The 237667-nt window shown below is 40.3% G+C and overlaps 11 protein-coding genes, 1 long non-coding RNA gene and 1 other non-coding gene across 18 annotated transcripts; 8 read left to right on the forward strand and 5 right to left on the reverse strand.

The window, feature by feature from the left end:
- The first annotated feature begins 5043 nt into the window (after positions 1 to 5043).
- On the forward strand, positions 5044 to 20156 carry dhtkd1 (dehydrogenase E1 and transketolase domain containing 1). The gene is made up of 17 exons (XM_084734107.1): positions 5044 to 5240; positions 5532 to 5684; positions 7249 to 7460; positions 7554 to 7748; positions 7934 to 8203; positions 8771 to 8942; positions 9122 to 9320; positions 11219 to 11531; positions 11636 to 11720; positions 11813 to 11952; positions 12043 to 12193; positions 12309 to 12415; positions 15064 to 15228; positions 15315 to 15397; positions 15613 to 15779; positions 19021 to 19106; positions 19196 to 20156. The coding sequence occupies exons 1-17, from the start codon at positions 5069 to 5071 to the stop codon at positions 19295 to 19297; spliced, it is 2772 nt and encodes a 923-aa protein (XP_084590233.1). The 5' UTR covers positions 5044 to 5068; the 3' UTR covers positions 19298 to 20156.
- Positions 20157 to 23278: 3122 nt separating this feature from the next.
- camk1db (calcium/calmodulin-dependent protein kinase 1Db) lies at positions 23279 to 59456 on the forward strand. Of its 2 annotated transcripts, none has more exons than XM_084734201.1 (11): positions 23279 to 23409; positions 42141 to 42272; positions 45927 to 46001; positions 49140 to 49278; positions 49636 to 49762; positions 50028 to 50103; positions 52766 to 52878; positions 54679 to 54757; positions 55477 to 55564; positions 55944 to 56106; positions 58486 to 59456. In XM_084734201.1, exons 1-11 carry the CDS (start codon positions 23315 to 23317, stop codon positions 58629 to 58631), a joined length of 1233 nt encoding a protein of 410 aa, XP_084590327.1. In that variant the 5' UTR covers positions 23279 to 23314; the 3' UTR covers positions 58632 to 59456. The 2 variants fall into 2 exon arrangements, with proteins under 2 accessions (XP_084590327.1, XP_084590328.1); XM_084734202.1 differs by lacking the exon at positions 23279 to 23409 and adding an exon at positions 41472 to 41972.
- Positions 59457 to 62525: 3069 nt separating this feature from the next.
- On the reverse strand, positions 62526 to 67840 carry ucmab (upper zone of growth plate and cartilage matrix associated b). Its single transcript, XM_084734449.1, has 5 exons — positions 67704 to 67840; positions 67489 to 67566; positions 67299 to 67394; positions 62947 to 63045; positions 62526 to 62851 (listed from the first exon to the last, which is right to left on the reverse strand). Exons 1-5 carry the CDS (start codon positions 67759 to 67761, stop codon positions 62754 to 62756), a joined length of 429 nt encoding a protein of 142 aa, XP_084590575.1. The 5' UTR covers positions 67762 to 67840; the 3' UTR covers positions 62526 to 62753.
- Positions 67841 to 71218: 3378 nt separating this feature from the next.
- Positions 71219 to 116059, forward strand: LOC146316881 (cyclin-dependent kinase 17-like). Of its 2 annotated transcripts, XM_084733343.1 has the most exons (18): positions 71219 to 71782; positions 89218 to 89366; positions 95198 to 95362; positions 96301 to 96434; positions 102658 to 102783; positions 106621 to 106677; positions 106852 to 106966; positions 108705 to 108799; positions 109043 to 109105; positions 110062 to 110185; positions 110982 to 111102; positions 112559 to 112656; positions 112828 to 112933; positions 113110 to 113160; positions 113390 to 113432; positions 113636 to 113726; positions 113897 to 113974; positions 115732 to 116059. In XM_084733343.1, the coding sequence occupies exons 2-18, from the start codon at positions 89240 to 89242 to the stop codon at positions 115767 to 115769; spliced, it is 1632 nt and encodes a 543-aa protein (XP_084589469.1). In that variant the 5' UTR covers positions 71219 to 71782; positions 89218 to 89239; the 3' UTR covers positions 115770 to 116059. The 2 variants fall into 2 exon arrangements, with proteins under 2 accessions (XP_084589469.1, XP_084589468.1); XM_084733342.1 differs by lacking the exon at positions 113110 to 113160 and having other exon boundaries at positions 71222 to 71782.
- Positions 116060 to 119016: 2957 nt separating this feature from the next.
- LOC146316882 (ETS domain-containing protein Elk-3-like) lies at positions 119017 to 133255 on the reverse strand. Its single transcript, XM_084733332.1, has 5 exons — positions 132881 to 133255; positions 128782 to 128990; positions 126488 to 127282; positions 121925 to 122047; positions 119017 to 119802 (listed from the first exon to the last, which is right to left on the reverse strand). Exons 2-5 carry the CDS (start codon positions 128986 to 128988, stop codon positions 119704 to 119706), a joined length of 1224 nt encoding a protein of 407 aa, XP_084589458.1. The 5' UTR covers positions 128989 to 128990; positions 132881 to 133255; the 3' UTR covers positions 119017 to 119703.
- A 724-nt stretch (positions 133256 to 133979) lies between these two features.
- On the reverse strand, positions 133980 to 142658 carry LOC146316883 (uncharacterized). The gene is made up of 3 exons (XR_014771722.1): positions 142519 to 142658; positions 134814 to 134907; positions 133980 to 134371 (listed from the first exon to the last, which is right to left on the reverse strand). It is a non-coding gene; the product is annotated as an uncharacterized LOC146316883 (long non-coding RNA).
- On the forward strand, positions 138178 to 146084 carry hal (histidine ammonia-lyase). Its single transcript, XM_084733331.1, has 20 exons — positions 138178 to 138468; positions 139274 to 139337; positions 139880 to 139907; positions 139994 to 140068; positions 140159 to 140231; positions 140347 to 140413; positions 140531 to 140568; positions 140644 to 140769; positions 140910 to 141049; positions 141232 to 141279; positions 142325 to 142472; positions 142561 to 142656; positions 142939 to 142997; positions 143256 to 143336; positions 143495 to 143560; positions 143651 to 143816; positions 144025 to 144159; positions 145061 to 145169; positions 145301 to 145370; positions 145480 to 146084. The coding sequence occupies exons 1-20, from the start codon at positions 138222 to 138224 to the stop codon at positions 145609 to 145611; spliced, it is 1968 nt and encodes a 655-aa protein (XP_084589457.1). The 5' UTR covers positions 138178 to 138221; the 3' UTR covers positions 145612 to 146084.
- A 2246-nt stretch (positions 146085 to 148330) lies between these two features.
- On the reverse strand, positions 148331 to 148419 carry trnay-gua (transfer RNA tyrosine (anticodon GUA)). The gene is given in 2 exon segments: positions 148331 to 148366; positions 148383 to 148419. It is a non-coding gene; the product is annotated as a tRNA-Tyr (tRNA).
- Positions 148420 to 158015: 9596 nt separating this feature from the next.
- LOC146316886 (netrin-4-like) lies at positions 158016 to 174665 on the forward strand. Of its 2 annotated transcripts, XM_084734411.1 has the most exons (11): positions 158019 to 158423; positions 159382 to 159938; positions 164103 to 164375; positions 166423 to 166549; positions 166788 to 166976; positions 169531 to 169738; positions 169878 to 169993; positions 170129 to 170197; positions 171295 to 171468; positions 171870 to 172008; positions 172581 to 174665. In XM_084734411.1, the coding sequence occupies exons 1-11, from the start codon at positions 158363 to 158365 to the stop codon at positions 172657 to 172659; spliced, it is 1992 nt and encodes a 663-aa protein (XP_084590537.1). In that variant the 5' UTR covers positions 158019 to 158362; the 3' UTR covers positions 172660 to 174665. The 2 variants fall into 2 exon arrangements, with proteins under 2 accessions (XP_084590538.1, XP_084590537.1); XM_084734412.1 differs by having other exon boundaries at positions 158016 to 158423; positions 171870 to 174665.
- A 692-nt stretch (positions 174666 to 175357) lies between these two features.
- Positions 175358 to 186189, reverse strand: LOC146316887 (methionine aminopeptidase 2-like). The gene is made up of 11 exons (XM_084734081.1): positions 186000 to 186189; positions 185132 to 185245; positions 184839 to 184901; positions 182457 to 182559; positions 181039 to 181200; positions 180650 to 180831; positions 180312 to 180406; positions 178759 to 178855; positions 178573 to 178676; positions 177339 to 177454; positions 175358 to 176069 (listed from the first exon to the last, which is right to left on the reverse strand). Exons 1-11 carry the CDS (start codon positions 186172 to 186174, stop codon positions 175817 to 175819), a joined length of 1464 nt encoding a protein of 487 aa, XP_084590207.1. The 5' UTR covers positions 186175 to 186189; the 3' UTR covers positions 175358 to 175816.
- Positions 186190 to 186224: 35 nt separating this feature from the next.
- LOC146316888 (uncharacterized protein C3orf20-like) lies at positions 186225 to 201580 on the forward strand. Its single transcript, XM_084734083.1, has 19 exons — positions 186225 to 186589; positions 186787 to 186902; positions 186981 to 187069; positions 188758 to 189248; positions 190644 to 190700; positions 190791 to 190890; positions 191888 to 192097; positions 192221 to 192370; positions 193315 to 193435; positions 194018 to 194143; positions 194234 to 194356; positions 195018 to 195189; positions 195465 to 195684; positions 196224 to 196304; positions 196418 to 196760; positions 198061 to 198177; positions 200007 to 200134; positions 200565 to 200681; positions 201422 to 201580. Exons 2-19 carry the CDS (start codon positions 186843 to 186845, stop codon positions 201525 to 201527), a joined length of 2811 nt encoding a protein of 936 aa, XP_084590209.1. The 5' UTR covers positions 186225 to 186589; positions 186787 to 186842; the 3' UTR covers positions 201528 to 201580.
- Positions 201581 to 202698: 1118 nt separating this feature from the next.
- Positions 202699 to 221696, forward strand: LOC146316889 (FYVE, RhoGEF and PH domain-containing protein 6-like). Its single transcript, XM_084733352.1, has 21 exons — positions 202699 to 203085; positions 205075 to 206923; positions 210019 to 210157; positions 210466 to 210533; positions 211355 to 211385; positions 215067 to 215218; positions 216353 to 216509; positions 216680 to 216767; positions 217302 to 217352; positions 217452 to 217510; positions 217617 to 217688; positions 218568 to 218636; positions 219065 to 219148; positions 219242 to 219318; positions 219485 to 219587; positions 219710 to 219856; positions 220466 to 220571; positions 220696 to 220790; positions 220881 to 221006; positions 221104 to 221243; positions 221335 to 221696. The coding sequence occupies exons 1-21, from the start codon at positions 203073 to 203075 to the stop codon at positions 221369 to 221371; spliced, it is 3663 nt and encodes a 1220-aa protein (XP_084589478.1). The 5' UTR covers positions 202699 to 203072; the 3' UTR covers positions 221372 to 221696.
- A 1186-nt stretch (positions 221697 to 222882) lies between these two features.
- Positions 222883 to 232917, forward strand: nr2c1 (nuclear receptor subfamily 2, group C, member 1). Of its 3 annotated transcripts, none has more exons than XM_084733348.1 (14): positions 222883 to 223027; positions 225560 to 225694; positions 225924 to 226157; positions 226305 to 226383; positions 226472 to 226651; positions 226743 to 226893; positions 228028 to 228124; positions 228429 to 228616; positions 229590 to 229740; positions 229845 to 229966; positions 230108 to 230250; positions 231128 to 231265; positions 231429 to 231534; positions 232040 to 232917. In XM_084733348.1, exons 2-14 carry the CDS (start codon positions 225623 to 225625, stop codon positions 232209 to 232211), a joined length of 1833 nt encoding a protein of 610 aa, XP_084589474.1. In that variant the 5' UTR covers positions 222883 to 223027; positions 225560 to 225622; the 3' UTR covers positions 232212 to 232917. The 3 variants fall into 3 exon arrangements, with proteins under 3 accessions (XP_084589474.1, XP_084589476.1, XP_084589475.1); XM_084733350.1 differs by having other exon boundaries at positions 228432 to 228616; XM_084733349.1 differs by lacking the exon at positions 222883 to 223027 and adding an exon at positions 223064 to 223220.
- Positions 232918 to 237667: the final 4750 nt, after the last annotated feature.

Raw genomic sequence — 237667 nt, forward strand, 5'->3', positions numbered from 1 at the left:
TTTTGATAATTAAAATAATTGTTAGTTGCGTCACTAATCCAAGCAGCAGGGAGAAGAAAATGCTGAATTTGGAACAAAATAAGACTTCTAAGCATATATAACTGTAAAAATAAAACAATTCTATAAAAAGTTAATAGAAATATCAGGAAAACTTATTACATGCAATATTCAGAAGAAGTAATTTGCTCAGAAATCATCCAGATCACTTGGTCTGCAGTCTTTCAGCAGTTATTGTGTTCACAATTTGAGTTAATTGTACAGTTTATTAGTTGTTCTGTACTATTATTTTCTGCATTGTATATAAAATGAATTATCCACCGATAGAAAATGTGTCCCTTAAGAAAAAAGGTTGGGAACCACTGATCTAAAGCTCGATGTAAACTCCCAGGGGTCTGTTGGGCTGGTGGGGGTGTTAAAGGGGATTTATTTTGGGGTTTCATTTCTCTCGTATATCTGTGACGCTGCACCGTGTGTTTTTTATGCAAATAAAATCACTACACGTGTGCGAAAATGAAAATAAATTCTGTTAATATAAAGTTGAATTTTTAGTTTCTCGCTCTGCAGTAATAGTAACATGATTAGCCAGTTAATATTTTTTGATGAGATGATGAATCTCTGAATTTTGAGGGTTGATCAATGCTATCAGAGTTTAAACTGATAAGTCACTCGTCAGAAATTAATTGGCAGTCATGCTGATAATCTCACTATTACCTTCTTCGCCAGGATTTGATGCTCATTTAACTGTTTCTCTGCCTTCCAAGAGATTAAAACTGAATATCTTTTGTTTTTGTATGTTTTGTTTGTTTGTTTTTTTTCGTTTTTTTTTTGTACAAAACAATTAATCAATATCGGAAATAATCATTGAGTTCAACCCTGAATGCTTTGAGTCAATTATCAAGCAAAATAATAAGAAGATTTGATTCTTCTTGATAAGATAAGACATACTTTTTGTCCATGACAGGAACATTTGTTTGGGCAATGCAGCTGCATTTATCGTGAGTACAGTACAACATTACAGTAAAGACAACTGCAATACAAAACAGTATTGGTCAACAGACACCAGAACATATAACCAAAAGAATAAACCACATAATAAATAGATATAACCATACAAAAATATACAAATATAATTTTTAAAAAAAGGTGTAAAATCCATAAAAAGATATTTGAAATATTGCATAATCGTTGTTAAATATGTTACATATTTTTAATGGATTTTACATCTTATTTTCTATTGAATTTTAAATGTTTTCATATTGTTGTACATATTTGGATTGTGGACTGTTGGTCGGACAAAACAAGCAATTTGAAGACCTTGATCTCTGGAAATTGTGTCATTTTAAAGACAAATAACAAATAAACAACCATCAGAAGACTTGGTAATCTAAATAACTATTAAGTGCAGTCCTACTCTCCAAAAAACAAACAGTAACCTCAGAAAATATCCAGTATTTTCCAGATATTCAGTAACTCAGTTGGTACCTCATGAGAAGCAGCTCACTGACAGCACAGACTTCATTGATTGTTTTGGTTTTCTACACCATCTGGGATGAACTCGTCTTAATACTGGGGTCAGAGTCATTGTTGAAGTGGCGTCAGAGCCTCCGACTCGGGGAAAGAGACAGACCCTTTCAAACTTTATTTTTATAACATCAGTCTCCAAAGTTACAGATCTTTTATCTCTTATCATTTCCCAGAGTGCCCGGCTTCTGCAGCGCCTTGAGAGAGGGGCTTTGACCTGATCTGTATGTAGAGAGAACGAAGGCAGCAGACTGCAGTAATATGAGTCTAACAAAGGCAAGAGAGGGAGTCATTTCAGGACAAAGAGAGCCTCGTCTCACCTTTCAACCAAGATACAACGTGTTCTGCTGCATTGCATCATGGTCTGGCGACTGAAGTGTGAGAGGAGAAACCGGCATCTCTGCTTCTTTGTCTATACAGTTTGTCTAGAGGGCTTTCTGACTTTGGACCTCATTTCAAAACCTGATATTTACCAACGTTCAGGACAGCTGAAAAATACTCTGATTTCAAACACTGTGGCCCCAATTTACTGACAAAATTAATCCAGAAGTGGCACACAGCTGGAATGTGAAAAACACGTTTAATTAATCATTAAAGTTACAATGAGATCAGCTTGTTCGTTAATTTAATGTACAGTGTGTCCTGTGGAGACATTATCCCACAGCGTGAGCCAAGGACATTTATGATGTGGAAAACTGGAAGCTGAATATTTGATTTCATCATAAATATAATATATTTTAGAGGGTAAATAAAGTTCTGTCTCCAGCCATCTATCAATCTGGAGACTGAGCACAGTTTGCAGGCTGAGTCATAAAAGAGCAGTATAATAATTTGCTATTAAAAATGTCTTTCCTCATAATGTTCGTCTTCATCCTTACACCAAATTTGCAAATTTATCTCAAGACTTTCCTCTCCTAAGTTAAGACGTAATATGACTTCTAAAAGCAATATAAAAGTAACTGTTTTGTTTTAATTACTTCCATAAAATTATACAGACAAAAAGGCACTTTTCCATCCATCATCACAATAATAACTCTCCAGCTGAGCAGAGACAAAACCAAAATCCCAGAAAATAAAACTGAAATGTAATAAAAATACTTAAATAAAAAAAGGGAATATAAATAGATAGAAAGTACAGATGAGGCTTATCTCAAATGAACTTAAACATATAAAATTAAGAGATTATCTTTATTTTTAATGACCTCATGAGCACAAAAAAATGCTGTAAAATATCTCCACCCAGTGGTGGAGATATTTTACAGCATTTTACCAGAGTTTACCAGAGAATACATGTTGAGACGTCTTGTTTCAGTCGCATATGCAACTTTTGGTATAAAATCTTGTGGAAGAATTAAAAGACACCAGGGGAATTTGGGTCAAAATTTGGGCTAAAATAAACTAGCCAACAATATTTCTGTGTTAAAATAATTTATAATATGTTTACAGAACGGGCAAATTTCTGTAATACAATTAAGTTACTACAAAATATTAGAATAGATCTGAGTTGAGTGAGTTGTCTTTACCTTATTAAAAAAGGGCCTATGTTATGTATCCAACCGGAACTTTAGAAACCAAGTGAGCAGAACATTTAGGAACTTTAAGAACTATTCAGGACAGTTACAGTAGCTGCACAGGGAGTGGATGATAATATTGAGTACTGATGTTTTAAAGCAGGTTATTGATTGATTGATTTACAGTTAATGAAGCGTTTACTCAGCTGCAGTTCACACTGGCGTCTCAGCTGCGTGAACTCAGGCTGTCCTTAAATACTGACAGAAACAAAGTTGATGCTGTTTTCGAGAAACAGGAACAAAGAACATCTTCACAGGTGAACCACAGCAGCACAAGGCAAATTAGCCGTGATTGTTTCCCCTTTTATACACTTAAAACAGATCAATGTCTTTCTTTTAAATTCCATTAAAATGTATTGTGGAATTATTTTTGTTGTATTTATTTATTGAACACATATAAAACTACATTAAAAACCCACCTTATTAAGCCAAATAAAGTATTTTAAAAACCTCTTGGATTTGCTGTATTTCGGACACCATTTTCTGATGCATTGTATTTAGATCAAATTACCCAACAGTATATAAAATTGATCAAATGAGCTCAAGTTTAAACACCCACAGCAGCAAAATGCAACATACACATTGATGCAGCAGTAATATTAATCCAAAAACATGATATATAATAGTAAAACACTGACAGGGAGGATTTTATTGCACAAGTACTTTTACCTGTCATACTGTAAGTACATTTTACTGACAACACTTAAATACTTATACCTAGGTAAGGTTTTAAAAGAAGGACTTTTATGAGTAGTTGAGTGTTTTCAGTGTGGTGTTAGTGCTTCTACTGAATTAAATTATCTAAATATTTCTTCTACCACTGTCCAGCACAAAGAAGCTCCATGATTGTTTAACTGGTTTGACTAAAAAGGCCAAAGTCATTTCATTTCACTTCCTTTAACTCATCACCTGCCTGTATATATGGTAAGGGGAATTTTTGAAGAACTAATAAGTGATAAAAAAAAAAAAAAAAAAAAGCCTGATAAAATAGATAGAAACAGTAGAAGTTAGATATGTTAAGTAAAAAGTAAGCTAAAATAGAGCAAGTAGTACTGACAGTGACATTGAGAGGTAATAAAATGTTATATTGCACCAGATAATTAAGGTAAAATTTACTCAAGATATTAAATGTAATATAATACATGATAATAATAATGAAACGCAACATTGCAAATGATATGAAAACATTAATTATTAATGATTATTTTATTAATATAATAATTTTTATTTTCTCAAATAATCAAATCGGTGTTTTGGTTCATAAAATGTCAGAAAATGGTCAAAAATGTCAATCAGTGCTGTCCAGATGGGGTCCTCAAATGTCTTGTTTTGTCCTCAGACCAAAGACATTCAGTTAACTGTCATAAAGTAGCAAAGAAAACAGAAAATATTCACATTTAAGTTGCTGATATCAAAGAATTTTTTACTTTTTTCTTTCAAAGAGGACTCAAACCAATATTTGATTATCAAACTATTTGGTGATTAATTCAATAATTGATTACTTATGATTTATGTTTAGGAATCATTCCAGGATTTCAATTCTTGCATGATCAAAAATGTGGATTATAGAATTTACAAGGAGCACCTGAAGGCAGCGCATGTGTCGTTGGGCGACACTTGTTGCGCGACGTCACGTGGGCTACTTCAGGTACCTCGAACATTTTAGACTGTTTAAACGTAATGCACCGTAACTCCAAAATGTATCCTTGTATACCGCAAATACGGACCAGGTGTTTGACAAATCGGAGACAAAAGTTAAACAAAAAAAATATATATATAGAATAAAATAAAATAAAAGTGAAGCATTTTCTCGTCACAGTGTTGTGAAACGTTTCAGGAGCCTCAGCCAATCGGCTCTCGATGCGGCGTCTCCTCCCTTAATTCTGTTGGCAGTATCATGGCCGCTGTCCTGTAACCGTTGGTGCAACTCTTAAGATTAAAGCGTCAGCTCCTGCTTTTATAAAAAAAAAAAAAACATGTCGGCCCTGTTTTCCCTGAAGAAGTCTCTGAGCAGACTGCCACCGTGCGTGGCTCGGCAGGTCGTGGGCTGCAGTTATCACACGGAGAAAGGCGTGTACGGATACCGACCCAAACAGACCGAGAGCCCGCACAAGTTACAGAGCGACCGCGTCCAGGCACTAAATCAAGGTCAGTATGGGGTTCATTCACAGAAAAGACGAGCTAATAACACTCAATGAGAGGGAGAGGAGTCTTATAGCGGGCTAAAATGACGAATAAATGTGCTTTAATCTGCATTAGTAACGTTATTCTACCCCAGTATTCATTTTATATTTGCGTAGAATCTCTCATTTCCATTGAAAATGATGATGAGGTTGATTTTGTGAAGCTGCCACGGCTCACAGTGACTCACAGCTCACAGTACAGTGTGTACTGAGTTTAGGACGGTTCATCCTGACTTTTGTTTTGTTTCGTGTTCAGATCATGGTCTTGCCCGTCTGGTGGAGGCATACAGAGCACATGGGCACAAGTATGCTAAAATTAACCCCTTGCTGCCCGAAAAGCCCGTCGCTGACAGCGTCCCGGAGATAAACATGCTGTGTGACACCCTGACAGGACAACTCAGGACCTCAGGTAAATGACTGACAGTGGATATAAACATGCAGAAAACATACATCACATGACAGCATAATAACTAACTAATGTCTGCTTCTCCTAACTCTGCTTTGCATTGTGTAATATAATATCCAGTCTTTTATTTTTATGGCACTTTCTGTGCATTTCAGAGGGAGTTGTGCTTTTTACTTTGCTATAAAAGAAAAGCAAGGACTAATGGGTCACTAATTAAAAGAAAAATAGTAGCCAACTATGTTGATAGTTGATTAATAATTTCAAGCAAAATATCAATCATTTGCAGGTTACAGTGCCTTAAATTTGAGGATTTGCTGCTTTTCTTTGTGATTTATGATAGTAAAAGAAAGAAAAAGAAGAAGGAAGCAAATGATTTATTAGGTTAATAGTTGACAGTATTGATAATAAATTAATTGGTGTGAATACTTTTTTTTTTAAACAAAAAAAGTCAAGTCTTTGATTCCAGCTTCTTACGTGTGAATATTTTCTGGTTTCTTTACTCCTCTGTGACAAAACAAAACATTTGAAAATGTTATCTTGGGATTTGGGAAACACTGACTTGACTGACACTGATTTTCTTAGTTTCAGCCCTGTTTTATAGACTAAACAATTAATTGTGAAAATAGTTGACAGATTAATTGATAATGAAAATAAGTGTTAATGTGCAGGTTTGCACCACAATTATTTGACAGGTTTAGTTACTTTACAATTGATTTTTTTTTGCATTAAAAAACATACACTGTAGGTTTGAAAAAACAAGCATTGTAAAGGTGTCACTGCTGCTTTTCTCACAATTTTCAGAATTTTTACAAATGAAACAAATCAGTTAACAGAGAAAATAATCAGCACATGAATCAACAATGAAAGTAATGATTATTTGCAATCCTTCACAAAGTAGTTTACAAATTAGGTCAACTTTAATCATCTATATCAGTTAAATCCTGCTTTTACTTTCATGCTTGACTGATGATAATTTAATGATATAATACAAGTATAAGAGTCTGATCAGACAGAGCGAGTTCTGCAGATTACAAAATGCGTGTCCACTGAACCACTGAATCAGCTGTCCTTAGAGAAACGAATGAAAACAACTCACCTGAAATCTCAAATACCTCCAGGCCTGCTGTTCTCTGTTCAAATCAAGATATTTATGGTTGGTAAAATCACATTGCTCCAGTTATCCAGCAGCAGCCACCATTATCTTGTCCTTTATTATGTTTGTCTCCAAGCATCTGCAAAGTTTGGACTTGGGGATAAAAAAACACACTGACATTGAGTTTTTTCCACTCTGAGCATCTGAAACACAAGTTGCCCAAGTGCACATTAACAGCATGCAAAAAGCTTCCTACCACTTTCTTCTGACGGCCTGTTTACTTGCTAAAAGTATTACAGTTTATTGTTTTATAAACCTAACAGATAAAAGTTCAGATCAGGTATACGATAGTCTTGATTAGATAAGATTAAAACGAGCAAAACGTCATCATCACCAAACATGAACATGAAAAACTTCCCCTCTGTTCACCTCACCTGTCTGTGTCATCACTGCTAATTCAATGTGCTTCTGCAGGTCTGCGACATTTTGGCAGAGCGGAGGCCTCAGTGGAGGAGGTTCGGGCCTACCTGGAGGAAGCCTACTGTGGCAGCCTGTCGGTGGAGACCAGTCAGCTGAGCAGCCTGGAGGAGAGGGAGTGGTTCGCTGACCGCTTTGAGGAACTCAAGAAGAAGAGTTTCTCTGCTGAGGAGAGGAAGCAGCTGGCCAAGATCATGCTGGAGTCTCAGGTGCGTCCGCGAAGAAAGAGGAGGATGTTTTATTTGTCACATCTTATAACGTTTCGTATGGTAATGTCGTGTATTTTCTCTCACAACCTGCAGGAATTTGACCACTTTCTGGCCACCAAGTTTGCTACTGTGAAACGTTACGGAGGAGAGGGAGCAGAGAGCATGATGGGCTTCTTCTACGAGCTTTTCTACCAGATGGCCCACAGCGGAGTCACCGACATTGTCATCGGCATGCCGCACAGAGGCCGACTCAACCTCCTGACAGGCCTGCTGAAGTTCCCGCCAGAGGTTAATTAGCCTGACAGCCACAATTAATGAGACATGTATACTTTTAAATTATCCATGACCTGACAGGATCAGAGTGTTTATTTTGCACTTCTGTAATCAGTAGCACAAATAAACAGAAAGTCAGCTAGCTGCCAAACGCCAAACAAACTTAAGATAACATCAAACAACATCATTTTTCTCTCCAGCTCATGTTCCGGAAGATGCGAGGCCTCAGCGAGTTCCCCGACACTTCTCCAGCCATCGGCGACGTGCTCTCCCACCTCACCTCCTCGGTGGAGTTGGATTTCGGAGCCGCGCACCCTCTTCATGTGACCATGCTGCCCAACCCGTCTCACCTCGAAGCGATCAACCCCGTGGCTCAGGGAAAAACCAGAGCCAGGCAGCAGCTCAGGAAGGAAGGAGACTATTCGCCTGAAGAGAGCGCACAGCCGGGGGACCACGTCGTCTGTCTGCAGGTACTGATTCACTGCAGCTAATAAAATTTCACACAAATGCATAATAGGCACTTCCTCAATCCAGAGGCCGACCATGTCGGAGGTACTGAGCATAAACAACGCAGCCAAACTTGTAGCTGTTCGTGATTTTTGTAGTTCAAAATGATCTGTTTTGGGCTCAATCCCAAACTGGCCCCTATACACTACAGTGGAGTCGCACTTGCAGCTGCAGAGGGTCATGTAAATAACATAACATCTCTGGTGGACACAGGAACATTCATCATGACGGATACGGTAATTGAATAAATATTAAAATGACAATCCTATAAACAGCACTGACAAAGATTTAAGTGGCAATGACATGACATACTCATTTACATCCATGACTCCCACGTGTCTTTGGCCACAGCTCTGTTTTGTTGTACATTTTTTGTCACGTCATTCTGTCACGTGTGCACAAAAAAAGTCTATCAAATATCTGTTTAAGGTAACGTAACTTATTTAATTCTCGGAAATAACCGCAAGTTCGCACGGAGCTAACTTTCTTGGCTAACTTTTCTTCATCCTGGACATAACTCTCCTCCTCAGGTCCACGGTGACGGCTCTTTCACTGGTCAAGGGATTGTTCCAGAAACGTTGACGCTTTCTAAACTGCCTCACTACAGAGTCGGTGGCAGCATCCACCTCATCGTGAACAACCAAGTGGGTTATACCACTCCGTCCGAGAGGGGGAGATCCTCGCTGTACTGCAGTGATGTCGGTCAGTCAAAATGATTAGATGTTTACCTCTCTGTGCAAATATGGAAATTTAAAATATTTGAAAAAGTGAAATGAGCGTATTTCTTTGTGTTGGGAACGTATTTGAAGTGTGATAAACCCTAGATGTGTTTTCATGTGTTGTGTTAAAATTGGAGACCAATGTTCACATTTGTGTCACAGGTAAGATGGTGGACTGCGCCGTGATCCACGTGAACGGAGACGATGCAGAGGAGGTGCTGCGGGCCACTCGGCTGGCCGCGGACTACCAGCGGCTCTTCAGGAAAGACGTCATCGTGGACCTGATCTGCTACCGTCAGTGGGGCCACAACGAGCTGGACGAGCCTTTCTTCACCAACCCCGCCATGTACAAGATCATCCGGTCGGTTGCATTTACCCTCTTTACTCTGTATCACGTTTTCTCCATCACTTCAAAAGTTACTGTAGCATATATAACACATTTCTCAAGATTGTTGAGCAGATGATAAATCTGGATTCCTAAATTTTGTGATTATGTACTGAGACACACTTGTATTTCAGCAGGTTTTAATCAGTTTTTTCTTTTAAAAAGTAATATTGTTCTCTGTCTCATCCTGTCTATCTGGCTGATTGTGACTTTAGCTTTTTTAGTACCGCTTTGTCCATGAGTCAGTATTAATTGAGCTGGACAATACTGGATATTTGTGTAAACTTCAAAATACTGTAACAGGTGACAAGGAAAGGATTGTTCCTGATGACTAGTCGACTAGTCTGACAGTAAGAAAACGCTCACGGGGGCAAACGGTGTCATATTGGTTTGTTGAGGGTGGCTGCTGTTCACAGTAAAAGTGCCAGCAGCCTGCTCTCCCTGCATGTCCACACTGTGCTGAATGTTGTTACACATTGCTCTGATAATGTGGATATATGCCAGTTTATTCTGAAACAGCCTACTTACAATTGTCATTTTCTAGATGAAAATACTGCCAAACCACACTGTTTACTGGCATTGTACATGAATGAAATATTATCACTGTAATTAATTTAACTGACTTGTATTTCTGGTGCCAGCTAGCGAGGGTACCAACATTTAATTGACTGATGACTAATTGTGCGCTTCCCTAGTTTACATAAAATACATTATACGGGTAGCCTACAAGTAAAGGGTGCCATTTTCACACTATTTTAAGACATTGCATTGAATACTGATCCAAAATCCTCTAATCAGGACAGCTGTGGCTCTAATTCCAGTTTCTATGCCACTACAGATCACAGCAACATTTCCTAAAAAATGTTTAATAGCAATCACTGCTGTGTGCTTTTCTATCTCATCTGCAGAAGTTTTTGGGCTCTGACTCTGAGAGTCAAAGTTCATAGAAAAAAGGGGTTTATTGCTAACGTGGAACTTCAGTTTTGTTAAAAATATTCAGAAATTCATCAAATATGAACCCTGTAAGTACAGCATGTTGAATTTACAAGTACAGCATGTTCCTTTATGGTGCCACTGGGAACGACACCACTGGAAGTTGCATCTTGACTGACAGCTTGTTGTTTGGACCGTCTTGAAATTCCATCTGGTGATTCTGAGATTTTTTTCAAGAATAAATTAAAACCAAGACAGTTAGTTTAGAAAATCCAGTGCCTCCTGAAGGATTTCTGTGAGAATCACAAACAGAACAAGAACAGTTTAGGTCTATAGATCCTTACATAACAAGTCAGTTATACAGAGACAAGGTAGAAATATTGTGAAGTGCACGTACACACACGAAGGAACAGAAACAGATAAATCAGTGTTTGCCTGAGTACACAATGAAATAATAATGATACTAGTAGACTCATATTTTGCATGAAAGAATTGGTTAAAAATAAGTGTTTGTTAGGTTTATAGCCGTCCCAGATTTATTCTTAAGTGAGTATATGATCCTCTCCAAACCCCAAAACATGAGCCGATCTCTAACCTGCTGTCTAAAAGTGTCAGGCAATTTTAATTTAAAAGTATGACCCTTGCTCTAAGAAACATATCTATAAGCCAGTGCCACATGTTGAAGTCCAGACAGGTACCAGACATTTTACTGGTAAAACAAATCTTTGTGTGGTGTATTTCGAGAGACATTTAAATATCATTTCCCAGAATTTTGGCAGCAAAGTGCAGGCCTTAAATTGTTGATATAAAGTAGCAGGTTCAGTCTTACATCTCGTACAAAGTTAACAAAAGTACATAGAATAACTAAACTATTATTCTGTATATAGTATCAAAATACTGGTTAATAAATCAGACGTTTTCACACTGTTGCTTCCTCACAGATCCCGAAAGAGCATCCCTGACTTCTACTCAGACCAGCTGATCTCTGAGGGTCTGATGACGGACGCCGAGCGTGACGAGATCAAGTCCAAATACTACAGCATGCTCAACGACAAGCTGTCCAACATGACCCTGTACAGCCCTCCACCCACCAACCTGCAGGGCCGCTGGGGTGACCTGGTGGAGCCGCAGGCCAGAGTCACCACCTGGGACACGGGTGTCCCCATCCCCCTGCTGCAGTTCGTAGGAGCAAAATCTGTGAACATCCCCGAGCAAATCCAGCTGCACAGCCACCTGGGAAAGACCCACATGCAGGTGCGACCATTGTCTCTGTCATTTCTCTGTCGTCGCTGCTGGATCATCTTTTGTTGACTTGGCAGCGGGTAGATGATTATTTTTTCCTCCTGTTGTGAACTCAGGCTCGGTTGCAGAAGTTGGAAGAAGGGACCAAACTGGACTGGTCCACCGCAGAAGCCTTAGCTTTCGGTTCTCTCCTCTCCCAGGGTCAGTGTCAAACTGAAAATACATCACTTCAACTTTAAGAATCAATGGGCCTCATGTATGAACCACTAGATTTTAAATTGCTGTTGTTGCAGGCTTTAATATTCGAATCAGCGGACAGGACGTTGGAAGAGGCACGTTCAGTCAGCGACACGCCATGGTGGTTTGTCAGGACACTAACGACATGCACATCCCTCTGAACCACATCAGCCCGCAGCAGACCGCCTTCCTCGAGGTAAAATCCTGATAAACCAGATAAAACATTGGTGTGATCTGTCTAAATAAATCAGAACACACTATCAAACAATTTCCTCCTTGTGTTCAGGTGTGTAACAGCCCGCTGTCTGAGGAGGCGGTGCTTGGGTTTGAATACGGGATGAGTATCGCGCAGCCGAAGCTCCTTCCCATCTGGGAGGCTCAGTTTGGAGATTTCTTCAACGGAGCTCAGATCATCTTTGATACGTTCATCTCTGGAGGTAAACTGCTGGTCTGACTGCTGGTGCTTTCAACAGATTCACAGATTCTCTCATTATTATCTGATATTTTTAGAAAACTCTTCACACATCAGATGTGAAACTGCTGTGTCCTCAGGTGAAGCTAAGTGGCTGCTGCAGAACGGGATGGTGATCCTGCTGCCTCACGGCTACGACGGAGCCGGACCTGAACACTCGTCCTGCCATATGGAGCGCTTCCTCCAGGTCTGTGGGGCTGTCGTGCCACATTCACGTCAAACCAGGTTACCAGTTAGCAGTCAACATCCCAGTTTTATTTTTAACTGGGAAACTCAGATTCAGGTCATGGATTTCTCATCTCTACCATGTTCAAGTCCTGCAAATTCATCGTCTACCTAAAAACACCTTGGTCCACGTATTCTGGAAGATTTGAATGTCCCTGACAAATGAGAGAAATTCTGGTTAAATATTATGTGTTTATTGAACTTAAAAATATTTGAAAGGCAGGCTATGTACAAAGAAGTAATGTAAAGAATAACATCATCAAGGCATGTAGATAAGAAATTACTTTTTTTTATTTAAACGTAGGCCAATTTTGCTTGAAATGAGACCCGTTAACAGACTCGAGTGCATAACTCTATTTTAAAAAGAAATGAAGATTATGCTAGCTAACATTTGTTCGGGCAACATGTAAACACAAACAATTTCCTATAGCTTTAGGTCTACATATTCACAGATAAAACTGAATAAACAGCATAACATTTACATTACTGTGGGCTGCAGCCAACTTGAAATCAAACAATTTCCGTTTTTTTCTCAGATAAAGTAAAAATGGAAAAAAAAAAAAAAGAAGTATTATACTTCACAATAGAAGAACAAAGTGCTACATGGCTCTGATGGCTGATCTGAAAGGTGCTCTTTTGGTGAGGAAGTTGAAGCACAAAAATACAAAATCCAGAAAGAATAAGAATGATAGTAATTGCTCCTCACGCTTTTTCGCAATAGTGAAGCACTTTGCTGCCAAGTTAAAATCAAATTTGTCAGTTATCTCTTCACAACTTGAGATGTGCGTAAGCTTTAGAGGAAATTATTTTCACTGGACATTATGACTGAAGAGATTATACTGGAGAACAGAAAACCCTGCTACTAATAACATGGAAAAAGTTTTAGCTGTGACCAGTGTTCCTCAGTCCCTCAATCATTTTAGACCAAACTGCTAAAAATATTTGCATACTGGGGATAAAGAAATTAACTGAGGAGTCATGTTTATGTAACATACTCAGTATTTCATTTCATTTCATATCTACAGGGAAAATTTTGTGCAGAAATGGTGCAAAATGTGTCCTGGTGAGAGTCATCATGCAGATATGTCAGTTCATGTCAGCTTTCTTCAGTTCAAAGGAACGCAGTGCAGCACAGAGGATGTTATTTACAGGCCATTAACTGCTGAAATCAATAACAGATCAATAGAGATAATGTTTCTTAATTGGCCGCAAGCAGGCAGCAAACAAAAGTCATTAGACACTTCGCCCTCTTTCACCCATTCACACCGTGTATAACTGACACTCTGTAGTTTATACTATTGTGAGCAGTAAAAAGAGGTTTCACACTCAAGCATCATCGTCATTCTGTGTCGTCACTGACAGCTGTAGTGTCACACAGAAGTAATTATTTGATCGATAAATCTGGCTCATTTCAAAGTGGGGATGTCAGCGTAACCTACTTATTTTCACTCCATTATGGGATTTTTTTTTGAGAACGCTAAATAGACCGTAGATTTCTCACTCAGAATTAAGACACTTAAAGCTATAACATGTCACATTTCCACAGTAAAATGTATAAAAATGACTAGAATATTATATATTATGTTGATTTGCGTACTCATATTATCCCAAATGTTTCCAATAGTGTTCAAACCCAGGAGTAGTTTTATTCAGGGTGACATTTGGTCGCCTGTCAGTGGCATCGTGTCCCCTTTTCACCCCTGTTACTCAGGATGGAACACAGTTAATGATTGCCGTTTGCTGCGTGTTCTGTGACGATGAACATAACAACTCTCATGATCCCACACTACTTCACAACGTTAACATCGGTCGTCTTTTCTTTATGTTTTAATTCAGTGACCCCGAGCGTCATCAATTACATACTGTGCATTTTAATAAATCAGCAGAGGGTAAATATAATGTACTATGTAGAAAAATGTGTGATTAGAGACACAGGTTGACACAGTCCACTGTACTGTATCGTGTGTTTGCCATTTTTTAAATGTCTAAATGTGTAGTAAGATTTGTTATAACCTAGACTCAATAACTGCACTTTGCAACTTTGACTCCAGCCGGCGATTATTTTCCCAATTAATCATTTAATATCGCAAAGTTAAAAAAATGTGAGAAATGCTCATCGCAAAGCTCAAAGTGACGTCTTTAAATTGCTTCTTTTGTCCAACCAACCAGAGACTCTACATTTATTGCCAAAAAAGACAAAGACAAGCTTCAAGTCCTCACATTGAAGAAGCTGGAACCAGCAAATGTTTGACACTTTTGCTTATCAAAACAGAGTAATTGATCCTTTGATTACTCACTGCAGCTGTAATTGCAACGTTAGAAATTGCGTTCAGTCAGATGGAAACTTAATGCAAGAAACCAGTAGTGCCATTTTTAAATTCCTTGCCTGTCATTCCCACTTTGCTGATTCTGAACTTTTCACAGACCAACACCTGGGTTTAAATAAACAATTCTTAAAGGAGTATTGCTTCCAAAATCACGGCTCAGTCTCTGCTTTTATTTGTTCACTGGTTGGATTGTTCTGACATCAGGACCTGCAGGTCCCTTCTGTTAGTTAAACATAACCTTGAACTGTAAATGGTCGCTAACTCGTCCTCTTTTGTCCCTCAGATGTGTGACAGTAAGGAGGAGGGTGTGGACAGTGACGCTGTGAACATGGGTGTGGTCAACCCCACCACTCCTGCTCAGTACTTCCACCTGCTGAGGAGACAGATGGTCCGAAACTTCCGCAAACCTCTCATTGTGGTCGGACCCAAAACGCTGCTCAGATTTTCTGTAAGCGCCGTAGAAACATTTAACAATCTCAGTTCCTTTTCACCAATGTTTCCATGCATGTGGAATAAGGTTTGTTCTCTTCACAGGGGGCAGTTTCCAGTCTGGCTGAAATGGCACCAGGAACATCTTTCAGACCAGTGTTAGGTGATACTTCAGTCTCTGCAGAAAGGTAAGGAACACCGGTTTCATGATTGTGAAAAGACGTCTCTAATGATCATAATTTATTGGGAGCCTCAATATGGTGAAATATATTTTAAGGAAGCTTTTTCACTTGATGTTTTGATGAGCCCTGATTAAAAAAACTTAAAAGACACTTCAAAAACATTCTCTTAAGTAAGCCATGCGTCAAACCTAATCCATTTTTTTCTTTGTTATCCCCTTCAGTGTCCAGAAGGTGGTGCTGTGCTCAGGGAAGCATTACTATGCCCTGCTGAAACAGAGGGAGACATCAGCGGCCAACCAGAACACAGCGCTGATCCGCATGGAGGAGCTGTGTCCGTTCCCGCTGGAGGCTCTGCAGCAGGAGCTCAACAAATACCCCAACGCTAAAGGTATGTGTGGAACCACTCCTCCACCGTCAGTGGGCACACTGACTTTATGAGTGCCATCACATGGAAAAGTTCATTTCTGTATTTCTGTACTTGACTTTTGTCCTCACTGTATATCAGTGTTTCTGGTCTTCTGGTCGACGTAAAAACCAAAGGAGAAAGTAGACGACAAATTCACATCCAACACAGTAACCCCATAGTAAATACAATTCTACTGAAACTCATAATATGGGTTTTATCATCAGTCATTCTCCATATGAATTAATCACCTAAGTAATAATTTTTACATGACGATTTCCTCTACCAAGTTTGTATTTTTTGCATAAAAATGACTTTAAATTATAAGTCAGGTGTTCTGTTTCCAATATTTTATCAGAAGCATGTTTGCAAAAACTTGACATTTATACAAAATAAGAAACTATTTACAAGGAAAAAGGAAACAGAAAAAAAGAGGAGAAAATCCATCTATCCACCCGTTCACCCACCCGCCCAGTATTGCCTGTTATTCTTGAGGTTGTATTCAGTTTGTGTGTTGTTTAAGAAAGAAATAAATGGTGACCATATTTTTAAAAATCGATGATGTCATTAAAGGGAACATTTGTTAAAGGAGAAAAGGGCAAATGTCAAGCTTGATGTAATGAAATCATCTTGTGACTGTTTTGAAAACAGTTTACAGATGTTCTGTTTGTGTGCCAATGTCATACTGTTAGGGTGAGATTTTACCTTTTGCCTCGTGATAAAATCGACTGTAATCCACGCTGAAAAGCTGTTATCTTTAAAAATGCCCCCAGACCCCCGTAGGGTGTTTCGCATCTCTGTCACCCTTTTCACCCCTGATGAGTTTGTGTCCCTGTCAGACAGTCAGAGGTGTATTTTCAGCTCTGTCGTCTCTTTGTGTCCACTGTTCCTCTTTGCTAACACTTGCATTTCCTGTGTTTTGCATATGTCATGATTTTTGGGGCATTTCCCTGTGCCGCGTTACATAATACTGCAGTCTCTGTCACTGATGCACAAACACTTCTTTTCAAAAGCTCACAAAATGCGTTAAAACGACATTTAAAGCTCGATGGTCAATCATTTTAGGTGAAATAACACATTCAGACAACATAGTAACTTTTATGTGTCAATTACAGTGCAGAAATAAAATATTAAAATGTAAGAAAAAGCAGGTGCCAATGTAAAAGTGGCTTGATTTAAGAGTTTAGAGCCTCAGATCTTCTGGACGTCTGCTCAAGATATTTATGGTGCAGAGAAAGTAGATGCTGTCCACGTTTTGTTTTGATCCTTTTAACTTTGCCAACTAAAAATATACATGCTGAGAACTAAGTCCTCCAATTCTTGCTAGATTGTGTTTGTAATTTTGCTGGTGAGGTTGTTGAAATCCTCAAAGTCTTTGTTTTATGTCATCAGTGAAAGGAATTCAAAGTGAGTAATAACCTTTTGATCTTAATTCACAACAGAAAGTTAGTTCAGTTGTTTTTTTTATCATTGTTTACTTGGAGTAAAGTGATTTTTGTCTTCAAAACACTTCAAAAAGTCAGAAAAAACAATTACAAAAGCAGCAACACAAGTGAGTCATGGTAAGTTGAATGCCAGTCAGCAGCGTGAGGCAACTTCAATAGAAGTCTGACAGTCACCATGACTGGGTCCTCGAGAAAACATCAGAAAAACTTAAAAAGAAACAAGAAACGCTGGTGCACCAGTGACAAACAGAATGAGCTGCACCAGATTGGTATTCACCGCAGGGCTATTGTGTTACGTTGTTCTTTTGTTTTGTCAACCCTCTGTTGCTGAATGTCAATCCAAGCTACAACTGTTATTGCTTGATTTTGTTTTGCAAGACTTTCAGGAATGAGGAACTGCTGGCAAACCGTGTCAACATCTTCTCTTTAGGCAGAAATCATTCTTGTATGTGGGTTGAAAAAGATTTTCACTCCTCTTAAGAACTGAAACACGATTGCAGCCTGAGGTTCGTACTACGAAGCAAGATTAATGTGTTAGCGAGGCATGTTGAGTGTTCGGTGTCTCTTTTTTAACCTGGCTAGATCACCATGGTAACTTGTGCTGAGCTCATAACCTGTTTGGGAGCAGGTTATGCTCAGAGTGTCAGATTGAATCGGCCGTAAACGCGTCACTCTTTCACCGAGTCCTTTCCCGATGAAAAGCAGTACGTTCCCAACTTCACCGAACGAAAGCGTATCACAGCAGCACAAACTGTATGCATCGCGTTACCATGGGAACCTCAGTTTGAAGATGCAGAAAGTCATTCGTCATTGACTGAAGTGGGCGACTCGCAAGGGGACGAAGAGTCAAATGACGAACCAAACCAGTACAGCCCTCTGGTGTTAACATGCGTCCTGGGCGATCTGTGTCACATCACCTTCTCTTTTAACTGCACTCAGCAGGTGTTTGGGAACTGAAGTTTTAAAAGGAAAATTCTTAATCATTCCTGCTTGATACACAACTTGAGTGGCTCAAGAGTCGGGGGTCTCCATTGGCATATTTTGTGCTTGAGCTGCTTGTGCTGCTGAATTGTCAGTGCTGCTTAGCCATCCCACATTTGTCAAAGGCAGCTAAAAACAACAATAATGGAGCTCCAACGTAATTTATTTAGTATCAATTAATACTGATTGTTTTCTGGATTAATCCATGAGCTACTTAGTTCCTAAAATGTCGGAAAACAGTGAAAATGCTCGTCACAGTTTTCCAGAGAACACCTTGTTTTGTCATACCAGCTGTGCAAAACACAAAAAATATTGAATCTACTACAATAGAAGACAAATAAAATCAACAATATTCATATATGAGAAGCTGGAGACATTTTTTGTTTGTTTGTTTGTTTGTTTGTTTGTTCTTTGAAATGATGAATGATAATATTTTTCTGTACTAGAAAATATCAGTCAGTTAATCAGATAAAAGTAAGTCTTTGATTTGACAGGTGAAGGTTCAGACGCTGGATTTTCAGTTTTTTTTTTGTTTGTTTGTTTTTTGCATTATTACAAATGTCAACAAATGTCATTGTGATTCTGAGGGAGGTTTTCTTACTTCAGGAACAAAACCTCAAAGTTCAGGTTTCACTTCAGCTCGCTCCTTCATTGCCCCCCACCCCCACCCCCACCCCGCAAACACACTGGAACAAATCCAGTTTCAGTTGATCTAGAAAGGGCAGGTACTCACATGTTTATGAATCATGTCCTCTTTTACTTTTGATGTAATTAACTTATTTAAAAAAAATCCTCCACAGAGTTTATATGGAGTCAGGAGGAGCCTCAAAACATGGGTCCATGGTCGTTTGTAGCTCCCAGGTTTGAGAAGCAGCTGGCTTGCAAGGTGAGCTGTGTTTTAAAATAAATAAATTAAATTAATTAATGACTCTGTCAATATCACACTCGCTGGACTGTCTCCTCTGTCTGTCTCAGCTCCGGTTGGTGAGCCGACCTGCTCTGCCCGCCCCTGCTGTCGGTATCGGGACCCTTCATCAACAGCAACAAGAGGCCATTCTCACCGCTACCTTCTCCTAAGACTTAAACCAGACTGGGAACCAAAATAACCAGTGCACAAGCACCAGTACTACACTACACACTGGATCTGCAGTGGTCTTCCTACTGTTATGTGCAGGACTGCTGCACGGGACCTTCAAGACAATGTAGACTGTGCGGTTTAAAAATAAATTGGTCAGCAATGTAGAGAACAGACGGAAAGACGTGGTAAAGAGAATAGTGTCGATTTTATTGTCAAACAGATTTTTAATTGTTATGTTTATGGTTTGAAGTTTGAAATCTTTAAGTTTATTCCCCTCTCTCTCATTTACCATGCCTGGATCCTTAATGTGCGAAGTTCAAAGGCACTACAGTAGAAAAAAAGATCTGAATCGAGGCCTTACAGACGATGTTTACAATGTTATTGTAGTAAAGAGGCACTTTCAGCTGACAGTCGTCATATCTGCAGCGCTGGTGACTGTATCTTACCTGTCAAACCTGTATGGGAATTTCAGGAATCTTAATTGTTAAGTCGTCTCATCCATTCAGTCTGCAGGAGTTGTTTTTGTGCTGGTCTGAGCAACAGATATCATTACAAATCTCTGAGCATTACCTGTCTAATGTTTATGTAACAACGGAGGAGTTATTTAACTGGATTTCTGAACAAGCAAAGAGAAGTGTTACCATTTTGAGTGTTAGCTGTTTATCCAACCTTGAGTTAGATGTGTTTGGGCGTTTGATTGCACGAATTTAAGCTAAAAAGTACTCGGTCACTATCACTTAATTCTGGTTTAGACAAATACTTGAACTGAAAAAAAAAAGCATTAAAGGGCTAATGTAAATACACCAAATCAAAATATTCAAATGGGAATATTTTCCAATAAATCTATTTTCAAGTTTATGCATCATGTTTATTTTCTTTTGTTTCTAATCTCATGCTTGTGTAACAGCTGACACACCTGTTATGTTTGACTTGATACATGAAAATAGGGTCCTTAAAATAATTTGAAATTAATATACATTATGTTCTATTGTCTTTAAAAAGAAATTCACAGATTTAGCTTTGCGTTCATCATTATTGGACTCACAAAGGACAGTTTGTTAAAAAAAAAAAAAAATTAAAATTGCAGCAGAGCCAGAGATACTGTATGTTTTATTCCAAACAGTCAAAACTGGATGCCTACATCTCCCACAATGCAACTCAACCACTGACAGTTTTCAGCTACAACCAACACGGACTCAAGTGACATCACCTGAGGTAATATGTCAGACTTAAAGCTGGGGTAGGCGGTTTGTTTTTGGTGTAATTTTGCAAAAGTTTCATAATAACCATTCAATATATTCAATATAATGTAATTCAGGTGGTCTGAGAGAAAACTCGACGTCTGCTCCTCCTCTTTTCTAAGGTTCTCAGGCTTTAGAAAATCTAGCCTGTGATGGGAGACTTTGGCCGATCACAGGTTGATTGTTGAGTCTCGTTCCCAAAACGGCAGTGTTTGGCAACTTCAGGAATTAAACTCAAGAATCAACCATCTTCGAGCCACCAGTCTAAAGCTTCTTTCTCCAGAACCACTTCCTGCACCTGTAACACATTTTTTGCTTTTTTCACATTTGCAGAAACACACCCCAAACCTGTAAACAGACAGTGGAGTTCCCCTTTAACTTCTTTCTGCATCCTTATTCTTCATATTTGTACTAATTTTACTGTTGTTATTTCTTTTTATTCTGTACATTTATTTCATGTATGTCTGTCTGACCTGGAAGATGATTCCTTCTCTGTTGCTCTTTTTGAGGATTTCCTACTTTTTTTATTCTGCATCTAACATCTGAGTGTTTACAGCTGCCCTGTGTTGTTTTTGTTGTTTGTCCTTGACATTTTTTCATAACGCTTTCAAAAAATTGGTGATATTGACCTTAGCATGCATTAGATGATTTAGGCTTTTTTTTTAAGCCTAATACAAGTGTCCCAAATTACAAAGTGACTTGTCCCAGATTACCAAATTCAGGCCTTTTTTTCTTTGCACAAAGAACACTTTAAAGGTGCGGCATTTCTCCTTTGGGCTAGAAAACATGATTTCAGCAATGTCTGATGTGTTCATCTACAACAGAGGTTTTCAAAGTGAAGAAAAAAAAAATATTACGTTAGTTTTGAAAAGGAGATCATAGAATATCCTAAATGTCATGTAGGACACACTATGTACTCACTTGCACAGTGCCCAGATTTCGACAGGATAGCGCTGTCTCAAATGAAGGACAGCTGTTGTGCCCTTACCCGAAATTACGAGCAACTTCCTCTTTGTGTGTGAACTGAAGCCGGGTAGAGCTTTACTACCAACCACCAGTCACCTATCGCCTTGTTTATTCAATTGTGTTCTATTTAATTTCATTCAACAAGAGCATCCTTGAAATTTTATTTGCCCTCTGTTTCTCAGGGGGTTAAAAATATGCTAGTCTGACTCACCAAATACATGCTGCCTTTGGTCGCTTGTCTCAAGCGGTGTCCGCTATCTATACTTGCAAAGTCCCCAGGAAATAACACCAACCTCCGACCTGCAACCTACATGCTGAAAATGGCAAATTAGTGCCTGTGATGCTAATGGTATGAACATAAACAAGCTAACATCTGTTACATAGTCATTTCAATGTTCAAATGTTCCACCAAAACAAGTTCCTCTTGCAGCTTCACCGTCGCTGCATCCTGGGCTTGGCGCCACTCAAGACGTTTGTGGTGGGTTTAAAGAAATGCAAACAAGGGAGGGTGTTTTGTCCCTCACAGCAGAATGTGTATGCATGGAGCCAGACCTTTCTCCAGCGCTGAGAGCTGTGGAGATGCAAGACTGAACATCTGTCCTTCCTGCCTCCTGCCGCTGAAAACACTCCGTTTATATTTACAAACTTAACGAAATAAATGTGTTGTTGGCTTCAAGCTGACAACAGTATAATGGTACTTATTGATAAAAATATATGCATGACTTATATCTGTATGATTCTGCCATGTTCACAAGTGTGGTGGTGCCACCTCTTGTGCTATGTCGCCAAGATGGCGACCGTTGAGGGCAAGAAGCATCCAGCGTTCCACACTCAACTTTTTAGCCGTTTTGAGTACAATATCCGGGTGCTCGCAGTGCGCTTCTGTAAATGTCAATGTGAATGCACTTAGACACTCAAAACAGAAGTATCTAAATTGTGGCACAGCAATGGAGGAAAGTTAAAGGGGTGGGGGGTGGGGGGGGGCTAAGGGTCACCTGCTGTGCACGGCCCCCCATCACTCCTAGCTCCGCCCCTGCCTGTAAATTTCACCACATGTTAAAATGAAAGCGTCTATTTCTGCAACAAACTTGTTTTAAAATTGCACATGTGTTTTTTTCATCAGGAGCAGAGCCTGACAGTGATGAGTCCGGCGGAGTTTGCAGCGGGCCGGTGATTTGGTGCAATGCGAACACTTAAATCGTTATTGTGCACGCGGCTGGCTGTCAGATAGATCGGCGGGAGGGAGCAGCAACCTCCCACTCCTCCTATTGCTATAACAACCACGGGGCGGTCGGTCGGTCGGTCGCTGTGACTCGATGGCACAGCACCTCGGATGCGACTGCCAAGTGTCATCCTCCCGACCTGAGCTCACCGCATCGCCGCCTGACACTGCCTGAATCCCGCCCGGAGAGGAGCAGCAGCAGGAGGAGGAGGAGGAGGAGGAGGAAGAGGAGGAGGGGGAGAGCCTGTGTGTGTTTCCCCCCGTCACAGTGATCTGAACAGCGGGGAAGCTCAGTGTCGGGATCCGCTACGTCAAACAGATTAGTTAAATAACCTCCCGGGGTAGGACATACCTCCCCTCCTTGGGCTCGCCTGGCTGCATGCATGGGCTGAGGAAGCGACACAGTCTGCGCTGACAAAGAGCCAGGAAGGAGAAAAACAGAAGTGCACTACTTTTTCTTTTCTTTTCTTTTTTTTTTTTTTGTCTGGGTGAGACGGCTGTGGTGATCCTCCAGCCAGGCAGCGTCTCTTGTCTCTTCTTCTTCTTCTTCTTCTTCTTGTCCTCTCCCCCCCCCACCCCGGTGCGAAATGGCGAAAGAAAACGGAGAGTCCAGCGATGGATCTTGGAAAAAGCATGTCGATGATATCAAGAAAATATTTGACTTCAAGGAAGTCCTTGGGACGTGAGTAACAAGACAAACACACGGCTGCCTCGCTGCAGGCGACGCAAACTTTGTATCCAGCAGTTTGTGTAGATTAACGAGAGACAACAATGACACATTGTTTGAACGGGAAATGAAGAGCAGGATGACAGACAGCTGTTGAATATTCGACAGAGACAGACAGAGACACAGACACAGACAGAGAGACAGACAGAGACAGGGCCTTTTGAACTCACAGCCGAGACGTTTCTAACATTCAGTCAGGAGCATCATCACTTCATTGTTCATAATGCTTCATGAGACACTATGATAATGTGTGAAGTCAGACACGCGTGATACCCCTCGTTATGTCACAGTTCACTCAGAAACTAGGGGAGACCTGGGGCAACTGTAACATTTTTTTTTTTCCTTTATAACTCACAGCACCTGTAATCTTTTGATGCCAGGAATAAGGCTACCCCGACTCGCCGATCAGTAGCCGTCAGTCTAAACCAATATGTGACAAGTCGTTGCACATTTAAGATATTATTTTAATAATTAAGCTATTAAAATTTCCTTTGACTACGAGTATAAATGATCATGTAATGTTTTCAGCCAGTGAAATGCAGTTAAAGTAAAGTCTAACTTCTTACCTTTCTAACAGTTTGATATTTTAACAATTTACTTTAGCCTTGTTTTTACCCGAGTCGGTAAAAGGGCGCCATCGCAGGTGTTTTACTCGCTGTGTGCTAACTATGTCCCCATTCGGACACCCGTGTTTTACTCACTGTAAACAAGCAGCAACTGGCTTTGAGGCGGAAGTGTCCAACTATGGACGATAGTGGCAAACGGCGTCCAGATGAGGATACAATGCCAGTGAATATATATTTTTTGGCACAAAGCGAGTGTGCATGCGCCAGCTGTGCATGCAGCGTGTTGCAGTAGCTCCTTGCTTGTTATTTAATTTTGTTTCCAACTTTTAGCTTTCTTCTTTGTCAAATTTGTTTGTCTACTTTTGTTAGCAGCTTATTTAAGCTGTGCCCTCTCTAAACATGTTGGCGGAGAGGGTTTTCAACAGTTTCCCCCCCGAGGATAATCTATTTCTGATTCTGATAAACGCTAACAGCAGAAAAGGTAAAGACTCAGAATGTGTTGGAACAACCAGCGATGACACTGAACATTTAGTTAATTTATTTCAACACGGTATAATTTAACCACAGGACTAAAAAACTTTTTAACTCCACTAAAACAAATACTTGTGTATTTATAAATACTGTGGATGATGTGCACTTCACGTCTCCCGTCCATGCCTGAACCTGCCGTGTCTTCATCATCCCTGGAGTCGGAGTCCAGTGGGAGCCGCTGTAATGTTAAGTCCCTTCAGGTGCTGTATTCCCCGTTAACTGGCCTCCATTGGTCTCAGGGGCTGCGTCCCATAGGACCGCTAACTGAGCTAACTTAGCAGTTAGCAGCAGCGTGCTGGAAGAAAAGGGTCCATGGTGCAAAGATCTCCCGGGCCTGATGACCAGGTGCACCTCCAGAATGGAGTGTGAGTTTTCTTTTTTTCCTGTGACTAACAAATGACTGAAAACGTGGTCGACGAAAACTCATCTCACAGACTAATGGTTAAGTCGGGGGCGGGGTGGGGGTATTCTTACAGAAAAGTATGTCAACACAGACGGACGAGGTGCTTACATTGGGCTGTGGCTTGTCTTGCAGCCATGCTAAAATCTTATATGTTGGCTACCAACTTCTGCAGTGGCACAGCTTGTTTATGTTTGTTTGTAACCAATAGTTTAGACAGCGCAAGAAAAATACTGAACTTTCAAAAATTTTCTTACATCAGAATCAGTTTTTTGTTGGAAACTTCTGCCAAAGTAAAATGACTCTGCTGCTGTTGCACAGGCAGAGAAATAAACCCACTGAGCGCGTGCAGAGTAAGTGCGATCACTGTAGTTTGTTTCTGATTGGAGGAATTAACCCTATTGTTTTCTAGTTGCCCCTGGTCTCCTCTTCTGCAGACAGACAGCGTGTTTTTATCCTCCCCACAGATCAGATAAACCGCGTACATACGTCAAGCTCTGTGCGCGGGTAACCATTTATTTGGGGTCGTTTTGTACAGCAGAACGTCTCTGACAGCAGCAGGGCCTATTTGCATACACAAACGATGAAAGCGGCTCCCAAATTAAGAGACCATCTGTGATGACTTTGTGTTCTTCTCGTGCTCGATCTCTTTCTTCTTCAAACAGAAGAGCAGATTTTAGCGGGGAAACATTATGTCTGGGTTTACAGACTGATACTTGTTGGTACAGTTATGAGAACCGTCATCTGGCTTGATCCTGTAGTTTTCGGACCATTTTGGTTCAAGTGGTTCTCTTTCCTCTCGTCCACGGAGCTGTGGAAGCTCAGTTGTACCTGCAAAAGAAGAAAACATCACTATGCTAATCAGAATTGTGAGATAAAAATTATGTTTTTTAATTTTTAGTTTAGTTAGTTTAATTTTATTTTATATCCATATATTTTAAATTCCATTATTATGACTTTTTATCTAATAATTTAAACTTTATATCTCATAATTCTGACATTTTAAACCATAATTCCAACTTTTTATCTTGTACTTTTGACTTTATAACCTAATTTCCCCCTTTTAAAAAATCTCATAATTAGGACTATCTCATAATATCGACTTTCATCTCATAGTTTTGACTTTAAATTATTATTCCAACTATTTCACTCATAATTTTGACTTTTTATCTCACAATAGACTTTCTAATAATTTTGACCTTTTATCTCTCAATTTCTACTTTTTACCATCTTTTTATCTCATGATTCCAACTTTTAGTCTCATAATTTATATTTTTAATTTCATAATTTAGACTTTTTTCATACTTTAACTCAAAACCTTGACTTCTTCAGTCTCATAATTGACATTTTATCCCATAATTTAAGCTTTTTATCTCATAATTATGACTTTTAATTCCATGATTATGACTTTTTAACCTATGACTTTGACTTTATTTCATGCTTATGACGCACCATGACGCACCATGGGGATGTTTTTTTCTCTTACTGGCGGGAATGGACTTCCATACAGAGCGGATAAATTCCAGAGTTTATTTTGGTCCTCCGTTAGTGCTGCTTGACTTCATGTCTTTTCTTCTTTGAATAAGTTATGCTGCAGAAAGGGAGACTAAGTGTTTCCCTGAATGAAGGACCTAAAGGAGTCTGGCAAAAGCTGGGTCATGCTTTTATGACAGAAACAGGTCTCAGGCAGTCAATCTTGTGATTGATCGCTGGGTGCTATCACACATTTAATAGAGGATATTTCTCATGTTCCTGCCAGTCTGTGTCCCCTAAAGACATGTCCGTCCTCCCTTGACTGAGAGGAATTTAATGTGGTGGTGTTTGTATTCAGGGGCAGGGCTGTGTCGAGGAAGGAGTCTCCCCGGGGAAATATGTTTGTTTTTTTTTTTTGTTTTTTTTTTAATTTGGACTCAGAAACTGGTGTCAAGCTGAGGAAAAAATGGCCTCTAGTCGCCATGGTTGCAGGGGAGCTGGTCATTCATAGATGATGAAGCGGACACATTGTGTTTTGCTGTTGTAATTTATGCAACCTCATCTCGTGTAAACTGAGAATTTAATCTTCTTGGCCGTCTTCATCATCGCCTCATCTTGTCGCAGCTCGGCAGGATGGCAGAACCGTTTTTCCTGAGGAGCGGCACCATAAAATTGTCATACCGATCGGTGATTCACTTCACAGCATTTCAGCTGTTGTACTAAACAGTCAGACGCTCCTACCTGGAGGCTGTTCTGATTTCCCCAAGGCTTTCATTTATGTGTGAAGAGCCTCTGAATAACACCAGTGAATCATCGTGATCCACTGTCCACACAGTGGTCAGGTTGGTGGAACACACATCCCTCGCCCACGACCCAGCGCACTTCTCCGGGGCCAGTTTGTCACAGTTCGGCCCTTCTGTTGCACGCCGTACAGCGTGTACAGTAGTCGTCCTGATTGACTTTAAGTAAGTCCCATTTACTAGTTTCCTGTGCATCTTAATCAGGGAGTGCCTTGTTGGCGCACGGCGGGGTTCACTGCAGGCCACCCGGGGCAGAGAAGCCCAGCAGCCCAGCGGCTTTGCTTGAGGATTAAAAATGAACGAGGAAGGACTGTTTGCCAGAGGAAGAGACATAGATTATCCTCCTCCTCCTCCTCCTCCTTCTTCCACTGCTGCTCCACCCTTCAACTGGGGGTTGCTCATCAGGTTTCCCCATCAGTGTCCAAGAGGGATCATCCCTCTGCAGACCTCAGTCATTTCACTCCACCAGTGGAAATACTTTTACTCAAGTACTGTACTAAGTACAATTTGAGGTACTTGTATTTCCAGTTTGTATTACTTTGTACGTCTCCTCCAGTTAGGGCGACCAGATGAGAGTGGGTGAAAGTCAGGACAGGGGAGTTCGGGGTGAGCGTGTGCTAAAATGTAGAGAATAATTAAATTAAACCATTACAATTTAAAAGGTAACATCTGTCATTTGTCATATTAGCAGATCAGTCATTAAGCTGTAGGAGCCTATAAACACATTTACTTTGATATTTTTATAACAAATTCCACCCACAGTGGCGACTTCACTCTCCGTCATGTGGTTGGATGATATCAACAATCCGTTATTTATAATTGCTTGATCAGTGAAATACACAAGAGAAAACACATCAGTAACACTAATACTACGACATATTTTACAAAAATGAACAGGACATTTTTCTTAAATAACTAAAAGCAGGAAGTATAGCTAACGTAAGGGATTTGGTCAGAATATTTTCACAGATTCATATGTTATTCATATTATCTATTACTATAATGGTTAATTTTCAGGACAAACAGGACAGGATTTGGGATTCAGGACGACTGCTTGTAATTTGTGACTGTCCCGAATGTTTCAGGACGTCTGGTCACCCTTGTTCCACTACACTTCAGAGGAAAACACTTACTTTTTACTTCACTATATTTATTTATCTGGCAATCAGGCAAAAGGCAGTTTAGCTCAAGCTATCTTAACTGTGGCGCTTGTGTTGTCAAATGTCCCCTTTTCCCATTAATTGGATGTGATGTTTGGTTTTGTTTTCAATGAAAAATGAGCCAGACTTCTCAGCTAGTTGAGGAAACTGGCAGCACACACTGCAGTACACTATGTGCTTTGATGTGTCACATTCCAGCTATTTAAAATCCTCCTTCCATTCATTTTTAAATTTTCATTGCCATTTTATTTTTTAACAGTCCACCTTTTGTGTTTCTAGTTCCTTTGTAAGACTGAGTTAGCAGTTTGAATCGGTTAAGTAAACCCTGACGTGTCATTAGCCAGCAGGTGATGAGTTCTGTTTGCTGTTCTCGTGGATTGTTGAACTAAAAGGCACAAAGAAATTTGGATGTTTGTGGAGCTTCAACATGCTGGTGAAGCCTCGCAATGTGGGGATAAAACTTGGTAGCCACAGGGGGCACCTATGTGGAATATTTGGTGGTCACAGGCCATCGTTCTGTGGTTGATGTCAAACCCTGTCAACTGTAGTTATTATGCAGATTCAGATGCATTGCTGCACAACTGCATATAAAAATATCCAACTTCACCTCCACCAGCCGCAACAATTAAAGCACACACAAATAAAACAACACAGAACGAACAGGGGCCGTTCTGCAGCATATTGTGCACCGATCGTATCGATGCTTTGTACATTTTAGTGATATTTTGAAGCATATTCAGGTGTCAGTACTTTTTAATGCTGTACGGCTGCACCAAGTAGTTTGAAGCTTCAAAGCTTTACTCATTGTAATTTGAACGACAAATCAACAGTCAGAGTTTTTTGTTTTGTGTTTCTTTACATTGTCTATTCTTCTGTTTTAACCTGGTGTTTCTGCGCAGTTGTAGATAAAGATGAAGCTACATGAATCAGTATTTGTAGAGTTGAATTCCAGTGGCGGCTGTGTAGGTGGACCTGAACATTTCCAATATCTCCAGAGTGTCAAAAAGTCCAATGTGAAAAACATTTAAAAAGATAGATGTAATAATTTCCAAAATTCACAGCATGTTTTATCTTATTAAATATTCTGCTTCTCTCTGTATTTGTTGAAAACCTGCTTGCTCTCTTTAATAAAAATAGACTAACTTGTGAATAATCTGATAAATCATTTAATTCAAATTGAGGATTTTGTTCAAGGATTTTTTGTTTTGTTTTGTTTTCGGGGTGATGACATCATAAAATATGATGACAGACATTCAAAGCTTCAAATGCAAGGAAAAAAAGATATTTGGCTACTTTTATTTAGGTTAAGGATCTGAATTGTTTCTTCCACCACCGCTGCAGACTTCAACAGTCACACCGCGAGATTAAACAATTGCGAGAGGCACAGTTATTAGGCACAGTTTAATGTTATTGTTCCGTGATATTTGGCTTCCTGAAACCTTAGGGTGTCTATATTTGAAAATAAAGTGCACATCAAAATGAACATCATAAAAAAATAGACGATTTGATGTCAGGTACAGCTGGAGGTCACGCTGTCTTTGTGTGAACGTTATGATTAGGTATTGATGGTTTGAGAGGAAGAGGAAGAAGCCTGCGGCGGTGTGTCAGTGACGGTTCGGGCCTTGCTTCTTTCCTTGCAGTCGCTGTTGTGAGCTAATGAGATCTTGCCACTGAAGCCAGTCCTCCTAACTCACCGCCGCTTGCCTTGCGGCTAATTTCAGACCCTTAAGCTGCTGATAGTCTGAGGAAGCAAATTAAGTAACCCGACCACAAACACCTTCAGAGATCCTCGCGGGGTCAGGGTGGTAAATGTGCAGCAGAGGAAATCCTGACATGTTTGTTTGGGACACTGATGAACAGGGATGCACTCAATTCTCTCCTCACGCTGACGTGGTGATATCGACGATACAGAGTACCGTCCCCATACCAAATTTAAAATCTGTACACTGCAGTAGATGTGGCACCATTTTTACGTGAGGTAACATGAGGAGAGGGATTGCTGTGGCACTAACATACTTAACGTCATGACCGAAACTGGGTCTGCTTAACAAAGTCAGTACTGCTGTAGATACTTATGCAGTATATTGGATTGGTCCACCTGTGCTAATAATTGAATGGACTGCCAATATTAGCATATCATCAATATATTCTCACCCGTGTGTTTTGGCCCATAAATAACAAGCAACTGCAGCAGAGAAATACCAGACACTCACAAATTACCAGTACCAGCACCCTCAATGTGATACTGATACCAACAGAGTACCTTCTGCTAGGGTTTTTCTTTCTAATGAATGATTGCAGTGATTGGCTGTGAGCAGAGCCATACAAATAGGTTTTTATTCTAGATGTTGGTACAAAAAGGATTTAATGCAGGTATTGTTTGACTGGAGAAGTTTCACTGCTACTTGGTACGGGGTTATTTTGGTTGATGCTTTTGAAGGTAAACTTGCAAGCATATAGTGGCTTATTTATACATCCAGATGTTTCAGAATTTCTGTAAATTGAAATCCAATATTCACCGTCTTTTAGCTCCGTTTTTGGTCTCCACCAGCTCCTCTTTTGCAGCTAAAGTCTCCAGGATTTTCACCAGCTTGCTACAGTTGAAAAGTCCAAACTAAGGTTCACATTTTTGTTACATTTCATACATTTGATCTGGTTAGTTTTGGTTTAACATGACAATTATGCAAGCGCTCTAAAGAACTACACATAATGTATCTTAGTCCTGTCGTCATCACCTGCATGAGCTGCGTCTCACTGTTCCTGCAGTTGATTGGTTTGTAGATGGATGGGCGTCTGACGTCAGCGTGTTGTCTGTTCAGTTCATTTCCTCTCATTTTCATAAACAAACTAAACTAAAGTTTGGATCAAGCTGAAATATTTAGGCTGTTTGGCACTGGGCAGGTAGCGCACAGTAAGTTAGTGGAGCTTTTCTCTAAAAACAGCTGCCTGCTGTGTCCTGAATACAGTGCTATAAGAGTAAAGTGGTGGGGTGGACAGCTAAATAATGAAAACATGCTCAAAAGCTCCACAGAGCTGCAGAGTCTGGATTATCTGAAGGTTCATCACTATGAGTGACACTGACTACGCTTACATGCACAAAACATTCCAGTGTTTGCACTTATTCTGAATATTCCTACTAAGCTGTTAATGAAAACGTTAGCTCCGCTGATATTCCTGCTGCAGCCAGATTAGGAAAAAAGTGGCGTTTTAGTGGTATTTATAGTATTTTTTTTTCTCCAAAGTTTCCCTCAGTGGCAGACATGTTCAACCGCGTCACCACAGCCTCCCTCTTTCATTCGTTCAGCCACCTTATTGAAAAGGTCAGCAATTAGATATTTGTTCATATAAAAACCTGATAAATTCTTGCATGATATTTAAAAGTAGCCGCGTCTCTCCTTCCGACTAGAAATGTGTTTTTCTTCCAAAGCTCCTAAAACCAAAATAATGTCTTAATGGGCAAATGCTCCATCCAGAATTTCTGAACTTAATATGCTGGTTACATGATCTTTATCAAATTCACAATAGTGTCATGTTCTGAATAATTCTGGAAAATTAGTGTGCATGTGAATGTGGTCAAGGTGATCCATTGCTAATATAGAAATATTGATTATAGCTGATTTAAAAAAAAACAATTGACAAATAATTAAAGGCAGGAATCCTTTTGAGAATTCTTTATGGTATGTTCTCATATTGGCTGATATATCGTTATATCAGCGTAACCTCTCTGATATCATTATCCAGTCTTGGTTGGGCTCCACAACATACCTCCTCGGTTGAATAACTTGAATATTTATTTGACTGTCACGGCTTAAAAGCGGTCTGAAATGGTGTTTTTCCAGCTGCACCTCTTCTAAGTGCCTTGTCATGTATTTCCACTTTCTGAGATTTAAGTGCCAAAGTTGTCCTGTGTTCGCTCCCACTGCAGGGCCAACAGAGCTTAGCTGTAGCTGACTCATTCAGGTCAGTTATCAGCCCCCTGAGCCACATCGTTATGATCCTTTTTGCCAACAAAGAGGAAAATCACCTCTCTCTGAGTTTGATATTAATGAATAAAGCGGCCTTTACAGCAGGTATTAGACTGACGCTGGCTCCGACAAAGCCCTGCTCGCCCATGATGCATTCAGTGACTGCCTCTGTGCATTGATCATTTTCTGAACCGCAGCTTGTGAAGAGACTCGTTGGGTCCTTGATGCAGGGAAAATGGCAGCTAGGCAACTAGGACGATGGAAGTCCTTAGTTGCTCCCTCTGAAGAAGACACTTCCCACCACCACCACCACCACCACCACTGTCCTGCAGCTACATTCACTGTGGGAGGAGACAATTTGTCATAGGCCGTAACGATGCAGAGTCAGATAATTCACTTTATGCGTAGTAATTTTCTGAGCTTCCATCTGTATTCATGTCCCCCTCACCACATTGAACGCCTGCAGAGCCTTAGTGTACCGTCCCCTGCACTCAGAGAGCTGAAGTGTACCGAGCTGCCTTGTATCCCAGCGCAGGAGGCAGTAATCATGCTTATTAAAATAATTCAGCTTCTCTCAGACGGGCTGATCTGCGGCTTCAGACAGGTTTCTGCCGAACGGTTCCCTCAAGCGATAGATATTTTTTTTCCTTTCGAGTTGTTTATGAGTGGCATTAGCTCTTATCAGGCTATAAACTGACCGTCTTTCTCTGTTTGAGCAACGCAAAGTGCACATTCCTGGAAAGTTGCCTCAGGTCCAGACTGTGTGCTGGTGGGTAATGGTTTCCAGCTTCAGTTGTCGGGACTGTGAGAGCTGCTGGATTTCATTCGAGTCTTATTATAGGAGTTGATTTAACTCTGCAGCACCAGATCAATGATGTTTACTATCTGAAAGGGCAGAAAACCAGCGTTGGCTAGTCTGAGAGGAGAACCACACCTGAATTTATCACATTACCCTGATGCAGTGGAGGAAAGTAACTAAAGTACAGTTTTGAGTTTATTGCTTATTGCTGCCATTTCATTTAACTTGTAATTTTTTCTTCTAATTTAGTTTTACACATTTATTGAAAGAGTTACAAGATACTTTAGTGTGGATTGTTTTCACTATCAGTTCATCTGCCTGTTTGTTTTCTTGATTAAAGATACGGCAGAAATGTAATATAATATCAATATTTATGTTTTTATCAGTTTAAAATCACCTAAAAATATAGTCATTGTGTTCTCCTTACCTCAGAGTGAGACATTTTGTTTCTACAGAGGGTGCAGGTCCTTTTACATTGTGCCGCCATGTTTCTACAGTAGCCTTTTTTGCATTTTGCACAAGTTTCACGGCCCCCATAGGTTCTCCTACTCTCTTGAAAGGGGAGGGTAAGAGGAGGTGTCATCTGCAAGCCCACTAAATCTGACACATGGGTCTTTAGGGTCTAAACATTTTAGAGCCAAACTAATGTGCTTTGGTCAGAGATGAGAAAACAGTATCTCTGTTGGGATCCTTTCCATCATGTTGTAAGACAGTTAGAATAACAATCTGAGCCTGTCGGTCGCAAAGACAAGCACTTTTAGTGGACGTACTTTACAAAATAGTGGCCGACTGTTTCTCTGCAACTTTACAGATTAAAATTTGATATATAAAGTTTGTGATTAGTTTATAAAATATAATACATTCCAGATAAAACTACCCAACAGTAAGAAAAGTAGTTAAAATTAGTTTCACCTGAACCAGTTACAACTATAAAAAGCTGATTAACTGTTATTGAACCAGTAATAATATTACACTTTCCCTTCTCCTCGCCTTTTTCTTTTGATACTTCATACTTTTTTACATTTTGTGGGTGATTAATTGAGCATTTAATTTTAAATTATTATTATGGTATTATAAATCAACGTTTTTTTTCTACTGTAAAAGGAATATAATGGAGTAATGGAGTCACCACTGCCCTCATAAAGATTCTTTACAGCAAACATAGAAACCCGACCCTGCAGGATAGAGGCAAGCATCTGATGAGATAATAATAAATATAGTGCAGACAGTAGAGCCTGTGTAAGTTAGTAATGATGTCATTTTCAGGTAGTTTGTCCAGCCGACACACTGCGGTTTACCAAACTCTTGAGTAGACGGAGCAGATGGTGGTGTGAAATCTGTTAAAAAAAAATAATAGGCTTAGTGTTTTGTCTAACTGTAACAGGATCCTCTGCCAGTAAAACTTTTATTACCAAATTTGAGGACTCTCAGAACTGTATTAAAAATAATCTGTCAGGGGAGAACGAGGGGAGTGATGCTCCCAAATATACAGAGTCTGTGTCTAGATTTTAGTGGACGCTTATTAGCAAAAGGTGTCTGCTTGCTTTCCCCTCATTATTGTTCCTTCACAAACACTCTACATGAATTTAATGTGCGTTTTGAAGTATGGATCATATAATCTGATTTAAGTTTTGCATTGCAGTGTGACTTTGACTTGAGCACAGCAGGTTACACCGGCGGTAGCTCTACCTGGATTATCAAGTCCTGACTTTTCCATCCCATATGTTGCATAACGGGCCGCTGTAATGCATCTTACACAAGATGATTCAGTGTGATTACTCAGCAGCACCACAATACATGCACTGTGAATGTCAATAAGCCAGCCTCAGTCAACGAGACCCCCACCCCCTCCATCAGACAAAACTTCCTCCACCGATAGTTTCATAATCGCAGAGGACGACCGGCTGAGGTCGTGGCCTGAAAAAAGTTTTCCGGGTGATTGTTTGATGGAGGACTTTGCATCTGCAGCATCAGGCGCGGGTTTCACACAGAGAGCAGCCCACATTCACATTACGCATTAGTCAGCCGCTTTGGCTCGGCCCTCCTGCACACAGTGTGGTGGTGTTGTGTGACTGCAGACTGTCGCACACGCAGCTCATTCTGTCATCCAAGAGCCGAGAACAGGGAGCTCTGCGGCTCCGGGAAGAACTTAAAATCATTATTCAGACGAGTGAGTCAGCGTGAGGACCTGATGGTGCGGTCTGTGACACCGGGTCAGAAATATTTCACAGCCATACAATCATATTTATCTTGCGTAATAGATTGAGAAGAGCTGAAGGGTCTGATTTAGATAGAGCTTCCTCTCATCACTTAATGCTGCGCCCGATCACTTCCTGGATTATTCTCAGAGGTGTGCTGGTAGTCACATAGGTTGTTCAGGTATATAGCGCCGCAACTAAGTATTAGTTTCATAATAAATTAAAGCTAGGCAGTTTTTGTTTTTGGCTTCAAGTTCTATAATAGTCTTTAAGCACAATGTAATTCAGGTGGTCTGAGAGAAAACTAGACTTCTGCTCCTTCTCTTGGTTCTGTTTTCAGGCTCTGTTTTTGGCCAATCGCAGATCTGTAATGGGGCTTTTCCTCTGGCACTTTTGATGGCGGTGAGTCAAACCGTGCCACACCGATTTGCATTTCCATCATTGGTTTTATCGCGCTGAGCTGTGCCGAGTCGCGCCTTAGATGGGTCTACTCCGGAGTGAGGCCAAAGCGAGCTCCACCCGTGTCCAAGCGAGCTGCGGTGACGTCTCGCCGGTCGTGGCCGACCTGCGACGACCCTCCTTTCTCCCCCTCAAACAAGCGAGGGTTGTGGTACTCGGCTCGTGCGTGCAGGAGAGCAGACAGAAAGACGTGTCTAAAACTGTGTGTTGAGGTCACAGTTCTTTAGAAGATAATCTCTGTGGTTTAAAGTTTAGTTTCTCTCCTGTGTTGCTGTTTTTACATTCAGATATTTGCTGTATTTTACTGTCATGTTCACTTTGAGCCTTAGAGAAGTTATTCCTGATGAAACCTAAAAATGTCCTGTTTTTTGCTGCTAAAATAATAGCCAGTAACACAGGACTTTTATTGTGAAGGGAATGAGACTCAGGAATCAATAATCTGCTGATCATTTTCTCAGTTAGTCTATGAAATGTTAAATAGTGAAAACGCTCATCACAAGTTTTTACAGCCAGAAGTAGAATCTTCAGAGTTCTCTATTTGTCCCAAATTATATTTATTTTACTCTCCTATAAGACAAAGAAAAATACCAAATTCTTACATTTAAAAAGTTGAAACCAGTAAAGGCTTGTTTGAAAAATAACTGAAACAATAAATATTAATTGTTTTGAGTGATTGAGTGCCACTGGCAACCATTTTGAGAAACTGACTAGTAGTTCTTGGCCTTTGGTTGCCATCAGTGGCAACATTTTACTGACTTTATGTCTAAAGTTCAGCACTTTATTCTTGTATGAATAACAGTGAGGTCAGCCTGGGACCATTGTTGTTTTCTCAAGTCTGCAACATCCATCTTCGTCTCCTCCTCCACCCTTTGATGATCCCTATATAGGCTTCTGTGTTTTAATGTAAGCTGTTTGTATTTTATATCATATGTTTCTGTCTGGCTGCAAAACCAATTGCCCTTTGCTATTTAGATATTGTTATTACATTAGGAACCGAAACCACACAAAGCTGCATGTGCACTGGTGTTTTCATCTGCGCACATGCATCTTTTTCAGAGACGACGGTGTAGTAAAATTAGTTTTTTTGACTCTTGGGTGAAAAGTTCAACTAACCCGTCAACACTAACAAATGTAATATGTAGTGGAGATTATGTGGATGTTGGTGTCACTTGATGGAGCCACAATCCAAAATCCACAATTTTGAAAGAGAGAGAAAGGATTCGTTTTCGAGGGGTCTGTGAAGAGCACGACGACAGCTGCACTTCTGGTAGTTTGTGTACCAGGAACTGAGGGTGGGCACGTTAACTGATGACACTTAAAGGCAAAATATGCAGGATTTTTAAAAAAAAAAAACCCTCCAAAAACGATGCATAGATTCATACAAAAACAATCCCTCTCAATCATCACCCACAACTCTGCAGAAGAGGGGGTGTCAGAATTTCAATATTAAGTTGAAAAATCTGTTGAAATTAGCTAGTTGGGGTGTCTGAAGAAAAAAACAGCACTTCAAAGAGAATTTCATTTTCATTTAGGAAGTACTTCATTTTTATTAGAAATGAAAGTAGTTCTGATTTATTCTGAAGTACTTTAGGTCAATTCTGCTGCAGAACAAAAATGGTCCCGACATGAAACTGCTCACAACAACAAGGTCTGTGGATTATCTTGTAACCAAGTTGAATGTCATTTAGTCTCATTATACTGAAAAAGAAGGGACCTTGAAAAAATCTGCACCTCACACCAAAACTGCCAAGGTGCATGAATGGCACTACAGGCTAAAATATGTAATTTTAATTTTGGGGTGAACTGTCCCTTTTAAAGAAGAATTTGAAAATATAAATGACAGTTGTCACAGTATAATGATAATGATCTGTCGATCTTTACTTTCAATCAGAACCAGACAATCTAACAATGACTACAAAAAAAAAAAAAAGTTCAATTCTGACCTTTAAAATCGAAAGTCTGATTGAATTGTGGATTTGGAGAATTGTGACACCCTTAACCAGAAGTGTGTGGCGGCGCCTGCAGCTGCACAGACTCCACCCTCAACCCCTACCTTCTTATTTTCTCTTTATTTTACTGAACTCTGGATGCCTCAACAACCCAAAATGACGGCATTTGGTGTCCTGGGAATGAGACTGGGCAATCTCTCAAACTATCTCTCTGGTGCGTTTGCAAAAAGCAACTGACAAATTCTACCTTTAAGTGAGGTTTTGAATGTGAGACTTTTGCTTGTAGTGGAGTATTTTCACAGTGCGTATTGGCACTTTCAGAGAGGTAAAGGATCTGAGTACTTCGTCTATCACTGTTCAAAGTTATGTGTGATTGTTGTGGATGCGTTACGTGTGTGTATGCATGTGCAGATATAGCATGTGGGCAGCAACATCACCATATGCACGTCTCTAACAGGCATCACGCCCTTTCTTTCCTGTGAATTGTGAATTAATAGACTGAGTTCTCTCAGAGCTTGCAGCACAGTTTGTCATGCCTCATGCATTGACAGAGCGAGGAAACTCACAAGCTCGGATTCTGTCATGTTGTCATTCACAGGAAGTGATGTTGCTGCTCGTCAATGTGGCGAGCAGAGGGACAGAAATGGCGCTATACGTTCTAACCACCTTCACACCGAGTTCACGGGTTTCCTGTGGTTTTCGTCATTGTGTGACTCCTGCTGCAGAAGCGTGCTCTGACAAAAAAAAAAAAAAAAAAAAAAAAAAGCCCTGCAAGAGAGAGTTGCTTGACAGGCTGGCGGAGGAGTTTCGAGCCTCTCCGAATGTCCACACAGCTGTGGAAACCGGTCGCATGCGCTGAATAGAAATGATGCTCATTGTCCTCACGGCAACAGCTGCAGTGGGAAGATAGTGCGGTAACAGGAGGCCAGCTACTCCCTCACTTACACAAGCCCTTGAATTTCCATATTGTCCCACAACATGTGTCAGAATGAGGTCAAAGTCAGGGGGACGGATGCTCCAAGCCCTCTTACTTCTGTTTGTTTGCGGTGACTGAGTGTGCTCCACCTCATCACACCTGCGGCCGGCCTTTGTGACCAGGTACTGTGTTTGTGCACAGTCTGTGTTTTTGCGCCGCGGCTCTGACTGACCCTCCCCCTCCTGTGTGCGATGGTGGAGTGAGGGATTAGCGTGGATTTGATGGCCTCGGTGGGACTTAGTGCAGGGAGCGGCGCTGAGTTTAGAGCCTGGTGGGGAGGAAGTGATTACACTTTGAGAACATAACAGACCTTTTGATGCTGGCCGTCTTGCTTTTTGTAACCTTTCTGTAGATCCCTGTAGGTGAATTTCCCCAGTTTTGATAGAGACTCAAAACTTACATATTGTGCTTTTAAAGCTTATTTCACAAAGGGAGAAAATAAATGCAGGAGACATCGTGGTTAAAAACAGATAATATTTTCCGGGCTTGTCCTTTAATTTATTTTCCAATTGGCAAGAGATTACGAAAGAGATAATTAAAATAGCTGGATTGGAAGTTGATTGCTTTTATGATACATCACAACCGGGCAAAACCACAGAGAGATTTATGGCGCAGGATAAATATTTCTTTTAAATACTTTTGGCTGCTACTAGCAAGAAGGCCGTCACACAGAAATGGCTTCTGGCAAGAGCTCCAACAAGATCGACTGGACTGAGGCCCCGCTGCTGTGCAAGTGTTGCGCAGCCCGTGTCAACCCACTCGTTTAGCTTGAGAATATCAATAAAAGTAAAGTTGCTAACACGAAAACCTTTATGTCAAGCTGTGAAAGGGAAAAAGGGAACTTGCATAGAGGTCAAAATGCAGAGGAAAATCCGAAATCACAGAGCAGCAGAGGAGGATATAGATGGGAAACTCCACATGACTGTATAAGAGCTGTTTCAGAATAGGACAGTAGCGAGGGGTTTCCTTTCAACACTCTTACCGACCTGTGATTGGTCAAAGTCTTCTAGATTTTTTAAAGCCTGAGGAGGAGCAGAGGAGGAGCACCAAAGACCCCAAAATATACCTCCCACCCCAGCTTTAATCTGATTTCTCAGATAGTCTATGAACTATAAAAGAGTCGTGAAAAACACTCACCACAACTGTCTACAGCCAGAAATGGCATCAACTTTTTTGTCCCAGAAGATATTAATGTACCGTCCTGTACGATGAACAAAAATGCCAAATTCTTACATTTGAAAAGCTGTAATCAGCAAAGGTTTGCTTTGAAAATGTCGGAAATAATGAGTCGGTTATCAGAATAGTTTGTTTGGTTGAGTTTTGTGTGATTGTTGTGGACAGGGCTGAACAATTAATGGTTGCAGCCATTTTGAGAAATTGGCAACCAATTCTTGGCCTTTGGTTGTCATTGGCAACCTCCTTTTAACATAGAAAAAAGCAAGGTTGCACGATATGGTTAAAAAAAAATCACACTGCAATTATTTCAACAGGTACTGGGATTGTGATATGATTCATGATTAGTGGGAATGATTATTTTTGCATTGCAATTTTAATTTCGACTGAAAGCGCTCTGAAAATCATGATGACGTGACAAGTTTTCTTCCATCGAGAGAAGAAGATTTGACCAGAATTTGAAAGCGAAGAGTGACTTGCTTGCTTCATTTTTGAAGGATCTTTGAAGAACATGACAAAGAACTGAGGGTGGAGAGACACGCTGACTGTTAACGCTAAAGGTTCAAATTGTGTAAAGGGTTTTCAGGGTTTTCCGAGTGGGAGACGGGCGTCTCCAGGGGGCTCCAAACCCCGTCCTCCCTCTCTCTCTCTCCTGGCTCCTCCATGGTTACCAGCAGTGCATAGTTTCTTCTTCGTCTTCTTTACCTTTTATGGTAGATTGGAACCATCGCTTTTGAGGTTGCATATTACCACTTAATTTACCAGACGTATTGTTCCCTCTGAACTGTGTTCTAGTGTGTTCTAGCTAAAATAAAAGACCTCTGCCTCTTTGATGTTTTAATTGGGCGGGGGTGCACATGATCTAAATATTGAGGGGGAGCGGGACGTATCAGTTGACGGATATTACTGGCCTGATATTGACCTATCACAGCTGTATTGACCTGTATCCGTATCGGCATATATGTTGTCTGATATGCTCCTATATGGACACTTATTTTTATCAGAACATAATGCAGATTGTTTTTATTTGTCAGGCTGCATTCTGTGTATATTTCACATATATCATCATTATATATATATCATTTTTTAAATCCAGTTTTAATATATACATATATTGCTTCTTTTCTGTATTTATGATTATTTGAAATACGGGTGAAGGTTTACAGTAAAGTGGGTGGAAACATTTATTGTTTAACTGTTAAATATCCTGCCTCTATTTCATATCTTTGACTCTGCAAACTTTGTATTTCCATATTTTGATATTTTTATTTTTTACATAAATCAATGCTGTTGTTCCCCCTTTATGCCCGTCTGTTGCAAGCAGCATTAAATTCATTTAAAAACACAGGGGCCTTTTTCATTTCCTGAAAACAGTTATACGATTTCTGCCTGATGGCAATAATATTCTATGTTCTGTATAGAGAATATTGGCCGATATATTGATCAAATTTTTTCACTCCCTAATATTGGAATCAACCCCAAAAGTCCATTATTATCAGTCAGACTGTACTCTGTGCCATACTCACAGACTCAGTTTACCATTTTATTTCTTTATGCTGATGTGGTACAGAAAGCAGGCCTTAAGAGCCATCAGTGGATTAAAGATTATTTTAGTCTTTTAGATCCTATTAGATGTTTTGGTCCAGTGAACATGACCCACATCATCAATCCTTTTTTTTTTTTTTTTGACATCTCCACATCGAACCCTGCTGTGGCTGTGTTGGACGGTAAAGGTGCCTGTGAAGGTGTGTAATGAAAACAAGAAGTGGGGGGAAAAAGCAATCATGCTGCCTGCTCAGCGAGATTTATTAAGGTGGACCGACTGTGGTATCATAGCAACTGATACAGATTGCTTGAGCAAATATTCCCTTAATTCCGTATTTGTTTTTAAAAGGCTCTCTCTCATGTATGGAGACAGATGGTCGAGGAAGACACGCTATCTGCCGTCCTAAATGGGTGTTTTTTAGAGGTTTTAAAAGTGTTTGCCGTGCTTTCGGCTGCACGCGAGCACCAGGCGTAAGCCAACACAGAAGGCTGCTGGCCATAGTTGGGGACTTTGCCAGTTCTCAGTAAATATTCACAATATGCTGTTTGTGTACTCTGGCCTGTCTGCCTCTGAGTGCCCTCTATCTACGCGCAGACGATAGGTTTTCCGTGTCAATATTGCCCGAGCACATATAAAGCAGGACTAACATGTTAATTCTGTTTCTCTCTCTCTCTCTCTCTCTCTCTCGCAGCGGTGCGTTTTCTGAGGTGGTGATGGCTCGGGAGAGGGCCACAGGAAAGATGGTCGCAATCAAGTGCATCCCGAAAAAAGCGCTGAAGGGGAAGGAGACGAGCATCGAAAATGAGATTGCTGTGCTCAGGCGGTAGGTACTAGTGGTGCACAGTGACAACGTCTGTATCCGTAGAGAGAGCTGCAGGGATGACGTATTTTTGTAGGCTAACCCTGAAGTTAGCATCGCTCCCGTTCTCTTCACTAAAAGCCAACAGGATTTTTACATAACATAACCCATAAACATGCTTCAAGATTCACAAATTATTTACTGAAGTACTTTATGCCACAGAGTAAAATGTGGAAATCTCCTTATTTCAGGCAAACAAGGGAAAAAACATCCAAAAAAACTATTGTCTTGGAGACGAGGAAACCAACTCATTTCTGCTGCGAACTCATTTCTGTGTTTTAGGACTCATTCTTGGACCCTGGTATTGAGATAAAATACCAAAAGTTTATTATACCGTTAAATTGGGCAAATGTTATATTAAATAATCTAATATTCATTGGCAGTGCAGTTTTTGTGCCTTCATATGAAACATATCCACATCCTCATACTTTACTTTTTTAAAACAGTTAAAGTTTTATGAACCCCACCGTCATCCCCTTTAACTCAGGAACACCGAACAATCAGAAACAGAAAAAAAGTTTTAGAAATGGAAAGAAACTAATTATTGGATGCCTCCAGGCTCTTAGATCTTAAACCCATGAACTGAAACTGAAATATGAGTTCAAACGTTGTTGTTATTTTCAATATTTCAACTGTTTTTCCTTTTTAAATGGAGAAAATAAAAGCTACTACAGGGAATGTTCATACTTTGTTGATTCTTGAGGCCCGTGTGGACAAAAGTGGTAGTGTTTCTAATAATATGAAATTATCAAAATAAAAATCTCCTCCTGCTTTATTTTAACTGGCTAACATACAAATCACTGTAACTTTGCCAAGGAAAATGTAAACATAGGCTTGTTTCATCTGATTTCACGAAGAATCCGACAGCCATTCAGCGTGACTATACAGAAACGGCCGAGCTTGTTAACTTATGCAGGTCATAGAGGCATTAGCAACAAATTGAGACCGTTTCATAACCAGTTACAGACTCAGATAAAAACTACATGTTCTAAGCTTCATTTTGATGCATAGGTTGTGGGGGTTTGAAAGGAATCCAGCTGATCAACGAGGCTTTCGTCTCGCAAACTCCTGCACATGATGACTCCTACTCCTATGCAGGAGTTTAGCTGGAGACGGTCAGCTCCCAGCACCTCGGCGCGCTGACTTGGTGGGGGCGACACACAGAATAAAGCCATCACTTTTTAATAAAGTGCAGTAAATGAAAGGACTAGGGAGTGAAATCAAAGTTGCAAACAACAGAAGTAAGCGTTATTACGCAAGAGGCTGTGCTTCATGTCATTAGAACTATGTCATGTAATGAAACCTAGTTTACTAATCCAGCAAGCAGGCGATGACGTGGCAATAGAGACGATTGGTCTGCGTCTGATACTGAAGCACAAGGTCCTGTAAGTGACTGCCCCCGACGTGGTTGGGTTCCTGTAACTCTGTGATAAAAGTCACGTGAGGCATGCGAAGCGACTCGTTACACGCAAAAGTCATAACGTTATGTCCCTTACAACTTTTAATGACGTTTTGGTGTCACATTGGACATGAACCCCGTTTAATGGTGTTTATTTTATCCATCCAACCACACCGCCTCCTAGCACGTCGGGACTTTCTCCCTCTTTACGCGGCGCGGGGCGTCACAGATCGGTTTAAACTGAAGCCACTTGAAAAAGCCTGGTGTGTTGCTTTGAGATGTTCTGTATGAGTCGCTGAGGGACGGTGACAGATTGTTAGTGTGTCACTTGTTGGGAATGAGGCCGGGCTGGATTTGTACAACTGAGCAGAATGGAGCAGGAATAATTTAGACTGAAGATCTGGAGAAACAGAAGCCACTTTGATTAACATCAACTAATATTCTGAGTAGTTTTTGAGATTAGTACTTCATACGTGTTCTTAAGTATTTTTCTAACACCAGTACTTTTACTTGTAATTGGATCATATTCTAGTAATGTAACACTACTTGTACTTGAGTACTGTTTTTCAGTATATTCACTGACTATATTCATCAAAAAAAGTTGATTTCATTAATCTATAAATGTTACTTAAACAGCTGACAGAAATAGAATAACAGGAGGTCATAGTCTGTATGGACCCGAAGAATTAAAAGCAGCAGTGTGGCGTTAAAACAGATATAAAAGAGAATTACAAAAAGTAAAATAAAAGTTTTTAAAGTGCTAACAGAGCTTGCATGTCTTTTGTAACTGTGCAGGGTGTTTAGGGTTTTTAAGTCAGAAATGTATGAAGGTAAGAGTTTTGCATGTTATAAGAACCTTAAAATCAATTTTAAAAGAAATGGGGAGCCACTGCAGGGTCTTCTTTTCCTTGTCCTCTACTTAAGCACAGTAACTAAGTATTTATACTTACTTACTTCTTACCTCTGTTGCTTGGAACTACCTTTTGTATGTTTGGGATTTTTATAACTAACGCACCAACATGATTGATTAATAATGAGCCTGTTCAGGTAGAAAACATGTTTGTTTTCATCACATTATTCGTGCTTTTCTGTATAACTCGCTAGGATTCGATTTATCAGAAGTAGGTACCACATGACGAGGCCACAGGGGACTTTGCAGAAGAAGAAGTAGAACACCACTTTAGAGAGGGTCACCACCTCGCGGCGTCCTCTGGGAGGCATCTGTGTCTCTCTCCACTCTCTGTAATGACTCAGAGTTGGGACGCCGATCAGTTTATTTAACAGTCATTGTCAGGCTTAAGTGACTTCTTTGTCGAATCCTGTCTATCTGGAGTTTTTGGGTCCACACAGCTACACCTACGCAGGGTATGATAGGATTTCGTTGACACCAGGTGACACTCCATCCTCCTCCAGGGGCTGATGGGTAATAATTCCCCAGAGAAGCTCAGTTATCAGTCACTCTCGAAGTCAGCAGTGCCAGCTGTTGGGTGTAGTTGCCTGGTTACAGTTGCTATCCTTTGACTTCCTCCTCTTTTTTTTCCCTCTCTCTGTCATGATTTCTCACCCATTTTTCTCCCACTCTTCATCCTCCTCGCTCGGCTCTGTTTGTCTAACAGCCCTCAAACTGCAGCCTCATTTTCGTTCTGGACTCAGAAAAGGAAGTTGTGAAGGTTGTTTGGTCCTTTGAGACTCTTCCTGCTGCTGCCGCCTCCTCCTCTTCTTCCACCCCCACCTTCTCCTTTTCAGCCACCTGCCCTTGTGAACACGCGCTGTCATCTGCATATCTCCTTGCAGAGGCTTTTTTTTTTCTTTAATATTAAAACCTTGTTGGTTGGTTGCCTGGACACAGGCTGCCAGCATTGTGATCCATCCTATATTATTTTCTTCAGGTGCTCCTGCTGACAGGGGTTGCCGCTTCATGACTCATTGATTAGCATCCTTTAAGAATCTCCCCCTGCTCTCTGTCACACACAAAAGGTTTTCTGCCTTTGCCAGGTGCATTTTTTGACAAGCCTGGAAATACACGTGTGCACAAATAGACACACACAATCTAAATTCGGGCAAAGCGCTGCAACAGAAAGCAAAAAAGCGTTTTGTTTTCAGTTGGCAGGGCATCATTTCAACAAAAGAAGAGGCTAATTGCAGCTCATTAGCGGCCTGTGCTGAAATGAACACAGGCTGACTGTAAGCAAAGTGAATTTTCTGTTCTTCCTCCGCAGGATAAAGCATGAGAACATCGTGGCGCTGGAGGACATCTACGAGAGCTCAAACCACCTGTACCTCATAATGCAGCTGTAAGTACATCAACCCACCACACTGTTTGTTTAGGTCAGCTCTTTGTCTCCCATTTGACCAGTCGTTTTGATAATGTGTTTTCACTTGAATAAGTGTCTGTAATGTCATTGGGGTATTTTTGTCTGAGTGAATGCAGTGATTAAAGGTGAATAACACATGCAGATTGCAGAGTTGAGAAACATACTTACCGTGCAGGGTTTTCCAGAGAACGTGTGTGATGGCGGCTGCCACTGCTCATACTTTTTTATTTTGCTGTGCTCTTTATGCTTTACCAACCTAACACTGGTGATTGACGTCCTGAGAATAAGGCTCAGCAAGCTCCTATCTTTCTGTTGCGTTTATGAACAGCGACTGATTAATGCCATTTATTCTACCAGCAGCCAGTTAGCCTAGCATAAAAACTGTAAACAGGGGGACACAGTTAGCCTAGCTCTTTGTTTAATGCATACAAAAATCAAAGCACATCACAGCGATATTTAAGCAGCAAGTCTGATGCAGCACGATAAGCTGCATGTTATTTTACACCATCAGAACCAACTGAACTGAATTCATTCGTGTGTTGATGCTAGTTTGGAAGCTGTTCAATGAGATGCGTACCAGAAGCTCCAATGGCAACAGCATTTCTCAACTGAATTAGCTCAACTATGGGATGACAACAAATGGGATGTGCTGGGTTCACTTGGTTGCTAGGGCGTTTGTGGGTGGTCGCTAAGCAGCACGAATGGGGGTAAACCTGCAGAGGGAATCCCAAAGTCTTGGCCGAATAAAGGCGAATGACGTTGTGCACCCAATTCAACAAACAAATAAAGTAAAACTCACAAAAAAAACGTCTTGACACAACTGTCCACTGTTCCAACAATCACCAGCTGCAGATTGGCTGAAATGAAAACTCTTTCTGATTAGCAAAACAGATCTCAATCTTTTAAAAAGAGATCTCTTCCTGTAAGGATCCTTTCCATAATATATATTGTCAGACACTTAATAATATTAATCTGAGCCTGTCAGTGACCAAAACAAGCAGTTTTGGTTGACTTACTTTAATGGTATGCAGTTGCCCTTTAGGATTAAGTTGTAGCCCATTTCACCAGGTTTCACTCAATACTGACTAGTTGCAAAAAATGTTGTTCCCATTAGTCAGTCAGACACAAAAACATGGGGAAACAGGGTCCAGGTTGAAAAATACCAAATTATGTGTTTGAAAAACTCTGAATATTCTTTAAAATCACTTATTGCTGTTCTCAAGATATTTCTGCACATACATCTGGATAAAAAAAAACCTTACGACAACTTTATGTCTTCTCCAGGTCACCAAAAATGACGTTTGTGCATTTATAAGACAAAAGAAATGCATATAAACATGTAACATGTCGTTAGACAGTAACATCAAGAAAGAGAATTATAGCAGATAATGAAATGTTTTAATTTTAGTTCATCGACAAATTCAGCAAGCGCAAACGTGTCATTTCAGGTCACTTTCCTGTCTTCACTGTGACTAGCAGAGACTCCAGGAAGTCACTGCACCTGGACAAGAAATAGTCTCACACATAACCCTTCTTGAAAACCACAACTTGTTGTTTTTGCACTTCAGTTTTTGTACAAATGAAACAAACGTGTAAATTTGTGAGCTTGGCTGTTTGGTGGTTTTAGACCATACAGACATGAGAGAGGTATCAATCTTCTTATTAAATTCTTGGCAATTAAGGGAATAAACATCTCTTTTAAGCTCTTAAAACTTGATGTTCAGGTTACATTGAGGCTGTCAGGGCTGTTGATTCAACTTAATGGTATTTTTTGTGCTGTTTATGCAGGGAATATCTTGTTAAATGCGTTTCAGTCTGTGTTTGTGGAGGTGTGACTGACAACTGTTCCCCTGTGCCATTACCGTTTTTCTGTGTGTGGCATATCAGACCTTTCCCCTCACCACATAATTTCACAGTGTTTGTGACTAATGCCGCAGCCATTTAGGCAGCGATTATCTGACCTCATTGTACCCCTGCAAGGCGTAATGTTTCCTTGAAGTCTCGCTTATATAAAAATGTTGATTGCCAGTCGCCTGTGAAAGCGGGACATGCTCATGATTGATGCTCAACTTGGTATGAGTCACTTGTTGTGTCTCGTCTTTCTGTAATTGCCATTTTAAGTAGAAATGCTGGTACATCAGCTGAAAATACTGCAGATACATTATGTGACAAAGAGGCAAGTCTCAAAAACACAATGACATATAAGAAATACTTGAAGACAGCATTTGGAAAAACAAAGTATGTCGGCACAGCCTCAAAATGACATTTATATTTAATGAAAACCTCTGGCAGATAAACTAATAAACAAACAAAAGCTTTTACAAAATTACTTTTTACCTTTGGACTCTTGTAATTCATCAACTGTAAATGTGCCGGTGCCATTTTTGTGTCCCTGTGACAGTTACTATATTTATATAGCACATTTCATGCAAAGATGCAGCCCAAAGTGCTTAACAAAACAAGATCAGGTTGGAAATAATAAAAACCATAGCAATAGTTGAACACAGATAAATAAAACAGTAATAAGTATAACATTTATTTCTGTAATATTTTGCAAAACAAAGTGACAAAGTGTGTTGTATTTGAAAAAGAAGAAATTGTAAGTACATAGATGCCATAACAAATAAAATAACTTGAACAATGCAAATATTTTGATCAATTAATCTGAATTAATCTCTTGCTGTATATTTCTGGTATTTTGGGGCATTCGTGTCCAGAGATGTGAAGTAACTAAGTACAAATAGCTGCTTGTTGGTTTTAACACGAAAACAACATAACAAGACAAAAATGGCGTAACAAGACCGATGTAAAAGACGTAACAAGACGAAAACGATGTAAAAGATGTAACAGGATGAATATGATGTAAGAAAAAAAAGATGACATAACAAACGCATGACAAGTAACAAGTCAAAAATAACATAAATGATGTAACAAGATGAAAACGATGTAACAATACATAACAGGACAAAAAAAGATGTAACAAGACAAAAATTATGTAACAAGGAGAAAACGAGGCAACAAGATGAAAATGTTGTTGGGAAATTACATAAAAGACAATAATAATTTGCAGAGTCTTTACATGAAATCAGAAATAAAGCAGCCTTGTGTTATTTTCAGGGTGTCTGGAGGTGAACTGTTTGACCGCATCGTAGAGAAAGGCTTCTACACAGAGATGGACGCCAGTCGGCTCATTCGACAGGTGCTGGATGCGGTCAACTACCTGCACACCATGGGAATAGTGCACAGGGACCTGAAGGTACAGCAGTATTTACTATTCACAGTCAAACATGCAGCACCTCCTTACAAAATCCTCTGCAGTTGTTTTTGTTGAAGAGTCTTACCGAGAGGGGAAATCCCTGACGCTTAACCTGTGCGAGTGATGTTACGTGAGCGCTCGGTGAGGATCACCCACAGAGGTTAAATGTCAGGGATTTTCCTTCTCTGTAAAACTGATGAAGCGCTTGGATGAGCTGTAAAACCTCCCCCTGACTCTTGAATGACAAATCCAGGGGATTTTGTTTCATATTTTGTCTGTTATCGTACTGTCTGGATGGCAGAAATCAATCTACAGACAGTACACGAGGTCATGTGAACTCCTTCCTCTCGTTCCCAGCCTGAGAACCTGCTGTACTTCAGTCCCCACGACGAATCAAAGATCATGATCAGCGACTTTGGCCTGTCAAAGATGGAGGGAACGGGCGACGTGATGGCCACCGCCTGTGGGACTCCAGGATACGTGGGTGAGGAGGACGCCCTCTGAGCTCTGGCTGGTGGTGGAAACTTCCTCTGAGATAATTAGATCCACTAGTTGGCTAAACATGATCTAATCTAATCTGCCAGTAGCCACAGGATAACCTTAGCCATCTGCTGCAGGCTAACATTCACATTCTTCTCCAGCCTCTGTTTGTTTCATGGTGAAAATGGTGGAAAGCTGCTTGCATTATTTCACCAGATGAATATAGGTTTTCTAACCGTTTTTTTTTTAAATTTATTTAATTCTTCCAGCTCCTGAGGTTTTAGCTCAGAAGCCCTACAGTAAAGCTGTGGACTGCTGGTCTATCGGGGTCATCGCCTATATTCTGTAAGTGCTCAATTTTATGTATTAAAATGGTCATTAACTGAAGTTCATTTTGGTTATCAGTGTGTTCAGAAACCACCAGGAAAACCTCAGTGAGATTAAAATCTCTTTTAGTGTTCCAGACCAACAGAAGGATCACAATTAGAGTTACAGACATCCTAAAACCATTAATAAGATTAGAATGGAAAAATAAATGACTGGCTTTGAAGCCAATTTGACATAGTGGCCAAACCGTGTAATTACAACGTCATGTGACGCACAGTGGCCCAAAAAGACTTTCCTGTGAGCTCACATTGTGAAAGAAGCAGCTGTAAAACAGTGGATAAAAATTTTTTAGCATCACAAAATGACTCGTTACGTGTTCAGAATTTGATCTGTTTGCAGTGCAGGAGTGGAATGATTAAATCATTTTATCCCCATACTTATGATGTTTGTCTTTAAAAGATAAGTCAAGAAAGTCGCAATTTGTTGTGAACTTGTTTAAGAATCAGCCTGTGATATGTAAGGACACAGACTACACACCCAGAAGTGATATCAAGACTTTCTCCCTCCAAAAGCTAACGTTGGCTGCATGATACCTGCGTGTTTTCATGCTGGGATGTTGTCACACGACAGCAGGTCTTTCTCTTCACGGCTGATAAAAGTACCAGGACTTGCTGGATAAACTAAGATTTGTGGAGCCTAGTTTGTTTGTATCAAACCAGTTGATGGATATGCACAATTGGGATTTTTTTTTTCTTTTTTTGCAACATTTCAAAAGTTTGCATTATTAAAACCTGGAAGGACAGCGGTGAACCATCATCTTACAGGAAGAAATGTCATCAGTAAAAAATCTTGAATGTTTGGCGAAATCAAATGGTAAAACAATCAACAGTAGAACTCGCGGCTGTGTTTAACAGTGAAAGTAAGAGCATTTCCACACACAGTGTGAAGAGAACTCAAGGGATTGGGACTAAACAGCTGTGTAGCCTTAAGAAAACCACTTATCAGTGAAGATAATTGGGGAAAACAAGGCTTGAATTTGCTAGGGAGCATAAAGATTGGACTCTGGAGCAATGGAAAAAGGTCATGTGGTCTGATGAGTCAAGATTTACCCTGTTCCAGAGTGATGGGAGCATCAGGGTAAGAAGAGGGGTGGATGAAGTGATGCTCCCATCATGCCTAGTGCCTACAGTACAAGCCTGTGGGGGCAGTGTTATGATCTGGGGTTGCTTCAGTTGCTCAGGTCGAGATTCAGCAACGTTACGTACCCCCAAAAAAATGATGAGCAGGTTTTTTTCCCTGATGATGCAGACATATTCTAAGATGACAACGCCAGGATTCATCGGGCTCAGATTGTGAAAGAGTGGTTCAGGGAACATGAGATCATTTTCACACATCATCAGACCTTAACCCCAGTGAGAATCTTTGGGATGTGCTGGAGAAAACTTTACGCAGCGGTCCGACTCTCCCATCATCAGTACAAGATGTGGGCCAAAACTTAATGCAACTCTGGACAGAAATAAATGTTGTGACATTGCATGAGCTCATCGAAACGATGCCATGGAGAATGCATGCCGTAATCACAGCTAAAGACGGTCCAACAAAATATTAGACTTTATTTTGGCAGTGCATGTCTGGGGTTTTTTTGTATACTAACTGGTAAAACTCGTACATTATACTAATTAGTATGTAGTATATAGAAGTATTATGTAGTTTGGATTTGCAACACAGCTTTTGAGTGTGTTTAGAGCAGGAACAGTTGCTAATAAGCACTAAACACAAGTGAAGCTGTCATTAGTTTAGCTTAGTTAGCATCAATCATCATTACCAAATTTCAAAGTAACCCATCAAACAGTTTATATGAATCTCATATTGGTGCTAGATGAAAAATTAAATCATCACCAAAATCAGAGGGATTCGTCCTCTGAGGACCGTGAAGATCTGTGCAAAACTTCATCAGATCGTTGTCAAGATATTTCAGTCTGTATGGTCGTCTGTAGTCATATTATTGCACGGCTAAAAATACTAAAATATATAAAGACATCAGTTAGAATCATGCAGAAGACCACATACAAACAAAACAATGCAGCACATTAAATACAAATATAAGCTGTCAGCAGGTCAAGTTGTATACAGAGGGACGCCCACAGCTACTGTTTCCTTTTTTACGGAGCCTGTAAAGCTTTTGGTGGAAAGCTGCCAAACTAATTAAGTGGTGTCGCTCGTTAGCAAAGAGAAAATCCCTGGTGTTGCTATCCGTTTGTTAGGTGTGATGAATTTTAAGGTAATTAGATGAAAGAGTTTCTGATGCTCTCACAAATGAGGCTTCAGCCTGGTGGTTGTTATGAAATGGCTCGTACTGTTTTATAATCCAGATCATAATTTAAATGTCCAGCATGAATTCAAGTTGTGGACTTGCACGTCTGCACGTCTATTTTTTTTTCTCCATATCATATGAAAATGGGCTGTTTGCATTCCATTTTTTCCCCCTTAATATTCGTGTAGTGTCTATAATCCCTCTGAGCCGTCTCCTGTTGCATGCTATATGAAAAATCAAACTGCCAGTGAATGAGATTAGGCCGCAGCTAATCCTTTTAGATTTGGGTTAAAGTTTTTAACATCAGCTGCATGACGACACTCACAAAGACTGTTGTTGTGTAATCATCCATCTTCATCTTCTCAGGCTTTGCGGTTACCCTCCTTTCTACGACGAGAACGACTCGAAGCTCTTTGAGCAGATTCTCAAGGCCGACTACGAGTTTGACGCGCCGTACTGGGACGACATATCAGACTCTGGTGAGCTGTGACATACGAGTTTGTGTCTGTGTTTGTGTACACTGTGTTGTTGTCGGTGTCCCATTGTTTTCTATTGATTTTCAATAAAGGATTTGGTGCACAGAGCCTCAAAAACCATTAAAAGACAGTAGACGATTATTGGATGAATCAAAAATATGATATTTTTGTGTAATGTTTGTGCTAATAAACACCATGAAATATGTGGCTGGCCTGTGTGACATGACTGAGACATGAGAGCTGTCACTCACACTCCTACATCAACTTGTGAGAGAAGAAAGAAAGAAAACAGCGTGGTGCAGCTTTTCACCTGTAGATAAAAATACAGCAAGTGTCAAGACGGTTTCACACAGGAACACAAATAACCTCAAAAAAACAACAACACATCTTTAAAGTTGTAAGGACGCTGAACAAAAACAAGAATGTAATTATTTTATCTTAATAGTATTTCTGTAAAACAGACTATTTTTACACTCACTAGCAGAAACATTTTATTTAATTGTAGATGGCGCCCATTCGGTCTAATGACAGTTGCTCGCCCTGGCGCACAAGCCGAAAAAGTTTTCCATTTTCTGGGTTTACTTCACGGTTATATAAATATGCATAGTTGTGTCATAGTTATGACGTCCTCCGGCAGAGTTTTTCACAGACAATATGGCTGTTAATATTCCAGAAGTAACCAGTACTGTTGTGCAAAGTTCACAGTTAAAAAAGAGCTAGCTCAAAGGTTCAGTTCACACAGATTAAAATGAACTAGTTCATGGTTCCAGAAATGAACTAGTTCATTTTTATTTTTCAGTTTTTTTTAAATGATCTAATTTTAAATAGAACATCCTCCTACCAGGGACGCTGGACTCTTTATAATGATGTCATGTTATTCCATCTTGTTAAAGTACCTTCATATAGCTATCTGTGGGAAAAGTGCTGGTACAGCATTATTTTTAAAAATTACATCATAACTCTTCACTTAGATTTTTTTTTTTTAAACATATTTATATATGGTCTATTTGACATCTTTCCCTCTGGACTGCTGCTTATATTTTCATCAGCCAGACAACTACATGTGATTCCAGTAAAAGCTGGCATGTGCTGGCTGACGTAAACCCTGGTTTCTGGAGTCCGTAAAATTTTATACATCATCGAAAAGGAGTTTTATTATTGTAAAAAAGTCTCTGATTTCAGCTTCTTAAATGTGAATATTTTTTATTTATTTACTCCTCTATGACAGTAAACTGAATATCTTCCGTTGTAAAACAGGACGTTTGAGGACGTCATCTTAGGCTTTGGGAAACACTGACTGACATTTTTAACTATTTTCTGGCATTTTAAAACGAACACCTATTAACTGATTAATCAAGAAAATAATCAACTATGAAAATAATCATTAGCTGCAGCCTAATTATGGCCAAACGTAGAGAGTCTTTAAGTCAGCAGGTCAGCTCAATGCTAAAATGAGCGATTTCTAATATTACATTTGCATTTTCTTGAGTTTAGATGGATCTCTGTTATTTTTTCCAGCCATGACATTTTAATAGATTAATCTGCAAAACCAGCCAGTACTTTTAAACTTTACACAATTACTTTAACATTTTCTTGTTCCACCTTAAAACCTAAAATAATGGAACTGGTATTTAGGATGTGTGCTGCCCCAGAACATTGTCTCTATTTTCTCTATAATTACCAACAATTTACTTTGCTGTTTCAGGAGCTGTCTTAGATTTTCAAGAGATTGCAGGATCCGTAGACATCACAAAACAGATTAAAGTCCTCTCGTGTTCTTGACCTTTTCAATTTCCTCCACAGCCAAAGACTTCATCAGCTGCCTAATGGAGAAGGACCCCGAGAAGAGGTTCACATGTGACCAGGCTCTTCAGCACCCTTGGTGAGATACTAACCGCCGCCACACTGCGCCGCAACCAGACAATCACAGGGAACCACACATCTCGGTGCGATTAAACAGCAGTATGACGCAGATTGCCAGGCTTACGCATTTGTCATGGAGAGCATGTCCTCCCACTGTCATCTGTCGCCATGGCTCCGAGCCGCGAACCCACCTCTGCTCGGCACCGCCAGCCCTCGGAGAGAAATCTGCTGAATAAATGGTTGCCAATTAGTGGCTGGCGTCCTGAAGGATCCTTGAAGAATGTGGAAGCTTTAATGAACAATTAGGATGTCTTCCCAGGCCTGAGCCGGAGCTAACGAGAGCGAGCTGGCGTGGGCTGCAGTCTCCAGCTGAGGTGGCCAATATGAATAGGTCTGTTAGCCAGTAATGGGCCTTTCGGGTCCCGGGCAGGTGGTCGTCCAGATACAAATATGTGGTTTGTGACACCGGTAACAGGTATCATAACGGAGAGAAATGGCTTTCATTGACCGGAGAAATTATGATGAATGTGACAGAAAGTGATGCAGTGCGCGAGCTCCCGCAAAAACACATAGAGCCATCAATCAGAGAAGGTTTAGCAGAATGAGAATAAATGATCCGAGCAAACGGGAAAACAGCATGAGGATGATTCCCAGGGCATTACTCATACAAATATGTTGTGTTTGTACGTGTGGATCGTTATTTACATGAACTAAAAAGACTTGACTTCAATTTTTCAGGATTGCTGGGGACACGGCGCTCTGCAAGAACATTCATGAGTCAGTCAGCCGACAGATGCGGAAAAACTTTGCCAAAAGCAAGTGGAGGGTGAGCGCACGAGATTTCTTCTCTCTTGGTTCAAATATCACTGAAAACAATGGATGTAACAATATATTTAATGTTGCAATAAAAAATGTGACTTTGTCTTGCACTCCTGCAGCGTTTCTGCAGCCTGCCTGAGCTTCCTTGAGTCTTGGGAGGAGGGGGTGGGAGGGAAACAACTTACCTCAACCATAGATGGTATATTAAATAGGACTTCAGCCTATTTAATAAATCATCAGTGAGGATTTGATATTACATCCCTACTTAAAACACAAAAACAATCATTTCTTTTGTTTTGAGGAGCACAAACATACAACGATGTGTCTTCCTCCAGGTATCCGTCTTTGGTTTTTACCATTTGTCTCCCCGCATCCTGTCTTCACAGCAAGCCTTTAATGCGACGGCTGTGATCCGCCACATGAGGCGCCTGCAGCTGGGCACCAGCTTTGGCAGCAGCATTCACAACACCAACTCCGTGTCCAACCCTCAGAGCCGCGCTCCCGCCAAGAGCCAGTCTGTGGACTGCGCCCCGCTCTCCCTGAAGGACTGTGAGTGACACTTCAGATGCTCCCTGCAGACACAAACATGTCCAACTTTTAGTGCCGCACTCGGCTGAGCCCTGTTCCCTCTGCTGCTGTCCATATTCAGCTAATTGGCAACTGTTTAAAAAGCTCTTGAGGAGATTTTCAGTTAAATAAACTAAACAGAATGTGACACAAACCATATGGTCAAGATGCTCCGTTTGCCATTTCTTGTAACAGAAGATCTTTTAAAAATGAAAATCTAAATCCTATGAAAAGACCAAAACTAACAAATTAAAAATATATAAATTAGTCCCACTGTTGCATTGGGTGACATGCTGGATGGACATGGCCACTGTCGTTTATCCCACATGTGCCACTGCTGTAAATAATCACTAGAGCATCAAATGTGGCTGAAGAAAAAAAAATTCATGAAGTATTTAGAGACGGCTCAAGGGTTGGGTTACACTCAATTTAAGGCTGGCCGTCACAGAGAGTTGGGGGGGAGATGTGTTTAAGTATGGGGGATTTCCAGACACTTCTTTCCTGGAACACATTCATAGTGTTTTAGTTTTTCAAAAGAAAAATGACAGAAATAGTCGTGTAACACATTTAAAAAAAACTCAAACCCCGCCTCCTTTCTCACCTCTACACAGCCTGAATCAGGTGTGAATGTTGGTTCATCGGGTTCATGAAGTTACAGAACTGGTTGGACACAGACCTTCATAATTCCACGTCTGAACAACGTCTGTTCGACCATTTGACACGCAGACTGGCCCCCTTAAACTGGCCTGTTAACGCATGGCTGGGTGGTTTTTGGTCTTGTCATGGGATATGCTGACTGAGGTCCCGTTCCATTTAGTGTAGCAGAACCTTTACAGTGAACTAACACGCACAATAGTGGCTGGGGATGCATCAGAATCTGAATGCATTATTTGGGAAAGCACAAATAACATGATGGAAACAGATATTTCTTCTTTATCAGAATTTGCTTATTATTTGAGAAAATTTAATGCAGTAATAATATGGTTACTACTTCTTGCTTTTCTCTCAGTTCATTTTTGTACAAGTACTTAATGTTAATATAATATATTATAATATTGATATAAATGTATAATGTTCTAGAACTGTGAGCTTAAGTAAGATCAACATATCAGGAGATGTGAATGCAGCATTGTAATTTTAGATTAGAAAGATATTTTTATATCTTTATTGTTATTACTTCCAGTCCAAAACAGATTCTTCTGATTTATAAAACTTTCTTTTCAATTTCTTATTGCTCAGTATCCCTAGTTAAAGTGAGGAGGATCAATTAATAAAACTTAGTTTAGTTAAAAATAAAAATTAAAAGAGATGAAAAGTACAGTATGGGAATGTGAAAATATATTTCATAATAAACTTTATGAAGTCATGATGCTTTGAAGGCACAACATTTACATTGCCAGTGAATATTTGGTTAGAAAATATAACATTTGCCCGATTTAACATAACTTAACCCACTTCTGGTCTTCTATCCAAATACAGAGACGGATAGTTTTGTTGTTGAACAGACAGTTAAATAAAATCAACCCTGTGCACCTCTAATAGCAGCACCCTGACTCTGTTTGACCTGAATGGAACAGGACCTTAACTAGTACCACTGGTAACACAATCATCTGTCCTATTTTATGTCTAAATCGCTGCTGTGAAAAAGGTTTATGATTTAAAAATAGAACATTTCCTTACTGATCCTTTAATTTGTATTAAAGATCAACATATCAGGAGATGTGAATGCAGCATTGTAATTTTAGATTAGAAAGATATTTTTATATCTTTATTGTTATTACTTCCAGTCCAAAACAGATTCTTCTGATTTATAAAACTTTCTTTTCAATTTCTTATTGCTCAGTATCCCTAGTTAAAGTGAGGAGGATCAATTAATAAAACTTAGTTTAGTTAAAAATAAAAATTAAAAGAGATGAAAAGTACAGTATGGGAATGTGAAAATATATTTCATAATAAACTTTATGAAGTCATGATGCTTTGAAGGCACAACATTTACATTGCCAGTGAATATTTGGTTAGAAAATATAACATTTGCCCGATTTAACATAACTTAACCCACTTCTGGTCTTCTATCCAAATACAGAGACGGATAGTTTTGTTGTTGAACAGACAGTTAAATAAAATCAACCCTGTGCACCTCTAATAGCAGCACCCTGACTCTGTTTGACCTGAATGGAACAGGACCTTAACTAGTACCACTGGTAACACAATCATCTGTCCTATTTTATGTCTAAATCGCTGCTGTGAAAAAGGTTTATGATTTAAAAATAGAACATTTCCTTACTGATCCTTTAATTTGTATTTTTCCTAAACTCATTAATGGCATGCAGCTCCTCGCTGAAGCTCTAATCTCTCCCGCAGGTCCTCCAATAGCTCCGTTGCCCAGCAAAGTGTACAATCAGGACCCTGATGCCCCGTCTCCGGTACGAGAGGAACCACCGGTGGTGGCTGAGCCGCAGCGGCCACGACCCTCCACTGTTACGGTCATCCACACTGGGACTAAATGACGCCAGGTTCCGCGGGAGGTGAGCTGGGAGACCACAGAGCTCTGAGACGGGATCAAACCATCCCAGGCCTCGAGATTCAACGTCGGTACCCAGTTTGCCCATCCCGCAGCCTCCCACCTGTTTCTGCCAAAACCACGGGAGGAATTTGAGGAGCGTTGGCTCAGCTCCATTTACCACGGCTCAGCACGGCACCGCGCTGTTCCCACTGTCATACACACCTGGAAGTACAGAGGGGAAGGATGCTCACCAGAGGTTGAAGAAGAAGAACAGCCCGGATCGGGGGCTGTCTGGCAGACCAAACCAGCAGCTGGTCTGAGAAGTGCCACACTAAAGGGAACCCTTCACTGAAGCTGCTGCTATCATTTTTGGACTGAGAGCGTCTCGGGACGAGGACGCTCCGCTGTATGCCTTGTGTAAATATCCTGCCTGGAACTGTTGAGTGGAGTCATGTTATGCAAGTGAAATATAAGCTTCAAGCTATGGTGAATAATTGTGGCATCATCTGCACTCTGAACTTCTTGTCGTTTTGACAGCTCTTGTTAATTTGCTGTGGTATTTTGCAACAATGGCTTGCAGGGTAATAACTCCCTGCGGTGTGACAGTATGTGTTTTCTCTTTGCTTTAAAGTGTGTTAACATGAAAATCTGATCAGGACAGTGTGCTTCAATCACGAGAGGGCCGGTGCATTGCACTAATGTATTGGATTATTTATTTTCTTACAATATATTATGACTTTTTTTGTAAGAAATGTGTAAATGTGTCACTAGATTGTCGGACTGAAACGTTATTGAACCGAATGATAAAGACACAGTATCTAATAGACGTTATTGCTTTGTAATTGCTGTTTCATTTGATTAATTAATTTTGACGTGACTGTGAAGTCCTCCTCGACCACAGGAGGGCAACCACGTGTTGTTGCTGTGTGACCAGCTCTCAGGGATGATGTGCTCCAACATGAAGCTAACCAAACCCCCCTCTCACAGTGACGATCAGACACTGCTGATGAGGAGGATGGTGAAATAGTTGAAAACCTCCAAATACTGCATGTTATTCTAAAAATGTGCCATTGGGAGAGTTTGACAGATGTTTCTTTCTGTAAAGGAATAGTATGGATTATTTGTAGTGGGGCTGTATGAGTTGATAGTCAGTGTATTATGGCACGTTCCCAGTTTGGAGAACCAGAGAGGAGTAGCAGCATGGAAACTAAGTAATAAACTGTGATGACATTTTTTCAAAATTGTTCAGCCCTATTGCTATATTTAGAATATTTCCACCACTTAACTTTGCCATCAGACAGTCTTTTCCAGTGGGAAATGGCTTTACTATAAGCCAAATACCACCCTCTCCAAACCAACCAAACTCCATGGCAGTTATCAGTAATTTTACAGGGCAGAACACAGAAGTTGCTGGACTACCGCTGCCTCGATCTGTTAATTTGTTTGTGTTATTGTGTGACTTAAGTGTTTCAAAAGGCTCACTCAGATTCACCGAAGTCACACAATAACACAAACAAACTAACAGATCGAGGCAGCGGTGGACCAGCAACTCCTGCGTTTCCTCGAGGTAAAATTACTGTTTTTGCCAATGGAGTTTGGTTGGTTTGGAAAGAGTGATATTTGGTTTATTTAATGGTTGTTTCCCATCGGAACGGGCTGTCTGACAGCAAAGTAAAGCAGTGAAAATATACTAAATATAGCGTCAATTTAAACTGATATATGATATGAAGTACATAACTTAGCTTCTGTGCTGGTACTCCTCTTTGCTTCTCCAACCTGGGGCCATTTGAACTAGCATCTATGGTACATACAGTACATACGGTACATGCACAGACTATGGATTTGTACCTCATACAACCCCATTTCAAGCACTCCAAACTATCCATTTAAATCCATCATTATTTACTGTATGAGTGTGATGTAACTCGTACTGAATGGATTATTTTCCCTTTAAAAACCTTGAATTATTTGGATTTAAAGAAAGTGTTTATCAGTGAAGTGTGCATTCATGTCTGCATTAAAACCACGTAAAGTGACAAATGAATGCATCTCGATTGCTCCCATTTGCAGAATCGTCAAATCAGTAGCGTACAGTTCGGTAGTCGTATCCTCGTGCTCTGCTTCCGCTCATGAAGTGGCTGGTCTGAAAAACGGCTCACTCACTCTGTGTTTAATCACTGTGCTTTCATACCAGCCTGTTGAATTTAGCAGAAAGACTCTTTCTCCTTCTCCGTCCCACTCGCTCTCTGCAGACCTTCAAACTGAGAAGAGAAGGGATCTGTTTTGTATTTTCTCTGTGGTACCTCTCTATTTAATTTTCGATCACTCAACGTGAATGGAAGAAAAGAACAGTCCGCCAGAACATGACCGATATCGAGGGCTTTGCCGTCTTGAATTATCTAAACATGTTGTGGTGAATATTGACTTTACTGTAAATACAAAATCTCAACAACACAGCTAGCTTGGGTCTTGAGTGTTTATTTTTTGTCTTCCCTATATTTCCCCCCCCCCCCGAAAAACATTAACTGAAAGCAAAATATTAAGCATTGAAAGCCCCCTCAATTTGCATGTATTACATATTGTTGCAGAAATGTGCTTTGGAGTTGTAGATCCATGTATTAAAAAAGAAGATTGTTTGCATGTGTCGTTGCTTTTTTGACAGACAGTAAAGATAAAGTTAGTTTGTACACATTTCTTACAGTAAAACATGCTACAGAATATAGATTTTTAAATGTTAAAAGATTAAACTGTCATCACAAGAGAGTAAATATATAGTAAATACAGTATATATGTGAGTAAATACAGTATATTCACACTTATTCTGCCACTGAGCCCCTTTAACAGCTAAAAAACATACTTAACATTGTTTTACAACTTAGTAACTTTACCTATTTTATGAGAATTGCTTATTAATGTGATTTTGAACCAATGAACTGTTACAGAAAATGACACAACACTTCTGTTTGAGCTCTCAGAGACCTCCGCTGTTACACAGAATGGGTTTTCATCCTCTCCATACCTGTGATTGGTGTTGACAGAGCATTTTATGCAACACCACCCCCATAATTAGGAATTAGTCCATTTTGCTATTGGAGTTTTATAACAGTGTGTTCATAAGAGGTTTAACGGGAACCTTTACGGCCTATAATTGATCCCAAACATAAAGATACTGATCTTTTTTTTTTTGTCTCTGATTGACCTCTTAAAGTCCTCCTCCACTCTAAAATATGTTGTTCTCCTCGTTCCTACAGTTGAATGTTTGAAGGTGAAAAGTTGCACTGTGATAATTTAAAATCCCATTTTAAAGGGCGGGCCTACGAGCACGAGTTGTGACATCACAAATAGTTTGAAAGCCAATCGTATTCCAATATTCAATGAACACCAAGGTTAACTTTTGAAATAAAAATGTGCATATTCATAGACTGTGGATTTTTTAATGACATATAAGGAATAGATGCCTTTTTGAGGAGCAGAATATTAGTTACATCTTAATATATGTATTTTTTTTTTTAACAAAACTGCCAAAAATTCACTGGTTCCAACTTCTCAAATGTAAATATTGACTGGTTTTCTTCCTCTGTCCACTAAAACTGTAAATTGATGGCGTACGTTTGGTTTTTGGTTGCTGTTTGGACAAAGGAAGCACTTTAATTGAGTCAGCTTGCGTTTTTTGGAAATCGAGATAATGGCATTTTTCTCTGTTTTCCAGTATTTCATAGATAAAATGAATACTTGATTAATTGACAGTAATTGTTAGCTGCAGCTCTACAATAAAGGGATATATTTGTTCATTCGTAGCCCATAATAGAGGTGTCGCAATATGCCGGTATTGACAATAACTTTGATATACAGATAATCCAGCACCTCTTAAACATACTTTTTTGCCATTAAGTCCTCAGTCCCCTCCATCCTCCCTGAAATCTACGCCTGTGCATGATGGAGTCTGCGAGATCCCAAACAAGTAAGTTAACAACACAGAACAAGGGTTAACAACAAGTTAAAAAATATGTCTAACAATCTGATTCTGTAGCTGCTGTCTCTACTGTTTAAAAGTCAAGGCCTCATTGTGCAGTTGAAGATGTTTCATGCTGTCAGCATCACCTCCTCACTCTGTCTCCTCTCTGTCTCAGATGGTGTGACGGTTGTACTCTTGGGGAGGATGCATCCCATCGTAGTGAAACTCCCTCCACTGCTCGGTGCTCTCTCTGGTCCTCTCGTCTTGTTCTGGGAGATTTATGAGAATTTTTAGTGGATGAATGAGCTGGCGGAGTGAATGAACTCATCCCTCTCATCTTCATCAGATATCAGGGTTTGCATACCATCGTGCTCCTCTTCAGCGTAGCTCTCAAACTCGTTCCTCTTCTCCTCGTGAAACTCTCTCTTTCGTTCATCCGCGGCCAGAATCTGCCTCTGCTCAGCTGCAAACACATCAGGAGGAGGATAATTAACTGAGTGCAAAATTATAAATATTTTTGATCCAGTAGTTTATTATCCAGCTGCTGATGAAGCAGACATCAGAAACATGAACGGTACATGAGACAGCTGTTGAACAAAGTAACTGACTCTGAGACACCACAGCTGTACTAAGAAAACAAAACAAAACACAGATTATCCCTTTAATGGTCCAATCCACCAAAATACCATACGTTATTATATTTTCATTTCATATCTGAGTTCTTGTTGGCATCTTGACATGTCCATTTATAGTACAATAAAACAAAATGCACATATGTTTCTCCATTAAATTTAAATTGAATATAAATACTTTAATAACACCTCTTTTTATGGACAAGAGCCAGGTGTAAAATTTAAAAAAATAAAGCATTTTACACATAAACATTAAACATTTAAAAAAAAAAAAAAATGAATGCTGTTTTTTATTTTGGATGCTCTGTTTGTGGTTTTCTACAAATCAAGCAAGAAAACATCTACTCCAACTAAAAGATTATTAGAGATTCCTTACGACTCATAAACAGACACTGGTTCATTCTGCAAACGTTCAGCATTAATTTTAATTCTTATTAATGCGGAACAGGCAAACAAAAAGTTATTTCCTCCTTTGAAATAGTCATTTCAAAGGAGGACAATGCAGTTGCAACAAGCCTTGTTGTTAGAGAAGCGAGTTTTTCAGCATTTCTTTTTGATCTCGTTGATTCTCCTTTAAGCCCTTTGAAACTCTGAGACAATTACCAACGAAAACCATAAGAAGGTCAAGTGCCAGGAGGGAAACCACCTGAAAACCACAATGCACCATGGGGATTTTTTTTTTTTTTAGCACATGGGAGGAGTTAGCTGGCAGAAATCCTGCATTTTAACTCAAACAAACTCAAAACTCTTGATGGATAACTTCTCCCAACACCAGACTTTTAGAGCCTGGTACTTCGGCTTTTGGGAGAAATTAGCCTCTAAAACTTTACGCCCTTCTTTGAGTAGGTTTAGTGGGAAAAAATCATGGGTTGGATTAAAATAGATTTTTGTCAGAAAACCCATGTACCATACATCAGTGAACACAGTCAACACATTTTACACACAACTCTGAATATGCTCCACAAAGAAAACCATTAATATGGCACGAAAAAACAGGCTGGAAATAAACTGCAGCAACTAAAAGAAACCAAGGTATCATTTCAAAGCTAACCTACAAGTATAGACACACACACACACACACTCAACACGATGACTGTGAAACATCACAAAACTACAACCTCTAAAATACCACAGAACTGAATCACTGTCTGAACAAAAGCTGCTTTTCGTGACCTTCATGAAGCCGATATTTGTGTTAGTGAAACTGTGATTCACAAAAGCTGCTGCCTGTATCCACACAAAAACACAAAACCTGGACCCCCAAGTGATGGAGAGAAGTCTAATGAGTCATGTCTCACTGTTTTTTTGTTTTTTTTTTACCAGATCCAGAAAGTTATATGTGGGTACAATGGAAAGCAACATTAAAGGACAGGTTTACAGTTTTCGAGTCCATCTTCTTTACAAAAAAAAAAACCAAAAAAAAAACTTATATTTTTAGTTCTTGACTGAACATACAGCTGTAGAACAGATGAGGTCTGGGACATTACAGTACAATTACAGTTACACGCAAAGGTTCAGACAAAAACAATTAAGGATAGAATATTTACAATTCATGTTTTCAGTAATGTAGTAAGTTAACTGTGTTTATTTGCACTTAAAATGTGTGTGCATAATTTATTACATTAGTCATATCTAGGAGAAGGCAACTATATTTATTGCCTCCTAGTATCTGTGCACCTTTAATTTCCTTCTGATGCTCTCGTGAGGAGAGAGTTTGGAGGTAACCCAAGGTCATCAAGTGAAGACTGGAGCCACACATTTTTTTTTACTTCTCTCTCTCACTAACACTTTCACTTGGATTTAATGCAGTAATTTAATAACTTTGGAAATGGACAGTTATTTAGTACCAAGCCTTGAGTCAAAGTAAACAGTTGAACTTTACTGAGTGGTCCTGTACATTTTTTAAAATGTGGATTACACTTGTATAAAGCCAATAATTCCAATTTGGATCAGGTTCCATGTACTAGTACTAATATAAATACAGAGAAAAAGATTTCACTCAGCCTGCATGTGACCTCTGACCAGCAGTACTGGACATCTGAAGCAGACCAAAACACATTAAAGTACTCGTCCATCATGTGTGGGCATGTAGTGTCAGTGAAACTCTGAACCCTGCATACGCTGGCTGCAGTAACATTAGAAAGAGCCATTAGCTGAGGCAGCAGAGGTTTAGGATAGCCACGCTAACCTTTCCAAAGTCGGGTCACGACCTTTGACCTTTCACCAGGATTCCTGACACAAGTCTGTGCAGGCAGTGAAGATTTGGAACTCAGATCACTTGCCAGTCAGAATTTTTTTGACTTAAAGACATGAAAACATTCAACAGGATGAGTTTTGAATAGGATGAATAGGATGCACAGCAGAGTTAATCATCCATCATCCCCGAAAAACTCCAAACAGCGGCCGATGTCTATGTTTGGATGTCACCACCTACTCAGACAGCTAATACATGCATCAAATATTTTCCTTTGCAGATTTTCATCTACCTGCGAGCGAGATGTTTTGCTTTTCTGTCATTATATAGCAGGAGAGGCGCTTCAAAGTGAGCACAATTTGTTTGTCTCACTTTTTCTACTTGGTTTCTCTCTGACCTCTCTCTGCCTGTGTGTCGGCACATTCCTCATTCAACTCCCAACCGACGCTCACCCACTCACTCACTCACTCGTCCATCTCAGTCTTTTCACCGTGTTTTACTGCTTTGTGATCATTTCATCCCTGCTTTAACTGCACACACACACACACAGACCCACGGCATGTTACACAACTCCAATTCAGAGCTGCAGCAGTCTCGGTGTGTGTGCGCGCTCTCACCTTCCTGTTGGCAGAGCTGTGCTTAACAGTGCCGTTAAATCACTCAGGAATGTCAAACATCGTACAGTATGTGAATTTTCTCAACAGGATATTCACTGATACACTCTGTGGTGAGTGTGTGTGTGTGTGTGTGTGTGTTTGTGAGCTCCATGCTGCCCCGTGGCTCCTGCTGCAGCCTCCAGCGGAGGAGGCACACACCGCTCTGGTGTCGGGTCAAACCAGGTTCAGAAAACAGTTAACAGCTGCTGGCTGCGACGGTCATAAAAACATTCAGGCTGTCATTAGCATGTTTGCTCGCTGTCCATCCAAACTGCAAAAAGAACACTGCCAATGTCTATTACAATACAGTGTCTCTTTATGCTCAGGATCGGGAAAAACAAATTTTCATCCTTATTCTTGTCTTACTAAACTTTTCAAGGCCCTATAGTGCAAAAGAGTATCTCCTAAGGGGAATTAAATATCTGATTTGAATCAATTCAGTCAAATCTAATCAAATGTCATTTTGCTGAATGATACTAGTGCAGCAGTCTTTCTTGGGGAGAATTAAGTTGTAGTACTTTTGGTCCTTTAGGTACATTATCATGCCGATACCTGTGTGCTGTGGTATTACTACTTTTATAACAGTGCAAGATACATCTTCAATCTCTGCATATTTCTCGGAAATTCCTCAAGTATGTGACATGTTGCTAGATTTTAAGACATAAAGTTTTGGCACACTTCAGAGTTTTAAAGAACCAGTTGCTGAGAACAAAAACTCTCAACTGTGAGGAAACCATAGCTTGTGTTGATTACTTACACTCACTTTGCTTTAATGATAATCAACCACTAATAATAAACAAGTGATCAACAATGTATGGGATTTTTTTTTTTTTTTTTTGAAAATGAGAATGAGAAGTCAACTTTTCATAGACTCAAAATACAAACAAACAAAAAAATCAATTTGAAAAATAAGCTGCAAATGTAGAGGAGTAAAAAAAAGAGCAAAAAGTGCAGTGGAGTAGAAGTAAGAAGAAATTATTTCTAAAGAAAGAAAATAAATTGTAATTATTATTATTATTATTATTATTATTATTATTATTATTATTATTATCACCAATTTGGATGCAACATAATGAATTCCATGGTGGCATAACAGGATAGAAATTAGTGTGATTGTAATTATGCTGCCAATAAATATATAATAAGACACAGATGCCAACAATTACCACAAACAAACACCACCTTGGCTGACCAGACCTCAGGCCAAACTCAAACAAACCCGGAGTGAACTCACCGTTGATCTCATCCTGAGACTTCACACCCCGTCTTGTGCGTCTCCTGAAGAAGTTTGAGGCATCTTCCTCCTTCATGAAGATCTTCCTCAGCTGACCTGCGGTGAGAAGCAGCAGGAGGAGGTTCAGCTCATGACATAAAGGGGTAAAGAGAGAGGATGTGGAAGAGGTGCAGCTGATGCAGCTTCTCACCTTGTGGGTCTTTGGCGCCGCCCGTGCTGCTGCTGCTGCTGCTGCTGGGCACAGCTGCAGAGTCGGCCTCTGGAGACACTGGGTCAGAGGACAAAACATGAAGGCTCTGAATTAGAACACACAATCTGGGCTCCACATGCTTACCTCTCCATGAAAAACAAAGAAAACAAACAACTAAGACACTCCTGATGAGAATCCTCCTGCACCAGACTCACAGGAAAGTGCAAGAAGCACAGCGAGGAGAGACAGGAGGGTCGCACAAGTCCAGGACATCTTCAGCTGTGTGTGTCTGGACCGCTGGGAGATACGAGTATAGAGACTCAGACCAGCAGAGAGGTGAGTATGTGAGAGGTGGGGTGGGAGTCTGGAGGAATATTGACCGCTTGTCAGAGGAGGGGGAGGGAGTGACCATGCAGATCTGATAAGAGGCTGAACACTGTAAAAATAAACTATTTAAAAAAAAAAGTTAGTGGGCAGGTTACTGTATCATTTTAAGTTGGCTGAATTTGAAAAGACAAGTTTAGGTTATTTCACAAATATTCAAAACAAATAAACATTTCTAGTCAAATAAACTTGATATTAATTCAGTTGTTCTTCAGGAAAACGTGTTCAATAAACTTAAGATATTAAGTTGGATCAACAACTCCTCAGTCACACTGACAAACAAACATCTCACAACTAAATTAAACTATTTGTTTTAATTAAAAGAGTTAGTTGCCTTAAAAATTTAAGTTGATTGAGTTTGAAAAGACGAGTTGAAGTTGAAGAGCATAAACATGTTCAGTAAGCTTAAGATATCAAGTTGAACCAGCAATCACACTGACGAACAAATTACAACAAAATTAAACTTTGTTTTAAGTAAAAAGGTTAGCTGTCTTGAACTTGTAAGTTGACTCAATTTGGAAAGACAAGATTCAAAACAAACAAACTTTTTAAGTCAAATAAACTTGATATTGAGCACTTTATATGCAAATTCTGATGCTCAGGGTCTCTCTCACATTAAATAATAACAAAAGACGTCATTTGCTGACACTGTGAAGTAGTATGGGATCATGGGAGTTGTTACCTTCACTTTTAAACAACCACCACAGCTGATGAAAATCTGACATCGCTGCTGTTCAGTTTAATTAACTTGAGTAAATAAAAATTGTATATTTATGTTGATTCAACTAAATTACTGTATGATTTTTCACAGTGAGCCCAACAAACAGCAGAGAGTGACAGGAAGGTGGAGAGGTTTAAATTTAGATTTAATTTAACTTTTGCACCTTCAGTCGCTGCATTTCAGTGAGTGTCGTGGGGCCTGTGAGGGCCTGCCGCATCGGCCGCAGGAGGGAAAACCTATAGGGCTCACAAAATAAATTACTCTGCAGGCTGAATATGAACCACTTGTCTGGTTAATACCTGAGAAGAGATGGATGACTGACAACAAAAACACTGACGCTTCTGGAAAAAAAAAAAAAAAAAAAGTGACAGAAAACAACCGAGGCCCAGAGCTGGAGCTGGAGGTTTTTCTTGCCAAAATGTCTCCTCAGCAGATGCAGCTGAACGAGGCCCCTCAACAAGGCCGCTCTCTCTCTCTCTCTCTCTCTCTCTCTCTCTCTCTCTCTCTCTCTCTCTCTCTCTCTCTCTCTCTCTCTCTCTCTCTCTCTCTCTCTCTCTCTCTCTCTCTCTCTCTCTCTCTCTCTCTCTCTCTCTCTCTCTCTCTCTCTCTCTCTCTCTCTCTCTCTCTCTCTCTCTCTGCTACTGCTGCTGCATAAAGTCCTGCCGGAAAGTATGCGGCCTTCTGTTTGCTAGAGTTTTTTTTTTTTTTTCCCACCTGAATTCTGGCTGTGCCCCAGAAAAGAGTGAATGTTTAAATTGTTTTGTGGGGCAGTCCGAGGTGGAGCGATTGTTGCTCAGGGAAGTGAGAGGAAATTGGAGGGAGGGTTTCAGAATATAAGTTTTCTCGGGTGAGTGAGGAGGAGTATAATTCAAATTTGCGCCAACTGAATGTCACACTTGAAGCAAATTAGGACATTGAATTCAACAGAGAGTCTGTTAGTTTTTAATTCAGGAAAAATGGAAAAATAACAATAGTAAATATTTAAAAACTATAAAAGGTTGAGGGGGATTACTTTAAAAATGTACTCCAATACTTATTACTTTAAAAAACATATATGGTTGGTAACCTAACACATTTATAATCAGAAAATCCATTTCACGTTTTGCTGCAAACTAATGAATGTTTCCTCAAATTGATCTCCTCACTGGATTTGCTAAATTATTATTTTTTTATGTGTCTGAGGAAAATTTTGATTAGTTCTCTTGGTCTTGGTCAAAATCTGTTGTTGTGCAGAGTCTCAAAACAAACATGATGAACATTCACAAATGGCAGCCCGACACGGAGATATCAGCTTAATAAAGGTTTAATGAAATAATGACGTAGTATCCCAAAATAGTGACTCAGAATCTCCAAATAATGTGTTAGTATCTTAAAATAATGATTTAATACTTCAAAATACTGAGTTAGAATCTTAAAATCATGATAAACTTTCTCAAAATAATAATGTTGAAGTTTTCTCAAAATAATGACTCATGTCCAGGGTTACTTTAAAAATGTATTCCAACACAGTTACTAATTATCTATTTAAAAATGTCATCAGTAATGTAATCTAAGAATCACAATATTAAAGTAACTTGATTACCTTCTGTTACTTTTGGATTACTTTAGAACAAAAAAATTAATGAAATTGTTTAACCTAATGTTTTTATGGCCGCAACTAACAGTTATTTTCATTGTTGATTAAATGCTCAATCATTTTCTCAATTAGTCAGTTAGTTGTTTGGTCCATGAAACTTCAGAAAATTGTGAAAAATGTTGATCAAACTCCAAGATGATGTCCTCAAATGCCTGTTTTTTTTTAGCCACAACTCAAAAATATCCAGTTTATTGGAGAGGAGTAAAGACACCAGAAAATATTTACATTTAAGAAACTGAAATCAGAGAATTTTTTACTTTTGTTAAATTAAAAAAATGACTCGAAACAATTAGTCAGTTACCAGAATAGATGCTGATTAATAGTTGATTGATAATAAATTAATCAGTGCTGCTCTGTTTTGTGTTCATTGTTAGGCTTATTAGTTTGTCCAGCTGCTCCTTCCTTGTTTGGTTGATTTTAAGATAAAAAGGCCATGATGATGAATTAGCACCTGTGTGTGCACTATGCATGGTAGTACATTGGTCTTTATTTTAAAATTGTAATCCTACTAATAATCCCCATTTTTACTAAATGTATCTGTAATCTGATCACATCTCTTATCTGTAACTGTAAAAGAAAACTGCAACTGTAAAAAAAAACCCTGTATCATCTCAAAATAATGAGTTAATATCTCCAAATAAGGATGTATTTTCTCAAAACAATGACGACCTCAAATTTTAGGTGAAGATTTTTTTAAATTGTTCAAACAGGGAATATACAAACACTACAAAGGTAAATATCAAATACAGAGCACAAGAGACACAAAACACAGACAACAAAAACAAAACAAAAAAGGCACAAAATAAAATAAATTAAGCATAATAAAATGTAAAGTAACCATATGTTAAGCATCATTAAATGTAAAATAAACAAGAATTTAAGAAAAACATAAATAAGGATTGAATAAGCAGTGTCAAACATTAATTCATTATTAATTTATTAATTTAAGGGACTTAATGTAAAGTTGAATTTAATTTATAGCAGTCAATGAAGACGGGTGAGGTTTTAATAATAAAGTTTCTGTGAAGATGTATGGATAGAAATGTTTGTTGAACTGCAGCATTTCCTCCACTAGGGGCCGCTGTGGAGCCGCACTGCCAGCCTCGTTGTCGTTCCCAGCAGCGGCCGGTGGGTGTCGCTGTTTCCCCGCGGACACACTGATGACACGGCTGCTGTGTGGTGGCAGCAGGCAGGCAGGCAGGCAGCGTCAGCAGGCAGAGAGGACACACTCAGATCAACCAGTAATCACCACCATCATCTCTCTCACACTGCCATGGTCTCTCCGAGCGAACAAAACACCCACAGCGCTTCCTATTTTCTACCGTTGGTGAAACTTTAAAGCCTTCGACAAAAACAGAGCCATGCTGCTGGAGGCTACGACCCCGCGGATATAAGCGACGGCGAAGAGCAGAAAGTAGCTACCACCGCACGGGAACCACGAAGAAGAAGCTTTTTTTTTTTTTTTTTTCACGCTCGGAGGGAAAGACGGCATCCGGCCTGAGAAGAAGCTCCGAGGTCGGGGACTCCGGTCGGAGCAACGCTCATCGTTTCTGGTGAGAGTCTCTAATATATTTTCGTGTAGTTTCGGTGAATTTAACAACCGTAAGAGAAGTAACATTTCCAACAGGCTGCGTTGTCACAAACCGAGCTTAACAATGTTTACTTCACTGCCCTCTCACAGTGTGAATGCAGTCGTTTGTTGTGTGAGCTATTCAGTTTGTCCCATTCACCGCTGAATGCTCGCGTTTAACTAAAACAAACTGTCAGGTTAACAAAAGTTACACGCCGAATAAATGAACGATAAACTAAGTTCACTGTGGTTAATGTTTTATCATACCTGTCCTCATGGTTAAATATTTGTGTGAGCTTTGTTGTTAAATGCCAGCAAAACAAACAGACGCCTGGTTGGTTGTCACTCTGTGGTTTGGTTGTAGCTGCTCTCTCTGCATGTATCGTCTTGCATAGTTGCAACCAAAACATTCACTGACCCACATTTCAGAGTTGTCCTGTCTTACTGGTCCCAAATATTTCTACAACTACTTGAAGCACAAGTACCAGTGGTGGAAAAGTACTCAGAGTCCTTACTTATGGAAAAGTACCGCAGAAAAGAAATGTAAAAGTACTCCTTTGCAAGTAAAAGTCCTGCATTTAAAACCCTACTCTTTGAATACAGTGAGCATGTTTTATTTATAGTAACATCATTGAGAAAACCAGTTGAAAGTGCATACAGGATGTCACATTTCATTGGAGGAAAGGTTTAGAACAGAGCTGCAATGATTAATTGATTATTAAATTAATCACCAGCTATTTCGATAATCAATTAATCAGTCTGAGTAATTTTTCAAGCAAAAATTCTGATTCCAGCTTCTTAAATGTTAGTTGCAGCCCTAGTTTAGTTAGTAGTAATAGTTTAGCTTATTTTAGCTATGTGAATATATTCTAGTTTCCTTATTCTCCTTTGACAGTAAACTGAATATCTTTGGATTGTGGATCAAACAAAACAGTGATCAACATTTTTCACCATTATTTGACATTTTATGGGCCAAGCAACTAATAAATGAACTGAGAAAATGATCAACAGATTAATAGGTAATGAAGATAAACATTAGTTGCAGCCCTAATTTTTTCTACTTTCACCTTGAATTTTTCTATAATAATGTTTTTCAGTGATTATCACTAAAGGTTTGAACCTTTTAAAGGTGCATATTTGATTTTTCTTGTATTTTGTGTTCCTGGCAGCTTTATTCTTTGCTAAGTTGACAAAATAAGTCACACTTACAGCTGAGTTTGTGCTGAAAAAACAGATACTGTGCATTTGACGTAAGCACAAATTGAGCTTAGCAAAGACAAACATGAATGCATAGAAAGTTGGGAAAAAAAGCAAAATAAGCCTGTTCTTCAGAGGGTCTTTACGTAAACGTACAGAAGTATTTGCAACAAAATTAAACTGAATTTTTAAAATAAATGTATTGATAAAGTGTCTCAGACTGATACATACATGATGTACAGGCCATCATTAGATTATTAATGCTGAAGCATCAATGTTTTGGCAGCATGTTACTGTTGTTGCTGCTGTAGGTGGACCTACTTAACGCTCCTTATCAGGAAATCTGATATGTCTGAGGGGTTGTGAGATGATTAATGGGAGACGAACAAAAGAAAACAAAATTCTGACGCACATATATTCTCCAGTTTTTGTACTTTTTCTCTAATCCTTGATTTTTTTTTTATAAGTTTAGAGTGAAAAATCAATTAACAGACAAGTTAACAGACATCTGAATTGTGACCCTTACTATAAGATATCGGAAACCAAAAAGGTTTGATACCACTGGTTTTATAAAAGTTTGTTGTATTATCCATTGTGTAAAATCCTCATCTTAAAAGTAACTAGTGACTAAAGCTGTTGAATAAATGAAGTGAAGTATAAAGGATAATATTTCCCTCTCAGTCGTTGTGGAGTTGAAGAATAAAGCAGCAGAAAAAAAGAAATTATCAAGCATTTCTGTGCAGTACTTGAGTAAATGTACTTAGTTACTTTCCATCAACGGTTTTTTACAGCTTTAAGCCATTTCAGCTGTTGTAGGAAGGTCAGGGCAGCAGCAGCAGCAGCAGCAGCCTGCATGGGAAACAGTTTGAAGAAAGACTCCTAGAGGCAGCTCTCGTTGAATTCCTGTACTTAACCTGCATTGTGGTGTGTGTGTGTGTGTGTGTGTGTGTGTGTGTGTGTGTGTGTGTGTGTGTGGGGTGAGAGATGAGTGTGAAGTGAGCAGGATGTCCAAAAGGAAGACATCATTGTTCTGGAGGGGGGAGGGATGCTCATGGCAAACTGATGAGGAAGTTCATTTGGTGTGAGAAAACCCAGGAGCCAGATGTGGTTACATATTTATTACCACATTTATTGTTCTCGTGTATGAGTCATGTTGTTAACAGTGTTTGTCAAAGGTGACTGAGGACATGCTATATGATTACATTTACGTAAATTCCCATATAAAACAATCAAATTTGAAGTTTTCTGTACTCATGATACCAGAGGGTGAAACTTTGATATAATATTAGTGTAAAAAAAAAACATTATTCGATGCCTCTTTCAATACCTCGTCAAACAAAAAAAGTCTTAGACACCCAAAATAGGATCGCTGTCTTTCTTTTTTTAATTAACAACCTGCTCAGTGCTACTTACAGGGCTGCAACTAACTATTATTTTGCTTATCAATTAATCTGTCAACCATTTTTTCAATAAATAATTAGCTATTTGGTCCATAAAATGTCAGAAAATGACAATTAAGTGTTGATCAGTGTTTTCCGAATGTCTTGTTTTCTCCACAGCCCGAAGGTTTTTTTTTTTTTTTAGTTTTCTGTTGCAGAGAACCAACAACAGTCAAAAATATTCACCTTTAAGAAGCTGAAGTCAGAGAATTTTGACACTCTTTTTCATCTTTGTCTTTTTTTTTATTTAGTAGTGGACAACTAAACGATCAATCGACAAGTCGTTTCAGCAAAGGATATTGTATCATTCAATGCACGTGCGTCTTACATTTTCTTGCTTTGCCCAAAATATTCAGTTTACGATCACAGAAGACAAAGAATATCCAGCAAATGATCACAGTTAAGAAGTTAGGACCTAATTAAGTTAATTTCTGGCAAGATTACTTGAATGATTGATCAATTATCAGAGTGTCTGATTAATTTTTCGTTGACTGATGATGACTGATTTTTCACACTAGTTTCACACTCAAACAAGAACTTAGCTCAGATAACTGCAGTAAAAAAAATTATTTAGGGCCGTAATATGTAACATTTTGTCTAAAAACACTAGACATATGTTATATAATTTGATGAGTTGTGTACTTCCACTATCCCAAATGTTTCCCACAATCTTCAAATAAATTTATTCAAGGTAATGGTGTGTTTCCTTGTCGTAACTTCTGGTAAAACACAGGATACATCAGAGTGCGAGGAAGGAAGTCAGTGAATGTGACTAAATGTAGCGTGAATAAAACTTGAATATTACCTCGTCCATGAACATGAGTCACGTCAGATAGACTTTCATCAGCTGTGGTCCCTCATCACTTCACAATGCCCTCAAACTATGTATTTTTGGTACTATTTTCTTCAAAAAATAAGTAAAGAAGCAAGTATTAATTGCCGGTGACAGTTTCTGATGCTGTGCTATGGAAGCATTTTGGTCGGGACTTCATTACCCAGTAACACTTGTCACTATTTACAGTTGATATACTTTTGCTGATAGCTGAATGGAAGAGCTGTCGTAGCGCTTTCTCTCATTTCCTGTGAGCAGGTTTCAGTTTGACAGCCACAAGCTGTTGAGCTTCCTTGTGTGATGTGCATCTTCCAGGAGCTTCAGGCGGACGTGTGTTGTTCGGCTCTGGGCTGAAAATACCTGGTGCCGAATAGGGTACCTGCAGGAGGGCAGGGAGCTGTGTGCTCTGTGTGTGTGTGTGTTGGTTTGACGTGGGGGTCGTTCCCTTGGTGAGGGCCTTGGGGATGGTGGTGGCAGGGTAACCTGACCCGCTGTGAAACAGCTGTAGCCACGCGGTGCTGATCCCTCGAGTCCCAGTGCAGATCAGATGATGGTCCAGTATGTGTATGGGTGTGTGAGGACATACACATACATGGATGTGTTTTTGACAGGGATGAATTCTCTGCTTTTGAGCACAGAATGATTTCAAACCAAACTTAATTGAGTTTTTGTACAACTTTAATTCTGTTTCTAATAGTACAGGCATTATATGACATGACCCCACACTTCCAGTCTTATCAATATGTCATTTATAAAATATCAAACATCCTAAGAAATCCAAGTGGGTCAAAATGACCTGATCGCAACATCTTGAAGTTTATAAAGTTGACTGTCAAGATTTTTGTTGACTAGTGCAAATCTGTTAGTCAAAAATGTTTTGAAAGTGCTATTTTAAGTGATATTTATATAATTCTGTTTTAAATTTAATGCTGACATTTATATGGATTTGTGCCAGTTTATATTGCTTATTGCCACTTAAGTTTTTTTACATTTGTCATTTCAATTGGTCAGATTTTCTGTTGTAATTTGTGCGAGGTTTATCTCTTTTTTCCCCTCACAAAATGCCTGTTACTACAAAGTAGGGGTGCAACGATACATTGATCCGTATCGACATATTGATTCATTGTGCGACAATCCAATGTGGTCGATGCAAAGTGAAAGCATCGGCCTGTGTCATCATCTTTAAAATACGCCTTTATTTTGAAATTCCTGTGACATGTCTGTGTCACAGATTTCTGCGAACTTCAGTCATAAAAGTGTTGGACGTATGATATCATCTGATAAAGACTGCAGGCCCCTGAATTGAATCAAATCACAACAGACTTTGTGATATCAGCAAATATTGTGTCATAACTTGTAATTTACACCCCTACTGAAAAATGCATTTTTGATAAGATCACATTTAGGTGATTTTGAAGTTTTCTCTCATTCAGACCGTATCGTCTTCTCTTATCTGACCCACACTTTTAGGTGAAATGCCTTTAAGGTTTTGCAAACACAAGTGTGCGTCCTCTCGGAGTGTGTGAGCTCATGTTTAAGCAGCAGGCCAAGACAGCTGGCTGAAGGTTAATGTGTCACCTCTCTCTGGGGAGCAGCTGCCATGTCACAGGCACCACTCCTATCTATAGATAGCCGTGAATACAAACTCTTCCTCTTTTCTTTGCTGCATTAACACAAGAACTCCGGCTCCGGCATGCAGCGCAGGCTTCTCACATGCAGTTGCCGCACAAGACAAATGCTGCTGCTGCTTGCAAGTTTGGCCGCCTCCACTCCCTGATTCTCCGTCTGTGAATCTGGAGGTGTCTGGTGGCGGTAAAGACCCCACTGCGGCCGCTGAGCCAGCTGGCCCCAGAACCTGTTTGATTGAGTTATACAGTAATAACTTACACCACATATCTGGGTCGTCATCTGAGGTATTAATGTCTGAAACAGGTGAGGGACAAATATTGCCTTTTTTCCCGTCACTCTTGGCAGGATTTGCGGGAGCCGTCTGAACACTTGTCTGGTCTTTATTTGGAAGCAGACACACACACACACACACACACCCCTTCATCCAAACCAACGTTATTATAGCCAGCATAGCTTCACATATTTGAGATGTGCTGAGGTGTTCATAATTAAGTTCTCACTGGTTTAATGAAAAACCCTGTTAAATCCCTGTGTTTGGTTTTTTAATTAGCTGAATTTAGAAACCCCCAGGCCCAATCAGCCATGGCTCAGTAGGCTTTTTATAATCAGGGATTGACAAAGTAGACCACTGTTCGACGGCTAAAAATACATTTTGGTTTCATTCGTAATAACATGATCAATTTCAAACTTAATTCAGAGCTTAGTGAGTTTCTCACTAGTCAAAAGTCAGAAAGACAAAGTTTTCCCACAATGATTTCTTCTTTTTTTTTTAAGCATTTTTTTTTTTTATCTCACAGCAGACATTTTCCTTGTTTTTGCCTTTACAAGATAATATATTAGAAACAATCTATAGGAGATTATAAAGATGCCAAATTGAAAACAACAGTGGTCCCTGGGGAGGGCTATTCATGAACAATAAAAACTATAGATCCTGCCTAATTTTGCAGGAGAATCTTAAGTCTTTCAACATAAAGTACCAAAGGATGCCATGCAGTATGAAAATTTTGAGTTTACCCTCTGAGTATTTAATCTTTTCTAAAACGCACATCCGTTAAAGATAAGTTGACAAAAACTGACAAACATCTGCTGGTTTTAGCTTCTCAAATGTGATGATTTTCAGTCTTTCACGCTTTGTGTTTCTCAGTCAGAGAATGAAAGAAAAATGTTGGATCAGTGTTTTATATCTTATTAATTATTGATGATTAATCGTTTGTTAGTGTTTTAAACCAACAGTTAAAGAAAATGCACAAACTTTTGCAGCCGTACTCAAAAGGATTAATCGGTTATCAAAATAGTTGGTTATTTAATTTTGTAGTTAATAACTAATTGATTAATCATTGCAGCCCTAACAGACAAAAAGTCAGTTACAAACACGTTATCTCCTCCTTAACTTTCTGCAGAGTTTGCTGTAACACACAGCTGTGCCTCCCTGGCATGCCGGCTGTCTGAAATTACTACAAAAGCTACTGAGAGCTGTTTGTGTTTGCAGTTTGATATGGAGACTGATATTCTGATAACCCCATCCTGCCGTCTGCCCTTAGTTAGATAGCAGTGTGGCCTGTTGTTCTCTTTTAACAGCCATGAAAGGCTATCAGGACCTGCTGGTGCGATGAGCGCAGACGGGCAGGGAGGGGAGGCTAATTGCCGCTCTCTCTGATGCTAATGCTCGGCTCACAAACGGACGCCAGGTGACTTGACTCGGGCTCGGATCCAGTCCCTGCCTGGGCGATTATCTCCCTAATGAGCCAAACATAAGGAGCGATAATCATTCTGCCTTTTATCTAGAATAAATGAACGCTATCAATATATCTAAATATATGGTTTCACGGAGAGAAATAAATCATGTGAGCGTGAAAATTTCAAGATCCAGTCTGAATCATGTTTTATTTCTTCCTCATTTTACCTCTAGAGGATTCCAACCAGAAAAACATGGACGTTTTTCCAAAAAAAAATGAGATTGAATAACAAAGGAAAAAAGTATTACTTTGGAGTGACAGTAGTCTGCTGCCTGTCTGATCATATCAGGCCCTATCTGTTGATCTCAGCGCCCTGCTCTGAACTCAGCTGGGTCCACAAGGCTTATCTGTCACAATTCATGCTCGCCTTTCATCCCATTCACAAACTGTGTTATCATGAAGAGTAAGGGTGCTTTAGATATATTGTTTTCATTTAAATCGTGTGAAGTTAAAGTCGTGGTTTAGCTATGTCGATGAGAAGATTCTTATCTATTTTGCATTTTGATTTTTTTTTTAAACAACTTCTTTTTTTAGGATAATTCTTGGTATAATTGTATATTTCAGGCAAACCTCGGGAAAAGCCCGGTTATGTGAGCCTACATTTATCTAGAAAAATGATAGTGCTAGTAAAAGTATTATTTCTGTGACAGGACTTTTATAGAGTCATGCGGGGGAATGCCAAAAATAATAAAGCTGTTGGTTAGGCTGAAATAAAGAGTTGTTTGTCCCTACAATGATTTTGAGAACCGATTAATTAAGTTAGGGATCAGGCTAAAATGCCAAACTTCCTCTTGTTCCTGTTTCCTTTTATATCTTTTGAAATTGAATAGCTTTTTGTTTTGCACCCAATTTCCCCCAGGAAAGTTTTTAATCGGGGTGGTACTCGGCCACCCAGATCCTGGACCTTTTGTAGTTTCCTGTATGTGTCATATTTCGTGATCAATTTAAACAGTAGTCACACTAAACGCATTAAATATGTGGCATTCGCTGTGTGAAACAGTGCAAGTATTAATTTTACCTAAAGTGTAATGTTGCGTTTCATAAGAGTGTATAAATTTTTCCTGATGTTACAGGAGGTGGTCTTACAGTAAAACCCTGAACAGTTTGTCAGGTAAAACGAGCGATCATAAGATGTGACCTTCAGCTGTTGGAATTGTAAAAGGTATTTTTTTAGGGCTAACCTGACACGGCAGATGGTTTGTTACACAGAACCATCTGGGAAGTCGTCCATGGAAACTGTTTGGAAAAGCGCAGCGTGTTCAAAGAAATACTTGGAAGGTGATTGAATGAACCATCTGTTATTCGCCGTTTATCAACGGTTAAATTCGATCAAGGAAACATAAGACGGAGTCAAAGTCTTGTCGAGTGGAGAAAAGAGCGAAAACAGATTTTATATCGAGAAAAGCCATCATTGTCATCCTTTAGTCTTCCTACAATGTAGAAATACTCTCTAGGTCTGATATAAGCCTAACTGATGCTCTAGCGCTAATCTCTTGTTGTTGTTTTGTTTTGCTGTTGTCACACCTAAACCACGCCCCTAGCTGACAGTAGTTCTTCATAGGATGCTGAACCACTGCAGTTGGACAACAAGCACATTAAATTGATGCCTGGCAAGATGGATTCTTACAGTCTCTGGAATCCAGGTGCCCTGCAAGGACATTTAAGTTCTGCAGCTTTAAAATATCTTCATTACTGATTGATCAGCTTAATATTTTCTTTAATCATGTGGTCTGTAAAACAAATAAACAAACACTTCCAGATGTCTTGTTTTGTCCAACCAGAACCCCAAAATATTCAATTAGCTATAATGGAAGACCAAGAAAACACGGAAATTCTCACATTTGAGAAGCTTGAGCCAGATGTTTTTGTCTGGAACAATGACTTTAACGATCAGTCGATTATCAAACTATTTACTGATTAACTCACTCATTCTTGCAGCACTGGTGTTTTTCTGTCCTTTTACATTAATGAGACCATCTGCGGGAAGATTGGCTATTTCTGTTAAGTTGTTCTTAATACCTGACAGCGGGTCAGATTCTCCGTGAAATCAGATGAACGAGCCTGTGTTCACGTTTCCCAGGCAAAGTTACAGGGAGTGGTTCATTAGCCAGTTAAACAGAATCAGGAGGAGATTATTAGATTTATTTAGATAATCTTATTTTTGAAGTTATATCTTGTGGTTATTACGATGGAAACACTACTGCTTTTGTCCACAGGGGCCTCCAAAATCAACTCGGTGTTTAGGTTCCTTGTAGTAGCTTTAAGTAAGTAATCTAGGACTGTTTCGTATGACCAAAATTTCATATCCCAATGACCGTATTTGATAATGATAATGATAAATATCTTGCTATAATGATATATTTTCTGTTTAATCAGTTCTGTTGTGGGGCCTTGTCTGCTGCATAATTTGCAGAGTACGGCCCTCTTTTAGGTATGAGCTCCTTCAGATGCATTTTGTCTTGGCTGGTCTGAGTCTTCCTCCTTATCAGAATTTCCCAGTTGTGTGTCACGTTCACGCTCCTCCATGTTTGTTTATTTGTTGCCTTCATGCAAATTTCCTGCCTACCTCCGTGCCATGTGGAGCGTTCTCCAAATGATCAAAAATACTGGCGTAAAGAGTGTGATTTGTGACACAACAGAACAATACAGCTTAATAATATGAAACAACAGACATATTTCTACCATCACACGGCATATATTGTCATATCATGCAGCCCTGAATAGATCAATAATGAAAATACTAAGCCCTAAGTATGGGAACACAGCCTTATGACTTTGCAGGTTGCAAACTTTGCAACACCTGGAGTCTACAAAACCATATAACAGCTCAGCAAACTATTAAACTGCAGCTACGAACCTGCAGTGTTGAAGTGCCGGGGCACTTAGAGGGGAGCAGGCTTGTCACTCAAGCTGCTGTAACCATAGCAGCTGTGTTAATCAGCTAGTGTTGAATCTTATTGCCTGTGAGATCTGTGGCTGTGCGTCACCGGGCTGGCCTGGCCTCCTTCGGCCGCAGGCTCCGGCTGAGGTGTCTGTTGTAGCCTATTTCCCCCCCGACACACACACACAAACATACACACACCACCACGGTCTGTCTGTCAGCACCACTCAGCCCTGCAGAAACAGGTGACACGTGTGACAAGTGTGAAAGCAGGCTGCGGAGAGAGTGTGTGTCTGTGAGGATGGAAAATAGGCAAATATTATGAGAGTTTTTGTGGCTGTAGTTCAGATCAAAGCTGATCTCACTGTTGAAGTAACGCCTCACCTGCTGCAGTGTGTGTGGGGGAAGCATGCCTGGCTGTCATGCTCAGCACCACGCAGCACACCACTACCTACCTCCTGCGCTCCTGAAAAAGCCTACTTTTTTTTTTTTTACTGTGCACAATGCAGCCTTTATATAAGGCCTCCATAATGGAGCCAGCTCCTCACTCATGTCCTCATTGTCTTGGCCAGGATGAGAAAAGGCTGCTCTTTACAAAAGCAGAGCTGAGCTCACCCGTGATTCATGCCAACAGTCACGCTTGTTCTCTGTCTTCTGTAAGAGCCAGGGGAGGCGTTTTCTAGGACCCCCGTCCTCCTGAAGGCAGTGACGTTAGGTGGTTTACTGAACCTTGGAGGGGTCACACAGAGGTTGCGACCTTGCTTTTCCTGTTTCTGCGGGTGGCCCAGACAGCAGTCGCCCTGTGGCAGCGATGGTGGCTATGGTGTGATTAGTTCATCCGGCAGAAGTGGGACAATCGCGCCGACTTCTGCTGCAGTCATGGTGGCTTGTGGAGCTCTAGTCTGGCATCACAGGACTGCTGTGGGGGGTTTGCGGTTTCTCACAGCGGGAACTCTGGCCTTGCCCTTTTAGTAGCCCTCTGCTCATCATCATCAGCACAGTCGCTGTTCGCTGGCGGCTGCAACAGGAAAAGAACAGAATCCATATGAGGCATATGTCTATTGTCACCACTGCTGCAGCATCCATAATGCCTCCACCCCCCTCCTCTCTGCTGTTTCCCCTGCTGCATCCACCCCTCTACCTCCTGCAGACTGTACTGCCAAGAAAACAGAGGTGGAAAATGAAATTTAGCATACAGCTGGAGATGTCAGTCTGTGAGGAGAGAGTCGTCCTTATAGAGGGTATTGATTGTTGGTTTAGGGGATGAAAATGCAGACGTAGTCAGGGGGGTAGAGGGGGGTTGGGGTTGCTATACGGTGTGAGACGGAAAATCAGCATGCATGCAGTCTCCTGCCGTGCTCTGCATTTTCAACATGGAAAAAGCAGTGGGGTTGCCGTGGCAACAAATCCCGAATCAGCAGCGCAGCGCTCGGACCCCTCCGCTCAACCCCACATTTCCCTCCTCCTCCTCCTCCTCACTGGCCCCCTCCCAGCAGATCTGGAGCTCAGACCTCAGACCGGCCTACTTAGGGGAGCAGGGATAAGGCTCGGAGCACGGATCATGTCCAAAGCTCCGCGCTCTATCCCAGAGCAGGAACGTGGGCCAGCGGATACGGGTGCACGCAGTAGACAGCAGCCCCCCTCTCTGCTGCTGCAGCCATTAACTTTCCATGGAACATTCAGAAAGTGATTTGTATCCACAGAGTCTGCTGGAGAGTGGGTCATATCCCGGTTATTTATGAGACGTTAATGTGCCCCATCATATACATTCATAAATTAAGAGGGGATTCTGGATATTGCCATGGAAACTGAACAGAGATTGACTGCAAAAACCAACAGAGAATAAATGTCCTGTCAGTTTGTCCCAACCTGGTGCCAGATAATCCTGATTTGAGGTTATCCCAATGATGGTAAACACATTATGGTGGTTTTGGTTGTCCAGAGTAATATCAGAATAGACATCAAATGATGTAAAATTTTCATATCATTGTGACTAAGTGACCAAAATAACCACAGTTATCAGTATTATCATGGTTTCCTTATAATATGCTGAAAATGTTCAAACAGTGCTGATACAAACGGAAATGAGTCACCTTTATGATGTCAACGTTTTCAGTGATGCAAACAAACCCATGTTGCTGTTGTGCCTGCGTTGGGTTTACACTAGTATTTACTGTGAATTTTTCAAAACACAGTGAGCAAACACTCTGCATTTTTTTTCTGTAATTAATCTACAAGAAGTAGGGGTGCACAATAACGGATCCAATGTGGCAGTTGCACATATCGATATATGCATTTTCTTTCTACCTACTTGTAAATCAACATCAAGCATGTATTATAGTGGAATTATTGCATTATTATGCCTACTATCGATCGAGAAATCAGTTAAATTAGTTGCTACTGTCAGCTATTTTGATAATCAATAAATTGTTTCAGTCCATTTCCAAGCATTAATGTCAAACATTTGCTGGCCCTTGATTCTTAAAACTAAGGATTTGCTGCATTTCTTTGTCATTTTTGATAATAAATGAAGAGTCCCTGGGTTTTGGACTGTTGGTCTCCCAAAAGCTTTATTGGCCCATATTATTGTGCATCCATAACCAAAAGTCAGCAGAAAGTGAAAAATAGTCAGTAAGTTCCTAGAACTTAAAGTGACGTGATCAGATGTCTTGTTTTGTCCAACCTGCAGCTGTTTCAGGTCTAACCAGAATGTTACTTCACATCAAAATCCAAAACATGCTGGGAACTGTATATCAAATGTGTGTCTTGCTATGGGCGAAAAACACAGAAAACAGTCACCATGAACTCATAACTCTTTATGCAGAGCCTCTTAAATTACCCACGTTTTGATGGGTAAGTTGTCCCCTTCAGGGCACCCTTCAACCATGGTGAATAAATAATTTTCCATCTGAGTTATGAGTGTACTTTTTGTGTCTGGAGCACATGTTGCAGGCTGCAGCAGGAGAGTGGGTAACACAGTGAGCTGTTCAGGAGATGACAGACTGCTTGCCCATGCTGGAGTTGATGTGTCATGACTGATGTGAAGCTGTTATGACAGTCGAGTTGACGTTCTGCCTCATCTAGGCTCCTGGAATAATTAGATTGATTGTTGCTTCACTAAGGGCGCAAAAGTTGGACGAAAGCGGCGCAAGGCAAGGCAAGATTATTATGTAAAAATACATATTCTGACCAGTCTGATTTAAAAAAAAAAAAAAAAGTAAGTCTGTAGTGGAGAAGAGTGCTCCATCCTTTTTACTCGCTGATCCTGAAGATTTGCCAGAATGAAACTTTGATATTGGATATGTGCACTTTTCCTCTCACAGGAAATCCCAATTCAGAATAAAGGACCAAATTATAAAATGTATCCTCAAAAGTAGAGAACAAGAGAACAGCTGGACAACAAAAGTCCAGTTGTACCTCTTGAGTTGGACATCAAACTTTGATACTTTTATGGCACCGACCGAATTGCTTCAATGCTGCTGAGTACCAAAAAAAAGGGATTATTGGTTTATTTTTTACTACCAGGTCTTTAAACAGCTTACGTGAGGTGTAATATATTTGTCTTTTTGCTGAACAATTCAGTCTAAAAAAAAAAGGTTCAGAAACTGGTATCGAAACCATGATACTGATATCAGTATTGAAAAATGCAAAACAATACCCAGCACCAAGTACCTCTGTAGATTTTTTCTGTTTTTCTTCTCTTGCTGCTCTCTCAGCATTGTTTTTGCCTGCGGCAGGAAGCTGTTTTCAGCAAAAAAAAGCTCGATAAACCCACTGTACTTGCACCAGACAGCAGACAAACACAGTTAGCATCAAGCTGGTGAACACAGTAGAGCATTTAGCAGCTAAAGAGACGGAGATTTCCCTCAGGAGGTGGCGGAGAACAAAAGCAGAGCTAAAAGAAAGTGAATATGGGACTTTAATTCAGCACATACCCAGACACATGCATCAAAATGAATGCTAATGTTGCCCTGTAACAGCTGGAAGCATAAATAGGCCACTGTTTCTAACAAGTTTGTCAAACAGACTAAACAGGTCATGATATGTCACTGTTGTATTCACAGCTTGTTTCTGCTGCGCCCAGATTGCTCCAAAAATCAGTTATTGCATGTTTAAGCAGGTTTAGGTGACTTGGTAGCCATGAGCCCGCTGGATGTAATTTTTTAGATAGATTTAGAGAGAAGGGGGCGGCATGTGACAAAGATTACTGGCTAGAATCAAACCAGGAACTCATTCTAAATCTGTCAACCAACAGGACGTCCTTGGATGCATTTTACTGTCATGATACATGATTTTTTTTGGGTGTTTTGGTTAAGACTTTTTAGCTACCTCACTTCTATGTGAAGCTGTTAAAATATGAGGTTTCCTTGACCCTGTGCAGTTTAAGCTCTCATGATCTTCTGTTTAATATTTCGTCTTTGCGCTGTCCCAGTTTGCTTTGGCCTTCAGCCCAGTCCAGACAGACGGTTGCTGCTGTCCGCTGTGTGGAGGGAATGGGGACAGGCTCACTGCCTCTTGAAACTCAGAGTGCAAACTTTTTAAAACACAGTTGCTTCAGCTCTAAACTTACAGATGATTCAGCAGCTGCACGGCCTCTTTCTCACCCCAGATTCTGTATCTTCACAGACATATGTTTGTGAGCTGTCTGTGTGAAATTTAAGTTTTAAATCATAGCACCATGTTTAAAAAACAATCTTGTCCATTGATTTGCTGCTGCCGTTGTCTGTTGGACTTTTTTGTCCAAATCTCCACTGCAATTAACAACAGCAGTTTTGATTATCTTTTAATCATTTAAGTCATTTATCAAGCACAAATTTCCAGCTACTCGTGTGTGAGGATTTGCTGCTTTTCTGTTTCAGATTGTTGTAAATTGAGTGTGTTTGGGTTGGGGTTTGCTGGACTGACAGAACTAGCAATTTGGGGACATGTCCTCAGGCCCTCATAACTTTGAAGATAGATAGATTTTTTTTTTCTTCTCAATTTTGTGACATTTCAGACTAACAGTTAAAGCTGGGGTAGAGACTTTATTTTTGGCATCAGTGGGAAAATGTTCCATAATAACATTTAAGTGTAATCTAATGGTCTGAGAGAAAACAAGACTTCTGCTCCTCCTTTTGGCTCTGTTTTTTAGTCTTCTGAAAATCAAGCTTGTGACAGGAGACTTTGCCAGTCATAGGTTAGTAAGATAGTTGATTATGTCCCAAACAAAGTACTTGACGAACTGGTAATGAGACAGAATAATCAACTGTCTTTCCCCAGAATAGGTTACCAGTCCTTTAACAGAATAAACAATGACCAGATGAATTCATAATGTTGTTAGGTGCAGCCCCATTTTGAGTCAGGACAATGTTTAACTTCAAATCTGGGATTTTTAAAGGATTGGTTCACATGTTTTGAAGTCTGTCTTAAAACAATACTCAAATGCCTTCATTTACAATGAAACAGTTTATAAACACTTTCATTGTTTTTGTCTCTCCATACTGACCAAGATTGAGGAAGATATGAGGCTTCAGCACAAATCAAATGGGTATTTACCAAAATTATTGCCCTTTTATTTAGAAATTCTCTCTATGTGTTGCAATTTCTTTGCTGCAGTACGGCAAGAAAACACTGTCTGGGGAAGCACAAAAAAGGGAATTTCATTCTAAAAGACTTAAACTCCCACTTGATTTGTCATTTCTTAAACCTCATATTTCTTCTTTGCTTCAGTCCTCATTCTGTGAAAAAAATACATTTAAAATTCAGCAATCTCCGTGCAGCCAGTATGGACAGGAAGAAAAATTACAACAACCAACAACTTCAAAAGTGTGTGTGTCCACCACATGTATGAAAACAAAACAACACTTCAAAAGTGTTTAAGAAGAACTTCAAAATGTAAATACAGGGCATGAAACCAATAATCTGTTGATCTTTACAAATCAAGACTCTTCAGGGTTCAAGATTAATGTTATTTTCCAGAAATGTATGTGTCAAAAGTAAAATTTTCAGTACAAATTGTCTTGTTAGCAGGTATTAGTAAATAACAACAAAGACTAAAGTTAATTGTCATGTGTGTGTCTAGGGCTGCAGCATCTATAGAAAATAGTGAAAAATGTCCATCCCAGTTTTTCAAAGTCTAAGGTGATGTCTTTAAATTATGCATTTTGTCAGTCCAAAAAGCAAAAAATGTGCAGTTTAATTTGATAAGAAACAACAAAAAGTGGAAAATCTCCATATTCGAGGGAAGGAAGGAAGGAAGGAAGCAATTACTTTAACAATTAGCCTAATCTATTATCAAAAAATAAAATTTTTTTCACCTCTTGCCCAGATGGGTAGGTGACCTGCCAGATTTAATTGCCCGACTTGCCATGGGCAAGTGGGCAATCCTTACTGTTGAGCCGTGCTCTATAGTCTAAGGCCGGAGATATACTTGCTGTTTAACCATGCGTTTGCGTTCGTGTATGCGTAGTGCTAATTACTGAGGACGCGCGCAACCATCGCTCCAAATTGACGCAGGATACGCGAGGCAGCCATGAAGCGCAGGGGTGCGTATGCGAACGCGTAGTTAAAAGCAAGTACATCTCCGCCTTAACAATGGCATAGCCATCACTGTCATTGAATCGTGAACTTGGACAGTCGTGACGCCCCTAATAGCCATTTGAGTGTTGCCTTAAGAAAGATTTAATGTGAACCTCTCCCTTTACCTGATGAATGAAATCATCAGCATTTAGAGGGCAGCCTTTGTTTGAGCCGTACCCTATTCTGCTAACATGTTCCCCAAAGGCATTAAAGGAAAACTTTTCCACTATTTGACTGATGGCTCTGTCTGAGTGAGTAACTTGTTGTCGTCCCAGAATTCAGGTTATGAGTGATAGTTGGGAGACAAAAGGCTGTCACTGGGGAATAGTTGACAGGCGGCGAGCCCTGAGGAGCTGCGCTACTCATGTGTTTTCATGTCTGGCCTTACTCATCATCGCTGCAGACAGACACTTGTCCAGATCTGCAGTAGTAGTGGAGTCATGATCTCTACATTTAGGTCACAGGGAGAGGCTGCTTGTAATCTGCCCCTGACAAATACTCCCAGACATCTTCTTCTGTCTTGATTTGAAATCTTTTTTTTCTCCCCCCTCTGTCCTGACACAAACTCTCTCACACCGCACACATACTGTCTCCAGCTCTCACAATCAGTTACTCTCATGCACACAGTAAATGCGGCTGGAATGTGTGATGTGGACTCGATGTGGCCCAGGCTAGTCCTGCTCCATTCACCAGCAAATCCCCCTGGTTTAGGATTTGCTTTTACAGTCCGGTGTGCCAGGGACCGTACTCCAAACCCAGCCGTAAGAATCTCTCACCGACCTGTCATGTTTTCCCAGAGGGAAGAATGTGAAGTAATGTGCCTGAATGAGCTGAGTCATAATTAACGTCAGAGTGCTGATTTGTCTGTGTCATTGTTCGCCGAGTCATATACCTGCGTCTTTGATTTCAGTTTAACTCTTGATCTGTGATTGTGAAACACGGCTGCAGGCGGATGAGCCGTATTCTTCTGAAGATTGAGTTTGCAGATTTTATCAGTGAAATGTCAAGGCCCGCATCAAACACACTACAGTTTACAGATAGTGGCAGCGTTCCTCTGTAACTAAAACCAGCTGTATCGCTTCTTGTCATTATCTTACATGGCTTACGGAAACCACAACTCATATATGTGTTACTTGTCGTCCTCAGGCCTCCCCTTCCCGAGAGCTCTATGGAAAAGATGAAGCGGTTCAAGCGACGTCTCTCTCAGACGCTACGAGGTAGCCACACCATAGACGAGTCGCTTTCTGAGCTCGCCGAGCAGATGACCATCGAGGAGAACGGCCTGAAGGACAGCGGTGCGTTTTATATACCATTTGTAAATGTTAATTGCCAACTATTCATTAACTATTCTCTGATTTCAGCTTCTCAAATACAAGTATTTTCAGGTTTCTTTACTCTTCTATGAGAGTAAACTGAACATGTTTGGACAAAACTAGAAATTTGAGGGTGATATTTTGGGCTTTGGGAAACAGTAATCAACATTTTTCCCCATTTTCTGAAATTTTATGGCCCAAACAACTAATCGATTAATGGACAAATGATCAGTAGATCAGTTGATAATGAAAATAATCATTAGTTGCAGCCCTAATGTGCATGTAAGACGAGTTGTAAGTATGTTTCACCTCTGTAAATCCCGATTTGAATGTCTTAAAGTGGTATTCTCAATTTTCAGCATAATAACACAAAAATCTCCTGGATACTGTAACAGTTGTGTGGTCTATATCTTGCGGCTATTACTTTGAATTATTTCAGCTTTTCAGCATCGATTTGTCATGGCAGATGGCTCTAAATACTTCAACACCCATGAGTCACAGCTGACGTAGCAGTGGAGGAGAAGCCACTCAAGAGCGCAAGTTCAGAAAGCTGCAACCTATTCCTGTTTCAGACATGACATCTGTAATATTGCTGGCTTCATCTTTCTGCTAAAGTTGTTGTTTTTCGGCATTCATATAGGATTTAACGATGCTGATATGTAGTATGAGATGCTAAAACTGGTCAAGAGAGAGATTTTGCTGTACGGTTTGTCAGATCTGTCCCCTTAATATCTCTGGGCTGAGCTCAGTGAGCAGGACTGCTTGGTAATATTGGATTTTTAGATGATTTTTTCATGAATGTAATTTGTTTTGTCAGGTATTGAGAGTCAAGATAAAGTGAAAAATGCCTTTTTAACCCTTTTGGATCATCCTCAGCCATACCGTGTACCCATTTAACGATATATACCAAAAAATGACAAAGAAAACTTTTTTTTTGGTATTCTTATATCAAAATCCAATTATGTTTTCTTCCTGTAAAACAAAATACCTGTGCTTATGCAGGATTGAACTAGCCAATTATAGCCAATATCATGACAGCCACCCATCAGTCAATCTTCAGCTTTTAGCAGCACAGAGTTTAGATTCAATTTAGTTGTCTTGCAACAACATGACACGTCGTGTTAAGACATGTCCACTTTTCAATATTCAGTGTACTTCCTCTCAACTTTATGTCCTGCCTGTCTGTCCTGTTTCACTCTCAAATACCTCACAAGACGCTAGATAGTTTGGACTGTATATAGAATAGGGGTGTAAATATAATCAAAATTGCAACATGGTCAAGTGTAATATCCAGAGCACAGAAGCTGCCTTTTTTTTGATAAAGGAAAAATTTGTTACAGAGCAGCATTATAATGAAGTACTGAAGATCTGCAGAGATGCCCTGGCTTACAAATCTCTTTTCACCAGATGTAAGAAAACATTTCTTTGGTAGAGACCCCAACAAATGTTACATCATCATGATCAGCAGTATGTTCTGACAGGCTGTATCATTTATGGACGTTAAAGCTTACACTGCGGTTGAATTACATTTTATCTCCATCATTAGGTGAATTAGGAACACAGGAGTCTAACCATGACCATTGGCCACCAAGATTGCCATCATGACGGAGAAGGACATGAATGAAAAATGTGACTTTATTCAAATATCAGACTGACATGTAAAATTTCCAGCACGATTACGTAATGAAGTGCGTGTCTGAAATGGGATTTAGTTGCTGAATTTTAATGGACTGCATTTATAAGGCACTTTCATCCAAAGCCAAATCCAAATTTTACCTAACACTGACCCATAATCTGAAAGTTAAACTGCTAAATTTATTATCAGGCCTCTGCAAAGTGTAATCTTAAGCTTCAGCCCGCCATTAGCGGTACTCAAACAGAATTTTAAGCTTGTTTATTGGATATTTCTTTCTGAAATACACCTTGGGAGTCGTGATTTACATTCGTCTAAGATGTTACATACGCCCGAGCCTTGGAAATCCTTTAGCTATCAGTCACTTAACAGAAAAGCTATTCAGAAAAAGACTGCGACTTTTCCACTTGACAAATGTATATTGACAACAGTCAGCCTGTCTTTTATTTATGTTACTGTAGACACACTGTGTTCCACGCTCGCAGACGCTGTCATCGGTTACATCATTCATTTGGATCTGGCTGAAGGTTGCGGCCTTCAAGGCGTCAAAATAAAAGCAGAGTGACACAGCGGCTTATCTCTGCTGATATTCATAAAATCTGCAGGGAGCGAGGGAGGGAGCATGCCTCGGTGTGCTACCACATCGTTGCCATGGCGCTCAGGATCTGGAAACATTCTAGAGTTTCCATGACATTGCCACGGCAACTTGGATGACTTGGTGAAACCAGCCAGGCATCTTGATGCATTTTTCCCCCCTTTAAAAATCTTTCAGCTCTTCTTCTTCTCTTTTGGCCACCCCGATGTTTCCCCCCTCCTCCTCGCCCCCCAAGTTTCTTTCAGGCCTGTCCTCAGTTTTCCTCTCTTGTCTTTTGTCTAAATGAGAAGTTTTTTCCCCCCTTCTTCAGTCAATCAGATCGTCCAAGTCCGCCCCCTCCTCCCCACAGCCCTCTGAGAACTAACTGGGCTTTGTAAAGAGCTTTTTGTGTAGTGATTAACACCAGGTTTGGCCAGAGTGTTCTGTGCTTGGTGAGTGGGGACACAGAATCATGTTGTGTGTCTGTGTCTGTGTGTGTGTGTGAGAGAGAGAGCTGGCGTGAGGGGATTTTAGCAGCCTGTGTAACAGTAAGTAGGGTAGAGAGGAGACAGAATGGAGTAGCCAGATGAGATGTGATCTGAACTCTGTGATTGGGGAAAGCGTTCTGGTCCTGATCTGATTATGTAACATTTATAACTCAGGCCAGCAGCAGCAGCAGCTGCACAGAGATAAGGCAGAAGTGGCATAAGGACCTGGATATTACATGGGTTGGGGGGCTGTGGATTTTTCTGTTTTCATCGGAAATCTAGGAAATGCCTCATTGTTATGTGGGAACTAGGGCTGAGCGATTTTGAAAATGCTAAAGCTAATCTTTTCATCTGTTACTACTTTAGTGGTTTCATTTTTTCTTTTTCTTCTGGTATTACCTATCTGTGTGAGACTTATACTATAAAACCAGAACCTAAATGTTAAGACTCAAAATCGTAATTGTAATTAAATTTTATTTTGCTTCAGTTTAAAACTGAGGGAGACTCATGATAAGCTTTTTAGGCTTCTAGTCTCACTTGTACATTCTTGTTACTTTTTTATATACTTTTGTTTGTCTTCTTTTAGTATGTGCTAAATCAAATCAAAATCATTTTGACTGATAGTGCAATTGCGATATGATTTGCAAAATCGGAGAGAATGTTATTTTTTACGTTATATTATCATTTTAATTGAAATCATTCACTTTGATAAAATCTCCTCTATTTTGCAGGGATCTTTACCAAACAAAGATGTCGTCTTAAAGGGACAGTTTACCCCAAAATCAAGTAGCCAGTAGTGCAATCCATCCATATAGCTTGTTGTTGTAGTTGCAGAGATTTGGAGGATAACGGGAATGGCACCAAAAAATACATTTGAAAAATTCAAAACCAGTGTCTCTTTCCAAAAATCACAACCTGTTTACTCAAAGTAATCCAAAGATCTTGTTGCGAGCAGTTTCGTGTAGGAACTACTTTCTTTCTGCAGTAGAAGCTACAAGATTTACTTTAAAATCTACTGAATCTACTTTCTTTTCTTCTAAAAAGAAAGTAGTTCCTACATTAAACTGCTCACAACAAGATCTGTGGATTATCTTGAGTAGCCAGGTCATAATTTTTTGAAGCGACACTGGGTTTCAATTTTTCAAATGTATTTTTTGCAGCTTCAAGTACCACAACACAAATGCCATGTAGTTCCATTATATTAAAGAGAAGACAGACATCTCTACGGCCGATAAATAGCATTACAGGCCAGGCTAGACAACAGAGCAGAACATCACTGACACAGGACTTCATAAAAATATTGAAAAGGTCAGCCTCAAATCACGTGGGCTTAAATTTGTCAATAAGATATAAATGTACAAAAAGCACCGAGAATTGGTTGACCCTGGAAACTGGAAGCCAGTTAAATCAGAAAGCTACAGGGGGCGGTTTATTTAAATGGTGACGTGGCCCGCCCCCTCTCAAATCTCACAAAACTTGTCAATTCTTTATTAGTGGCACTGTAGATGTAATATGAAGCATGACACTGCAAGTATATGTCTTATTTCCTGTCTCGGATTGAGTCAAGTTTAAGATAAATTTGGTAGAACAGTTGCCATGGTTTTCCCAGCTTGACAGTGAAGGCCTGGGGTTGATGGCGGGGTTGGTAGCCATGGCTCAATCTAAATCAAGCCTCCGCACTCTGACTCCAGCCACTCCGCCTCTGTGTGCATGATTGGGTGGAGGGTTCGTCCCAAACTAGACAGCGATGAGTAGGGGTGAAATGTAAAAGAGAGCCTGCACATAATCAGCTCTCTCTTCTGTGATTGAGCCATCTTTTCTATGTAACTGCTTTCTTATGTCTCGTCCTGATCTTCACTGCCCTAAATGCACCGATGTCCTACAGTATTTCTCTGTCCTGTCTGAGCCCAAATTGCCTCCGAAACAGCTTCTCTGGGACTCCATTTTCTCCACACTGCCACAGTTGGTGTTTTTAGTTGGTGCTTCTCTGTACATAATAAATCTTTCACCTCTGGTCAGCTCCATTCTTGCTTTTGGACAAATGCTCCTCGGTCGGACACTTGTAGACCCTTTTCTCAAGCCAAATCACGCTGCTGAGACTACAAGACATTATCTTTAGACACCAGGATCTCTTGCGTCACTGTTTTTGATACTGGCTATTTAGGGTATAAGGGTTACGCTGAATGAGAGAACAGACCGCACTGTAGCTGCCACAGCTCTGTTAACAATTAGGGTAACCCTTGTTTCGGTGGGATGTTGCAGGAATGTGATATTCTAGAAAAATCAAAGCCGGTTAAAGATTAGATTTTACCAAATAACACTGGTTTTGGGAAAAAAAAAATGTTATATAAAATACGATAACTATTTTCATGTAGATTTAACACATTTCAGTACTCTAAACTGTTCATTTTACAGTGCAGTCTATTGTATAAGCTATTGTGTAATAATTCATCAGTTCCTTTCATGAGTCCTTTACTTTTATCATCTCCTTTTTTCTCTCTGTATTTTTTTTCATAGATGTTGTCACAGCTCTTTTGTTCTCACTCACACTGTTTTTTTTTTTCTTCCTGTTCGTCAGTCTCACTCTGTTTGACATTTAAACCTGTGATAAAGAAGATTCAGTGTTCTCGTTCCAGTCCGTGTATGGAAACATGCTTTATGTGGAGTCGTGTTTGTTTAGCATGCAATTGACTGTCTTACCAAGTAACAGCAGTTACATGATATTACATGCAAATCTATGCATCAGTAGATTACGAGTTTAAACCTCTTATGTAACGGTGTTTTCTGCAGTCTGGTGTTATGCTATGTAACAAGTAATATATAGTTAGTGCATTTGAAAGCTTTTAGACATTCAGTAAAAAGCATAAAATCCTCACCAACTTCCAATTATCATTATAAAGTTCATGAACTTTCAGTCAATGAGGTTTTTAATGAAGCCTCTTGAGATTTGACTCTTGTGAATGGTATGAAAATGGAACCATGTGTTTGTTATGAGACAATTTAGAACCTTATTTAAACAATTAAACCTCATACTTTAGAAAAACACAAGAATAGAACTGTGATATATACTGTTACTGTACATGCTTTTTTTCATAATTTGTTGTGTCTTTTTCCGCAGAGCCCATAGTGAGGAATGGCCGTCCTCCATCAGCCCACAGTGTCCACTCCTTCCTCCACCAGTACACAGGCTCCTTTAAAAAGCCGCCGCTTCGACGTCCTCAGAGCGTCATCGGAGGAGGCCTGGGCTCCCTCATGGTCATGCCTCGCAACGGCAGTCGGCTCGGTAAGAAACACACACGCAGGCTGTCTCTTCTGTGAAATTAAACAGTGATTTAGTAAGAAGATTTCTTTTGTGTCAGTTGGCAGAATCAGTTTAAGTGCTGCGGCAGTGGCTAGAGTTTAGTGCAGATTTTTATGTCGGTTAGAGCTGCAACAATTAGTGAATTAAAAAATACCAAACATTTGCTTGTTTCAGCTTCTTAAATGTGAGGAGTGTCTGCTTTTCTTTGTCATTTATGACAGTAAATGAAGAGACTTTGGGTTTTGGACTGTTGGTTGAACAAAAGAAGCAATTTAAAGACGTCACTGTCTTGTCTTACACATTTTTACTGAGTCAGCTGATCCTACACACACACACACACACACACACACACACACACACACACACAGCGACATTTTATGTGTGAAAACGTGTGCTCAGAAAGCCCACACACATACACATGAGTACAATCATTCCAGTGTTTCGTTCAGTCACACAATAGGCCATTTGTCAATAAATGAGACTGAAAATAATGACTTTGGACATTTCCAGCAAACTGGCAGTGACCCAGATACATTATTTAAACTCACAACATTTCCTAATATAAACAAAAAGCCTGGAGGAATTGGCGTTTATATGTATGAACCTTGAGTTTGTTTAGACATGGGAAAATTACGCTGTGATGTATGGATTCGTCTGTTAGCCCCTGCAGCAATGAGACAAATTAAATCTATCAGTCAAACTTATTAAACCTAATATACTTGTATCTGCTCGGTACAGCCGGGAGCTTGATAAGAACAGAGGGCCTCGTAAAAGTGTCCAAGTGAGTGTTTTTCTTTCCTGCTGCAGTCATCAGCCGGCGCTGAGCCCTGCCCTGTTTTCCACCGACCTGCTCCATCTGTCAGACTCAACCTCTCACCCTGCGGTTGTCTTTCTTTTTTGTCTTTCTGTCTCTGATCCAGATATCGTCCATGAGAACCTGAAGATGGGCTCGGACGGCGAGAGCGACCAGGCGTCGGGGACTTCCTCTGATGAGGTGCAGTCGCCCACGGGTGTTTGTCTGAGGAACAGAGGGAACAGACGCATCTCTGCAGAGGTGGGGTTTGTTTCTCTTGTGTTTTATTGTCCTTGCATTTCTTCTCTGCTTCATAAATCGAGGATATGTTATGTGATATGAGTCATTGGCTACTATTAACAAGCTTTGACAATATGTTAGAGTTATGAATCATGAGACATTTACTTTCAGCTGGATTAACGGTTCAGCCTACACTTTGTCCTTAAAGGATTTCATTAATTCACCGAGAAGCAAATGAATCTGAGCGTTTGACAATGGACCTTTTTTTCTGCAAAAAAAGCAATTTAATGATGTGTGCATTAAGGCTCCGCGCTGTAACTCTGTAGGCGTATCCTCGTAGTGTGTCATGAACACACAGAAGTCCTCAGCTGCCCACATAATCTCAGCAGGACACACACACACAGATATGCACACGGTGGCTCCACATTCTGTGCAGCTGAACATACGTTGGAAGTCTGTTTTACAAAAGCTTCACGGTCGCCGCCACCTCCACCCACCCAGCCCCCTTACTTCTTTTTCTTATCCTGGATTTCTAGCCCTGTTTTCCAACTTGCTGACAGTTTTTGGAGAGTAGCGTTGGGTCGGTTTCCTTTATTGATCTAATACGGTGTACCAATTTAAACTGATCTGATTTTACACTCAACAGCTTAACTGGTATTTGTCTTAATATGATTATTATTATTATTATGAATTCCAGCTGACCTTTAGTCATGGTAAAAACTATAATTCTGCACAAAAAGGACTATTATCAACAACATAAACCACAACATCCCTAACAGACACATCGCAAACAGACAACATGTAACATTTACTTTTTGGAAGCTAAAACAGCAAAATCTTTAAAAAAGGAGTTTAATTATGGACTATGACAGTACTGCGAAGCTAATAACCCTGTCCATGACTGTTGGCTATGTTAGCGAGGCAGCTAACCTGCTATAGTTTGTCAGAACAGTCAGTAATGTAGCCACTGGAAAAGTAAGTCCAGTCTTGTTTTGAGAGCTCAGAGATGCCTCACAGATGCCAGAAAGAAGTCAAGCAGGCTAAAAACCTGGTCACGTCGGGGATCCATGCAGTGAACCATAGCCAATGAGAGCAGACACAAGCTGCTTTCATCTGCAGTGGCTCACTGAAACCAGTTTCATCATGCATCTATTTGTATAGTGGTCCCATTAATAAAGTCCGAACAGAATACTTTGGCATACACACAAGCTTTTCAGTATTATTAACCTTGTCATCCTTGCTGAACCACAATACCAGCAGGCAGCTCTGCACTTTCAGTTTCTTTTTCCTAATTTTTGAGAAACTTTGAGACCAGACAGACTTGTTGCAGGTGGATATCTCAGGTAATACATCTTGTAACCTGTGACACCACACCCCACCCCCCCAACCCAGAGATCTCTTTGTCTCTGTGCAGCTCTCATGCATTACAGCACGTTTAGGTTGAACTGGGAAGAGTTTGCTGTCTCCTGTAGTGTGAAAAGTTCTGAAATTGTTGTTTAATTGTTAATTGTTTAATCCTGCCCATTCAAATGAATAGTGCAAGATCATTATGTAGACACCAGTAAAATTAAATTTAAAATAAATGGGAGACATGAATGTGAATTAGTTCATTTTAATCTCTTTGAACTTAACTGTGAGCTGGTCTCTGTGAAGTTTAAACTTGCACAACATTGACCACATTGACAATGACTTCAAGATTCCGGATTACAAAACTGAAAGTTGTGAAGTGTGAGCAGTACAGCAATCTGACGACTTTGAAAGTGATGTAGTGTGACCAAGGCATTACAAAGACACACACACACACACACACAGACAGATTTTGACATTCCTTTTGTGGTTGCATAATGTCAACACATTATGGAAAGACTTTGCCGCTGTCATTATTATTTTTTTGTTGTTGTCTAAGAGGGATTTCATTCGACCACAAGTATTTTTTTAATCCAGGGCGTGTAAAAAATACCCTGCTGCGTTATCATCCCAAATTCACGTTTTGAGAACGAGAGCATGACGCCACTGTAAATGATAAAGTTACCATGACTTGCACCACGCAGAGTTTTATTCAGCTGAGCATATGGAAAGACAGACGTGCACACACATACAGAACAAGATCAAGAGTAAAGCTTTTATCCAGCTGGCTCGTAGGGACACATGAAAGGCAGCGTGAGGTAAGAGGAGAAATCACACTGCTTTATCTTAAGGTAACAGATAAAGTGAGCAGCTCAGTGGGGGTTTCTTGAATTTAGCAGGTTTCTGACAGCGACTTACATCAGACTCTTTTGTTCCAGTGGTAGTTAAAGGGAACAAGGAGGACAAAATGACACTAGTGTTTGACACCTCTTTCATTTGTTTTGTGTTCAACAAAATCAAGAGTTACATATTAAGTCTCAAATGTTAAGTTGAGTAAAAATACTCCTACGATTTAAACAACATTAACAGGTAAAATGTTCTGACATGATGTTTGGATTCCACTTGAGGATTTTCAACAAAATCTGAAAGTGTTTGTTTTTCTCTCTCTTTATTTATGAGAAAGCCGAGGCTTGGTCCCTTCTATCCTCCTTAATGGACACTAATGGGATTTGAGGCTGTGCAGCTGACCTGAGTCAGAACAGCTGATCGTCCAGTTTGAGAGTGAAAGTGAACAAGAAAACGACAGTGAACGTCTTGTTTAATGTTATCAGACATTCAGAAGAAATGTACTTACGATTTGTTGGGGAAGAAAATTTGGAATCATTTATCATTTTGACTTTTTTTTTTATTTTAATCTTTGTTATTTCGTTCGTAATCTTATTCTCTCACCATCTACATGTTCACATGATGCAGGTTGAAGATGGATATCAAAAATGTCCAGGCATCACTCTCAAAGTACTGTTTGAGTAAATAATCCCATCAGATGCTATTGAAGTGATAGTTTGGATTATTTGAAGTGGGGTTGTGTGAGGTACTCGTCCATAGTCAGGGTATTACCTACAATAGATGGCGGTCGACGTGCCTCAGGTTTGGAGAGATAAACAATGTACCGCTGTGGTCAGGGTCAGCAGCAAAATGTTTTCTAGCCAGGTGAAGAATATTTTTGCTGCTTAATCTCGCCATCAGACAGCATTTTCTGCCTGGAAACTGCTGTTATATAATCCAAATATTGCTCTCCCCAAAGCAACCAGACTGCTTTGACAAAAACAGGTTTTTTTACCTCACAGAACACAGGAGTTGCCGGAATACTGCAGCCTTGGTCGGTTAGTTTGCATGTGTTGTTCTGTGACTTCTGTGAATTCGAACTAACCCTTTAAAACACCAAAGTCACACAATAACACGAACAAACTTACCGATCAAGGCAGTGGTAGACCAGAAACTCTTGAGTTCTGTGAGGTAAAATGACTGATTTTGCCAATGGAGTTTGGTTGGTTTGGAGAGAACAGTATTTGGCTTATTTAATGATGGTTTAAGACTTTCTGATGGCAAGGTAAAGTGGTCAAAACATTCTAAATGGCTAAAATACATTTTGTAACTAGCCCTGTCAATGGCAGTATGTTGCTTAGCTTCCTACACCAGTACCCCTGCTTTTTCTCCTATCTGGGCATACTGACCACCATCTACTGCAGGTAATACACTGAGTATGGATAAGTACCTCATGCAGCCCCACTTCACAAAATCCGAACTACCACACACTGTAAAATAAAATATAGTTTAAAACTCTTAAATACAATCAAAACATGACATCTGACCAATGTAAGATGTTTCCACAAAAGACAAATCCAAGCTAACTTAATGTAAAACTGTGCTATATGTGTATTTTGGCGTGTGCTTGATGTTGACATCTTGCCAGTGAACCACATGTTGCACAGTACCTTGCGGGCGATCATGCGAGGAAACGTCTTGTGATTGAAGAACACACACTTCCCTCCCCCTGACAGCGTTTATTGGTCGGTTTGATTGCAGGACCTCTGGGGATTTACAAGCAGTCACCAGTAGCTACACAGACAAACCAAACATGCAAGACTGCACAGAAGGAAAAAAAAAAAAATCCTTAAACGTGTACCTAAGCAGCTTACTCCGTTTGGGGCTACCCACACACAGAGACATGACACATCACCTCTTGCTGTGCACAGAGAGCGTTTGCATGCAGTGCACCCCACACTTCCTGTGTCTGTTTCACAACCAGAAAAAGTTTACTTGGACGGAGGCACGTACAGTACAGACACAGCTAGAGTCAGATTCTCTTTCACAGCAAACACTCTGTGCATTGTTTGTGCCGGTATGAGCAGCGTGATTGAGCGCACGCTTGTCGTTGATGAAGTGATCCAACAGCGAAATCACTGTGAGGCCTGATTCCGTGTCTTTGTGCTGTTGCGACAATCAGAGGGACATTAAATGAAGAAGAGCAGGAGAGGGGAGTGTAGGAGGAAGAGTGAGGAAATCCCTCCGCCTGTGGTCACTGGTCAGGTAGAGGATTGCGCGTCTCTCACTGGAGAGGAAGCAGTGTTTTGGGATTACATCACAAGGATTACTGTAATGCGGTCCAGATGGGCCCCTGTTGTAACAGATTAGGACGGGTTGATTGGACAACTGGAGGGGGCGGGGGGGGGGGGGGGCGGGTGCAAAGGTCAGGTGATGGATGGCATCTTCCTCTGGGGACAAACTGGCAATCCTGAGCCAACAAACAGAAAGTACAGAGCAGAAATGACAGAACTGGATATAATCTCATTCCAAACTGCAGGTTCACATCATATCAGCTGAGCAGTTTTTAATATGACTTTCATTTTAGTTTTTCGCCGTGATCGTAGAGCTGAAACTATTAGTCTTGTGTCAATGTTCATTTTCATTTATATGAAAGAATTATGTCTAAATTATATTCATGCACATTTGTAGATGTAAGTCAGATGATTTGAAGGTATGAAGATTGTATTTTTAGGCTGTAAAAGTATTTAAAAAAAAGAGCAAATAAAAAAAAAAGGAAAGAAGAATTTTCAAAATAAAGGAAATAAACAAAATTTAAAAATGATTTGAAAATATTTTTCTGACCCTCTTCTGTTTCCCTCCATAAAATGGTGAAAAAGTTGATCAGTGTCAGTGACCAATGTCTTATTAATGTCTTAATGTAATGTCTTATTTTGTCCTCAACCCAGTTTAAGGGTTTACTGTCTGGGATTAAGAAATCAGGAAATATTCACATTTAAGAAGCTGAAATGAGAGAATTTTGACTTTTTTTTCTTTAAAAAACTACTTGTAATTGATTGTCAAAGTTGAAAGTTGAAGTTGAAGTTGAAATGAATGATTAATTTGTCTGCATAAGACAAAATTAATTAAAAAATATTTAAAACACGAGTCCAAAACAATTCCACTGAAGAAAAGTGTGTCTCGTTACATTTTGCGCCAGAGCAGCACATCCACGTTCAACACACTTATCAACTTCCCTGTGCAATTTAATACGTCTTATTTCCTCAAGTTGTAATAAAAACATCACTTCCTGTTTGAACCCGTCAGCTGGGGGTGACCACAAAGGCAAAAAGCTGAGTCACTGTCGTGGTTTGAATAAAAGGTTGAAGGGTCAGTTCAGCCGTCCACAGGTCAGTTACCTCCAGTTAGAGAGAATTAATCAATGAGCCTGTTGTTGCCGAAATGTGGAAAGTTCGAAGTTGAATATTATTGTTGTGTGGTTGGTTGGCGAGAAGGGAGGGAGGGTGGGAGGGGAGGAGCGGCGGCGGGGTGTTACCAAGTGTCCAGTGTTACCTCAGAGGGAGAGGAAGTAGATTTAGAGAGAGGGGACGGATTAACAGTAATCTAACAAATAGAGGAAATGCATGATGGGAAGATTCCAGACGTTGTTTTGTGAGTGTGTGTTTTTATTTTATATAACAAGTCATTAGGATCATGCTTTAGGACTTTGTTGCTCTGGGAAAGACTTTACCCTGAACTCTTAAAGGGCTCCACAGGCTGCCTTTATTATGTACACAAGAGTGCTACACAACACTGTATAGACGCATGCTGCTCCACGTGTTATTATACACACACATATACACACACTGGCCTCTCTGTTGACCAGCGAGGCCTAAAGCTGGCTGCTTCTTACAGATTCTTCTTGTTTACCCTGGGTTTCTGCCATTTTGTTGTCAATCACTGGTATTTATTCAGAGCTCACGCTGTTTACTGAGGGTTTACTTGTGTTTTTTCAGGGTTTTACAACGTGTTGACACTGTTTTTAAATTGGGCGCTCTGTTGTTTTTTTTTATCTGTGTGTGTGTGCGCGCAGGACCTGAACAAACGTCTGTCCCTGCCGGCCGACATCCGAATACCTGACGGTTACCTGGAGAAGCTGCAGCTGAGCAGCCCGCCTTTCGACCAGCCGCTGAGCCGACGCTCCCGCAGAGCATCACTGGTGAGACAGAGAGAGAAACGGGGGAGAGGGAAAGGGAGAAAAGACTGTGATGATGAGACAGAGGAAGAAAATTAGAAATTACATCTCTGTCTTCCTGTTACTATGTCAGCAACTGTCCCTGCTGAAGTGTTCTTAAAGGAATAGTTTGGGTTTTTTGAAGTATGGTTGCACGAGTGCATATCCATAGTCAGTGTATTACCTACAGTATCCGGGAGGAGTACTGCAGTGGACGGAGTCAGCAGCAAAATGTATTTTAGCCACCTAAAAAAGGGCCCATCCAAAAAAATCCATTTCAGTTTAAGTGTACATTATATTTACAATATGTTCACTTTTGAGCCTTTTCCAACAGGAAACCATCGTTATGTAATCCAAATATCAGCCTCTCCAACACGTGTGACTTTGGTGAATCTGAACCAACCTTTTAAAACACAGAAGTCACACAATAGCACAAGCAAACTAACACGTGGAGGCAGCAGTAGACCAGCAACTCCTGTGTTCTGCGAAGTGAAATGACTAATTTCGCCTGGAGTTTGGTTGTTTTGGAGAGAAAGTGATATTTGGCTTTATATAACGGCGGCTTCCTGTCAGAAAAGACTGGCTGTCTTGTTTGTCAGTCTAAAACCCAAATATATTAAGTTTGATATGATGACAAATGGAGAAAAGGGGGAAAACAGCATTTTTGCATGGAATATTACTTAAACAATAAGTAATAGTTCAGTTCATTCTACTAATTCCATTGTTGGGCAAGTGTGTTGCTAGATTTACTGAGCTGACATGACATTTTACTTACCCTGAGCAAGGAGGCAAGCCTTAATGTTTAGGCCTGTCTAGCGTACTCTTAAACTGATGCTGATTTATTTATTTTTTTTAATTTTTAAATGGCTAAAATTTGTTTTGCTGCTGATCCTGTCCACAGTAGTCCATTGTTTAGCTTGTGTGTTGGTACTTCTCTTTTCTCCTCCAAACTGGGGGCGTGCTGATCGCCTTCTATTGTTGATGATATACTATCAATAAGCATCCTCATACAACCCCACTCCAAATAAACCAAACTATCCCTTTAATTGCCTCCATGAGCTGTGCGTCACAGCTGCTCTTGCCTGTAGTTATACACCTGACAAATCAAGGTCATCACAGTCCTGCATGTTGACTCTCAGCATTGCACACAGTGGTCTAATACACCCAGAGCTTCTTCAGTATAAACTGTATGGTGTTTAATCATCATATGACCCAACCTTCATCTTATCTAACAATTTGCATAAATTAAGTGGAATAGAATCTATAATATTTCCAAGTGAAATGTTGTGGAGAGAAAGTATTTAAAAAAACAAAAAAGTCAAGTGCTAATTCCTCCAAACTTGCTTATGTAAATGTACAGTACTTTGCAGCCCACGTGTGAGAGTGAGCAGCACAGATTTGAGAATCGAGCAGAAATGGTTGGAAATAGAAAGAGAGAGGCTGTCAGGCAGCGGCAGCAGAATATAAAGATAGCTGTGAGAGTTATGTTTTATTAAAAGGCACCAGGAAACAGGAGTGAGAGGATGAGAGCTCACACCTTGGCCTTCGACTGTCTAATCTCATCCTCTCAGCCTGTTGTCGTGTGTTTACACTGCACCTCAGCATTCACTCTGTCAGCAGCCTCAATAATTGGCTTGTGGTTTTACTGTAAATGTGCATCTGCCAGAAGCAGAACAGAGGAAACGTATGACACTGTCGCCTCACCGGGTCCACTGCATTTGCATAAGCGCTCCCCTGCAGAGTTGTTTAGAAAACACTGAATGTCTTTCCTCAGTAGGCACTCGACGTGTTGAGCCACTCAGACCTCGCAGCTCATCTGGCGCTGGCCTTCATGCTAGACAGGGGTCATTTTAACCTTTTTTTAGGGGGAGATAGCAGGACAACAGGATATGCTACATAGACGTGGAATACATTATTGGAAAGCTGGAAACCTGATGATTAACTCGAGATGCTTCAGGGCTTCGAGTGCATTAAGTGCAAATTTTAGTGCTCGATTGTGGACGCATGAAAAGCAGGGTTCAATGTCATCAGTTGTAAGGCTTATTCATGCTGCACAGCACTAGAAAGAGGTTGTGATAAAAAGGAAAAAGATGTGAAGAATTCAAGGTAACAAGGTCATTTGTAGTCATTACACAACATAGCGTTGCACAACAAAATAAGAGTTCCTATACTCAGAATAGGATAAAGTGAAAAGTAAAAGAGAAGCCACAGAGCCACAGAGAAGCTCACGTTAGCTAAGCTGAGAAGAAGTTTCAAAATGTTGAATTTTTCTGGAGCGAATGTACTGACAAGTATTTGTTTTGCAACAAGTAGTAAACCAGTGTGTGAACGTGAAAAGGCTCTACAAGTTAAGTCATGGCTCGTTTTCTGCCAGTGTTCTTGACAGCTCAGAGGAATATATCTATTAACATCAAACTTGACGAGTTATTTGCAGCCATTAATTGACAAAGTACTCTGTGTGGCCCACGAACCCCCAGTGATTTTCTTATTTGGCCCACGTGCTCTTGATGTTGAATAGCCCTGCCTCAGGTCATCCAGTTTAATTCGACATCAGTATCTTCACTCTTGCTTTAAGCATCTGAAAGACAGCGATGCCGGCTGCGGATGTGGGCGTCTGGAGTTGAAAAGGTTAAAGTCTGGTGAAGCTGCATTTGGTTTTTATGCTCCGAGTTGCTGCAAATCTTTCCTGAAGACACGGACTTTCACTTATTTGTAAATCTGCCGTTCATAATTGTTGGTGTGCTTTTTGTAACCGAGTTGTGCAGTGTAACAGCTTTCTTTTAACTCTGTTAACTGTATTACTGGCTGCCTCCTTTGTTGAAAATTTTGACAAAAATGCTAAAGATTTTTTTACATCAATAACTTTGTTTTGAATTGAAAATAGTGGAGTTTTTTCAATATCTCGTGTCGCAGTGACTCCAAATCAATGCCAAACGGTATCACCACACTGGTCAAATAAGACATTTATTGGATTTTAGTACTTATTTCTATTTTATGTTAATATTTTTTATGAAATATCAGCACCTGTTTACTGGTCACATTGGAAAGTTCTTTTCCGTCATCATTCTAAGTCTTAACTTTTCCATTGGGCTCTGTTTCTTTTTGTCTTCATCAAAAAAAAAATAAAGCCAGCAGAGTGAAATGTACACAGAAATACTGCACAATCTCTAACCGAGTGTTTTTATGTTAATTCCTGTGCTGAGATAAACAGTGTCATTTGTCACAGTAGTTTATTTTAATCTTATTTGTTCCATCTTGGTGTAAAATTCAAATCTTTATGGACTTTTTTGTCTGTCAAATTGCAATTTTCTCATTTAAGTGCACTGTGTACATGCCACGGTCTCCAGGCTTTGCCACCTTAAAAACATCTAAGGAAATCTAAGGAAAACTTAAGATGACTTCTTTTATTCAACTTAAAGCCCAGAACCTAAATATATTTGCTTTACTGTCAAAAATGGCAGAGAAAAGCAGAAAATCCTGACATTAGAGAGGCTGAAACCACTTATGCTTCAAGAATGAGTAAAAGTTGTTGGAGCTCTGAAGCACATTAAGTTTTTCCGTCATGTATTTATTAAACATCCTTTATAAAAAAAAAGTTTGCCTTCCCATCCCTGTAAACAAACACATTGTAAAAGCCAAAAGCCAGCGGTCCTTTGTCACAACAGATTAGCTCTGATGTTGGTTGGGGGTGTGTGACCTCCTTACATCCCCCCTCTGTTGCTGCGAGGCCGTCATAAGGATTTGCCGTAGTGTCTGTAAGCTTGTCAGTGCTAATAAAGACGCTGCCCTCATTAATGCTGTTTGTCCTTTTCTCTCCTCCAGTCAGAAATTGGATTTGGGAAGCTGGAGACCTACATCAAACTGGACAAACTGGGGGAGGTACGTGAAAGTGTGTGTGCGCCGTGTGTGTAACCTTGACTTCCTCACAGGTGCTCATGTTCTCATAGTGAGTGATGTAACACATACAGACCCAGTTAGAGAGTTTACTTTTAACCCCTCGACAGCCTGACTGAAACCTGTCCTCACCTCTGTCCCTGTCCTCCTGTCCTCCAGGGCACGTACGCTACGGTCTTCAAGGGGAGGAGTAAGCTGACAGACAACCTGGTGGCGCTGAAGGAGATCAGACTGGAGCACGAGGAGGGGGCGCCGTGCACAGCTATCAGAGAAGGTAAACACCGTGAACATCCGCCTCCAGTGAGATTTAATGTGGATTCTAGTGGTTTGTATTCAGCAGCTGTCTACTCCAGTTCAGTTATTTGTAGGGTTGGAAGATCTCCCTCGATTTTTAAAATGTGAACTTACCAGGAATATATCACTCTTGTCCTTATAATCATGGGATTTCTCACTTTTATTGTAGTTTTTTGATGGTACATGTGAACAATAATTCCTCTTGAAAGTATGCAGTCTTTAAGGTGAAAAGAAACTTAATTCCAACCATACAGAATGATCTGACCCACTGTTTCTTTTAGCGTATTAACTCTGAGTGTGTGTGACCATGTTTATAGCGCTGGTTTGAAGTTATAATTACATGCAGCGACAGGGGAGGAAAATGTGTGGCATGTGGCAGAGGTGTGGACTTGAGAGTCATGGGATTTGGACTCAAGTCAGGCTCGAGTCACACATTTGATGACTTTAGACCTGACCTGACAAAATCAAGACTTGCAATCAGTGACTTGTGACTTCGCTTGGACTCGAGCCTCTTGACTTGAAAATACTTGACACCTTCCCTCAAGCCCAGAGTTTTAAAAGTGTCCCACGAATCTATTCATTTCCCTTCACTTCCTGAATCAACAAACCTCAACACTATCCAGATCCACTTTGTTTGAGCCAGTCAGACGGCACGCAATCAAGCTGCAGAAGAGAACTATGAACAATAACTTTATGTTACTGAGCTCCAGTTCGAAAAAATGATGCCAAAGATAGTTTTGTTTGCGTTCAAAAACTAAGCAGTGTCTAAGCAGTATGCAAAACATGTGGGTTGAAAATTACAGACAGAGATACAAAAACTTGGACAACTTGGACAGAATGCAAAATGGCATCACAGCTGATGAAGAGTGCATTGTGACTTGTTAAGGGCTTGAAACCTAAAGTTTAAAGGCAGAATCAGTAGGATTTGTCAGTTGCTGTTTGTAGACGCACCAGAAAGACATACGATTGTCGAGTATCGTTCCCAGGACGTCAGATACCACCACACACTTCAGTGGGTGATGATTAAGAGACATTGCTTTTTGGGTAACTCCTGCATAGTTTGCCTTTAAGACTAAAAGTAGTGACAGTCTATTTGCCCTACCAAAAGTAGGGCAAATAGACTGAAAAGCCGTCTTTGTTCTCGGTTCATATGATATTCTTCAGTATATGAACACATAAATGAGCCATCAACAAAAATCCCTCAAACTCCGCAGGTATTTTCCCCAGAAAATGGGACCAGATTTTACCCTGTTCACTAGTTATGTTTGCTGCAAACAATGAAACCATTCTACACTTGATATGAAAAAAAAAAAATGATGACATGCTCATACAGTAAGTGAGTAAGTAAGCACCCTCCTCCTGGAGAAATGCATTGTGGTCAGTTTGGAGTGATACTGTTAAGAGCAGCTACAGGAAAGAACCCAGTCATGCACAGTTTTATGAGTCTTGTTTTTAACGTGGTACCTTCTGTTTGTTTAATTTTCTCTGAATGCTGTATTCTACCTTTTTATTTTATGACTTTGTTGATTAGTTAAACCTATGAGGCTGTCTTAATGTATAATGTAAGACTTTCTAAAATAAGCCCCGCTTGGCTCGATCAAAGTAATCCCAGAGACATCAGAGTCAGAAACTCATCAAAGTAAACTTTACAGTTCAGATCAAAGAATATAAACTGAATGTAACCACATCCTCACCGTCTCCTCTTTCTTCTCCTCCAGTGTCGTTACTGAAGGACCTGAAACACGCCAACATTGTGACGCTGCATGACATCGTCCACACAGACAAGTCGCTCACACTGGTCTTCGAATACCTGGTGAGATCAACAGAACCTCTGCCCTCACGTCTGGCGTGACTCACTGTTGTTCTGCGCGCAGATGCTAAAATAAATATATTTCACATCATTATTATTCATGAGCCTCTGCAGAGTTGAGGACGATTATACAGGAGCACAACAGTTCAACTGTTGCAGTTCGTGTGCCTGTAGCCTCACCACTCAAACCCCCTCCTCCTCCTCCTCCCCCTACTCTCCCCCTCCCTTCCTCTCCCTCTCGTCTAGGACAAAGACCTGAAGCAGTACATGGACGACTGCGGGAACATCCTGAGCATGCAGAATGTCAAGGTGAGCCTCCGCAGGCGGCCTGCTGGCCCAGCCAACTTCATCAACTGTCAGGGCTTTGTGGTTCCTGGTGTCCAAACAAGAAATGCTGTTAGTGTGCCCCCTGGTGGTGGAGTCAGTGTGCCGGGGAAAGTGAAAAGTTCTCTTGACCTCACTCTTCCACAAAAATCTGATGTTTGTGGTTTAATGTATCTTTTAATAACACTTGAACTGGATATTAAAACAGTAAAGGCTGAGCTGTTTGGAAGAAGCATTTAAATATTGTTCCTCTAAAAACATAACTCCAGAATTCAATATTTAAAGATTTGATTCTTTGCTTTGGCATGTAGGATAATATAATTGGATTAGAAGTCACGTCACTCCCTAAAATCTTCTATGTGGCTGAGGGTTTTAGTGTTCCCTCTGCAATCAAAGAAAATTATGTTTCCACTCACTTGAGAAATTCAAATCTACTTGAGGTCCGATCATACAATAATTTGATAAATTGAAGACTCTTTCTATTGATTCATTACTGTTTCTGTTAGATAAACAACTTGTAGGCTCAAAATGTAACCTAAGACTGTTTGTTTATTTATTTTCTTTATTATCCTCCTGCGTTTTATTTATCTATTTTGTGAATTACATGTGAGTGTATGACTGTGCAAAAATTAAAATTGTAAGGGGCTTTACATCATCAAAGCAGGTCTGAAATAATAATAATAATAATAATAGAAGAAAACAGAAAGAAAAAGAACTGTAATTTTTCTATTGATATGTATGTCTATATATACAGATATACAACGTAAAATAGTAAATTGTAGATTTGCTTCTCAAAAATAATAATACAGTGAAGTGAGTTTGATTAATTCCATGTAATGAAGCACCAGCATCTATAATTTATAAAAAATTTTTTTTTTTAAATTCAGCACCACTATTTGAAACTGAGGATCACTGCTGATCTAAAATATCTCTTCCCCCAGATTTTTCTGTTCCAGATCCTGCGAGGGTTAGCGTACTGTCACAGGCGGAAAGTTCTCCACAGAGACCTGAAGCCCCAGAATCTGCTCATCAACGACAGAGGAGAACTCAAACTGGCTGACTTTGGTAAAAAAAAAAAAAAAAAAAACACACACAACTTACATTAATTATTATTCTGCCTCAGGTTTTGTGACAGAGATTTTTCTTCAAATGAATTATCTGCCATTTGGATGAAAGGTGACACCTGTTTTCACATTTCTGAAGCTGCATTTATTTATTTTATACATTGATTGATTGATTTTATTTATTGAAGCTCACAAGACACGAAACAGCAGCAGCCAGGATGACCACATGCCAAATCATAATATACAATTCCACACCTTTAAAAAACATTTAATTTCCATGACAGAAACATTTTATTATCTTGGATACTGTGTTCTCTGTTTCACTTGTCATGCATTTTGTGTAAATCTTGTTGAGTCAAAAAAAATCTCCTCATTAAAGAGCAAACTCAACATATCACCTTCAGACAACCAAAACAAATCGAGGTTCTTCAACAGAACAGTTTTTTCCCTCAGGTCAATGCACGCAAAGCAGCGAAAATGAAATTAATCCTCAGCAACACAGAGATCATGGAGAACGCATATATGTTGCTCTTCAGGGTACCAGTTCTTAACTGATAGGGACCTCTGTCCTCTCTTTAAGTTAAATGTTTTATAAGCTTCTGTGTTGTAACCTTTGAACAGTTTCAGGAGTTTCTGAGCTTTGGCTAAGACCAAATTTCCTGTTTTCATTGTTCTTTACAGATCTTCAGTAGTTTTTGTTTGTTTCTTTTGGCCTTTAAGAAAGAAACCCTTCATACGAGCTTCTACCGAGTGTGTCCATTGGATCTGTTTTTATTCCTCATGTTTCTGCTCCACAGGCCTGGCGAGGGCCAAATCTGTGCCCACTAAAACATACTCTAACGAGGTGGTAACGCTTTGGTATCGGCCTCCCGACGTGCTGCTGGGCTCCTCCGAGTACTCCACGCAGATAGACATGTGGTGAGTGGGTCTCACTCAACAGGGGTGATCACAACTGTTAGAAAACACTGTGCCGACTCCTGGCCACGCTCTCTTTATGAGGCAAATATAATCCTCAAGCAGAAGGAATTCATGTCAGGAATTTCTCATTCCTCTAGCTGCTTCAGCTATGTGCGTTTTAAGCACAGATGTTTGGAGCTTATTTCGTTTAATTGATGCTCTTATGTTGAGCAGCAGACAGGTGTCTTAATCTACAGTGAGGAGACTTTGATGTGGCACGGGACTGTTAATGAACATCAAGCTGCTAGGGAATTTAACTGGAAATGGTTTCTCTTAAACTTCAAAGTGCCCTGCTGTTGCTTTCTTACAAGAATCTCTGCCTCTTCCTTTGATATTTCACTCACTGGACAGATTGAAACCTGCCACTTTAAAGGGATAGTTCGGATTATTTGATGTGGGGTTGTATGAGGTATTAATCGATTGCCTTCAGTAGACGGTGGACAGAACGCCGACAGTTTGGAGAAGCTGAGAAAAGAACTAGCACGGATGCTAAGCAATTAGCCACTCAAGGGACAGTTCACCCCAAAATCAGCAAACCATATCTTCCCTCTACTTGATGGATAAAAAGCATTACAGGTAATGGGAAAATATGTATTTAAAATATGAATTTTGGGCTGAACTGTCCACCTGTCAGAGAACCTTTTCTGACAGGAAACCATCATTATACAAGCCAACTATCTGCTTCTCAAAATCAGCCAAACTCCATGGGCGAAATCAGTAATGTTACCTCACAGAACACAGGAGCCGCTGCCTCAGTCTGTTAGTTTGGTCTTTTGAAAGGTAAGTTCAGGGTAACCAAAGTCACACAATAACACAAACAAAGTTACTCAATAACAGTAAAAGTAAAAGATTGAGGCAGCAGCAGACGAGGCGACTCCCATGTTCTGCTTGGTGAAATGACTGATTTCACATATGGAGTTTGGTTGGTTTGGAGAAAGAGATATTTGGCTTATATAACGGTGGTTTCCCATCAGAACAGGCTGCCCGGCAAAGTAAAGTAAAAATAATATAAATATAGTGCGCACAAACTGATATTGAATTTCTTCGGTGGACCTTTTTTTTTTTAAGTGTTTAAAATACATTTTGGTGTTGACCCTGCCCACAGCAGTTTATTGCTCAACTTTTCTCATATCTGCCTCTCACAACGAGGGGGCACGCAGACCAGCATCTACTGTAGTAATAATACACTTAATAAGTACCTCATACCCCCACTTCAAATAATCCGAACTATCCTTTTAAACTTCAAAGTTTCTTATAGGAATTCCTCCCTCTTTCTTTGATATTTCACTCAGTGGACAGATTGAAACCAGACAGTTTAATGCACGATTCAGGGAGTTGAAGTTTACTGTTTGCATAAACACAGAGGACCTGTTGAGTTAATTTGGTGTTAAAGCTTCAGTCTGTGTCTTCTTCTCAGGGGTGTGGGCTGTATATTCTATGAGATGGCTGCCGGCAGGCCCCTGTTCCCAGGCTCCACAGTGGAGGACGAGCTGCACCTCATCTTCAGGCTGCTAGGTCAGTGCTGCCCCCTGCTGACAGGGACACGCTCAAACTTTTTCTTTTTTTAAATATGATCCTTTAATCGCATTAACCCTGGCATGTAGCCCCCGTGGCAGCGTGAAAAGCCCCTCCAGCTGCCGTGCTGAAGCCTGACTCTAACAGGGTCGATTGAATGTCCCTCCACAGGCACTCCCACAGAGGACAGCTGGCCTGGAATATCCTCTATCGACGAGTTCAAGTCCTACAAGTTCCCCAAGTACAAGGCCCAGCCCCTCATTAACCATGCACCCAGGTGAGACAGATAAACTTCTGCTTTTTCTTTTACTATATAAGGACTTTCTTTTTATATTTCATCAGATATGATGTAATGTAGCTTATCAAATGTTACATGCAGGTATTTGACATGTGAATATGATAATTATACACCTTTGCAGTTTCTTAACACTGCCCCCTCCCCTCTCTTGTTAGCCCTCTAATCATTGGAGATGGAAATGAGCAAATGTATCAGATCAGACCCAGGTATCAGAGCTGCTGCTGCTGCTGCATGTAGAGCTTTTTAGATTTTAGCGACGTTAGTATTATTGGTTTGTTTAGTTAGGAGTGTGTGCTCTGTGTCACTTCCTGTAAGGAAATCCTGTGGAATAGTTGACTCGGTTTCCTTCCTTACACTCGCCAGCATCTGTGCGTCACCCCCCCACCTCTACTGACCCCCTCCTCTCTCTCTTGCTCTCCCTCCGCCCCCCCTCAGGTTGGACACTGATGGCATCGACCTGCTGATGTCATTCCTAAAAGTGAGTCTCATTCTATCTGCCAGGCATGAATGTGATGTTAAAAGCGGTGTGACACATTTTGCAGCTATGTTAGGACTGTATTTTTGGCATCAAGGAGCGGCAACACATTCAGAAGCGATCACACAATCCTGACCCCATTTTTTATTTTTTTTTGGTGGTTGTTCTTTAATGACTTTGTTTCTTGTACTTCCCCCAAAATTCAGTACGAGTCGAAAAAGAGGATCTCTGCTGATGAAGCAATGAGACAGCCGTACTTCAGGAGCCTGGGGCCACGTGTGCACACACTGCCAGAGAGTGAGTAATGAAATGGCAACACAGTAATGCAGACTTGGCAGCTCCGCTAGGTACAACTTGAAGGATATTGCAGCGTACAGTGAGGATCAGTTACAGCCTCATAACAAAGACGCTATTCTCCTGGCAACATGTGATTTGTGTTGCACTGACTGACTCTTCATGTCTGGCAGACATATCCATATTCACACTGAAGGAGGTCCAGCTGCAGAGGGATCCCGGCTACCGGAACTCATCCTACCCTGAGTCAGGTGAGGAACAATGACAGAATTAAGACTAAAAGAACTGAGGAGGTTTTATCGATATCAATGCCATTATTGATTCAGTATCAATTCCTGATTGACTGCAGTCGAGCTGGCTGTAGCTACGCTCTGTCTGTCATCAAGTAAAATGGATGAAATGAGAGAATATTTGTACAGCATTCATTTTCATTTAGGTTTTCTTAGTCTTATAAGAAAGAATCTTCTCAGCCTGCCTGGTGTTAATGTCATTATAACAGGATATTTACACTCGATGACAGACAGACGCTGCTCAGTTGAGAAGCAGTGACATTCGTGAGTAGAGTGTCAAATACATGGCATTCCTGCAATTAAAATCCCTGTTGCACAGAAAGACGTTCCAGTGTATTGCTGGTCTCTCCACTCTGACTTGAAATTACCATTTTCTTGACATTACAGCGTACATGCATGAGTTTGACATCATTTTGCGAGGCACAGCTGTGAGGAAAACATGCCAGCATCGATGTAAGGATCAGGCGTATGATTCCCATGGGTCAAAAAATTTGGAACCGGTTCTGGTTCTCCATGGTTCTGTTCCCATCTCTACTTTTTACCACCAGAACCAGAGCTTTTCAAACTATGTGGTGCGCCTCTCCAGGGGGCCACAGGAGATTTTAAGGACGGGGTGTGGAGGGAGAGACGTGAAGCAAAGATACTGCATGAGATGAAAGGGACAGACTGTATGCTAGTGTTCTAAAAACAACAGGAAGTTAAGTATTGTATTTTGTCCCGTTCACTGCTGTGGTCAACAGCAGCAGCAGCAGCAGTATCTGTGACAAAGAGGAGGCAGTTAAGGCACTCAAACTGTATTACTGCAAATTTGCATCTTATTTTCCTTCTGAGTATTAACAAGTGATAGACCGATACATCTGTCTGTCAATTAATTGGGCTGACATTTTGAGAGAATTTGCATCAACTGATGCCTGCGCTCATGAAGCTGATAGACAAAAACTGTCTGCAGGCAGCCTCGACAGTTTGGCTGCTGTGAAATGATGATGACGCTCCCCCTGTGAGTTTTGTGAAGGTGGTGAAAAATCATGCATCCTGCTGTAAAAAGTTTACTTAAAGTTACCATCTTCTTTTCCAAATGTTGACATGTTTCTCCCGTTCTAGATAAAAGCAAACCTAATCAAAGATTATTACTGTCTACAGCATAACTTTGGTCTTGATATCAGCGTTATCTATCAGCCATTCTCTCAAAAACAACCCATATCTATCGATTATATTAACTCAGTGTGACTTTCACTTGAGGATTTAATCATCTCTGACGTCTGTCGTGAATAAACGGCAATGAAGACATCTGAAAACATCTGCACGCTGTAGCTGCAATTTATTATCACATCCACAGCTGGATGGGCCTTTTCTTATGTCTTCATTTCTGTCTTCTCATGGTCCAACGCCTGCCTTAGATATTTGGATGTGCGTGATGTGGTGCCCATAAATTTGCCTGGAAATAATAAAAATATATCTTAAGAATCATCATTTTATGTACATCTTCTGTATCAAAGTAATGGGTACACTAAAACTAAAACTAAAACCAGTTTCTGCTGATGGATGATTCAGCATTATGCAAATATGTGAACAAATAGACTAAAAACGGGTCTCAACTTGAAGCCTGTACTTCCTGTTTACAGCCCTGAAAGCATTGTCCAAAATTTACCCTGATCATCCCTCTATCTTGATGTTGTTTTGAACAGAATCATTTATACTTATTCTTTGTTTCCCTCCAGGCAACGGAAAGAGCAGAAGACAAAGCATGCTGTTTTAGATTCTCTGGACTGTAATTTTTTTTATTTGGGAAGGAACTCCGAGCTGTACAGTCTCGCCGATGGATCAGTAACCTGAGATGGATGTTGGCGTGGAGCAGCATCATCATCATCATCATCACTCCTCCCCCAAACTACTTGGGAAACTTGTGTCCACAGTGCGACCGACCGACCGACCCCCTTTTCCAGGTTTGGCCTGAGCCTGGCCCAAAAGAGACATTTATATACTGTACATCTATATTTATTGAGAAGAGAATTTGCTGCTAAATACAACTACTGTCTAGAATTCTAACTGGCTCAGTCACTTTAATGAGTACATGCAATGTGTATAGATTTTTAATTTTTTTTTTTTTTTTTTTTTGAAGTGGTGGTATTTTTAGTGATATTTTTGTCATTATTTCCATTTTCATACACACAAAACTCCACCTCAAAGCTCCTCAGTGTGTGTGTGTGTGTGTGTGTGCGCGCGCGGGTGTGTAAGGCACACAGAGGGATGTTTCTGTAGCAACTCAGAGGGGTTTGATTTTTCTGTCTCTGTTGCCACGGTGCCGCTCTCAGCTGCGCCCGTCATTTGTGACCAGTTACTCCGAAGGTTCTCGAGGCCAGCTTTGATAGAACTGATAATTTAATCCTAACACGACCGCTGCGCTGCCGAGCTCTGCGCTAAAAAGATCACATTCTTGTCAGATGCTGGCGTATCATTCCAGGATGCTGTGGTCTCTGTCGTGACCAATAAACAAATGCAGGGGAGGAAAAAGGCAACGTAGAATTATTATTATTGACAAGGGCATTACGGGATTAATTACGCCTCCTTAAAGGGATAGTTCGGAGTATTTGAAGTGGGTTTGTACGAGGCACTTGTTGATCGTCGGTGTATTACTTATAGCAGATGGAGGTCAACACACCCCCAGTTTGAAGAAGCGGAGAGAGGCACCAACACAGAAGCTAAGCATCCTGTGGACAGGATCAGCAGCAAAATGAATTTTAGCAACCTAAAAAAATAAATATCAGCTGCTTCACCTTGCCATCAGAAAGCCTTCTCCTTATGGTTGCTTTGGACAGAGCGTGATTTGGCTAATAGAACAGTGATTTTCCAGACTCTTGTGGCAAAAACAGAACCTCACAGAACACAGGAGCAGCTGGTTTACCGCTGCCTCGATCAGTTAGTTTGTGTTACTGCGTGGCCTCTAGTTTTCAAAGGTTAGTTCAGATTCATCAAAGTCACAAAACACATATTAATAGATTGAGGCAGCAGCTGTTGCAGGGACGGAGCTAGAAACAATTTCATGTGGTGGCAAGAGGGTGGCATGCAGAAACATTATATATGCCAATTTAATCAGAAACAATCAAACGTATAAATATTTGCTTGGAACCCAAGAACAGTTTTGAGGCACAGGTAAAACACTGAATAGAAATATCTAAAAGTAGCAGCAGAAATAAACGTTTTTTCACTGAACATGATGAGTTAATTTACGCTTTTTAATGTGCCGTTTTTTTAAAATTTATCGACATTAATGCTGTAAATATGACAGAATGGTAGATAAGATGTTGCATGTGCAGCTAGGGGAGCTGGGTGAAACTGAAACTGAGGAGTCAACTCTTGCTGCATTCACTTGCAATCAGACGTTTGAATTTCAGTCTTGTAAATTTGCAGCCAGCCACAACTGAGCTTTTTTTTTTTCCTTTCAAATTAGATTATCTAAGACTGAGGTGACAGGGCATCTTATAATGTTCCACCCCTCTAGATCCACTCCTGGGTAGTTGCACAACTTCTGTGTTCTGTGAGGTAAAATTACTGTTTTTCTTTAAGGAGTCAAGTTGCTCCTCTCTGATTCTCTAAACTGGATGTGCGCCGACCTTGATCTGCTGCAGGCGGTACACTTGACTATTGATAAGTACCTCAACAACAACCCCACTTCAAATAATCTGAACTATCCCTTTAAATCTTCCGAGTATTTACCTACAGTGAACAGCCTTCTCATCCTGACACCCGTCTGTTACAAAGAGGAGGTGCAGAAGTGAATTCCCAGTGTTGAAAGCTGCCTTTGTGCGTTACAGACGTGTTCTCCTTTCTGCCATTCCCATCTCCATCAACTGTAAAAAGAAAAAAAAAGGGTCCTTTTTTTCTGGATTGCCTCCATCATTGTGTTGCATGCCTGCTCTGTTGTATGAGGAAGCACACAGCCACTGAACTCCTAATTCAGGGAGCACTAGCTATAGTCCTGCCCCTCCTAGTGAATACGATACTGAGTCGCAGTCTATTTAACAGTGTTACAAGAGATGTTTTGTATGATATTCTATAACTTTATTTGTGGATAATTGTTATTGGTGTGGGATTTCGTTGCAGATGCCCTCCCATATTTGAGCTTTTTTTTTTTCCAGAGTAAAAATAAAATCTAAAGTTTAAACAGAAAATCATATGAACTGGTATTTTTTTCACTTGTCCTCTTTTACATGTAATATGTTTACTGTATTAAATCATAAAATGATCATAAGGTGAAATACTGGCTTCTCTGACAACGCTACAGCCAGCATGTTGACAAAAGTTTGTATTTTTGGAGCAGTGGGCTTTTGTTTTCAGGATAACGGGCTTAGCTTTACACTGAAAGACAACTGACCAGTGTACGACTTGTTATAGTCTATATATATATATAATGTGGTGTTCGGCTTACACTCCTGCAGGGTTCCTGCTGCCTACCTGAGCTTCCCGGAGGAGGAGAGGACGAGGAAAAACAACTCGTTTCAACAATAGATTGTATATTAAATAGGATTTTAACCTATTTAATATACGGTCTGTAGCTCCAACTCGCTATTTAAAACTCATTTTTGCAAATGTTACATATTGCTCCTTCATCGACTGTAAAATGTTCAAATTAAAGGAGAAATATGTAATATATGTACTGTAATAAATCAGAAAATGACTGTATGTCTTCAGAGATTAAGGAAACATGCTAAGGAGAAATACTGGCTTCTCCAACAGCAGCTACAGCTGCAGTGTCCTCTTTTAAAATGTCCAGATTGTCTGTTTCTGTTTGCCCATTTAACACTCATTAGCATTAAAAATTAATTCAGAATGAGTTTATGGCTGTTTGAGTCATGAAGAATCAGCGTGGGGAAAAAACTTCAAGTATAGAGCCAAAATCAAATAGGGAATCAACCTATTTAATATACGTCTATGACTCCATGTCACCATTTTGTACTAATTTTTGAATGCTAGGACGTCACAGATGACTCCTTTAAGGCACTGTGTTCAAGCATTCAATGCTTTGTTTATTGAAAATGACAAAAAGACAATCTTCACAATACAAAATTATACAGAATACAAACTGTATACCAAGTCCAGTATAAAAAAAAAAGAACATTACAAGTGTTACAAAGGTTTTTCATTGATTTGAAATCTCGTCTTCATTAAAAGATTTTTTGGGGAAAAAAAGGCAACAAGGCACAGCCGGTACTATCTGAGAAGCATAGTGCATACAATACATACAATACCACACAAGTGAAACAACCAGTTTCACACTGTGATCAACATTTAAAGGAAAAAAAAAAAGATTTTTTTTTTTAAACAGGATTAAAACAAAGCTCTCTGCGCAGAGTGAGTGGCTAGCTAGTCTTTTGCAGCTAGCTACACGTCACTACTGTCCATCGCGGACAGGGTCATGTGGAAATGTGCTGTACTTTAACCACAAAGAGCCAGACGTCTCACAGACATCGTGGTGTATGGCTTTAACCAAGTGCTTTCAACCACTGGAATCTGAAGCAACGCAAGTGCAAAAAAAAGTGAGGTCACATACTGTCTCGTAGGACTTTTCTGAAGCAAAATTTTAACAAGACGGACTAGAGATCGAAGCTGCTGCTGCAGATGATGACGATGATGATGAGAAACTTTCAACAAGAGATGGATGAAGATGGAGGTTTTTTTCACAGACCCCTGGATCAGGATTTGTGGGTGGTGGGGGACAGGAGCAGAGAGGAGGGTGTTCCTTCCAGGTTTGGCAGGGGGACAGGCATGTGTCCGTTGATTAGGCTGGGGAACTGTGGAGGAAGAGAAAGGGGCCGAGAGTTAGCGAGGAGGGGACGGAGGCTCTATGAAAGCTGCTTTCCGGTGAGGAACTGCAGCATTGTCACTGCTCTGGTTTCCTGTTTTCTTATTCATTGTGCCTCTTCCTTTTCGTCGCTGTCCCCTCTACCTCCACTACAGAAGGAGAAGTCAACATTATTTGTGCACAGAGGATCCGGTTTGGTGTGTGTTTGCCTGTGCCTGTGGAGGGGGTGTGGTGTATAGATGTGTGTGTTTCACAAATGAGGAGCAGCTCTCAAACCAGTCCACCCTGTTCAAACCGGCTCCCCTGGGCTCAAACAGGAAGTATTCACAGGATTTCCTCTCCCTCTCACAAGCGCTGAAACAGGACACCTCTGCTGGACCTGCTTACTGAGTCTTGACTAGTTTCACAACCGCTGCTGTCTGCTGTTTAGCAGACCTCTAAAGCACTTTGTTTTTAAGTTTTATATATCCTTTTGTTTGGTAAATACCTGCATGAAAATGCAAAATTTAGAAGGTGAAGTCCACTTTTGCTTTTGACTGGCAATGTTGTTGCACAGCGCAGTCATATTGTGTACGAGGAACAAATGATTCCATTGAAGTGAGGCTGTAAAAACTGGAGCCAATCTTTTTACTACCTGTTGTAAATGTTTGGAAATTAATTCATCTTAATCTCTCCAAAAGATTTCCAGTCTTTACTTACCTGATTTTATTGAAGCACATTTCTGCCAGTTAAAGAAAAAAAAAATATATACACCCATGGCAAGTCATAATTATGAGATGAAAAGCCACAATTATAAGATAAACAGTCAAAAAAATCTGAGTTAAAGACTTTTATCTTAGAATTATAAGTCAACCCAAATTAAAAAAAAAAATTGGGATGTTGTCTAAAGTAAACAGAATGCAACAATTTGCACATTTTTATCGACCTATATTAAGTAGAATATAGTACAAGACATTTAATGTTTTTTGTAACTATACATTCATTCTGAATTTTTTGCGTGCAACAGGGAACAGGGGAAGGTTGACCACAGTGTTACATCACTCTCTCTTTTAACACCAAGTTTGGAAACTGACGACACCAACTGTTGAAGTTTTCTTTCTCACTCTCACTTGACTTCAGTTGCTCAACAGTCGGGGGTCTCTGTTGTCATACTTTGCGCCTCATAATGCGCCATAATGCACAGGTGTCTGCAGGCAGGTCAGTCTAGCACCTGAACTCTTATTTAAGAGTCACACTCTTTTAACTCGTGCAGAATCTGTCTCTGCGTCTTCTTGCTGAAATAATTAGAGATGTTACTGAAAAAAAGCTGCATCTGGATGGCAGCATATGTTGCTCTGAAACCTGTATGTAGCTTTCATCATTAATGGAGTCTTCACAGGACTTTTGAGGACGCCCTTTTAATAACCAATCATGATACTGTCACCTGTTACCAATTAACCTGTTTACCTGTTTGAGCATTACACAGCTTTCCCAGTCTTTTGTCGCCCCTGCTCCAACTTTTTTGAAACATGCTACAGGCATCAAATTCAGAATGAACGTATGTTTGCAAAAAACAATAAAGTTTATCGTTTTGAACATCTTGTCTTTTGCATTGTGTTTAATTGAATACAAGTTGAAAATGATTTTGAAGTCACTACATTCTGTTTTTATTTATGTTTTAAACAAGGTCACAACTTTTTTTGAATTGGGGTTATGTGAGAAAAAGTAAAAATTATAAAATTAAAAGAAAAAATTACGAGGTAAGTCAAAATTATGACTAATTTCCACCTTAATTTTGACTTTTACCTCAGTTTTGGTGTTTTACCTCATACTTATGACTTTCTGATTCATAATTTTAACTTTAAACTATGAATTTTGATCTCATAACGATGCCGTTTTTCTCATTTACTGGCAGAAATGGACTTCCATACGATTTTAACAACTGCTGGGAAGAACGGGGCTTTTGTAGCGGTGCTCATTTCACCTGCACAGCTTCACAACTTCCTGCTTGGCTTTCAAACAAACACTGCCAGTAAACAATAATCCTTTGAGCACCACCTTCTGTTCTCCTCTTGCGCTATTTTTGTCTCTTTCTTTTCCTCAACTCGTCTGCACCTGTGTGTTTTTCTTACCTGGAAGAGGGAGCTGTGGCCCTGCAGCCGGGCGGGGCTGAGCGGGGCGACGGGGCTCAAGCTGCTCCAGAAGTGGATGCCTGACAACAGCGGACTGTGAGCCAGCAGCAAAGCAGAGGGAGTCTGTGAGGAGAAGGGAGGGGGGGGGGGCACAGACCGAGAGAGGCTTTGTGTAAATAAGAGCAACGGGTGAAGACAACATTTTTTTAAAATAAAAACACGGGTTGGAGAGTATCGCTCAGAGGGCTTCGGTAATGCGAAACATGCTGAAATGGTAAATGGACGTGTATTGGCGTTTGGAAAAACAAACTGACGGAGCAGGAAGGAAGTCTGTGGTTTCTCCCCCAGAATACAGGGGTGACGTGGGGAGGAGAGGAGGAGGAGGGGGAGGAGGAGGAGGAGGTGGACAGTGCGGGTTGTTGTTGATTGGGGAGGGGGGAGAAACGGGGAAGGAGAGGGGGGTCCTCTAGCAGTTGGAACGCCAACTTGAGAAAAAACATATGAAATCAATTTCTGCCTCTCTCCCCTGGTCTTCTCTCCCCCTCCCCCTCCTCCCCCCGACTCTCCCCTGTGTCACCTCAGAGAAGTGAGCCAGTGTTGCGGAGGGACCCAGCCCTGCTCCCATTATTAATGGAATTATTGGAGCATATGGCATCACTTAGGGCCTCTTCCCCCCTCTCATCGGTCGGACTCGCAGAAGATTTCTGTAAATCGCTTGTTTTCCTCTGATCTCACTTTTTTGCGCCCTTATAAACGGACAGTGTGAGCGCAGCATTAATGCCTTTCTCAGCGTGTGGATCCGCCTCTGATGTGGCACGGCGATTCTGCTTTGCAACAACTCCAATGTAAACACATTATCAACTGAAATAGATGATTAAATACCAGTTGATGCTTATAGCAGAGCTTCTGGGGTTATGGCAAAGATCAAAACAAACCAGAATGTCATGGCTCGATGAATTTGGCCCTAAATTTATGGCAGAAAACACTCTAAAAATTGTACTGTAAAACTTACTTAAATTTACTCTAGCTGTACCAAGTTTTTTTTTTTTTTTTTTTTACATTTAAAGCTTTTGCTGAAGTTTTTGAATGAAGCTACGAAGTCTGTTGTCATGTTTTATGACATCATCTTGAACAAAATCCTAAATAAAGTGAATTATTGGATTAAAAAAAATCAACTTTCTTTAATGAATATAACTCATCAGTTTCATCAGCATACGTTCTCCAAATCCAATTTGACTTTTGATTTTAAAGTAATGATTTTATTTTATTTTAACATTTTTGACAGCTTTGCCTTTGTTAAACTTTCAAGTCTCGATTTGTGAAGATCAGCAGATCATTGGTTTTATGTCTTGACAACTGTCTTTACTTTCTTCTTCAGACACACGCCAGACACCACAAGTAGGCACGAGTGGTTGGAGAGAAAAAAAATACTGGTAGAACTGCAGATTCTGCCTTTGACTTCAGTTATTGAAACAGAAAGCTTATTTCGATCAATTTTCAATCTAATATTGAGATTGTTGCTGTTAGATGGCTGCTGCACCGCCCCGTAAATACAGCCACAGTTGGTGTGCGGCGTTTTATTTTATTCACAGCAGTGAAAATGCTGCTTTAGAAAGGTTAAATACCAAAAAATATGGGTTCAAGCAGAATATTTCGTGGGACAGAAATGTTGTGAATTTTGGAAATGATTACATCCATCTTTTTTCAATAAGTTCAGATTTTTAGACTCAACAACACTGTGGAGTTATTCAAAATGTCTGGATCACACAAGTCGGAAACAATCCTATGCAGCCAAAACCAGAATCTAATTCTGCAAATAGAATAACACTAATAAGGCTGGGTACTGGTGCTTGATACCTTTAAGGCACCAACCAAAATAACCCAGTACCAAGTAGTGAAGAAACTTCCTCTGTGAAACAATACCTGCATTTGGTCATTTTGTACCCAGAACTATTTGTATGGTTTTGCTTGCAGCTAATCGCAGCAAACATTCCTATACTTGATGCAACGTGTGACTGGCTAAGCTGCTGCAGTCACCTATACATGCATTCTGTGGTGAGGTGAAGTCAAGCGCGGTGTATTTGACAGAGTTTCAATTCAGCGAGCCGAGATTCCACCGAAACGTTCAAAAGTTACGGCTGTACCCTGCATGCCTTTACTGTCTGATGAAGACTAATGCATGAAATGCGGGAGGATTATTTCAGGATAAAACTGGTAATATGAGTAACATGGTAAAGCTCCTCATCAAGCATTAAAACTTGCACTGCTTGTACTGAATTAGTTACTCTATTGGTATTGCTTTAAGGGTACTGGTATTGTATTGTATTATTATATTAATGTTGCCTAATCTTTATCTGCAACTGTGCAGAAATACTGGGTTTAAGCAGAATGAACAGGCACGTAAAAACACTTAAAGAAAAGCTGCACAGCATTCAAATGTTGATTTAGAATTTAAATGTCAATGTTAAAAACAAAGCTTCAAACTACACGGTGCAGCCGTAGGATTTACCACACTTTACATGAGCAAATTTACATTTTACAAGCACTTTTGTTTCTCAAACTTTATCTTGAGTATAGACATATTTTTACAAGGCCTGTTATTTGCAACACATAAACATTCTGGAGGTAATTTTGGCTTTTAACCCACAAAACAGTTTACTGAAACAATTTGAAAGGTTCAAAACCAAACCAAACACAGACAATGACTCATTAGTCTAAATTTGCATTTTGTTCAAAACGATGTAAAATTCCTTTATGGCATGAAAGAGCCTCTGGAGTAAAATCATAACAATTTACCTTTTTTTCATACCTTTTCTCTGTCTGCTTCTTGAGGAAATTTTGGCTCAAGTGACTACTGAAATAAATATAGCGGTAGTCTTTCCACCAACACATGCCAGCCTGTGTCAGATGTCTCTCACTGCTTTAGGGACACTGACATCATACTCTGGACAGATCCCATCATCATCTCCCTGTGGCCGGCCAGGCCACCACACAGAGGGGATGGAAACAGATAGCATCACAGAATTATTCCCTTTCTTTCTGAGATTTGATTATTATTGGGCTTCAGCTCTGGCTGCCACACAGTGACGTGATCTCTGAGTCCTACCTTAAATTATTGAGAACAGAAATAAGAGAACTTGTAAAAATGTGTCAAAGCCAAGGGCAGAGTTGAGGTGTGTCAACATGCCTCAACCGGATAGAGGAGCAGGTTTTACAGCAGCCTCAGGAGTGTGCAGAATAATCAGAAATAAACAGTGTTTATTTTATTTGAGCACACATTTGGTAAAATACTTGGGAAAACCTTAAATGGGTCACCAAATGGGTCCGCCAAAGTGCGAAAAGTCAGAATCCAGAGCAGGGATACTCAACTTCCTTTGCTCAAGAGCCACTTTTGCAAAATGACAGAAGGTCAGGAGCCACTTCAACACTAATCATAATTTATTTATTTATTTATTTTTCAGATAAAATAAGTGAAGTTTCCTTGCGATGCGATCAGGCTGGAACACTTCACAGAAGCTGGCATGTTCTGTTTTGATATTAGCAATTGTCATTTGGTAAATTAGGCACAAAGATTTAAGATTGGTATGAGGTGACAAACTTAAAAAAATTCAAATTAATCTGTCAATTTTTCACTTAATTGCCTGTTTTCATTTTCTTTCCCTGTTTACCGTCTTCACTCAGTTTGCCAAATCACAAATTTGGCTGCAGCAGCCTCGTGCAGAAATCAAGTGTCGCTATGGGCAGATGTTATTTCGGACAGCGGGAAGGGCCCCCCTTTCTACAGTGTCAATCAATTACTTTTAATTGAAAATGAGATGGTCAGAGGGCCACCTGGCATCCTACTAGGGGCCAGATTTGGCCTGTGGCTTTAAACCACCTGAATAATTCGTCTCTAAAAATGGTAGAAACCCATTTGAAACACAAGTCATTGTCTGTACTGGTTGTGATTAAGGTTGGGCATCAAGAGCTCATTCCAAATAAGAAAAGACTCAAATATTCCATTATGAAATTTTAATTTAGATTCTGCTTATCGATTCCTACACAAACTTCACTCACGCAAGTTTAAAATTAAACAGTGTTCTGCAAACGCCTACCGCATATCGACCTGGCTGTCTGTCTGCGCCTGTAGACAGTTGAATGTGTGTGAGTTGAATGCACATCTTCCTAACAGATTTGTCTGATTAAATCAAGAGTCTAACATAGTTAACATACTCAGCTGTTGGTAAGTCGCTGGCAGGTGAGCAGAACAAATTGTGTGAGGCTTTTAACAATTATCCCAATTTACCTCTACAAGGACGGGATACTCTCTATTGCTACATTAAAGTACCTTAAGTAAACACCAAAATATTGAAGAAACCAGAAAAGAGACAACTGTCATTACAGTTATCTAAGCTAACGTTAGCTTAGCATTTCTGCTGGTAACGTTTATCTTCTGTCAAAGAATTTGAATCGAGAACTGTTGAGAACCAAAATCAATAAGCAGAATCTGAATTGTTGATATCCAAACAATACCCAACCCTCGTTGTGCTGCTGATAGGAAATCACAGTTGTGCATCATCTCACCTGTGCAGTGAAGAAGGCCGGAGTGAGGGAACCAGACGGCAGTGCTGGACTGTTGAGGGCAATGGAGCCGATGTCGCTCCCTGCAGCGAGCAGCAGGGACGGGGCGGAGATCTCCAGAGCTTTGGGCTTTTTGCTTTTTGGTGGGAGTCCATCTCCTTGGTTACTACTACTACTAGTGGAGCTACTCCTGCCACTGCCGCTGCTGCTGCTCCTCTTCTCAGGAGGCTGCAGGGCTCGCTCCCTGTGCCCAGAGGAGAGGTTGAGGGGCTGAGCGCTCTGGTCAGAGTCCTCCTCCTCCTCCTCCTTGACTGCGGGGCTCCAGCTGTGGCCGGGCTGGGAGGGCTGGGTGTGCGGAGAGGACGGGGAGTGGAGTTTGGATAGCCGGGGGGTGACGTAGGACTCGGGCTTGGCGGAAGGAGGTGAGCTCCTTTCGCTGGCGTTGGTGCCAAAGCGGATGACGGAGCGCGGCTCCTCCTGGCGCTCCCGCAGGGCGCGCAGCAGCTCAGGCTGGTTCTGCAGGGAGCTGATGCTGAAGGAGGAGTAGAGACCTGAGCGGAGGTAGTCGTTCCGACACTGCTGCGCCCCCAGGGCTGCCAGGGTCCTCCTCTGGGCCTCCTCTTCCCCTTCTTCCTCCTCCTCCTCCTCTACCTCCAGCTCAGAGGCCTCTCCCTCCTGGAGGGGAAACCTGCCAGAAGCCAGGCCCATCTCCACGGCCTGGGGGTCCATCTTCAGGATCTCAGGGAAGGATACAAACTTATAGACAAACTTCTGGCCAATCACCTTCTTGATGATGTTCTGTAAAACAAACAAATGCCATTAAACATAGAGATTTATACAGTATGTGTTTTTGCTCTCTTTTTCACTTCTTTCTGTGTTTTTTATATTACTGCAAAGTTTCAAACACAAATCCATTCTCTTGATCTTCATCTGTCATTCATTACAGAAAATGACTCACAGTGAACGTGATCGCATTTGTTGTTTCAGGTTTTACAGCAGTCGACAGTATTCAAAATAGGAACTATTTTGCATTCAAAAAAGGAATGTTGAAAATAAAATGTGGTGTACTTGAACTTACATTTTTATTGAACTTATTATAGTATACTTATTTTAGTAATTATGCATGACTGATTAGGAGGCTTGTGTCCACATCCCCTTTGCTGAGCACCAATGTCTTTTGTCAATTGTTCTCAATGAGGAGACGGCATCTGCAGCAGCATGCAGCTGTCCAGAGAAAGACTCTGCACCCCATGTCTTTTCTCTGAGCACTTCACCTTTTCTGTGCGGCCACTTCGAGCGCTGAAAACCTCTGAACTGTTCAGAGAGGCACTGATGTCTTAATTGAACTGTCATCGCTGTTGGCATTTTTCAGGCAACCAATCATATATTAGCTTGAGACTTGTCACCTTGTTAACCGAGAACGTGAAGGAGAACCTTGTTCTTTCCATGTCAAACATAAAATATCATACCAGAGACAGAAAAGCCCATTTGTGGGGGCAGATCAGTCCAGCACTGAATATTGCTGATGAATGTGTTTTATCACCATACTTGTAAATGTGTTGTTTGCCGCGTAGTCAGCTCTCTTTTAGTGTAGCATTAAGTTAAGTTAGCTTTGTTGCTAATGTCAATCAGACTGTCAAAACCGTGCACAGTGTTCTCTTCTCTCGCCGCACTACGATTCATCCCCAGCGCTCCCCTGCACCCTGCCAGCAACTTTCTCCTAGAAAAAAATGGAAGCTATGTGGACATGGACCCTGGGGGAAGTATTTGCCAAACACTGAGTTAGTCAACTGTAAGAAAATTAATCACCAACTACTTTAATAATCAATTGTTTCAGTCATTTTTCAAGCACAAATAACAAACATCTGCTGGTTCCAGCTTCTTAAATGTGAGGATTTTCTGCTTTGCTTTGTCATTTATGATAGTAAATGAAGAGTCTTGAGATTAATTGTGAAAATAATAAGCAGATTAATCATTAATAAGAATAATTGTTAGTTCCAGCCCTATATTAACCTAGAGAATAATAAAAGGACGCATGTCGATTATCACGGGGATGATGACAAATGCCAAACTGAAACAACTGTGAGTTAGAGTGCTGCATCATGGGCAGATCTCTACTGTGCGTTTGATGAGAAAGAGGAAGTGGAAGTGTCTATCGGGGGAGATTGTGGGTTTAAATAGAAGAACAACTCAAAATCTGTCATAGTAATACTCCCACTCCTTTCAGTAACATGACCAGTTTTGGACTCTTACACGGAGGCAGCTCCTGTAAATTAACCACGATTAATTTAATTCACCTTGTCGTAGTAGTAGCGCAGGGCTCTGCTCAGCTTGTCGTAGTTCATGTTGGTCTTGTTCTTGCGCAGCCCCCACAGCTTGGCCACTTCCTCTGACTTCAGCAGCTTGAACTCTCCGTCCGTGGACGTCCAGCATATCAGGTGCTTGTGACTTTGGTCCAGCAGCAGCTGCAGCAGGAACTGCCACAGGGTGATGGCGCTGTCCATACCTGCAGAGAGACACGATCAAAGATCAGACGCCGGAAAGATTTTCAAAGTTATTTTTAAAATCATCACATGATTTCTATCGAAGGTCTTCCTGCTGTGGACAGAGGCGTCACCTGACACACAGAAAAAGCACAAAAACTACCTACTGCTGCACTACCTGCCAGATGCTACTACGGCAGAATAAGCACAAAACTCAAACCTCAAATGGAGACAAGCTGGGTATCTCTTTACACTCTACTGAGCTCATCACTTTCTATATTTTCCATCTGTGTAAACTCACTGTTAATTTAAAAAAAAAAAAAGCATACATTGTGCATTTAAAGAGACCGAGCTACGTTTCATCTTAATTAAATGCCTGATTTCTGTCTTGCCGGCGTACTTTACCGCATACAGACTAAATTGGGTTACTGTCTGAGGAGGGAACGGCCTGTTTGAGCCCTAACATGTGGTGTAAGGGAGACTAGACCGGTGATGAATAGAACAGTGTGTGTTCGAGAGTGTAGTGTAATGTAGCAGCGGCAGCAGAAGAGAAAAAAAACATATAAGGAGGAACAACAGCTCAAGCCAGAAATATGCTGCGGTTCAACCTGGCCCTCTCTCCACAGGAAGTATGACGGGCCCAGGGTGGGTTATTCCTTTAATAGAGGAATGTGCAGCCTCCAAGCTCCTGTCTGCCTGCTCGGGCTCATATATTAATACTGTGGGGAGGGGGCTGCTTCTGTCACCACACAGACTAACACCAGAATGGTGCTGAAAGGATTAATTGATTAGTCGAAGGATGGATAATAAATTGGCAAAATTTTACGAGCTTAAATGCCAAAACGTTGCCGTTTCCAGCATCTCAAATGTGAGAATTTCCTTCTCAGTTTTTTTTGTCATTGTATCTTGAATACGTGTGAGTTTCAGACTTTTAAATTCAAAGACATCACCTGGAGCTCTGAGAAACTTTAACTACTTCCTGATATTTTAGAGGTAGATTTTTTTAAGAGATTAATCAATGATAAAAAAAATTGTTGACAGGGCTCAATTTCAAACTGGTACTGACTGTAATGAATCTCTAATACCAAGTATCAAAAACTGTCAGGTACCAAAATACCTTATCAGGTTCGTAGTTGATTTGTAGTCTTACCATTTTAAATTAGAGTTTGCCCAATTTTAGACTTTTTTTCTCCGGTTGCTTGTGTGAGAAGTTTGGCTTCTTTTGCTAAATTTTTTTTTTTTTTTTAGAAAGTGCAGTAAGCAACTCTGGAGATAGATAGTTGATTGTTGCCAATTCAAGTGGGCGCAGTGAGGAAAAACAGGGCACCGACCTCTGGGAATCTATGGGAGAGCCTGACAACAGCTAACCAAAGTTTAACATAAGTCGGACACATGAGAAATTCATCTGAATGTCCGACAGCCTTTTGAAAGCAGATTGGTCCTCGTTACCCCCTGTGTACTACCCGATGACCAACACCCGACAAAAACAAACATTTGGCCAAACTCTTAGCCGAGTCCTGCGGCTCAAAAAACTGGGTCAGAAACTGGCTCATATCCTACAGTGTATGCCCAGCTTTACTGATCTGTGATGGCCAAAGTCTCTTGACACGGGCTACAAAATGAATTACATTATCCCTCGAGGTTATTATGGAACGTTTGCCCAATGACACCAAAAGTAAAAAATGTATTTAGTAAGGAATTGCTCAGGTGAGGTTTCGGCACTAGAAAAGACCAACTTGATACTTCACACAGCTCCTAATATGGATGGATCTGACTGTGTCCTCATTCTTTTCGGTCTTATCTGATGTGGGGACTGATTAGTGACTGATGCTAAAAGACAATAACAGACCGGCCTCTCAAACACTACATATCTCTGTCCAGAGAGGGGAGAGACAGAGGAGACAGAGGGAGGGCTGAACTCATTTCCGACACTCGCTATCCCCTGAGTTTTCTATCTGCCATGTGAAACTACAAACCTGTCAAAGTCAGGACTTCCTCCTATTCTACTTCCAAGGACAAATGGCGAGGAGAGGGGATCCCACAGCAGGGGAGCATTTCCCCAGTCCTGCCACACTTCCCTCGAAAATCCCAAAGGGAGAGGGTCAAAAGATCGGATCATTGTCCCCTTTCCACAGCTCCACCCTTTAACCCGCTCTGAACCCAGACTTCGGTGTGGTTTTTTAAACACTTTGAAGCAAAAGCAAAGCTTGCCAATACAGAGCCGCCGAGCAGAGAGGGCTGCAATTAGGCCAGTGAGACTTATAAACATTCACCTTTGCGAGATGCTGCAAATAGCACAGACTAGGAACTTTAAAGGTGCAGTTCAGCTCAAAATCAGAAGTGTATATCTTCCTCTTACCTGTAGTGCTATTTATCCATCTAGATTGTTTTGGTGTGAGTCGCAGAGGTTTGAAAATATCAGCTGTAGAGATGTCTGCCTTCTAATGGAACCAGATGGCGTCCAGCGTGTGGTGCTCAATGCGCAAAGTCTCTTTCCAGAAGTCATGACCCAGCTACTCAAGAACCACGAATGGACGAGAGGCTTGTGGCTAGAACTGTGATAATTAGTCAACTAATCAATTAGTTGATTGAAAAAGAATTAGTTGCCACTGAGCTAGCTAACACGCTGATGTGGTTGGCAGGTGTTGTTCTCTTAATAAATATAGTTTATACATGAAACTGTTCCCAACGAAGTCTGTGGATTATCTTGAGTAACCAAAACATTACTGTCGAGTTTTTCAAGTTTTCTTTTTTGTTGCTTTGAGCACCACAATGTGAGTGACGTCTATTTGTATTATATGAGAAATAAGGCGGACATCTCTAAGGCCGATATCTCCAAAACCATCTAGATGGATAAAAGGCAGTTCAGGTAAGAGGAAAAAAATTGTATTTTTGATTTTGTGGTTCCTTTAAATATCCAGTATCGGTTGGACCCTATCTGGAACGACAAGGGAAGAAATACAGTTGGCCAGTTTGATTACTGTAATTTATAGTGATCCTGTAGTTTGATTATTGTCTATGAAATGTAGAAATTACAAAATAGTCAGGAGATTCCTTGTGACAATCTGTGGTGCATCTACGGTGGGTTCTTGATATGAAATAGTTTGGGATTCCCTCTCATAAAGTACAAGAAAGTGATAATGACATCACTGCTGATACCTTACATGGATATCGGAGCTAAAAGCCAACCACACAAAGATAAAATCACACACACTATCCCTACAATGATAACTACGGTCGCTGTGGGCACCGCCGGGATGCTATCAGTCTTTCTAGGAATATTACAGGAGCATTGTGGTGGTTTTGGTCGGGGATCAGGAGCCCTGCTGTTGGATGCTCGGACCGAGAAGTCTCGCTGCGCGCACAAAGCCATCCAGTGTGTTGGCTGAACGGAAACTCCTAATGAGATTAGATGGTGTGTGCAGACATTACTTAGCCATGACTAAATCTGCTCTCTTCCTGTTCGCAGACGGTGGAAAATTCAACAGGGGCCCATAAGAAAAGCATCTCTAAACAGCGGCCCCAAGACTCTTTGAGCCTGTTTGTTTAATGCTCGCCTTTTGTTTGTCTCTGTTCTTCTTCTTTCAGTTGTATCCGGGAATTAAAAAAGTTGCGGTGGCTGTTGCGCACAGAGGTCTGGATCACTTTTCTGCCCCACTGACTCATTTTCAAGATGTGGCTCGGACCGGAAGACGGCACAATTATGTCCGAGTCTAAATCTGTAACTTTTCTGACTTAAAACTCAAAAATAAACTCGATCCAAAGAGTTTAACACAAGGCAGAAACTTCACGGCAAGGACAATCATGTAAAGTGTGAATACGGTCGCTAATACTAGCTATTAATCGTGCATTATTTCACCAATGAGCCGACAAAGCTCTGCTCATAGAAAAGATGTGAGTGTATTTCACTTACCTGCAGTCTGTGTCTTGGTCTTTTCCGTCCGTGAAACTTTACGGTGCAGCTTGTGTGATTCCTTGTTTTTCCATGCTTACTTCTGGTCTACACAGTTGTGCTGGACTGAAATAGGATCCTGGGCTTTTTCTCTTTCTGAGCAGGAAGTTGGAGCAGGCAGACACAGAGCCGGCTGACTTCCTCTCCCCGACGATTCCCCAGGCAGTTTGCCGTCTGTGTAAACACACTTTTCCTCCCCTCCTCTCCTCCTCTGCCTGCCTGCTGCTGACGGCCAGCAGTAGGCCTTACTCTACTGTGTGTCGGCTGCACACATGGTGATACAGAAACTCCTACAGACCATAAACTGACATCATCAGTCCGCAGCAGCGGCAGCGGCAGCAGCGGCAGCCTACTGTGAGGCTTTCAGGTACGCCTCGGTACTTTCAGTCACAGACCAAAAGTCACGTGGTTTCGAGGTCTGATCATATTTCGGTTTTTATGATCGGTGTGTTTGATGCTTCACACAAGGAAGTGAATTTGATTAAATAAGCGTAAGGGTATGAGGACATTTGAACTTAAATTTCCCACCTAATTCTGCATAAAGAAATGCAGTTTTTGTATGACATAAAATTATTCACATTTTAAAGCATCACAAGATGCGAAACAATTAAAGAAATAAATCAAAAATAAAATACAAGAAATGGAATATAGTCTAATTATATCACTTATTATTGAGAATTAGGACAAAACTGTATTTTCAGAATCAGAAATACTACTGATCTGTGAGGGGTAATAGTTGATGTTACAGGTGCTCCTGTTCAAGAATATATATTAGCATAGAAAATCATAAGAATAGAAAAGAGAATGTATGTAAAAATATATATATTCTACTACAATATGTAAAAAAGATTATATAATAATAATAACAGATCTATACAATAAGAAGTGTGTAAAGGTACATGTGATTTATCTACAATATATGACATCAACATATAAGTCTAAAACTGCAATATATGGAAAATATATAAGGAATAGAAATATGAGCATTATGCTGGGAAAATATATTTTAAATAATGAAACTCTTGGCTGTTTAACATAACATCCCGACCTTCTAGTGATTCAATCTTTTATTAAATGTGGATGTAAACTCTGATAGCAATATATTGTCATGAATTTGTTGAAAAATAAAAACTTTATCAGCGCTTGAGCAGCGTTCCCACCTTTTTAAACCAGGAAGTGAGAAAGAGGAGCTTAGGGTATAAATAAACCTTTTCATGCCTGATAAAATCATGTTTTTGTAAAAATCTCACTGAGTTGGCAGAAATCTGGGATATGACTTTAAAAGGACCGACATTTCCCAAGAAAATATATTTTAAAACAAAGATGAATATAATAGCACAATTTTACGCCTCGGTAGGTACTGTTAGTTTTAGATTTTTAAGGCTTTTAACACGTATTCAGATTGTTTTGAATTCTTGGTCTGGAGCAAGGTTGTTTCCTGGCACAGAGCAACTTTAGAGATGAAAAAAAAAAGCAAACCAAAACATTTAATTACATATACATATTCCATGTATATAAAGAATAAGTTTTCACAAAAAATGGAATTACTGTTGGTATTAATCATCTTAATTTTTTTTGTAGGACATTATTTGTCCCAATTTTCAGGAATGGGTGATATACAACCATATATAATATACTGTACATTACATTACCTATGTATGCCTATGTAAATAAACTGTGAAAATAGGTGCAAAAATGAACCGAGTGTTGGACACTCCTTGGCATGTAATATATTATATGGCTGCTAATTTAATTTTCTGTGATTGTGTCAAACCTAACATGTTATCGCTTGGATTGTTGGTCTTTTATATACATATGTAAACCCAATCAATCAAAAGTATGTTTTCATTACTGTACGATCACCTGAAAATGACAATTATTGTGTTTTTGTTACCTTGGAATGAGGTCTTTGCATCTACAGAGGGCGCAGGTCCTCTTCCACAGGTCCTCGTCTACAGTAGCCCAGGATGGACGGACCAAACCGAAAGCTGAAAATGAATAAATTTATTTAATTTTTAAAAAGTTCAGGAATTGCATTTACAGATGAAAACAATATTATTAGACCCCCCTATGAAGAATTCAGTTTTTTAAAAAAGTATTTCCCAAGTGCTGTTAAACAGAGCAAGGATTTTTTAACACAGCTTTCCCAAACATCCTAGTTTTATTTTGAATGCTTACATTATTTTACTTTGCACACAGAAACTAAATAATTTCACAAAAACCAAAAACTACCAGGGTCAAAATTATTAGCCCCCCTGATGCTAATAGTCAATTGTGTATCCTTTTTGCTGGATAAGAGCCTGCAGTCATTTGCTGTGGTTTTCAACAAGTCTCAGACACGTCTCCTGAGGAATCCCGGCCCGTTCTTCTTTGGTGAATCTCTGAAGCTCCTCCAGATCTGATGGTCTTCTCGTATGGACCTTGGTCTTCAGTTCACCCCACAGATTTTCAATGGGATTCAAGTCAGAGCTTTGTGCAGGCCAATCAATAACGTTCACTTTGTTCTTCTGGAGGTAGTTCTTCACCAGGAGCGACGTATGTTTTGGGTCATTGTTGTGTTGGAAAACAAAGTGACGACCCAGACCCAGTTTTGCTGCTGACTACTTGAGGTTTTCTTTCAAAATCTTCACATATCCTTCTTTTTTCATGATTCCTTCCACCTTAACAAGATTCCCAGTTCCAGACACACTGAAGCGTCCCCACAACATAATACTCCCACCACCGTGTTTCACTGTGGGGACGGTGTTCTTTGGGTTACACACCTCTCCCTTTTTTCTCCAAACATAAGCAACGTCTCTGTGGCCAAAGAGCTCTAGTTCTGTCTCATCTGACCAAAGGACACGCTTCCAGTGTGCATAATCTTTCTCCAGGTTGTCCTTAGCATACTTCAGTCTGACTTGAAGGTGTCTTTCTTTTCTTGGTCTGCAACCTCGCAGTCCATTCCTGTGAAGGGCTCTAGTGATTGTCTTCTTTGAGACTACAATTCCCGACTTGGCTCAGTCACTCACTAGTGTCTTGGCATTTGTTCTGGGGTCTCTCTCACACATCTCTCACTGCTTTTCTTTCCAGAGTCTTTGAAATCTTTCTCTTCCTACCTCTGCCAGGCTTGTTCTGTGCTGTGTGGCTCTCTTTGAATTTCTTGATGATACTTCTCACTCCAGTTCTTGACACCTGGAAACGCTGTGATAACTTTGTATATCTTTCTCCTGCTTTGTGACCATCATCAATTCTTTTTCTCAAGTCTAAACTGATTTCTTTTGTTTTTGGCACGATGTTTTCTCAAGTGACAGCTCAAACCCTTCCTGAGGTTTTTATACTGCGTGTAAATTGGAAGATAACCCTCAGTTTTAACTTGATTTTAAAAGCTTTGAGCATTACAAGTTAAAGCACATCATTGTGCAACAGTGGTTTGTTATGGCTCAATAAAAAGGTCAGTTCTTGAGGGGACTAATAATACTGACCCTGGTAAAAAAAAAAAAAAAAAAAAAAAAAAAAAGAAATTCTGAAATAACTCTGTTATTGTGTGTAAACTAGTGTGTTTAGAAATGCTATACTGAAAATTCCTTGTTCTGTTAAAAAGCACTTGGGAAAATTTTGAAAAAAAAAATTAAATTTCATAGGGGGGCTAATAATTTTGTCCTCAACTACAACAATCAACACTATGATTAGACCATCAAAACTGGATGTTCAGCGTAAGATGTTAAGCTGTTTGGTTGTGTACTTTGAGCTGGTTAAAAGTTTATTTATTTAGGAAGAGCAAAGGGGGATGACATTCACATTGAACTGGTGATGAAGCAAATACATGGTGCACACATGTTTCTCGTCTTAGACCACTTGGCCCAAAGGGACACCAAAAAATGGTTACATTTAGGCAGTAATGTTTGCATCACGTCCCTTTTTTATTTGATAAATGTAAACAAAATATTGTTGAGTCACAGTCTAGACTGAACAGATTATGAAATCTTTTGTTCCTCACTTTGATATATCAGAGTATGAGCTCTATAGGGCAGAGGTTATGTTACACTGAGAATCTGATGTAATGCAACCAGCTAGTGTGTTTCAGGACCTGTGTACCAGTCAAACATGGGTGCGGAAGCAAATGATGACACCGGTTACACTGCAGTTGTGTGTGTGTGTGTGTGTGTGTGTGTGTGTGTGTGTGTGTGTGTGTGTGTGTGTGTGTGTGTGTGTGTGTCTGTGTGTGTAATATCTGACTATAGTACAAATATTTGTTTGCAATAATCTTCTGCTGACTGGCCGAATGTTTGTTTTGTAACGTCTGTTTTGTTGAGTTATGAAGCAGTGTTTGCTCTGTGATGCAAGACAATGTTCACAGAAATCTGACAAAGCAAATCTAAAAAAGTAATTTCAGATTAGTTTAAGGTTTGGTAAAGGAGAAATCTGTCAAATATTTACTGTAATGAATCCTAAAATGACCGTGATGTGTCATCAGACATCAAGAAAACATGTTAAATTGAAATACTCGCTTCTCTGACTTTAATCCTGCTGCCATGGTGTCGTCCTTTTAAATTTCTCTTCTAGAATATAATTTGAGTTATTGTTTGCCCGTTTCACTTGTAGTAGAGTTAAAATTAATGCCAAATGTTTAGCGAACGCGTAAGTGTCAGTTTTTATGAGTTGTAAGAAATCATTAATCTTTTAGAGGGAGTAGATGTTTACAACAGTTAAATAGAGCAAAATATTAATGGAGTCTAGCGGCAGTGATACAGACAGGTTCAGGTCCAAAGTGTGTATTTTCAGAGCAGTGGGCCTTTTTTTCAGGATAACTGGCTGAGCTTTACGTTGACAGATAACTGACAATTATAAACAGCTGATCAACTTGCAGGTGTATCACGGTATCAAAAGATGTATGGAGTATAATTTTTTTATATTAGTGTTGCATTTAAGTTTAAAATTCTGGTATCATGACAACTCTGCACACACTTGAAATGTCTGACTGCAAGTGAAGGCATCAGCAGTAGGTTAATAGTACCTCTCATTTCTTTTCCAATTAATTTGTGATTAAATTTATTATTCAGTCATTTTTGCACAGCAGATTCACTCAACATGACTCCTTCAGCATTTTTTTCTGCGGTTCAATCACGTGAACGCATCTGGGTCAATACGTCCGAACATCTGTATGACCAACATGTGGAGGTCAGTGGTCCCCAGAGGTGCGACACCGGAGAGGCGTGGCTCTGAGCGGTGCGTCCGATTGGTGGCCGGACTTCAGGCGGCTGAAGGTGGTACCTTGGAAAGCGTCGAGCAGCGCTCACTGCAGCAGAGTCCCGCTTGAAGCGCGATGCCTCGTTTTACCGTCCACATCCGAGATGAGTGGCTGACGGTGCCCTGCCGGGACTCCACCAACACCATCAAGTGGCTCGGACTTGAAGCTCTCAAACGTTACGTCAAGAACAAACCAGACAACGGCGGCATCAAGGCGGTGAAGGACGCGCGTTTTGTTGTGCGCAGGTGCCAGAGTTTGGGTTTGTTGGATGCAGATGACACCATCGAAGATGTGCTGGAGGATAATGACTTTGTCGAGCTTGGTAATGACCGAATGCATTTAAAACATAAGAAATGTATGCATGACATTTGGGGGTAACACTGGGGGATGCTGTGCGTAATTGTGCGTGGTTAGTGTTGTGCCAACGGTCGACACAATAAATGCAATTAGATTACATCTACGGTGGTAGTACTAATACCACACAGTGAACATACTCTACTGCAAATGTGCAGTTAAATGGTCTGTCAGTATTTTACTATTATATAAGTTTTAATATTCCTGCTGCATTAATGCGTATGTTGCATTTTATTGCTGTAGATGTTGAAGTATGAGTTCATTTTAATTATTTTAAACTACAGTGAAGACAATGCAACTTAATCTACAAGATCATTATGTTTGTGGTGTTGCTGTCACGTGACAACCAAGTCTCACTATCAGTCAACTATTCATGACAAAAAAAAACAAAAAAAAAAAACTACCTGTCTTCAGCTAATCATATAGGCTTTAAAAATGACTTATTTATCAACACTTAATACTTAAATCTCCATTTAAAAAAACAACATTTTTGTAGATAGATTCACTGGGCAGGAAGGGTTTGAAAAATTGTAATCTGAAAAGTAAATAGTAACTAAAGCTGTTAGACAAGTGTAATCGAGTAGAAGTACAATATTTTCCCTCTAAGATGTAGTGGAGCAGGAGTATAAAGTTGCATGAAATGGAAAAACAATAACTTGAATTTGTACTTGAGTTACAGTACTTGAGTAAATGTATTTAGTTACATTTCACCACTGATTATTTACCAAAAAGAGTTCACGTGTACAGTGTGTATCATAATCTTTTTCTTACAGCCATTGAAGGCGACACCATGTCCCCTGACTTCATCCCATGTGAGCCTGGAGGCGTTTCTCACCTGTATCCTTACACTATATGTGCCATATTAATTACAGTGGGCACTTGGGTACTGAAGTTGGCACTAAATACTATTAAATCAGTTTTTCATTTTGTTCAAGCCAAGACTGTCAAAGGTACTGATACTTAAATATTTTCTCAATAGCACATGATTGAAAACAAAACCATAGAAACATTTAATAGTATCCAAGGCACACGTGCTATAAGAAGAAAGATCTAAGTACCGGTCCTGTGTGCAGGTTTTCTCTGTTTTGTGTTCTTGGGACTCCCCCCCCCCCCCCATTTTGCTGTGGTATCAAAAGAGGCATCAAGTATTTTTCTTTAATACTAGTACTGCATTAAACTTTGAAATTATGGTATTGTGACAACCCTAGTTCAAGCGATAACATTGTTTTGAACTGTGGATAACACTGACTTTTGAAAGCATAAAATAAAAAAAGTAATATATAATAAAATATCACAGGTTTCATCATTTCTATAATAAAATAACACATCATACAACACTGTTTTTGCTCAATGTTCCTTAATTTAACTATGTGAAACAGTACAGCAGCATACAAAGAACCAGGAGAAGTAAGTGTTTATCTATTCTCTGTTAAAGTTTTAAACATATGACTGTATAAGGACTGATTCTGTGTAACACGGGCCTGTCTGTGTAGTATATCTCCCTGGATGGCAACAGCCTGACATCGACACATCTGGTCAACTTAGGAAGAGGACTCTACAAGATAAAGGTAATGATCAACGAATTGCTATTTGTTGTCATGGCTGGACTGTGCTAATGTTTGACTTAACGTAATCACTCCCTTTACCAACATTTTCAGCTGACTCTGGAGGCAGAGAGAAAGGTTGTGCAATCCAGAGAGCTTCTGGACACCATTGTCAAAGAAAACAAAGGTTAAGATTAATTTTGGAATAAAGCCAGGACCATTTTTACTCGCAGCATTTCATCTCATGTATATATAACATCTCATGTATTCACATCTCTAAATGTTTCCCTCTGTTCCTCCAGTTGTCTACGGAATCACAACCGGTTTTGGCAAATTTGCCCGAACAGTCATTCCAGTCAGCAAGCTCAAGTAAAGACAATGTTTTACTATCCGTTAATCTGTTATCTTTGTCAGCATTGGATCTTTTGTTGGAGAATGAGCCATTTTTATGTGCAGACTGATGGCCATGCACTTCTTGTTCCACAGGGAGCTGCAGGAGAACTTGGTGCGGTCACACTCTGCAGGTAAAGCTAAATTATTAATCAAATCACAGAGCATTTTAGGTTCAGCTTAATCAGTGTTATGTCAATGCCGTGTAGGTGTGGGAAACCCACTGAGTCCAGAAAGGACGCGCATGCTGCTCGCTCTGAGGATCAATGTTCTGGCCAAAGGGCACAGTGGAATTTCTCTGGAGACCCTTCATGCCATGATAGAAGCCTTCAATGGTAAACCAGCAGCCTCACTTTACCTTATCTGACCTGACATATCAGCCTCGGTCAACTGCTGATAAATCTGTCAATACTGATCCCTAAAATTTGACTGTCATGTGACGGATCCTCATCTCTAACACACTTTGCCCCTGCAGCCTCCTGCCTCTCCTTTGTCCCGGAGAAGGGAACAGTGGGTGCTAGTGGAGACCTGGCACCCCTTTCTCACCTGGCCCTGGGGCTGATGGGAGAGGGTAAAATGTGGTCTCCCAAAAGCGGATGGGCAGATGCCAAATATGTAAGAGCGACTTTTCCGTGGTTAGGATTAGAGTTGGCTATAACAATAGCTTGCTTAATGCTGCAGGAAATGTGCATTTTGTTGGAAGAGTGAAAGGTTGCAAGGTCCAGTAGGACAACATGTTTGCTTTTTGATTATCCCTCGACCTTTTACATGTTTTTTCTCCTTTCATCTCCGGTCAGGTCCTGGAGGCCCATGGCCTGAAGCCAATATCACTAAAGCCTAAAGAGGTAATGTTTTAAACCAATCATGCTCCCTCATATTTACCTGCACTAATGACCCAGGGTTCACTGGGGACACATTGTGGTTTCTCAGACACAGAACTTAAAAGAACAAGAACAGTGTTTACGTTTAGAATTGATGCTTTCTAAGTCCCGTCCCTTTCTGCTCTGTGCAAGCTTCGTACCTCAGTCAAGTTTCTCCTTTCCTGTTTCCTGTATTTATACGCTATGTGTGATGCTTATCTATGTTGGAAAGAAAACAACATTTTGAAGATGGTTATAAGATTTTGCTGGGGGGCCCTTCAAAGTGGCTAGGGCTCACAACAATCATTTTCATTATTTATTAAACTGTCAATCTTTTTCTCAATAAATGCATTAGTTGTCCAATTTATAAAATGTCAGAATATGGTGAAAGATGCTAGTTACCTAGTTAAATCTGATAGGTAATTTTAGCAAAGTGCTAACAAGCTAACTAATCTACATCAACCGTTGGATATCTAGTTGCATCAGATAGCTAATGTTAGCAACATACTAGCTAACTCAATCCTTAGCTAACGAGTTGACAAGCAATTTGCTAACATTAGCTAAATGTTACATATACTGTATGTTGCTTTTACAGGTCTCCCAGCAACATCTTTTAACATCTTCAAAATTTGGTTTTATTTTCAATTTAGACACGCCAAGCACATAACATATCTAAGTGCAGGAAGCAAAACAAAAAAAATTCATGACCCACCCTGCTCTGACTGGCTAGTACTTGTTACCTTTGTTTGTTTGGACTGTTTAGTTTGGAAAGGTTTAGGCATGTGGAGTGAGATTAAGTATGATTAAGGTAAGAATATCAGGGTAAACCAATCAGAGGAACAGTATGACAGGTCATGCCTTCACCATCCTGGGAGAAAAAATATTGCATCCAGGAAACACAAAAAAGGGTTGTAGAGGTTTCCACAATTCATTATACAGGACCATTCAGAGCACGATGGATTGCATTCTCCAAGTGGCTTCTTTAAGAGGAAAATACGTCCATCTCAGTCTCTGTCTTTCCTTTTTAAAGGGTCTTGCTCTGATCAACGGGACCCAGATGATCACCTCTCTGGGGGCAGAGGCCGTGGAGCGAGCCCAGGCAATTGCTCGACAGGCAGACATTATAGCTGCTCTGACCCTGGAGGTGCTAAAGGGAACCACCAAGGCCTTCGACAGCGGTGAGCAGCAGTGAAGAAAATCATAAAACTAGATCACACTATTTACCTCAAACTTCGAGATGCCTCATTTTCTGGTCTCATCCTGCAGACATCCACTCGCTGCGTCCCCACCCAGGACAGATAGAGGTGGCTCAACGCTTCCGCTCGCTGCTGGACTCAGATCACCATCCGTCCCAAATTGCAGGTCAGTGGACAGTCCCACTTCCTAAAACAGACAAGTAAAACGTTCACAAATGCACATCTATAAGCAATATTTCTACCACTTCCCTTGATCAGAGAACTGGTTCTAGAGCTGAAGCACTGCGCTGTGGCTCCCCACAGACCATAAATTGTTAAAATAGGTCAAATTCAGAGGGTATCTCCCCAGTGGGATTAATAAAGTAGGGCTTTTGGTAATATTACGCCCACATTGCACTCTTAAACATGTACATAATGTGTGTCATCTGGTGTTGGTGTGTTTCTCCAGAGAGCCACCGGTTCTGTGACAGAGTCCAGGATGCCTACACCATGAGATGTTGTCCTCAGGTAACCCCAAGTCAAGTCGAGTTTATTTCTTTATCCCAAAATCACAAGTTTCTCCTTCAGGACTTCACCATCTGTACGCCCTCAATTCTTACACTCACAGTTTGGAAAAGGCAGAGCTCTGCGGTGGATTCTTTTGTGATAGATCCCATATGAGTGATAGTCCTGAAGCAGAACATTTGGATTGTTGCAACTGGAGTCGGACAATGGTTAGGTGTTTTTCAGTTGTTTCTGAGCACACCCTTCCGTTTCCTCACGCAGGTTCATGGAATCACCAATGACACAATAACATTTGTCCAGAACATCATCAATACAGAAATCAACAGTGCCACTGACAACCCTGTATCCTTCCCTGGTTTAAAGATGAGACAACCTGACTGTTGCTTTAATCTAAACGTGCCACTTTTACTCTCTGCACTCAATCTGAAATTGGTTCAACCACAAATTCTAGGTTCCGCTGCAAATTGTCAGACTTGATTTATCTTTAACGGTTGTACAAGATGGTATTTGCGGAAAGAGGCGAGACCATTTCAGGTGGGAATTTCCATGGTGAATACCCGGCTAAGGTGTGTATGTTTATGAGTCATTAGACAGCTTTTCATTTGTTGTAGATTTTGTTCTCCTCTCTTTCATGGCCCTCTCTTTTTTCCCCTCAGGCTCTTGACTTCTTAGCCATAGCAGTCCACGAGCTGGCCTCTATCAGCGAGAGGAGGATCGAAAGGTTATGCAACCCGTCTCTGAGTGAGCTGCCCGCCTTCCTCGTCAACGAGGGAGGACTCAACTCAGGCTTCATGATTGCTCATTGCACCGCTGCTGCTTTGGGTTAGTGTGCAACAAACAAAATAAAATCTACTGTGAACATCAACAAAGCTAATGATGTGTTACCATTTATGAATTTCAGGTGTAATATTTTAAAACAAAAAATATAGATTTAAACAGCATTTTATCATATTTATTTGTATTTTTGCACCCTTTTACTCAATATTTAGCATGAACCTTAACTATGATCTCCATTTTCTTTACTCTCCAGTTTCAGAGAATAAAGTTTTGTGTCATCCATCATCTGTGGACTCCTTGTCCACCAGTGCTGCCACAGAGGATCATGTGTCTATGGGAGGGTGGGCTGCTAGGAAAGCCCTGAGGGTCATCGAGCACGTGGAGCAAGGTGAGGCTTTTTTTTTTTTTTAAATCTGGGCAAAATTGGGTTATTGCTGCTGTTAATTATGATATAAAGAGACTGCATTAAAAACTGCAATATATTCTAATACTTTGATGTTGTTTCAATGGCTGAAACACAAAATGAAAGAGGTCTAACTTGCAGTAAAGTTCAACGGTCATTAGCACTAGGAGTTCTAAAAAAGATCTGATAACCACCTAATTGTAAATAAGCTTCAAAAGCAAAAAAAAAAAAAAAATAGCAGCGTCCAGTTCCACATGTCTCCGCCACAAAAAAGTGCAAAGGTAACAGTGTTGAAAGGTTTGCACCAACTGCGGATAAAACTGCATCAGCAAACATTTGGGGGTGAATCAAAGCTCACTGAGTGGATACAGTGGTTAACCATAAAACTACAGGCTGAAAAAAGTAGATATCTCGATCAGTGCCTCTGTTGCTACACTTCTCAAACTTCACAAGATATAATAATAATTGGAATAATTGTGTTATAGTGAAAAGGTACAACAGCTGTACTGTTTTTGCAGTGGATCTACTGGGAATCAACTGGCTGCTCTTGTGGACATACTATATTTAATTTTTGTGAAATATCCCGATTTAAAAAAAATATATGAACTATAATGCATTAGCACATGTTGCAGAGCTGAAATTAGTCTTTCTCATTCACAATTCTTGATTTGATAATCCTCTCAGTGTCATGTCTACCTATAATCCATTCTACCATTCCTGCAAGCACAGGATTGTCATTTAACATGCCAGAAAAAGAGACATCAGATGTTGTGACTGTAATAATTACCACTAAAAAGAGGACTTAAAATATTGCTTATCAAGCACACTCAAAGGTGAACTATTTAGTAACATTTTGCCAAATCTAACTGATGTTGTCTGTGATTAGTTCTCGCTATAGAGCTGCTGGCGGCCTGTCAGGGTATCGAGTTCCTACGCCCACTCCGCACCACCACTCCATTGGAGAAGGTCTATGAACTTGTGCGCGGTGTGGTCAAGTAAGTCAAACACATGTGGCCAAGGTACACAACTTTCGGTCTGCTGAAATTATGTGCAGGATAGTTAATATGTATCCACTGTTCCACTTCTGACCCTCCAATTCTCTGCTTGTCTGTTCTTCTATTGACAGACCGTGGATCAAAGACAGATTCATGTCTCCAGACATCGAGGCTGTTCACCGTCTTCTACTTGACCAGAGGGCAAGTGTCAAATCCTGTGGAGGAAGTGATGTGAACTCTTAACTGTGGCTGTAGGGATGTAAATTTTAAGTGATTTTTTTTAAGTGGCATGTTTATGTTTTCTACTCAGGTGTGGAACGTGGCCAAACCTTACATCGACAAGTATCAGACAGAGTACATCCCAGAGTCCCGCCCCATCTCTCCTACTGCCTTCTCCCTGGAGTCTCCGCCGTCACCGAGGAAGCGCGTTCGTCATGAGTGACGGCGTGTCCCAATTTTTATTACTTTGCAATAACTAAAACGAAAAACATCTTGTCTTGAGACTGTTGTGGATTTGAAGATAATGTTATTTTGACTCTTGCAGGCTAAATGAATAATTTAATTTTTGATATAAATGTTTGTAATCCTTGAGGATATTTTGGTAATTTAAGAATTAGTACTATATGTATAATATATATTTCTCAAATAATCGTTGGGTGTCAAACATGCACTACATTGTTGTGCATTCAGTTGTATTTATCTAAACTTTGTTGTCCCTTTAAAATGTGCCTAATTTAGTCTTTATTGCCACATGACTACCTCAGCCATTGTACCATTTCCATATCAAATATTTTCTAATGATGTAGCACTAACATTTCTATGATAAAATATTTTTCTGATGTAATTATAGTAAATTTTAAATGATTGTCATCTATACATTTCCAACTTAGACAACAATAAACGTTCTTAAAGCTGCATTCTTTAACAGTTTGCATGTTTACGTAAGCTGTGCTTTCTGCTCACTGTTCCTGTTAATATGTGTGTATGTTTACAGCGTGTTCATGGTTGATGATGATACACCAAGTTATTTCTGGTTTGTTATTACAGTGGTTTTATAGATAGACCATTTATCTCCAGGGGGGAAGTCACATACCACAGCAGCAGTACACAGAGAAGCCACATGGTACGAGGAACAGAGCTGCAACAATTGGTCAATTAATCAAATGCAGTTGTCAGCTACTGGGCTACATTAATCGCCTACTATTTTGATAATCAATTAATCACTTTGAGTCATTCTTTGAGAAAAAAAAATCCAAATTCTCTTATTTCAGCTACTCAAATGTGAATATTTACTGGTTTCTTCAGTTGTCTATAACAGCAAACTGAATATTGACAAAACAAGACATTTGAGGACATAATTTTGGGCTTTGGGGAACCATAGCCAACATTTTTAACCATTTTCTGGACAAAACTACTAATCACTTAATTGAGAAATAGATAAGAATATGTAATTGTAAAGTTCAATAGTAGTAGTTCCAATGGCAGTAGTGATATGATATCCTATCCATTTTTTGCAACTAAGAATAATTGTTTAACTCTTTAAAATACTTCAAAAAAGTAGAACAAAGTAGAGTGTAAAATGCCATGCAGCTACAACATGACATTCCCATGACAGCAATGAAAACCCTTTAATACAGGAATCAAGAGCACAGCAAGTGATTTTAAAATCTCTTATCTAATATAAGTGAGCAACTGTATGTCAGCAGGTTTATCTACCGGCCACCTGATTTGACCTGAAGCTCCTGATTGTGTCTGGCCGAAGGGAGACCAGGGGTCCTCAACAATTTGAGTTAGGAGATAAGCTTAAGTTTATGATTATGAATCATAACACCACTGAAATTGGTGTATATTATATGTTTGATAAATATCTCTGCAGCACTACTGCACGTCATTATTATGTTGTTTTCTCACACATTTTTCCTTTTTCAAAAAATTGCAGTTTGCAGTATGGCCAAGTGCATTATCCAAATTGCAGAAACCAGAACCAGTTTCAGTAATATTGCAATTAATTGTGCAGCCTTAATACACACTCGAGTGAAAGCGTAGGGGGATGTGTTTACATTCGTACTGCTTTTGTTCTGTGTGTGTGCTGAACCTTAGGGAAGTTCAGTTTAACAGAAGCTTCCTCCTCGTCCAGTTAAACAGCACCCACCTGTCCTGTCCTGTCCTGTCCTGTCCAGGCTGAGGATCCACGCTGCCACCTTCAGGTGCGGTGCGGAAAAACCTGAGGAAGATAAAAAAGATATGTCACAGACCTGCAAAGGCAGCTTTGGTCAACAAATTCAAAGGTTACACAAACAAACCACAACAGACAGGAGCACAAGGGGCAGAAGTCTGTTGTGCACAGAAACTAAAAATTATCATTCTGTGTTTAGCCAAACTGAATTTGGTGGAACCACATATTAACTGATGAATTCAGTCTTCTGCATTGATAATTTGACTTAAACAATTTGAATTTGCTTCCATGGGTCACAAACTATACATGCACACAAACATAGACTAAAGTATAGTATACTTCCTGAATAAACACAGAGTCGTCTTTTAAAGGTAAAACCAGTACAAAAACATTGCCAACATAATTATCTACAGATTAGGTCCATGTTAGAAGTGTTTATAAGCAAACGTTTTTTTAAGTCTTCAATCTAGTTTTTGAACATATTTTGGGGGAAAATATTGGTCACAATGCACCAAAGGCAAAACAAAACCAACACTGAACCAGTGATCACTTACGCAAACTGTGCATGTAGTTTTTTGTCAGTATCAAAGTGGAAAATAGGTCTTAAATTGCGCTGCCAATGATCTTAAAAAGTCTTAAATTCAATTGAAAACCCGCAGAAACCATGAATACGATAATCATCCTTTACAGCACCATGAATGTTTGGAAGCAAACTTTACAAATGTTATAATAATGGAAAATTATCGTTTAGTTATTTCGTTAACAATTCATATTCAGTGTTTCCTATACAGGTCAAACATATTTGTCAGTTAGCTAGCTAGCCCTCTAACGTAAGTAACGATACTAGAAAAAAAAATCACTTGCTAACGCTCTAAACTTTATTGCTAGCAGGATGTGAAACAACAGAAGCTAACGAAGTGCTAAAGGTAATAGGAGGAGCTGATGTCGTGTTGCTGTTAAGGTTAAAAAAAAAAAAACAAATGTCTCCTTCGAGCCGGATTCGAACCAGCGACCTAAGGATTTCAGCTGTAATGCCACTACAGTCCTCCGCTCTACCAACTGAGCTATCGAAGGGACGTTGTATGGTAGGGTGACATTATGGTATTCAAATTATATCATAACAGAAGTTATTGTATTACTATAACGGTTGCACAGTATGGCTCCTGAAACAGCGAGCTAATTCACACGACGAAAGCGTGGCTGCACGCTAGCTAGCGTCAATTATTTAATGTTCACTAGCAGCTAAATGCTAACTACCGTCATAGCGTTAGCTTTACATGGGTCCTGTCTAGAAGAGAACCCCATACCCGCGAAATATCTCGCGAGAGTGACAATTTTTTAACCCAAACTGTGATCTTCAACGAACCATAATCAAGTGTTTTCTGTCCCTAAATCTACCCAGATTTCAACCACAGTGTTGTCACATTATAAAGCATTGTAAGGATTACATACTCTTAGGAAGTGCTCAGAAAAAAAAATGCTTACAAATCTCGCGAGAGTTTCGCAAATCAAGGGTTTCCTTCTAGACGCGACTCTATCAATGAGAGTAAAGTTACTACTACTAGCTCCTAAAACTTTGTTGGAACAAATTAACTGCCCGTCCGTTGCGAAGGTTTCGAGCAAAACATTTGTACACAGATAGAAAAAGTTATTGTGAAAAGGTAACGCTACCGTCTGTGCTAATGTTAACGCTAAAGCTACCTGCTAGCCAAGTTACCTGCAGCTGGTTCCTGTAATGGTCAAAAAAAAGAAAAAGGATGGGGGAAAGATGATTAAAAATATACAGCTTTTGCAAAACAGCGCACTAGTGACCCATCCTGATTTTATAAGAAGATTCGGATAGTCTAAATATGGATAAACTAACGATTTAGTAATATAAAACATACCTCAGTCCCCTTAGGTGCAGACACATACAGGTGTGATAGATCTCAGGCTGATTAAAATGAGATGGATCAGTGTTACTTGTTGCACCACTCTCCAAGGCGCACATCATCTGTAATCAGGGATGGGCTGCCCTCTTTCTTACGCCAGGCCGGGGATCAAACTACAACCATTCAGTTATACTTATGAGCTGTCTTTGCTCACCTGGTGCTACAATACAAAACAAACACTGACAGACAGCAGCAGCCAGGGGCCTACATCCTGCTCAGATACATGAAGAGTTTATGCAAGTTTGCAGCTACATGGATGGAGTTCAAATGTTATGTCTGAGGCCTGAACAAAGAGACTCTGACTCTCCTTTCAACAGTTCACAAGTGTTACTGATTATCAGCCTGCATCACTATTGATGCCTAACAGCACCATTTAGGAGTTACTGTAACTGTAATCAACAAAAATAACTGCCATCAATCTGTCCTAAAAGGAGTCATTACAGAAGTTGTTTCCAGGGTCCACATGTTACCATTAGGCATCAGTTAAACACCTTGTAGACATTTGAACCGTGGCTATGCCACTGAACGACAGGCCATTTTGCTCCTCTTATCATCACTGCCATCTCTTATGGTGCCTGACATAACAGGAAATGGTACTTTTGATGTGTTTGTGGAGGGTTTATCTTTGTAGAACAGAAAACATGTTGTTATCTGCCGTGATCATGCTGCTGTGGTCAAGATATTGTTGACGGTAAACTGTGAGGTGTGAAGTAAACATATTTTACTAGTTACCGAATGTGGCTTAAAGTGATCCATGAGTATAATGCGTATCAAGATATCTGCATTTTACTGTAAATAGTCATGTAAATTGTTACCAGGAGTAGAAAATCTCTGTCTTTTCTCTGTATTTTTCACACATGAAAATCTGGTAAACATTTCATATGTGAACATGGAAGGGAAATACAGATGAATCTTAGCTGCTCAGTGTGGGATGAGCATTGAGGGGCTGAATATAATTTATATTTCTTTTATTTGTCTAAAACACATTTGTAAACAAAATTGGTGCATTGTTCTCACAGAGAATTGTTTTTTTTTATTAAAACACTCTCCTGTCAAACTAAATCAAATTTTAACCACTAGGTGGCAATAATCCCTCATTTATAGAACTGAAAAAGGTCCTTTAGCATCAACAAACCCTCTGTGTGCTAGTATAATTCAGCTTTAGTAGAAATTAATTTAAATGGATATAAGAAAATGTTGCATACAAATTAAAGCCAACCCTCATTTTGACTACAGTCTGTTCATAAATAACACATACGAGTCTCACTTTGATGAAAACTGACCGAACATGTTGTTAATGCAAAGAAATCTGCTTAATTGTAAATATAAAATATGTGCTTCAGTACAGGAGCTTGTCTGGGATTTGAGTATCACATTAGGGGGTTTTACCAGCTGGTTGCGTGTCATGAGGATTTTTCAGGTGCTTTATCTCTGACAGATCAGCCTCCAGCCTGCCAGTAATGTGATCAATGTCAGCTGGGTCGCGACTCTCTCATAAACTCAAACTGAAACTGCAGTTCTACACACTGTGACGCGCCAGCTCAAAGCAAGAGGATACGCCACCTGCAGAATTAGCCCTTAGCCAGGCTTAGTAACCCTATTGTATATTCACAAGTGGGAAAGTACAATCTAAGATGATACTGGTATCAGATACAGAAAAATACCAGTGCTGGAAAAACACCAGTGTCCTCTGACAGCACATCCCCAAACTGCACAAATCACACAAAGGTCTATTTAAATACAACTTTAAGGTACAGTGCTTAAATATTTCTACTTTATATTACTTATTACTTCTACTTAACTATATTTCAGAGGGAAATATACTTTTTAGACTGCAATATTTATTTGAGAGCGTGTTACTTTCAAATTAAAATTTGTACATAACTACCCATCAGTGTCTGAAATAGTTAAATATATGCATGCACCAATTTAACATCCCAAAAAGGACCAACAACTTGATAAAACCCCCCCAATAAATAGTCTACCATATAATAAACAAAGAAAAATGATTGCAAGATAAAAATATCCTTTATTAAATAGAAAATGATCGTTGTGCATTATGATGATAGCTTATATTTTCCTGATAACACTTGTGTATTTATGTACTTGCGGGAGAATATTTTTACATTTTGGTATCTCCACTTTTATTTCCGTAAAAGATCAGAGCTTTTCTTCTACCACTGCGAACGTGGTGAAAATAAATGAGTCTGTTGGGCAGAAAAATGGCGACAATAATTGCTTTCAGCTTGGTTTATTAAAGGCTTGTAATGATAAATGTGACTTTGCTGTCGGGCTGCTCTCTGTACATCTCCACTCATCCTAAATGAAGATGTATTTATCATGTCCTGACCTGTCAGACAGCAGGGTAATATGTAACATATGTAGTGGCTCCTACATACAGTACATTACAACAACATGAGGACAGACGTGGAGCCTGGAGCAGAGTCCTTCTGGTGAGGCAGCGGACAAATTCCTCTCAAACCACATGTAGACAAAGTTTGAAGGGTGGATCTTCAAGACGTGTCGGCATCGATCATGATCTCTAATAGACAGCTTTACAACACAAACCTTATAATTATCCTCAATCAGCCAAATGGTTTATGGCTTTTTGCGCTATTTTCTTCATTAAAGTGTCTTTAAATCCTGCAATCAAGGCACAGTAGGTGCAAATTTATATTAGTAATGGACCTATTTTCTGTCAGCGAAGCCAAAAGGTGTCCTTGTGATTAACAGCTGCCAGAAGCCTTCAATCTGCTCTCCAAGGTCACCGTGTCCGTCACATCCTCATCGGCCATCCCTTGTGACCTTGGCTTTTTGAAGGAGGTGTTTTCTCGTCTCAGGGTTGTCTTATATGGGTATTTCCTAATGAGTCTTACACAATGAAGATCAAACTCTCATAACACTCTGACACTGTGCCAGCCTCACCTCTCACATTACCATACTGCATGCCAATGCTATAAAGCATACACTCAGTAGTTGTAATCTTTATAGTGCACTGTTTTGGAGGTTCCTCTAACTCTCTCTCCTCTAATAGTGTTAGTGATGATTCGATTGATAGGAAGCAAATGCAAATAACTAAACAAATAAATGAATAAAAAACCCAACAGAAAACCTCCCAGAAAAATTGCACAAACTGCATTCAGAATGAAAGATGTATTTCTATTGTATGAGACAAACCTTAAATGTTTAGCTAACACTTTTTTTTAAGGGGGTGTGCATAAGACTGACGCGACGCCGTCTAAACATGAAACATGAAATAGTCTTTATGAATGACTGTTGTTATAAACATTCATAAAGGGTCATTCAGTCAAATATGTCATTTTTAATAATGAATTGACTTTGTTTGAGATGTATTTGTTGAGACAGTTCAACATTAACCAAGACAACCTGTCATAAACATGCCATACCAGGCCCAATTTATTAAATTCAAAGAAACTAACTAACTAATGTCAGCTACAGTCAACAGCAGATAGTTGTTAGCCTACCTTAGCAACAAAATCTATCCATCAGGCAGCGTTTGCAGATTGGGCAGTTTTCTGGGTTGCATTGTGTGGATTAAAATGAGCTTGACAGAGTCTGGGCTGGTTTTTAATACTTTTTTGGAGTCTTAAGGAGGGCACGCCAGATGTGTAATGTAACATTAAAACAGCTTTATACGCCTACTATGACATGTTAATGATAGATTATGTTGTCTTGGTTAGAGGGATAGATCACCCAAAAATAAAAAATCAGTCGTTATCTTATCTTGAGTTTCACAGGAAAGCAGCGTAACAGAATCTCCCAAACAACTGAAGTGAATGGTGACCAGATTTAGGAGACTTGGATTACATCAGATGAGCAGTATGGAGGCATTTTATGTTTTTTTTGGCACGGGGCAGTGGTTTTTAACATTTTAAAACTGGTCATTATTCACTGATATTGTTTAGGAGATTCCTGTGAAACTCCAGCAGTGTTTTGTGAACTAAAAAACTAAACCCACCCTTCAATCAGCATGAGGGTGAGTCGATAATGACTAAATTTTCACTTTTGGGTGAACAGTCCCTTTAATGTCAAGTGGTCTTGGTTAAGACATCTTAAATAACATCAACGTTGCATTAGAAATGACAAAATACACTTGATGACAAAAGTTATAAATATTCATAACGACATGGTTTTCCCAGTGTGATGTAATGTTATGTATAATAAAGAGTCAAGCCTCAATTTATTTTCAGTTGTGTCATTTTTCATGTAAAGTGTTTGATGTGTGTGTTTCATGTCACTTTTTGTTCATAAAATGTTACCTAAATGTTTTGCAATTAGTATATCATATGCAACCTCCCTGACATCATATAAATATCATCTTTAATATTAGTTATTCCTCCTGTTTGGCCGCTGGTCTGTGTTTTTCAGCGATCACCTATAAGATACACAAAAGGATTTAAACCTGTGGTTTGTACAATATTAAAAAGCGTCTCTTCCTGCTTTTATTCACACCCTGTGGCAGGTGACATGACACAGACACTTCAGTCCTCTGTAGGCTTTCCGTTCCTCCTCCCGTATAACACTAAAAACTAAAAATGGGACACATCCGCTTGCCTTTCTTTTGTGAAGGTGAAACTCCCACAGACAGTTCCCCCGGTCTCTGTGTCCACTCCTGAAATCAGGCTTGTGCTCAGTCATCTGTTGAGTCCTTCCTGTGCAGCAAGAGAAGGAGTCAAAAGGTGATATAAAACACAGACTATGAACTTCCACAAGTCTCTGGATGAGGAGTCAAGAATCTTACTACTGTCATAATATAATATTTATAACTAACAGCATTAATGCCACATGAGTTACATCATGGGAAGAGTTGCATTCCAGGACAAATATTTACCTAACGCAGAACCTGTTTCTTTTTTTTTTGTCATTACAGATTAAACCATCTGATGAAATGTGGATGCGGGCAGTGTTATGGCTAGGAGCAAGCAGACAGATAGCAGCGATAAACGTCATAAAACTGGGAGCAAGGAAACTAGTAAGGAGCCTTCTGTTTAATGCCTGGCCTGTAGGCAAGGCACCTTCCCTCCCTGCCTGGAGCACGTCTGGCTTTTCGTCTGGCTTTTACAGGAGAGTAGACAGATTACTTGCGAGGGTTGAGACGGTTCAGTGAGCTGAAGGTACTAGGTGACATGGCAGCATGAGGGGCGGGAGGGAACCATATCCTTTTACAGTCTGGAAATAAAGCAGGCCAGCGGCGGTGGAACGGCCCCACGTCTGGCATCTTATTGGGCCATTAGAGGAAGAGGCCCCAGCAGCAGCGCTGGCTGTGGAGGTCCGGCACCGGACTGAAGCAGGCAGGGAGGTCATTTGACAAGAGAGGAGTATTTCATGTGTTATCTGACTGTACTGTTACACCTGACAGTACATTCATGACTGCATTTATCTGCAATGTTCTCAGTTAGATACATAAGTCTTTGCCTGTGAAATTATACCAGCCAGTTTTTTTTAACAGAATCAGAGGATAAAATATTTAAACTAAAGATTTGACATTTTATGAACACACTCTGCATGTTATCTGATATTCAAGTATATGTGTTTTTTTCATAGGTTATGTAATGATATCAAAGAAGATGCAATATATTGCTGCTGAAATAAAGCTTTAATTAAGGGGGGAAATGCATTTGGTATTGTTTTGGTGTGTATAGTACGTTTTTCTTTTAGGGTTGCACAATATTATTTTTTAAAAAAAGGCAAATTGCAATTATTTTGACTGAAATTGCAATTGCAGTATGCCATACAATTGGTGGGAATGATAATTTTTGCTTTTCAATTTTAGTTTTTAGTGGGAAAAAAGCTCATTAATCAACACATTTTGTCATGTTTGTTTTATCCATACAAAAGTGAAGACTAAAAATTACAAATTGGTGTTTTAAAAGGGGTTATGTACTGAACTACTAGCCGGTTGTAGACGACCTGGAGTCTCAGCTGGTTGTATACTTTGCTTTTAGTACAGACTAAATAAACAGGGTACAATATGTTAATTTACCCTCCCCAGGTCCTGCCCCAGGACTTAGAAAGAGTCAATTAGACAGTCTTAGAGGCGTTGGTAGGCAGATTTTTGTCACCAGGCTTGCTATTTTCCTCTGTTTCCGGTCTTTGTGCTAAGCTAAGCTAACCGGCTGCTGGCTGTAGCTTCACATTTACCACACAGACATGAGAGTGTTATCGATCTGTTGATCTGCTTCTCTGGAAGAAAGCAAATAAGCGTATTTTCTAACCAAAATGTGACACTGTTCCTTTAATGATGTGGCTCAGTAGAATTCCAGTTGTGTAACAAAGAAGAACAACAAACAGCTGGAGTTTAAGAGAGCAGAGGAATTTGTTTGTGATGTGCGTTGCTTTCATCCTGCCAGGGGAATACACCACAGACTGGCCAAGATTAGACATCCTTCCTGCAGCATTTTTCACGGTGACTCCTGGGATTTGAGGCCCGAAAAACACGCAAGTGATGTACAAAGGGAACAAGCTCAAGGTGCATCACCCCGTGCCCCGGCGGATCATCTGGAGACAACCGAAATAACCCATGCAAATCTAAAAACACACAGACACAAACCCTGTTCCCTTTAAACAGGAGAGGCCGTCACTGTGACGAGAGTCGCAGTATTCCAGGAATGTCCTGATCCGTCCTGATGCCTTAGGGAAGAGACAGAGAATGCTCCTCTCCTTTAACGTACACACGCACACACATGAGAATATGATTCATATGACAGGTCGTATTCACAGTGAGAACAGATTACTCCTGACCTCATGCATTCACAGGTATGATGTATATTCTCAACGACACTGGTCCCTTTTCATCTTCACTCATCAGCCTGTCCTGTCTTGGCTCATCTTGTCCATTTTTTCTCAGACTGTCCACACTTTAAAGCCTTTATATGGTATCAAATGATTACTGGCAAAGCTATTCGCAGTATCATATACCCTCTTTTTTTTCTTCTATTGTGGTGATGTCACTGTTAAAAAAAAATGTTTGTGCAACTGGATGATTATTGGGGTCAAGGGTCGTGCGACCCCTCAGGCCCAGGGGCTGTTGTCTGTCTGACGAGGCAGGTAAAGCGCGGTTAATGAGTGGCAGTTAGAAACAAGTGGTGATATGTGGCAGGAATGCAACACAATGACACACTTGTCGGTCAGCGCTCGAGTGCCTGGGTGGCGCGTGGAGGCTTTCTCAATGTCTGAGTTATTGTTTTAGACCGGTGCTCTTCTGCCCTCAATCTGATGACAACTAACTTCTTTCATTATGTGTGTCTTACTGAGGAATGCAGAGAAAAGTGTTAACGCTACTGTCGGGTAAAATATACAGTTGTTAGTCTGTGGCAATAAAGAATTGTCTTGCGTGTGAGGCAGTTGATTATTCATTAATTGCGAACATGTGCAAGGATGCTGAAAAAGTCGTGTCATTATTGGCTGGGTTCCATCAATAAGGATACGTTTTTAAGCCCGCTTAAATCATGATTTCACTTTCAATTCTGTTGCAACCAAAACCTTAAAGGAGGTTTAACTTTTATGGCTGCCTTTTTAGATGACTTGTGCCAAAGGATGAAGTTCCCTGATAAGTTATGGAACAGACTCGATCCAGTTGAGTTTTATGATGTGCCTATTCTTTCTTTCACTCTCTTAAAAACAGTCAGTGAGAGTTTTTTTTAAGGACGAGAAATGAAAATTTTATGAGGAGACTAACTTTTTTGCTAGCTAGCAAACAATATAACTTTTTGTTAATTTTTAGCCACCTAGTAATGTTCTAACTTTTCAGCCAACTAATAATGTTTTGTTAACTTTTTGCAAGCTTGTTTTGTTGACCTTTTAACGATCTAGCAAACAATTTAACTTTTTGTTAAGTGTTTAGCTGACTAGTAATGCAACTTTTCAGCCAGCTAATAATGTTTTGTTAACTTTTTAACTAGCTAGCAAAAATGTAATATTTTGTTAAGAAATACAAAGCAGCCAAAACAGTTTAGCAGCACTGAATTTATTTCTTATTTTTTAAATTCAGGTAAGCAAGCATGATTGAACTCTTATTTATTTTTCGGTTTGTCTGCATCAATAAATTTAGATTCTCTAAGCAGAGATTGTTTTTTAATTGTGCAACAGGTTTGCTTGATTTTAAATCTGGATTGACTAATTTTAAAAAAGTTTTATTAAACACTGATTAGAACTAAAATTAAATTACGTTGATCTTTGATGGACAACCCAGTCAGTATGCCAAAGAGATGTTCTTCATCAACAAATGAGCATAGTACAGATTCAGTTTATTGGGAACAGTATTTAAATAGAACAACAGACAAAAACATCATAAAACTTTTTTTTTTTTTGTCAGTCAGATTATAAAGTAGTTTCACATATTGCAGTACTGAACATCCATCGGGAAAACAACATTTTTTTTTTTATTGCTAAGTTTACATTTATGAATGAAAAGTGTTGCCTATATCATAGATCTATTATGAAAAATATAATGTATCTCCTCTTGTTGGATTTTTAACAAAACCATACACCAATTTTCCCATAATAAAATCTTTTAAAATAGGATCAATGATGAATCTGCAAACGTCTTGCCAGAATTTCTTGGTATGAGAACGGAGCCAAAAATAGGATATTCACCACAGAAAGAACAGTTCCTGTTTACGTTTCTTTTAAATTTCTGCATGTAGCGAGTGATCTGCCAGAGATGGTCTGATGGGGAAAGTCTGATTTTAGGAATCGGAGGGAGGGGTCTGGGAAGAGACAAGAAGAGGGCGGTGCGAACCTCTTCATATTCCCAAATGTCAATGAAGTCTCCACAACAAGTTGAACCCTGAAGTGCGTGAGATGAAATCATTTAAGGCTAATGATACTGGAGCTCACAGATAATAAATCTACTGGAGCATTTCTACACCACGACAGACAGAAAATAAGCGTCTTGTTGTGTTTCTTAATTTGTGCGTCGTAACAGTTTTTAAGTAAGTATTTTATATCGGAAAGGAGTTTGTTGGATTATTAACGACTGGATATCCTCGGATCAAGCTGTTGAGGGAATATATACGGATTATACGACAGGTGACTTTGTGTAGAAGTGCAACAACTCCTTCAGGATGAGACTGTGGACTCTACTTGTCTTTATCCCGGTGTGCGCATCCTCTCCTCTGTCAGCCGGTGAGTTTGAACTTGTGCGTCTGAAACTTTTACGCACGCACTTTATGGAAATGTGAATTAATTAAACGAGCGCGCTGTTTGGAAAGCGGTGTATCCACGTGCCTCACAGCATCATAAGTGCACACATTTACACATTTCAAGAAAGGCGAGTTGGGGGAAGCGGGAGTCGAACACACAACATTGGAAGTAGGGGAGACCAGGCGCAATTGCAACTTTTTTGTCTGTGGTTTGGAGTCGGTTGTAACACAGGATTATAACCGACCCTTCCTAAGTCCCTCCCCTTTTTTGGCTCTGTGCACCAGTAACCGTTGAGGAGGCCCTCGGCCAACTTTCTGCTTTTCTTGTTTTTTTGTACTTAAACATGACAGGCTTATCTATGTTGAAAAGAAACCATGTTTTGAAGGTGGTCAAAAGACCTTCCAGGGGGACCTGTAAAAGCAGCATATAGTCACATCTTAATTTAGCTAATGCTAATGCTAATGCTAATGCATTCACTGGCTAGTTAGCTTGTGTCTTCTTAAGATTAGCTAATTTAAGATGTGACTCCATATGTCGCTTTTACGAGAAAAGGAGAAAGGGACCAAGTTTGTTCAACTGTTATTGGAGCAAAAAGGGGCGGGACCTAGGAAGGGTCGATTACCCACGATCCTGAAAGTCACGATAAAACCTCATATGCCAGTTAGCAACACCTACAGTACATTAGCATAGTTTGTTAATGTTAATTTTTAACTAAAGAGTTTAAATTTACTCTACATCCACAAAGTAGAGAGAATCATACTGAGCATGTGCAGAAGAAGAGTCCTTACACAAACAGGAACTGAGTGTGTTACATTAGCCTGGCCAGGTGGCTTGACATACCCTGTGAGAAAAAAAAACTCCATTTAACACTGCAACTTGTCTTTCACTTTGACTAAAACTGAACTAAAATTAACATTTTATTTTTATTTTCTCTTACCAGAACCATCTAAGCCCAAAGTTCCAGCAGCGGAGAGCCGCTGCTCCGGCCGAGCCTGCAACCCCCGCATGGGCAACTTGGCCCAGGGCCGAGTGCTGAGCACCCAGTCCGTCTGCGGCTCCAACTCCTCTGAGTCCTTCTGCTTCTACAGACAGACTGCTGCCCCTTATAAAAGGGAGTCCTGCTCGGCTGCAAAATGCAGCAAATGTAACTCTGCCATCCCCAGCCAGGCGCACCCTCCCTCTGCCATGAGCGACTCCTCTTTCCGCTACCCTGACACCTGGTGGCAGTCTGCAGAGGGGGTGCAGGAGGAGATGCTCCAGCTCGATCTGGAGACAGAGTTCCTCCTCACCCACCTCATCCTGGTCTTCCGCTCACCCCGCCCCGCTGCCATGGTGCTGGAGCGCTCCCAGGATCACGGGCACACCTGGAAGGCCCTCAGGTATTTTGCCCGGGACTGTGAGGAGATGTTTGGCATGGTGGAGGGGCCGCCAGTCAGAGAGAGTGACGCAACCTGCACCTCCAAGTATTCAGGAGCTTTCCCTTGTGCCAGAGGAGAGGTGAGTATAGTGACTGGTCCAGAAAGTTTTACATGGGCAAGTGATTCTGACAAAGTGGCATGAGAGAGTTTGGCTCGGTGAGAACTGAGTACTGTAGGTGTTCATTAAAGGTTCAGTAGGTAACTTAGTAAACATCAGTAGTAGATATGACAGATCATAGGTGAAAAAGTCAGGTTCTTCTGGTTTCTAATTGTATGACATCTGAACGAAAACACAGAATCAGAGCTGGGAGGAGTCTCTAACACAGGTGCACTGGACTGAGCTTTCAACCCAAAATGTCAGTATTTTATTACCTGGAGATGAGACTCAACTGCTGTCTGTCTTCCTCCAGAACTGCTCACCCCAGCTTCAACCCAAAAGAAAAAAAAAAATTATGAAACATAACACCTTTTTTATATAAATGCGCCCCTGGCACTATAAAATCCTACCTGTGCAGAATGCAGAGTTATTAAACATCAAAGAGTTGATATGCCAGTACACACGTCTGAAACGTACGTTAAAGGTCCAGTGTGCAAGATTTACAATGATCTATTGAAAAATGAATATTATATTCATAATTATGTCTTCATTAGTGTATAATCATCTTAAAGTAAGAATTGTTGCGTTTTTGTTACCTTAGAATGAGCTGTTTACATCTACAGAGGGTGCAGATCCTTTTCCACGGAGGCTGCATGTTGCACTGCCACATGTTTCTACCAAAACAGACACACCAAACATTAGCGGTAGATATGGACTTTTGCAAGTTTTTGCAGCCTACAGGCTTAAAATTTAAACAGAGACTGATAACATGATATGATCTTATTGCCTCAATACAACTCCACTGTAAGTTTGTGGTCTAAAATACAGAATTATCACGCAGCTCTAATCTTCACTGGATTAAAACTGTATTATAAATTCACTTGACTGCTGCAGTTTAGGGAAAAGCTTTGAAGGTCAAAGAAAGAAACTTTCATTAGTGGACCGTGATTTCTGAGATCTGAGACTGACCAAATGAAAACCAGACATTCCCAGCACTTCACAGCGATAACATTCACCATCTGCTCTGCTCTTGTTGTCCATTTATTGGCACCAGGATGCACGGCAAGCTGATATCACACAAACCACCGAACAAACAGTTGACCAGGCTTTGTAAACTGATCTCCTGTGATGAGCTGTGGGAGACCTTTTTCGTTAGGCCAGCCCTCTAAGCCCACAAACTGCTTCGACACGCACGGCTAGAATATCAATGTTCACTTTTTACCTCTGATGTTCCCTCAAAGCAGTTTTTTCGGAGCTGCTGTATCATCGCGGGGAGGTCTGAGCCTGATAAGCAGCGATGGTTAATTCATGAGCGGAGCGTTCATTCATGCTGATGGTGTAAAACAGAGACTCTCACTGGCCGGTAGAGGTTTGTTTTGCTCCAGAGGGGCCTCAGACCATGCTGGGAGGTTCTGGTTGAACGTCTGAATGAATATATGGCTTTGACTGATCTCATAATTGCAGTGTTTTAGCAACAAGTATGTGTCTTGCTACAGTATGTCAGCTCTCTTGTGTAAGCCCCTCACCCTTTATAATTAGTGCCTCTGCTGCTCAACATGCAAAGACATCCCCAAAATGTTGTGTGAAAATGTAAAGAGCTTCAGTCATTAAGTTACACTGCAAACAAACATCATATACTTAGTGTAAACTCTGCCTGCAGTAATTAGCTAAAATATACACGTGGTCACCACAAAGTGAACATTTTCTCATTGTTAAACAGAATTAGCTTATTTGTGCAATTATTATACAGTCAATCCTGCTGTTTACATCTGTTCTGTATCACTAACCGCATGATATCGTTCAAAATATTCATTATGATGCAATTAAATCTCTTGTTTACAGTAGAAATAGACAATGAAAGGTGTATTAAATGTGCAACGTGTAAGATTATGTCCAGAGTTTGAATTTACGTTTATAAAATGAAATAATATTATCAACAGGATGTGAGGAAGTTATAATGTTGACCTTTTTTTTTAACAGCAGCCATATTGATATGAAATAGCTTAAACAGAGTTGGGAGGCTTACTTTACAAAAGAAATGTAGTCAATAATGTAACCTAAGTATCACAATACTCAAGCTATGTAACTTCATTACTTTCTTTTACTTTTAGATTACCTCAGTACAAAATGTAGTGAAGTTGTTTAGCCTCATATAATGTTTTTAGGGCTGTAACTGACAATCGATTAATTGGTCGGTTATTTTTTTTACAATCAATCGATTAGTTGTCTGGTCTATAAAATGTCAGAAAATTGATCAAAGTCCAAAATGACGTCCTCAAATGTCTTGTTTTGTCCAAAGCTCAAAAATATTCAGTTTACTATATTCAGTTTATATATATATATATATATATATATATATATATATATATATATATATATATATATATATATATATATATTATATATATATATATATATATATATATATATGTACAGAAAAAAATCACATTTAAGAAGATGAAATAAAAGAATTTTGATGCTTATTTAAAAAAACACCCAAATCCAGATTATGTAATCCTGTTACATTTAGTCTGTTACTCCCCAAACCTGGTTACTAATGATGCTGCTTAAGGTCCTGTTCCATTTAGTGTAGCAGAGCCTCTTCAGTGAATCAGCATGCACAGCAGCAGCACCCTGACTCTGTTTGACTTCTGTTTGCTCTATGATTTCATGTCAAAATAGCTGCTGTGAAACAGGGTTATTATGTTGGGGAGATATCTATTGATGTTAGGGGGGATCCTTACACCTACTGTCCGTCACAAGACGAGCTTGGTCGTAAAACCCACTTCAAACTCAACAGAAACAAAATAAAACTCGCCAAAGCTCGTGTTTCCACCGTTCGACAATCACCAGCTCTGGTTTGGTTAAAAATAAATCCATAATCCGCCGTGTTTTATGTAAAAATATTCAGGCTCCCTGCCGCCTGTCTGATGCCTGACCTGCGACTTGTTCCTCTCTGCTTAACATCATTCCTGTCTCCGCCTGCTGTCCTCGTCTCTCCCGGAGTCACAGTCCTGGTCGGGAGCCGCTGTAAATCACCTCAGCGCTGAATCCCCTCGTCGTCAAACCAGCCTCCGTCGGTCTCAGAGGCTGCGTTCGGTCCTGGCCCAGCTGTGTTCATTAAGGGGCTGCTGAGCCTGGTTCTGTCACCCGCGGTGTGGACATAAATACTCCGCTGGTGCTTTGAGCTGAAGGTCTGGTCAGACTCAAGTCATAATAGGGCCTCTTGGAGTTACCTTCAGCAGGTGGCCATATTTTACACATTGCCCCTTTGGCACATGAAAACTTTTATTTCAGTACATGTGGGCTCTTGGAGGAAATGACTTCAATTTAATGATGCCACAGTTCAATTCAATTTAATTCAATTCAAGATCTAAAAAAAAACATCAAAAGTAGTTGTGAAAAAATGAGATTTTACAGAGTTTTTACCCCCAAGTGACACATAGAACTGATACAGTATTTGATCATGGTTGAAAAAGAAAAAAAAACCAATGTATTGTGGATAATGTTTGTCCTGATTAATACATTTTTAGGTCTAGGACTTTTATCTCCTAACACATCGTTATTGCGTGTCCCAGTTTTCATCCCTGATGTTATGATGAAGAGTAATGACCTCCTAAGTGCATCTTTTATATATATCTGTGCACATTTTCCTATACAGGCAGAGAGGATGTATCTTAAAGATCAACCTTCAACAAAACCTAATGAGGGAGAACAAGAACCATTTGTCTGTGTTTACACTGGAACTGGTCTGATTTTCCGAGGATAGCAGCTATTTGAGGAGCATGAAAGGCAAACCAGACTGATGCCTGGTTTTTATTTGGCAGACTGAGAAAAAAGAGAAACTGACATAATTTATGTTTTCGTCATGGTCTGTCAGAGTCTCTAAGATCAGTTTTTACACTTGTTAGAGAGGCTTTTACAAGTGGAATAAAGCTGATTTTGAGAGATTTCCTTGTAAGATTGCTTTTATACCTTAAATTGCTTATATTTTGCGCTGCTTGGATATTTATGACAAATATTTTATCTCATTCCTGTATTATTTGTTCCTTGTAAATATGATTGATGCAGCTGCAATTCCGTTGTGCTTGCATGATGACAATAAAATTCTTGAAAACAGCATGTCTCGTCTACTTCAATCTCCAGGTGATCTATCGAGCCTTGTCGCCTTGGCACTCAGTGGATCCCTACGGACCGGCCGCCCAGGACCAGCTCATGATCACCAACCTGAGAGTCCGTCTGCTGCAGCGCCAGCCGTGTCCCTGCCAGGCCAAACACCCTGGTGCTTCTGTCCTCCCCACGGAGCATTACGCCATCTATGATTTTATTGTCAAAGGCAGCTGCCTCTGCAATGGACATGCTGACCAATGTGTACCAGCCAGAGGCTACAAACCCAGCCAGCAGAAGAGCAGTAACATGGTGAGCAGCATTTTGAGCTGGATTTTGTGAAAATACACAGCTTGCAGGTCCATGATACTCAAGGTTTGTTCTGTTGTGAGATGTCGTGTCACGCTGAATCTTCATTTTGTCTCCGTTTTTATTTGTTTTACACGGTGAGATTGGGAGTGGAGGGTTTGGGGTTTTGTTCCCACCACTCCCTCGTTACTCAGCTGTGCGCTGGTATGTGCCTCTGAATCCGAAGGCTGCAGTAAAGACTGGATATTAGACCACAGCTTTACCTACCATTACAGGGATTTAAGGATGTGGAAAACCTTAATTATAGTATTCATCCTAATGCTTTAACAACCCACAGCCTCTGTCATGTTATTCTCTTTACTGTAAATGGTGAATAGAAGCACTTGTTTGATTCAGACATGGTCTGAGGGGGTGTAGACATGTTACACAGGCAGTAATAAGCTGCAGAGTGTGTAACCACTGTGATTGCGCATGCAGATGTTGGCATGTTACAATACTTGGAAAGCTGCTGGAAATCGGCATCAATGAAAAGAGTTAACGCCCGCACACTGACTAAAAACCGCAAATTCATTTAAGTGGATGATGTTCTGATCCCAGCCGGATCTTAATCACGCTAAAATGTTTTAAAATGGTCACCACACCCTTTATATACACCTTTCATACAGGTGTGGTTAACCATCCAACCCGTCCAGGGTAATAAACACCTCAAAACAATTAACAGTTCAAGAGGAACACAATGAAAACTGTATTTTGCACTTCATAATGCACCAATGTTTTCTGCAGGCTGGTCAGTGCAGTAACCATACTTTTTTACTATAAAACTACACATGCAGAAGTTGTCTTGGCATTGTCTTGTTGAAAGAAGCAGGGACGCCTGTGAAAAAGACACATGCTCCCAAACCTCTCAGCATTAATAGATCCTTCACAGATGTGACAGGGCTATTAACAGTCTGGAAGGTCATTTTCCTCTTTAGCAGGGAGGTCACGACGGTCACGATTGCCCAAAACAATCTCAAACGTGGGCTCGCCAGGCCCCAACCCACTTTCCCACTTTGCGTCAGTCCATCTCTAGAGAAGTCTGCAGCATTTCTGGATGTTGTTGATATATGTCTTTCTCTTTGCACGGTAGAGGCTTAACATGCATTTGTAGATGCAGCGATAAACTGTGTTTACCACCGATGGTCTTCCAAAGTGTTCCTGAGCCCCTGTGTTATCCTTAATACAATTATGTGGGTTTTTAATGCAGCTTTTAATGCAGTGCTGCCAGAGGGGTCAAAGGTCACAGGCATTCAATGTTTGCGTTTGGCCTCGCCCCTTACATGCAGAGATTTCTCTGGATTCTCTGAATCTTTTAATGATAATATTGTTTGTGTGTGTGTGAGTATGTGTGTTGAGAAACATTGTTCTTAAACTGTTGGACTATTTGCCCACACAGTTTTTCAAGTGGTGACTGAGCCTTTTGAGGATGTCCTGCCTAATCATGATAATATCAATTAACCTGTGTTACCTGTGGAATGTTCCAAACAGTTCATTACACAACATTTCCAGTATTTTGTTGCCAAGCTTTTTGGAATTGGGGTTTGTACAATAAGCTAAAATAGATCTGGAGTGCAGTGCAGTGTAATGCAACATGCATTATGCTGCAGTGCCTGCTACTTGCTCATTTTTCTTTAAGCAATGTTCCTGAAGCCCTTAAGTCAACAAATTTATCAATTCATTCAACCTTTACTTGTACTAGAGAGCTCATTGAGGGCTAACCCTCATTTACAGGAACATCAACTAAATTACAAACACAAAGAAAAGAAAAACAATAAGACAACAAAAAAGATATTCTAACTGAGAAAGGACAATACCACAATAAGCTAGTAGACATTAAAATAAATAAAATGTAAAATACAGTTATGCAAAACAGTAACAAGTAGAGTTTGGGTTTTCCAAGTTAAGACTGGAAGCCAAAAAGCCAGTCCATACAGCAGGTCTGATAAAGCCCATCTGATACAATAAATTTCCAAAAGACTGTAATTTTCTGTCTGTGCTGTTTGCCTGGCAGGTCCACGGTAAGTGCGTGTGCAGACACAACACGGCCGGTGACCACTGCGAGCGCTGTGCACCTCTCTACAACGACCAGCCCTGGCAGGCTGCCAATGGCATCACGGGGACACCGCACGAGTGCCAGAGTGAGTGATGGGGCAAGAGAGTCAAATGCAGTAGTAGGACACACAGCATGTAGACTTATCTCGAAAATGGATTTAGTCTCATAAATCACATGTGACCTTTTGGACGCTCGTGCATGATTAATAAAAGAGCAGCTCCTCTTTTCCTTTCAGCTGCAGTAAGAGTTGTCACTATTGTCACCAGGGCTTTAAAAGAAAAACCTCTCTGTCTGTTTTATTGCACGTGTCCATCTAAACCCAGAGTGCAAGTGCAATGGTCATGCCAAGAGCTGTCACTTCAGTCGTGGACTGTGGCTGGCGACAGGACGGCGGAGCGGCGGTGTGTGTGACGACTGCCGCCACAACACAGAGGGCCGACACTGCCAGAACTGTAAAAGGGGCTTCTTCAGAGACCCCAGCCGACCAAAAACTGCCCCTGACTCCTGCAAACGTAAGACCCTTAAACTCCTCAGAGTCTATCCTCTTTTTCCTTTAAAGGGATGGTTTGGATTATTTGAAGTGGGGTTGTGTGACGTATTTAGCCAAGCCAAGTCCATTGGCAAAAACAGTAATATTATTGGAGTCACTGGTCTACTGCTGCCTCAATCAGTTGTTTTTGTGTGTGTGTCTGTGACTTCAGGGTTTGTTTGGGTTCACGAAAGTCACACAATAACACACAAACACAAACTAACTGATCGAAGCAGTGGTAGTTGAGCAACTCCCCTATTCTACATGGTAAAATCACTGTCTTGTCAATGGAGTCTGGTTGTTTTGGAGAGAGTGATATTTAGCTTATATAATGGCAGTTTCCCATTGGAAAAGGCTCACTGACAGCAAGGTAAAGCAGTGAAAATATTCTCTATATACTTACACTTAAAATGATATTGCTTTTATAAAATGGGAGTTTTTTTAGTTGGCTGAAATCAACCTTGTGCAAGTTCACACTTCACACAAGCTAGCTCACTGTCACAGACACTCCAGTCTGCAGTGTAACGCAGGTCAAACACTTCATGCCGCATGATCAAGGAAAGTTTTTATATCATGTTGACACTCTGGTCCATAAATGTGCACTCCATCTGCTGCGAGACTGCATCACACTTTTTCTTATCAGCTGAGAATCATTTTCTCTCTCAGGAGTGAATGACGTTCATAAGTTACAAACCGACCCGTTCAGTCCAAAAAAAAAATTCTTCAATGCTCCTTCAATGAACGCCACTTGTTCATGAACAAGACAGGCTAAAATGTGTTTTGTTGCTGACCACTGCTCCTGCTGCTTCTCCAAATCGGGGACATGCCAACTCCCATGTGCTGTAGGTAATACTCCGACTATGGATCAGTACTTCATACAACCCCGCTTTTAATACTCCGAACTATCCCTTTAAACCACAACTCTGTCTGGATGAAAGCCAGCGGAGAATTCCAATTAAGAGCTGTAGCCTTTGATATTTTGAGGACAGTAATGGAGATTTGATTTTTCCTTTGGCCCTCCAGATTAAAGTAGATTGATCTCTTTGATAAGGGTATTTTCCCGCAGCACCTCTCTGACTCGCCGCCCTGCCAGTGATGAGATAGTAAGATGACTCTCCTCCCGCTCCTTAGTAGGAGTGACGGAGACCGCACTGTTTTGGAATGTGACTGTAATTGCAAACAATGGAGGAATTTCCCATGGACCATGCAAGCACATTTTTCCCATTCTTGCCCTTTCCCCCTCGACAGGCATGCTGCAGCATTTTTTTAAGAGCAAACAAACCGTTTTTGGAAACAAATGAAGCAAGACTGTAAGAAAAATCAATCTGTCATCACCAGCGACCATCAGGCAGTGGGTATGACAGCGCGGAGAGGGAGTGATTTACTGTTTGTTTTTGCTGCAGCTGCTTTAAAGCATGTTGGGTACACACTCTCAGCTTGTCGCTTGTTACAGGAGGATGATAAAATACATTTAACTTCTATATCGCCTTGGGAATTCACTGTGTGCACTCTAAATATGTTTGTGCTTATATAAATGTGTTTGTCCTCTGAATAATGTACACTGAGTGCTTCGAGGTCCCTGCCAGAAGAGGAGACACGTCCTTTTACTAAAGGTGGAAAAAGTATGCACATTATTCCCTGAAGCACAAGAACAGATACTTGTTTAAAAAAAGAAGAAGTACTAATTCAGCTTCTTTACTCAAGTAAAAGTAAAAAAGTACAGGCTCTGAAAGGTATTCAAAGTATGAAAGTAAAAAATAGCCCTCTGATGGACACTTCTGTGCAAAGACATCTCAACGTCACTGTCTCCCTGCGGTTGAGTCTCCCTCTCTGTCCATTTCGTCATTTACGTTGCTTTTGTCTTGATATGTCTTTTATGTCTTTTTTTCTTCTTGTGCGTCTTTTTCATTTTGTTGCATCTTTTGTGTTGTTTTTGTCTTTTTTTTTTATCTTTTGTTGTCTTCCATTCATGACTTTTATGTCTTGTTTTGTCTTGTTAGATCTTACATCTTGTGTCTTTTTCATCTTGTTGCGTCTTGTTAAGTCTTTTACGTCTTTTCTCTGCTTGTTATGTCTTTCACATCGTTTTGTCTTGTTACATCTTTTTCACCTCGTTCCATCTTTCATGCCACTTTTGTCTTGGCACGTTTTTTTCATTTTGTCATGTCTTTTTTGTCTTGTTACATCTTTTACATTGTTTTCATCTTGTTACACCTGTCATGCATGATATGCTCTGCTGGATAGACAAAGGAATCGTTGTTTTTGTTTTTTCCATCCATTATGGCGGAAGGCAGCACACAATACTCAAAATAAAAATACTCAATTTAAATGCATTAAAACTACAGTCTGTTGTTGAAATGTAGAGAGTAAAAGTAAAAAGTTGTCAGAAAAATAAATACTCTAGTGAAGTGAAGATACCTGAAAAACCTACGGAAGTACAGTGACAAAGTATTTGTACTTAGTTACTTCCCACTGCTGCTTTTTCCTCACGAGCAGAAATATTAACATGTGGTCCTCTTGTTCTGTCTCCTTTGCAGCCTGTTCCTGCCACCCTGTAGGCTCCGTCCTCTCAGGAGGTAGCCCTCTGTGTAACCCTAGCAGTGGGGAGTGCACTTGTAAGCCCGGTGTCGGAGGTCCCCGCTGTGACAGCTGCATGCTGGGATACTGGGGGCTTCATGAATACGGCTGCCGTCCATGTGACTGCACAGGGGACTGTGACCCCTACACCGGCGACTGCATTTCTGGGTGAGAGCCAAGACTTAATCCATATGTATTGGTACTTGGGTGTAGTGATGTATGGTGTAGAGGCAGAGTGCATTCTGGATGATTAACACTGAGCGGAGCCCTGCCTGCCTCTGACTGGTTTTTTACCTCTGCGGCACAGCTCAGATGTGGAGGTCTTCTATACAGCCACTGGCCACATGGGACACAGCAGCAGCAATAATAGTGAGACGGCACTCTTTAGGGTAGAGGAGCTTTTCTCTGCACTGCACCACTCTGGTGAGTCACAGGTCATAATCACACTTAACTCTCTGCACACTCATCAACGCACACAGATAAAATGCGGCTGTTTTGATCTTCAAATCTACACATCAGAAGGAAGTGATTAATGTGAGTCATGTTTCATTTTTCCAGAGAAATGTGAGTGTGTGGAGGTAACCCTGGGCAGCCCTAAACTCTTCTGTGCTGCAGAGTATGACTATGGTAAGTGCTTTCTGAAAGAGGGAATTGATTTAGTATTGGGTGACAGTGAGACCGTTCAGCAACATAATGGAGTCTGTGGCTGTTTAAAACCCATCAGACCTGTCCATAATAGAATTCTGAATGTTGAAAAATGAAAAATTCACCTGGGTCTTCCACTTTATATCCAGTGTAGTGATCCCTTAAAAGTCCCTGTATTTTATTATAAACAAATTTTTTGTTTACTTCCCATGTTACTCACCAAAACACATTATAGTCCTGGAAAAAAAAACACTACACCAACATCTTTTGTCCTCAGTGGGAAAGGGTACAATTTGCAGGTCAAACAGCTCTCCAGGTCAATGACTCTTGTATCACTGAAGCCAATCAAATGTGTTTAATGCATTTTCTTCCACATTAAAATTTTGCAGTTTGCAAAGTTTTGAAACCTGCATTATTTCCATTCATGTTTACTTGCTAGCACTCTTCTTCCTCTCTGTCTTAACCGGCGCATTGCTGTATTTCTTGGTGCATAAGAAACTTGTGCAACTATCGGCAGTGATCTCATCACCTGCATCCTTGTGCACATGCACCAGAATAAACAAAACAAGGACCCACTCACAAAATCGCTGCATAATGCTACTAGTGTTTAAGACCCAGAGAGTGTCTTTAAAGAGGTTCTACTGAAATTCCCTGCCTAAACTTGCAAGAAAAAAAGGTCAAAATTAATGCAGCAGAGGCCAAAATATCTGACTTTTACTCCATAGCATGAATTAACACTGGGTCACTTGATTCCCATGTTGCAGCACAATAGCATCTTTTTAGACTCTCACTGCCGAGCCCACATCTTTCAAATTCCATGCCCCCGGTTTATAATGAAGGCTGTCTGTCAAACATTTTCGGTTTCCAAAATCATTATCAGTCTGGGTATTTTCCAGGACTTGAACATCTCCTCCAGTTGTTTTCAGATCCTTGGTGGTTCGAGTTTTACTAGTAAACTGATTTAGATGTGCAAAATTAAATAATTTAACCTCAGAAATGTATTAAATGTATTAAGGATTTTTGTAGTTGGTAGGCTGCTGCTTGCTGCTTTGATTATTGACTTTGTGTTGCATTGACAGTGCTGGTGGTGAGGGTGATGTCAGCTCACGATAAAGGCTCCCATGCAGAGGTGGAGGTCAAGGTCAAGAAGGTTTTGCACCAGAACCCTCAGATGAAGATCCAAAGGGGGACGGTCACTCTTTACCCAGAGTCCTGGACCATCCAAGGCTGCACCTGTCCCATCCTCAACCCAGGTCAGCTGCAGCCACTTCCAATGAGTCACTTTATTGCTCACAGTGCAGAAGCTTATTAATTAGTCGACTCTTGAGTGGACAACCTGCCAGCTTTGTGCTGAATAGAGAATCTTTGTCGCTGCTCGAGGAGGCTTTGAGCGGGTGCCAATGTCCCAGCATCACTCATTTAGAGTGGACATTTACAGCTTAAAGATTAGAGCCACCTCACTGTTACGAGACTATTGCACTTCTACAACTTTCACAATAATCATTTCTGGCAACATTCATCTGAGCCAGTCATAGCAGCTCAGTGTTTAACTGGTTGATTATAGTTATATAATGATTTTACATAAGGTGATTTCGCTCCTGTTCTGTGTAGTTTAGTGACATTCACAGTTTATGTTCCGCTCTCTCGTCCCCAGGATCTGAGTATGTGGTGGCCGGTCACGAGGACTGGAAGACCGGCCGGCTGATGGTCAACACAAAGAGCCTGGTTAAACCATGGAAACCGAGCCTGGGACGCAAATTCCTCCACATCCTCAGAAAAGACTGTGGCCACTGGTAGGGATTTACGGAGCCCCTAAGGAGACATGAGGGAGGAAAAATGTAGATATGTGGGAAAAAAATGAGTGGAGGAAAAAATAAATGAATGGGTGAAAAAATATTATGGGTGGGAAAAATAATTCCTGCCTAGAGCAGGTTGTATAAATGAGAATTAAGTAACGTTAAAGCTAAAAATACAGACATAAATGTTACTAAGCTAATGTTCGATAGTTCACATGTCCATGCCCCATAATAAAATAAACTTTGAAAAGCGTATGGTATAGGTAAAAGTAGAGAGAGAGAGAGAATGCAAAAAAGTTTGTGAGAGAACGCAAGAGCTTGGGGAAGAATGCAAAAGTTTTATGAGGGAACCCAAAACTTTTGTGAGAGAGCGTAAAAGTTTTGCCGCAAAAGTTTACAAGTAAATGTAAAAGTTTTATGAGAGAACGCAAAGGTTTTGTGAGGGAACACTAAACGCAGAAGTTTTGCAAGAGAACACTGAAGTAGATTATAATGTAGTAATATTTTTTCACCCATTTGTTCATTTTTTCCCAACTATCAATTTTTCTCTCTCCTCCATGTCCCCTTAGGGGCTCCACAGGGAATCGCCAAGAACTGCAAAGGACAGACGGATGGAGAGGCGAAGGATCGTCTGTGATGTACAGATGATTTGTTGGATGACTGGAGGAGGGAACAGAGGGACTGTTTGAATCAGGCATTTTGCTTGGACGCTGAAATGAAAGCAAAAACCCCGTGCCTGCTGCAGGGATTTCACTGTTTCTCCTGATTCCAAAGACGAGTCCACTGCCCCGAGAAACAGCTGCAACGCTACAAATGCTGCGGTTGTTGTTAAGCTAAGCACATAGTGTAAGCAGATACCTCGCCAGAACTACAGTCACCAAAGAATCAAAGAGGAGAAAGCAAGCCATAAAGACTTTGAATGAATTCCTGTGCTACTGTATGATATGCCTCAACTCATAATTCTTCCCAGGTTGTAAAACAACAAGGAATCCATGTTAAATACTCAGTTATACTTTATTTTCCGGCCAAAGATGCTCAGAGTTGATGAGCCAAAACACAGTCACGTCCTACTGTATCAATTTCATTGAGAGCTGTTTACTTTGAAATCTTGCAGAGGCGCAGACTGAATTATCTTTGTCGTCTCACAGATATTGGCGATAAATCATGAATGAGTCAACAACAGAATGCGTGTGAGCGTGTGTGTGTGTGTGTGTGTGTGAGGGCGTAGATGTGTGTGTGCATATGCTTGATGTCCTTGGCGGAGAGGCGGCAGGTCAGAACAAGTAACTCCTGGATGAGAGGAGTGGATGAAAAAAACATTAAAGGAATCAGACGGACTAATCTGAACAGCTCTGCTCTGCTCAGGCACACTCACCCGCCTGCCCGCCTGCTGTCTGACAAGAGCAAAACACACTCGGCTCCTCCACCCTCTCTCTCTCTCTCTGCTCTGGAGTACATGCAAACGGCTGAAACACTGAGGATTGAGTTACAAGAGTGGATCATTGTCGGGTTGATTCTGTGAGGATTTTCTGGCTGTCCTCGTACGGCCTGCTTCCATATGAGGAGGATTCACTTGAGAAGGCCTCTCTGAACCCGACCCAGTGGGAGCCAGGGTGTGTGTGTTTGAGTGTGTGTGTGTGTGTGTGAGAAAGTGAGGCACACACTCTTTAACATATGCTTCTCTTTTTTGGCCTGTGACTCCTGCTGCCCCAAAATAAATACGTATTATTATTCATTGACATCACAGCGTATCACAACACAGAGTCCACAGGCCATTTTTGAGCCAGGCCCGGTTAAGAATAGTCCTGGTCCACTGTCTCCGAGGAGAAGGACAAACTCTGTGAGGAGACATGATGCATTCCTCAAACATGACATCACCGCGCGTGCCCTTGTCCCAAAGACTTTACCAAAATAAGAGAAAATGGGGCTGGATTTTCTTGTAAAGGACAAAGTGGTGATTTAGGGTGCATGATTGCACTCTTCCATCATTGTGATATTTGTAATGCTATTTCTGTGTGCCCTATATGTTCTCTTTTTTTCCATCTAAACTGCATAAACTACACGTCAGTGTGCTCCTTCTTAATGCTTCTGGGAAAAGTCTCTTTCATTACACGGTGACATTATGCTGAAGCATGAGGCTATGAATAGCCTGATGTAACATCTTCACTTGTGGAGGTCTCTGACTGATGTCTGACCCATGTTTTAGTGCCGCCCTCCGTTGGTTAAAAGAGAGAAATACACCTTTAAATCATCAGTTATTGGTAATGTAAGTGAGTGTGCTGAACTGTTAAGCCTTTAGAAATATGTACACATTAATCAATGCAAGATTTATAACAATTTATTTCTTATAAAACTGCCTCAAATTAAAATAGAGCAAAGAAATATAGAAATATAAATATTTCTTAGCAGTTTTTTCCTCACAAGGTCTTAAAGGGACAGTTCACCCCAAAATGAAAAATACATCTTTTTCCTCATTCTTGTAGTGCTATTTATTCATCTAGAAGGTTTTTGTGTGCAGAGCTGTACAGATAATCTGCCTTCTCTTCGATATAAAGGAACTAAATAGTTGGTGGTGCCAAAAGTGCTAAAAGAAAAGCAATACATTTGAAAAACTCAACAGCAGTGTCTCTTTCCAGAAATCATGACCCAAGAAATTTAAAGTTTTATGAAGGAACTATATTATTTCTACCATCCGCTAAACATTTCACGTGTCAGCTAGCTCAGAGCTTTGCTGAGGATGACGACATTATGTTTACATGTCACGCTGTCACAATCACCAGCCTCTGCTGCATGAGCAGATGCACGCTTCATTATTTTCTGCACCACGACAGGGTTGTCAGGTGTAGTTCGGTAGAAATAAAATAGTTCCGTGAGTTTGACAGGGTTTCTTCTTGTTTCATAAAGTTAAATTTAAGACATTTTTAAGAAAAATATGAATGCAAATTAAGGCCTATTTCTCATTTTTACTAGTCCAGACTTGAGTGGATTGTGATCGAGCTGGACTTCAGTGATGCTCCTGATGTGAATACAGAACAATATTGGGTGATATTATGTGGAAAGTTCTTAATTTGAAGCATTTTCTTGCAGAAGGTGCAGCGGGCTTCACATCTGTCGTTTTCAAAAAGCTTCAACCAAACACTAAAAGCCCTGTTCTTGAGCCAGGTCTCGTAGAACCTGCACTTATCCATATTAGACGAAAGCAACGTTAAGGGAAACATTGTTTCTTATTACCTTTAAGCGCTATTTTTTTCAGACTTTGTGCAACATACAACTGTAGTTAAATTATATTTGAGAGAAGGCAGACATCTCCGTGGCCGATAACTCCAAAACTCACACCAAAATATTGTAGATGTGGATTAATTCACACAACATGCTGGAGAAAAAATAATGTATTTCTGATTTTTTTGGGTGAATTATCCCTTTAACAAGGCAATGAAGCATAGCATTGTTAGACGGACATGGTTAGTCCGCCAAAACCTTTTTTGCATGATTCTTTTGCATATATTTCTTTTGCATATTTCCTAAAAGCAGCACATCAAAAATATGACTAAAATGACAACACTACGTTTGTTAAAGGTACGCCCTTTGTCTATTGGCTCAATCCTTTGGAGAAAGAAAATGAAATACTAGTAAGCTACTGCCATGACACAAGTCTTTTGCTTTTGCTAGAATAATTACCTAAAGGTGCTAAAGCAGTGGAAACTTAGGTGAGAGAAATATTGCATAATTGCTATCAGTCTGCAGAGGTTTGTTGTCTCAGAGCTGTCATGCTCCTCCTGCCTCGCCTTGAGTTTTTGGCGCATGCTCAGTAGTCGTCTCCCCGGCTCACTACCTCCTTGCAGGTGGGCCTGAGTAGGATGGTGTGCTCGTACTGGGCGGTGTAGCTGCCCTTGATGTCGCAGAGAGGTGGGTACGGGTCTATGATGCCAAGGTCGCACAGATTCTTCAACGCCATCAGGTACTTGCTCTCGCCCAGGCGGTCCAGCCAGCGGCGGCAGAATGCCAAGGTCCCAAAGTTCTCATTGATCACATTCAGCAGATGTTTAGCCCTTGGAAGTCTGAAGCACAGAGTCAACAAAGAGTCAACAGTGAGACAAACTGGAGACGGACTCTGTGGGTGTAAACGAACATGAAGATATCATTCTCTATTCACACTTTCTTTTAAACATGAGAACCAAATCAACCTATAAATAATTTGCAGCAATACCTTATTGCAACCACTTCATCTTCTATAGTCTGAAAGCTTTAAAATCATGGAAAAGAAACCTAAACCTCATCCAGATAATCTAGCTACATTAATTGTTAGATAGTTAGTTAGCTAGCAATTTAACTTAAGATGTGACTTGTGGTTTTTCAGGTCCCCCAGCAACATATTTTAACCATCTTCAATATTTGGCTTTCTTTTCATCACAGATGAGCCTTGCACATGGCATATCAGGAAACAGTAAAGAGGAAAGTTAACATGTCTGAAATGAAACCCTAGATTTGCAAATTTCAGATGCAAACTTTATTCAGCACTGTAGTGCTTGATTCTGTAATGATGGACATTCTGGGAGACGCTCTCAGACCCTCTTGTCTCGCAGAGTTTGAAGCGTATCTGCAGTCATACAAGGATAACACTAATTTTATTGTCTCTGTCTGAAGTACTTTAAAGTACTTTATGTGCTCTAAACACTTAACATCTTCTTAGACTATACATAAAGACAAAAATAAGCAATGGAGGGTATATGGCTAGAAAACAAACAAATAGAGCATTGATAATAACAGACATCAGTGCACCATTCACAGTAAGTCCAAAAGTGACAAATCATGCTGTTGTAGGTGACTTGGCTATTTTACAAGGTACAAGATTCATTTATTTATTTTACAACACTGGGTTGTATAACGAGATGCTAGTTGTATACAACCTTTATGCTGTTCATAAAAGAAAAATTATATACCTGAACAAATAAGTCATAAAAATAAACTTTTTTATTGTGGAGTGCAATAAGAGACTTGGGATGCTGTTACAGCCTGAGGAAAGGCACAATGAAGAAACAGCATGTACAAATCTTGCAAGAGTTTCGCTAATCTCGTAAATCTAGGGTTCCCTTCCATCACAGAGGTTCCTCCGGGTACAAAGTTTGCTCAGTTGTTAGAGGAACACAGAGTGAAAAGAAGTGGGTCTTAGGAAAGGTGTGTTTATATCTGTAACTCATGCATCAGCCCAGGGATTATAACTATATAACTGTAACTTTATCTGGTACAATACATGTGTTGTTTGTTGAATTGAAATGAATAACTAAATATTTTCAACACAGGGATGAGATGAAAACAGCAGATCTGACCTTATTGGTACGTGTCCAACATTGAAGTTTTTCATGTAATGTGAGCACTCCATGTCATCGTGGACTGCACCTCTTCCTGTGCTGCCAAATGTCTCAATGGCGTAAGCTTCACCTTCCTGAGAGCCAAAAAAAAAAAAAAAAAGATAAAAACACTTTATTTGGTTGTTGATGTAAAATGTACAATTTCAATGACAAAGTCACAGGATCAGACTGTATCTGTGCACCTGTCCTGCAGGGCTGAGTGGGTGTGATGTTACTGAAAGGACAAAAACACTCCAGGGGGACTGAGAGAGTAAATTTAACAAAAACCTCTGGATGCCAGTGGCTGACATATTCACGTGCAGTCTATTAAGGACAGTGCTGTCCTTTCTGCGAGTTGATTGGCTGGGTTTCATTGGCGTTTTGTGTCTCTATCAGCGCGGTGGCTGTTGTTGGAGTCCCTGTGGTATTAGCTGATAACACTGCGACACCCTCCCTCGCTGCACCGATAATCAGTCAAAGTGCTAGCAGCCCCGTGGCACGCCCAGCTGCCACTCCAGCCGTGCACTCTGATGATCACAAAAGAGGGTAATGGCCTTGTTACACCAACACACTTCAGCTAAAAATAAAGCACATAAAGCTGCCACATCAGCAGCAGCCCTCCCCCCCCCCCCCCCCCCCCCTCCTGGAACCATCAGGTAAAAAGCCTGACGCAGCAACTTGCCAATTAAAACGCTCAGTTCTGTCCAAGTACATGCATGTGCTGCAGCTGTACAAGCGTGTGTGGGGCAGGCGTGGATCTCTGCGTCAGTCTTGGGAAATGTAAGATAGTGCAAAGCCGTGTTTCTCCTTGGTGAAGCGGCGGCCTGTTAATGAACTTCTGGACGCCCACGACTCAGAGATCCTGCGGTGAAATGAGGGGCTGGAGTTTGAACACGTGTTGCCACTCGATGCGGCTGGTAATTCCATTAAAGGTGTAATTAAAGTGCTGACGAGGGTGACTAAGAAGCTGTTAGAGCGGTGAATTGGAACACTTCTCCACACCCTGTCGTAACCCTAACCAGCCACATGTTCTTCCAATTACACTTAAGAATTAAAAAGGGTTTATTTATACGCAAGGTCAAGCAGCTAATAAAGGTTTAATTTCAGATGCTCCAGTGAAAAAAAAAAAGAGGCTGCGGTGTTGTTTCGTGCTCCAGAATCTGGTCGCATCCACATTTGGCTCAGATGAAGTGATATTCGAAGCTGCACAAACCTCCATCCTCGTGGCCTCTCCGCCTTTAACAATAGGGACTGTCTTCCCTGAGTGTATCCTGTACGGTCCAATGGAGTGGCCATTGAGGTTCCTGATTGGCTTCACTGTGGAGAGAAAACACCACACAGAGGCTTAACAGACAGGAAGCAACACATGAAGAAAAGATGATCAACGACCTCACGTTACCTTGATATGTTTTCCCATCGATCTCCACCTCGTAAGACTCCATGACCTCCTGAATGGTCTCGCCGACGTCGCACAGGCGCACATCAATCCCTGCAAACTGGGACAGAGGGGTGTTTACTCTCGCATCAGTACACAGCATCACTCGTCACACACAGACAGTCTGGACAGTAAAAGAATATTTGGCAGCGGGTAGAGTACTGAAAATCTATACTCAAATAAAAGTACAATAACTCCCATAAAGAATGACTCAAGTAAAAGGAAATTTTAGGGTGCTGCAATCCTGAAAGTAACTTAAACACTGAATTTGGTACATTAACTGCTTACTAAAGCACACCAATTAAAAAAAACAACAACAAACCACTGGCTATAAGATAAACTGATGTCAATTTCAGTTGCACCATTAATCTAAATATTACTGAAATCACAATATGGCACGAAAGCTGCAATTTTTCGATAAGAGAAAAAGTGTGACAACAAAGCATTGTAATAAAGTATTTTAGTGCTGCAGAGATGCACTGGCTTACAAATTAAATTAAATTGTGATGCAAAAATGTTCATTCACACCAACCGGTAATCATATCACAGTCACAATATCTGTCATAATCATCAAAATATAATGTCAATAACAGGTTACAAAGGACAAATGAACATATCTGACGTTAGCTGGCTGACTGCTTTTTAACCTGCAGACTAGATGCAACAAAGGTATAAATGGCAAAAGTAAAAAGAAGATTTCAGACTCAAAAATCTACTTGAGTAAAGAGTAAGAGGCACAGTCAAAAAAAGAAACATGAAAAGTACTTAGTACATGTAGTTCCTTTACTTGTTTCGTCCCTGAGGCGCAAATAAGGAACAAATCAGGAACTAACTGCTCATCAATAAACAGTAGTTTCTGAAAAACTCTCAATATTTTATGATAGTTTCCTTAACAGGTAGCTACTATGTTAATTAAACCTAATTAAGTGTTTGCATTTCATTGTTTATTGCAACTTCCTGTGCTCCTGATTATTTGAGTCTCGATACACTTTAGATATTAATCATATGAAGTGTATATTGTACCTCTTACACTTGCTTTTTATGCCCAATATTGTATAAAGTACATGCTCAAATCCTGTATAAATATTTTAGGTTTTTAAGGTTTTGTATCAGTTCTAGGGAATCTGCAAACTTGCAAATTTGCCTTTGACAGCTACCTTCTGTTTTTAGAGCCGTTAGCTATTAGTATGCATCTGCTCTTGTGCTGACCTTTGATATTTTTTGGTTTTGCAGTTTTTCTCATCTTAATCATTACATCCTCATTATGTACACATTAGTAACTATTTATGTGTCACATCAAGTCACATTTAGCCACCAAGTGTCCAACATTACAGCTGGACAGAACTAATTTCTCAATAACTGCATTGTTTGTGAGGATTTAATTGTAATAAATTGCAATCTGGATGTGAATATTAATGTGATCTGATTATGTTGATTCGTGCTGCTTGATGAATAGTCATGATTTCTTAACAAGAAGTGCATGCATGAGCATGACATTAGGGGTAAAAGCTGTTTACCTTGATGCCGGTGTTAGTTGCATCTCTCACAGCCTCCAGCAGCCTGTCAAACTTTGGATTGAAAGTGACGGTGAAGGCACAATCTATGATTCGTCCTGAAAGACCAAAACATTTACGTTATGCATAACAGTTTCTGTGAGGTGATCATTTTGCAGAAATCCTCGGCATGTGTTAATCTAAAAAAAGAAGTGGAAGTTAATTAAGTCGTGAGAGCAGTTTATTTCTGGCAGTAAGAATTATAATGCAATCATCATTTTACCGTGTCGTAATAAATGCCAAGTGTGAAATGGCACAGCATTACTCCAAAAGCACTTAAAAAGTTATTAGTGAGCTCTTACCGTTGATGTGCGTTCCAAAGTCAATTTTGCAGACGTCGTCGTAGCGCAGCACGGTGGGGTCTCCTGCGTTGGGGGTGTAGTGGGCAGCACAGTGGTTGATGGAGCAGCCGGTGGGGAAGGCTAGGCCGGCCTTTAGCCCGTTTTCTTTGATGAGCCTCCGGGAGCAGTCCTCCAGCTTCTCACTGCCAGAGAGAGTGCAGCACAAAGGGACAAAGGATGACAGGAACAATGAGACCGTTGTCAGGACAGATAATGCATCCCGAAGCATCCTGCTCTCTCTAAACATTTTTAAAACAGGCTGGGTCAAAGGAGTGCTGAAATCATATGAGTAGCCAAGATTTAAGTCCATTAAAGGGATCTCAAGGACAATTTTTCAGTGTCTGTCTCACCAGATGTCAATCATGGTCATCCCTGGTTTGATCCAGCTCCTGACATACGAGCGGACCTGCCGATGTGCCTCGGCCGCCTGCCTGAAATCACTCCACATCTCCTCGTTGGCCCTGTCCAGCGCCCGCTTCTCTTCGCTGGTGGTCCGCCACGCTGCACTGCGCCTGGCGGGAGGCAGACAGGCACGCCGCAGAGAGGAGGCACTCATTAGTTTCTCATTATACACATATTGGTAATGAGGATACGACGCTGGTGTGAAACTCTGCACAGTTGAAAGTGGTGTAGAGCTGCAACGATCAATGGATTTATCAATCAAAAGAATGGATCGCCAACTATTTTGATTAGGAATTAAATGTTTAAGTCATTTTTCAAGCAAAAATGTCAAACACCTGCTGGTTCCAGCTTCTTAACTGTAAGGATTTGCTGCTTTTCTTTGTCAATTATGATAAATGAAGAGTCTTTGGGTTTTGGACCCTTCATTCAACAAAAGAAGCAATTTGAAGACATTTTTATGCTGACATGATGGCTAAAATTTCTTTAAACTGGCACAAATGTCCACTTGGATCCAAGGATGAACTGCTTAGATTTTGGTGGTCAAAGGTCATAGGTCACTGTAAGCTAAAAAAAACAACAACAAGGTTTTGGCCATAATTCAAGAATGCATGTGCTAATTTCACAAAAAAGTCACACAAATGTCTAATAGGATACTTGCAAAGCTGGAGAGCAACTAAATGTAATTGTAATCTCTCACACTTACTGAGAAAAAAGTACGTATCCGTATAAAGATCTGCACTCCATTGAGTGTCGTTTTCTAACTGATTGGTTGATCAAAAGAAAATTAGAAGCCAATCATTTTGTTAATTTATTACTGTCATGTTTTCAAGCAAACATGCCACACATTTGCTGGTTCCAGCTTCTTAAATTTGAGTATTTTCTGCTTTTCTTTGTCATTTATGATAGTAAATAAAGAGTCTTTGAGATTTGGACTGTCAGTTGGACAAAAGAAAAAAAAAAGTTGGGATCTGCTTGAGGTTTCTCCCTGCTAGAAGTTTTTCCTCACCACAGTTGCCTAGTGCTTCCTCTTAGCCACAGCTATTGGGTCTCTATATCCTAAAGAATATAATGAAATATATGTGAAGACTGAATGATTAATTGTGAAAATAATCAACAGATTAATCCCTGATGAAAATAATCGTTACTTGCAACCCTACTTGATACTTTTCAACTGAGGCCAAGTCTTGAGAAAATTGATTTATTTGCTCCTGAAGAGGAAATTAAACCGCACACACCAAACGCTGCACCTCATTATGTTCTCCGATGTGAATAAAGAGCAGAGCAGAGAGACCCAAATAAAAAACTAGGCATGCCACACAGTTTAAGACTACTGCTGAGTGTGAGGGACGATGTGGAGGTCACACACCCGTCTTTCGATGGTGGATATTCGCACTCCTCTCCCTTTGGAAAGTCTCCGCTGGGATAAAGCTCACAAATAGGGACTGAGGGAGGGTCAGTCTGTCCCTTCACTGTGGCCCAGATAGAGAGAAGGAGAAGCAGAGGTAAAAAGAAAACACAAGTTATCCTCCCCACGTTCACGACATTCATATTTTACCTTAAGAACACAGTGCAGTTCCTGACTTACAGATCTAATTAAGTAAGACACCCTTGAGTAAAAGAAACCCACTGAATTATATTGCTAGAAAAATCTGAGACAATATAAAAGCACTTTCAGTATAATATAATGGGTTATATTGCACTGTATTTCAGCGCAACACCGGCATTGTGTGTTTATGTTGTCATTAATTTTGTCCCGTCCGCTTGACATGTAAGGTCCTGTCGCATTTTGTCCTACAACTCCGGCGTCAGTGCTGCATTATGTAACTCTCATCACACTAATTAACCAAGTCAAACAGCTTCTGTGCACCTGTTGTATTTACCCAATGATTCAAAGTGATTCTGATGTAGCCGATTCGGGATGTAGATCTCTGCCGAGGTGCACAGAGACGATGCTATCTGTACCTGTTCAATCAACATAATTATCTGTCTCTGTATCTGTATCCGGCTAGGTGAAAGTGGTGTTCATACTAGAGCTGCAAAAACAATAGCTGATTAATTGATTAGTCACTAGAAAGAAAATTAATTTGCAACTATTCTGATAATTGCTAAATTATTTCAGTCATTTTTCAAGCAAAAAATGTCAAGCATTTTCTGGTTCCACCTTCTTAAATGTGATTTGCTGATTGTCTTTGTTATTTATGACACTAAATGAAGTCTTTAGGTTTTGGACTGTTCTCATCTGTATCTGTATCTGTTCAATCAACAAAATAATCCGTCTCTATATCAGTATTCAGAGAGAAGACCAAACATGCTTGCGGTCTATACCGGCAGTCACATTAAATTGGGTTTTATTTTTAAACCTCACATTCATTGGCAATGCATTTGTTGTGCCTACAGCATCAAAATGAATTAATTATGGCATATAATTAATTATGAAATATATTTTCCCATCCTCATACAGTACTTTTCATCTCTCTTTAGTTTTAGCTAAACTAAGCCTGTGCTTAAAATCCTTCACTTCTCACTCTATGGTGAGTTTGTCGTTTTGCAGTTCTCTCTGAATTATTATACCCCATACAGGGAACTCAGAGAATCCAATAACACATTGTGAAAAGTAGATGGTCACTAACCGAGCTCTCTACACCACCATGTATCGCGCTGAAAGAAAAGCGACAGCGATGACGTAATCAACAGAGCAGTGAGTGGTGTCCGAAAGTCTTTTTTTCTGCTCTTTATAGTGAGCTCACTATCCTCTGCATAGAAATCCCTAGATAGTGAGTAGGGAGAAGTGAATGAGTGTATGATTTTGGACAGGTTTTATGAACTTTCTGAAGCCCACGACTACCACCCCTTTAACTGAGGGATATTGAGAGATCAGAGACTTAAAAAATAAGATTTACAAGTGTATAAAAGTAAAATATCCTTTAGTTGAAGGTAAGAATCTTTTGCATTCTTTTTCTGCATTAAGTCAGTGATTGATTAGGGTAGATGTGACCCTTTTTAACTATGCCAGGTCACCCCTGTAGCTCAGTTGGTAGACTGTGCTGCCCATGTACTGAAGCTATCAGTCCTCTGCAGCGGCACTAGTTCAGTTCCAGCCTGCAGCTCTGTGCCGCGTGTTGTCCCCTCTCACTGACCCCTTTACCGTCATGTCTTCAGCCGTCTCTATATAATAGAGATGATCTTTTACAAAAAAAAACCCTAAGCCGAGGTTATCGTGGAGTTCACTTTTTCTGAATAATAAAGTTACTTCAGGTAGAAGAAATATCTGTTTCTATTGCATTATTTGAGCTTTCCTGAAGATCACATTCAGATCCCTTTCTTACACTTCTATCTAATCTGTCTTTAAATACTGATGCGCTTCTGTGGCAATAAATATTCTGTCACTGTGATGTGTTTCAATTTAAAGTCTGAATTGAGTAAATGTAAATCTAAAGGTAGAATCAGTGGGATTTGTTTAGTAAATGCACCAGAAAGACGACTGTTCTGTCTCATTCTCTAGGTGTCACAGTTTGGGTTAGTAAAGCATCCTGACCACAGCAAAAAAAAAAATAGAAATAAGGCAGGGTCTTTGCAGATACAGCCACAACCATACACTTCTAGTGAGTCATAAGTGATGATTTAAAATGATTATATTTATATGAGTCTATACTTTGTTTTGTTGTAATAGAAAATATTGCATATTATGCCTTTAATTCAAACAGACACAGAGATGTGTTTGCTGCACTGAGAAAAAAAAAATTCTTACATCCTTTCTTCTTTTTCTTTTTCTTCTTCTTTTTTCCAGCTGAGTTCTCGCCCTCATCCCCATCTGTTGAAAGCATCATTAGTTTCAATACAGTTTTGTAAAGTGAGAAATATCGACAGGAGGCTCGGGCACGAGTCCCAGTGTGCTACTGAAAATCAGATATCACATTGCAGATATGACCAGCTGAATTTCAGCGCGCACTTTCAGGGGACTTAAAACTTCAACACAATCCCCCACTGCAGATGATGGTGGTGATGATGATGATGATGGTAGTGGTGGTGGTGAGGAGTTACCTTCTTCTCCGTCCTCCTCCCTGTCTTTATCCTCCAGTGTTTGCTGCTCCAACTGTTTTGTCACATCACCAACACCTCCGGCTTCTCCATCCCCCTCAGCCTCATTTGTCCCTGCTGCAAAGTCACACATCCCCGTGCATGCATGTGCATGTGCAGGTGAACACGCACGTGGACACACACACACAGACATGCATGCACACAAGCACACACACGCACAAACACAGAGGGAGTGAGTGAGTAAATTATTTGTGCTTCAGAGTCATCTCAAGAAAGTGCATCCACTACAACTTGGCAGGGTCTGTGCATAAATTCTTTCTATACCTCTGGAGTCAATACCTCAAGGGCATATGTACCATGCAGCATTATGACATTTAGCCCTTCAAACACACAGCTGTGTGGACCACTCTTCACTTATGGCAGGTCAAATAACTCAAATTTTATTTTCCCACATTATGAACCAGAAATGCTGCAATTATCATCTCGCTCTTTTTGCATAAGAGTGCATCTTACTGCACTAAAACTGTGGTTACTTCTATTACATAATTTCATGCAGCTTAGGGGGGGGGGGGGATTTATAGGATAGAGAACATATTTAATCTGGAGTAAAATTACATTTTATTGCACACATATCTTCAAATGACAGCTTTCATTCAGTTTTAATGTGAATTTTCTCAGAGATTTTCCAGATGAGCGCCCTCCTCAGCTCCAGTTGTTGGGACATCTGGACAGGAATATCCTCTGACAGGTTGAAAAGTCTCCTGTCCCGCATATCTGACGCTCCTGCTCCACATCGAGTGGGCACCAGAGGAGACAATTTTGCGCTATTTTTCCCTCCACGAGCCCCTGACCGCAAAGTGATGCCTCTTACCTGCCGCGGAGGTCTTATTCCTCTTCTTCTTTCTTCTCTTCTTCTTCACTGATTCCGAGGCGTCCGCGTCCTCTTTTTCCTCGTTCAAGTCGTCCCCGTTGAGAAGTTGAGGCTCCACTTCGTGCTGTAGCTGTGGCTCCGCCATGATCAGCGACTGAGAGATGAAGTGACGCATAAGCTGCTGGGAGCCTCCAGTGGTCAGAGCAGAAAAGTGTGCAGCTGCTGGAGGAGGAAGCTGAGCCAATAATGAGCTATTAGACCATCTCTGTGCAACAACTTGACCCGAGCCGGGGAGAGGAAGACGATCCTGCTCTGCAAAAAACTTTAATTTACCCGCAGAAAAAAAAACACATTCTGGGACAAAGTGTAACACAATCCCGCAGTGTGCAAAATGCTTTGCTTATGTGACCATCATGTCCTCATACATGCCCTGTAAAAGCTGCACCGCGCGCCACAATCATCACTTTCTCTGAACATCCCAGTCGCTGCAGAGTTTCAGGTTACCTGTGTGTCTGTGCGCACCTGTGACTGCTGCGGCTCCTCTGTGAGACCCGTGTGTCACTTCTCCGCTCGACACCTTATCTGTTATTGTGAGTAATGTTTTGTTGTTTGTATTCTCACAGATAGCGTTTCAATTTGATGCCGGAGTCGATCATTAATGGTGCGCAACACGAGTATATCTGGAGACGTTTTGTATCCAGGCAACAAGCCCGGCAGCAGCACGCTGGCAGAAGTGAAGGTGGATTTTAAACCACTACAGTTTGGTTTTGTTGGTGTTTTGTTGCAGGGACGTGTCCTGCGTGGCGAATTTTCAGAGCAAAGTCGATTCGTTTCAAGGAAATAATGACTTCTTCTTCTGCGCTGACAGACTTCAGGACTGGGCCTTTGTATTTCTTTGACCAGGTGGGCTAATGATTCATTACGCTGACTGTGGTTTAAAGGAACAGAAAGACATTAACTTTGTAATTTACCTCTCTGCAGCCAAGAAGGCGGAACAGAATTAAAGGGACACGAAGCCACATTTTGTATTTGGCAAATGAAGCAGCCCGGTTAGAAGAAACAGCACAGAGGTAATATAATTAAATTCACTTACAAATTGTTTCACTTTTTTTACACCGTAAAACTGAATGTTCAGTTTAATCAGCTGTAATAAGAAATGGAAACTGACTTAAAAATTCCATCCTTTTCTGTTTTCTAAACTTTTTCATTAATATGAACTTTACTGAACATAGAATAATGGGTTTTTATACTCGATATTATTTAATTCTGTTAACTGAAAATATTTAAGTTACCTTAACCAATTACTTTTATTTAACTGTAATCAAAGAGTATGTATGTATGTAACACTCCAAATATTTAAGCTCTGATAACCTCCAGCTTTTAGTTAATGAACTCTAAAGAACTGATTGCCTCATTTTTTTGAGTTCTGCTAATTAATTTAGGTTTTTCAGTGAGAGGAGCAATTAGTAGTGAGAGTACATGAATTGTCATGTGTTCATACATGTATTAATGCATAAAAGAGCATGAATTAATTCATGTTGTACCTCATGAACAATCAGGAAGAATGAACAGAGGCCTATCTCATGCATGACTTCATGGGTGTTCAACAGGAGGTCAGTGACCCCTAGGGGGTCCTTTGAGTGACTGCAGGTGGGGGGCAGATTATTATTTGATTAAGATACTCAGTAAAATGAATCCAACATATCATTAACAAAAACAAATTGGCCTATTTGTTAAACAATCAAACAAACCCCATGCAGTCATGTGATTCAGTTTAGGGTTCACAACGTTGGGTATCTTGAGGCCCATTTCAGTCAGACAGCTCACGTTTTGGAAGGTTTATTTCAGCAGCAGGATGTAGTTAGAGTTTGGCGTCTAGGTGAATGATGAGCAAATTCCTGAGCCCCCTCTCGGAGCCTGCAGGTGGATGCAGGGGTGGTGGTGGGGCTAAAAGAGGAGGCAGCAACACAGCAATGCCCCTGGCAGGCAGAGGGAGAGATGGGAGGTTTTAGAGGTTTAAATAGACTGCCAGATTGGAAGGGTGTGTTCGATATGTACTATGACAGAAAAGGAGAACAAATAAAGTGGGCTGTGCCATTATGAGTCCCAACTTAATATTCAAGGTCATATTTCTTAACCACACACTTTGGAGCTTTTAGAGAGACGACGCCACAGCTCCCTTCCTTCCCTCTGAACAAAACTGAAGCCAAAATATCCTGGATAGGAGCACTGTGCTGGAACCACACTCTCGAGTTCATGCTCATACAGCTGGCTGACTCAATCACGAGCAGAGCTCAGCTGTTTATCATCCACTTTTTATAGCATCAAATAAGTAATTAAAACTAAATTTATCAGGGAAATGAACACTTGAGCAAACATCAGTGTGATAAGAACGACCTTACGTGACTGAATCATCTTTGGGAAAAATTTATTTAGTTTGTACTTTGATGTTTATTTTGGCTCATGTCCCATCTGCTAACACGGAGGAGGCAGGATATATGACCTATACTGCAGCCAGCCACCAGGGGGCGATCAATCTCCCCTACTTAAGGAACAACCAGGAATGTACAAGGATTAACAGAACCTCATGCATGAGGTTAAACCTTGTACGTTCCTGATAGTACCACATGAATTAATTCAGGCTTTTTCATGCTTGAAGTCATGTATGGATTAATTATAATTCATCTACCCTTACCATAAAAAATCACCCATTTTTGTTTCCTGTGTCTAATAAAGTCTTTAATTTTTCTCACTGTAGTGGAGAGAATGACATCAAAGAAGGTAAAGGGGATGAGCTCACCCAGAGGCTGTCAGGTGAAACATGTGCGGACGGTAAACCTGATACCTCTCCACCTCCACTGAACATAAAGGACCATGACCCGGTGAAGGCGTACAAGCGAGCGGCCCCTCAGTTATTAAATGACTTGGCTTGCCTGCTTTCACAACACAAGTGGACTGAGAGGGGCTGTATTCCCCACGGGATTGTAAATATTCTGAATTACTCCTGGCAGGATCTGACCGCAGGGGTCGTGCACTTGGAAAGTCCTGAACAGGCCAACAAACGAGGAGAGTCCAAAGGCTCCTTGAAGTTTCTGGACGACGCTCAGTCCTGTCAGGCGTCCGCCAACGACAAGAGGGAGGCCAGAGAGAGAAACTCATGTGCTGTGGAGAGCGTTGGTGCCTCAGCGAGAAAACTGCAAGTTAGCTCAAATCCGCGTCTGAAAAAACGCAAACAAAATTACAGCAGAGGTAAATGAAGCTTCTGGGGAGGCCCTCAGAATCACCACAAATGTTCAGGATGTTCAAAATGACATGAAACCTGTAGGTTCACTTGACACAAATAATCATCCCTTGTGAGACTGACATATTTTTCATGTGAAGTTAACAAGTTTTCATTATTTGGTTCATTTGACTAAAAATTATAAAGCAAATAAGTCTAATTGCTTTACTTTGTCATGTTCAGCTTGGTTCAACTTAATATCTTAAACTTAGTGAACATGTTTTCTCAGGGTTAGTCAGATTGACTCAGTTGATTTTTACAAAACTGAAATAAGACTTTAAACTGATTACTCAACCTAAATTCAGTTAACTGGCATTATCAAGTTGAACCAGATTAAAATTATTAACTGTGCACATCAAAAGTTTTGTGTACAAACCTGTTTACAAGAATCTTTTTAAGTTGAGTGAGCAAATTGGCATTTACAGTCGCTTTGACTGACTAATTTTGTCACTAAATCAGAAAGAAAAAATTACTTAGTGGGCTATCTCATAACCTGGACCAGTTGAGCGTTTGATTTTAATCAACAAATGACAACAACAAATGTTGTCATCTACATCTATTTTGTTATTTTATTGGTAGGAAAGGGCTTACATGGCTGATCCCATACGGTCTGCAGTACATCTGGATCAAAATCAACATATTAATTTATTAACAACTGAAGTCTTAATGGGTATAAGTAAATAAGTCATTAATAAAGAGCATGCGTCTTTCACTTTAAAAGTCCTCAGATCTGCAGATAAAGATTTTAGTAAGTCAATAATAAAAGATTCTTCCACTGCAATAATCCATCAAGTTGTAAATGTTAACAATGACAAAGCAAATTATGTTAGTATTAATACGTCAGCCAAAGGGCTTGTTTTTTTACAACCTGGCAACCCAAAAACAGGTACCTTATTATTTATAAATTAAGCCCCGGGCTAAAAATCCATAAAAGATGTATTTTTTATGATGCTAGTTTTATCTGGGTACAAATATGTGAAACTGAAAATAATGAAGGATGAACAGAGCTTTCACATTATACCATTTTAACGTATATGTCATTGTTAGTGTAGGTAAGAGAAAATAATAAGAGATACTGTAAAGGGGAGAACCTGTAAAGTAATTTCTTGTGACCTTTTAAGACTGAACTTGAGGACAGCTTTGGTTGCAGGCTTGTGGAAGTGAGAGGATTAGTTTACCAGGTAGGACATGTCAGCTGGTGGCTGGGCACAGATGTACTGCTGTCTGTTAATCAGTTACACCGCTATTGAGTTACATCAAGTTCCCTGATGTCACTGGTAGAGACGTATATATGGCCAGTTTTGTCTCCATATAGATTCAGTTAAAAGGTGAACGTATTGACTGATACTCTCACTCCCCAACAGCTCACAACTCCACGACCGTCAGTTTGTCCATCTCGTCCAGCAGCTGTAAACATCCAGGTAAGACACGGAGCTGTAGCGTTGTGTAAGTGATGACGGCCACTGTGTCTGTGGTCGACCGTCTCACTGCTGCATGTGATTGGTGCGCAGGTTGGATCGTCCAGCCGCAGCAGCCCTCCTGTGATGAGCCTCAGTGGATCAGTCTGTGTCAGTGGGTGGTGGAGCAACTCCAGACGGCGAGAAATCCTGAGTGTGTTGTTGACTTTTTCCTGCTGAATTTATTCGAAAGCAAATGTGTGTCAAATGAGGGGTTACACTCCAAAATGTCTTAAATCTGATGACCAGATTTTTGTCAGCAACTTTTTGTCAAAACAGCAACTAAAAACAGCTCCTGGCTACCTGAACTCCTTTATTTAGGTCTATGCTCTTTCCCACAATGCTCTGCCAATTAAAGGCGCCTGATTGATCCACCACAACAGGGCTCTAAGTCGCTAGCAAGACTCTTTGCATTTACAGTTCCCCATGGTGGAACAAGTTACCTAACTCTGTTTGATCTGCAGAGTCCCTCTCAGTCTTAAAGAAAAAACTGACAGCAGCATTTAGTTCCAGGAAGTAGCATGCAAATTCCTAGGCTTGATTCATTTGACTTAATTAATCTCTCTGTTTTGAGGAATTTAGTTTTTTGGTATACATGAGAAGTACAGTACAGTAGTGTAGCATAGATACCCAGGCCTAAAAATCTGGTTCTCCAGATGAAAGAAAACATCAACAAATGTCACATAATTACAATGAAAATGATCATCCCCACTAATTGTATTGCATTTTACAACTGCAATTTCAGTTAAAATAATTCAAATAATTGCAATATGACTTTTTACCATATTGCATAGCCCTAAAAAAACAACCCTAAAATGTTGCTTATACCATATCAAATACTTTTTCCCCCTAAATTGAAGCTTTATTTCCACTGAACATCCTACATATTAAACACATATACTTGTATAACCGATACCGTGGAGTTTGCTCATAAAAATTATCTGTTGTATTTCAAATCTTTATTTGATATTAGACTGATAAAATTTTAGTCGATTGATCAAATTCCCAATGACCAATCCTTACTGAATTTTACATTTGGTCATCGGTCATTAAAAACTGTGTTTCATTTTGCAGTGTAACCCCAAAACTCCAGTTGTGTAGCTTGTGAGGTCAGTTATTTAAGCATAAAAAAATACTTTATCCTCCCACAGAAAACTGCAACAGGAACAGGAGCTGAACAAGCCCCTCATACTCCGTCACTATGGTGACGCAAAGGCTAAACTGAATGTCAGGAGAACGAAGACAAAGTCCCAACCTGTGACTCTCATCAATGGGCTGCCTCAGATACCAGAAGTGAAGCAGCAGGATTCAGCACAGCATAAACTTCACTACAGGATCAACGATGGCTCCTCGTTCATATAGTATCCTTCTTTTTTCATGTTTATTCATAACTATTTTAATTCTAGTGGTTGTCCAGGAAGCAGAGGCATATGGGAAATGTGTCAGTGCAGCTGACCTGTTGACCTTTGACCCTGCCCTCTCAGCTACCCGTCTGGGTGTGTGGCGGTGTGCCAGAGCCACTCAGGTCTCCCCTGCGGAGGCTTCTACACCAACGTGTTCAGTGACAGCAAGCGTCCCGTTATCCTGGCGACTATCACGGCGTCTTTGCATGGGGCTGTTAACCACCCCCTGAGGTGAGTTCGGGGCTAATGAGGATGTCTGAATAAATTAAAGGATCACTCCACTGATTTTACACATGATGTTCAGTTTACTCAGTCTGTGAGATGCAGAGTTTCCTCTGTGGCTCTGGAGGGAGCTTTCCAAAATTTGATAAAATAAGACAGGGGATTGTGGGAAATGTAGGATCCTGTGTTGTTGCAGCTTTCACAAATTTAGGTACACAAATTCATGATATCTCTGCCTCTGCTGCTTTGATTGGGACCATTTAAACAAACAAGCGTGAATCTGTGAAGCTGCAGCAAACTAGTGTGACGTATGTAGGTGCGGGAATCCATGTGCGCATGCACTCACACACACAACCATGCACGTGACCTCTGTGGCTAAAGTATAGGAAGTGGGACTAACTCATATGAGTGAAAAGGGAAGTCTCTGCCAAGTCCAGTGACGTCTCCCGCAAGGCCCTATGACAAACGGTTCATGAGATATGAAAAGGCGCATGACTGAAGTGAAGGCTAACTTTAACCAATGAAAAAGGAACTCTGGTGAATCCAGTGTTTATGATAAAGGGCTCATGAGTTTGGCATGTAACAGGAATCAGTTTAGAAGTCATTCGCCTTTTTGTTATAGGCTTCTCCCCCTGCTGCCAACTGGCATGAACAGTTAATCAGCTGTCCATGAAAAACATTAGGATTGTTTGAGAAGAACTGTGCCTCGCCTGGAAAGTAGACGAGATCAGGCAGCTGCAGCAGGAGGTGGAGATAAAAAGCAGCAGTTAAATTGTAATTGTAATTCAGTAATTGTACTTGAGAACAAAATTTCAGTACTGTGTGTCCACCACTGCAAATAACTGGGGTACCTCTTTTTGACTGACTGCCTTTAAACCGTCTGTCTATGTTCATATATGTGCGGCAGCTTTAATGATGTGTAAAACATCGTTATTCTTCATCTGTTCCTCCAGCTCTGTCGTTACAGCCGTGTGGGACCAGGTCGGTGGATTCATTTGTGACCATCATGGGAACGTAACAAAGGAGTGGAGCTGGCAGTCAGGACGAACGCCGAGGGAGAAGATCGTTATACAGGTGCAGCACAGTGCAAGAATATAACTTTATATGCCTATAAAATGTTATGTCCACTTTCTTTATGCAATAAACAAACAGTCGCAAAGTGACAGAAGTTTCTCTCTGCAAAATCAAATCTTTTCCTCCTGTCTTTTAACTTCATTTCACAGTGTATCAGTGTCTAAACTCTTATGCGTCAGCTCAGCAGCATGTTGCACAGAGAACAGGCCAGAGGTAATCTCCAGACGAGAAATATATTCAGTGACAAGGCTCGTCAGAGAGCGACTAAGAACCCGGACTGAGCCTGTCATGTGAGATAATTGTGAGATGTACATATGGGAAATGTCACATTTAGGGGAAACAAAGCAGGGCATGTGAGGTATGACGCATGACCCACTGATGAACGAACACTAACTGTCTCTGACAGGGCTGAGAGAGGTTTTATAACAGGTCTATATACCGTGCAGATTAGATGGCCATGGATGAATTCACTACAGTTTATGAGCGCTCACAAGACTGATAGCTCGATAGATGGATAGACTGATAGATAGATTGTTTCCCTGTTAAAGAAACGTGTGAATGTGTTTTTTTCGTCTCCTACAGTTGTCAGATCTGATCTCTGTGACGCTCCTCAGTGGTACTTCTGCCACGCTCAGCTTCAGGTGTAACAACGAAAGCGTTCAACTTCCTCTTTCTGCCCTGTCTGACATTAACCGATCAAAAGAAACGGTAAGATTGAAGATTAAGAAGTAGATGACAATAAAAAGTATTAGATTATGATTAACAATTCTAATTATAATGTTTATTCTGCACCGACAGCCATGTTTGCGGACTGAAGGGAAGTTGACCTCTGATGCTGCTCAAGACCTCCTGCTGACGAGGAATACAAAATCCCCTGCTGTGGTTCTTGAGAGCAGGAGAAACCTGACGCCTGTAACACCTGTAAGAGACTTTTTATCACCGTGTCACAGTGACTCAGTGAAGGCAAACTGGTCAAAACAATCTAAAATAGGCTGGGTTGCACCAACTAGGATTAACTTTTTCAAAAGTTAATATATTTACAAGATCCCTACAACACCTGATTTAAAAAAAAAAAAAAAAAAAGCATCTCCATATTGATTAAACTCCCAAACTCTTTAAAGTTTTTATTTTATTTTATTTTATTTAATCTTCCAATATTTGGCCATATTGCTCTATTAATTCAGCCAACAAAATTTTCTCAAAGAAGAAATTAAAGCATCTCTGTTGGGCCGTTATGAGGATGCAAACTAGGCTAACTAACTAGGAAACACTGTAAATTTCTGTTAACCTTTTAGCTAGCCAGCAAACAATGTAACGTTCTGGGTTTTTTTTGACATGATGCAACAATGTAACATTTTGTAAGTGTATGTAACAATTAGTTTCTAACAAATCTCTGCTTAATTTTAAATCTGCATTTATTCATTTTAAACCTATTCTTCCTAAACTCTAAATAAATTAATTTTTGTTGGTACAACTTGCTCTCAAAGTTCTGAAGATGCCTTTACTGTATAAAACTGCTTGCTAAATGCATTACGTTGTTCCATATCATGTAATCTACCATGCGGGTAATGCTGTATGGCAGGTGTCTGTGTGCCCGCAGGAGGTCCTCCAGATGGTCAGAGATGTGGAGAGGCTGGAGGAGCCGTCAGCACAGTGGAGAAGAGGAGGGCCTGCTGGCAGGGAGCTGAGGAGGCTCCAGCAGAGAGTCCGAAACACCCTGGAAGACTGGCTGGATTATTATCGTGTGGCCATCGGTACCTACCTGTGAACACTGGCATGTGTAATGTGTGCTCAGACGGCAACCAGTGGGTGTGATGTGCTGTACATTATGAGTTATTAAAGTATGAGCATAAAAGTAACACTGACCCGTTAAGGTTGTTTAGAGTGTTTCAATGAAGCAAAAAGTTACAGTATCACCTCATCTTGCAAACTCAACATTATTGAATAGTTCCATGAGGATCTTGTTCACGGTCACTCGTGTCACTCGTTGTCTGTGTGCATTTCTGAGCGACCTCTTCCTCTCCTTCAGGGATCGAGTGTCCTGACATGGAGCGGATGCCAGATGCCCCACTGAGGACCAGGCTGAGGAGGGAGGTACAGTCAGCCGCTCTGCCCTCTCTGAACCCACCTGAGTGGGCCGATGCTAAACCCGACCGGCCTGAGGGGGGCAGAAAGGAGCTCCAGGAGCTGCGCGGACGTCTGTCAGCGTCAGCTGAAACACCTCTGGAGTCCTACGTCAAGCTGCCCAGGTGCACACTTTACACCAGTGCACAGGACCAGAACGTTTGACTAAAGTCCAGTAGGCCCCTCCAACAACTTCACATGTTAGAATATTAGAATTATTAATCATGCGAGCTACACGGCCAGTGAAAAGAGTTGTATACTGTCTTTTAAGACTATTATGGAGCTTTAACATGAAAATTACCCGTGCAATGTCAGCCAGGTTGACTTGGTGATTTGAACTATAACTTGCATAAATAACAGTATCTTTGCAAACTGTAGGGTTGAAAAGTTTAAGTGAATAAATTAATTAATAAAAATCTATCTATCTATCTATCTATCTATCTATCTATCTATCTATCTATCTATCTATCTATCTATCTATCTATCTATCTATCTATCTATCTATCAATAGAGGCAGGTGATTGATTTTGTAGTAGAAACACACTGCTTATTGATCAGTTTCAAGTGTTTGAACTCTGCTACACTTTCAACAGATGTTTGCTGCATTATGTAAGCCCTAGAACAGTAAAGGGCTGTTTCACTGTTTTGACCTTCATGTTTCCAGAAAATCAAAAAAGCGAACAAAGGAGGAGCCCAGTGTCACACAGATTGGACCCCTTCAGATTCATGGAAACATCAAACCCGAGTACGACCCTCTTGCATTACTGACAGACGTGTAGAAAATGAAATTTACTGTAGTTTTATAAGTGCTACTGTATATTTACTCTGACAGCTTCACTATCGTCTCCTCCCTGCCAGGTCCGTGATTATTCCAAACAGTCCAACAGATTTGCAGCCCTGTGCTGTCACCCGCTGTCCAGCCCCGCCGTCGTTCAGCTCCTCCGCCCCCCTCGCAGCTTGCCCTGCTCTGCTGAGAGCTGCCCTGCTGGGGGAGGGGGGACGGAGGCGGTGCTGCTGCAGCGCCACGCTGATGCCAGCGGTGACGGACCTGGAGTATGATGCCTTCGTTACAGGCCAGCCCCCACACAGTCAACAGATCCTGGTGGTGTGTGTCAACACACGCACAGTGGCGCCCGGCCAGGACGAGCTGGAGCAGCTTTACAGGAGGAGGAACAAACACAGAACCACGCCGTGTTCTCAGGTGTGAGTGCTGCAGAGAAAATAACAGAAACACAACAATCATAAAACGACAATTTTGTCATCTGTTACATTCATCATCACAGTCTGTAATTCACAGTGTGTGCATCAATCTTTGTTGTATTGCAGTAGTTAAAGGGATAGTTCAGATTTTTTAAAAAGTTATCCAGTCAGTATTAACTACAGTAGATGAAGAAGTAGCAGAAGTACCCATGTAGAAAGCTGAGCAATGTACTGTCGTGGACAGGGTCAGCAACAAAATGCACTTGAGCCACTAATTTTGAGTATATGATATGTTTGGATCAGTGAGGTTCTCTGACTGTTTTGGATAGAGCTGAACGATGGCTCAGTCTCATCGTTTGCCATCCTCTGATGGAATCATAACATGGTGATAAGAAGATTTTTTATTTGTTTATGTTCTTAACATCATGACACATACTTATGCTGTTTGGATTGATAACGATAGGCAACTTTTACTCAGCAGTAAAGTGAGCTATGGTAGGAATATTATCTGATTGTTTCGGTTTTGTTTGCTCCGAGCATTTTCAAGTGGTTCAATGAGATGAACATAAAATGAGATGCAGGGTGGGTAATACACTGATTATTGACAAGTATTCCATACAACCCCAGTCAGGGCTGTAGCCATGATTTTAGAAATACTGAGATCCTGAGTCCAGATCCACTATCCGACAGGAAAATTGAACCAAAAACCATAAATCAAGTCTCACTTCTTTTCAATTCTCTTGCCATTTGGATTTTTAAAAACTCAGATTTTATTTTTTTTAACTACTTTCTATACATTTTTTTTTTTGCCAACATGTATCTGCCCTGCAAAAGCAATGCATTTTTAGATAATCCAGTGGGTTTTTCAGTTGATTATTCAGACACTTTTCTCAACCCATCGATAATCATGGTGGACAGTGACTCTGCACATGCTAGGAATAAAAAAGAAATAAACGGTCTATTTACTGGGCCCAAATTAGCCTGTAAAATGTCCATCCCAGGTTCCTAAAAAACAAAAAATCCTGGAACTACAGAGGACATGACCTCAGTGTCTTCAGTGGTAGCTACAGCCCTGACCCCACTTCAGATAATCCGAACTGTCCCTTTAAATTAACTACAGTAGTTTACATCATCAGCAAGAACACGAAATGTGCAGAAATTCTTCTTGATGCTGATTCACATTCTACAAAGTCAACACAGTTTTGCATAGACCATAAAACAAAGGGTCAGAGACAGACTGCAGTCAGCAGCCTATTGTACAGTGTGTATTTGTTCAGTAACAGGTTTTTGTTTTAATTCAGTGCCAGATGGATTCATTTCGCCTGGTGAGGTACGAGATGTCGACAGGGAGGCCCGGCTGTGGAGTGGAGAACACCTTGCTGCAGCAGAGACACGACGCTGCTCCCGGGATGGTCCTGGTCAGTAAACCCACTGCAGGCTCGGCCAAAGGCTGCAGGCTCTGCTCAGCGCAGGTTTTCGCTGCTCCCACTGGGTGGCAGCAGCAGCGCTCGCCTGAAGCACAGAGGTGATAATGGCACGAGGGGGATGGGGTGAGGACGACCGTGGTGAGGTGCTGTCCTCTCCAAGACACCCAGACATTTATTATAAAAGTACTGTAGTCTGACAAGCAGTGAGGGATGACACTTCTTAATTAGAAAAGGGAGCTCTAATTTTTAGCCCAGAGTCACTGATCTTTGCTGTGAGATGAAAAGTCTCTCAGTCAGACCATAAATCAAACAGAAATTACTTGAATCATAATGACATGAAACAGTGTTTGCACTCGAATACTTTAAGCCAAGAGGTCCAGAAACCCAGAAAAAAGCAGCTGCTATGATGGACAGGATAATGCCGTCACACACCGAAGGTTCCTGTATTGTGAAATCTAAAAATAACCCTGTGACTGATATGACACACGCAACGTGGTTGTGAGAACCAGTTCTCTGTAATCTACGTAAAAATACACTGACTAATTAGTTTTAAATATCACACTTTATTATTTAAAGCCACACAAAATACAATAAATCATAGTACCACTTACATACCACAGCACAGGTTTGGCTGGTAATGGTTACATTATACTACCCAGTACAAGTTATTGAGTTTTAAGAATTTTAAATATTTATATATTGATTTTTTTTTTAATACATTTACAGTGTTGACTGGCTCTAATGTATTGATGTAATTTATGTAAATTAACGCCATTACATTCATGTGGACCCCAGGAGGAATAGAAAATTGCTGTAGCATCAGCTAATAGGATCCTTCAAATAAAAAAACCCAAAAAAAAAATAAACAGATATAGTTGGATAAACACAAAACAATCATATGTGTTAATGACTTGAATGTGACAAAAATCATAGCTGAGATACAAAAAATAAAATACAATACAATTCAAATAAATAATAACAAATGAGTTGCAATACAAACACATGGAGAAGAAATTACAGTATTACAACACCATTTTTTTAACTGCAAAATGAGAGAAGTACAAAGCAATGTGGTTTTAGCTCCACTTCCTACAGGACTTTACGCTGTTTCCAAGGTTCATTATTACCTAGAAGGCAGGCCAACACAATTTATGTGAATTATTAACAACAAAACACCCTCTGCCCTCAGCGGTCCTTCGAGTGGGACCAAACCCCATTCAGAAACCAGGTGTTTTATGACAGGTTCATATTTTATAACAGTAAAAACTTTAGTTACACCATCACCAAGACTCCTTAATGATTTACCTCGATCTGAAGACACAATCAGCACGCATGTCGTTTACTCAGTAACATCAGTGACTAACCTGTGACGAAGCCACAGACATACATGACAAGTATTATGACAGGAAAGTGACGAATGTGATTTGTACCACTGAGCAGGATAGATACTGTAGAGGGGACATAAACAAAACTTTAAAAAAGCTTTTATGTGTGAATAATTTAAGAAGTGCAGTCAGCCTCTATTAAATATATACTTTCAGTAACATAATTTATTTCACATTAATGCCATCGTATATAAAGTCTTTAATCCGCAGCTTAGAGCCGTATTTATTTAAGCAACATAAGTCATCTCGCTAAAAGAGATGCAAAGCTATCATAATTTTTACATGGCGACTAAGATGTATATCCTCTGGAGCGGCTCCAGACACTGCAGCAGGAGGTTCCAAAACATCTGCAAGGTTTTAAATATTGATCGCCACAAACTGTTACCAAAGATGTTTTCGCACATGTAACGTAAACTCTCCTTGTTATCGTGGCAGATGTACCTCAGAGGGACGCTGCTGTTTGTGGGCTACAGCTGCTCAGTCAGAGACCTTCAGAAGCAAATCTGCAGAACCAGGGGAGACTACAGATTAGGTCTGAGCCTCCCTCCGGACTACAAGTTCAGGTACTACTGCGCCACGTTCACCATGTGAATATCATTTACTGTAATACAGTGATAGACCTTATTCACAGCAGCCGTTCTGACATGAAACAGTGGGACAAACAGGTGTTTCCAGTGATACTCATTAAAGTTCTTCTATATTCAGGTCAAACAGAGACTTGTGTGCATGTTGGCTCACTGCTACATGAAGTAGAACAGGACGCCTGTGTTAAATTAATATGTCTGCTGTGAAAAAGGTCTTTTCACTCTCATTACTGCTCATCACATTGTGTGATTCAGTGTGAGTGTAAATGTAACTTCAAAAGCATCAATGATCATCATGAAAGTTGTAACCACAAACAAACTAAATAAAGAAGTTTTTAAAGCACAGGCTGATTGCTTTAGTAACGCACAAAATTGATTCTGTTAATAGTTTTCTGTCTTGTCCCAGCAGTGGTGCAGTGAAAACCCCCGCAGCCACAGATGCGCACAACTTGCAAGATGCAACATTAAAAGGAGGAGATGACACAACACTGTGTGCTTCAGTGGAAAAGGAAACGGCCACTGAGAGGTGACTGACTTATTCTTATCTCAAAAATCACAAAAAAAACCCTCCAAGGCACCTCTTTTTTTTTTTAAACAATTAAAATAACTTTCATGTCACAGCAGGTCACACTGGGCCTTAAAGTGTTCAGAGTTTGTCACACCACAGAAAGTTGTGTTGTTAACCACTCAGTCAGTGATGATCAAATGATTAAAACAATTGTTAAATATATAAAATTAAAACAAAACATTGATATGCAGTCTAGCAGCTTTACTGGACATGTACAGACGTGTTTGAGCCACCAGAGCCGGAGGACGGTGACAGGATGGTACTTTCTTTTGTTTCGTGTCTGATTGTTGGAACTTGGGGTGAGGTGAACTGCTGGGCTGATTTGGACTGAGAGAGTCGCTGACGTACGTTTGTAACTGATCGTCAGGGAGGGTGAGGGGAGGCGTGTGTTGGTTCGTGGGGCTCATATAGTGTTAGTGGACCGTAGCTCTGGCATGTCACCCAGCCATTTTTCAGGTCCGCCCAAAACATTGTGAACATGGAAGTTGAGAACAACAGTTTACTGATCTAACCTCAGAATAGTTGGAGTTTTTTTTGTGATTTTTGAGCACACATGTATCCCCGTCCAAGAAGTGCTCCAACCCAGTAGTAACTCCCTATGTTCTCATGTCTTAACCACCTTTGATTTTTACCCTGCCTTTGTTAAAGATATGTGACTGAATGACCTGTCTCTAATGTCTAATGTCTCTCCTGAACAGAAGAAACAATCATGTTCCTGATGTATCGCATCGTCTGCAGAGAGACTTTTGTATCGAACCAAAAAAACCTTCAGTCCTTCCTGTTGTTGCTGTTATCACACACTGACTCCAGCTGCTCCACTGACGGCATCATATCTGCATCTGTGCACTTGTAATCTTTTAAAAAAAAGTAAAGTAAAGTAATAAATCTTATTCTCCAGATGTAAGAAAATATGTTTGTTTGCTATAGACCCCAAAATGTCACAGTATGATGATTTTATATCAGTGAAAATGAGTGAAAATTATTATAATTGCAATATGATTTTTTATTTTATTTTTTATTTTATTTTATTTTTACTGTTTTGTGCAGCAGGGATGTGCGCAGACATTTTGAGGGGATCAAGGTTTCAAGCAAAGAACAGGCACTAATCCCACCCACAAATTCTTGCACCCTGATGCTGCAGAACTATTCATAATTTTAAAAAAAACACTATAATGTGCCATGTTCAATCACTTTATATCTCTCTAAAAAAACAAAACACAACACAGATTCCCAGTGTGGACCAGAACCTGGACAGTTTTTTTTTTTGTTTTTTTTTGAAAAGAATTTGACAGGAAGATGTATACACTTATTTAATTCCACCCCTTCTCCACTATTTCATTATTTACAAAAAATATTAACATTAATATTAATATTAATTCTCCATCTACTTCTGCGTACTACAAAGGTAACTCAGTCATTTACAGCAACTATTATGACTGAAAAAGGCCGTAGAGGCATCAAGATTAAAGATTTATCATAATAGATAATCTGATGTTTCTGTGCTCTCAGAATAAATAACCATCACTGGGAAATATCTGTACTGATTGTGATGTTTTTTTCCAGTATGTATGAGCAGATTTAATAAAAACTCCAAACCAGTGTTGTGGTTTTATTTTCATGTCCCTTGGTTTTTGTTTTATTTAATAAAAATGAGAAGAATGACTGGTTAACACTGGTGGTGACGTAGTTACAGGATGATGATGAAAGCACCACCGATAAATGATGCCTCTTTGAGTTTTACTTCCTCTTCAGCAGCTTACAAAGTATCAGCTGGCTTCCACACATATTCATATTAGTCATAACAGTGGTGTTAATATTAGCGGTGATGATGATGATGTGTGTGGAAAGATATGCTGCTTGTGGAACTGGAAAATTCCTGCACAATGATGAGCAATCAAAAAGTCTCAGAAATGTTAGAAATGTTGATCTGACGGGAGTAAAACTAGTTTACAACAACCTGCCATCAGAGCGCTCAGGATTTCCTCTCACAGACTTCAGATTTAGTTAATGTTACACTTAATTATACTTTTCCAGTTCCCAGACTTTTGTTTTGATAGATCCTGTCGGTTTGTGGCCCCTGAGGACCCCTAGTGGAGTCTTGATAGAAACAAAAAGGAAGCTGAGTGGTTCATTCAGCTGGCAGGCGGCCACTGCAGCAGCAGCACCGGGCGTCTCCGCAGGATCACACGCCGACAGAAGAGGACAAAATGTGGATTTATTGACAGAAAACTTACTTTCGATCGCCTCCTTTTTTTTTTTTGTTGCGATGTGTCCGGACGCAGAGGCTGGCTTGTTTCCTCTCCAGTGATTTATAAGACTTGACAGAAGAGAAACGACGTGATTGAAGCGATGATGAACTCAGGTAAGAGGCTGCAAACTTGTTGATTTATCGAGTTAAAGATTTGTCAGCGACTGAGCGCTCACTACCGAGCGAACCAGGGGATTTAATTACCATATAAACGTGTTTTTAATTATTTATCAAGATGGTAAACAGTGTTAAACAGGGGGAAGCAGTGTAACAGATGTAGTGTTTACACTGAAGCGTCTGGCTGAAGCTTGTTTGCAGCTCCGAGTCTGTTTTTTATCTTAAATGTATGAGTTTAAACAACAAAACAATCAAGTTTATTAACAGATTTAAGATACAAACAACGGAATAGATTAAACAGACGTGTGTATATGATGTTTGTGCAGGTAAATGTGATTTTTTTAGAAATGTTGTATAGTATTTTGGGGCATACAGGTAGACTATCTCCTGGCACGGACTTCTGTGACAGGCAACACCATATCTCATTCATTTCCCTGTCTGATAGTCATGGTTGATAGTACAAAAAAGGCTCTTTTTGTATTTTCATCATCAATTAATCTTTTTCTTAATTAATTGATTTGTTATTTGATCCATAAAATATCAGAAATTTGAGAAAAATATCTTGTTTTGTCCACAACCAAAAGATATTCAGTATACTGTCACAGAGAACTAAAGAAACTGGAAAATATTCACATTTGAGAAGCTCAAATCAAAGAATGTGGACACAATCGATAATAAAAATAAGATTAATTTAATTGTTGACAACTAATCGATTAATCGTTGCAGCTCTACTTTACAGCAGTGGAGAAGTGTCAAAGCGTGGCTTGTTGAATAAGACATAAGACACTTTATCTGCCATTTTAGTCTTTGATGGTGTAAAGCAATAGAAATCAATATATAATAAAGATAAAACAACTGGTTAAGATAAAACGAGATGAATAAATGAGAAAAATAAGCAACATGAATACGATTAGGTAGCATCCTCTACATGTATATAAACACACACACTTGTATGAGGCAGTAAAAGGTCACAGTACAACCAGGGCAGTATAAAAAGTATTGCACAACAATTAAATAGTATAAAAAAGTATTGCACAACAATTGAATACTTAAAAACAGTACTCAGAATAAGGAAATACGTGATTTGCTGAGGGGGTAAAACCCATCCCTTCTTGTCAGCATGTGGGTTTTGTTTTTTTGTCCACCACAGAAGATTTTAGGGCACCAGTTCAGCCAGATGCACCGCTTTGCGTGACTCTTTTCCAGTCCCTGTGCCCCCTCCTCCATTTCTCTCCCCCTCTTCATCTCCCATCTGCTCCTCCTCCTCCTCCTCCTCCTCCTCCTCCTCCTCCTCCTGTGCCTGTTGACATGGGCCATTAGCCGGATTACTGTGCTGTTGTGTGCAGTGACAAACAAACGGCATGTGATATTTGAACCCCCTGCAGGGGTTTAGTGCTTTACAGCAGTTTAACACTAAGCTGTCACTAGGTTAGGATCAGTGCTACAGAGTTACAGAGTGGACTCTCATTAGGGCAACATCTGTCAGACTGCTGAAAATGCATCAAATGTAACATCTGGATATTCAGAATGTGCTTTTTTCATTGTGTCAGATTAGATTCATAATCTTTTTGCTAAGTTTCAGATAGAGTTGTCACGATGCCAACATTTTAAACTACTTAATACCACTTTTGATACTATGGCACACAAAATAGGATCATTTTCTTTTTTTATTAACAATCTGCACACAGTGTCAGTACAGAACAAGTCTAGTTTTGCTGCAGAAAAACAATCAACACCAACAGTTAAAACATGACAATAGGGGTGCAACTAACAATTAGTTTCCTAGTCGATTAAACTGTTGATTATTTTGTCGATGAATCGATAAGTTGTTTGGTCTATAAAATGGTGTCAAAATATCTATACTTTTGTCTGTGTATTTTCAAGAATACAATATGTTATGACAATCTTATTTAAAGCTGTTTTCTAGTCTGTACAAGAGGCTCTAAAAAAAACTAAAGTGCACATCTTTTGTTTTCCTCTCCTCAGGCATGCAGAAGCCACCAGTGGCCCCCAAACCAAAGCTGGTCCAGCCCCACAGGCCAGGGCTGTCTCCCTCAACCCCCAGAAGAGACGTCCTCTCGCTCCCGTCTCCTGGCACCCAGAGGAGGGTTAAACCAGTGCTGGCCCCCAAACCCTGCCTCTCCAAACTCACCACGGCTGTGGAATCCAAACCGTTGGCTTCAAAGAGCCTGCACCAAACATCTGTGACAGACACACCACGGACAGAGGGCCTTCTTAACTCCCAAAATGGAATACAGCAAGAGAACAAAAAGCCAGACTGGGATTATATTATTCCTATTTGTCTGTGCAGCCATGAAAACTGCATGTGCATCAAGAACACATCAACAAACAAAACAGAGAGAGACTTGAAAACGTTGCACAAAGACAGAAAGCTTCCCCCTATATCTCGCGCTTCCACCAATGCCAACCTCACAAACCATAAACCTCTTCAAGAAACTTTCACTTTGGACAAAAATCTCAACACAGACATCAACACGGTGACTGTCAGGCCGTCTCTTCCTCACAGAACATGGAGTGATGAGGCAAACGGTAACATAACACCTCAGAGTTCACCTGGGCGAGGACCAGAGGATGATTCTCTTGGCTCGGAGAAAATACCTTCAGCGCCCCAACCCAAACCAGTCCCAGCAACCCCTAGGAAGCCCGTCCCTGTCCCTGTACCACGGAAACCCAGGATGGCTGTGCTGACCCGCCAGGAAAAGGTGGAGGAGGAGGGGGAAGAGATTATAAACCAGGAAGGGAGGGACACGGACGTCAAAGAGGTGAAGGTGTCATCGGAGGGGAAGTGCAGCTCATCACCTGCTGAAAAGCAACCGATTATTCTGTCTGCGAGAAAGGTCTGCGCCATGCCAGCCCCTCCGCCCAGGAAGAAGCCCTTTCTGTCCGCACCTGAGAAAGCACCAACCTCTGCTGCTCAGACGCTCCCAACGGATGTGGAGGAGGAAGCCTTGGGCTGGGACAGCAGCAGCCATGAGATGGAGGTGTCGGTTGACAAGGAGGACGAAGAGGTGGAGGAGGAAGCAGTTTACACAGACCTCACACCACCTTCTAGTAGTTCGGAGCTCCGCCAGCCTCCTGCCATCACGGACACAGCAGCAGAGGTGGTGAAGGTACCTCCGAAGAAGCCGCAGAGACACAGCAGCCCAATGGCGTGGACGCAGAGGAACGATTCCTCTGAGGAGAAAGAAAATAAAGAGAGAAGTCGGACACTTCCTTTAGACGATAGTGTTTTAAAGGAGAGAGTGATGAGGGACTTGCCTTCACCTCCAGGAGAGAAAACGAGCAGAAACCTCATCACCAAGCCTTCTCGGTCCAGCCTGGGCAAACAGAGGGCAAAGTCGTTCTCCGGTGCTGACCTCGTCCACTCTGATGGACAGAAGAGGAACTCTTTCCGGAAGCTGCTGGAGCTGAAGCTCTCAGTGAAGATGCTTCCAAAGCTGATAGTGAAAGGAGGCCAGAGCCTGGACAGCGCTGCAGAGGATAATGAACAAAGCGTGGACGGGGATGAGCATTTCAGGACTGAACGTAAATTCTCCTGCCCGCTCATTGGAGTGGAACAAAGCGTGGACGGTGACGAGTTTTCTCCCGGAGGAGATCGAGAGATTTACTATGAGAACATCTCTCACTATGAGGAGATACCAGACTACATGAATGTGAACATGGGGACCGCTGCGACATCTCCTCAAACCTCGTTCTCTCAGCCAACGGCCTGGCAACAAGACTCGATGTATAATGACGAGGGCATTTATGAGGAGCAGGAGCCGTACATGTCCGTAGGACAACAGCAGGGTCAGACACGGACAAACTGTGAGAGGTAGATTATTCTGTCTGTGTCTTGTTTCTTTTAATATCTCGAAACCTAACCTTATCTGTTAATGTTTTACACACATCTAGATAGTTTTGGTGTGAGTTTTGGCTCATGATGCTCCAAGTTCCAAAAAATACATTTTAAAAACACTGTGCAGAAATGAAGTGTGCATCTATTCAAGAATGAGAGGCTTGCGCTTTTGACAGAGGACGCAGGATGTTCACGTTAAAGAGTCACTTATGCTAAACTTTAGTTACGCATGTGGATCAAACGGAGCCTTCTGTCTGCACCCTGCGCTCATTTCGTCTCTATTTCTGCGTGTTTTCTGAAAACTCACGGATACAGATATAATGGAGCAGTACCTCTGGCAGTCGTGAGGGCAATGCAGCAGTGTGGCCATATTTGTTGTTGTCAGACCTAGTTCATTACAGAGGGCGATTCTATCGATTGTAAAAGGTGAAAAACAAACACACGTAGCTCACGTGTCTTTTGTTGCACTTTCCTGTCAGGGGAGTTTGACAACTTTGATGGCACACTTGCTTACACAGCCAGGAGTTCAGGTGTTGACGGATTGATTGGCGGACATGATTATTTAGATTACTCATAAGATTTTTAAATGCTTCATACCATACGCTTTTGTCAGAGGCAGCACCAACACCAGACAACCTTTGGCCTAGAAGGAAACAGCGTGGGTGTGTTTACTTCACCAGTGCAGCGAAGCTTAACAGCACTCTGGGCCTCAAACTAATGATTATTCTCATCATCGAGTGATCTGTTGATCACTCATCGATTAGCTGTTTGATCCATAAAATGTCAGAAAATGGTGAAAAATGATCAGTGTTTCCCAAAGACCAAGGTGATGTCCTTAAATGTCTTGTTTTGTCTACAACCAAATAATTAGCCTCTACATTTTTAAAGGATCAGTTCATCCAAAATCACACTTTTTTAAAAATCTGTAGTGTTATCTAGTTGTGCAGATCGTGTTTGTTGTATTTACTGTTGCATCTGTCACTGCAATTTTCGCCTACACTTAAACACAATGGAGGTGTTAGGACTCCATTTGTGCAGCCCAAAGCAATGAAAATTCATTATTAGAAAGCAGCGTGTCCGTCCAGAAACCATGTTCCTGTTACTCTGACTAATCCACAGAGTCTGCTGGCAACAGTTTTAATTAGATGTCTTTCTTTTTAATTTAATCAAATCTGGCTCTATAAAAAAATGAGGTTTGCAAATAAAGCATTGGTTCTGGAACAAAGCAGAGCCGTTCTTTTCCTAATTTAATTTTTAAATGCTCAAAACCTGTGATAATATATATATATATATATATATATATATATATATATATATATATATATATATATATATACATGCACCTGCAAATATACAGTAGTTCTCATAGAGGTGTAAACATATTAGAGGTAGACATATGTTTTTTCAGGGCTGATATGGATATGATTATTAGCAATCACAGAAACTAATAACCAATATTTTGAACTGATACACATTTGTAGTAAAAATTAAAATCTTGGTGTCAACATTTAGAATAACACAAACTTTGTTGAAATGCCTCTAAACACATGTTGTGTGTGTTGTGAGCACAGCACTGAGTGATACCATAGAATTGTACCTGCAGACAGAGTGAGGTGGCTGCATCAGAGCCAAAGAAACACATTGTTGAATTAATTTATCTCATTGGCAACTGCATTAAAAAACTGACTCTGATAATCATAAAAATGCTGAAGATTTTTGAAATGTATGGTTCACTTGAAAACAGAGTCAAATCTGAGTACAGCAAACAACATGAAAGCACAGATTTCAAGACAACACAATTTAAAACTAGACACGATTTGTTGCTGAACTTTCTTTAAAACGGTTTGCAGCAGATTTCAAGGGATCAGACGGTGACTTCCAGCAGTCTGAGCAAAAGATGCATGACAGAGTGGAACATTACAGTTACCACTTGAAGCTGCTTGGGTGGATCTGCCCTGCAGTTTAGTTTAGTATTCACAGAGACACTGAAGAGTAAGTCAATAAAGTTTGCAAAACTTGAAATCTTGTATATTGATATCGGATCCAGTAATTAGTTGACCCATGAAGAATATGGTTTTGGTTGAACTGATCCTTTTAAAAGTTTGGCTAAAACATGTATCTTGGTGCTTAATTAGCTCAGTTAAACTTCTAGTGTGTTAATGTATTGTTTGCAATGATCCTTTTGTGCAGAGGACTGGTGTGTTGTGTCAGTGAGCAGAAGTCAGTTGGAGAAACAGGATTAAAGAGTTTGTGTAACTGTACACTCGCACAGCTTAGTGTGTCAGTCCTCTTTAGATCAAACTGTGCGGACTGTGTCACATGTTTTAAAACCACGTTGAGCAGATCACAAACAGTCACAGTTGAATGCAGCGGTTATTGTAAACCTGCTGCCTCAGTGAACCGCTCAGTCTTGGCCTATTTCTTTTTCTGCATTTTTGCTCAGGGAGGTGCCGCTGTTTCACATGTAGCGCTCCCTCTGGGAGTTGTGGCATTTTAGATATGTAGTTTCTGCTGTTTTCTTTTAGCCGTTCACATGAAGTCACGTTAGAGCTGCACGGTTCTATCAGCACAGTGTGAAGATGATTAGAGGTTTGTTTCTGGTTTGGCTACATTTAGCCAAACCGCTGCTCCCTGACCCGAAGCAGGCAGCTGGACTCAAGGCTAGTGTTCTGTGACAGTGTTGCTGATAATCACCAAATGTTTATTCCGGTTGTGTCAAGTGCTCCCTTTCCTGTGTGTTCTTTTTAATGACTCCCACATGATCTGAGCAGGAAATGTCCTGATACTGCGGGTCCGACTCCCTCAAATTAGGTGCTGACCCAGGTGTTTTTATTTCAGACCTCATCTCTTTCCCCTTTTATATAAACAACATCCTCCCCGTTTTGGACGTTTTACACAAATCATGCAGCGTGTGAATGACTAAATGTGTGTCATTGTGTTCTACATTCACGGGGTTTTTGATAAATGCCTGCAGCTGCTTCTGTGTATAAAACACCTGTTCAGTGCGTTCATGCTCTGGTATCTGCCTCTGTCCTCCTCTGACCCTAACAAACATCCTGCCCCTTTGACAGAAGCTCCGTCGATGAGGACGTGGCACCCCTGGACGATGGTCACTCAGATGATGATGTCTTGGACAACACCTCAGACGAAGAGGACGACAGCAGCTCCATCTCAAGTAAAGGAGACACTGAGCAAACAGAGGAGACTCAGGTGAGGAGCAGACATTGTTTGATTTAACTTTAGTCCCTTAAAGTGTTCAGAAAAACTTCCTGAAATCATCTCAGTTTGCTCTCGGTGTAGAGATAATGTTTTTTTTCTAGGTCATATGGGGAAGAACTTTTCTTCCTTTTGATTTATTGACCTCTTGTATATCAGCTGCATGCTGTTGCCAAGAAAAATTCTATCTGAATGCATTATGATGCACAGCGTGTATCTGCTGTGGGTTGTTTTTGACCTACACGGTGATTTATTGTAGTGCATTCATTGTAATTCTGAGTCTGTGTTTTTGCACCTGTTAGACGCAGAGTGGACAGAAGAAGAGCAAGATTCAGCACATCGCCACAGAAATTATGACCTCTGAGAGTGTGTAAGAGTCTTCACTTGTTATTCATTCAAATTATAAAAACATTTTACTGCTACCCTGGGGATGTTTAGCCATTGATATAGTTTGGGCTTTATTTCAAAGGTCTAGAGATATCTGTCTCCACTGGAAGAAACATTCATAACACTGAAAATTCAACATCAGCATCTCTAGATACAATACGATACGATACGATACGATACGATACGATACGATCAAAGATCGGTCGGTTTGTGGACCAACAAGATCTTGTTACCAACAAGATTGTGGAGCTGTAACACCCAAACAGCACACTCAAACATGTTTCTGAAATACACAATGTAGTATCATAATCTTGATTCTTATTTGATCAGCACTGCCTTTTAAAGGAATGAGTCATACCCAGCAACGGGGTCAGCCACACCTCCTCGCTAAGATAACAGGTTCCGTCTCTTCCTTGCACAGAGTTGCTCTGAGACGTTTTCTAAATCACTCCTGAGCTTGGACTCTTTGCTAAGTATTTTTAGGCTAAGTCAGAGAGTTTTCTCAGAATATTTGTGAATACAGGCCCTGATCATTACTGTCATCATTAACAGTGACAGCACCTGGGCCACTAAAAAACATAGTACAGTGTTCCCAGCACTCTGGATAATAAATTCACAGACTGTTTCTCTGGAACATTTTGCTCTAAACACTGCAGACAAAATTCCATTCAACTCCATTGTATTAAGTTGAGGCAGATATCTAAAAAAAAAATAAAACCAAAATTATCACCATGGCTACCATTAGAGGTAAATAAGAAAATATTTTGTTGGAAAGTATGTGTCTAACTTTTCCTTGTTTCCTAGGTTTGTTGATGTCCTGAAGTTGCTTCACGTTGTAAGTCCTCACACGCATCACCACCCTCTGCTGCACACAAAAACGAGCCCCGTGTTTGCTGTGATAAGCTGGTGTTATTCTGTGTATGTGTATCTGCTCTACTGTCTGAGCCCACATTCTCCATATGTGTTTGATTATGCGAGTCACTGGGGCACACCCCGCGCGTCGACCCGACTCCCCACAGTCTCGCCCGCACGGCTCACATTCCTCACGGTTTTCCCCCAGATTTTCATTAATAATGTGGTCTGACGGTAACACTACACCGGTCAGGACTTAAACATTGTCTCCTTTTGCTGTTCTGAGAAATTTAATCGGTAATGGATCAAAGCTGGCCAAGTGATACGAGGGATCTGGTTTCTTTGCTGTACTTCCCTCAAAATATGTTTGAGAAACAATGTCAGAAAAACAGAAGTATTTGTATCTATTGTCAGACCCATTCAACTCTATCTGACTCTCAGTCATCCAAGACAGCTGATGAAAATAACAACTACTAACACAGCTTTAATGGTGGGTCATGCTGACTTGAAGAAGAGTTAAAAAATAGGATGTATGACTAATCTGTGATAAACTGAATATCAAACAGAGGAAAGCTGCAAGAGGAACACAAGTCACAAGTTTTAAGTAACCGGCAGAGATATTATTGGACATATACAGAATGATACATAGGAAGCTGATGAAGATTATTGTTAAATGTTTCAGTTCACACAGCGTGTATCAGCATGTTTACAGTTGTTCCAAATGGCCAGACTGACATGCAGGGAAAATAATCATTTAAATATGGGGATAACAACACACACTTTTATGTAATCTTTATGGATGGCATCCGTAGTGCTACACCTCCTCACATCTGGTCAGTCACTGTGTGAAGTGATGGACTTGTCAGATATTCAGTTTTGGAAAGTTAAAGTCAGAATTATGGGTCTGCGTCCAACAATTTCTGTAACTTTCCAAAACCAACAATGCAGCAGGTGAAAAAGTAAGATTTTAACTTCATTCTCAGTCTCTCTCTCTCTTTTTTTTAGTCTTTACACAACTTTTCTTGCACTTTTTGTGTGTACAACTGAGGGCAACAATAAAAATGTGTTAACTTTCTGTTATCTCCATATTCCTGATATGGCAGCAAGCTTTTTAGTCCACCTTCATGTGTGACCATTCAAAACAGCAGATGGCAGGTTGCACAAACTAGTTCTTTCCAAGTGTATAGTTCATCTTTACAGACATTTGCAAATGTAGTTCCCCATTTTGTGAGTCAGAAAACTTTCAGATGTTATTCAACTAATCAACAAGTACTTTGTTTGGAGCATTCTGATTCCTTAAAGGGAAAATTCCCCAGTTTTCATGCGGTTGTCCAGTCATTTTTGATGGTAAATGTTGTCAGCTGAAGTGATAAATACCTCAGTGTTTGCTATATTGACCAAGAGAGCCGAGTTCTCTTGTTCACAGATCCATACTGGCCTGTAACAGCATGCATGTTGCCGTATATCACCACCCTAGCCTAAAGCTATAACTTTGTTGGTCAGAACATAACGTTAGGTTACAAAAACACTGATCTGGCAAACCCCCTGGCTGCCTAGGTAGCTGTTTCTTCCTTAGAAGAACAATGGAGCAGGAGAACTCATCTTTCACGGTCAGGTTATTGCCTCGGTTGACTACACTTACCATGAGCACTGACTGGATATTCACATGAATAATTTTCCCTTTAACTGTCATTGAGTCCTGTGCGAACCTGTGTTTGCACTGCTGGTTGAAACTCAAGTCCGCAACTTGAAAGTTAAAGTTATTTTGCATGAACTGTTATTTTTTCTGCTTCTTTATTTCCACACACACAAAAAAAACAGTATGGTCCTATGAGCAGATGTTCGGAAAAACAAAGGTCACGAAACAAGATTGTAGTAGTACTGAGTCATAAACAATGACTCCTCAATGCAGCACAGACAGGATGTGTTTGGGTCTCTGTAGACTGTGGAGGAATGGGCTCCAGTAATGAGAAACAGTCATCATACCAAGTTCAAAGGAATGTTGAGGTGACTTAGTATTTGTTCTTTATCCATCTCTGCCAGGCACTCAGCCAGCTTTCCACCAAGTGATAGATGATAACAAAACATGACATTTGTTGTGTATATTTTATGAGTTATCAGTTCAGTCATATTAATAGCAAAACCTGTGTGTCAACTTTCCAGCAATATATATATCTGCAGTATATATATCTGTCGGATCATAAACAATAGAGTTCAAATTACATGCTTTATTATATGTAATCTTTTAGTGAAAACATGAAAATCGATTAAACTGAAGTCTGCACTGTCTTGTTGCTGACTGACCCTTCATAAGTCCCGCCCATTTTTTTGAACCTCAGTCAGTTTTCTCATTTCCTGCTTTCTGTACTTTAACATGCTATGACCAAGGCTTGTCTATATTGAAAATAAAACCAAATTTTGAAGATGCCTCAGCGATGTTGCTGGTTGCAACATATAGTTAGTTAATGTCAGCAAAACCCTAGCTAAAAGCTAGCAAACCTACATCAGTTGTTAAGCTAGCTGTATCTGCTAATGTCAGGCTAACTAACTAGTGTATATCAATCGGTAGCTAGCTAGTTACGGTTAGTTAGTTAGTTTTTTTGGTTTTATTTCTGTGTTATGCCACACTTCTGGCTCATCCCACATGGGGATTAAACCACCATATTGCAAAACTTAGATCTTCTGGTAATTATATTGCATCCCCAGCTCGCAGTAGAAAGGGGACTAGAGAACAAAGTGAAGCTCATCTTCAATATCGGCCACACAGCACATTGCACAAATCTGCTTGTCTTCATTCAAATAAGAATATTGTCCAGTTTCAGCCATTAGTGCTAAAAAACAGATCTCATCTGAGCACATGAGGATCTTTGGTACAGTTACAACTGATGGCTAACTTAGCAAAACAGTAGCTAATTAGCTAACTTAAGATGTGACTATATGTCACTTTAATGGGTCCCACCAGTACCTTGAATGGGCTCAGCACACAGCATGTCTTACTACAGGAAACAGGAAACGAGAACAGTCAATTATGCCTGATTCACTCTGGACACTAAACTCACTGCTGATTCAGTCACGCCTTCAGTGTTATCTCTTCTTATCTCATGATACATCCATATTTCATTCACATAACACTCCCCCCTTCACCATCAGCTGCTGCGGTAGGAAGAGATCACGCATGTTAACCACAGGAGCTCTCGGTCTGTAAGCAGTTTTGTTTGCCATGTGTCCTCATAAACCTCCAAAAAAACTCTGCATCATCGGAAAGAAAAGCAGAAACAGCACCCTTGGGCACTTTGCTCTCTGTTTTTTTTAGTCCTGATTCACCGTATCCTGGAAATTTAAGAATGCTTAATGCATGTCAGGTGTGTGTAGGTCATGGGTCAGCAGTATTTTTCTTTCTTTATCTTTTATACTTAAGATTCCTGGAGCTTTACTAATATGTAGGGTTGTTTTTGGGACCATGTTACATGATTTGCAGGACAGACCATTATTGAACCTTTTTTATGCATTATGGGGTCACTATTGTAGTCCTCATTTATCGGACTGCACTGCACTCTCAAGAGAGACATTTCAAAAAATGTCAGATTAGTAAATATTACAGGTTTTCCCCTGTGTGCATGAGTTCCTGTCTGACTCTTTATCTGTCTGACTCTCTGCCCTGCAGGACTTCCGTGATGCAGTGTCCAAAGCGTCTCGGCAGAGTGGAAAGCCTGTGATTGAGGAGCGGCTCCTCAACCAGATCCTGTACTACCTGCCACAGCTCTATGAACTCAACCAGGACCTGCTCAGAGAGCTGAAGCAGAGAGTCGCTAAATGGTACAATTACCTTTTACCATATGGCTAAATATATACAGGACCTCTTCTCACAATATGTTGCATACTTTTGGTTTGAGGCTGTTTCTTGTGGTGTTGGCTAGATGCCTTGTAACAGAAATCTTAATGCCATGGCATATTTCAGGCAACAGTATACTTTCAACCCTGTGGTGTTTGGAGAAGGCGTGCTCCTGTTCCAGCATTAGAAAGCAAAGTCTGTAAATAGGTGTTTTTTTGTTGTGGAAAAACATGACTGGCCTGCACAGAACTCTGACTTCAACTCTGTCCGAAACTTTCGGCACGAACTGGGTCAAAAGCTGTGTGCCAGGCCTTAATGCCCAGCTTCACTAATGCTCCTGTGCCTGAGTTGGAGAGAGTCCCTGCAGCCAGGTTCCAAAATCTTGTTCAAAGTCTTTCTAGATGGATGGAGGGTATTATAGTAGTATATTAAAGCTGGGGTAGGCAGCTTATTTTTGGCATCTTCGGGCTAAAATTCCATAATGACTTTGAAGCATAAAATAATTCAGGTGGCTTTAGAAAAGTGATCACCATGATGGGAAACACTGGCCAATCACAGGTCAGTAAGATATTTCATTGAGTCCTTCAGCCTGTTGTTGTCTGTGTTTCAACCGCAGTCTAAGGACCTGCGAGGACTGGAAAAATTAGTCAGCTGTCATATTTAAATGCAGCAGCTGTTATTATACATAATTTTTGCGTGCAACTATACAACAACCAGGATGCAATATAAAGCGTCAGACAGGCAAAGTACGATGAACAACAACAACAACAACAACAACACAAAAAACTGGTTTGCAGCTGCAAATCTTTATAAATTGAAGCTAAAATAAAATGCTGAATGTTCAGTGATGGAAACCCCACCCCTGCAGTTCCTGTACTTTTGGACAGTTCTGTCCTCCGAACAGGGACTTTTTTGGGGGGGGTAAAATAATGTCTTCGGAGCTTAATTTAGACCCTGGTCCCTGCAGTGGTTCCTTGTCCTTGAGGAAAGTTCCTACAGTGGAAAAGCAACTTCTGTTGTGTTTCACCATTGTGTATTGTACAGTTAAGTTATGCAAACATTCTGAAGGAGGTGACACACCATTTAGTTTATCTTATTCTGCTTGATTCTGTGTGCAGGGATGAGAATGCCCAGCTAGCAGACATTTTCCTGAAGAAAGGGCCCTACTTGAAGATGTACTCCACTTACATCCGAGAGTTCGACAAGAATGTGGCTCTACTGGAAGAGCAGAGTAAGAGGAACCAAGCATTTGGCGCAGTGGTACGGGAATTTGAGGTAAGGAGGCCTGTTTGACCTGTTTTCTCTGTCTGAGTGGAGGGGGGCGGGGCCGGTGGGTCAGTGAGGTCTCATTGTTCATTCATGTGCCGAGCAGGATGTCTTTGTGAGTTTGTTCCTGAAAATGTTGTCACCTGTAGCTAATATGTGTCATGTTTTTTGCGTTCAAGGCCAGTCCACGCTGTGCCAACTTGGCTCTGAAGCATTACCTCCTTAAGCCTGTTCAGAGGATTCCTCAGTATCAGCTGCTGCTCACAGGTACATCTGCAAAAGAGACATTTTGACAGAATTATACTCATCGTGTTCACATTGAATTTAATTCCTTTACCAATTATCTGTCAGTGAAAGCCAAGCTTCACTTCAGCTCTTAAACTTGGCGTGTTTGTCCAGCCTGTGATATCTCATCCTAGGCGTCATGCTGCCCTCTGGTGTTTAGAAAAATAAAACTAGTCTGGAATTTCTGTCTTGCCTCTTCAATCCTCATATAATAAGATTTTTGAAGTGCTGCCCAAATCAGATTTGGTGACATAACACAAGCTTTAACATGAGTGAGCTTAGTGTTTCATGAGTCTAATGGATCAGGGTCGATCCCTCAGTGCCGAAATGTGAAGAATGTTCCTGGCGTCACTCTTGTATAATTATATTATGTAAGCACCTGTAGACCTTTTCATCCGGGATTTTAATTTCAGATTACATTCCAGGAATTTACCGCACAACACTGAGCACTTGTAACCTCTGTGTGCAGAGTAGTTCACTGATCCTGGCTCTTAAACGTTTGTAATTGTGTTTCAGACTATCTAAAAAACCTGTCTGAAGACTCAGATGATTACAAGGACACACAAGGTAAACCAACAGCTGTTTAACGTCTGTATACCGTCTGCTCACCTGTGGACTGAAAGCACTCTCCGTCATATATGTAACTTCACCTTTTTATCCGCTCAGCTGCCCTCGCAACAGTGAAAGAAGTGGCCAATCATGCCAACGACATCATGAAACAAGGGGTGAGAGCCGACAAGAAATCAGCATCTACTGTGTCTTCTTTTAATTCTATTGTTGTTTCTAAAATGATCCCTGCATGTTGCTGACGTCTGCTTATTTTACTGTCAGGATAACTTCCAGAAGCTGATCCAGGTGCAGTGCAGTCTGACCGGCCACCATGAGATAGTCCAACCCGGGCGGGTAAGTCTGTTTTAAGATTTTATTCCTTTTTATTCTGTTTCTTCATTTAAATTTTGTTACATTAATAAGACGTTAAACTGCAGTTAATTTACATTGATCATCCTTTTCCATAAACATTACTACATTGTTCAGATAAAGCAGCATATTATAGTTGAGAAGACAATATAACTGATGTATTTTTGCAGGCCAGCCCTGAAGTTAGCATCATCCTGGCTCCCTCCTCAAAAAGCCAGTGGGATTTTTCCACTGGAGTTTGAATTATTGCAGAAAATAAGCTGTTATAAGATAATCTTCACAAATGAACACCACTTTAAGGATGCAATCGGCAGAAGTAAAAAGCTAAAGAGACAACCTCAGTCTCATTTAGCCTCAAAAGCTTCAAAATTCCCAAATGGGTTATTTACTGATGTATTTTATGATGTAGAACAAAGTAATAGACCTTAATTCAGGCATCCAAACAAAAACCCATTGATTTCCAGATGAGGGAACCAGGAATGCACCACAATTGTTGCTGAATAGTAGTAAATTTCCACTATATTTGTACTCGAAGGGCCTCTAGTCTGTGTTGGCTGAAAAGCTTTATGTAAGAGTCCAGGTTTGAGCTTGAAAGTAGCAGCTGAAAAAAGAAACTCACCTCAATGTTCTCTCAAGATCCTGTTTTCAAGGAAACTTGAACCTTGAAAGTCATCAGTTACACCAATTAATAAGATATATTTGCAATTATCTGGATCATGCAAGTGTTTTTTTTAACCTAAAGTTTAATATACTGTAGTGTTTCATCTTCAGATGGCAGTTTGAATAGCCACCATGCTCATTAAATCAATCAAGTAAAATAACAAACATGACATAATGTGTTCTTGTGACATTTTTGTGCTCCAGATCTTCCTGAAAGAGGGCATCTTGAAGAAGGTGTCCAGGAAGGCCATGCAGCCCAGAATGTTCTTCCTGGTACGGTACCACCTGTATCTCCCTTCTCGTATTTCGTTCTTATCTCATTTTCTGTCTTTTATCTTCTGCACACTTTGCCACCTTCACTTAGTTCGAAGCACGTTCTGTGAAGATTTGATTGTGATCAGATGCAGGTCCCGATAGAGGCTCATTCTGGCTTCCTTTTTTAAGTGAAGCATTTTATAGCCATGCATACATCTAACAGAATTGCTTCGCTCTTATGCTGCAAAGATCCTAATGATGTTGTAGCTCGGAGACTCTTGAGATGAAGGCGATCGATTCATAACTGCATTATGGAGGCAAATGAAACAAAAAATATATATTTATATCAATTTTACCAGCATTTTCTTAATATTCCTCCGAGCTTATCTGTAGTGGATCAGAATCGACAAAAATTAAATTATGTTTCTTAATCATTTCTCCTTTAGTTTAACGACACGCTGCTGTACACCACTCCTGTTCAGTCAGGCCAGTACAAGGTCAACAACATGCTGTCTCTGGCTGGGATGAAGGTGAGAACGTCACTGCACTCCTCATCTTTTCATGTATATACTGTGTGTTATCACGAGACGTGTTATAATATTTAAAAATCAAAATAATCGCAGGTCAAACCGAGCCAGGAGGCCTATCAGAACGAGCTGAACATTGAGAGCGTGGAGCGCTCCTTCACCGTCTCAGCGAGGTAAAGACCAGAAACAAAAGATTTCTCCTGGTAATTTAAGGACACGTGCTGTTTCATAGGTCATTTTTCGTAACAGCTCACCCTGTATTTTTCCTCGTAGTTCTCAGGTCTGTGAATACTGTGTAGGTGTGCGTGTGTGTAGTCACACTTTGTTTTATCTCCGCAGTTCAGCCGCAGAGCGAGATGAATGGCTCGAGGCCATTTCTACAGCGATCGCTGACTACACCAAGAAGAAGATCAGTTTTATATCTGGCAAACCTCTAGAAGAGGTAAGATAACAACTTAATAAAGTCAGCCTCGCACACTTCCTGTTGCTGTGTTATAACAAGCCTATTTTACAGTGTATGTATGAGCAACAAGAGGCAACTCCTGTTGTTTTCTATATATTCAGGTGGAGCTGAGGGATTGTGGTGACGGTGCTCCTTTGGGATCCAAAGCCCCCATCTGGATCCCCGACCCCCGGACCACCATGTGTATGATCTGCACCTGCGAGTTCACCCTCACGTGGAGGAGACACCACTGCCGAGCATGTGGGAAGGTAAAGTGACCAAAAACAAGTGATCAGATGCAGCTTTTTCCCCCTCTTTTTATTAAGTAAACAGGACATCATCATGTTCATAACATCATCAAGAATAATAATTTATTAGCAAAATTGTGTTGTGCTTGATGTAAATAGGCACATCAATTTTTTTTGTAAAAATGTCTTTGTAATTTTGTTTTGTTTATTTGTGTTGTTGTTGATGTGTAAAGGCCTTTTGACTGAAACATTTTTCATGATAATAAGGGACCGAAATGAAGGGTAATAATGGGGAAACACATTTAAAGATGGCAACGAGGAAAAACTGTTTTAGCATAGTAATATTTTGGTCACAATATAGTAACCTGCTAACAATAAAGTGGTTATATCTATGCAATATGTAGGTTGAAATATGATTATCTGGTGATAATGAGGCTTATTGCCTGGTTAGTATTTGGTAATTGCATGGTATTACATATTAGCTTATTATAGTGACACTATTATCCATTTGTTACTATTATTTTTATAACTAAACTGTAATATAAAGTGCTGCCAAAAAGGACAGCAGAATGTTATTAAAATAATTAGTGTAGGACAGAAATAACATTTTATAATTTATTATCCCATTAGGTGGTGTGCCAGTCCTGTTCCTCCAACAAATACTGTCTTGAATACTTAAAGAACCAGTTAGCACGAGTGTGTGACCAGTGTTTCCTTGTTCTTCAGCAGCAGAAAAGTAAGTCTGGCTTCCTTCCAACATTGTCTGCCCTCTGATCCAAACACACTGGCATCCTCCTGTTTTCATTCTACGTATTTTCTCTGCATTTAAGAACCGCATGTTCCACGTTTCTGTTCATCAGGTGAACAAGCCCAGTCAGCAGCTGTATCTCCTGGAAGCAGATCTACCTTTGCTTTTTCGAGGAAGCAGAAGAAGATACCTGCAGCACTCAAAGAGGTGACTGATTAGTCCTCATTAAGATGCACTGGGGTACAGTGATAGAAATCACCTGAAATCTCATCATCGGATGGTTTTTACTTGTTTCAGGTGTCAGCGAACACAGACTCCTCCATGAGCGGGTATCTGCAGAGGTCAAAGGGCAACAAGAGGCAAGGGAAGAGGCTGTGGTTCGTCATCAAAGACAAGGTCCTGTACACGTACGCTGCAAGTGAGGTAAGATCTGCTTTCATCAATGAAAGCTTGGTGTCATGTTATCAAAGAACCAAAGGAAAGTGATCTAACGTCAGTCTTTTAATGTGTCTTCCTGCAGGATGTTGCAGCTTTAGAGAGTCAGCCCTTGTTAGGGTTCATGTTGAAGGTCGATTCATCGCAGAAATTACAGTTCAAGCTTTACCACAAAAACACACTTTACTACATTTTTAAAGCAGATGACGTCCAAACAGCACAAAGGTACAGTATAACGATGAGAGACACTTATTATTGTATATTATGACAACAATAATTATACTAATAATATTTTTGTTTGTTTGTTTCTAAACAGATGGATCGACTCATTCAAAGAAGCCACGGTGCTTTAATGTCAGCTGCTCGACATACTTTTTCGCTCTTGCCTGACAATGTTTTACCTCAGTGCTCTCTGAATTCTGCACACAAAGTATCTGGAGACACCATGTTAGTTGCACTGAATTAAAATCCAAATATTTTATCGCTTTCATCAGACATTTTACATTGTTTTTAGAGCACTCATTTTGTGGCAAAATAGTGGCAATCATCTGTAGCTATTTTAGACTGTTAGGCTTTGATTTAGTCACATTTTAATTTAATTTTTTCCAGTAACCTGCTTGTATCTCTGTAGCACAGATTTGTTATTGTTGTCAATAAAGTTTTAACACTTTGATCCACATTTAACACATATTTTTTTAGAGGCCAAAACAAATCATAAAAGATGTTTCTTGTTTGGGAATAATTATTTTATTTCACACTTGCGAAGACGGCTGTGGGACACACAATGTGCACAAACTCTCACTGTATATTATTATTAAGACTTTCTGTATCTTTGAAACTAACTTAGTCTTAAATGTGTATCAGGGGAATATTCACTGTTTGAACATAACTGTACCATAATGTTTATTGTACTTAAGTGACTCAAATGGCTGTACATAGATTATATCCCCACACACATGCATTCTCTGTAAATATAATGTGTACAGTCTCAAATTTCCATGAATCTCACTTTTACTGTTTAAATTCTGTCATTGGAATAAATTTTTGTTTTACTGAGCTTTTTGTTGTGGTCACCTGTATAAAGTCGGGGGGGAAATGGCTTTGCAAGTTTTTCACAAAGTGGTGAATGTCACCCCATCCGTGCCTGTGAATAACTGAGCCTTTCGAGGCTTTCCTCTTAGAATTAACCCGTTTACCTGCTGAATCTTCCAAACAGGTGTTTTTTGAGCATCCCACAACTTTCCCATCCTTTAGTTGCCCTGTCCCAACTTTTTTAAAATGTGTTGTAGGCATCAGATTCAGAATGAGTATGTACTGTATAGATTACAAAAAAAAACAGTAACATGTTCATTGATTGCTCACTATATCATCTATTTTAGAACTTAAAACATTAAAACCGGCACTCTGTCTTTGCCGTCTTTTTCTTTTTTAATTTAATTCAACAAAAACCATATATACATATTACATCAAGTTCATACCAAAGTATACTACAAATAAAAAATGAAAAAAGGATGAAAACAAACAATTAAATGAGACATAAACATTTTAAATGAGATGGAAATGAGATAAAACAAAATGAAATAGAGATCTTTAAATAATGACATACATTACAAAAGAACAATTCATCTGATTTCAAGGGGTTCATACAATTAAATTCACATTACATCCATTGATGTAGCCTATACTCCCTAAAAAGTACTGTTCTGAGCAAGTTTTAATTAGGCCTAGTGTTAATTAAACTATTATGATACCATACTGATTGCCAATGATATGTTATCACTACTTTGACAGAAAAACTAAAGCTAATTAAGAAGAATATTTTGTTTTGACAGGTTGACACTCACACCAGCGAAAGCTATGAAGCGTGGCTACCAAACTGCGCATGTGCATAAGTCGTTTATTGATGGAAAAAAGGTCACGAACTCTGACCCTCCCACCAACTGCAGCAAACAGTTAAAATATTAATTTATTGAGGACTAACACCATCTGACCTAACGGCTCCTGGGCAGGTAAAAACTATTTACTAATGTGGCGGCATGAGGGGTCCGTGAAAGAGGCGAGGGGCCAGTAAGACAGGAAGGGAGGGAGCGTTCAGCAGCTCTACAGCAGGGAGGCAGCCATTAGCTACCAGTTAGCAAACAGCTAACCTAGCTCGTTAGCACTGTCGTCCGGAGCTCAACGCATAAAGATACAAAATCGCAAGTATGTACTAATGCTGTAATGTATGTGTGCTTGCATAGTTGGTTAATTAACCAACGTTTACAACTACGTCTAGCTGTTCGGCTTCAGTAATAATGTTAACAGGCATGCTAGTTAGCATCAAGCGTAGCTGTGTCAGCTAACCGGTTACTGTTAGCCGGCGTTAGCTAGCTGTTGTGCTAGCGTTGCTAACTAGTCTCCGTAAACTAAGCGGATACATCACTGATTCAATTCTGAATGTGACAACGGTATGTTAGGGTGTTAAATCAACAGATGTCTTGTTAAATTGCCGACTGATGTTGACGTCCCGTGTGAGAATTCATGTTAAAATCGTCCTAGTTGTCAAAACCGAAGTCCCGCCGTTGACTCTGCGATTCGGCATCCTGGGCCTTGAACCCTAGCATGCTTTAACCCTTCAATGTTGACCTTTCACCCACAGGAAAAGAAATACCTTTATCTTCCGTATCGATTTTAAATAGCTTGCTGTCAACAGCTTGTTTGTGTTATTACTACAGCTTTACCGCTCATTCGGTGTCACTTTACAGTGATTTTAAGCTGTATTTTATAAGAAGGCCACCATTAGTACAGTTTCAAGCTAGCGCCGGCTAACGCTAGACTTGTTAGCCCAGGCCACAATAATAAGTTACTGACATACTATGTGATAAATCAGTTGTTTGCAGTTTACCCGTTGGTTCATTACAGATAATTTCAAGTCAGTCTTGATTTGGTTAGTTCTTCATAGTATTTAGAAACCTCGATCAAGCTTTGGTTAGAGACATCTTTAGCTAAAGGGTGAGGAAAACATCGGTTTAACGTTTGCAAAGTGTTTCTCAGACTTGTTTGCTGTTAGTGGACGTCTGAATAAAAGCTTTGAGCTATTATACAGTGATTCATACTGGTAATGATTTGAGTCACACACCAGTAGAGTACCTTCATTGTCACTGCACATGGTACAACGAAATTTGCTGTGCGTCTCTTAAAACGGGCTCTTTACCTTCCGCACATACACACAAGCATTCATCATACAGATAAATTATAATATGAAGAGAAAAGATAACAAGAAGTAATAAAAAGAGGTGCATATTAACAAAAAGTAATGAAAAACAAGTGCATAGTGGTGAGGTGCGTTATTTGACGCTACTGTTTGTACACTGTGTCACATATATTTCACCATAGAGATGTTATTGCACGTTGTAAACAGTTTGCAATTTTAGACAGCTATTGCTCAATTTTAGACAGTTTTCCACACTTGTTAACAGTCATTGCATGATTGTAGATGGCTTTGCACTGTTGTAAACAGTTATTGTACAGTATTAAACAATTTCCAAACGCTATCTTAAAAGTAACTTTTATGAAATGTTTTACAGGATCTTTATTCAACATAGACCTTTCAAACACATATTAACAGATAAGGCAGATGATATTCTATATTTTTCTTATTGTAAACAAATTCCTATGTAAAGACCAAAAACAGTGACTTGATCCTGTCAACAAGTATTGTTAGTGTAGCCTTAGACATGGGCACTATGTTTCATTTTGTGTTTATTCAACATACATCTCCAGCTTTAAATACCTACCAGCAGAGTACAAAATTAACATTTTTGTCCACCGGTGAAATGACTAGTGCTCACTGTTCAAATTTTACCAGCCATTGAGGAAAGTCAAATAAGAAAATTATTGTTAGTTGCTGCCCTAATACTGTGCAATATTACTCCCAGGGAGAAATTTTCTATTGAGCAGACAAACCTCAAAATTTCTCAGTAACCTCATGACCAGCATGCAGTGCAGCCACAGATTGCATCTTGGCAGATCACCAGTGCCATAAAAATATGGACAGTAATCAAGCAAGGATTATCATGACACTACCTTCTGTCTGTCTCTTTCTTCACTTTTTTTTAACCAAAAAATAACTCTAAACTTGTGAAAAATACAAAGAAATACAAAAAAGTAATTTACTTGAAACATTACATTTGTATTTTGGTGGGTGAGAGAGGAAAATGTATAAGCCATTTTCATATTTTACCAGCAGTTGGCTGGTGGCTGGTGCTCTGCCTACCACTGTCCCTAATGTGCTCAAATCTGCATAAAAATAGTCCCCAACAAAGTCACTATTTACTGCAGCTTGGCTGTTAGGAAGCTACTTGGCCTTTAAAAATTAATCTATATATTTATGAACTGTTTTTAAGATTCAGTAGGAAATAATGGACAGACAGAGTAGGGAAGTTGTTAAGTACTTAGAACTATTATACATGGGATTTGATGATGGTAAGAAAATTGGTGTTTTATTTTTTAAGGTTTGCTTTAAGAAAACATAAAGTAAAACATATGCTCTCTCTCTACAGGTGCACATGCCTCATGGGGCACTGATGTGAAGAGCAGTGGAAGAAGGTGTGTGCAGTATCAGAATGGATGGACAGACCCAAAGGATTCAGCTTGTCTCAGCAGACAACAGCATGGCATTAGGACACAGAATCCAGGTGTGTGATGGCCTGTCCACTACTAGAGACTGTTATCTGTTTCAGTTATGTGAGAATAAATAAATATATACAATTTGCGCATAATTTTGGTGAAATTAAATTCACAACACAATTAAAGAAAAGTCAACAGTATAATTCAGTCTTTTATTTGTTAAATTTCTTCTTTTTACTCCACTGTACAGTCAGCAAACCCTCATGTTGTGATTTTTTTCCCCCACATTTCTGATAGATTGTAACTGATCAGCAAACTGGGCAGAAAATCCAGATCGTCACAGCACTTGAGCCATCTTCCCCTGGAAAGCAGCAGTTCATCTTAGCGAATGCTGACTATTCCCCTGGCGGGAAGGTGATCTTGGCCAAGCAGGAGGGCTCACCCAACAAGGTCATCCTCGCCACTCCAGACGGCTCTGGGGTTAACCAGCTGTTGTTTGCCTCCCCTGAGCTGGCTGGGCAGCAGATTCAGGTATCGCCAGAGGATGTTAGTGACCTAGTTTTGATAAGGAAGTTAGTGAAAGGTCTTATGACTGAAGCATGAACACATTTAGTCAATTTAAACTTATTGCACTGTTTTCTGAATTAAATTACTCCATTGTCTCTGGTTGTTTGTCAGTTTGTGACTGAAGGCTCAGACCAGTCTATTGTGAAGCCGGTTGTGGAATACTGTGTCGTCTGTGGGGACAAGGCCTCAGGTAGGAGTTTAATTCGCTTTAACATTATTATTTAGCAGTGACACACATGAGGAAGCAGTCACCAACTACCAATTCTTTCCTGTCTTAGGGCGTCATTACGGAGCTGTCAGCTGTGAGGGCTGTAAGGGCTTCTTCAAACGCAGCATCAGAAAGAACCTTGTGTACACATGCAGAGGCTCTGGGGAGTGTGCCATCAACAAACTCCACCGAAACCGCTGCCAGTACTGTCGACTGCAGCGCTGCATCGCTCTGGGCATGAAACAAGATTGTAAGAGACTGTTATATTCTTTAAAAACAGCTGTGGATTTGTTATTTAGGACTCACATTAATAAGATCGGGTGCCTTTGTTTTGTCTCCAGCTGTGCAGTGTGAGAGGAAGCCTGTTGAAGTGACCACCCGAGAGAAATCTGTCAACTGTGCGGCCTCGACTGAGAAAATCTACATCCGCAAGAACCTGTGCAGCCCTCTGGCTGCCACACCCACTTTTGTATCCGACAAGGAAACTGCACGGTACAACCTCTTAAATCAGTATATAATACACTAATTTAACAGTTTATTAGATACACCTGTACAGTCTAATTCACCACAGTAAATAGCCCAGTTGCAAACAGTATCTTTGTATGATATATTTATTACATTTCTAATGACTGTATTAGAAACTAGAGACATTACTCAAATATGGCTGGGTACTTCTCAAAAAAGTGGAATAAAATGAAAACACTGAAGTATCTGTACCGAATTGTACTACGCAAAATATAAATAACATTTAAAAGGTACATTAATAACAAATAGTATGGAAGCATTATGCCATTGTAATGTCTAGTCTCCCTAATCTATAGGAGATGAAGAAGGGAGTGACTGATATGGTGATGTTTGTGGTACTTGGAAATAGTGGCAGAGTGAGACCTCTTACAGTCTTTGTGCGAGAGAGCAGCTAGCCCAGGTCTGACACCATCAACCATGTCAACTTAAGGTGTATTTCTCTGACCTGTTGGTCTGTAAGTAACAGCCTAACTGCCATCATAAACCATCTCCGCCTTCACTCCAGGTTCTCTATCCCTGCTTTGGTGAGGATGAGATGCACCGAAGCTTGATGTGATGAACAGCTCACTGATAGAGGTTAGCTGTAGTGGCTAGCTAACCAGCAGCACAAAGTTTACTATCTAGTGGCCAAAAAACGCAACAATCCCTGTCACTGGGTGTAACATGCTGCTTTTCCTGATGCTACGATTTGTGATGTTAGACAGCCAATCTTGGTACAAACATGCTCCATGCTTACTGGCTCACTGACACTGGTGAGATTTACTCCTTTGGTACTGAAATTTGGTACTGGCTGACATGGCATTCTTTGAAACTCATTAGTACTGAAGCAGTTTGGTTGGTGCCATAAATGTATTGAATTTTGGTACCCAGCCCTACTCTCAGTATAATGTAGTCCAGCATAACACGGCTGCTATTGACGGCCTCAAACATGACTAGAGTTGAATTTGCACTTCTCTGACACATTTCTTTGGATTGGATTGAGTTAAATTGGATTGTACATGTGGACCTGATAAACTGACAAAAGTTTGAGTAATGACTTTATTATATTGCATGGTTCCATATTACATGATTCAATGTGAAATATTAAATCTCTAACTTCAGGTCTACAAGTTTGCTTGAGTCAAGCATGTTGCTCAACATCCAGCAGCCTTTCTCCAAGCTGGAAAACACCATCTTGATCCCAGCATCCCCTGAAAAGGTAACACAGACATAGTTTATTTACATTTAACATTACCTTTAACTACACTTACTGCACTACATTTAATTGACCCTTCAAATTTTGAGAATATCGGGGTTTAAAATGCTTTACATTGATACTTGATCAATATTTGCTTGGTGCATGTGGCTAAATATCTGCGTGATGTGAACTGCTCTGTTCCTCTGTTGTTCATTCTGCACGTAGTTCAGTGATAACCACAAACATTTAGCTAATCAGAGACAGTGCAGTGCAACATGTTCAGATTTTGTCTTTATGAAATATGCTTAATCATGACTGACTTCAGCAGGACGACCCATCACAAGGTGACCTTGGCACGCTGGCAAATGTAGTGACGTCCCTCGGCCACCTCAACAAGACCAGGGAGCCGAGTGACAGCGGCAATGATCTGATGGGAGTTGAAACGCTTAGCAACGGGGACAGCTCCATCACAGACATCCAAGGAGACGAGCAAACTGCAAGTGACATCACTCGGTGAGGGAGATGTCATAAAGCATCAAAAGGCTTTGATACTGACCAGTGGTTGTTTCACAATAAGATGATAGATACACTGGAGATCTACAGGAGCATTAGATAGAAACCTGGGGGATGTTTCTGCCTGCTTGTCACAGAGCTGTAATAGAATTTCCTGTAGGGCCATGTGGTTTGTGACTCAGCTCTTAAGGACTTAATTAGATTCACTGCCAGTCAATCAAAACGTGCCATATGTCAAGGGTGAGCTGCAGTGCTTTGGGTTGTCTGCTATCTTTCCCACGCACTGTGGAAAAGTATGGAATTTGATTTTAGTAGTTTCCAGGTCTGGAGAGGGATGGAAACAAGGAAACATAATATGAGAAATATGCCTGTTCCCAGACTATTGCTCCTATTCTGTTTTCTAAAATAGAAAATTCAGATTTTATATGAATAAAATTATCATACAAGACAGTATAATAATGATTTTTTTTTTTTCAACAGATTTTCAGTTCTTATTTATAAAAGACAAAAAATATGAGCAGAACAGCAATATAATATTATTTATTCAATATGTAAAACAAAAATATCATGAGTATAGGTAGCGCAGGTTAGTTTACTTTTTCTTGGGCAGAGATGTCATCTAACTTTTTGTATAGGAGTGTGGACTGAACAGCCAGGATGGCTAAATGCAAATTTTCCGAGGGCTGGCTTGACAATCCCAAATATAAATCCTGGCTGGCTAAGGATGTTTTACAGCAGTATTTTAAAGGCATTTATATACATAATAAATATCTGTAATAAATAGTCTAGCTATTCGTACTTAGAAGGGGTATAAAAAGTCTTAAGTCTGGAAATTAGAGTCTGGAAAAATATGGAATTTTGAAAAGAAAATGTGTTGAAACCCTGTATATTAGATGTCCAAATCAAAATGTGTATGAATGTAAACTTTTTGTGTTGTCACTGGGTTTCATGTTCATATTTTGTGTATCATTAGAGCTTTTGACAACCTGGCCAAAGTCCTGCACCCCGGTGATGGCACAGGAGAGTCCCTGGAGGCCACAATGCAGCTGATGTCAGGGGACCAATCAGGTCCTGTGGTGGAGCTGGAGGGCCCTCTACTCTCTGACAGCCATATCCCTTTCAAGGTAACAGTGACCACTGACCTCAGCTCTGAGGATGAGAACCAAAAGTCCTGCTTATGTTTGACTGAGTCACACATTTTCCTCAACTCTACAATGTGTTCTTCCAGCTCATGATGCCTTTGCCTGTGCCAGAGTACCTCAATGTCAACTACATCTGTGAGTCAGCTTCTCGGCTCCTTTTTCTCTCTATGCACTGGGCACGCTCTATTCCTGCCTTTCAAACTCTTGGGTAAGACGTTGTCACAAAGTTTTTTATTGTTTCATAAATACACCTTTTGGTCTGTGTCCTTACTTGTCAGTTAAGTGATGTTTCCTTTGTGTGTCCATGCTTATCTGTTGTAAATTTAAATTAATCTCATTTTACTTACAGTGGCCAAGACAATGACATCAACTTGATGAAAGCTTGCTGGAATGAGCTGTTTGCCCTGGGTCTGGCACAGTGCTCCAACGTTATGAATGTTGGTACCATCTTAAGTGCCATTATCAACCATCTGCAGACCAGCTTACAGGAAGGTAGGAGGGCTCTGCTGTTGTTTGCCTGGAAGGTTCAACACTTTGATACAAACAATGAGCATCATGCATGAATGTTTTCTTATTCTTTTCTTAGAAGCAATGAGAGAAAAATACAAAAAAATTATGTGGGATTCATGAAATGTGCGCTGACAGACAAATCTGACCTATTTAACTATGTGGATAAATGGTGTTTGATCTTAAATTGGATGCACATGCCAGGAAGTTTGCCATTGGTATATAGAAACACTCTGATAAATCCATATAAGGGCAACAGACTTCAGTGGTTTGTGCAAACCACAAACCAGCAAGCCACTGATATTTGACAGGTAAAGTTAAATTATAAAGATTCCACCTAAGGGCAGTGAAAAACAAACAAAATAAGAAATGCTTTTTTACCTGACATGAATTAGTGCTGTGGAGCCAACATTTAGGTTTTTCTGAAGGGGGAGCTGCAGGTACAGCAAGGTTGTGAGCTGTACAAGAAATTAAGTCCAAATTTATTAACATTTATTTTTTATTAACATTTCACAGCACAAAACTAAGTTGGCTTTTGTGTTCACTGACTTACATGGGCACTCTAAAAGTTTGGTCTTACCTAAGAACAAATGGGAAGCAGGCAAGGATTGATGAATGCAGCCAAAGTTCTTCAGTTGTTTGCACACATGGAAGGTTAAAATCTCTGTGTGAAAGATTTATGCATGAGGCACAATGTTTTTCTGTTTGATGCAAAGCAGGAAAACATTTTATGCCCTGCTGAACTGTCATGTTTACTTTTTGACACAGCATGTGTTGAATTTGCTGCAAATTGCACTGGTGCTCGGCCAAATGCATCCTTCGCTCGTCTTAATTTGTTTTTTGTGTTTTTTCTCCCCTGCAGACAAGCTGTCCCCAGAGCGAGTGAAACTCGTAATGGAACACATCTGGAGGATGCAGGAGTTCTGTAACAGCATGATCAAGCTGTCTCCAGACTCTTATGAATATGCCTACCTCAAAGCCATCGTCCTCTTCAGTCCTGGTGCGTAAAAACAACTGGGCGGTTCACAAAATGAAAATGGTCAAGTTTTTGTATTCCTGTGACGACAGAATCTTCAGAGGAAAAACCTAAACGTACATTTTACAGAGAGCCGAATGTGCATGGACTCATGTCTGACTGTACTCGTGTGTTGTGTTTGTTCCAGATCACCCTGGCATTGATAACACTCCACAGATAGAGCGGTTTCAGGAGAAGGCCTACATGGAGCTGCAGGACTATGTAACCAGAAGTTACCCAGAAGACTCCTATCGGTCAGTAAGCTTTACCTCTCTACTACTTAAAGGAATAGTTTGGATTTTAGTCAGTAGGGCTGGGATGACACACATATATCCTGATTTAATACCATCATGATACTTGGGAGCCAGTTATTATTAAACTAAAATTAATATGAGTTTAAGTTTACGCTGTATTTAGAATATTTTCACACCTTTACCCTGCTGTCAGACAGCTTTTTCTAACAGGAAATGTCTGTCATACAAGCCAAATATTGCTCTCTCCAAACACAGGAGTTGCTGGGCTACTGCTGCCTCGATCGGTTGGTTTGTTTATGTTATTGTGCGCTGCTGGCACTGAGGTGTGTCGACCGGCATCAGCCACACTTCATATAATCCAAACTATCCCTATAATACCAGCTCATTGACACTGGTGGAGAATGGCTCTGTTTTTATGAAGACAGATTTATGATGATACCATAGATGTACTTGCTACAGAACACATGTTTAAATTTATGTCTTCTTTCCCCCTCATTGCTCTCAGGTTATCCAAGCTGTTGCTGCGTCTTCCTGCCCTCCGGCTGATAAGTGCAGCTGTCACCGAGGAGCTCTTCTTCGCCGGGCTCATCGGCAACGTGCAGATCGACAGCATTATCCCTTACATCCTCAAAATGGAGTCCACCGACTATAACAGCCAGGCGGTCTCCGGCGTCTGACACACTGTGCCATTTGTAATCGAAAAACATTGGACTGTGAAAACTCGACAGCCAACCAATCAGAGTGCTCCACAGAACGATCACTAAGTGGTCATAACATACTGTATTTATGACACAGCATCCTATGGGAATCTGTCTTCACTCTCACCTTGCTCCTACTTCTGACTCCTCAGTAACCAGTCAGTAGAGCAAAGAGGACAAATGAAAATCAACTCCCCTTCAGGAACGAACCTTTGAAACCTGCATAGTAGAGTGCGCTTTTTATTGTACATAGTATTTTATGCTTCATCGCCTCCAGGCCTTTCCTTTTTCTGCAGGTCTCGTTTGTACTTTGAAGGAATCGGGATGGTTTGTTTTTCACCGCTTTCCTACATGGTCATGCTTTTTTTTTTTACTTTCTAATAATTATGAGGAAAGAAAAACTTGTCAATGTGAATTAATTTGTGACATGTTGTTATCGCTGAAGGTTATAACCTTTATTTCTTATTTGTTTGCCAATCCAAAGGATCGGGCAGCATCAAATATTGTCAAACATTTGACATGGTGTGGATCTGAAGTAATTGTGTATATAGATTTGTGTATAGAATGCACCAAGAAGGCGACACTGAGCAGCACTTGGTAAGTCATGGAGTCCATATTTTGGACACTTTAATGTGGACTGAAAATGATGGTCAAGTAATTTGAAAATAAAAACAAATTTCAGTCATTTTTCCTCATTTATTTATGTAGTTGAGCTGTCATTTGATTGACAGCATCAATAATAGGTGGAGCTGATTATACTGACGTTTACCTCATCAGATTCTTCACTTTATGTCATGTAATGTTTATCAGTTCTGTTTACCAGAATCAGGTGTAGCTTTTCGGGCTGTTTGCTTTTTAACACAAATTTGTTTCTGTGTCATTATTTTGGAAAAAACAGCTGTGGACACCAAATACCCTGAAATATGTTGAGTTGGACCCATGCTCAGTCATGTTCGGATAAATTGGGAAGTCAGCAGTCTGCATTATAATAGGCTTTCTGTGTGGGTGAAGAGAGGGGAAGTATTTTCTGCGGCTGTGCCCATTTTTTATATCTGGTCTGGTTAACTGTGCAAAAGGGCAGGTCAGTTATGTTTTTTTTTTTTTTTTTTTGGTTTGTTTTTTGAGGTTTTATATCATTATGTAGTTTTCCTCATGTAGGGGAGACTAGGGCCAACTTTTACATTTTCCTTCATAATTCACAGACTACATGAAATACACTAGTAATCTTTTTATATAATAAACATAAGTATGTGCACCAATTGATAATATAAGGGCAAGACTACAGTGTTCAATTTAATACAAGAAGTCTGACTTTTACAATTGCCTTCTTACATTTGCTGCCATTCTCCCTTTCAGATTTTGGTTGAAGTGTGCATGTCTTAGCAACATAATGGTATTTTCCCAAGCCCTTCTAAAAATGTTTCCCCTTGTGACCTGATGTAGGTTTCTGCATGATGACGTTGCAACATATAAACCCCCCCCTGGGCTGAGGGAGGGAGTCAAGGGCATCAGTGCTCTGACCTAAGCAGGAGTTTCTATCTGGAAAACCTGGAAAAGTACGCAGATGGAGTTGTCCTTTAATTGGAACGGTGGTAGTAGCTTTCATTCATGTCATTGCTGCGAAAAGACTGAAAGCACTAAAACAAACAATCATAAAAACAACAATACAGCCCACAGAAATTAAGTACAAATTCAGTTATTTGGAGTATGTGAAGAATCTGTAGTTGACAAGTAGACCTACAGGAGACTGATCAACCTTTGTCCACCATTCAAACTGATCTCATAAACATTTGATTGTTTGTTGAACTCAGCAGTTTTGTAAACATGTTGTCTTTTTCCTCATCAAATGTTGCCACTAATCCGCAGTTCGACGGTGGCTCACACATGTTTATCAGTCCACTTTAGGACTTTGTAGGAGCAGGTTTACTGAATGAGGTTAAAGGGACAGTTCACCCCAAAATCAGAAATACATATTTTTTCCTCTCGCTTGTGGTGCTATTTATCCATCTAGATTGTTTTGGCGTGAGCTGAAGAGTTTTGGAGAGTATTTGTCATTGAGATGTCAAACCTTCAAATATAACAGAACTAAATGGCACTTGGTTTGTGCTGGTCCAAAAAACATACTTCCCTTTGTGCAGTGATGCAGTTGGAGCGTTTAGTTTGGCAGAATGAAAATAGTTCCTACATCAAACTGCTCTCAGGAAGGTCAATGTTGAGCTTATTATAGTTAACTGAAACTAAACTGAAAAGGTGAAAAAAGCTAACTGGAAAAAAAAATAACTAGACAGAAAATAACTAAAACTAACTGAAATGATAATAGTGCGTACTTAGAAAAATAAATAAATCTACTAACTAATATTGCAACAAATGAAAACTAAACTTATTCAAGCAAGAAAAACTAAAAAAATTGCAAAAGGACTCCTGCTTTTAACACTGTTACAGTGCAAGTTAGACTGTGCAGTCGTTCTTTTGCAACTTTTTGGTTGACTCTTCCCTCTCCTATGCACCTTCCTCATCAAATAGATGTGCAAAGTGTTGTTTTGTTCTTAAACAATACAAACTAAACTGCAAATCCACTCTGGGAACTAAGAGAAACCAGAACTATCTAGATGGATGAACAGCACTACAGGTAAAAATGTGTATATTTGATTTTTTGATGGGGTGAAAAACATAGCTTCTTGGAATTGCTTGTACTGTATAAAGACAGCAGATTGTTTACATGTTCCCTCTGAATTAATGATGAAAATGTGTTTCCTGCCCTTACAGCTGAGTGTCGTGTCACCTGACGTCACGTGGAGGTGGAAGATGTTGCAGGGTGCATGTGCGAGGGGTTTGACTTTCAGTGTGTGTTATTAGCTGATCAATTTTTCATCAGTGCTCTGTGGATATGGGTGAGCAGAGGACGGTATGCTTTCTTTTGCTGTAGTTACCCGCTGGATGTGTCCAGCTAATTAAAGGCACTGATAGGAGCATTAAAGCTTGATGAGCGGATGAATGATATTGTCCGCCGCTGCTGTTTTTAGAAGTCCATTGTCCAGTGGATCCAGCAGCTTCTTCGTGTGATTCTCCACAGTCCTATCATATCTCTGCATCGTTTGACCTGCCCCCTATGACCCCCAGAGGTTAGCGCATGTCGATGTATGCTGCGCGCACTGTATGATCAGCACAAACAAAACAGGACCTCTGTTTACAGACTGCAAAAACAAACACTTATTGTGTGTAACTGTAAAGGTTAAGCGAGCTGTGATGCAACACGGGCCTTTGTGTTCACAGCGAGGTGGATTAACTCATTCCAGGCTGCATGAATGTGAGTGAGAGCGCCAGTTGGCCCGTTCCCAGGGCCTCCTGCAGGGCTTTGGGTTTGACTGCTTGAGTGAAACTGGTGAATGTGCTGCAAAGCAAGATCACTGAACCAGTTTGATGAAAATTAGCTAAAATCTCTTACGTTAATTTTAATTTACTCATAGATTCAGCTTTAATACCTCTGTAAATAAAATGAAAGCACCGGCAAATAAAGTTTCAGCTGTGTTATTATAGGAGATTATCATATCGGGCCTACTATAAAGTCAAGAAACTGTGAGTAATTGCACAAAAAAGAACACAATACCACCCACTAACACAACAGAGGATTTTCAACAGACTGAAAACGTGTAGGCTCAGACTACAGCTTATTACACCTACCCATCTTTACAAAATACAACAACATACAACCTATTTGTCATGAAGAGTACTAAACTAAAACTTAAAATATCACCACTTCCTCCTTTACAAATGCTGGTATGACATTCTGGTCTTACATTTCAATATTTGTTCACTATATCTGAGCAATTTTTTTCAGTTCCTCATTTCAAGAATTACATAAAGTATGTCCACCCTCTGAAATGGAACAAAAATGGTTAGTTTCACATTAGTGCTCGCTCTTTTTTAACGTGCACATTCACCTTATTCTTGTCGGGTTTCTCTTATTTTAAATATCATTTGCAACATTTCAGGAAAAGATTTATTTTTTTACTTTATACACTGTTTGTATTGTTTTAAAAATCTGTCAGATCTCTAAACTGTAGAGCCTTTAACATAAAATGAGTCATAGTTTTATTTACAGCTTGTGTGTCTCTCTTTTGAACTTGATATGTAATTGTTTTGTTTCTCCATTTTTTTGTTTTCTCCAATTTTCAGGTACTATATTTATTTATTTTGGTATTTGAATTTCATACCACTGTATATTTCTACTTCACCACATTTCACAGGGAAATGTCATACTTTCTACACGACTACAGTTATGTGACAGATAGGAGCTAATTGCTAGATTTTACATGCAAAACATACAATCAACAATTAAAATATCATGCATTATTCTTGATTAAACCACCCAAAAGTGTATAAAGTACTTGACCAGCTTCATTAAAGAGGCAGCAAGTAATTCTTGAGAAGGTCAGTTGATGGTTGAGTCTCACTCCCAGGTGGTTGGTGGCTCCAAACCCAAAGCGTCGGTATTTCACGACCTGGGAACGAGACTCATCGATCAACTGTCTTACCGACCTGTGATTGGCTGAAGTCTCCAGTCACAGGCTGGATTTTCTAAAGCCAGAAAACAGAACCACGACGAGGAGCAGAAGTCTAGTTTTCTCTGAGAACACTTGAATTACATTATTCTTTAGTGCTACTTTGGAATTTTGCCCAGTGACGCCAAAAATAAACTGCTTACCCCAACTTTAATGCATCACTAATTAGAATTCAGTTGCATATTTATTCTGATACTTAAAGTAAACTTTTCTGATAATACTGATGTGCTCTTACCATAGATATAAAGAACTAGACAGTGAATGCAAAGATGGCACCTAATCAGTCTAAAAGTTTCCCAGCTTCCAGATTTAGTTCCTGTTTAAACACCATATGCATAGTAGTGTTTCCCCCTCTTGCCCCCACTTCAATTCAAATCTTTTGCTTGGAGCAGAATGTTTTTACAATGAAGTACAACTTTTACTTAAAGCTACTATGAGGAACTTTCATATCTTGATTCTCAAGGACCCCGTGGACAAGCGCAGTAGTGTTTCCACTGTTTCATAACCAGTTAAAAACTTGTAATAGCTTTAAGCTTAACTCAGAAATACATTGAGGTAGGGACCTCATTTACAATGCAGCTGAGTAAAGCTCCATGACACAAGACACACCAATGAGAAACTTACATAAAAGCGGCAACAAGAAGTCAAAGTGTATGAATCAGCTAAAACAGGAACACTTGTAAGCAAAATGTGATACAGTTAAAGATTTAAAATGAGAACTTAAAACTGTCCTGCAATTAAATACTTAATTAAAATATCTTTTTCCACCACTAGTAAGTAAACAATATGGTATTATAAAATAGCCTGACTGAAAAAAAAAAAAGACTATATGGTATGCAGTATTGCAACAGACATCAACAGAATTTTTGCTTT

The sequence above is a fragment of the Lutjanus erythropterus genome, chromosome 13, assembly GCF_056507025.1.
Source record: "Lutjanus erythropterus isolate fLutEry1 chromosome 13, fLutEry1.hap2, whole genome shotgun sequence".
NCBI classification, from domain to species: Eukaryota; Metazoa; Chordata; class Actinopteri; order Lutjaniformes; family Lutjanidae; genus Lutjanus; species Lutjanus erythropterus.

What these genes read in the sequence shown, in the direction of transcription:
- dhtkd1 (XM_084734107.1), top strand. Translation starts at nt 5,069, where the DNA reads ATGTCGGCCCTGTTTTCCCTGAAGAAGTCTCTGAGCAGACTGCCACCG. An exon ending in GCTGTACTGCAGTGATGTCG is followed by an intron (nt 8,943 to 9,121) that starts GTCAGTCAAAAT and finishes TTTGTGTCACAG; the next exon opens with GTAAGATGGTGGACTGCGCC. An exon ending in TGATACGTTCATCTCTGGAG is followed by an intron (nt 12,194 to 12,308) that starts GTAAACTGCTGG and finishes CTGTGTCCTCAG; the next exon opens with GTGAAGCTAAGTGGCTGCTG.
- camk1db (XM_084734202.1), top strand. Translation starts at nt 41,812, where the DNA reads ATGGAGACAGATGGTCGAGGAAGACACGCTATCTGCCGTCCTAAATGG. An exon ending in GGGGACTTTGCCAGTTCTCA is followed by an intron (nt 41,973 to 42,140) that starts GTAAATATTCAC and finishes TCTCTCTCGCAG; the next exon opens with CGGTGCGTTTTCTGAGGTGG. An exon ending in GGGGTCATCGCCTATATTCT is followed by an intron (nt 50,104 to 52,765) that starts GTAAGTGCTCAA and finishes TCATCTTCTCAG; the next exon opens with GCTTTGCGGTTACCCTCCTT.
- ucmab (XM_084734449.1), bottom strand. Translation starts at nt 67,761, where the DNA reads ATGTCCTGGACTTGTGCGACCCTCCTGTCTCTCCTCGCTGTGCTTCTT. An exon ending in GTCTCAGGATGAGATCAACG is followed by an intron (nt 63,046 to 67,298) that starts GTGAGTTCACTC and finishes ATGTGTTTGCAG; the next exon opens with CTGAGCAGAGGCAGATTCTG. An exon ending in CGCTGAAGAGGAGCACGATG is followed by an intron (nt 62,852 to 62,946) that starts GTATGCAAACCC and finishes TAAATCTCCCAG; the next exon opens with AACAAGACGAGAGGACCAGA.
- LOC146316881 (XM_084733343.1), top strand. Translation starts at nt 89,240, where the DNA reads ATGGAAAAGATGAAGCGGTTCAAGCGACGTCTCTCTCAGACGCTACGA. An exon ending in ACAGACGCATCTCTGCAGAG is followed by an intron (nt 96,435 to 102,657) that starts GTGGGGTTTGTT and finishes GTGTGCGCGCAG; the next exon opens with GACCTGAACAAACGTCTGTC. An exon ending in AACTGGACAAACTGGGGGAG is followed by an intron (nt 106,678 to 106,851) that starts GTACGTGAAAGT and finishes CCTGTCCTCCAG; the next exon opens with GGCACGTACGCTACGGTCTT.
- LOC146316882 (XM_084733332.1), bottom strand. Translation starts at nt 128,988, where the DNA reads ATGGACAGCGCCATCACCCTGTGGCAGTTCCTGCTGCAGCTGCTGCTG. An exon ending in CGGCCTTCTTCACTGCACAG is followed by an intron (nt 122,048 to 126,487) that starts GTGAGATGATGC and finishes TTCTCCTCACAG; the next exon opens with ACTCCCTCTGCTTTGCTGCT. An exon ending in GCCACAGCTCCCTCTTCCAG is followed by an intron (nt 119,803 to 121,924) that starts GTAAGAAAAACA and finishes CTTCCTCCACAG; the next exon opens with TTCCCCAGCCTAATCAACGG.
- hal (XM_084733331.1), top strand. Translation starts at nt 138,222, where the DNA reads ATGCCTCGTTTTACCGTCCACATCCGAGATGAGTGGCTGACGGTGCCC. An exon ending in ACAGTGCCACTGACAACCCT is followed by an intron (nt 143,337 to 143,494) that starts GTATCCTTCCCT and finishes CGGTTGTACAAG; the next exon opens with ATGGTATTTGCGGAAAGAGG. An exon ending in CATCGAGCACGTGGAGCAAG is followed by an intron (nt 144,160 to 145,060) that starts GTGAGGCTTTTT and finishes GTCTGTGATTAG; the next exon opens with TTCTCGCTATAGAGCTGCTG.
- LOC146316886 (XM_084734411.1), top strand. Translation starts at nt 158,363, where the DNA reads ATGAGACTGTGGACTCTACTTGTCTTTATCCCGGTGTGCGCATCCTCT. An exon ending in GACACCGCACGAGTGCCAGA is followed by an intron (nt 166,550 to 166,787) that starts GTGAGTGATGGG and finishes ATCTAAACCCAG; the next exon opens with AGTGCAAGTGCAATGGTCAT. An exon ending in ACCGGCGACTGCATTTCTGG is followed by an intron (nt 169,739 to 169,877) that starts GTGAGAGCCAAG and finishes TCTGCGGCACAG; the next exon opens with CTCAGATGTGGAGGTCTTCT.
- LOC146316887 (XM_084734081.1), bottom strand. Translation starts at nt 186,174, where the DNA reads ATGCGTCACTTCATCTCTCAGTCGCTGATCATGGCGGAGCCACAGCTA. An exon ending in GAATAAGACCTCCGCGGCAG is followed by an intron (nt 185,246 to 185,999) that starts GTAAGAGGCATC and finishes GTGACTTTGCAG; the next exon opens with CAGGGACAAATGAGGCTGAG. An exon ending in AAAGAAAAAGAAGAAAGGAT is followed by an intron (nt 182,560 to 184,838) that starts GTAAGAATTTTT and finishes TCTGGGCCACAG; the next exon opens with TGAAGGGACAGACTGACCCT.
- LOC146316888 (XM_084734083.1), top strand. Translation starts at nt 186,843, where the DNA reads ATGACTTCTTCTTCTGCGCTGACAGACTTCAGGACTGGGCCTTTGTAT. An exon ending in CAAACAAAATTACAGCAGAG is followed by an intron (nt 189,249 to 190,643) that starts GTAAATGAAGCT and finishes ACTCCCCAACAG; the next exon opens with CTCACAACTCCACGACCGTC. An exon ending in CCTCCGGACTACAAGTTCAG is followed by an intron (nt 200,135 to 200,564) that starts GTACTACTGCGC and finishes TTGTCCCAGCAG; the next exon opens with TGGTGCAGTGAAAACCCCCG.
- LOC146316889 (XM_084733352.1), top strand. An exon ending in AGCCCAGAATGTTCTTCCTG is followed by an intron (nt 218,637 to 219,064) that starts GTACGGTACCAC and finishes TTTCTCCTTTAG; the next exon opens with TTTAACGACACGCTGCTGTA. An exon ending in TGTTCTTCAGCAGCAGAAAA is followed by an intron (nt 220,572 to 220,695) that starts GTAAGTCTGGCT and finishes TCTGTTCATCAG; the next exon opens with GTGAACAAGCCCAGTCAGCA.
- nr2c1 (XM_084733348.1), top strand. Translation starts at nt 225,623, where the DNA reads ATGGATGGACAGACCCAAAGGATTCAGCTTGTCTCAGCAGACAACAGC. An exon ending in ACTGCAAGTGACATCACTCG is followed by an intron (nt 228,617 to 229,589) that starts GTGAGGGAGATG and finishes GTGTATCATTAG; the next exon opens with AGCTTTTGACAACCTGGCCA. An exon ending in TACCCAGAAGACTCCTATCG is followed by an intron (nt 231,535 to 232,039) that starts GTCAGTAAGCTT and finishes CATTGCTCTCAG; the next exon opens with GTTATCCAAGCTGTTGCTGC.